Source organism: Hemiscyllium ocellatum, chromosome 37, assembly GCF_020745735.1.
Source record: "Hemiscyllium ocellatum isolate sHemOce1 chromosome 37, sHemOce1.pat.X.cur, whole genome shotgun sequence".
In the NCBI taxonomy this organism is placed as follows: domain Eukaryota; kingdom Metazoa; phylum Chordata; class Chondrichthyes; order Orectolobiformes; family Hemiscylliidae; genus Hemiscyllium; species Hemiscyllium ocellatum.
In genome coordinates, this window is record NC_083437.1 from 34,961,998 (window position 1) to 35,170,182 (window position 208,185).

Below are 208,185 nucleotides of genomic sequence, written 5' to 3' on the forward strand. Positions count from 1 at the left end.
ATATAAGCATACAGAGTAACAGATGTAAGTAAGTCTTATCTTAATCCAAACTAACTGCCTGATACTTCCTTGTCCTTGAAAACAAAGTGAAATCAGCCACACCACAGCTTTTCAAAGAGTTTGTTTGACACCTGTTGATTCATTGGGTTCTGGGCCATGAGATGAGCAAGTCTTTCTAGTTAGAGGCAAACAGAATGGTTTGGGAAGTGCTGCAGGCTTATAAATATGCCACGAGTGAACAAAATAAGCAGCGGGTCTGGGGAGTATTATTATCGTTGGACTATTAATTCAGAGACCCAAGTAATGTTCGAGGAATCTGGGTTCAAATATAGTCATAGTAGATGCCTCACAGCACCAGAGATCTGGGTTTGATTCCAGACTCAGGTGACAGCCTGTGTGGAGTTTGCACATTCTCCCCCTGTCTGCATGGGTTTCCTCCAGGGTCTCTGGTTTCCTCCCACAGTCCAAAGAGGTGCAAGTTAGATGGATTGGCCAGGCTAAATTACCCATAGTGTCTCGGGATGTGCAGCTATGTGGGTTAGCCATGGCAAATGCAGGATTACAGGGATAGGGTGGGGGCGGGGGCGAGGGTGTGGGTCTGGGTGAGATGCTCTTCAGAGGGTTGGTGTGGACTCAATGGACCGAATGGTCTGCTTCCACACTGTAGGGATTTTATGGTGAAATTTGTATGCGATTAGAAAACAATACTGGAATTGAGAGTCTATTGATGATTACAAAACTATTGTCAGTTGTCAAGGCAACCTCATTTTGTTCTCTTAATGTTCCTTAGAGAAGGAAATTGTTGCCCTACATGAGACTCCAGACCCATAGCAATGTGGCTGACCTCTAACTACAATTAGGGACGGCAATGAATGCTGGCTTGACCACTGATGCCCACATTCTATGAAAGAATAATTTAAAAAAAGAATATTTGAGTGTAATATTTGAACATGATTCTGCTTCAATCTGAAATGCCTTTGTCAGATCCAACCCAGACACAAAATGTCAAACATTGATCATCTGTATCCTCGATGACAATGAGCAATTAAAAAGGGCATAGGGGTGTGGGTGGGGGTTAAACATAACTAGCCAAAAGAAAAAAAATTCCCAATGCATTACCACTACACATCGTGGTTCCACTTCATCTGAAGTTTCACCTAACATAATGCAAGGCAGAAATATTTTGAGAAATTTAAAAAAAACAGAATTAAAACTGCTGTCGCTGGAAATACTCAGGAGCATTGCAACCACCTTCAAAATGTCATCTATCTCAGAATGGAATAATATGATTGCGAAGAGATTTCCATGCTCTGACTCATGATGTTTAATTAGAACTGGAGCGTCAACAATCACAACAAGCAGAATCAGACATTAAAAGTTTGTTGTGAATGTCAGATGATACTTGTAATTCTGTAGACCCCTGCCCAAACAAGACAGAAGAAGTGATGGCTATGAATTATTTCATATTTGGCTAGAATATAATTTATTCAATCCATCTGCAGTCAACCAAAGGCAGAGAACTCCAAGTTTATCTATTAATAACATTTTAGGGCCTTTCCTCAGGTTCTGTCAAGTTGGTTTAGCTGGCAGAAAAATCACCAAATGAAATCACAATGTTGTTAGTGGGCTGAAGAACAATACATTTGTGCATGGGGAAGTTTCATGAGTCACTGAGTCCATCTGCAGACTTTCAGTGGTTGATTGTTCCCTATACTGTACTGTTGGCCGTTTTGAGAACAAATTCTATGAGGGAATAAAAAGTAGTCACAATGAGTATACTTTACCAACTGAAAGGGTAATCAAGCTTTGGAAATAATAGAAACAGTACAGATTAGTTCTCAACAGTGGAACAATTGGATACATTATCACATGATGACAATATAAAATTAAAGAGTTGGCATGGTGAGAGCCAATTTTCCCTCTTACACTCCATTCTCAATTTCACTGCAGACAATGTGCAGAGGAAAATAGCCTTCTTGTAAACCATGGTGCACTGTATCTGTGTGTTTGTGTGTGTGCGTGTGTATGTGTGTGTGCGTGTGTATGTGTGCGTGTGTCCGTGTGTGTGTCTGAACTAACAGATGGTAGTCAATCCAACCACCCCGTGGCTCAATACTTTAACTCCCCCTCCCACTCCACCAAGGACATGCAGGTCCTTGGACTCCTCCATCGCCAGAACATAACAACACGACGGTTGGAGGAAGAACGCCTCATCTTCTGCCTGGGAACCCTCCAACCACAAGGGATGAACTCAGATTTCTCCAGTTTCTCATTTCCCCTCTCCCCACCTTGTCTCAGTCGATTCCCTCGAACTCAGCACCGCCCTCCTAACCTGCAATCTTCTTCCTGACCTCTCCGCCCCCACCCCACTCCGGCCTATCACTCTCACCTTGACCTCCTTCCACCTATCACATCTCCATCGCCCCTCCCCCAAGTCCCTCCTCCCTACCTTTTATCTTAGCCTGCTGGACACACTTTCCTCACTCCTGATGAAGGGCTTATGCCCGAAATGTCGAATTTCCTGCTCCTTGGATGCTGCCTGACCTGCTGCGCTTTTCCAGCAACACATTTTCAGCTCTGATCTCCAGCATCTGCAGACCTCACTTTCTCCTAACAGATGGTAGTGACAGCTAAAGGCACCACAGCTACATAGTCAGCAATCTGCCTTGAATGTTTACTGCTACCTGGCATCTTGTTCAGTTTATACTTCTTTATAGGATGTTAAGAATTATGCATGCATATGACTTGGCTTCTTAGCATTAAATGTGAATTAGTTAACAAACGAATTTCTTTGTAGTCACTTTCATTATGACAGGTAACACAATAAAGGTAGATCTATCCATTTGTGAAGTACTACTTTGGAAACATTCTAAACTCATCAGTTTTAAATCTTAAACCCATAGAAAAAAACATTTGATTTTGCAATTGTAGAGAATCTCCAAGAAATGTCAAAATTTCAATGCTTGTTTCTGTTTCTCTCTACAAAAACAATGCAGAACTGATTTAGTATCTTTGTATTTACTTACAGATAATCTTTTTGTGCAAAACAAAGTTAAAATTTTTAAAGTCTAGTGCCCACAGAATCACGTAGAACCCAAACAGTAACGATTTTAGATAAATATCTGCAGTGACAGACTATTTTCGCAGGCTTTTGCAAAACAACAGTTTGCTTTAATCGAGCATGTTCAACGCTTTATATATGCAGACAAAGACACTTCACAGGGTGTTATCAAACAGAATCTATTGTCATGTAACACATTAGGATAGACTTGGCCTTTGACAGATGTCATTTTAAGGGAGCATTTGAAAACATGAGAGACGTGACCATCAATGATGCAGCAAAAGAGACTGGAGAAATTGACAGTCACTCAGAACTCATGGCAAGTTGTTGGCTTGAAGGAGGCTACAGAGCTAGAAAGGGACAAGGCAACAGACTGATTGCTGGTGAGGCAACATCATTGCAGACAGAAACAGACTTTTCTGGGATCTTCCCAGTCACTGCAAGACAAAAAGATTGGGAGAATAGCATGAGATTGGCAGGAAGAAGATTTCTGATGCTAAAAGCAAGAAGTTCAATTTTTCAACAAAGTGTTAAACAGCGAGGTAGAATTCTCGCTAGAGGGAGGACTGTATGAGTATTAGGACCTGAAGGCACAGCCTTAGAGTAAAGGGAACACCCTTTAGAACAGCGATAAGCAGAAACTTCTTCAGCCAGAGAGTGGTGAATCTGTGGAATCCACTGCCACGGAAGGCCATGGAAGCCAGGTCATTGGGTATAGTTTAAGATGAAGATAGAGAGATTCTTGATTGTCAAATGGATCAGAGGTTCTGGGTAAAAAGCAGGAGAATGGTGTTGAGAAACATATTGGCCATGATTGAATAGTGGAATAGACTCGATGGGCTGAATGGTCCAATTTCTGCTCCTATGTCTTATGGTCTTATTTGTACAATTAGCATGTATTAACATCCTCAGTATCATGACATCACAGCCAATGATATGCATTTCCCATTATCTCATCTATTGGATATTTCCCAACAGGAGAGTCAGCGTGGGTATTGTGTGACTGCTTGTTTCTCCAGTTTCCCCTCATCTTGGACACCAGTCACCGACATCTCAGACCATGCTCCACGGACAGCAGCCGCGTGCACTCCCTCATTACTAGAAGTCCAGGTCCTCACTGACAAAGCATGGTGTCAAAATTCCCTCTAACCTGGTGGATGGCTGGGTCTTTAACGATGAAGCTGTCACCAGATATCCCAACAGTAGTGTGTGCCAGTGTCTGCGGTGAGTTTGCACAGCGCTATAGGGGCATGGTGCATAGACAATGAGACGTGACTTTGGGATTGATAACATTAAAAAAATCCAGAGCCCATGAAGAGAAACCCTCCATGACATCCATCAAAATTGGCACTTAGCTGATATTCAATAAAATTCAGCCATTCAACTTGTTTCTTTTCATTCATGGGATGATAGCATTGCACTCTAGACCAGCATTTATTGCCCACAAGCATCAACTACGTTGCTGTGGGTCCAGAGTCATATATGGGCCAGACTAGGTAAGGAGAGTAGCTTCCTTCCCTCAGGGACATTAGTGAACTAGATGGATTTTTCCTGACAATTGATGGTCATCATTAGACTCTTCATTTCAGATTTTTAAAAAAGAAGAGAACAGAAACCCTACAGTGTGGAAACAGGTTGTGTGGCCTAACAAGATCTCACTGACTCTCTGAGAGGTATCCAATCCAGATCCTTTCCCAACCCTACACTTCCCCTGAATGATGCACCTAGCCTACATATCCCTGAACACTATAGTTAATCTAGCATGGCCAATTCACTTAACCTACCTATCTTTGGGCTGTGGGAGGAAACCCATGCAGACACGGGGCAAATGTGCAAACTTCACACAGACAGTCGCTCAAGGCTGAAATCAAACCCAGCTCCCTGTGAGGCAGCAGTGTTGACCACTGAGCCACAGTGCCATTTTTGTTGAATTCAGATTCCACCATCTGACATGGCAAGCTTTGATCCTAATCCCCAGGACAGCACCTGGACCTCTGGACTAATAGCTCAATGATAATTCCACTTGGCCATTACCAGTGACCAGGTGGCCAGTGACCCTTTTGTCAGAACTCAGGATTTGAAATGAAAAGAAAGAATTTTTGAAGTCAATGTGCTGGCAGACAGGGAGCCAATGTCTTTAATGAATGGAGGCATGATGGATCAATGGAACTTAATGGAATTCAGGACGTGGGAATTTATAATGTGCTCATGTTTGTAATGAGTACAATGCCAAAAGCTGGCCAGGAATGCACTGTAATTGTCAAATCTCAAGGTAAGAATGACCTTGAGTAGCAGGAGGGAAAGGAATCTGGCAATATTGCGGGGATGGAGACTGTAGACAATTTACAAGCAGCGTTTATTTGCCACTGGATGGCATAATTGCTCAATAGTTAACACCACTGCCTCACAACACCAAGGACCTGGACTTGATTCCAGCCTTAGGTGATTGTGTGGAGTTTGTATGCTTCCCATTTCAGTGCGTATTTCTTTTATTCCTCTCACTGTCCAAAGATGTGCAGGTCAGGTGCATTAGAAGTGGTAAATGTGGGGATGGGGTACGGAATGGATCTGGGTTAGGCTCAAAATAAAGAATTTGCAACTAAAATGTGAAAGCTAAACAAAAATGAAGCTCTTTGTTTCCACCCTGACAATGGAGGTGAAAGCAGAGAAAGTGCGCCCTCTACAGCTTTCACAAGTCACTACACACTTGTGCCACTGGCTCTGAAATCAGCAACATTGAAGCAATGGCTCCAGGACCAAACTCTATCCAGTACTCAGTCCTCTTATATTTAAAGAGCTGAAATAAAATCATTGCATTATTGGTGAGTGAATCCCATCTGTGAACAGCCAAAACTTTTCATATCAGCATTTTGAAAATAACTCAAAATAAGATGGGCAAAGTTTGGGAGAAGATTTGTAGCTCGGGTGCTCAGTGTTGTGGTTCTGTTCACCGAGCTGGGAATTTGTGTAGGGGATGAAACGTCTGCAACACAAATTCCCAGCTCGGCAAACAGAACCACAACAATAAGATGGGAACTTGCACTTACGCAACACTCTTCATGACCTTAGGTTTTCTGAATTAACCAAGAATTTAATGTTGAAATGCAGTCATTTTTCTAATGCATCAGCTTGTGGGATCTTGCTGTGTGCAAACTAGCTTACCATTTAAGCTGTTCACCACCACCTTCTCAAGGACAATTAGGGATGGGCAATAAATTCTGGGCCAGCCAGCAAAGTCAACATCCTGAGAACAAATTTTCCAAAAGTCAGCAGGATTCCACAAACACAATGAAGACCTGATGATCTGTTCTTTTTATTGACCAGGATACAATAGATGCTAATCTTTAAAACTAATATGACCCCTCAATATGCCCATACTGGGGAAATGTACACCCGTAGTCAATGATGATTTGTTCTTCTGTATAGGTTTCACAAGTGCACGTGAACAAAGAATCAGATAACTATGAGCAGCATTGAAGGAGATGCAAAAAAAATGCTATTGATAATATAGGGAGAAAAAAGTAAAGTGCAATCACAAACAAACATTGGGCATTTAGATCTGGATCACCTATTGGGCAGCAAACTTTTTCTAGATCAGAGTACAAAGAGTATCACAGAACAATGTACACAGATTATTTGATGTTATTTCAATCCTGTTTCAAATTCATAAATCTACACTAATAGTTCTGATCATCTCAATTTCTAAGAATGAGTTATGATCCATAATACATAGTTAAATATTATGCATTAATATATAAATTTCACACTAACAAAACCAACCGATTTTAAGATTACCAAGTATTGTCTGTTTTCTTAAAGATTTTCAATGGTCATAGACTCCCTACAGTGTGGAAAGTGGCCATTCAGTCTATCAAGTCTGTACTGACTCTCCAGAGAGTATCTTACCCAGATCCATTCCGTACCCCATCCCCACATTTACCACTTCTAATGCACCTGACCTGCACATCTTTGGACAGTGAGAGGAATAAAAGAAATACGCACTGAAATGGGAAGCATACAAACTCCACACAATCACCTAAGGCTGGAATCAAGTCCAGGTCCTTGGTGTTGTGAGGCAGTGGTGTTAACTATTGAGCAATTATGCCATCCAGTGGCAAATAAACGCTGCTTGTAAATTATACCAATGTTAAATTATCTCAATATCATTAAATTCCATTATTTCAGAAGAGTCACCTCTGTTTCCTATTGTGAAACTTCTGATGTTCAGGTCAAAAGTAAATTTGATTGAGAGAAGTTCAGTTGCTATGCCGTCCACAAGGAATATGATGTAAGAAGACCAGTGAGGAAAGCTGAAAATAATAAAATAATTCAGAAAGCAAAAAGAAAAAAGAACATAAGAAAGTACATTTATTTATCAGTTTTCTTGACATCAGAACACTCCAGAGAGCTCTACAGCCAACGAAGGACTTATGAATTGTAGTGATGCACGGCCACTGATGATGTGGACTGATGATTCAATATTGTCCTGAACTTTAGAGAGAATTCCGTGATCCTTCTTTAAAAATTGATTGTTATATTCCAGATGATCAGTCGGCAAAGGAGACAGCTTTCAGTCAGTTGTACATTTATTTACAGAGCTAAACATTACAAGCGTACATCTCCTAACTGAAATACAGCCATTTCAATAGTCTCATTGTAAGCACTCAAGTGAAACTCTAAGTACTACTCATCAACTATATACAAAGCAACATTTAATATACAATGAATACACCTGAGATTAGGTAGGACTTTGATTTAATATCTCACTCCCATAGATGACTCCTCAGACAGTACAGTTGCTCCCTTAATACTGCACTGAAGTGACAGCCAAGATCATATCTGCACAGTTGGGACTCAAACACACAGTCCTCTGACACAAAGGCAAGTCACTGAACCAAAAAAAAAGTTAAATCAGAAATCAAAAAGAAGACCTATGCTAAAAAAGGAAAGATATTTTCCAGAATTAAGTAATGGTAGTTATTAATAAGTGAGTTACTAACTTAATAAGTGCCATCACAAAGATACTCCAGAATGTTATCACTGCAGATCTGGGCTGCATCAAAAACAGAGAATTCTATACAACATAGAGAAAACATAAAAATAATTTACTCAAGAAATCAGGGTGGAAAATTCAATGTGTCAAGTCTGAAAATGTAACTGAGATTAGAAACCGAGTAAATTGCCAGTTTGTGCACACAATCTATATTTCTATATTCCTTCTTTCCTCGAATTTCTGTGCTGTTGAAAGCATGAATCTTTGCCAGGCACATGCTTTCCCAGGTACTAGTAACATACAGGCAGTTCTGCTATGTCCCGTCATTTGTTAATACAAATTGGCTATATTGCAATTGGGTGAATAGGGAATGCTGTTTCTCAAGCTCAGACTTGTAAAGTGCACATTGGCTATAATGTGGTTAGTAACCAACACTTTAAGTATTGTTTGCACTACACAATTTTTGTATTGCACAGGGACGCACAGGAACACAACTATCGCATTCTGGAAGAACTGCCTGCACTCAGACAACTAACCAAGTAGCCAGCCAAGAACAGTGTATTGCACACCCATTCTTCACAAAGACTGAGTCTGAAATCTGTACACACCTTCCGCCCACTGGTATTCAACACAAAGGAGCTTGAGCTAAAATCTTGGCCGACATTTTCTCACCACAATCCTGGGAGCACGGGCCTGAAGAGTGGGTCTTTGCTGCTCAAAATGGCTCACTCATTTACCTACAAAGAATATCTGTCAAAGCCTGGGATTTTTGAGGATTCTTGCATTGGTTAGGATACAGATAATACATTTTTGGTGAGCAAAAAGTAAGTACGATAAATTTTGAAGAACCTTCGCTCAAAGATAGGGAATTTGAATAACAGATCTTGCAGTCCAGAGAGAAGCCATTCATCCCATTGCATCTGTGCTGATTCTCTTTCAGAGTGAACTAATTGGTCCCATCCACCCATTCTTTGCTCACAGATTTTCCTGTCCAATCCCATTTTGGAAGTTACTATTGAATCTGCTGTCAAATGGTGCATTCCAACTTGTAACTTAAATTAGAACTCTCTTTATTCCAAAGTGCCCAGCCCAACCTGCTCCCATCCCACCAGCTTCTTTATTTTAAATTTGTGTCTTTAGGTTACCGGCCCTCTTGCCATTGGAAACAGATTCTTCCCACAATCTTTATCAAAATCCCTTCTGAAAATGAAAACGTTAAAATGATTCCCAAACCTAAATCATACCTAGAAATGATAATATGTAATTAACTCTGTTTTAAAAGAGAAATTTATTTCACAGTTATTACGAAGGAAGGCTTGTATCATGGATTCTTTTATGAGGCATGAATCTCCCAGCCATATTTCACTCTACAGAGAGTAAGCACACTCTCTACATGTACATTTGTTATAACTGAAACTGAAGCAATGCCTACAAAGCAGTGAGCTCCACAGATGAAAGCTCCTTTCGATACAGAATAATATTCCTCTGAAAGCTGACCAAATGTAAGTTTCTTGTTTTGAAACTTGCAATGAAAGTCTAAAGATCTTTATCACTCATATTCCTTTAAGAAGTAGTAGGCACAATGAAACATCATCAACAAATAGGTTGCTATGATGATTTTTTTAAAAAGTTGTTTTGAAAAATGTAATCTGTAAATGTTGATAACATGCAGAGTCATGTAAAGAAATGGACAATCAGGTATCACATCACTGATTGACAAATCTTCAGCATACCACTGACATTAGTGTCTCCTCCAAATGTAAAAATTACAATGCCATTAGAAAAACAAAAGCTTGCAAAGGATATTAGTGGGACGTGTAGAACAGTGCTGTCTGGTTGTTGGAACAAAATACAAGAACACCCTATTTAAGTTCAGCCTGGGATTGCCTTTACCACCTGTACTGCAATTGCTCAAGAATAGAATATAGAATATCCCTTATTGTCATGTGCATTCCAGTATAGAAGTACAGGAGTACAGTAAAAGGTTTTTACAAATCACTAATGTTTTCTGGACAATCACAAGGAATGAATGATGAACACCAATCTTATTGGCATTCCAGGACCAATTTAATTAAAATAGATTTTCACTTCTTTGCAGTCTGAAAGCAGTGTCCCATCCAGGCCTACAGTCCCTTGGGTGACTGTAACCACAATGCATCTCACTGGAGGTGACATCTCTGTTTGTGAGAATGGATTATGACTTTGGACATGCAACTTCCAAGCTTGGCTTATTCACTTAATACCTGCATGCTCCCAAATCCCAGTAGCAGCATAACGGCCAGAGCTCACAGACTCTGAGGACATTTGATGGTGCCCCTACCTCACTCACAGGTGAGATCAACTAACACAGGCAAAATAAGGAGTGCACCTTAAGGTGTCCTGGATTCACTGCGAGGAGTTCTGTTTTCCAGTCTTGACATTTTGATTTCCGGTGGCCATTGTGGTCAAAACCATTGCAATTCTGACATGCTATTGAAAAGAAGCATCAAATTATGATATCCTGTTATGATGTTTCCACATAGCAAGTTGAGATTTCCAACTGCAATGCTATCAAGTATACGACAGAGGGAGGAAACATGGATTGAAGATTTTGTAGGCTGTTTACTCTTGCAGTCAGTTTCAGAGTGACATCAGCAGAAGACCACTAAAAGATTGCCCATCTACCGCCATTTAAATTGTGCTGAGTCATGAGGCAGAGATGCCAATGATGAATATTTTAGAAAGACTTAATCCTGCTACTCCCTAATTCATTTTCAAAGCCAGTGCAGGTAGTCGAGCAGTATATCATAAGTGTCTTCTGGATCACTGTTCTGTGGTTTTCATGCTTTTCAAGTGTAAACTGGTGACTATGACGTAGAAGTGGATTCATAAGACTGTGTAGGAACAACATCAGTAACGACAGCTGCTTCTCTTCTTGGGTGGTCTAGGTGGGAGCTGACCATTCGAAGGCAAAGTGTTGGTATTATAGTCCGGCTAAAAACACAGAAGAACATTAACTCATTATTGCAATACTTTGATTCATACCACGCAAAGAAAGTGTGTAACACCACTATGGATTTACTAAGATTTAACATTAAAGGACGTTTGATAGGATAAATCAATAAAGGTTAACAATATAGGTAAATGAAAGTCTGTAGTTCATTTCAGGCAGTGATATTTAGTCTTTAACAAAAAAAAAGTCAGGTCTTATTGAATATTTCCTCTGCGATGTGCTACACCATGTGACCCAATAGACACAAGGCCAATAAATGCATATGCCATTATGTAAGCCTGGAAATTAATCTGTGTAGCAAGGCACTGGAGAGTAATTGGATCAAGTTCCTTTATCCTCTGACTTAAATGGTTCAGACTAAACAATATTAGCACAGATTGGTTAAATTCCTGAATGATATCCACACTGTTAAATTTTTCAATTTCCTTGGAAGCTGACTTTCTTGACAATACCTTCTGGAGGTGGAAAAACCACTTTTTGTATTCAGCTGGCTTGGCACAAGAGACCTTCACAGGCTCCATCATGTTACCTACAGATAAGAATTTGCATTTGTGACCAAACAACCATAAATCATTTAACAGAGTAAAACATTCCAAGAAGCTTCACATTAATACATTTTATTTAACATCATTTTGACACAAAGCCACATAGAGAGAGATAAAAAGCTTGGCTGAAGAGTTTAGGGAAGCATTTTTTCATTCATTTATAAGGTATGGTCATCACTGGCTGGACCAGCCTTTATTGACCAGCCCTAAATGCCCTGAGGGCTGTTAAGAGTTGATCATGTTGCTGTGAATCCTGAGTCATATGTTGGTCAGACCTGGTAAGGATGGCAGAGTTCTTTCCCTAAAGGATATTGGTCAACCTTATGAGTTTTTACAATCAATAAAGGTAACATGGTCATCATTAGACTAGTTTTATTTAAAAAAAACAAGTTCAAACATCACCATCTACTATGGTGAGTTTTGAACCCAGGCTCAGCCAGAAAATTAGCCGGGGCACTGGATTTTTAGCCACCTGACATTACCACTATGTCACCATTACCTCATTTTAAAGGAGGAAAGAGTGAAGTTGGGAAGTCGGGATGGAATTAAAGTCCTGACTAAGGCTGAACAGTCAATTATGCAGTGATGAAAACAAGGGAATGAAAATGATAAGCTAGAACTGAAGAAGGGCAGAGTCTGATGTTTGATAAAATGTCATTGAATTTCTTTATAAAGCTGAGTTTTACTCTAGCTTTTAACTAAAACCAAGTCCCAGTCCAAATGTAACCATACTAACTGCCCAGCCTTGCTATCTTTAGCTAGGAGAGCAGGAAGACCAAGTCTAAACTTCTGCCCGGAAGTGAGATCAGAGCTTTCTAAGAAATAGATCCGCAAAACTGCTGGCTGAGCTTGGGGTTTACTCATAGATGATGCTCAAGTAAGTAACTGAGCTAAGAAGTATTACACCAGAAAGGTCAGACAGCATATAACTTTGGCTATGATGATGTCGACTGTGAGTTAACATATTTGAATGAGGTTCATTACATCGCTCCTGAAAGATGCTTAATCGAAAGAGGGCCAGCTCTACTTCAATAGATTTTGTTCTATAGATGTTTTCACAATCAACCTCAGTTTAAGTTTGACATGGGGCAAAAAGCAACAGTAGACTGCATCACACCTGCTGCTTCCTAGACACAGCTTTTGAGACTACTCCCAGGCTATTCAATAGTTGTTGTGTCCAGCCTGACATCTAAAGATATATTTTGTACCATTGGGTGAAATCCAGGAGATGGAATGATAGTTGACATGAGGGTGCTGGAGCCAATTGTGCTGCTCTAAAGGTTGTTGAAAATGAAATTGTGTGAATTTAGAGAGAGATGAGGCAAAAGACAAACCATAGACTGTAAGGGTCAGAAAACCATGAGATAGAGCAATTATTTAAAAAGTTTCAAAAATAAAAGGTCATGGGGATTTACAGAGTAGCTTCATTGGAAATAAAGCTCACATTAACAAGATGAGAGATTTCCATGAGGTACAAGCACAGCGGCAAATAGCAAAAATAATAATAATAATACTAAGCAGTGTGTGAAAATCTAATGTGTGGGAACCAAATTCATGAAATGAAATGACTGACCTGTGATTTCAAACTCAAGATGCCCTACACGAGCTGATCTTTCCAAAGCTCTGATGCTTTGAGTCGCAAGTCTTCCCTGTGTGGGTTGGGATTAAAGATCAGTCTTACTTCATTTTTAGCACCAAATGTATTTTTAATCATGATCATTGGCTTTCAAATCACTAATTAACCTGACTTCAATGCTCCAAAACAATCAAATCTTGCCACATCATCCTTGTGCTCAAAAGAGTGGGCAACGCGTAGTGTTCAATAAAATAAAGCTGTATCTTTTAAAACCTTCCAAACAATCTTCAGTACGGTGGTAATCTGGAGATGACCATAGAGTCATAGAGTCATAGGGATGTACAGCATGGAAACAGACCCTGTAGTCCAACTTATCCATGCTGACCAAATATCCCAACCCAATCTAGTCCCAGCTGCCAGCACCTGGTCCTATCCCTCCGACCCTTCTATTCCTATACCCATCCAGATGCCTTTTAAATGTTGTAATTGTACCAGCCTCCACCACTTCCTCTGGCAGCTCATTTCATACACGTAGCACACTCTGCATGAAAAAGTTGCCCCTTAGGTCTCTTTTATAGCTTTTCCCTCTCACCCTAAACCTATGCCCTTTAGTTCTGGACTCCCCCTCCCCCACTCAGGGAAAAGACTTGTCTATTTATCCTATCCATGCCCCTCATGATTTTGTAAACCTTGAGAAGGTCACCCTTCAGCCTCTGACCCTCCAGTGAAAACAGTCCTAGCCTATTCAACCTCTCCCTGTAGTTTAAATCCTCCAACCCTGGCAACATCCTTGTAAGTCTTTTCTGAACTCTTTCTAGTTTCACAACATCCTTCCAATAGGAGGGAGACCAGAATTGTGCAAACATTCCAACAGAGGCCTAACCAATGCCTTGTACAGCCACAAGATGACCTCCTAACTCCTGTACTCAATGTTCTGACCAAGAAAGGAAAGCACCTTCTTCACTATCCGATCTACCTGCGACTCCCCCTTTCAAGGAGCTATGAACCTGCACACCAAGGTCTCTTTGTTCAGCAACGTTCCTGAGGACCTTACCATTAAGTGTATAAGTCCTACTAAGATTTGCTTTCCAAAATGCAGCACCTTATATTTATTTGAATTAAACTCCATCTGCCACTTCTCAACCCATTGGTCTATCTGATCAAGATTCTGTTGTAATCTGAGATAATCTTCTTCGCTGTCCACTAAACCTCCAATTTTAGTGTCATCTGCAAATTTACTAACTAAACCTCTTATGCTCACACCCAAATCATTTATATAAATTATGAAAATAGTGGACCCAGCTCTGACCCTTGTGGCACTCCACTGGTCACAGACCTCCAGTCTGAAAAACAACCCTCCACCACCTCTGTCTTCTACCTTTGAGCCAGTTCTGTATCCAAATAGCTAGTTCTCCCTTTATTCCATGAGATCTAACCTTGCTAACCAGTCTCCCATGGGAACCTTGTTGAACGCCTTACTGAAGTCCATATAGATCACGTCCACTGTTCTACCCTCATCAATCCTCTTTGTTACTTCTTCAAAAAACTCAATCAAGTTTGTGAGACATGCCTTCCCGTGCACAAATCCATGTTGACTAACCCTAATCAGTCCTTGCCTTTCCAAATACATGTACATCCTGTTCCTCAGGATTCCCTCCAACAACTTGCCCACCACTGAGGTCAGTCTCACTGGCCCATAGTTCCCTGGCTTGTCCTTGCCACCTTCCTTAAATAGTGGCACCATGTTAGCCAATCTTCAGTTTTCCCGCATCTCACCTGTGATTATTGATGATACAAATATCTCAGTAAGAGGCCCAGAAATCACTTCCCTAGCTTTCCACAGAGTTCTAGGGTATACCTGAGCAGGACCTGGTGGTTTATCCTTTATGTTTTTCAAGACATCCAGTACTTCCTCCTTTGTAATATGGACATTTTTCAAGATGTCACCCTCTATTTCCCTACATTCTATATCTTCCATTGCCTATTCCACAGTAAATGCTGATGCAAAATACTCGTTTAGTATCTCCCCCATCTCCTACAGCTCCACACAAAGGCTGCCTTGCTGATCTTGAGGGGGCCTTATTGTCTCACTAGTTATCCTTTTGTCCTTAATGTATTCGTAAAAACCCTTTGGAATCTCCTTAACTCTATTTGCCAAAGCTACCTCATGTCCCCTTTTTTGCCCTCCTGATTTCTCTCTTAGCTATACTCCTACTGCCTTTATACTCTTCTAAGGATTCACTTAATCTATCCTGTGTACACCTGACATATGCTTTCTTCTTACCCAAAACTTAATTTCTTTAATCACTTGTCATTAATTTCATAATTTAACGTGTTAATAGATTTACTATGGGCACATTACTCTCTCTTTCCCACAAACATTTCTCTCCTGTAAGTCAATATCTCCTCTTAGTCCCCAATGCTCCTTGAGGTGCCAGGTCCTGATAGACTGTCATCTATTATGCAATTAAAAAGGGAGTTCCAGGAGTTTGATCCATTCAACAGTAAAGGAATGACAATCTAGCTGCAGTAGTCATGAAAAGACAGAATATTTAAGGTGATGGATGTGATGCCAATTGAGTGGGTTGCTGTTGTTTTGAATGGTGTTGGGCTATTAGTGTGTTGGCGGAGCTGTACTCATCCATGCAATGGAAGAGTATTGCATTCTACCTGATGTATGCTTTGCAGTTTATGGCAGACTGTGGGCAGTCATAGCAGTTGAATTACTCATAGCAGTATTCCCAATCTATGACCTGCTGTTTTAACTGCATCATAACCAATTAGCTACATGAAGGTCGGTTGACTACTTGCCCGTGAAGATTTGAGCTTAGTTCTTGCAGTAATGAAGGGCAGCCAAAACAAATTAGGGAAAGATTTAAGCACATCTGTAAGAACCAGTTAAAAAAACATTGTATAATGTAATGGGGCAAGCATAGTGGCTCAGCGGGTTAGCACTGTTGCCTCATAGCATTAAAGACCCAGGTTTGATCCCAAGCTCGCATGACTGTCTGTGTGGAGTTTACACATTCTCCCTGTGTCAGTGTGGGTTTCCTCCTGACGCTCCGGTTTCCTCCCACAGTCCAAAAATGTGCATGTTAGGTGGATTGGCCAGTCTAAATTGCCCATAGTGTCCAGGGACATGCAAGATAGGGGAATTAGCCATGGAAAATGGACTTACAGGAATATAGTGGGTTTGGGTGGGATGTTGTTTGGAGGGTCATTGTAGACTCAATGGGTTGAATGGCTTTTTTCCGCACTGGAGGCATTCTATGGCAGTCCCTACGTCTAGCACCATGCTTTGGTTCAAGTCCCATTTGTCATGAAGTTGTATCATTATATGTCGAGATAGATGATCAGAAGATTTTTATAAAAACTTTTTTTCAAATGAGGAGGGGCTATGGGAGGGGACGTAAGTATTGTGAGTAAATTCATTGGCTCCCACTTCTTCCTCTGCCAGATGCAAGATTTCCTGATTAACAGAGTGCGGCAAATCTTTCAGGGCAGACAATTCTGGACATACATCAACATTAATGTGAACTAGCTATGAAACCAGACTTCACAGGATAATCAGCTTAAAGGAAAGTTAGCAAGTTTTGAGAAGATTTGTAGCTCAGATTAAGGTTCTGCATGTAGGTTTGCTCGCTGAGCTGGAAAGTTAGTTTACTCAAGGAAAGTAAACAAAGATGCTGCATTTAAGCACCACTTTCTGTTAGTGTCCAAGGGATGAAAATGTAGAGAAAGGTCTTGCTGGTAGCTGTGTGAGGCCAGAAAAATTTGATCAATAGGATGTAGAGTTTGAATTCCAGCTCTATGTTGAACTGCACATCAAGATATTACATGGCCGAGTTCAGCCGGACTGTGGCTGGGGAGGGTTATTTTGTTTGTGATCACTCCATGGATTGTTGGCATCAATGCGGACTTCATCAGTTTCCTCATCTCCGCTCTCCCCACCTTATCCCAGTTCCAACCTCCCAACTCGGCACCGCTCTCATAACCTGTTCTACCTGTCCATCTTCCTTCCTACTCTCCGCTCCACCCTCCTCTCCAACCTATCACCATTACTCCCACCTTAATTTACCTATCACACTCTCAGCTACCTTCCCCCCATGCCCCCACCCCTCCCATTTATCTCTCTACCCCCTTGGCTCAGAAGCCTCATTCCTGATGAAGGACTCTTGCCCGAAACGTCGACTCCCGAGCTCCTCAGATGCTGCCTGACCTGCTGTGTTTTTCCAGCACCACACTCTCGACTCTGATCTCCAGCATCTGCCACCCTCACTTTCTCCTCACATTGTGATATGAAAGGTCTTAGAACATGGTATTAGAAATTACAACATGAAGGCAGAGGATTTGAGAAGGTTATCTGCCTGCTGAACAGAGCCACAGAATTGATTTGATGGAGGAAGCTGAAATATTTCCTCCCTGTCATGCACTTTTATCTCTGCTTGAATTTAATTTAGGGGCTGACAGAAAGGAAACACTTACTTCATACTGAACAATGGTTTTCTGTTCATCGGTGGAGAGTATAATAAGATCATCTGGAAATAAAACCATAATTCTTTCTTCAAATATCTGTATAATTTTGAAAAAAAAGAGAGGATTGAGGCTGATAATAATGAGAAATTATGCAATGATTTTTAATAGGTCAGTGACATTACTGGGGTATCGCAAGAAACGTGAAGTAAGGAGGTGTCAAGGAAATACCAGATTGTTGTCCACAGTGATCCATTAACACCCACAGGCAACTGTTTTAGTACTGTTGTGTGAGCTGAGGACCAGACGGTGACAAGTCTTATGAACAATAGTTACCCTAAATAGGATCTCTGTGTTCTTTCTTCCTGTGCGGCAACATTGATAGCACATTCGAAATCACACAATCAATAAAGTCCCAACTGCAGTGGAATAGAACTCAGAGAGGAACACCACAGAAATGGTAATGTCCAAATCAAATATACTGTGAGTTCACCATAGAGTCATAGAGATGTACAGCACAGAAACAGATACTTCGGTCCAACTCATCCATACCGACCAGATATCCTAAATTAATCTAGTCTCATTTGCCAGCATTTGGCCCATATCCCTCGAACCCCCTCCTATTCCTATACTCATCCAGATGCTCTTTTAAATGTTGTAATTGTACCAGCCTCCACCACTTCCACTGGTAGCTCATTCCAGACATGCACCACCCTCTGTGTGAAAAAGTTGCCCTTTAGGTGCCCTTTAAATCTTTCCTCTCTCACCTTAAACCTATGCCTTCTAGTTCTGGACTCCCCTAACCCAGAGAAAAGACCTTGTCTATTTACCAGTTCAGGAGAAATAAGCATTTCCTTTGAATGAATGTTGAATCACTAAAAGTATTGTTGTGGGTCAATAAAAGTCCAAAGGGAAGACTCATTATAATACTTAAAGAAGGCACTTTATATCACACTATTCATAATCTGTTGTGTGATGTAGTGGGTCAGAAAGGTTAATGCCAAATCTACCCAACCTGATGATATCACACAGTCTTTGGGTAGAGAAAAAGCAGTTTCAATCTTCTGATGGTGACAAATATGTCGTCACTGCCTCCTGATAATCTTTATAATCATCCCTATCTGGTCAACTTAACTGGAACCTCTGGCCATCATACAATAGATTATATCTTGCTGTTAAGACAAGAGCCTCCTCTTGCTCAGACTCAACAGTGGTTTTTCCCTTGCCACTGCTATTAGATAAGACCAGAGCACAGAAAGGAGAGTTGAAACATTATATCATACAGCTAAGTGCTAGGAAATGGGATTTGAGTAGGTAGGTGGTTAATGGCCAGCATGAACACAATAGGCGAAAGGACCTCTTTCCATCTGTAAAGCTTTGTGATTCTATGGCTGAAATTACACACAGTTAGATTTCTCAAGCAGCAGTGTGATAAAACAGCAGATCGTCTGTTTTAGTGAACTTGCCGAAAGAATAAATAATATTGGCTAGAACACCGGGGATAACCGCCCTACGCTTCCTCAAAATGATGCTATGAAATCATCATTAACCCAGGAGAACAAATGTTTTTTTTCACATTTTGTCTATAGTACCTTCCAGCAGGACTCAGTACTGGTCTGGAGCATTAGCCTTGATTTCTGAGTTCAAGAGGATGTCTTCAATCCACAACCTTCTGACAGTGAAAGACATTGAATTGTTTGATCATAGAGTCATAGAGTCATAGAGTCATAGAGATGTACAACATGGAAACAGACCCTTCGTATTGAACAGTGGGGCAGGCTCAATGGCCAGCTCCTGTTTGTATGTTCCTGTAGAAGACTGAGGCTACTTTCATATACCTTGTGATTTGGAGATGCCGGTGTTGGACTGGGGTGTACAAAGTTAGAAATCACACAACGCCAGGTTATAGTCCAACAGGTTTAATTGGAAGCACTAGCTTTCGGAGCGCTGCTCCTTCACCAGGTGGTTGTAGAGTACACAATTGTAAGACATGCACACATACACAAATACGCTTGTGGGGTGAATTTGTACTTGCAGAATTACATTGTACTTTGCTCAAAAACTGCATGAATCCATGGAAGACTCTTTACTCATTTTTGAGATTAGAATCAGTCTAAACATTATGGCACAGACAACAGCACATGGGGGCAAACACCTTCAACACATTATCTGGGCTGACACCAATTGTTAAAGTTAACCTGAGAATGTAACTTTTAAAAGAAGTTTTGTGATTTACATATGAAAGAAGTGAAACTAACATGGTCATTCTAACAGATGAGAGACTTAAACAATCAAGGTATTTTTCAATGTTTAATTTCAGTTACATCACACTGTAAATTTCTGCTATAAATTCTGTGTCTTACAATTGTGTACTCCATAACCACCTGATGAAGTAGCAGCGCTCTGAAAGCTAGTGCTTCCAATTAAACCTGTTGGACTATAACCTGGTGTTATATGATTTTTAACTTCATATACCTCCCAATGGTTGAGAATGGAATGAAGTCAGACTGCATGGAGCAGGTTATCTTTACCTTTGGGTATGGTACAGAATGTGGGTGAGAAGTATTAAAATGAAAAGGTTCAAAGGTGAAGTAATAAATATAACATGGAAGACAAAAGAACAGTTTTAAAATTGTCCTGTAAATACCTCATTCATAGATACCTCAACCCAGACACAGTGGAAATATTTTTATTTTACACACCATGAATTTATGAAGAACAAACAGTTTACAGTTAATTTTGTGTTTGACCTTTTATGTCAGTTTCTGTGCTGTCACCAGTACTTCCCGTGTGCGGTAAGCAAAGTCATAATTTCACCTCCAGCAAATCCAAAGTGAGATTAACACAGTGCCAATATTTGGTTCAATTTTTACAGAAATCAAAATCTAACATTAAGACAAGACATGGCCCTTTCTGTTTCCCACCAATCCTCTAGGCTAGTGGTATTCTTGATAAAGAGAAGGGCAACTTTTGAATGTCACTTTGTTTTGTTGAATCTGTACTTGACAATGCAAAGAATTTTAGGGTGGAAGCCATTTCAGTTCCCAGGAACCAATATCAACCATTTCTAGAGTGATCGAACGCAAAGAGAGAAAGTGAGGACTGTAGATGCTGGAGATCGGAGTCAAAAGTGTGGCACTGGAAAAGCCACAGCAGGTCAGGCAGCGTCCAAGGAGTAGGAGAATCTTTCCATGGATGCTGCCTGACCTGCTGTGCTGTTCCAGCACCACACTTTTCAACTGTGGTTGAATATGATGGCATGGTGGCTCAATGGTTAGCATTGCTACCTCACAGCACCAGGGATCTGAGTTCAATTCTAGCCTTGGGTGACTGACTGTGTGGGTTTCCTCCCACAATCCAAAAAGATGCGTAGGATAGGTGAATTGGCCTTGCCCATAGTGTTCAAGGATGTTTAGGTTAGGTGGATTAGTCTGGGGTAACATGAAGTAATAGGGGAGGGGAATAGGTCTGGATGGATGCTTCTTGGGAAGGTTTTTGAGGACTTGTTGGGGTGGAGGGCCTGTTTCCACACTGTAGGGATTCTAATACAAAGAAAAGCTATTTTTATTTAATCCCAAACTGTATCTTTCAGTTACATTAGATTTTTTTCCTACATTAGCTTTTTTCTCATATCAGTCATCTTGTGATTTTCTGATTGTTATTGTGACAGTGAGATCTCTGTGTTCCTTCACATCAAGCCTTTTCCACATGAAGGTGAGAATCGTTCTGTCATGAGCAACTGTACTTTCAACATGCCTCAGTTTTAAACTCTGGGATTCCCACCTTAAATCTCTCCTCCCCCTCTGTCCTTAAAACCTACTTTTTTGAATAAGTTCTTACTCTCTTATCTCCTTATGTGACTCAGTTTCTCAGTGACTCAGATGGTGTGGAGTTATATACAGTGGATGTCCAAAGAGACTTGAGGGTTTAGACTTTAAAGTGTCAAAACTGATGCAGAAATTAATAAAGAAGGTTAATGGAACATTGGCCTTTATATCTATAGGACTAGAGTACAGGGACACAGAAGTAATGCTGCAGCTATGTGAAACTGTGGTTCAAACCTACTTGGAGTACAATGAGCAGATCTGGGCACCACACTTCAGAAAGGATATATTGATGTTGAGAGGAGTACTGTGTAAGTTTACAAGAGTAATATTTGGACTTCAAGCGTTAATTTGTGAGGAGCGATTATACAAATTAGGCTTGCTTTCTCAAGATTTAGAAGATTACAGGGTGATCGGATCAAACTCTTCGAAATATTAACAGGAAAAGACAGGGCAGATAAAAAGAAACTATTTCTTCTACTCATTGGTGATTCTAGAACTAGGGGACATGGTCTGAAAATTAGGACCAGACTATTTGAGAGAAATGTGATGAAACACTTCTACATACAAAAGGTGGTAGAGATTTGGAACTCTGTTCGACAACTGCAATTGATGCCAAATCAGTTGTTAATTTTAAATCGAAGGTAGATACATTTTTGTTAAGGGCATTAAGGGATATTGTCCAAAGGCAGTTATATGGAGTTAGGCCACTGATCAGCCTGTCACAGGTTAGGCAACACAGTGGCTCAGTGGTTGGTGCTGCTGCATCAGAGGGACCCAGGTTCAATTCCACCCTCAGGTGAATGTGTGGAGTTTACACATTGTCCCCATGTCTGCATGGGTTTCCTCCCATAGGCTGTGTTGATTGGCCATGGAAATTATAGGGTTATGGAGTAAGGCAGATCTGGATGGGAGGGTCAATGTGGACTCAATGGGCTAAATGGCCTGCTTCCACAATGTAGAGATTCTATGGTGGAATAGGCTTGAAGAGTTGAGCAGTCTAACCCTGTTCCTGGCTTCAAATGTCTCTGGGATATTCTACTAAGATCAAGGTAAGTTGTGCTTAACTTAATGCTAAGTCTGTGCTGCAACCTGATGCCTTCAGCAGCCTGAATATTTTACAGGATATTTACAATTCGCAAGTGACTTTCATCTTATGTCAGTCTAGCTGAATCTAAATCATGGTCCCGGAAAAGAAGAGTGAATGTCTGGTCGCTTGAAACCATAATTATTAACTTCGGGAGAATAGAAATAGCAGTCAACCTAAATTTCTTGCAGTCTAGGGAACCATTTCAGAGCAAGAAAATCTTAACTCATCTATGTGACTGAACCAAGACATGAAACCTTCAGGTCTACTCAATGCAGTCATTGTGTTTCTTTGATGTTGATACAATTCCAGGAGAAGATCTACAAATGTAAATGGTTTCACCACCACTATGCAAGATAAAATGGGATTGCATGTGGCTCGGTGGTTAGCACTGCTGCCTCACAGTGACAGTGAGTTGGGCTCAATTCCACCCTTGAGCAATTGTCTGGGTGGAATTTGCAAATGGTCCCCATGTTTCCGTGGGTTTGATCGGGTTTCCTCCCACAGTCTAAAGAAATGCAGGTTGGATGGATTGGCCATGTTAAATTGCCCCATAGTGTCTAGGGCTACATAGGTTAGGTTGGCTAGCCATGGTAAATGTGAGGCTACGGGGATAGGTATGTGGGTGGCACATCTGAATGGAATGCTGTTTGAGGGTTGACGTGGACTTGATGGACCGATTGGCCTCTTTCTGCATAGTAGGGATTCTATAAAGAGGCTTATATTTATATAGTGCCATTGACCATCTCAGTACATCCCACAACAGTTTACTGCCAATGAAGTTTGAGTATAGTCACCCTTATGATGTTTGAAACAAGCCAGACAATTTGGGTACAATAAGATCCCACAAGCAGCAATGTGACAATGGGCAAGTTATCTGTCTTAGTGGTGCTGGTTGAAAATTAAATATTGGCCAGAATTGAGAAGTATCCTGTTTTTAGAAATAGGGGCATTTTGCACCAATAGACAAGATCTGGGTTTAATGTCCATCCTCAAGATGTTATGTCCAACAGCACAGGTCTCTCTTAGTATTGAACTGGAATGTGAAACTCAGTTTCATACTCAAATCTACTGGGGTTTGAAAAAAAAGTCTAATGTGCTACGAATTGTTTCAAAGTTAGCTATTAGCACTGCTAAATACACCATCAATCTGTATCCTCATATGTTACATTTTTATTACTATTGAGGATCCAACCAAATGATTTTTTCCATTTTTTTCCCATCTGACAAGTATGAGTCAAACATGAGTCATTTTAAGAATTTATATTACTGAATATAACATTCAGATAAATTAGCAGGAAAGACATAAGCAAACAATGGCAGACATTTAAAGATGTAATTTATTGTCCTCAACAATGCAGAGGAGAGATTCTAATAGAGAGATAAACCAACCATGGCTGACCAAAAAAGTGAAGGAGGGGATAGAGTTGAAATGAATAGCTTTGAAGGAGGCAAAAGTCAGTGATTGCCCCAAGTCATAGAATCCCTACAGAGTGGAAACAGGCCATTTGGCCCATCGAATCCACACTGGCCCATGAACAGCATCCTACCCAGTGCCACTCTATCCCTGTAATCCTGCACTTCCCATAATCCACCTAACCAATACCTCCCTGGACACTATGGGCAATTTAGTAAGGCCAATCCACCTAATCTGTACATCTTTGGTCAAGGATAAATTTAGAATCCAGCAAAGGAGGGACAAAATGTAAGAAAGAATGTGAAAATGAACTCAAATGACAAATAAGTGAGAAATATAAAAACTGACAATAAGAACTTCTTTAAATATATAAAGGGAAGAAACAGGTCAAAGTGAACATAGAGCCAATTATTTTGTCTGAGATTTTCAAAAAGGTTTCAACCAGAGTAGATAGAGGGGAACTAGTAAATGTAGATTTGGACTTCCAGAAGGCACCTGACAAGGTATGTCACAAAATGCTATCAGAAGATGATGTTGGAAGTGTATACTGGTGTGCACGGAGAATTGGTTCACCAGCAGGAATCAGCAAATGGGGCTAGGTGGTTGTTTTTCAGGTTGGCAATCTGTAACCAATGGGGCTCCACAGAGATCAGTGCTAGGACCACAACTGTTTACAGTATATATTAATAACTAGCAGAAAAGAGGTAAATGCACTGTAGCCAAGTTTGCAGATGACACAAAAAATGAATTGAAAGGCAAGTTGCAAGAGGGATATGAATAGTTTATGGAGAGAATTGCTAGGTTAAGTATGTAGGAAAAAGTTGGCAAATGGTGTTTAAATGTTGGAAAATGTGAAGTTTCCATCTTGGAAAGAAGAACAAAAACAGAATTATTTAAATGTAGAGAAACTGCATAAAGCTACAACACAAAGGGAATTGGGGTGATTGTGCATGGAGCACAGAAAGCTAGCACACAGGTGCAGCAGATAATCAGGAATGCTCATGGAAATTTGGCCCTTATTTCAAGGGAGTTGGAGTATAAGAGTAGGGAAGTATCGCTGCAACTGTGCAAGGTGCTGGTGAGACCACATCTGGAACACTATGAGCAGTTTTAGCCCCCTTATTAAAGGAAAGCTATCATTTAATTGGAGGCATTTCAGAAAAGGCTCACTAGGATATGGTATGGAGGGATTATCTTATGGATAAAGTTTAAACAGGTTCAGACTTTAGTCATTGGAATTTAGAAGAATGAGAAATGATCTTATTGAGACATTTGGATTTTTAAGAGGCTGTTGCCCCTTATAGGAGAGTCCAGGCCTAGAGGACATTGTCTCAAAACAAAGGGATGCTAGTTTAAGACTGAGATGAGGAGATAATGTCTTCTCTCAGAGGGCTGTGATTCTTTGGAACCCCTTGCTCCAGAGAGCTGTAGGGGCAAAGTCCTTGTGTATGTTTAAAGTTGAGATAAATTCTTGAACAATAGGGGAATCAAGGGTTACAGGGAAAGAGCAGGAAAGTGGACATGAGGAGCTTTATCAGATCAATCATTATTCTACTGAATAGCAGAGGAGGTTTCAGGCATGGAATGACTAACTCCTGTTCCTATTGTTTATGGACTTACTCCAAAGTGTACATTTATTGCACCTAAATATTCAAAGTTGTTGACTCAAATAGAAAAGAGAAAGGAACTTGCATTTAAAATATGTTTCATCATGTTTTAGGCTGTCCCATGATGATTCATAATCAAATTTGCTTTTGAAGAGCACTAACTGTGATATAAATGAAAGAGTCAGTCAACTACAACAAGGTTACACAAATAACAAATGAGTGAAATGTTAATCTATATTGGTGCTGTTCCATAGAATCATAGACACCCTACAGTGAGGAAACAGGCCAATCAGCCCATTGAGTCCACACCGATTCTCTGAAGAACATCCCACCCAGATCCACCCCTGTTACCTTGTCCCTGTAACACTGTGTCTTCCACGGCTAATCTACATAACCTGCATATTTTTGGACTGTGAGAGGAAACCAGAGCACCCAGTGGAAACCCATGCAGTCACGGGGAGAATGTTCAAACTCCATATAAACCAAGGGTCCCTGATGTTTTCAGATAGCAGTGTTAACCACTAAACCGTGTGTTAACCACAATTAAAGAACATACAGTTTAGAACTAGGGTCTTTGTTTTTCATATCCACATCAGTTCCTCATTTCTGACAAGTAGTACATCCCTCAGGCAGCATTTAATGGTTGGGGTGGCAGGGTTTTCTAACCTAACATTGAATAAAATGGTAGAGTACTCAATTCCCCGCTTCTATACAGCAGTCAGTTAATACTCTGAGGAGTGGCTTGACCACAACACCCTATATAAATTGTTGTGATCATTCAGAATTTGGTATTTTTGCATATATCCTGATGAATGCAAGACAAAAAACTTCAACATATTAGAGTCAAAGAGTTATAGAGAGGTACTGCATTGGAGACAGACCCTTCAGTCCAATTCATCCATGCCAACCAGATATCCTAAATTAATCTAGTCCCATTTGCCAGCACTTGGTCCATATCGCTCCAAACTCTTCCTATTCATATGCCCATCCGGATACCCTTTCAATATTGTAATTGTACCAGCCTTCATCACTTCCTTTCCAGCTTATTCCATATACACACCACCCTCTGTGTGAAAACGTTGCCCCTTAGATCCCTTTCAAATACTTCCCCTCTCACCCTAAATCTATGCCCTTTAATTCTGGACTCCCCCTGTCTCAGGGAAAATACCTAGCCATGCTCTTCATGATTTTATAAACCTCAATAAGGACACCCCTCAGCCTCTGACGCTCCAGGGAAAACAGCCCCAGCATATTCAGCCTCTCCCTTTAGCTCAAACCTCCAACCCTGGCAATATCCTTTCTGAACCCTTTCACAGTACTCTTCCTATAGGAGGGAGATCAGAATTGAGCACAATATTCCAAAAATGGCCTCACCAATGTCTTGTACAGACGCAACATGGCCTCCCAATTCCTTTGTCTCTCTTTTCAGTAATATTGAATTTCAATGTCAAAAAGAAACCATTCTGAGGAGTTTAACTGGCCTGATTGGACCTTCCATCCTCACCTTGATTCTACCATTAAGGGAAGAATTGATCCCAAATTGCTCAGTTCCAAAGAAGAGTCATATCAGAGTGATAACTCTTTTTTACAGATACTGCCAGACTTTCTGAGTTTCCTCCAGTAGCTTCTGTTTTTATCCTGATTGGTCATTTTATTTCAGTGAATATTCTTTACATGCAGGTATTTTTAAGCAGAGATTTTATAACATACCTCTGGAGCAGGTGGGACATGAACCAGGTTTCCTGGGTCCAGGGTTAGGGCCGCTCAAGAGTTCCCTGCTTTATGTATACACTTGACTAAATGGATAACACACACACACACACACACACACACACACACTTGCCTGTTGCGCTTCCCTGCATAACAAGTGTGCAATATTTTAAAGATCATTATTGATAAGTGAAAGACTAGTTTGAGAAATCCTAATATGCTATGGATTTCCTGTTTGCTGAGATACTCTTAACATATCGTAAAGGTGCATTTGTTAACTTAAACAGGAGTAAGTGACAGACCTGACTCTGTGTGAAGTTGATTTTTACCATGGACAAGTAAATGATGGCTCCCAGATGTTGGATAGGAGTTCCTTCCCAGCCTTTGATGGGTTTCTGTAGCAGGTATTTCTCTAGCTCTTGCCTCTTCCAGCTCTCATCACAAGGGATCTAATAACCAGGAGCAACAAACAGATTAAACAGGACAAAATAAAGAATTGTAGATGTTGAAGAACTGAAACGAAAGCCGAAATTGCTGGAAAAAGTCAACGGATCTGTCAGCATCTGTGGAGAGGGAGAAGAGTTAAGATTTCAAGTCTAGGGACCTTTCTTCAGAACTGTTATAACAGAATCCAGTCATATCTCTCTGGTTTAATAAGAATTCATTGGCTCAGATGCACTTACAGAGTTAATAGGGAAACTTGTCTCTTAATATATTTTCACAGAAAATTCAACGAAACAGGTTACATTTCAAAGGCAGCCAGAGAATTAGAGTTCTATTGAATGTTCCTTTTTAGATCACAGTGAAGCTAATGACTCAGTGAAGACATTTTCCTATGCCTCCCTTTACGATATCACCCATGCATTCTTCATTAATCTAGAACAGCCCTATTCATAATCTTGATATTACCTAACTCCTAAGAAAACACTTTCAAAGTAGGAAATGAATCAATTGATGCAATTTACCCTTTCGTGATAAGAGTTGTGCTTACAATGGTGAGCTGCCAAACAGACTGTCTCTGATGTCAATGATGTATGACCGATGACAGGCTCCTTACGTGCTTGCATATTTTTTTTCCTTTCTAACCCTTCTGACTACATTCTAAAATTAAAATTTTCTTTTTTTTTGCATTAGAATTTATTTTAAAGTTTAAGTACGCTTCCCTTCCTGTTTCTACCGCAGTTTTGAATATCCCTTACATTCCTTCCAAATGTCTTTCTCAGCTCAGTTTCTGAAGGTGTTTATTCTTGTAGGGTACCTTTCATTGATCACTAACTGCCAATTCTACCTTGCCTGAAAGATGAATTTCATGAGTGAGCATTGATACTGGATGCTAGCTGTCTACTCCAACATGCGAGCAGCAAAGAAGAGCCTAACCTTGGAATCACGGGACATTGAGATACATACTAGTTTACAATAAAATCCATAGGATAATCATCCAGGAGCAGGACCCTAAATGATTTCCAGGGTGCCACAATCATTGAGACCAATGGCAGAACCCCAAGTACTATGCTGGGGTAACACAGGTTGACTTAATGCTTTCTCCATCTTCATTCCATTCTGAAGAAGAAGCAAGCTCATAATTTTAATTCTCTCTCCACGGGTGCTAGCAGACCTGCTAAATATTCTTCAGCATTTTTTGTTTTTGCCTTAATGTAGATTTGTGATTGATCCTGGATCATGCTTAAGCAGTGTCATTCAATTTCTCATTAAATATTAAACCTTGAAGTTTGCCACCCTCCTTCACATCAACGATTGATGCGGTGAAGTCTGAAAAAAAAGGAACATTGCCTACCAGCACAGACAGCTTTTGCTCTTTATGTGGACGATAGATGGAGGCCTTCTTCACTCTTCTTGGCAAATGGGCCATCCATATTCTAAACTCTTCTGTATCTGGACAGGTGATTATCCTAGAATCGAACATTGAACCTAATGAGAAGAAAATATTGGGACAATTGAAAGTTATTCCATTACAGAGGTGTGTATATATGTGTACTATAAAAACAATTCACTTGCCCTTAGAGCATACAATGTAATGTCGGTCTGTCAGCCTCTATTTAGTATCTTATACACTCAGGTTCATTTGCTTTAACCTCTATATTATCTCCCAAATGATCTAGGGTCAAAAATTATTGAAGATACAAAATTATCATTGCTCTAATGAAGAGCATGAGTATCACAATGTCTTTATCAATGGATTCTTCCTTCCTAGCCTTATATCATCACTCATTTCTCTGGCATAACTCACCAATTCTTCTCCAGTTGGCAGCTTTGTGAATTTGGATTTGTTCCAGCTTTTACATTGTGTTGGAGAAGGTCCCCTGCCCATATCAGCCTTGGCAATTGGTCTTGTACTCAGCCTCCCCTCTAATAGAGCAATGTCGCAATAGTGTATAATCTTTCACAAGGGAATTGCGTATATATTTTTGAAAGGAAAAATACATTGCAGGGTTGTGGAAAAACAGCTGGAGAGTTGAATTACTGGTAGCTCTTTCAAACAGTTGAGACAAGTATAAATTACCTCATTCTCTGTTCTGCACTTATCCAGAGAATAGACTAACTAAATTGTTCAATATTGACACTAATCATGAGGAAAGATTGTTTCTTGGTTTACATTGTATGGGAGTGGTCAATCCTCATAATGTGTCCTTCTTCATCTCACTGTTTGTTTGGCTGTCCTGTTAATACTGGACTGGGAACAAGAGTTGCAACTTTGCCTATTCTATTTATCCATGCAATGACCTGACAAAACCATTAACAGAGTGATTCAGAGCTATGCTGGAATTCATATGTGACTGATTGGAAGCTGTGACCAGAAACTTGAGAGATTCTGTTATGCACCTCATAAACATTTGCACTTGGGTGTGGGGCAACATTGTCAGACAATTAGGGATGGACAATTTGATGTCAACAATGCCCACATCCCGCTCATTTTTTTCTTAAAAAGCCAAGTACATGTTCCATGTTCATTGTCAGCAGTAAACATATTTGCATTTTGTGATGGATAAACTTTTACTTTGCATCTGCATTACAACAATGACTATACTTATGAAGTGTCAGCACATTTTACTGGGCATTAGAAGTACCTTTGATAAGTTATAGCTTTAAAATTCCTGCAGAAGTGCAGCGAAAAACTCAATGCTGATGTTCCAGTGCAGTACTGGAGGACTGCTATGCTCTCAGAGGTGCTGTCTTTTAGATGAGATATTAAATAGAGATGCTGTTTATCATCTCAGTTGAAAGTTATGAACTAATGCAGCACCTTTTGAAGAAAGGGCAGGAAGGTCTCACTAGTGTCTCTGTGGATATTTATCCCTTAACCTAGGAGAGAGATGACCTGGTCATTGTCCCACTTTATGGGAGCTTGTCACATTCAAATTTCCAGTTGTATTTTGTTCATTAAATATTTCTGAAGAATAGGCAGAGTTGTAATTAGTTGCAAAGTGCTTTGGAGTGTCCTGTCATCATAAAAGATGTAACATTTATATAGCACCTTCACATTGCTTTTGAAAGGCTTGCCCAGAGGCCTAATTCGAGTAAGCATGTGGAACACCTCTCCGCTAATAATATCACCATAGTCCTACTGGACCAGAGGGCTGCACTATCATTTGGGTGATTGGGTCAACCAGCACAAGGGTGCTGGTTTAACCCAAGAGTCACCATGCCTCAGACAAGGGAAAGATTGGGAAAGGAGAATCTTCAAGATAACCTCAACCAGGTCTGGGAATTGAACAAATGCTGTTGGCATCACGCTGCGTCACAAAGCGGACATTTGAATTAACTGACTCGTTACAGTTTGTTGGTGATTTAATCTGACTTGGATGAGATGCCGAGTCCCAAGGGTGAATTTCACCTGCTTTGGGGGATGAATACACAGACACCTGAAGTGAATTATGAAAATAATGTCAATACTTTGCAGACCAGGGCAAACTCAGACGTGGAGACACTATGACTGTTATTGCTGCTCTTTAAAGGGAAACCACAACTGGTTTGCAGCTGTGATGTGAGCACTCGGCATCGCTCAGTCAAAAGGCCACCTTGGTGCCAGGTGACATTTCAAGCTTTGAGTCAAAAGGTTGTGGGTTGAAGTCTCACTCCACAGACTTGAAAACACATCTCAGTCTGACTACCAAGGAACTGCTGCATTGTTGGAGGGTCCATCTTTCAAGTTAGTTCAGGGGTCCGAAAGATGCTATTTGAAGAAGAATAGGCTGTCCTGGAGAGCATTCATTCCTCCCTCATTCCATACCAACAAAAAAAATTTAGATGGAGATAGTGAAGACTGCAGATGCTGGAAGTCAGAGTTGATGACATGTGTTGCTGGAAAGGCACTGTAGGTCAGGCAGCATCGGAGGAACAGGGAAGTCAAGGTTTCTGTTCAGGACCCTTACTCAGGACTCACTGAAGTCCTGATAATGGGTCCTGACCGGAAACCTTGATTTTCCTGCTCCTCTGATGCTGGCTGACCTGCTGTGACCTTCCAGCTCCGCATTTTATTGATTAAAAACAATTAAATGTTCATTTGCCTGACTGTTCTGCGGCCTTATTGTGCCATGCAATAGTAGTTACATTTACTTGAATTAATTCAATTCAAAATGTTTTAAAAATAACAAATTGGTTTCAAAGATCTTTTGGATAAGCTGTGGAAGGTGCAACATCTATGGAGATTCGTTTTCTTTTAAATATGATCTCAAAGTGCTTGGGACAGATACAACTGCTATGTAGAGAATAACCTCAGGAAATGTGACAGAAGTTAAGCCTTTTTGTCTAAAGTGAATTATTTATTTGCACTGCATACTCAAGGTTGTAATTACCTGCAGTTAGCTGATTTCTCAAGATACAGTGAATACAAATGATAGATACTCTGCATACCATTTGTATGCTTCTGTTACATGTTCAATTGGATAAAATGTTTTAAAATGTTAAGGTGGCCATTTAATGTCATCTAGTCCAACACAATCTCAGGCAAATATCTGGACAGGTTTCAACGTAAAAAGCTCCAAATGAAATTGCAAATTAAGTTTCTCTGCAAACTTCCTTGGTATTTGAAAGCTTTTGAACGTCTGACCCAATTAAGTGTCGCTCTGAGAAAGAAAGAAGCACAATTACGTAGCACCTCTCTCAGCTTCAGAAGGTTGTTAAGCATTTTATAACTAATGAAGTGTTTTTGCAGTGTAGTTCATTGTAATGTAAGACTCAAAGCCTGTTTGCTCCTACAAACAGCTTTAATTGTTGAGGAGACCTTGGAAATCAGCCATTTAATGCAGAATTCCATTGAAGAAAATGTGTGTTGTTTGCTCTTACCAGTAATTTCAAAAGTATTTTCCATCAACGTTCTGACTGAAATTCCTGACAGAGGCAACAATCCCTGGAAAATGAAGAGGGTGTCAATGAATTGTCAGCATTTCCTCAGCTACATTCAGGGCTTGGTATAGGTGTGGCTTTAAGACTCACAAGTTATCTTCAAAGTTTTTTTGATACACTTTAGCTATTCACCAAACACTTCACACGAAACCTCTCTCTCCAGTCTCAGCATGCCCTCAAATCATTTTACAACAATGTTAGAACGATGTCTCTTGTACAATTGTTACTCAAACTTGCATTTGGTGCACACAGCTTTCCTACACACACCCATCCTTTACACAAAGGCAATTATTTATGCACCATTTACACTATGTATCCCTATTAAATATGTATCCCTTACATGGGTGGCACGGTGGCACAGTGGTTAGCACTGCTACCTCATAGTATCAGAGATCCGGGTTCAATTCCCGACTCAGGCAACTGACTGTGTGGAGTTTGCACGTTCTTCCCGTGTCTGTGTGGGTTTCCTCCCACAGTCCAAAGATGTGTGGGCCAGGTGAATTGGCCATGCTAAATTGCCCATAGTGTTAGGTAGGGGGTAAATGTAGGGGTATGGGTGGGTTGCACGTCGGTGTGGACTTGCTGGGCCGAAGGGCCTGTTTCCACACTGTAAGTAATCTAATCGAGAAAAGCAATAAGTACCATTTAAATATGTATCCCTTGTACAAAAACTCTTATTTACGGTATTACGATTTCCTTGTCGAGGATATTTTCTCCCTTGGTTTCACTCTCAAATTCTTTACTGTGCAAGGCAGTAGTGATTGGATCATTATGTCTATTCAAGAATGAGGTAGACAATGTTTTAATGATTAAGGGAGTCAAGGATTATGGTGAAAAGGCAGGAAAATGGTATTAAGATGGTTATCAGATCAGTCTTGACCTCATTGAATGACAGACTAGACTCAATGGGCTGAATTTGAACTTTAGGAAATCACCTGGCTTTCATTCTCAGGGGATTGGGAGGACAATGCAGCTTCATCACTTTTGTCTCTGAAGGTTCAAGACCCACTCCAGCACAAATTGGAGCTGAGACTCCTATGCAATAGTGAGGGGACTATCAATGGAGCAGTCTATTGGAGGGAATGCTAAATCAAGGCTCTATTTTCCTTCTAAGCTGATCCTGTTTTGAAGAGAAGCAAACAATTATCCTTGAATCAATGCTGCACAAGCAGGTTGTCTGCATTTATCACATTGTTTTTTTTTGTGGGATCACTTTTGTGAGCAAAATTGTTTTTTCTAGATTTCAACAGAGATTCCATTGCAAAAGCATTCAGTTGTAAAGTGATGTGGTTGTGAAAGATTGAAAATCTTTCCTTTTATATTCTCAGGTTTATCCCTGCCTAGAGGAATCAGGAGTTTCATCTGTGGTCTTGGAAACACTGATCTGGGATTCAGGTAACACCTAGAAAAGGTAAGCAGTGAAGGAAGTGAACTTCCATCTATTCCCAATGGTGACACTATCCTTCCCAATAGCACTGACCAGGCTGGCTGTTTACATCAATGCAATGGAGAAAGACACTGGTGGAGGCTTTGGTCACACTGATAGGTTTTATTCAGTTAAATTGGATGTCAGCGATAAAAAGTAAGTAATAGTCCCAGAGAGCCACTTTCTCATAGACATAGAGAGAGAGAGAGACAACTGGTGGTGGTTTAATCTGAGGAGCATCATACTTGCGATGAGGTTGAGAAGGAGAATCCTTAATAGTAAACTCAGTCAATTTACTATGAACCTTGTGCTGTTGGCATCACATACCAGCTGTCCACCCTGAGGGGAAGTGATGGCCTAGTGATATTATCATTGAACTGTTACTCCAGAGACCCAGATAATGTTCTGGGGACTTGGGATTGAATCCTGCAATGGCAGATGGTGGAATCTGAATTCAATAAGTATCTGGAATTAAGAATCTAACGATGACTATGAATCAATTGTTGGTTTTTGGGAAAAACATCTGGTTCACTAATGTCCTTTAGAGAAAGAAACTGCCATCCTTACCTGGTCTGGCGTATATACGACTCAAGACACACAGCAATCTGGTAGACTCTTAACTGCCCTCTGGGCAATTAGGGATGGGCAATAAATGCTACCTAGCCAGTGATGTCCTCATCCCATAAATGAATAAAGGAAAAAAAAGCCAACTGAACTAACCAAGTACTTGTCAATCTACGACTGGGTTGCTCTCTTGTTAGAAAGAGATGAGTGGTAGTAAGTTTAACCTGAGGCTCACCATTCCTCAGGCAAGGGGAGAGGATGAAAAGGCATAATATAACAAAAGCAGTTCGACAGCCCATTTCATATTCAGATCATTGAAATCATAGAAAGGTACATGTCTGCCCAAGTGACAGAGTAGAGGGCAGACAATTCTGTAATCTGATTTAAAATGAAGACAACACAGATATTTTCACCTGATAAATGAACTTGTTTTTCTCATCATCTACGGCCAGAAGTAACAAATGCAATGGAAAGAGAACGAGGTGCCTTTTACTCTCTTCCTGTGGAAATTACCAAAACAAAAGGTGCATGGTTAAAATATTCAATCTTATTACTGGTTGGCATTGCATTAGTCATGATCATGCCATTAAAAAAACTATTTATTACCTGTCTTTTGGGCTGAAACTAATAGGTGATGAACATGCTATTGTAAATAATTGGGATGCTCCCCTCACAAACAGCAAATATGAGTTAATGCCATTGTTCCGTAATACATCCGACTAATCTCCAGGCATTGAAATTTCTACATCAACTTTTGATACAGGAAGTGGAATTGAGCAGATGCAATTCCCAGGAAGGTTTTGTCTCATTTTTGAGTGTCTGGTTCAGTGGACTCTTGACTGGAGTAGCTCAATGTTACTGGATTAGGAATCCAGAGTGTCTTCCAATGCTCTGGGATTAACAGCTGAAAATGTGTTGCTGGAAAAGTGCAGCAGGTCAGGCAGCATCCAAGGAACAGGAAATTCAACGTTTTGGGCATAAGCCCTTCTTCAGCCCTTTTCCTGTTCCTTGGATGCTGCCTGACCTGCTGCGCTTTTCCAGCAACACATTTTCAGCTCTGCTCTCCAGCATCTGCAGACCTCACTTTTTCCTCTGGGATTAACAGCCCATTTTAGCAGCAGAGATTATTTCAACTCCATTAGTTAATAATTCTGAAATAAAGCATTCCTCTCATAATGATCATGAAACCACCTGGATTATTGTAACCACTGAGTCGATGCACTCATTCCCTCCAGGAAAGAAATCGATCAGCCTTAAACAGTCTGAATTATATGTGACTGCAGACCCACAATAATATTGTTGACTCTTAACTGCCTTCTGAAATAACCAAACAAGCCACAGAGCTATACCAAACCACTACAGGAAAAAGCATCCTGGGAGTACCTGTGCACATGGCTGACAGTGAATCAGAAAAACAGCTCATTACACTTTCCCAAGAGTTGTTGTAGTTGGGCATTAACTAGAGGCAACACTCACAATCAAAGAATTAAGTAACAGTTTCTTCACTCAGGCCTCTGTCAGTGTTCATTTCTGCTCTTTAACACTTGCACACACCTCCCACTCACCCGGTTACAATCCTGAACTCCATGCCTTGGAAATATCTGATTTTTCTAATGCCTGAAGGATGTTACTGAGGCTGGGAGCAAGTTGGACTTGTTGGGTTATGGGCAAACAAGTAGGAAGGGAGATGTGAGCTGGCAAGGGATGATGGGGCAATTCCACAGGCAACCCAGAACCCAATCTGCAGCATAACAATTTAATCATTCCCATAGCATCACAGGTCAGTCCCTCAAACCTTGTTCAGCATTCACACTCAAAGGTGTAAGAAGACACTCTCACCCCCACTATCCTAAATCACTCTTAGCAATCCAAATTCCATTCCAACCACCCTTGTCTCCAGTTGGCGTTGGTGTTCTATTCATCATCCACCTACACATAGCTCTTACTCAGACATTGACAGCACTCAGGTTCCTGCTCACAGACAGCAGACATTTTCAATGCCTTAAAGCAGCAACAAACAAGAGCTTGTTAAGATTTAACACTGCAGACTGTGAGCAGTTCCAAAATTGCACCTCAGAGCGATGGAAGATCAGTTCCTTTTAATGTTTGTCAGTAATGGCTCAGTGGTAGGATGCTCTGAGTCACAGCGCTAATGAACTTGAGACCCACTCAAAAAATGGGAAGAAAAATATCTAGGTTGAAACTTCTGTGCAGTTCTGAGAAATGCTATTGTTCAACTGACATGTCAGACTGGAGCCCAATCTGAGATCTCGCATAATTGTAAAGTAGGGCAGGGGTATTATCTTGCTGTTTGTAGAACTGAGAGGTGCAAATCATTTCTTGTCATTTCTGCATAAGAAGATGGATTCTCTGATTTTTTTAATAAGTCACCAAAGTCCTACCTGACCATAGGGCTGCTCTCTCATATTAGATAGTGATGCTGGTTACCTGAGGGTCACCATGCCTCAGGTGAGGGGACATGTTGAGAAGGAGAGTCCTTCACAGGAACTTCAACTGGAATAGGAATTGAACCTATGGTAGTGGCAACCCTCCACATTGCAAATTTGCTTGTCTAGCTACAAGTAGTTATCTCCCTACAGAGTGCTTTAGGCTGATATTGAGGGTGTCAAAAACACAAAATAAAGTCTGCAATTGTGGCTCATGTCTCCATTAGGGGAGTATTGTGTGCCCATGCACAAACTCAGAGTAGGAAATCACCAGGGGTCCTGTGCTTGTCAAACATTAACTATTGCCCTGCCAACTACCTTTAGAGAAGTATCCAAGTCAATTCACACTCTTGGTAATTCTTCTTCCAGAATACAGGATCATAGAGTCATAGAGATGTAACAGCATGGAAACAGACCCTTCAGTCTGACTCTTCCATGCCAACCAGATATCCCAACCTTATCTAGTCCCATATCCCTTCAAAACCCTTCCTGTTAATATCCGCATCCAGATGCCTATTAAATGTTGTAATTGTTGCAGCCTCCACCTCTTCCTCTGGCAGCTCATTCCATACACATACAACCCTCTATGGTAAGAAGTTGCCCCTTCGGTCCCTTTTATATCTTTCCCCTCTCGCCCTAAACCTATGCCCTCTTGTTCTGGACTCCCCACTCAAGGGAAAAGACCTCATCTATTTTTCCTATCCATGCCTCACATGATTTTATAAACCTCCAAAAGGTCACCCCTCAGCCTCTGACACTCCAGGGAAACAGGCCCACCCTATTCAGCCTCTCCCTATAGCTCAAATCCTCCAACCCTGACAACATCATTTAAATCTTTTCTGAACCCTTTCAAGTTTCACAACATTCTTTCGATGGAAAGGAGACCAGAAGTGTCACAATATTCCAAATGTGGCCTGACCAATGTCCTGTACAACTGCAACATGATCTCCCAACACCTGTACACAATAGTCTGACCAATAAAGGAAAGCATACCAAACCCCTTCTTCACTATCCTATCTACCTGTGACTCCACTTTCAAGGAACTATGAACCTGCACTCCAAGGTCACTTTGTTCAGCAACATTCCAAAACTACGAAATATAATCACAAATCATTGACTCATTTTATTGATATATCCATCACCCATACTTGGTCTTTTTTGAAAAACAGAAAGTGTGCACAAGGAAAATAAACATATTTATCGGACAAATGCTGGCAAATAGAACTAGATTAATTTAGGATATCTAGTCAGCATGGATGAGTTGGACCAAAGGGTCCGTTTCTATGCTGTGCAAACTTGTTGTGGTTCTGTTCGCCTATTATAGGGCAAGCCAAACAGAGAACAGCCAGGGAATTCCTAGAGGCATGGCACTCATCCACAGATTCAATCAATAAGCACATCGATCTGGACCCAATATACCGACCACTGCAATGGACAGCTGGAACTGACAACTGGAAGCGGCAGATTCAAACCACTACAAATACCGGAGGAAAGATCACAGAAGTGCTTCACAGGAGGCTCCCAAGCACTGAGGATGTCACCTAGACATGGGACGAAATGTTTGCAACACAAATTCCCAGCTCAGCGAACAGAACCACACCAACGAGCACCCGAGCTACAAATCTTCTCCCAAACTTTGAATGCTGTGCAACCTCTATGACTACACTTTTGAATGTAATTTTTTAAAATGCCATTTTACTTACAGTCACTGCTCTTTAAATAGCTTGCTGCATTCTATTATAATGCAACATGTGCCCTGCATTTCCAAGCTAAATTACAATTGTTCATGGGACATGGATGTCACTGGCGACACCAGTATTTATTGCTCATTGCTGTGGGACTGTAATCACATGTAGACCAGATCAGGTAAGGATGGCTCATATCCTCCCTAAGGAGATTAATAAACCAGAGGGGTTTTTTGCAACAGTGGTGACACAAATCAAACTTAAATTTTAAACATTTGCCATTGGGTTTTAAACGCGTTTCTTTCTAGTTTATTAACCCAGTGACATCACCATTCCACAACTGTCTCTCCCATTATGGAAAAATACAGAAAGAGCTGTTTCTTAAAAAAAAGGCATGTAGTGGGAATCATAACTTCAGATCTCTCTTCCTGGTCCTGGTTGTTGTTACTGTGTTGTAGCTGGAACATGGTGGCCTTGTTGTGCTATATAAATGCAGGTCTTCAAAGATTTCAAACAATCCTTTAGGGGGCACTGCTGAGCTTGCAGCAGACACTGTGTTAATAACACTTATTCATCTTCTAATCAATCTTCTCAGTGATGTCATTACATACCACTGGATTAGGCAGGACTTGAACCTAGGCCTCCTGGCTTGGAGGCAGGGACGCTACCACTGCACCACACCAACCCACTAAAGGTCAACAATGGCGGGATTTGGACACGTAACTTCTGAACAATTAATTTCTCATTACACTGCCTTATACCACTCTGTCACAGCAATCATGATATATGCTCAGACTGGCTGGGAAGAAGAGAGTGTTCACGTTAAATTAGCAAAATGTCCAAAGAAGTGGTCATTTTAAGTGGATTGTAATCTGACATGGATGCACTGAAGATCGGTTACCTTATTGTATTGTTCATGAAGGACAACAGAGGAGGACCACACAATTTCACCAAGAGACCCGATGTCTTCTCCTTCCCAGCCTATTACAGGCTCAGTGCGGATGATCTCCTCCAGTTCTCTGCGTGACTTCCCCCAAAGCAATTCCGTCTGCAAACAATTAATTGCATAATGAGGTAAATGTACAAACTATACACATCTTAACTCCTCCAATTTAAAATGATGACCACTATGTTCAAAATGGCTTCATAATCCAGCTCTTCCTCCCATACAATCTTCTTGAATGCTAGCATCCCTACAGTGTGGAAGCAGACCATTCTGCTTATTGAGGAGTGTCATAGAATGAGGCACTGGAAAAGCACAGCTGGTCATGCAGCATCCGAGGAGCAGGAGAATCGACGTTTCAATCATAATATCTTCATCAGGAATATAGAGGATGGTTTCCAAGGGGGCTGAGAGATAAATGGGAGAGGGGTGGGGCTGGCAAGAAGGTAGCTAGGAATGCATTGGGTGAATGAAGGTGGGAGGTAATGGTGATAGGTCAGAGTGGAGGATGGAGTGGATAGGTGGGAAGGACGATGGACAGGTAGGACAGATCAAGAGGGCGGTGCCGAGTTGGAGGGTTGAACCTGGGATCAGGTGGAGAGAGAGGAGATCAGGAAACTGATGAAATTGACATTGATTCCATGTGGTTGGAGGATCCTGAGGCTCATTGAGTCCACATTGACTCTCTGAAGAGCATCTTACCCAGATCCACCCAGCCTGCACATCCCTGGACAATTTAGCACAGCCAATCCACCCAGAGAAAACACATGCAGACACAAGGAGAATGTGTAAACACCACCAGACAATTGCCCAAAGCTGGAATCGAACCTGGGTTTCTGGCACTATGAGGCAGCAGTGCTAGCTACTGAGCCACCGTGCCACACTAAACAGCTCAAGTTAGCACGCCAAATGCTTCTTCACCACTGCATCTACCTTTGACTCCACATTCAAGGAACTGTGCACCTATATCCGTAGGTCTCTTTGTTCAGCAATTCTCCCCAGGATCCATACACTCAGTGTATACATCTTGCCCTGGTTTGACTTAACAAAATGCAACACCTCACATTTATCCAAATTAAATCCCATCTGCCACTCCTTGGTCCATTGGCCCAACTGATTAAGGTGCTATTGTACTCTGAGATAATCTTCATCACTGTCCATTTCACTACAAAGTTTGCAAACTTACTAACCATACCTCCTTTGTACACATCCAAATAATTTATATAAATGAGAAAAAGTAGTGGATCTAACACCGATCCTTGTGGCACATTGTTGGTCACAGGCCTCCAGTCCGAAAAATAATCCTCTACTGCCAACATCTTCTATCTCCTACCTTCGAGTCAATGTTGTATCCTATTGGCTATCTCCCCCAGGATTCCATGTAATCTACCCATGCAAAACCTTGTTGAATGCCTTGCTGAAGTCCTTATAGACAATGCCTACCACTGTACCTTCGATTAACCAACTCTGCACAACCAAGTAATGTGTCAGAAACCATCCTCAACTCCTTCCCCAGCTAATTGGTCAGGCCACTGAGCTTGTTGGGCAAGAGCTTGTGCATTTTCATCCCATTGTCAACAAATCATTCAAGGCTGCATTTGATCATGACTTATCTTGCTATCACAAGATCCCTACTGTGTGGAAATAGGCCAGTTGGACCAACAAGTCCACACTGACCCTCCAAAGGGTATACCACCCAGACCCATTCCACTGCCCTATTACTCCACATTTTCCCTGACTAATGCACCTAACCTACACATCCCTGAACCGTATTGGTAATTTAGCATGGCCAATTCACCTAGCCTGCACATCTTTGGATTGTGGGAGGAAACCGGAGCACCCAGAGGAAACCCATGCAGCCATGGGGAGAATATGCAATCTTCACACAGACAGTCACCCGAGGCTGGAATCAAACCCTGGTCTCTGATGCTGTGAGGTAGCAGTGCTAATCACTGAGCCACCGTGCCACCCTAATCAGCCTATCTCTTCCCCTAAACTTACTGTCCCTCTGATTCTGGCCACTTTTGTTTCACCATGTCAGTTGTGCCACCCGTCAGCCACTTAGACCCACGCTTTCGAAAGACCCTCCCTAAACGCTTTCCAATCACTTGCCTTCTGAAGGACCAACTCAATATTCAGCTCTTTGTTGGTATTTTCTTTTTTTGCTTGGGTCGTATTTAAGACATTATCTTAAATCAGCTGTTTCAGAGATGTTATGATACACTTCCATAGCAGGTGGGATTTGAACCTGGGTTTCAGGATCAAAGATAAACACACTGCATTACACCATAAAAGTTGAACAAAATGCTTGGCTTTCAATTTTCTCAGAGTACCCCAATGCTAGCCTCCTTATCCCATCCCAATGCCAGACTCCTTATCCCATCCCAATGCCAGACTCCTTATCCCACCCCAATGCTAGCCTGTTTATCCATTTAGCCATGTGTCTACTGGGCAAAGTTTAAATCTCACCAGCTGCCACAGTGCTGAGATTTGAACACATTTCCCCTCAGTCTAGACCTCTGGATTGCTGACCCAGTAACATACCAATCTGCCCCATCTCTCCGAACGATTCAGACTTAGCATACAACTAATTCAATTACTTTAAAGCGCTTTAGAAAGTATTACTATGTCAAAATTGCTACAAAAATAAAAATTGTTGTTGTGCAGTTACCCTGATGAAAGGTGCTACAGTGAGACAAATTGAACATAGAAGTAAGGACTTTATACTTCAGTTATACACGACATTGATGAGACCACAACTTAAATACTGTGTGCAGTTGTGGTCTCCTGATTAAAGGATAGATAGAGTCATAGAGTTATGGAGTTTCTAGCCCAGAAATGGACTCTTCAGTCCAACTCATCCATGCTGATCAGATATCCTAAAGTGATCTAGTCCCATTTGTCAGCATTTGTGCCATATCGCTCTAAACCCTTCTTATTCGTATACCCATCCAGATGACTCCTAAATGTTGCAATCATACCAACCTCCACCACTTCCTCTGGCAGCTCATTCCATACACGCACCACCCTCTGCGTGAAAAAGTTGCTACCCAGGTCCCTTTTAAATCTTTTCCCTCTCACCTTAAACCTAGGCACCCTATTTTTGGACCTCCTTACCCTGGGAAAAAGACCTTGGCTGTTCACCTTGTCCATGCTCCTCATGATTTTATAAACCACTATAAGATCCCCTCAACCTCTGCACTCCAGGGAAAAACACATCAGCCTCTTCTTATAGCTCAATACCTCTAATCCTGGTAGCTTCCTTGTAAATCTGTGAACACAGTATTCTAAAAGTAGCCTCACCAATGTCCTGCACAGTCGCACCATGACATCGCAACTCCTACTGACCATTAAAGGCAAGCCCACCAAATGCCTTCTTCACCACTGCCTCTACCTTTCACTCCACTTTCAAGGAACTATGCACCTTACCCCGAGGTCTCTGCTCAGCCACACTCCCCAGGTTCCTACCATTAAGTATATAAGTCCTGCCCTGGTTGCCTTACCAAAATACAACACCTCACATTTACTCAAACTAAACGCCATCTGCCACGCCTTGGTCCACTGACCCAGCTGATTAAGGTGTTGTTGTACTCTAAGATCATCTTCATCACTCTCCACTACACCACCCATTTTGGTGTAATCTGTAAACTTACTAACCATACCTCCTATATTCACATTGAAATCATTTATATGAATGAGAAAAAGTAGTGGATCTGGCACCAATCCTTGTGGCACACCACTGGTCACAGGCCTCCAGTCTAAAAAGTAACCCTCTATTGCCAACACCTTCTGTCTCCTACTTTTGAACCAATGTTGTATTCTATTGGCTAGTACCTCCAGGATTCCATGTGATGTAACCTTGCGTAACCTTGTTGAGTGCCTTGTTGAAGTCCGTATAAACAATGCCTACCACTCTGCCTTCAATCAACCAACTCTGCACAACCAAATTATGTGTCAGAGGCCATCTTCAGCTCATTGGTCAGGCCAGTTAACCTTTTGGGCAAGAATTTGTATATTTTCATCCCCATTGTCAACAAATCATTCAAACATGCATTAGATCATGACATATCTTGCTATCACAGAATCCCTGCAGTGTGGAAACAGGCCATTTGGCCCCATAAGTCCACACCAACCCTCCAAAGAGTATTCCACTCAGACCCATTCCCCTACCCTATTACTCTACATTTACTTCTGACTAATGAACCAAACCTACACATCCCTGAACACTATGGGCAATTTAGCTTGGCCCATTCACCTAACCTGCACATCTTTGGATTATGGGAGGAAACCAGTGTACCCAGAGGAAACCAACACAGACATAGGGAAATGTGCAAATTCCACACAGACAGTCACCCAAGGCTGGAACCAAACCTGGGTCCCTGGCACTGTGAGGCAGCAGTACTGACCACTGAGTCACCGTACCACCAATAATGTATTACAAATAAAATGATGTACTAAGCACAAACTCTTCATGCCTTTATTTTGTTGATAATATTCTTTGCCTTCATGCAAGCCCAATATAATTCAATGATTTAATTATATGCGGGGGTAATTCTGCAAAAGGATTACTGGACTGACAAGGGAATGAGCCAATTGTTTATGAGGAATGGTTAGATGGTCTGAGCTTGTTTACACTGGTGTCTGAAGAGTGTGGACTGATTTGGTTGAAAATTATAAGATCCTGAGGGGTCTTGACAAAGTGGAAATGCACAGGATGTTTACTTGTCTGGATGGATCTCGTACTGCATCACATTGTTTTAATATTAGGTGTTTTCCTTTTAGCCAGAGATGAGGGAACTTTTTTCAGTCAGAGGGTTGTGCATCTTTGGAACTTTGCCTCAGAAGGCATTGAAGGTGGGATAATTGAATATTTTTAAGGCAGTGGTAGATACATTCTTGTTTGTCAAGGCTGTCAAAGGTTATGAGGGGTAGATAGGAACATGGAATTCAAAACACAAACAGATCAACCATAATCTTATTGAATGGCTGAGCAGGATTGGAGAGCTGAGTGGCCAACATTCTTCTGCTCTTACTTTGTTCAAAAACTCTGTGAGAGATCTGCTCCCTGGCCCCATAAGAAACTGTTTCAGACAATTCTTCCAACAGGATTTTTAGTTATAGTCTCCAGAGTCAGACAAAAGCTGTGGTTTGCTGCAAAATTAGGTACTTCACAGTATTGAAGTCGCGGTGTTGGCACAGGCTGAATCCAGTCACTTCTGAGGAAGAGTTACTGGACCTGAAACGTTGACTTTGATTTCTCTTCACAGATGCTGGGCAGCACGGTGGCTCAGTGGTAAGCATTGCTGCCTCACAGCGCCAGGGACCTGGGTTCAATTTCTGCCCCGGGCGACTGTCTGTGTGGAGTTTGCACATCCTCCCCGTGTCTGCGTGGGTTTTCTCTGGGTGCTCTGGTTCCCTCCCACAGTCCAAAGATATGCAGTTTAGGTGAATTGGCCATGCTAAATTGCTCATAGCATTAGGTGCATTAGTCAGGGGTGAATGTCAGGGAATGGGTCTGGGTGGGTTGCTCTTTGGAGGGTTGGTGTGGACTTATTGGGCCAAAGGGCCTGTTTCCACACTGTGGGGAACGTAATCTTTTCTGGCAACTTTTGATTTTTAAATTCAGTCTGAGGCCCAGGGTACCATGACATCAAACAGCCTACAGGTGGCAGTGTCATTCAGCCTGGGAGTTCATTGTCAGTGAGCATTCAAAGCAGCACCAACTACAACTTGTGTCTATTGTGCCTTTAATGTTGTAATATGTCACAAGGTTAATCAGAGGATACTTATCGGACAAAATTTAACATTGAGCTACGTAAACAGATATTGGCATAGGTGACAAAAAGCTGGGTTAAAGATAGGTGTTAAGATTTTCAAGGATGTTGCCAGGGTTGGACGGTTTGAGCTATAGGGAGAGGCTAAATAGGGTCAGACCGTTTTCCCTGGAGCGTCAGAGGCTGAGGGGTGACATTATAGAAGTTTATTAAATCATGACGGGCGTGGACAGGTTAAATAGACAAGGTCTTTTCCTTGGGTTGTGGGAGTTCAGAACAAGAGGGAAAGATGTAAAAGAGACTTATGGGGCAACTTTTCCATGCAGAGGGTGGTGCGTGTATGGAATGAGCTGCCAGAGGAAGTGGCGGAGGCTGGTACAATTAGAACATTTAAGAGGCATCTGGATAGGTATATGAATAGGAAGGTTTTGCAGGGATATGGGCCGGGTGCTGGCAGGTGGGACTAGATTGGTTTGGGATATCTGGTCGGCATGGAAGAGTTGGACCAAAAGGCCTGTTTCCGTGCTGTACACCTCTATGACTCTATGACTCTAAGAGTGTCTCAAAGGTGGAAGTAGGAATTGGCACGTAGGAAGGAAGCGTGGAACTTTGAGGTCCTGGCAGATGAAGGCGTGGCCACCAACAATGGGAGTGTGGAAATTCGGAGCTGCTTGTATTTGGAGGAGCTCCGCTATCTTTTTGTTTCTCATTCAACAGAATGTGAGTGTCACCAACTGGGCCATGATAGCCCATTCCTAATTGATCTTGAGAAGGTGATGAGAGCTGTCTTCTTCAACTGCCACAATCCATGTGACATGCACCAACAGTCCTTTAGGATGACAGTTCCAGGATTTTGACCCTTCCATTGGTGAAAGAATGGTTTCAAGTCAGGATGGACAGCTTGGAGGGGAACCTGTAGGGAGTGGTGTCACCATGTATCTGCTGTCCCTCTCCTTTTGGTTGGTCAAAGTTGTAGCTTTGGAGGGTGCTGTTGAAGGAGCCTTGGTGAGCTGCTGCTGTGCATCTTATAGATCGCTTCCACTATTGCCACCATAATCAGGATGGAGGGATTGAATATTCAAGGCAGCGGTGGTGATGGTGTATACCTTCTTAGTATTAATTGGCGCTAAATTGGCCTTCACCGTTAGATAAGTGACAGGATGGACTGATGTTGAATAGGAGAAACCTGTTGTACTGATGCAAGGAAAGTTAATGGTTGAGGAACAGAGTTGAGGCTAAGTAGAAAGCATTTTGCTATACAATCAACAGATGGCTTAATTTCTTTTCCCCTAAATCAACCTGTTCAGTGATGTTAATACGTACCTCTGGAGCAGGTGAGATTTGAACCACTCAGAGATAGGGATTGGACTACTGAGCCACAATAGTTCTTCTTCAGCAACTAACCTAAAGAAGTCCTCACTTTATTGTGTGCAGAATTGACAAAACAAAAATAGATTTAAAATATTGGTCCTGAAATATCTCACACAGAGACCCGTACCCTATCACCAAGTCACCCTTAATTTACACGTGCACAGTACATGGGCTCTGGCCAGCCAGCTCAGAGCTGAAAATGTGTTGCTGGAAAAGTGCAGCAGGTCAGGCAGCATCCAAGGAACAGGAAATTCTACGTTTCGGGCATAAGCCCTTCATCAGGAATGCTGATGAAGGGCTTGTGCCCGAAACGTCGAATTTCCTGTTCCTTGGATGCTGCCTGACCTGCTGCGCTTTTCCAGCAACACATTTTCAGCTCTGATCTCCAGCATCTGCAGACCTCACTTTCTCCTTTCCAGCCAGCTCAGAGACAGTTCCGAGGGTGAGGAGACTCCCTGAGATTCCTATTTATATCAGTCAGCCAGGGATCCCTGATTGGTTCAGGTTAACAGCCCCAATCAGGGATCTCATACTCTTTTAGGCCCACTAGGCCCATCTTGTTCCAATCACAACAGGCCCCATCCTGAGTGCCATATCAGATCAACTGTCGCTATTCAACAACAAGGAGTACAGCTATTGTGGTATTCGTAGGTTGTGCTCTTCCCTCTGAGTTGGAAGGTTTGAGGCTTCCAACTCCACTCCAGAGACCTGAACACAATGTCCTGGAAAATGCTCCAGTGTTGTACTGAATGAGATGCCTTACTTCAGATGAGATACTAAATGTTCAGTTGTCCTCTCAGATGGATATAAAAGATCCCATGGCATTTATATAAAGAACAGCAGGGGGGTCCGCTCTGGAAACTTGGTCAATCTTGACCCCTTAACCAACATTACTGAGAAAATAAACTAGATGATTTGGTCATTATCACTTAGTGGGAGTTTGTTGTTTTCAAATTGGTTGACATGGTTTATTTTAAGGAGGAGAAAGTGAGGGCTGCAGATGCTGGAGATCAGATTCAAAGAGTGTGGTGCTGGAAAAGCACAGCCGGTCAGTATATTAGGACAGAGACTGCACTCCAAAAAGTGTAAAATGGTACAGGAGATGCTGAGATTGCGAAAGGTGCTATACAAAGGGTTGTTTGGTGTTAGGTGGGTTTTCATGCTGTAGGGTTATAGGCAGTCAATAGGACACTTGGCAGAATTCATGAAGTCAGATTGATCTCCCTGCAGGTAAAAGTGAGGACCACAGATGCTGGAGATCAGAGTCGAAAAGTGCGGTGCTGGAAAAGCACAGTCGGTCAGGCAGCATCCAAGGAGCTAGAGAGTCAATGTTTTGAGCTTGGATTCCCCATCAGGATTCCTGATGAAGAGCTCATGCTTGAAATGTTGATTCTCCTGCTCCTTGGATGCTGTCTGACCGGCTGTGCTTTTCCAGCACCGCACTTTTCGACTCTGAACTTCCTTCAGCCAGCTTGAGGGAATTTCTACCTTGGATCTTTAAAATGACTCGATGAGATTAAATATGAACTGAACTGAGTCTGTGAGGGCTGTTGCTGGTGATTCCTTTTTGTTTATACCCGCACAAGTGGCCTGGTAGTATTATTGCTAGACTAATAATCCCATCTAATGTTCTGGAGGCCTGGGTTCAAATCCCACCACGGCAGATGATGAAGTTTGAATTCAATAAAAATCTGGAATTAAAAATTTTTGATGACCATGAAACCATCGCCAATTGTTGAGAGAAACCCTTCAGTAATGTCCTTTAGGGAGGGAAACAGCCAACTTCATCTGGTCTGGCCAATATGTGATTTCAGAGCCACAGCAATGTTCTGGACTCTTAATAGGCTTCTGAGCAATTAGGGATGGGCAGTAAATGGCTGGTCTAGCCAGCAACACCCACATCCTGTGTATGAATAATAAAAGGGCCCAGAAGTGGAATCACTGCAAACATTTCATGATAATTTGCAAAGCACCCACACTTAGTCACAATGTGGATTTCCCCTTTAGGAATATTTTTTCATGCTTCCCCTCCCCTTCATTTTTTTCAAAGAAAAACATCACTTCTGGGAATCACTGACCTGATTAACATTTATGGCTATCAAATTGCCCTCGCGAAAAGGGTGATGAGCAATTATCTTGGACTGCTGCAGTCACTGTATTTCACTGTTATTCCACCTGTAATTTTTTTGATACAACTGATTGGCATGTCAGTGCAGTCAGTATGGATGCTAACATGGTGGGGTTTCATGATCAAACTAGGATTTTAATCCCAGATTTACGATATCATTGTGATGTGGCAGTCCAGGCCGAAGCCTTGCAAGCAGCAGGGAGTCTTTGCCCAGCGCAGGGGGAGAGTGAGCCCAGTGCAGGGGAGAGTGAGCCCAGAGTAGGAGGGAGAGTGAGCCCAGAGTAGGTGGGAGAGTGAGCCCACTGCAGGGGAGAGTGAGCCCAGCATAGCAGGAAGAGTGAGCTCTCCTGGGGAAGCCCAAGTTGGAGCATCTGTAGGCCCATGGCTCAAGAAAGGACTGTGATGTTTGACTTTTTGAACTTTATTTTTCTACTGTTATGCTCAGAAGACTGTAGTGCTGAACTTTTTAAATTTAGTTCTTTACTTCTCCATTTCTGTGACTAAGGTTGTGTACATAAGTATTTTGTACCGAAGATGGCGCCATCCGTGGCAATGTTGTAAACTTTTCACCGTATTCTTGTACCCCATACTGGAGTACATATGACAATAAAACCTAAATCTAAAAAACTAATTTAATTTAAATTCCCACAGACACAATGGCAAGATTTGAACTCATGTCGACTTGGCATTAGCCCAGGTCTTTCGATGGCTGGTCCAAAAACACAATCCCAATGCTGTAGCTCCCTCCTTTGTAAGTGTGAGTGACTCATACAGCTGAGTTTTCGAAGGAGTGACAACCTGTTACTCCTTTTTACAGAACAAAAGATTGCCACATTTCTGACAAAAGATTCTAATCAGGGCTCCTTCAGAAATGCGGAGCCACACTCCATTCTGACATTGAGTGGAGTGGCTGAGGGAGAGTAAATCATGGCCCCTTTGTTGATAGCATTCAGTTGCTGTGTTCTATAATTTAACAGCCCAGGTTCACAGATCACCACAAAAACACAAATCACTGGAAAAACACAGCAGATCCAGCAACGTCTGTTTCTGATTCAGATTTCCAGTATCCGCAGTTTTTTATTTTATTTCACAGCCATTCCGCCAACTCTTGTGAACCATTAAGCACTTCAAGTAAGTGTGAGGTTACAGTGTCAGGATTGCTAAGTAGTTGGGGTTAGGATATGAGGTAGGTAAAGTGCCGGTTGGTTGGGGGTAGTTTAAGTGGTATGCAGAGAGGTAGGTGGGTAGGCTGCAAGTGGTTTGGGATTAGGGTGTCAGGGATGGTTGCTAAATAGATAAGGTGCATGGTTGCACTGGGTAACGTGACAAGTGAATAAGGTGCCTGGTAGGTAGGGTGCCAGGGGTCAGTTACCAAGAAGTCAAATAGTCAAGGAGTGTTTAGGGTTGTTCACAGGAAGCTGGGGATATTGAGTCCAATGGCAGATTGGGGCAATAGAGTTAGGTTGCTGAGATTAGGAATGGGTATTCAAATTCAACAGTGGGGACTGGGTTATGTTCTAAGACAGCAGGAAGGGTTAGGTCCTGCTGAGGTGGGGCCCGGTCTTAAAGGAAAGGGGTAGAGTCAGGAACTGGTGTTGGCCCAGGTGGTGGTGGTGGGGGATGTGTGGTATTGGGTTGGGGGGGGAGCAGGGGGAGAAGGCTGAAGCAAAGGTAGTCGCCGGAGGATGGGGGGATGGGAAAGATGTTAGAACAGGGAGAGTATCAGGTCCAGTGGCGAGGTTGGGGTGGGGTTAGGGTGGTGTTGGATTGGGGGCTAAACGTGGTCTGGGGGTGGTTAGCTGCAGGGGTGTGCAGTAATTCGAGGGTGTCAGATGAATAGCTACTCAGGAGTCAGACTATGTATTTAATAGTGCAACTTTGCCTGAGCAATTATTCACTAATTTCTAATGGAACCATCCAAAGTGTCTGATTGAAATTGATATTTTTGGAATGTTTCAGTGTAGGGAAATTAATTGCTCAGTGGAATGTTCAAATTTCTGTGCAATTCCTTCAGAGTCTGATAGGATGGGAATTTCGCATGGTCCCCATGCACAACTCCCATCCATGATTCACAAACAATTATCTGGCCATTGGACAATTTGGGCCATAATATTCACCATTGGGTGAGAGAGTAAACTGCTGGAAATGACTGTGACTGACCACCAGGGAGTGCAACAGAGACAGACTTTCAATTCACAGCTTCCCCGCACAGGAAGCCACAAAAAACAGTGTGAAGAAATTGTCTGTGAGAAGGCCTAAAGATGAAAACTTTCTCTGCATCTCTTTTGCAGATGGTGTTGTTTGTGGAAAAATGCTGCTGCACATTAAGTGGTGTCTGTTGTAATGCTGTGGTTAAATGGAACCTTCAGACACCCACCGCTGGCACTAGGTTTTATGAGGTAGCTGGACCCTTTGTTGCCATAAGGGAGATTTACTGCCATCATCATCCTTTTTAGGTTGGGGTGTACAGATGTTGCTTTGTCTAATTTGAGAAATCCCTCCTGCTTCCACACTGTAGGGATTCTATGATTCTCTGAGGACATTGTCTTGGAACAAGATGTCATTTATTGCATCTAACAACTAGCTACACGTTATACTGGATGATAGACATTGTTACCAAAATTATGAGGAGACCTCAATGGTCAGTCTGTCTCCTTCAATATCCAGAAGCCTTTCCCCAATCAACTCCTTGTGAAATCATCCAGTTGGATAGAAAGTAACATAGTTTTCAACACGAACCTTTTCAGAGCCATTATCTTGTACAACATGTCAAGACAGCAAACAGTGAAATCAACTTAAATACACACAGCTTTCAAGAACTCTTGTAGTGAAGTGGTAAGGTCTCTACCTCTGAGCCAAGAGGCCTACGCTCAAGTTCCACCTGCACTAGAGTTGTGATAACATTTCTGAATAGGTCAATATAGAAAAGCAGTTTACAGTCCACTTTGTTATAAAGTACCAATCCTGCAGCAGAGGCATAATATGATACCCCATCAGCTGATGGTAAACTCTTCAACACTTGTTCTTAAATAGTAAGGTCCTGTGGAGAGTTGTTGAACAACCAGACCTTCGAGTGCAGGTTCATAGTTCCTTGAAAATGGAGTCACAGGTTGGTAGAATAGTGAAGGTGGCGTTTGGTATGCTTACCTTTATTAGTCAGTGCATTGAATATAGGAGTTGGGAAGTCATGTTGCTGCTGTACAAGACATTTGCTTAGGGCACTTTTGGAGTACTGTGTGCAATTCTGGTGTCCCTACTATAAGAAGGATGTTGTGAAACTTGAAAGGGTTCAGAAAAGGGTCTGCTTTCATTCTGTATATGTCTATGACTCTAATAACAACAACAACTTGCATTGGTCTAGCATCTTTAACATAGATATAAGTCCAAAAGTGCTTCATGGGAGTGATTAGCAAACAATATTTGACACAGTGGCACTGTAAGGAAGTAATTAGGACATATGACCAAAAGTATAGTCAAAGATGCAGGTTTTAACAAGTGTTAGAAGAGGACGCACATGTGGAGAAGTTTCGGGAGAACATTCCAGAATATTGGGTCCTTTGGTAGCAGAGGAGAAAGTGAGGACTGAAGATGCTGGAGATTGGAGCTGAAAATGTGTTGCTGGAAAAGGGCAGCAGGTCAGGCAGCATCCAAGGAGCAGGAGAATCGACGTTTCGGGCATGAGCCTGAAACATCAATTCTCCTGCTCCTTGGATGCTGCCTGACTTCCTGCGCTTTTCCAGCAACACATTTTCAGTTCCTTTGGTAGCAGAGTTTGAATCAGGGCTGTAAAGGAGGCCTAAGTTAGAGGATTACAGAAATTATGGTGTGTTAGCTGGTTGAAGGATGTTAGAGAGAGATACAGAAGAAATGGATTTTGGAATTCTGCTTTTGTGCCCTCCTTCAATTTTTCAATCAAAGCAAAATACTGTGGATGCTGAAAATCTGAAACAAACAGAACGCTGGAGAAACCTGGTTAGCTCAATTGGCTGGATGGCAGGTTTGCGATGCAGAATGATACCAACAACGTGGGCTCAATTCCTGTACCAGCTAAGGTTACCGTGAAAATTCTGCCTTCTTACCTATACTTGAGGCACAGTGGCCTTCAGGCTGAACCACCACCAGTCTTCTCTCATTAGAGAAAGGGAGAGGACAGGTGGTGGTTTAACCTGAAGGTCACTGTGCCTCAGGTATAGGTAAGAAGACTGGGTCTATGGCAACTTCACCTTTAGTACCTCTTAAGTACGATGTAAAAAACATATTCTGTTTATCAAAATTGAACCTATCCTCTGCTGAAGTGTTTATGTGGTCATCCATTGCTACTTAGACTATTAGCAATAATAAAGAGTGGTGACAGTGAGTGTAATATACTCAAGGTTTCTCAGAGGGCTCCAGTTAACGTATACTATGCTGACAGAGGGGCCGACTTTACATTTACTACTAAATAACATCCTTGATTTAGAACTCTATGTCTCTACTTAAAGAGGCCAGGGTCTCATTTACCTTTCTGATCATAGAGTCTGAAAGTCATAGAGATGTACATCCCGGAAACAGACCTTTCAGTCCAACTCGTCCATGCCAAACAGATACTGAACTAATCTAGTCCCATTTGCCAGCATTTGTCCCCTATCTCTCTAAACCTTTCCAATTCATATACCCATCCAGATGCCTTTTAAATGGTGTATTTTTACCAGCTTCCATTACTTCCTCTGGCAACTCATTCCATACCTATACCACGCTCTGCGTGAAAACGTTGCCCCTTAGGTCCCTTTTAATTTTTTCCCCTCTCACCGTAAATCTATGCCCTCTAGTTCTGGACTCCCCCACCCCAGGGAAAACACCCTGTCTATTTACTCTATCGATGCCCCTCATGATTTTATAAACCTCTATAAGGTCACCCTCTGATCTCTGACGCTACAGGGAAAACATCCTCAGCCTTTTCGGCCTCTCCCTATAGCTCAAACCCTAATCAAAACAGTCTGACATTTTCAATAACTTGTGCATCTATACCCCAGGTTCTTCTGCTCCTACAGCCCCTTCAGAACCACCCCCATTTTCTAACCTGACTTTCCTCAGTCTTTCCACCATCATTTATATCGTCAGCCTTCTCTGTACTAAATTTCACCTGCCACCCCATTCAAAGAGCTGTGTTGGTCTTCGTAAAGTCAGTCATTATCCCCTTGCACTCAAAGTGCTCCTAGGTTTTGTGTCATCTGCACATTTTGAAGTACCCGCAAGAACTGAGGTCATTGATGTAAATCGTTAACAAAAAAACCCTTGGTCAATAGATACCTTCTACTGGACTGAAGAATAAACATCAAAGTAGTGCTGGAAAAGCACAGCACGTCAGGCAGCATCCAAGGAGCAGAAAAAATCGACTTTTCTGGTAAAAGCCCTTCATTAGGACGAACGTTTTGCCCGAAACGTCGATCTTCCTGCTCCTTGGATGCTGCCTGACCTGCTGTGCTTTTCCAGCACTATTCTAATCTTGACTTTAATCGCCAGCATCTGCAGTCCTCACTTTCGCCTGAAGAATAAACATGCATCACCACTTTCCATTTCCTGTCACTCAGCCAAATTTGTACTCATGCTGCTCATTTCCCTGCAAATCAAGGACGTTCGGCTTCATTGGCAAGTTTGTTATCTGACACTTTATCACTAGAATTAATGTTCATTAGATGGAGTACACAGTGACAGAATACAATACAATAAGACAAGATGACCATCTGCATTCGTGATTATTCTCTTAAATTTCAAACACTTTTACTTTCGTTATCGGAAATGTTTCAATGCTAATCTATCCCAGATTGGTTCTTCAAGTAATTTGCTGATAAACAGCATAAAGTCTTTCAAAAAAAACTAAGACTTCAAAATTATTCTGTGTCTGCAACTTGTCAAATTTCTCCTTTTCAAGTGTCCTCCCCAGAGAGGAAGGCTGTCAGAAAATGAAATCTAATCCAAACCTTTCAAACCACAGCACTAAAGCCAAGCTGTCAGATCAGAGAGGGAATTCATCTCAGGCACTTTGAAGGGACTTCAAAATAAGATTTTAGGATTATTCACAATAAATGTTTCAGACATAAATAACAAAGTGAGGCAGAACCTTTTTAAGATCTTACCTTAGATAATTCCTCTAATTGGCTCTCTAATAAATGGTCATTTGCGGAAAATTGATTCTAGAAGACAAACAGATTGGAAGAATAATCCAATTAAAGGGTTTGAGTAATGAACCAATTCTGCAGTTAATTTAATTCAGTATGTGTGTGCATGTGTGAGAAACAATATCTGTAGACATGTCTGTGCTTGTACAGAAATCTTAATGCACCATTCTGAGTCTGAAAGCACACAAATCTACTATTTATTTTTATAGCGTGGTTTCATCAAAATTCTCATTGCAGGTTACAGCAACCTCTCTTGAAAAATTACTTGAATTGATGTGGTGAGGTACAGTTTGGACCTAGCATTCTCTGACTCATGAACTCTTTATTGGCTATGTGGAATGAAACCCAAAATCTACTAACTCAAAGGTAAGAGTGCAACCAACTGAGCCAAGCTGATAGCAATAGTAATCGTGTGTAAACTGTGTCTTAAAGAAAGTCTTCTGAAGGCAAGGAGTCTCATACCACACAGTGCATTTCAGACTTTGAACTGGACCTTCTCTTTAGTCTACCTAAAACTTGTTGGTCTTCCAGAATAAGGTGTTGACCCTGACTAAGTGCTGCAGACTGGTACATTCCAAGATCCAAGACCAGGTGCTGAATGATGCACTGAAGTTTGGGGTAGATGTTGCTAAGGTCCACTATCCGAGTTCTTCCTGCTGAAGGTAAGTTGGGGTCTTTTCAGTTTTGGAACCCTCCCATTGTCTCAAGTATATGTAAATATTAATATTGGATTATAAGAGAGGTCTTTGGCTTAATGGATGGAGTCAAAGTTCAGTGTTTTGTTTGTTTAATTGATAGGGAACCGTACAGATCCCAACTGCGTTTGTGACAATATATATATATTATACACACATAGATTTTTAATGAATAAAGTATAATTTTGATATAAAAAGAAGGACCTTCCTGGCTTTGTTCTCGTCCAATGACACCAGAACAGGATACTGAGGGAGGAACAGGATAGTTATCTTAGTGCTGAGAGTTTGCCCACACCATGGGGTTGCGAGCGCTCCTCCAATGATAAGACTGTGGGTAAACAGACATTGGGGTCTATGGCTAATTCTATAAACTCTCTAAATGGGTTTTTAAATTGCCAACATTAATGTGCATAGCCTTCAATCTACTTCTTGATGCATCACCACATTGACTTACACGACCAACATCAAAGCGGACCTCCTGTTTCTGGAGGATTGTGGGACACCACATCTCAGCAGCTACATGGTTAAGCTTGTGGGCCCATGGGCCTTCGATTTGGTCAGGGGGGAAATGATAACTGTGGCTCCGGCCTGGGTATTTTGCTGTGAGGAGGCATATTCACCATCTCTGAGGTTAAGGAGAGGGGGCCGGCATCTCCTCAAAGCAGAAGTTACTTACAGAAATATTCCCCTGAGGCTAATTACCATGTACGTCCTTGTGGTAAACAGTGAGCAGCTGGCCGTCCTGCAGCAGCTCCCACTGCTGTCGGCAATGTCCAGGCCGGTCATTCTGACTGGAGACTTCAATGTTTTCATCGATGCAGATGGATATTTTGGAGGGGCTGACAGTGAATCAGACTCCATGTCCCATTTCCTGATGGAAACAGGTGAAACCACTAAGCTGCATGAGGTCTTCAGCACCCCTGCAGATTGGGAGCAGCATAAACACACCTGATCACAGCCAGACAGGTCTATCAGCTCAAGGATAGATTTCCTGTTTGTGTAATATACATTCTCAGTCAGATCCATCGATGTCAAGACGGAGTTCTTCTCTGACCACTGCCTCCTGCAGGTCAACTGTCACCTACAGCATGTCCGGTGTCTAGCAAGGAAATGTGGAAGCTGAATGTGAAACTGTTGACCCCAGAAAACATTAAGGAGCACAAAAGGGATTATACAGGTTGGACAACAAAAAGCCCCTCTTGAGCTTCCAATGGACTGGTGGGAAGTAGTCAAGGGGAGCATCAAGAGGTTCTTTATCCTCAAAGGTGTTGAAGACAAGAGAGAGAGAGGGAAACTGTCCAAACTCCAGAACAGTGTCCAGAACCTCCACCTGCTGCAGATGATGGAGGTCAATGCCATGGAGGATCCCCAGGAAGTGAAGGGCCAGCAAGCCTTGCTGTTTGCATTGGAGGCTTCCAAGATAATCTTCTGGTCCAGGGTCCGCACTGTGGGGCAGGATGAGATGTGCTCGCATTTCTTCATCCAGAAGATGCACATGGAGAGCTCTTGCTCAGCAGCCTGAAGGAAGAAAACATCTTAGTTATGTCATCTCAATCTGACATCCTCAGGATCAGTAAATCCTTTTATGCCAGACACAATGACATGAAGCACATAGACAGTGTGGTCTCCCAGCCATTCCTGTCCTCTATCATGGAGATCTTAGACAGATGGAGAGTGAGGGAGAGGCTGGACCAGCCGTTATCTCTGGATGAGCTGATCAGGGCCCTTTTAAAAGGAATGAAACTCCCGAAAGCGATGACTTACTGGCCGAGTTGTATCCAGCTGTGTGGGATTTATACATTCATAAAGTCATACAGCCCAGAAACAGATCCTTCAGTCCAACCATGCTCTCAAACTAAACTAAACTAATCCCACCTTCCTGCATTTGGCGCATATCCCTCCAACTCTTTCCTAATCATGGACTTATCAAAATGTCTTTCAAACGTTGTAACTGTACCCGCATCGACCACTTCCTCTGGCAGTTCATTCCACACACAAACCGTAGTGTTGAAAAGTTGCCCCTCATGTCCTTTTTAAACTTTTCTCCTCTCACCTTAAAAATATACCCCTTTGATTTGAACTCCCCCACCTTGGGGTATAGGCCCTTGCTATTCACCATATTCACACACCTCATGATCTTATAAACCTCCATAACATCACTCCTCAACCTTCTAAGCTCCAGTGAAACAAGTACCAACCCTTACAACTCAAATGCTCCAGTCCCAGTAATATTTCTAAATCAGAAAGGTTGTGAGCCTGGGAAGGTGGCTAATCCAGGCACCCGAAGTCAACAAGTCAAAACCTCCTTGTACATGGATGATGTCATCGTTGTCTGTTGAGATCCAATGTCAGTGGCCAGACTCATGAGCGTCTGTGAACAGTTCGAACTGGCTTCAGGAGCCAAAGTGAATCGAGGCAAGAGTGAGACCATGTTCTTTGAGAACTAGACTGACCAATCTTTATCCCCTTCATCGCCAGGACAGATTACCTGAAGATGCTGACAATATGGTTCAGATGGGCCGTGGCATGTGCAAAAACATGGGAGTTGCATTTCTCCAAGGAGAGGCAAAAACTCGTCTTCAGGTTGTGACGTACTCTTGGTGTTGTATGCGGCTCAAGTCTGGGCCATTCCCTGAACCTGCACCATTGTTGTCACCTGCGCCATTTTCAACTTCATCTGGAGGTCAAAGATGGACCGTGTCCTTATAGACGATGTTTACAAAGCTCTGGATAATGGGGGGGGGGGGGGGGTGGTGAATGGGGTGGAGAAAGGCCACCATTGTATGTGGCTGCATCAAGTTGTGGGTAAACCCTCAGTATGCAAGCAGCAAGAGATACGATGTACTGAGGTTCTACCTGTCCCTGGTGTTGCGAAGGATGGGACCGACCTTGGTGCCACAGAACACTCCAAATAGTTGGACAATTCCATACCAGCTTTGTGAAGAAATTTGCCAAGAAAAGACCCTTGACCACAGGTCCATCAGGAAGTGGTCAGCATGTAGCATCCTCAAGACCCTGCAGAAAACGAGAAGGTGGATCCTCTTGAGTTGTTTCCTGAGTACGCCGTCAAAGTCATTTGGCAGAATGCCTTATCACCAGAGCTTTCCGACACGCACCAAGACATCACTTGGCTGATGGTGAGAAGGGCACTACCCATGAGATCCTTCATGTACACCTGGACTCTGCACCACCACACGCTGCCCTCGAAACAGCTGTGGGGAGGTGCGGGTAGAGACTGTCACCTCTGGAACGTGCCTTTGCAAAGGAAATCTGGAGAGAGATGCAGTGGATTTTGTTGAGGTTTGTCCCGAGCAGCTCTGTCCTCCAGGCGCAGTCTATCAACAACACAAAGAAAGATGCTCTTTGGTCTGTCCAAATTTGTTAATCTTCAAGAGCAAGCTGTTGACTTTGACACAGTGTTGCAGACTGGCACATTTCAAAGTCAGGACTACATGCTGAGGGACATAGTAAAGCCTGGGGCAGCTGCCGTCAAGGTGCGATGGGGAAAGACCACCATCTGAGGTCTTCCTGCAGAAGTTAAACGGGGGTCCATTCAGTTATCCGGCCCTCCCAGTACCTCAAGTGAATATAAATGTATCTTGTAGAAGTAAGAAATGCCTTGGGCTTTTTGGTTCTAAATATTAGATTAGATTACTCAGTGTGGAAACAGGCCCTTCGGCCCAGCAATTCCACACTGACCTACTGAAGCACAACCCACCCAGACCCTCTTCAGCTAACGCTACGGGCAATTTAGCATGGCCAATTCACCTAATCTGCACATTTTTGGATTGTGGGAGGAAACCGGAGCACCCGGAGGAAACCCACGCAGACACAGGGAGAATGTGCAAACTCCACACAGAGAGTCGCCTGAGATGGGAATTGAACCCAGGTCTCTTTGAAATTATAAAAACAATTTTCCCAAGTAAGATCCCACAAACAACACAGGAAATGGGTACTCAGTTAAATTATGTTTATTTTTCTAGTGTAGCTGACAGGAGAAATGACAACCAGGAAAATGCCCTGTTTTTCTTGGAATACGGTTTATGAGCTTTTGCATCCACTAAAACCACACAAGAAGACTATAGCCTGGTTCAAAAGATGGCTCCTCTAACATTGTAATGTGCCGTCATTGATGTATCGAACACAGAAGTCCCTTTACTTAGACCCACAACTTCCTGTCTGAGAAGAAGTGGTGTATCTAATTGAGTAAAGTTGGCAGCAGACAGAAATGTGAAAAGTGAAGAAAACTATTCAGCTAAATTTAAGGGCTAATGTTAAGATTTGTATTGATCTGGATTTGTATTCAAATGAAAATCAGGTGCTGACAGGCTTACATAGGCAACGCTGTGGAAAGACAATAAAGATTTATACTTGTGGCAGAATCTGTGCCTCGATTTGAACTCTGCTTCTAATAAACTCGTGCTGCCTTTTCTAATACAGATAGAGGCAGTAGATAACATCAGACTCATGGTAGTTTCATAACCAAAGGTAAAAGATAATGACCACTTACCTCCCCAGGTTGTATCAATTTATCCAGCTCCTGCTGAGTGGCAACTTCTCCTCCACATACTGGAGGTGCAGAGTGTCTCCTAGGAGGGAGAGGAACAGAGGCCATAGTAATAACTTTTTAGAGCTTTTCTCAAGATTTCTTAAGAGCCACCTCAGGAATTCCATTCTCCATTCTCACAAATTCCTTTACTGAGGAATGCAGTCATATAGTATCATTACTTTCTGTATTTATGATCACAGATTGACTTTTTGTGATCACAGATTGACTTTTTGGGCTCTGTTTCAACTTAGTTGGATCAAGGGCCCCAATAATCGAGGCCTAATACTCCATAAACCATCACAAATGTGTAACTACCCACTTAGACAACCAGAGAATACAGTATGCCTGATCAACTGTTATTCAGAACAAAACCAATTCACACTAGTAACAGGGAAGTAACCCTATTTATTGTAAACAAACTTAATCTTTAACAAATAGCAGAGATAAAACGATCATTACTTTGCTACCCTGCAACTTAGTCTGTATCCCTTTAAAACCCCAAATACATATACATTCATTCATGAATAAGTCAGACAAAAGGCAGACAATTTAATACAAATATTATGGGTGGAGTACATACTGGGAAAATGATTTCTGTAGATTAAAAGTCCTGATCACAAAGTGGAGGTTTATTTATTACAGTCATTTGGTTTTGCCAATGATGATACTTGCTGTTTGCAGACCATTCTTTGATTGGACAGCTGATCAGATGGACCTAGGACTTTTCTTGGATTAGAATTCTTTCTGTTAAGTTTCTGGGTGTTTTTTGTCTTTCCACTCAAACAGAGAGAATGAAGAGAGATGTTTTCAGTTTGCTAGGTCTGTGCATTTCTGGCTGAACTTCCCTCACAGGTTCGTAGCAAACTGAACCAATCTGAGTGCTGTCGTCAGGCAGTTTTATTTTAACTCAAAGACTCCTGGTATCTGTCTGTCTCAGGAGTGTCAGAACCCCACTGCTCCAAAGGCACCAGTCTTGCACAGCCAAAAATGTACATATCTTGTTGCTCAAGTTATAAATCTCTCCTGTTATTTTGTAATACCAGTGTCCAATCTCCATTCTTGTTAATTGTTGAAAAGGAAACTGTGTGATCCAAGAACTGGAATAATCCATCAATATACTCAAATAATTACTAATGTTTGATTAAACTTAAAGCCTCAACAAACAAGGAAAGCTTAATTGTCCTGGACCCACAGTATCTAAATGTGCAGAAGACAACAGGAATTAGTTAGCAGTAAATGAATTTTTCAATAAGTGACTCAGATTAATTTACTAGGCATTTGCAAGGATGGCTCAGTGATTAGCTCTGCTGCTTTACAGTGGCAGGGACCTGGGCTTTATTCCAGCCTCTGTCTGTGTAGAATTTGCACATTCTCCGTGGGGTCTGCGTGGGGTTTCCTTTAGCTGCTCCAGTTTCCTCCAACTGTCCAAAGATATGTGGGATAGGTGAGTTGGCCATGCTAAATTGCCCATAATGTACACATCCCTGAACACTAGGTGCATTAGTCAGAGGTAAATCTAGGGTAGGGGAATATGTCTGGGTGGGTTACTCTGAGGGTCGGTGTGGACTTGGTAGGCTGAAGGGCCTTTTTCCACACTCTAGGGATTCTATGATGATTCCATGATGAAATGCAAGGGTGGGTCTGGGTGGGATGTTCTTCAGAGGGTTAGAGTGGACTTGATAGGCCTAATGACCTGCTTCCACACTGTATGGATTCTATAAATTCATTCCCAGTAAGTTCAGTTTTTGTGGCTCCAAGTAAGCTAATTGCTCCTTTGTTCACAGGCTCCCAGTGGTAGCCTCCTTCCCTTCCCCCTGCAGTCATTGGCTTCCTCATTACCCCCTTCCCCACCCCAACCCTTTTACAGGCATGCATCATGAAATAATTGTTAGGGCAAATGAAGATTGACCCACTTCAGGCAGGAAATTAAAGGTTGTCAGGGGTAGGTGGGAATGTGGAATTCAAAACGTAACCATAATCTTATTGAACAATAGAACAGGCTTGAGGGACTGAATTCATATCTAAAGATCAAGAACTGTTCGCATTCCAACCATAATTCAGCCACATCTGCTGTTGAGTGAGTAGATGTTGAGTGAGGGAACATATGAGTCAGATGTAATGCTTATCCCAGTCGAATAGCCAGCACAATCTGATATCACACACAAGGTGAGAGGAACCAGGTAAAGCAATGTAAGTGCTCAACAGAATTCTAGACAAAGACAGGGGGAGAGATAGGACTAAAATTAACATAGGGCCTGGAGGAAGGCACTGAGTTTGAAAGGTGACTGACCATTCAGCCCAAAGCAATAATTCAATCTATCAGTTGAAATGGTGTCAAGACCATCACCATTGATTAACATAAGCAAATCCCCAGGGTAGCATTCCTAATCTTGCTGCAAGAAAATGAGGACTGCAGATGCTGGAGATCCGAGTTGAAAAGGGTGGAAAAGCATAGCAAACTAGGGCGCATCCAAGGAGCAGGAGAATTGGCGTTTCAGGCATAAGCCCTTCATCGGGATTTTCCTGCTCCTCGGAGGCTACCTGACCTGCTGTGCTTTTCCAGCGCCACCCTTTTCGACTCTACCTTAATTCTGCGACCAAACCACTGCAACAACAACTCCAACTGTGGATTTTATTAAAACTAATTCCATGCAAAGTGCTCCAGTAGGTCTTGGAAAGTGGACTCTGCTGCTGGTCCATCAGCCTGTCATTTGGAGTTGACCTGATAGAGTCTGAACCCCTCCCCTCAATATCAAAACTCAACCCATCCAATGATTATCACTTCTTCCCAGGAAAGGAAGATCCTTCACAAAGAAATATTTTAATGCATTTTCCGCAAAGTGATGACCGATACTTAAATACAGTCACACAGATTATTAATTCAGCTAAGTATGCTTATACTTAAGAAAGAAGGGGAAGTAAATAGAGGCATACGGGAATAATAGCAAGGGTTAAAAAAAGTACCTTTCGTTTGTAAAATGCAATATCAGATCCTCAGGAGGTTCTTTAAATCCAGTAAATTACAGATGTTATGAAAACGTGCATGTATTTACATAACACCTTTAATATTGTAAGTATATAAAGATTACATAACACCTGGTTATTACAGAATCATAGAATCCCTACAGTGTGGAAACAGGCCATTTGGCCCAACAAGTCCACACTGACCATCTGAACAGTAACCCACCCTGACTCATTTCCCTATCTCCCACCCTATTACTCTACATATATGCCTGACTAATGCATCTCACCTACACATTCCTGAACACGATGGACAATTTAGCATGGCCAATTCACCAAACGTGCACATCTTCAGGTGCTCAGTGCTTTGAAAGCTTGTACTTCCAAATAAACCTGTTGGACTATAACCTGGTGTTGTGTGACTTTTAACTTTGTCCACCCCAGTCGAACACCAGCACCTCTACATCATATATAAAGATTGTTAAACTAAATTTGATTCTGAGTCCTAAAAAGGGACAAGTGAACAAAACATTGATCAAAGAGTTGCTTTTGAAGAAAGAGAAAGTGCTAAAGAGGGGATTCCTAATGTTGGGGTCTAAGCAGTTAAGCTTAGGGATACTCATTGTGAAGCGATGGGAAGCTGGGGAAGCACAGGCTGTCAGAATTGAAGAGCACCATGAGCTGACTGTTATGGGTCGGAGGAGGTTACAATGATAAGGAGGGATTTGAACACTCGGATGAGAATTTAACTTCCAGATGTCAGACTGTGGGTAATTGAGCATAGAACGATTCAGAAGTGTGCCGGTAATCTGTGCTCAACAGCCACTATGTGAGCTGAGGTCCCTTTCCTTGATCTACTGCTAAAGGCAGCTGGTCACATTTCTCATCAACTCCACAGACCACGGAAGTGGCCACTGATGCTACTTAAGCAATCACCCTGTAAGTAGCAAGATCTTACTACTTGCTAGTGGTAAGTAGACATGAATAAAGTCATTGATCAGTTGTGTTGGTTTTGCTGCATTTGTAATTGATAAGTTTTGCTTAATGTGTTGCAAAAGGAAAGAAAATGCAGAAAGATGTTCAATTGACGGCCAATACAGAGATACATAGTGGATATCTTGGCATTTAATAGAGATGGGGAAGCAGGCTAACATTGCAGTGAGAGTATTCACATAGTTGGAACCAATAGAAACTCTTGCTTTACATGGTCCAGGTCATTAAACTGTTCTGAGTACTTCCTTAAAATGAGTTTACACACTTGTCATTGTTGCCAGCTCCTCAGCACCACCTCCTCCCTCCCTCTACGTGTTTATTTTCACGTAAAATGGTGCCAGTTGTGACGACATTTCACCATCCAAAATCTCAAATGCCTTCCTTTCCACATGTGCTGTCCCACATTCTCTTCTTCGTTGCCAGGACCTAAAATAACAAAACCCTCTCTTTCTTTCCCTCTCCCCACGAGGGTCACTTGGGGTGCCTAAGGCATCACAAACCACAGCATGATGTGGGTGCAGGGAAAGCCACCAAGTAAGATTGGTTCATTCGGTTTCAGTTTCTTTCATCTTTTTGTTCCCCCTTTTTCTTAAAAATAGCCTTTTAAGTACAAGATGATACTGCTGGTATTTTAAAATTATAAGAATCAAGTGTTAAGAGCAGGGAGTCTAGATCAATTGATTAATAAATTAAATCAAATATGATACTGATGGTAGGAGAGGTGAAGTGTTGTTGCTGTAATATGGAGATGCTTCTGAACATCATGCTGATCAGGGACAGGAGGGTGCAACTGTAACTGAAGATGAGGCAGGTATGAGGATGCAGGGGATTGCAATTGAGGAACCTTGGCCCCTACAATTGTCCAACAGTTACCAGGTTCTTGCAAGCTATGTGGAGAAGAGTGGGGACTGCAAGGAGGATGAGTGCATTGATCACAGTACCATGGTACAGGGAACCATCGAAGTGCAGGGCTGAAATAGGGATATGGTCATGCTAGGAGACAGTATAAGTGTGGGGATTGCAAGCCCTGAAGGCTGCATTGCCTGCCTGGTGCCAGGGTTAGGGACATCTCCTTGTGGCTGGAGAAGATCCTGAAGAGAGAGGTGGGAGGGATCCAGTCCTCATCATCCTTGTTGGTACCAATGACATTGACAGGCCTAGGAAAGGAGGTTCTATCAAAAGAATTTGAACAGTTAGGACCTGAACTATAAAGCCAAAGATAATAACCTCAGGATTACTATCCAATCCTGGGCACATTGGTATAGACTAATAACCAGTTAAATGTATAGCTCATAGATTGTTTCAGAGGGATGAGCTTCAGTTCTTGGGACACTGGCACCAGTACCTGGGCAGAGGAGACCAAAGGTTCTGGTGGGACAGTCTTCAGTTGAACCGTTATGGGACCAGTGTCCTGGCAAATTGAATAACTAGGACTTAGAGAGAGGATGGGTTTGAGAGAGGCTTTCAAAGCAAAAGGCAGTATTGCAGCCAGCTATTCGGATAGCAACCCCTGGAGTGGGAGAGGAATAGACAGTGCACATAACACACAGAAAATAAGCAGCTAATAGGTCAAAAAGGAAAAATGTATTAAACCAAAATGAATGGCTTTTCACTTTAATGCACATAGAATTCAGATTAAAATAAGTGAAAAAGCAGTACAAATAAGGGTTAATAGTTATGATGGTACAGAGACATGGTTATAAGGTGACCAAAGCTGGGAAGGAAACCTTCCTTCTCTACCTTGGCTTATTTGCAATCAGCATCAGCCAAAGTTCAGGAAGCAAATGCTATTGGTGTTCATTTCCACTGGGCCACCAGTGAGCCATCACTACCCTGATACTGCACAGGGAGGCATTGCATGTCAGCATCACATCTCGCTTCGGATCGTAGTGTGACGACACCTCAGGTGACGACAGTTGCCTCATCACTTCCCTAAAGGCTACATCTCGGCTATGAGACCATTTCCAAGGTAGATCTTTTTCAATAGCAGGTGTACCAAGATGGAGGGGAAAGTGAGGTCTGCAGATGCTGGAGATCAGAGCTGAAAATGTGTTGCTGGAAAAGTGCAGCAGGTCAGGCAGCATCCAAGGAACAGGAAATTCGACGTTTCGGGCATAAGCCCTTCATCAGGAATGAGGAAAGTGTGTCCAGCAGGCTAAGATAAAAGGTAGGGAGGAGGGACTTGGGGGAGGGGCGATGGAGATGTGATAGGTGGAAGGAGGTCAAGGTGAGGGTGATAGGCCGGAGTGGGGTGGAGGCGGAGAGATCAGGAAGAAGATTGCAGGTTAGGAGGGCGGTGCTGAGTTCGAGGGAATCGACTAAGACAAGGTGGGGGGAGGGGAAATGAGAAACTGGAGAAATCTGAGTTCATCCCTTGTGGTTGGAGGGTTCCCAGGCGGAAGATGAGGTGCTCTTCCTCCAACCGTCGTGTTGTTATGTTCTGGCGATGGAGGACCTGCATGTCCTTGGTGGAGTGGGAGGGGGAGTTAAAGTGTTGAGCCACGGGGTAGTTGGGTTGGTTGGTCCGGGTGTCCCAGCGGTGTTCTCTGAAGCGTTCCGCAAGTAGGCGGCCTGTCTCCCCAATATAGAGGAGGCCACATCGGGTGCAGCGGATGCAGTAGATGATGTGTGTGGAGGTGCAGGTGAATTTGTGGCGGATATGGAAGGATCCCTTGGGGCCTTGGAAAGAAGTAAGGAAGGAGGTGTGGGCGCAAGTTTTGCATTTCTTGCGGTTGCAGGGGAAGGTGCCGGGAGTGGAGGTTGGGTTGGTGGGCCTGACGAGGGAGTCACGGAGGGAGTGGTCTTTTCGGAACGCTGATAGGGGAGGGGAGGGAAATATATCCCTGATAGTGGGGTCTGTTTGGAGGTGGCGGAAATGACGGCAGATGATACTCTGTATACGGAGGTTGGTGGGGTGGTAGGTGAGAACCAGTGGGGTTCTGTCCTGGTGGCAGTTGGAGGGGCGGGGCTCAAGGGTGGAGGAGCGGGAAGTGGAGGAGATGCGGTGGAGGGCATCGTCGATCACGTCTGTGGGAATCTGCGGTCCTTGAAGAAGGAGGCCATCTGGGCTGTACGGTATTGGAACTGGTCCTCCTGGGAGCAGATGCGGCAGAGACGAAGGAATTGGGGATATGGGATGGCGTGTTTACAGGGGGCAGGATGGGACGAGGTTAGTCTAGGTAGCTGTGGGAGTCAGTCGGTTTATAGTAGATGTCTGTGTTGATTCGGTCGCCCGAGATAGAAATGGAAAGGTCTAGGAAGGGGAGAGAGGAGTCTGAGATGGTCCAGGTGAATTTGAGGTCGGGGTGGAAGGTGTTGGTAAAGTGAATGAACTGTTCAACCTCCTCGTGGGAGCACGAGGCAGCGCCGATACAGTCATCGATGTAGCGGAGGAAAAGGTGGGGGGTGGTGCCAGTGTAGTTGCGGAAGATGGACTGTTCCACATATCCTACGAAGAGATAGGTATAGCTGGGGCCCATGCGGGTGCCCATGGCAACTCCTTTAGTTTGGAGGAAGTGGGAGGATTGGAAAGAGAAGTTGTTCAGGTTGAGGACCAGTTCAGTCAGTCGAAGGAGGGTGTCAGTGGAAGGGTATTGGTTGGTACGGCGGGAAAGGAAGAAGCGGAGGGCTTTGAGTCCTTCGTGATGGGGGATGGAGGTGTACAGGGACTGGATGTCCATCGTGAAGATAAGGCGTTGGTGACCGGGGAAGCGAAAGTCATAGAGGAGGTGGAGGGCGTGGGTGGTGTCCCGAACGTAGGTGGGGAGTTCTTGGACTAAGGGGGACAGAACCGTGTCGAGGTATGCGGACCGACCTTTACACCGCTGAGGCCAAACGCCAGCTCGCGGACACGTCATCCTACTGCCCCCTTGACCATGACCCCACCTCCCACCACCAAACCATCATCTCCCAGACCATCCATAACCTCATCATCTCAGGGGATCTCCAACCCACTGCCTCCAACCTCATAGTCCCACAACCCTGCACCGCCCATTTCTATCACCTGCCCAAAATCCACAAACCTGACTGCCCCGGCCGACCCATTGTCTCAGCCTGCTCCTGCCCCACTGAACTCATCTCCGCATACCTCGACACGGTTCTGTCCCCCTTAGTCCAAGAACTCCCCAACAGTTTTGCGGATAACTCCTTGATGTCAGGGTATGGGTATTTATCTAGCTGTAAGAAATTGTTCACCATTTATATGCAACCCCTACAAAGACAAAGTAACCTGTCAGGCTTCACAATCAATACAACCAATGCTCCCCATTCTGCAGACTGTGCTGGTTTCCTGATCCCGTCGCTTTCCAGGCTCTATTTTAGCCTGTAAGGCAAATGGCACTGGACAGGCCTTGTAGACTTGTGAAATTGCTTCCTGGTCAACGTGCAAGGTGGCCTTGGTTCCTTTGATAGTCCCTAGACCTTCCTGAAAGACTTCTGGATATTTAATTCGGACTTCACTTATTTTCTAATCGAAAAATGTTGATTTGATCAAGTTGAACGTTTCTCACTCAATTATCGCCCCGTCAGGTTTGGGCTCGAACCTTTCACTGCAATCAATGGTAACTGAACTAGCTGCTCCTCAAATGATTCTAGAACTGACGTTATGCCCTTAATCTCTAGGGGATCCCCCAGTATAGATTCTCAGCCTGGCTGAGATCTTATGCAACCACAAGAGTTGGAGTCCAGAGTGAAGTTTGTTAAAGACTGGTTCTGCAATCACTGATAACCACGTTTGTATCAACCTCCCTTAGAACTGGGTGACCATTAAACCAGATGTTTATTGTGATTGTTTCAGATTTGGATATTGATAAGCAATTTAACTGTTCCAAAACAGCTATAGGTGCACTTTCCAGGGTGTCCGCTGTCCTGAATACCAGCCAATGAGTTCACTTACTACCTCAGGCCTTGTGGGACTGTTTTGAGTCTCAAGTCCACATTCTGACAGCAACTACAATGGCTTGCCAGCACAGATCATGAGAAAATTTAACCGTTTGGCCGAGGCTTGGGTTTGTTTTGGGGTTTCGCTGTGGGTTGACCTAGAGTCCCTCTGTTTAGGGTATGTGCTGAGGGAGGCTGTGCAATTGCCTTCACTCAAGTGGTGCTCCCCAAGGGTGTCCACTTTCATCATACCCTGTAACCCATATGCTCCATTGGCTGCACTTGCTAATGATAAAGTCAGTTGTAGTGCCCATTTAAAGTCCAATTCAGCTTCAGCTAGTATGGTTGCATGGTTACATCATTAATCCCATATACCGAACAGTCTCTCAGCTTAGGATCAAATCAAAATCACATGCCTCTGCCAGTTATCTTAACTTTATCAAAAATCCTGATACGAATTCCTCTGGTTTTTGAATTGCTGAGTAAAACCAGAAATCAAGGAGGCTTGGGGGTTATAATATTCCTTAGCTAAATCTGTCAACTCTTGAAAGATTTTAGTATCTGGTGCTTCAGGGAAAGTTAGGCTCCCAATATCCGAAAAGGTTGCAGGTCCACACCATGCCAGGAGAAATACTTGTTGCTTTCTGTCTGCCCCAATGTCATTTGCCCGCAAAAAAAAAATTCTTTCCACATACTGGCCCAGTGTTCAACGGCAGGATCCCCAAGTCAAGCTTCCTGAAAAGCGGCATGATGCCAGAAATGCTCACTCCAACTCAAAGATTGCTGAAGAGGCGAGGAGGCTGCAGAAGGATTTAGATAGGTTAGGCGAGTGGGACAAGAAGTGGCAGATGAAATACAACATTGGAAAGTGTGAGGTCATGCAATTTGATAGGAAGAATAGAGGCAAGAGGCATGGACTATTTTCTAAATGAGGAGAAATTTCAGAAATCTGAAGTGCAAAGAGACTTGGGAGTCCTAGTCCAGGATTCTTTGAATGTTAACTTGCACATTGAGTCAGTAGGTAGGAAGGCAAATACAATTTTGGCATTTGTTTTGAGAGGACTTTAATATAAAAGCAGGGACATACTTCTGAGACTTTATAAGGTTCTGGTCAGACCCTCATTTAGAATATTGTGAGCAATTTTGAGTCCCATACCTCAGGAAGGATATACTGGCCCTGAGTGGGTCCAGAGGAAGTTCATGAGAAAGGTCCCAGGAATTAAAGGCTTAACATAAGAGGAATGTTTGAGGACTCTGGGTCTATACTCGATGGAGTTTAGAAGCATGAGGGGGAAGTAATTGAAACTTACAGAATACTGAATAGCCTGGATAGAGTGGAGGTTGGGAAGAGGTTTCCATTAGCAGAAGAGAGTGACAGCCTCAGAGTGAAGGGAAGACCCTTTAGAACAGATATGAGGACAAACTTCTCCAGCCAGAGAGTGGTGAATCTATGGAATTCACTGCCACAGAGGCTGTGGAGGCCAGGTCATTGAGTATATTTAAAACCGAGATAGATAGGTTCTTGATTGCTGAGGGATCAAAGGTTAAGGGAAGAAAGGGAGAATGAGGTTGAGAAATATATTAGCCATGATTGAATGGCAGAGCAGACCCAATAGCCTGAATGACCTAATGTTTGCTCCTACGTCTTATGGTCTTATTGTCTAAAGAAGATTGTTGTGAGTATTTTGCTTCTGGCGCATGTGTTTCTCTGTTGTCACTGAAATAACTCCATGGAGACCAGTGTCCTGTCACCAGATCACCCTTTATTTATATGTGCTTTGTATATAACACTGTCCCAGCTCACTCAGACCTGGCTCCTAGAGTGAGCAGAACCCCTGGATGTCTCAGTTTATATCTGTCAGCCAGGACTCACTGATTGGGACCAAGTTAACAGTAAAATTAGGGAAATAATTTTCTATGTGATCCACCTGGCTGGCCTCATTGCAATCACTACAGACACCAAAATAGAGCAACTACTCATGACATTATTAGGCTTGGCCCACCTAGGGACAGACAGATCTGCAAACACATTCCTGCATCTGCTTCATAAAGGGCTCAATTGGACAGGCCATTGCCTGGTACCAAGGGAGATTATACTCAACAAGAGTGATTCCCAAGGGCCTTGCAGGGGTTATCACATGGAGGAATTTCTTCTCTCGGAGGTGAGTTAATCTGCATTATTCTTCATAGCAGATGGCAGTGGAGGATGTTTCATTAAGTGTCTTCAAGACTGATGCTGAGTTTTAATCACTGAGAGAATCAACAGGTACAGGAAAAGGCAGGAAAATGGAGTTAAGCATTATCAGATCAGCCGTGATCTCACTGAATGGCAGCACATATTCACTGAACTAAATAGTCTGCTTCTACTCCTACATTCTATAGTTTTGTGATTGAGATCAGTTGGCTTGTCATTCACCAGGGGGCATGAATAGCATTTTCTCGCTCTGGTATTCTAAACCAGATAGTACATTCACACCACAGGGGAAAATCTGCAGTGCTTTTTGTATCAGACCAAACCATCAGAGATTATACTCACTGAGTTATGCAGTGGCTAGTTTGGTGCTTATTTCACATTTGTATTAAGAACATTTAGATTGTGATTTTGTTTTGAAGTAGCTGGACCACCCAGAATGACTACTCATTCCCCAATAGGCCATGCATCATCTCCAAGGTCACAGTCACCGAATGATATGATCACAATGGCTGGTAGTTGATTATTGAAAGAATCCCATTACATACCTTGTGCTCGGTATCTGTACCAAGTCCTCATGCTCTTGCTCATTGGCCGCTATGCAGCATCGAGGGGTAACAATGGTGCAGCCCATATTGTAAACCGCATCTGGTTAAGCCCACTCACTAGGCAATCATGTTAACTCACAGACATCAAAATTTTCCACATAAACATCTTGCTTTACGTGGTACGTCACCAGTGGCGATCAGGAAGTATACACTGTGAAGTATGAAGAAACAAAAATATTTTTTAAACAACAAGGTTTCTTTTGTCTTGATTGAAAAGGCAGTGATCAGTCCAAAAACCCAAATATTAGGAGCTATTATCTAATCCAAACATGGGGTGTTGCGGTGAAGTTATCAAACTGCTCTGCTTCCTGTGTGCGTAAATCTTGAGTTCTCCTTGCGTCTTCAATTTCCTGTAAGCTCCATGAAGCAATAACCTTTGTTATTTTCTCATGTGTGTACTCAGCTCACTAGTAAGTTAACCAAAGGTCTTTTGTAACCCTGCATTTTAATGTCATGTCAATACAGACAGATTAAAAGCAAGGTTTTCATTTACATAGCACCTTTCCTGCTGTTTCAGTATCATAAAGTATTGTATTGCCTATTCGGTGCTTCAGAAGTATAGCCACAGTTTTAATAAATAAAACTCAACATCTAAATTACAAAAAGCACAATCCCACAAATTGCAATGACATAAAAATCAAATCATCCACTTTAATGGATGGAGAGTACCCTGAACATTAAAGAACACAATGCCCTTTCAAATAGCACCAAGAGATTTATTTTACATCCACTTGATTGGGTAGATAGGTCTTTGGATTAAATCCTCATCCAAAATTTTAAAAGTGCACCCTTTGTGCCACACTGGAGTTTCAATTATGTGCTTAATTCATTGGAGTGAGCCTTCAACCTGAGGCCTTCTGACTTACAGGTGCTTTTGGTGAATATCTGCCGATTTCCTTTGCAAGGTATAAACTAAGGAATCACCGAAAACAAACATAATTTCTCCGAGTGCTGTAAGGTGAGGCAAGAGGACGGTGGTAAAATATCTCATTACACTACTCCAAAGATGGCCTTGGATGTTTCCCATGGAAACCTAATCAATTTTTTTTTCTTCAATCCACACTACAAGAAATGCTCGTCTTCCAAATTTATTTGCAGGAGTTTGCTGTTTGCAAACTGTGATTTGACTACACTTCAGAAATATTTAGTTCTACAGTACTTTCGGATATTTTAAGATTGTGAAAGGTGCCTTTCTTCCTTCCCTTTTGTGTCTAAAGAGGTGACAACATTTTTGAAATTAGCTCTCAGGAGACACATTAGCTCAAAATATTACTCTTGGCAACAAACTAGAGAAGACCACAACTTTATTGAGTTGTCGTCCAATGGACTGTCTGAAATCAACAGTGTACCAAACAAGCTGTCCAATCAAGGTTTCCACCAATTGCTGTGACTATCCCAAAAATGAATAAGCTATTTTGATATTTGGCTCCTATGATGGAGGATATTTAAGATTACTTTCAAATTTCTCAATTCTTTTACAATTTCAAAATATCTTGATAAGAGGAAATGTCAACACACACTGGAACACTGGTAAACTACAACTTTGTGTTCTCATTTCAAAACTATTGCCTACATTCCTCTTGCAGTGAAAACTTCCCTTTAGGAAAGGAAATCTGTCATCTTTACCTGGTCTTCCTGACATGTGACTTCACCTGTTACTTCCCTCTGAGTGGTTTAGCAAATAACTCCTCTGCTGAAGGTCAGTTACGATTAGTAACAATTACTGAACTTGCCAGCAATACCCACATCCCCCAAAAAAGCCTCGTGACTCTCACATTATTGTTTGTGGAAGCCATATTTCCTACATTACAGCAACATCCATCAAAGATACGTCATTGGTTGTAAAGTGCTTCAGAATTTCTTCAGTTGTGCTTAATAAAGGCCAATGTTTCTTCTGCAGATGTGAAATACAAAATGGAGAAAACAGAAGCATTTAATCAAGGGCAGCATGGTGGCTCAGTGGTTAGCACTGCTGCCTCACAGCACCAGGGACCTGGGTTTGATTTCACCCTTGGGTGACCGTCTGCGCGGAGTTAGCATGTTCTTCCTGCATCGGCATGGGTTTCCTCCAGGTGCTCCAGTTTCCTCTCATGGTCTAAAGGTGTGCAGGTTAGGGAAATGCAGGGATAGGGTCAAGGGGTGGATCTGGGGTGCTCTTTGGAGGGCCAGTGTGGATTCAATGGGCTGACTGCCCTGCTTCCACACTGTAGGGATTCTATGAAGCACTTCACTTTTACAAGAACTGGCTATTAAAGAAAGCAACTGGGATGTTAAAAAGAAGCAGGTGATTGCAGAGTGAATGTATTATGGTCTAGACAAAGGAAGTGAAATTACCTCAATATCAAGAAATTCAAGACTAGAAGAAAGAACTGTAATTTCATGATGTTAATACCTCTGCAGTTAAAAGTTTGTGAGAAGATTTGTAGCTCGGGTGCTCGTTGTTGTGGTTCTGTTTGCCGAGCTGGGAATTTGTGTTGCAGATGTTTCGTCCCCTGTCTCGGTGACATCCTCAGTGATTGGAAGCCTCGTGTGAAGTGCTTCTATGATGTTTCCTCTGGCAAACCACTATAAATGCTAGAGGAAACATCACAGAAGCGCTTCACAGGACACTCCCAAGCACTGAGGATGTCACCTAGAAAGGGGACGAAACATCTGCAACACAAATTCCCAGCTCGGCGAACAGAACCACAACCCCTGCAGTTTTAATGAATATAAAATTCATTTATCTTGAGTTCAAACCTAAAACCGCACTTCTTATTTCATTAGATGGCTTGAAATAGCCTTTGAATGGGAAGCAAATTAATTGGCTAGAGTGGGGATGAAAGGGTCCTTCTCAGGATGGCAGCTGGTGACAAGTGGTGAACTGCAAGGCACAGTGGGACTAAAACTTTTCACTTTATACACTAATGATCTAGATGAAGGAACTGAGGACATTCTGGCTACAAAAGATAGGCAGAGGGACAGATAGCATTGAGGAGGCAGGGAGGCTGCAGAAGAATGTGGACAGTTTCAGAGAGTGGGAAAAGAAGTGGAAGAAGGAGAATGATGTGGGAAAGTGTGATTTCATGCACTTGGTAGGAAAAATAGAGGCACAGACTATTTTCTAAATGGGGAGAAAACTCAGGAGTCTGAAGTGCAAAGAGACCTGGGAGTTCTAATCCAGGATTCTCTCAAGGTAAACCTACTGGTTGTGTCAGTAGTTAGGAAGGCAAATGCAATGATTGTATTTATTTTGACAGGAGTTGAATATAAAAGCAGGGATGTACTTCTGAGGCTCTATAAGGCTCTGGTCAGATCACATTTGGAGTATTGTGTGCAGTTTTTGGGCCTCCTATCTCAGGAAGGATACATTAGCCCTGCGGTGTGTTCAGAGGAGATTCACAAGAATAGTCCCAGGATTGAAAAGCTTAACATATGAGGACCATTTGAGGACTCTGGGTCTATACTCAACAGAGGTTAGAAGGATGAGGGGAGATCTAATTGAAACTTACAGAATACTGAATGGCCTAGACAGGAAAGATGTTGGAAAGATATTTCCAAAGTCAAGGCTTTTCACTGTGCCTTGGTACAAGTGACAATAAATTCAATTCAATTCAGTTCAATTCCATTGGTCAGAGAGAATAGGATCCGAGGGCACAGCCTTAGAGTAAAGGGAGAACCTTTTAGAATGGAGGTAAGGAGAAACTTCTTCAGCCAGAGAGTGGTGAGTCTATGGAATTCATTGCCACAGAAGACTTTGGAAGCCAGGTCATTGAGTATGCTTAAGACTGAGATAGACGGTTTTTGAGTATCAAGGGGATCAAGGGTTACAGTGAGAAAGTGGGAGAATAGGTTTGAGAAGCTTATCATCTATGATTGAATGGCAGACCAGATTTGATGGGCTGAATGGCCTAAATTCTGCTCCTATGTCTTATGGTCTTATGACGATAATATTATTACTTGAGTTAAAAGAGCTATAGGTTCCCAAAGTGGTGTGACTTGCATGAAACAAGCTTCCTGAAAATGTGATCTTTCTGATGGATGTGTGCATGGTACTTCCCACTTAGGGTAATTTTAATGATATTAAATTATTGTTGTTTATTCTTAACTTTCTATCTTTGGGATTTTAGTGCTGTAATAAAGGGATATATTCCATCACAGTGCCAGCATCAAACTCAACACATGGAAACCAGTGTTAGAAACTCACCAACATCACATTTAAGGTGTCCCAACAAAGCGTTCTAGCTTCAATCACATGATACCACCCTCTGAAAATTTGACATTTTTCCCTTATCTTGCAGGGTGATTTTTCACGTAAGTGACGGTTTATGTTGTGACCCAGAATTCAGTATAGGCGTGATGGAGTCTACAAGCTCATCATATAAAGGTCTCAATAACTATAAAAGAGCAAGACTCTTATCTTAACAGCTTGGGCTGGATTTGAGCACATTTGCTAAATGCTTCAGGCCAGTGTCTAACTCATTGCACCATTTTAATCTAGTCTTGGCTGTCTGGTGAGTGGTATGGGAATGAGTGCAATGTGCTTGCTCCTCTGACTTCTGTATTGAAGTTTATTCGTAAACTACACTAACCTCCAAATAACTTGCAGACATAGAGCCAGGCAGCACCAGCCCCACAGCCTGCATGTGATTAACAAGATTAATCTGCTTAACTGATCTTCAAGATCTGTGCAGCTAGAAACACGTGCTGATTACTCATAGTTAAATGGTTTTCTCAGAAAATGAAAAAAAATCGAATTTGGTATTTAAAGTTTCAATGGAGCATGGCCTACCCCTTGAATTGATTCTGATTAGCAGGGATTTCGATTACAAAACCGATCACATTCAATTTTTAACTCTGGTTAGTTGAGGGGTTATTGTGGTGCAGTGGTAATGTCCCTACTTATGAGTTCAAGTCCCATCTGCTTCAGAAGTGTGCTATAACAACATGTCTGAACAGATTGATTTAAAAAATCCCTCATACCGATTGAGGGTCTTCAGATGGTGCAGTGGTCATATACCTGTCTTTCGGACAGGAGACCCTGGTTCAGCGTCCTACGTGCCTGAAGCTGCGACATTGTGTCTGAACAGGTTCATTAAAAATAATGACTTTCCATTCCTGGTTGAGAGTTTTGTGCCTTGGTGACTGAGTCCCTGAGGGTCTACCCTGGTACCTGTGCAGATGTGTCATACACATCTGAAAGAACTCCACAGAGGTTGGTACCCCCTCACTAAGTCACCCTTTATGTACAGATAGAAATTCGTTAACACTGATCCAGATCCTTCAGAGCCAGCTCTCAGAGTGTCAGGATGTCTGACGCAGAATTCAGTTTTGCCTGCTTTTACCTGTCAGCCAGGGTTCCCTGATTGGATCAAATTAGGGAACTCATTTTCTATGAGGTTCATCTGGCTGACCTCATTACAATCACTACAAATCCAATAGGCTGATCAAAAAATGTACCAACACTGTTTGGATGGTGATTTTATTGCAAGTGTTGTTACATGACCGCCTGCACTTCCTCCCTAAATTTCCCACACACACACACACACACACACACACACTCTTTAATTCTCTCTGACACAGACACACATACACACATGCACACATTCTAACTGTCTCACACATACATATACGCACGCGCGTACACACACACACACACACACACACACACATCATCAGTCATCCAACATGTAACATCTTCCCCCAACTAACAGAATGGGAATAGGCTCTTGGAAGACTGTTAACTGCTTGTCAATCACATTTTTCTCCCGTGCCCAAACAAAACTGTTTAAAGGAATTTCTTTAAGAGCCATATTTTATAGCACATGTGCAGTCTGTTATGCCCCAGGTTAGTTGTAGCATTGTCTGGGAGATTGGATTCCTGGTAACTGCTGGAGAATTGGCAATTCTCAAATGAAACAAGGTAATCTAATTAATATCTGTACTTTAATGCCAAAACATTTGTTTTCATCCCCATTCACACACAAAATAAACAGAAACAAACACAGTTCAAGAATAAATAAAAGAAAATAACTGGCCAGATTACTTGAATGTTTTTCATGATGTATTGTTTCACAGGTATAAATGTGGGCTTCTTGCTTTTCAGTTCAGTCAGGCAAAGGTACCTTATGACTTAGCTTCCTGAAAGCAGGGTGATTAGACAAGGAGCTTTCAAATATTCATGTTGTGTCAGCAGAAGCCAAACTCATCTCCTCAGAAAACACATTTTTAAAAAAATCAACTCTGGATCTACCCTGATAGACTAACCATCCTGGTTTGAGGCCTTAATTACCATTCACCATCGGCCTGAATGTAGGGTCTCTTTTCAGACTTGCTGAAACCAATTCCCAGCTACCAATCTCTGCTTTCTTACTGGGGGTACTACCTCTGTACGAATTGTTTTAATTAAGAATGAGACTGCAATTAACCTCCAGGTCTATACTCACAAACAAACAAATGCTTGTTTGGTCTGTTGTTTTCCTTTTCCAAGTAGCTGTTTCCCAAAGTCTACAAATTCACAGTTCAAAATTGGGAAAAGAATTTTAATAATGTATTGAAAAATCAGCAAGGGCTCTAACAATAATGATCAGATATTTGTTCTTGTGACTAAGGGCTAATATTGATCAGGAATAGCACTCCTGTGTCTAAATCAGTATAGTGCTTTGGAATCTTTTAAATCAATTTGAGAAAGCAGAAGGGATCTCAGTTTAACATCTTATCTGGAAGACAGTATATTTGAGGGTGCAGTACTGTCTTTCTCTCTCTCTCTCTCTCTCTCTCTCTCTACTGCACTGGACTGTCAACTTGGATTTTGTAGTTGGCTTCCAGCCTCAATATCTTTCCAGAGCGGACTTTCAGAATTCCACCACTGTTTATGTGAAAAAAGTGTTTTCTGATGTTTGAATAGCTTAAGTATAATTTTATGAGTGTACTTCCCTTGTTTGGGATTCCCCCAAATGACAAAATAACCTATTCCTATCCACCTAATTAATCATTAATGACCTTACACCCCTCAAATATCTCATCCCTTAATTTTCTACACTTAAGCGAGTAGAAACATGCAATCTAATATGGTTCTGGTGAATCCGTACCCTAAGTCATCTGCCCAGAGGTATGATATTCAGAACTATACCTAATACTTCTGAGTATAGTTTTGTGGTTGTGTTTATCCAATACAAACTTGTCTAGTAATCCAAAGGCCTGTAGTACTCCAGAGAGATCGGTTCAGATCCCACCATAGCAGCCATAGAGATGCATCTTATATTTTAAATCCATGGAGTTCTTCTGTGACTGAGTTGTCACATCCCTATCACTGGAATAGGATGGGGAAGTGCCGGTGTTAGACTGGGGTGAACAAGGTCAGAAGTCACATGACACCAGATTATTGTCCAACAGGTTTATTTGAATCACAAGCTTTCAAAGAGCTGCTACTTCGCCAGGTGAAGTGGAACAGGAGACCTGGGTCCCATGTGCTCCAGAGGTGCCTGAACATGTTGATTAAAAAATATCTATAATATAAATTCACTTAAACAAATCTGAAATAAAAAGCTGGAGTGAGTAATGGTGACCACAGACCAATTGGAACGTGATGAAAACCTTGTATTATTTTGGTAATGTCCTTTCAGAGCAGAATTCTGCTATTCTTTCCTCTGGTCAATATAAATAAAATCAGATCCACAGCACAGTGGTTAGTTCTTAATTCTCACAAATGAATAATCAGGTTGCACCTGGACTTTATAAGACTGTAATGTGAGTTACCTCTTTATGTTTCAGTACCCTTAAGAAGGGATAATTTAACATGAGCCATTTAATTATTATTTGTATCTGCCCACTTGTTGTTAGTGAACTTAGTATGTAGAATCCTAAATATCTCTTTCCCAGCAAGGTTCCTAGATAATTAAAATTTATAAAATACTATGATGAATGTTTCTTAGATCTAAAGTAATAAACATGTCACTGCTCCACAATGAGCTTAGCTGCCATCGTTTCAAGTACTCACTCGAGCTTTCGATATGCCTATGTTTCCATCTACACTTGATACTGTGCCATGTATCGCTATTGCCTATTAATAGTTGTTCTATATAATGATATTGTAAGAAATAAAGTCATATATCAGGAATGCTAAATTCTTGTGTAATAACCCTAATGTTTCATGACTAAATTGCATAATCGTTGATGTAAAATAGGAAAGAAATATCTTTACACTGACATGGGCATGAACAAATGACAACGTGAATGGAGTGATTTTAATTTGACAAAACAAACGAGCAGACAGAATGCTGTCAAATCTTTCTCCTGATCCATCCAAAACTACATTGCGAATACTGCAGAGTGAGTACAGTTGATCAGTCAGTCATCTTGCAGTCAAGCATACATTCCATCAGTGCTGGGCCTCTAGTTGTTTCATTGGAGTTGACCTTGCTTCTGATGTAAAGGTAGCTGGCTCAAGATCACCTTGCTGTGATGTTTCGTTGATTTCACTCCAGCCAACTTTGACATGCAATATTTGGTGTATCTCAGATGGATGTAGATGGGTGTTCTACTTGAAGAGTAGACTATTTTCCAAGCTCTTACTTTGTTTTGGAATGGCAGCAAATCTTTTGTTGAGTCCGGACATGAATGGTGTAGTCATCATCATTGGTTTGGAAACACTGGTCTGTAGTTGACTCCATCCTTCCAAAGAGGCAGCCTGACTTCTCAAAAAGTGGTTGGTTTTAGCTTTGGACTCTGCACAGTACAAGCTCTGTATCTGGGCGATGACTGGTAGCTGACCATGGGATAGCATGGAAACGGCTTTCTGGAGAGGTTTCATTTCAACACCAGCATGATCTGATAGAGATGTAATTGCGGACGGCTTTCTTAAAGACTTTCTTACTGGGCGCTTCAGAGAACGTGGACATAGCGGGGAAGGTTGCTTAGAAATTGTCGGAGAGGCGCCCCTAACTCTTAATGGTCGCGGAATCTGTGATAGATGGCAATTGTTATAAATGAGGACAAACTCCTTCTGTGACTGAAGTGGTAAGATGTATGCTCCTTTACTACATTTTTTGAATATCTCAAGTACCACATCTAAGAACAGAGAGAGAAAGAATTGTTGAATGCACAACTTTTTGTTCATTTATGAAATATTCATTTAATCACTTGAAAATGATCAATGGTTTCTATAAATCTTCTTTTCAAGCAACGTGAGCAAAATGACCATCTTACCAAGAGCTTCATAGACTAATTGAGGGATAAGTGTTTTGAGAACTGAACAGTGTCTGTGTAAAGATGGATTGGCATTCATCTCTAGTAACCAGACCTGCAAACAGATTAGAAATACAACTGTTAATCCAGCCTGCCCCCATCAATCTGATTTTATGACATTGAGATACTGAGATGGCAGCGGATGTTGTAATTCCATTAGGTGCTATTAATATAATCTCTGGAAGTTTGATATTCATTACAACATACTTCTTTGAGAAGTTATCTACCTGAATATCTCCTTACATGGTTCACCCAGTATATTTTAATATAAAATTATAATTTTTAATAAATATTCATGCATGATATGTGGGTGGCTAGACCAGAATTTATTGCCCATCTCTAATTGCCCAGAGGACAGTTGGGAGTCAACCAGATTGCTGCCTACACCAGGCAAGGACAGCAGTTCCCATCACTAAAAACGTCAATGAATCAAATGGACATATCTGATAATCAGCAATGGTTTCATAGTCATCATTAGACTCTTAATCCCAGATTTTAAAATTGAAATCAAATTTCATCATCTTGCTAAGCCAATACAAAAGATCTTGGCTCATTTTATTACATTAAAGGTGCTATATAAACAAACATGTTGCTTTGCTGTTGGATTGCTCGTGTTGGATAAGGAAAAGTATCACACTGACGCAGAATGGGAAACAGAATGGGAAGGTTTTCATTTGCATCTAGCTGCTGCACATGGGCCTGCTTTCTATTTATTCAGGAGAAAAACAACAGAATGAATAGCAAATTGGGGTTGTTAAATGTTGACAAATGATATTCCCAGGCCTGCTCCTGGGCTGTACTGCTTTTTGTTCATTTGCCTAAATGATTGGACTCCGGAAACAAGAAGTACAATTTCAAATGTTGCGAATAACACCTGCTGTGGTTAATCTCTGACGCATACCACAGATGGGCTCAGAAACGCTGGTTAAATTTGTACTTGTTCAACAGCTTCAAAGGAAGGCATTCTGTCTTAGACTGGCTATATAGAATTCTGTCTGGTACTCTGTCTGACTCTGCCTAGTTCTGTCACGCTCTGTTCGATCTCTGCTCTGTATGCACAAAACAACCATCAACCTTGACACCCATGCAGTCACATATGCATACGTTGTTTACATTTCATTCTTGTACAGTAAATAGAAATCTTCTGCCCTAGGTCTTTCTCTTATTCTGTCTGCAGGAATCTGTTTATATTCTTGTCTGCTTTCTTGGCTGATACAGGTCTTGGGCTACACAAGGGTTGCTCTCCAGTGATTTCTGTTCGTGTGAATGCTTTAGGTGTTCAAGGCTCATTCCTGCTAAAATCTGCCTTACGGTACTAATTCATGTTGCTCACTCCTGATGCAACGTTTTAAATAAAATCTTATTTAATTCCCATCACATATCAAATTAGGAAGTAAAGTTAATAGAGAAGACGACTGCAAAAACATATGGGAAGATATTAATAGACTTTCAGAAAGAGCATGTAATTACCAAATGAACATCACAATAGATTAGTGTGAGGTAACACAATTCTGTGAGAAGAATAAGGAGGCCACAAACTCCTTGGAAAATAAATATCTAAATGCAGCAGGGGGATCTGAGGGATGGACACACATGTCACGCAATGTAGGAACGATATTATTAAGCTGGAGGGGGCTCAAAAGAGACTTACCAGGATGTTGCTGGGTATGGAATTTTAAGTTATAAATAAGGCTGGAGAGGCTGAGATTTTTTCACTGGAGCATAGGAGTTGAGAGGCGAGCTTTTAGAAGTTGATAAAATAATGAGAGGCATAGATAGAGTTAGTGGTAGCTGTCTATTCCCTTGGATGGGGGATTTCAAGACTATGGAGCACATTTTTAAGGTGAGAAGACACAGATTTTAAAAAGACACGAGGGGCAAATGTTTTGTACAGAGGGTGGTTCGCATGTGGAATGAACTTCCTGAGGAAGTGGTGGATGTGGGTGCAGTTACAACATTTAAAAGACGCTGGATAAGTGTATAAATAGGAAAGGTTTGGAGGGATATGGGCCAGGAGCAGGCCGGTGGGACTAGTTTAGTTTGGGATTATGTTCGGCATGGACTGCTTGGACCGAAGGGTCTGTTTCTCATGATGTATGGTTCTATGACACTACAACTCTATGACTCTAGTGACATAGGTTAATACGGCCGTTTAAAAAACAAATAAAAATCCCTAATGTTCATTTCTAGAGAGAAAGATTGGAAAAGCAAAGAAATATTGTTAGGCTTGTACAGGTTGTTTAGACCCCAAATGGAATATTATGAGCAGTTCTGGTCTTTGTTTTGTAATATGGACATGGGTACAGAAACAATTTTGGTGACATAATATGTGAATGGAGAAGTAACACCTACCAGGAGAGAGTAAACAAGCTGAAGCTTTTTTTAGAGAAGTCAAGTCAGGGATAGCCTGATTGATGTGTTAAAGCTTATGAAAGGATTTTGTAGGATAGACACTTAGGGGGCATCAATGGAATATCAAAATCTGGAGCCAAATTAGACACTTATATAGATATCTAAATAGAGTGCTGAAGTATAATCTATTATCTAGAATGAAAACAAAGCAATGCTGGGAATCATGGTGCATCAGGCAGCATCAATGGAGAACAGGCGCATTTCCATGGATGATGCCTGACCCGCTGTGATTCTCAGCATTTTTTATTCTCAGCATAGATTCTAGCAACTGCAGTAATTTGCTCCTCCTTTATTATCCGGGGAATGGTTAATCCATGGACTCACCATCACAAGGAGTAGTAGAGGTGAACAGCAAAAAGACATTCAAGGGGAAGCACAGAAGGGGAAAGGTTTGTGCAGAACAGAAACACACCTGCATGGACTAGTTAGTCAGTAAAACCTGCTCCTGCACTGTTTATACTTTGCAATGCCTACTTTAATTGGTCAAATAAAGATTGCAATGTGAATGCTGGTGTCATCAGACAGCATTCAGTATCACAAGTAGCCCCGCTGGGAGAACATCATTGTAAATAATTGTGGGAAAAGATCTGCCACCCTGCCTACCCATTGTAGGTCCACACAGAACATAGGAAAGCAAACTTGGCCAAACTATACCAGAAACATCCAGAATGCCTCAGCAGTGACCAAACGGACTAACAAGTGAAACCAGACAGCATTCACAGACAAGGGAATACACTTTCCAAAACACACTAACAATACCAGGTCAACACAGCTGTCCCAAAGTCGCAGGGGCAGTCTCATAACACAGCAATACCAACGCCACACAAAAAACAGGTCAGACAGAGAGGCACCACCAAGGACCTCGTTCAGGACAGGACAATGGAAACACCTTATTGTTTCAAAAGGGACATTCTCACCTATCTGCAAAGAGAACTGGAATCTCACCATCCCATCAAGAACTCATTGATACTGTGTCAGGATGTTACATTGTATCGCCAAACAGGACATTCTTCCGATAACTGTTTTCGATTATCATCATTGTAACTGGATTATATAATTTCCAAATCTTTCCCCATTTTAATTAACCTTATTGCACAAGATTCCTATAAAACCTGTCTCCATCCTCAGCTCAAGGAAGAGAACCCTTGATCTACCTGTACAGACTGTCAGTTCTGTGTCAGCCTCATCAATTTCTCTTCCAGGGATATCGCTTGTAATAAACAACTTGTCAATTTCACCCGATCTGGTTTGTGTGGTCTCTGCTTTATTGGGCTAATTTCTCCGACAGTAATTGAACAAAATTCTATCAAGCAACTTCATAGAATCTTAATGTAAAAATTATGTTAAATGCTCATAAAACGTATGCCCACACAATGCCCACTGACCAATGGACACACTGTCAGGCATTGCATGTTCCCACTCTAGCATTTTCAAGTCTCCAGTTCACCATTTAAGGACATTATAAACAATTGAAAATTTTTGAAAGGTATTTGCTGTAGCACTGAAAACGCTGCAACCAATTTACACACAGCAAGATCTCACGTAGAGTTATAGAGTCATAGAGACGTACAGCACGGAAACAGACCCTTCGGTCCAACTCATCTACGCCGACCAGATATCCCAACTCAATCTAGTCCCACTGCCTGCATGTGGTCCATATCCCTCTAATCCCTTCCTATTCATATATCCATTAAGAGGTCTTTTAAATGGTGTAATTGTACCAGCCTCCACTACTTCCACACACACACCACCCTCACTCCCTTATAAATTTTTCCTCTCTCACCTTAAACCTATACCCTCTAGTTCTGGACTCCCCCATTCCAGGGAAAATACCTTATCTATTTACCCAAGCCATGCCCCTCATTTTATAAACCTGAAAAACACCCCTCAGCCTCCGAAGCTCCAGGGAAAACAGCCCCAGCCCTTTCAGCCTCTCCCTATAGCTCAAATCTCCAACTATGGCAACATCCTTGTAACTCTTTTCTGAACCCTGTCAAGTTTCACAACATATTTCTGATATGTATCTCCTTCCGATAGGAAGTACACCAGAATTGCACACTGTATTCCAAAAGTGGCCAAACATGACATCCCGATCCTGTACTCAATACTCTGACAAATAAAGGAAAGCATACCAAACACCTTCTTCATTATTCTATCTACCTGCGACTTGACTTCCAAGGAGCTATCAACCTGCACTCCAAGGTCTCTTTGTTCGGTAAAACTCCCTAGGACCTTACCATTAAGTGTATAAGTCCTGCTAAGATTTGCTTTCCCAAAATGCAGCACCTTACATTTATCTAAATTAAACTGCAACTGTCACTTCTCAGCCCATTGGCCCATCTGATCAAGATCCCATTGTAACCTGAGGTAATCTTCTTTGCTGTCCACTACACATCCAATTTTGGTGTCATCTGGAAACATACTAACTATACCTCTGATGCTCACATCCAAATCATTTATATAAATGCTGAAAAGTAGTAAACCTAGCACCGATCCTTGTGGCACTCCACTGGTCGCAGGCCTCCAGTCTGAAAAACAACCCTCCACCACCACCCTCTGTCTTCTACCTTTGAGCCAGTTCTGTATCCAAATGGCTAGTTCTCCCTGTATTCCATGAGATCTAACCTTGCTAACCAGTCTCTCATGGGGAACCTTGTCGACTTACTGAAGTCTATATAGATCACGCCTACCACTCTGCCCTCATCAAGTCTCTTTGTTACTTCTTCAAAAAACTCAATCAAGTTTGTGAGACATAATTTCCCATGCACAAAACCATGTTGACTATCCCTAATCAGTCCTTGCCTTTCCAAATACATGAACATCCTGTCCCTCAGGATTCCCTCCAACAAGTTGCCCACCACCGACGTCAGGCTCATTGGTCTATCGTTCCCTGGCCTGTTCTTACCATTCCTCTTAAACAGTGGCACCACATTAGCCAACCTCCAGTTTTCCGGCACCTCACCTGTGACTATCGAAGATACAAATATCTCAGCAAGAGGCCTAGCAATCACTTCTCTAGCTTCCCACAGAGTTCTGGGGTACACCTGATCAGGTCCCAGGGATTTACCCATTTTTATGTATTTCAAGGCATCCAACACTTCCTCCTCTGTAATATGGACATTTTTCAAGATGTCACCATTTATTTCCCTACATTTTATATCTTCCATGTCCTTCTCCACAGTAAACACTGATGCAAAATACTCATTTAGCATCTCCCCCATCTCCTGCAACTCCACACAAAGGCCGCCTTGCTGATGTTTGAGCAGCCCTATTCTCTCCCTAGTTATCCTTTTGTCCTTAATGTATTTGTAAAAACTCTTTGGATTCTCCTTAATTCTATTTGCCAAAGTTATCTCATGTCCCCTTTTTGCCCTCCTAATTTCCTTCTTAAGTATACTCCTACTGCCTTTATACTCTTCTAAAGATTCACTCGATCTATCCTGTCTATACCGGACATATGCTTCCTTATTTTTCTTAATCTAACCCTCAATTTCTTTATTTATCCAGCATTCCCTATACCTACCAGCCTTTCCTTTCACCCTAACAGGAATATACTGTCTCTGGACTCTCGTTCTCTCATTTCTGAAGGCTTCCATTTTTCAACCATTCCTTTACCTGTGAACATCTGCCCCCAATCAGTTTTTGAAAGTTCTTGCCTAATACCGTCAAAATTAGCCTTTCTCCAATTTAGAACTTTAACTTTTAGATCTGTCTATCCTTTTCCATCACTATTTTAAAATTAATAGAATTATGGTTGCTGGCCCCAAAGTGCTCCCCCACTGACACCTCAGTCACCTGCCCTGCCTTATTTCCCAAGAGTAGGTCAAGTTTTGGACCTTCTCTAGTAGGTACATCCGTATATTGAATCCTGATCATATATGTTTTTGATATTGATTGAGGGAGTCAGGATATCAAGAAAACTCCCCCACTCTACTTTGGATAGTGCCATTTAATATTTTATAACCACTGGAGAGGGCAGAAAAGGGCTTCAGTTTAACATCTCATCCAAAAGACAGTACCTTCATCCATACAGAAGTCCCTCCGGATAGCACAAGATTCTGGCTTTAATTCCCTGATGTTAGGACAAACTTGCAACTGTCTGACACAGAGAAAGTACTGTGATTCAACCCTAGGATTCCACTTCTCTTTCATACACTATTTATAATACATTGCCAAAATATTCATTTCTCTATTCTTCGGCAGGTTGTGAGGGGATTCAGACAGGGAAATTTATGAACCCAAATTTCGGAACCTTCCTACCTATAGATCCATGTAAACACAGTATCATCTATAACAGAAGAAAGTAAAAATTACAATAACCTTGAAATTTTGATCAATAATAAAGTCACAGCCCATGAGGTCAAAGCAGCCCAGCTTAGGATCCAGTTTACTCCTGGCAGTATTGAAGCATATTGTCATGATTTCCTGCATCCTCTTCTGAAAGAAAACATGAAAGTTTTCAATCACTTTGTGAACCAATGTACCAATTGCAAAGAAACATTTGCTGCAATATGTTGGCTACTGTTTCCTATTCTCTACAGGTGCTATCTGACCTGCTGGAACTCTTCCATCATCATATTATTACAATTGCAGTTCAAATTGCTTCTCTTCATTCTTTTACAAAAAAAAGTGTATTGGAACATACAGGAGCGACCTCTTTCAAAACAATGCTTTTTGAGGTTTTAGATTTATTTTGTTTATAAACCATAGTTATGCATATTAGGTGTTAGTTATTTAAATAAGGGAATATGTTAATTTTATATTCAATGTGTTTAATTGTACTTGGGTGGGATGCGTCAAGATTAGAGTGGTGCTGGAAAAGCACAGCAGGTCAGGCAGCATCCGAGGAGCAGGAAAAATGACGTTTCAGGCAAAAGTCCTTCATCAGAAATCTTCTGGTGGTAGGCATTAACTGGGGATTGATTTGACCCTTACAAGTGACACAGACTAATACAATAATTATTGGATTCGGTATCATGTGCTTGTAATGTGTAACACTGCAAATAAATATAAAGATATGCAAAGATTGGTTCCAGATTCATCCTTTACCATTAGGTAAACATTTCCAAATGCCATGTTTATCTACAAAAAGCAAGTTAAAAGATATTTCTGCATCTTTTTTATTGAGTCAACATGGCAAGGTTACCAATGATCAACTCAGTCGCTTATCAATTGAGAACTGTCTTGTTTGGGTTAAACAATTGTTGGGACAGATGGAGGAACCTACCATGATCTCCCATTTCCCAATACAAACATCCCCAATCTAGACATCTATCATATCATTAAGAAATGCAGGTATGTAGTTTGAACTACATACTCAGAGCCTTCTTGAATGGCCTCCTTTTGTATGGTTTGATTTGGTAATTCCAGAAGGAGCACTGAATAGATTGAAAAGATTTTCCATGAAGCATGTAGAGATGAAGGCTGGGAGTCAACTACCCACAAATTTACGATCTCAGCCACAGAAAAATACACAATACTTAAGGGAGGAAACTAAACTTGAAACAAGCAGCTTTTTGAAGTCAAAGAAAACAATAAACATAATGCAGGCAAAAAAAAATTCATTAATTGACCATTAATTGAAAGTGAGGACTGCAGATGCTGGAGATTAGAGTCAAGAACATGGTGCTGGAAAAGCACAGCAGGTCAGGCAGCATCCGAGAAGCAGGAGAATCGATGTTTCAGGCAAAAGCCCTCCATCACCCTTCCTGATGAAGGGCTTTTGCCTGAACCGTCGATTCTCCTGCTCCTCGGATGCTGCCTGACCTGCTGTGCTTTTTCAGCAGCACACGCTCGACATTGATCTATTCATCCCATCCCACATCCTCAGATTCTATTCCAAAGGTTGAACTGAATTGTTTGCAACCTTGGTGACATGATTAAATCAGAGATGTACAGGACATTGGTTAGGCCACTTTTGGAATATTGTGTACAATTCTGGCCCCCCTCATATTAGAAGGATGTTGAGAAACTTGAAAGGGTTTAGAAAAGATTTACCAAGATGTTGTCAAGGTTGGAGGGTTTGAGCTATAAGAAGGGAGACTGAACAGTTGGGGTTGTTTTCCATGAGCATCGGAGGCTGAGGAGTGACCTCATACAGGTTTGTAAAATCATGAGGGGCATGGTTTGGGTAAATAGACAAAGTATTTTCCATGGAATGGGGGAGTCCAGAACTAGAGGGTATAGGTTTAAAGTGAGAGGAAAAATTTATATGGGACTTACAGGGCAACATTTTCGCTGAGGGTGGTGTGCGCGTGGAATGAAATGCCAGAGGAAGTGGTGGAGATTGGTACAATTACAATAGTTAAAAGGCATCTGGGGATGGATATATGAATAAGAAGGGTTTGGCATATATCAAGTGCTGGAAAATGGGACTAGATTAATTTAGGATATCTGGTCGACATGGACAAGTTGAACCAAAGGATCTGTTTCCATGCTGTACATCTCTATGACTCTATAGCAGCCTATTTTCTGAGATTTAGCCACATGTACACCTAATAAATATCAGTTGTAATATTCTATGTTGTGACTGCCATTGTAAGGAATTTGATTCTTGAAGCATTTGGTTTTCAAATTGTTACTCGGTGATATATGCCAGCTCTAATCAGTAGGCCTGAGTACCTAACGTGTGTGCCAAAGGGTCGGTTCCTGTGCTATACTGTTCTAACGCCTATGATGGTGTCATGACTGAATTTTGTTAGTTAGAGATTGTGTGAAATTTGAGTACATACTTACTGCAAAAACAGTGAAGACCCAGTCCTTTGGGAGATGCTTTTCTTTCATATATTTCTCATTAACATACTTATTTAATCGTTCCATAGACCAGATAGTTTCCTCTTTCATTCCGTTGTACAGTGAGTTCTTTCGCTGTATGAACTATGGGTTAAGAAAGTGCAAAGTTGCAATTATTGGAATAAAACTCCATCTCATTAGAGATGAGGTGAAGTCATCATAGTCCAATTCTCATATTAAAAAGACAGAAAGAGACAAATGGTGATGAGTTTTACCTTCAGGTCACCATGTCTCAGGTGAGATTAAAATGACCTCAGCCAGTACAGGAATTGAACCTGTATTGTTGGTGTCATTCAGCATTGTAAACAAACCATCCAACCAAATGAACTAACTGAAGTTACATCTTTCTTCTTGAGAATAGGACACATATAAGAGACACTTTTAATACAAGAGGCCCATAGATAAACAGGGTAAAAACAATGACTGCAGATGCTTGAAACCAGATTCTGGATTAGAGTGGTGTTGGAAAAGCACAGCTATTCAGGCAGCAACCGAGGAGCAGGAAAATCAACATTTCGGGCAAAAGCCCTTCATCGGGAATAGAGGCAGAGTGCCTGAAGGGTGGAGAGATAAATGAAAGGAGGGTGGGGGTGGGGAGAGAGTAGCATAGAGTACAATAGGTGAATGGGGGTGGGGATGGAGGTGATAGGTCAGAGGGGAGGGTGAAGTGGATAGGTGGAAAGGAAAATAGGCAGGTAGGACAAGTCATGGGGACAGTGCTGAGCTGGAAGTTTGGAACTGGGGTGAGGTGGAGGAGGGGAAATGAGGAAACTGGCCCATAAATAAACAGAAATTCTGGTAGATATGGATCACAGAATTAGCAGACCTCGCAAATTCAGGAGGAATCAGAAATCGGTCATACAATGTCTGAGCAGTGTTCAATCTGCACAGTGCCCTGCAGCATGCAAAACCTTTGTATGCCTTGATCATGAAACCTTAGTATCAAACAGGAAGGGATATTTCCACCCAAACTTTCATACCCATCAGAGTAAACATCAGATGCATGGTGCCCATTTTGTTGGCATCACATGGGTTCAAAAACAAACTAAACTGACAGTGGCCTGGTCTGTACCTAATTTACAAACCCACCATTTTGCACCTTCAACAAAACAGCAACAATTTGCATTTATTGATCATATTTCAAAGCTACATGGCGATTGAAACGTGATCATCAATGAAACAATAGGAGGACATTCAGTTGCTCAAACCTGTCCAGCATTCAATTTGGTCATGGCTGGATTACACTTAAGTCTCCAATTCCTCACCCTTGATCCTTTGACAATGTTATGTCACAAAAATCTACTAATCTCAGTCTTAAAAATTCTAACTGACCCAGTTTGACAGCTTTCTGGGGAGAAGACTAGATGCCTTCAACCATTTGTGTAAGAGATTGCTTATTAATTTCACATCCAAAATTCCTCCCTGTAATTGTAAAATTTCTGTTCTGGATTATTACAACAGAGAAATTATTAGATTGCCTACAGTGTGGAAACAGGCCCTTTGGCCCAACAAGTCCACACCAACCCTCCAACAGTGACCCACCCAGACCCATTCCCCTACCAGTATGGGCAATTCACCTGACCTGCACATCTTTGGACTGTGGGAGGAAACCTACACAGCCACAGGGAGAATGTGCAAACTCCACGCAGTCACCTGAGGCTGGAATCAAACCTGGGTCCCTGGCACTGCAAGGCAGCAGTGTTAACCACTGAGCCACCGTGTCAGCCTTGACTATAGCTCATCGTTAAATCATTTTAAACACCTCAGTTAGACCGTCTGTTCATACAGAAGTTGAATATTGCTGAAAAATGAGACATACCATTGTCATCAGGACAAATGCAAGAATGCCAAAATTTGAAAGGGGACAACAACTTATGCTGCATGAGAAATGATTGTTGATTGGTTGGCAATTGAGCTCTGATTGATGATGATGTTGTCACAGTAAATGCTCCATGTTTTTATTTTTATACATGGAAGAGGCTAGGTTCCTGCATTACTTTAAATCCTCCCATTCAATGGAAAATAATAAAATTAATTTGTTTCTTTTTAAGTAACTTACATTAAATAAGAGGTTGGTACGACAACGTGTGTTTTTTTCCTCCTGAGTTCCATGGAAGGAGGAGGGAGGGTGAGTGTATTTTCTATTGTATTCAATTTACCTGATTTGTCAGGTGACTTGTTAGATCATCGGAGAATGGATCATATATGTTGCACGTTGATCTGGCATAACCATGGTGAAAGAAAGCCATAAAAGGCGCAGTGCAGGCGACTAAGAAGTATGAGCGAACATCAAACTTCCTACCTTCCAGGAGTAAAGGCCTGACAATGTATCTGTTTGGATGAAATGCACAGACTTTATAAAGACAATTCCATGGACAGATATTTCATCCTCAGTGTTTCATATCTGAGTTAAACTTAAAGACACTTTTAAGATTCCTGCCTTTGATTTTGTGCGGGTATGGTTGGCACTGGGGCAAATGATGACTTTCGACGTTACTATGGAGTCACGTGCCAAAGGGACGTTTCCACACTATAGGGAATATCTACCCGGGGCGGCATGGTGGCCCAGTGGTTAGCATTGCTGCCTCACAGCACCAGGGTCCCAGGTTCAATTTCAACCTCGAGTGACTGTCTGTGTGGGTTTCCTCTTGGTGTTCTGGTTTCCTCCCACATTAAAAAAATGTACAGGTTAGGTGAATTGGCCATGCTAAATTGCCCATAGTGTTAAGTGCATTAGTTAGAGGGAAATGTGTCTGGGTGGGTGACTCTTTGGAAGGTCGGTGTGGACTGGTTGGGCCAAAGGGCCTGTTTCCACACTGTAGGGAATCTAATCACGCTGTGAGGTATCTAATCTCTGCAGGAGTTCCACAGGGTCATCTCCTAAGCCCAAGCATCATCAATGGCTTTCCTGTCATCATAAGGTCAGAAGTAGGGATTCTCATTGTGCAATCATCAATGTTCAGCACCATTCGCTTCTCCGCAGTTACTGAAGCAGTCCATTTTCAAACGCAACAATATTCACGCTTGATTAAAAAAAGGCATGTAATTCACGTCATACAAATGCCAGGCAATGACCAGCTCCAATAAGAGCCAAATAAACCACCGCTCCATGACATTCAATGGTGATACCATCACTAAATCTAATTATCAATAACCTATGGTTACCATCAACCATAAATTCAACTGGATTCACTACATAAACACAGCAGTTACAAGAGCAGGTCAGAAGCTAGGAATGTTGTGGTGAGTAAAACACCTCTTGACTCCCCCAAACCTGTCCACCATCTATAAGACACAAGTCAGGAATATGTTGGAATACTCCCCATCGGATGGGTGTAACTCCAACAACACTCAACAATCTTGACACTACCCAGGACACTTGATTGAGACTACATCCACAAACATCTACTCCCTTCACCACTGATGCTTAGTTGCAGCAGTGTGTACTATTTACAAGATACACTGTAGAAGTTCACCAAAGAACTTCAGCCAACATCTTCCCAATTTACAACCACTTCCATCTAGAAGGACAAGGACAGCAAATACCTGGGAACACCGCCACCTGCAAGTTCCCTTCAAAGCTACTGACCATCCTGACTGGAAATATATTGCTGTTCCTTCATTGTCAATAAGTCAAAATCCTGGAATTTTGCCTTAAAGGGCATTGTGATACAGAACATGGACTGCAATGGTTCAAGAAGGCAGCTCATAACCACTTTCTCATGGAAAATGAGAGATGGGCCATAACTTCTGGCTAGCCAGTGACAATCACATCCATTGGGCGAATAAAACAAACACACAGATTCACAGCAGAGGGCCAAGGTGAGGACTTTAATGGGTATGGCACAACTGAATGCCTCATACATTGGGAATCCAACTAGAATAGCTTGCATTTTTTCAATTTAGTATTTTGTATTTGCTGCTCACATTTAAATCTTTTGTGAGGAGTCCAAATGAAGATTAGGGCAACATTTTGTAGTCTCCTCTACTCATTCTGCAAATATGACCCAATGCTTCCAATGGTTAAAGTTCAAGGGACAGAACTTCATTTTTCAGCATTGTCCAGCTTCCCAACTCAACATCAAGTTCAGTAATTTCAGATCATGAACTCTATACCCCATTTTGTTCGTCTTTTTCTTTGCCATGTGCCAGCCTGACCTTTATCCTCATGTTTCTGCTTTCAGGAAGTGTTGTCCATCATTCTGCAAATTATGACCCACTCCGGACAAATGCTTTGTTCCTTTACCACAAGACCTACACTCTTTGTACCTTTTATTCTGTCATATCTTTGTCATTCAATCTCTGCCACCCTCTACACCCATCCACATCGTCCCTTTCATTCTTCCTCTGCCTCCACCCCCTCTAACTTTCAACAGCATTAAAACTGATTACATTTGGAACTTCCTTCTATTCTGAACAATTATGTTTGACATGAAATGTACTCTGTTTTTGTTGCCTGACACATTACATTCTTCCAATCCTTTGCATTTTACTTGCAGATTTCCAACATCTGCGGTATTTTACTTTTATCAATGTCTAAAAGACCAGAACCAACATGGCTCAGAGTTTGGAAATGCAGAACAACTCCATTTAAATATTAGCGGATCCATCCATGATGCAATCTCTGATACTTTTGCACCTTTCATTGTATCTCAAGCAGCAGCTACCCAGACTCTGACTGAGGCAGCGGAAGCTCATACTGATCAAGCTCACTGGTGGTAGAGCAGGCCACAGCAATTTAACAGATGCAAGGTTTGTGAAGGTTTGTAGCTCAGGTTGAGGTTTAGGGTGTAGGTTTGCTCGCTGAGCTGAAAGTTTAATATCCAGACGTTTCATTACCTGGCTAGGTAACATCATCAATGGCGACCTCCAAGTGAAGCGAAACTGTTGTCTCCTGCTTTCTATTTATATCTTTTTCCTGGATGGGGTTCCTGCGATTTGTAGTGATGTCATTTCCTGTTTGTTTTCTGAGGGATTGATAGATGGCATCTAGATCTATGTGTTTGTCTATGGCATTGTGGTTGGAGGCCTCTAGGAATTCTCTGGAGTGTCTTTGCTTAACCTGTCCCAGGATAGATGTGTTGTCCCAGTCGAAATGGTGGTTTTTTCATCCATGTGTAGGGCTACAAGGGAGAGAGGGTCGTGTCTTTTTGTGGCTAGCTGGTGTTCGTGTATCCTGGTGGCTACCTTTCTTCCTGTTTGTCCTACGTAGTGTTTGTGGCAGCCCTTGCATGGAATTTTGTAGGTGACGTTGGTTTTGTCCATGGATTGTACTGGGTCTTTTAAGTTTGTTAGTTTTTGTTTGAGAGTGTTGGTGGGTTTGTGTGCTACTAGGATTACAAGGGGTCTCAGTAGTCTGTCATTTCTGAAACTTCTTCTATGTATGGTAAGGTAGTTAGGGTTTCTGGCTGTGTTTGGTCTGCTTGTCATGGTTTGTTCTTAAGGAATCTGTGCACTAAAAAAAATACAGTGCGCAGATTCCTTAAGAACAAACCACGACAAGCAGACCAAACACAGCCAGAAACCCTAACTACCTTACCATACATCAAAGAAGTTTCAGAAATGACAGACTACTGAGACCCCTTGTAATCCTAGTAGCACACAAACCCACCAACACTCTCAAACAAAAACTAACAAACTTAAAAGACCCAGTACAACCCATGGACAAAACCAACGTCACCTACAAAATTCCATGCAAGGGCTGCCACAAAAACTACGTAGGACAAATAGGAAGAAAGTTAGCCACCAGAATACACGAACACCAGCTAGCCACAAAAAGACACGACCCTCTCTCCCTTGTAGCCCTACACAAGGATGAAAAAAAAACCACCATTTCGATTGGGACAACACATCTATCCTGGGACAGGCTAAGCAAAGACATGCCAGAGAGAGGCCTGGCACTCCAACCACAATGCCATAGACAAACACATAGATCTAGACATCATCTATCAACCCCTCAGAAAACGAACAGGAAATGACATCACCACAAACCCCAGGAACCTCATCCAGGAGAAAGATATAAATAGAAAGCAGGAGATAACAGCTTTGCTTCACTTGGAGGTCGCCACTGATGATGTTTCCTAGCCAGGTAATGAAACGTCTGGGTATCAAACCTGCAGCTCAGCGAGCAAACCTACACCCTAAGTCTAACAGATGATTAGGATTGATGCCTCAGAGACCTAGGGGAGTTGTAGTGCCTCCATGGAGTATTCTTCTCCCAGGAGATAGCATTTCTCCAACCGCTGTTGTCACTCCAACCTTCTCCTTCATATTATCTGTCAGTCAGCTAACCCAGACTGTTACCTTCATGTCATACCTAGTGACATGAAGGTAAATACTTGGTAATCTCTACAAATAGCCCTGAAAATATGTTCATCAAGTTTAAGAGAGCACATTGGTTGGCACTTTTGGTGTTCAAATAGAATTGCACATTAACTGATGGCATAAACTATTTGCATCCTCCCAGTGGTAGGTTACCATGAGTCTGCTAGCACCAGCAATGCTTTGACATCCAGTGCATTTTTCCCCACAGGTGGACACTATCCTGGAGCTCTGAGGTGCCATCTGCCCAATTTATCATCCAATGTCTTCACAAGGAAGTTGGAGGTATGTTTCAGTCGATAGGTAGTTTACATAATGAATCAGAGTCTTGAAATTTTGTAGCCTTCTTGACCTGCAATCTTCTTCCTGACCTCACCGCCCCCACCCCCTCTCCGGCCTATCACCCTCACCTGAACCTCCTTCCACCTATCGCATTCCCAACGCCCCTCCCCCAAGTCCCTCCTCCCTACCTTTTATCTTAGCCTGCTTGGCACACCCTCCTCGTTCCTGAAGCAGGGCTTATGCCCGAAACGTCGATTCTCCTGTTCCTTGGATGCTGCCTGACCTCGTGTGCTTTTCCAGCAATACATTTTTCAGCTCTGATCTCCGGCTTCTGCAGTCCTCACTTTCTCCTAGTTGATTTTAACCTACTACAAATCCTCTTGCAAGAATGCCTTCCTTGAAGAAGCTCTCTTCCTCCCTCTACAAGGATTTCAGTGAGTCCCTCTCTCACTGCACCCCCTAGGTCATCTCCTCTGCCCTGAAGCTCTTCAGCCACGTCCTCAAACAGACTCGCTACCACAGCCACATCTCCTTCCTCAGCACCTGCCTACAGAACCGACTGACCCCGCATGGACTCCGGACTACGTTCTGACCAACAAAATTTGGACCCAACCAGGACAACCTGTACCTACAACAAATTCGAAGCCTCCAGCAAAAGACCTCCGTCCGGATCCTCCACTCCACGCTACCTACATTCCCTGCAATTAGCTCTACTCTAGCTCAGGACAACACTCTCACAGACCTGCAAAGGACCTCTACTGTTCTTCATCCACAGAAGAACCCATACACTAAACAAACAGTTCTTCTTAGCCATATTGGAAATTAAAGACAGTAAGTACCATAAACTTTCATGTACTTACCCCCACACTCCGGATTCCTCAACTGTTCCAGTATCTTCCATCGACCTCCGGAACCGCTCGGGCGCCATTAACCACATGGCTGCTGCAGCAACTGCTGCTGCGAACCATGACATCACTTCCGCCCCCACCAACCATGCAGCCTCCACAATCGCCGCCCAGACAGCCGCCTCCACGATCGCCAGGAAGACCATCGCCGACAGAGTCGCGGCCTCCGCTGGGTCCACAGTCACCGGGAACAACACTGTTTCCGCCATCGCCACAGTTACTTCCACCCCGGAGTTGTCGTCACCACATCTACTTCCACTCCCAGTGATGTCACTCACCTGCACAACGTCCACACCACATGCGTCTCCGCCTCCATGCTGATCTCCGCCCCTGCACCGATCCCCGCCCCCGCACCGATCCCCGCCCCCGCACCGATCTCCTCCCCACGCTGATCTCTGCCCCCATGCCCAACTCCGCCCCCACACCTAACCCCGCCCCCCACTCCCAGCTCCAGTCCCACACCAGGTCCTAGCTCCCAGCCCTGCCGTATTTTCACCATCCCTCCAGACCTCCCCATCTCTGAGGATGAAAGATCAGTCCTCAGCAGAGGCCTCACCTTCATCCCTCTACGCCCCCGGATTAACGAGTTCAACACGCGGCGAGACATCGAACAATTCTTCCGCCGCCTTCGCCTCCGCGCTACTTCTTCAACCAGGATTCTTGCCCACCCTCTGATGACCCCTTCTCCCACCTCCAACACACCCTATCCACCTCGACACCCTGTACTGGCTTCTTACCCGCCCTCGATATCTTCATAGCCAACTTCACCGCGACACTAACCGCCTCAATCTGTCCACCCCCTTACCCACTCCAACCTCTCACCCTCGCAACGTGCAGCCCTCCACTCCCTCCACTCCAACCCCAACCTCACTATCAAACTGGCAGACAAGGGAGGCACGGTGGTAGTTTGGCGCACCGACCTTTACAACGCTGAGGCTAAACGCCAGCTCGCGGACACCTGCTCCTACTGCCCCCTTGACCATGACCCCACCTCCCACCACCAAACCATCATCTCCCAGACCATCCATAACCTCGTCACCTCAGGGGATCTCCCATCGACCGCCTCCAACCTCATAGTCCCACAACCCCGCACCGCCCATTTCTACCTCCTGCCCAAAATCCACAACCCTGACTGCCCCGGCTGACCCATTGTCTCAGCCTGCCCCTGCTCCACTGAACTCATCTCTGCATACCTCGACACGGTCCTGTCCCCTTAGTCCAAGAACTCCCCACCTACGTTTGGGACACCACCCATGCCCTCCACCTCCTCCATGACTTTCGCTTCCCCGGCCCCCAAACGCCTTATCTTCAACATGGACATCCAGTCATTATACACCTCCATCCCCCATCACGAAGGCCTCAAAGCCCTCTGCTTCTTCCTTTCCCACCGACCCAATCAGTACCCTTCCACTGACACCCTCCTTCTGAACTGAACTGGTCCTCACTCTGAACAACTACTCTTTCCAATCCTCCCACTTCCTCCAAACCAAAGGAGTAGTCATGGGCACCTGCATGGGCCCCAACTATGCCTACCTCTTCGTCGGATATGTGGAACAGTCCATCTTCCGCAGCTACACTGGCACCACCCCCCACCTTTTCCTCCGCTTCATCGATGATGTATCGGCGCTGCCTCGTGCTCCCATGAGGAGGTTGAACAGTTCATCCACTTTACTGACACCTTCCACCCCGACCTCAAATTTACCTGAACCATCTCAGACTCCTCCCTCCCCTTCCTAGACCTCTCCACTTCTATCTCAGGCGACCAACTCAACATGGACATTTACTATAAACTGACCGACTCCCACAGCTACCTAGATTACCTCTCCTCCCACCCTGCCCCTTGTAAAAATGCCATCCCACATTCCCAATTCCTTCGCCTCTGCCGCATCTGCTCCCAGGAGGACCAATTGTGGGCGGCACTGTGGCACAGTGGTTAGCACTGCTGCCTCACAGCGTCGGAGACCAGGGTTCAATTCCGGACTCAGGCGGCTGACTGTGTGGAGTTTGCACGCTCTCCCCGTGTCTGCGTGGGTTTCCTCCGGGTGCTCCGGTTTCCTCCCACAGTCCAAAGATGTGCAGGTCAGGTGAATTGGCCAGGATAAATTGCCCGTAGTGTTAGGTAAAAGGGGTAAATGTAGGGGTATGGGTGGGTTGCGCTTCGGCGGGTCGGTGTGGACTTGTTGGGCCGAAGGGCCTGTTTCCACACTGTAAGTAATCTAATCTAATCTAATTCCAATACCGAACAACCCAGATAGCCTCCTTCTTCAAAGACTGCAACTTCCCCTCAGACATGGTTAACGATGCTCTCTACCGCATCTTCTCCACTTCCCGCTCCTCCGCCCTTGATTCCCCTCTCTCCAATCGCCACCAGGACAGAATCCCACTGGTCCTCACCTACCACCCCACCAACATCCAGATACATCGTATCATCCTTCGTCATTTCCGCTACCTCCAAACAGACCCCACGACCAAGGATATATTTCCCTCCGCTCCTCTATCAGCATTCTGGAAAGACCACTCCCTCCGTGACTTCCTCGTCAGGTCCACACCCCCACCATCCCAACCTCCACTCCTGGTACCTTCCTCTGCAACCGCAAGACATGCAAAACCTGTGCCCACACCTCCCCCCTCACCTCCCTCCAAGGCCTGAAGGGATCCTTCCATATCCATCACAAATTCACCTGCACCTCCACACACATCATTTATTACATCCGCTGCACCCGATGTGGTCTCCTCTACAATGGGGAGACAGGCCGCCTACTTGCGGAATGTTTCAGAGAACACCTCTGGGACACCCACACCAACCAACCCAACTGCCCCGTGGCTGAATACTTTAACTCCCCCTCCCACTCCGCCAAGGACATGCAGGTCCTTGGCCTCCTTCATCGCCAGATCATGGCAACACGACGCCTGGAGGAAGAGCGCCTCATCTTCCGCCTAGGAACCCTCCAACCACAAGGGATGAATGCAGATTTCTCCAGCTTCCTCATTTCTCCTCCCCCCACCTTATCTCAGTCCCAACCCTCGGACTCAGCACCGCCTTGTTGACCTGCAATCTTCTTCCTGACCTCTCCGCCCCCACCCTCTCTCCGGCCTATCACCCTCCTTCCACCTATCGCATTCCCAACGCCCCTCCCCCAAGTCCCTCCTCCCTACCTTTTATCTTAGCCTGCTTGGCATACCTTCCCCATTCCTGAAGAAGGGCTTATGCCCAAAACGTCGATTCTCCTGCTCCTTGGATGCTGCCTGACCTGCTGCGTTTTTTCAGTAACACATTTTTCAGCTAGAAATTTTGTAACAAAAGGTTGACGTACAAAGCAAATTAATATGTTGTAATACATTATACGTGAAGACATTATGATTCCTTTTCTTTACTCTGATTGTTCTCAGTCACCTTTGCACCACTCTGTGAATGATGGAATTATAGTGAGATGTTTTGATCATTGGGTTATCTTCCACACTTTCCACTTTTGCACGGAATACAGCAAGATCTTCCCGAGACTTCAGGAGGAAGATCCCTCGACCCTCTTGTAAATTGGAAGGTTTACAAATCCAAATCTGCCCATCTGTGTCAAAGGGTGAAAAAGAGAACACAGATATGTAGAACATAGGACATTACAGCGCAGTACAGGCCCTTCAGCCCTCAATGTTGTGCCGACCTGCAAAACCAATTTGAAGTTTATCTAACCTACATTATTCCATTTAAGTCTATATCCTATCCAATGACCAATTAAATACCCTTAAAGTTGGTGAGTCTATTACTGTTGCAGGTAGTGCTTTCCACGCCCCTACTACTCTCTGAGTAAAGAAAGTACCTCTGACATCTGTCCTATATCTACCACTCCTCAATTTTAAGCTATGCCACCACCACCTACCTCCCCCCCCCCCCCCCCCCCCCCACCCACCTTGTACTAGCCATCACCATCTGAGGAAAAAGGCTCTCACTGTCCACCCCATCTAACCATCTGATTATCTTGTATGTCTCAATTAAGTCACCTCTCAACCATCTTCTCTTTAAGGAAAACAGCCTCAATCCCTCAGCCTTTCCTCGTAAGACCTTCCCTCCATATCAGACAACATCCTCCTAAATCTCCTCTGAAACCTTTCAGATCCTTCCTACAATGCAGTGACCAGAACTGCATGCAATACTCCAAGTGTGGCCTCACCTGAGCTTTGTAAATCTGCAGCTTTACCTTTTGGTTCCGAAACTGGATCCCCCTACCAATAAAAGTTTATACAACGTATGCCTTCTGAACAGCCCTATCAACCTGGATGGCAACTTTCATTAATCTATGCATATGGACAACGAGATCTCTCTGTTCATCTACACTACCAAGAATCTTACCATTAGCCCAGTGACCTGCATTCCTGTTATTCCTTCCAAAGTGAATCACCTTACACTTTCCCTATTAGATTCCATAGAACTCACGCATTTTCATCCCCATTGTCAACAAGTCATTCAAAGATTCATTTGATCATGATTTACCTTGCTATCATACATTCCTTACAGAATGGAAACAGGCTATTTGGCCGAACAAGTCCACATGGACCCTCCAAAGAGTATCCCACCCAGACCGATTCCCCTACCCCTATTATTCTACTTTTCTCCTGACTAATGCACTCAACCTACACATGCCTGGACACTATGGGCAATTTAGCATGTCCTATGCACCTACTTTGCACATCCTTGGACTGTGGGAGGAAGCCGGAACATCCAAAGGAAACCCACAGAAACTCCACAGAGACAGTTGCCAGAGGCTGGAAGCACTGTTTTCCTTTAATCATATTCGCTGTGAGCAGTCAAATAGCTAATCACCTGGGTCAGGTTAAGGAGTTTAGCAGGCATTTTAGCTTCATTTGAACATGTTTAGGCTTGGTTAAGACACAGGGGGTGGTGCATTGCAAGAGATGATTAGAGATGGGAGCTGGAGGAAATGGGGGAGAAGTCGATCTGCTTGCTCTCAATCAAAGATATCAAAACTGGAACAATTTATTCATCAGGGCAGCCAAAGCCAAGACAATAGATAAAGGATCCTTAACAAAGGGACGCCTTTGGACTGTGTATCATGCCCCATGAAGCTTGATTCTCAGTGCCACTTTCCTACTGGTATAAAAGGCAAGCAATATCCAAGTACAAATGTAAAGATTTTTGTTGCAAGATCTGCTTTTTGGCCAATGAATAAGCACATTGCTCTATGCCATCACAGATTTGCCTTACAAGTCTTATTGAATTCTTTGAGGAGGTGACCAAGCATGTGGATGAGGGTAGAGCAGTGGATGTAGTGTACATGGATTTTAGTAAGGCATTTGATAAGGTTCCCCATGGTAGGGTTATGCGGAAAGTCAGGAGGCATGGGATAGAGGGAAACTTGGACAATTGGATTGAAAACTGGCTAACCGGTCGAAGTCAGAGAGTGGTGGTAGATGGTAAATATTCAGCCTGGAGCCCAGTTACAAATGGAGTTCCGCAGGGATCAGTTCTGGGTCCTCTGCTGTTTGTAATTTTTATTAATGACTTGGATGAGGGAGTCGAAGGGTGGGTCAGTAAATTTGCAGATGATACGAAGATTGGTGGAGTTGTGGACAGTGAGGAGGGCTGTTGTTGGCTGCAAAGGGACTTAGATATGATGCAGAGCTGGGCTGAGGAGTGGCAGATGGAGTTCAACCCTGCCAAGTGTGAGGTTGTCCATTTTGGAAGAACAAATAAGAATGCGGAATACAGGGTTAACAGTAGAGTTCTTAGTCAGGTGGAGGAACAGAGGGATCTTGGGGTCTATGTACATAGATCTTTGAAAGTTGCCACTCAGGTGGATAGAGCTTGTAAGAAGGCCTATGGTGTATTAGCGTTCATTAGCAGAGGGATTGAATTCAAGAGTCGTGAAGTGATGTTGCAGCTGTACAGGACTTTGGTTAGGCCACATTTGGAGTACTGTGTGCAGTTCTGGTCGCCTCACTTTAGGAAAGATGTGGAAGCTTTGGAGAGGGTGCAGAGAAGATTTACCAGGATGTTGCCTGGAATGGAGAATAGGTCGTACGAGGACAGGTTGAGAGTTCTCAGCCTTTTCTCGTTGGAACGGCGAAGGATGAGGGGTGACTTGATAGAGGTTTATAAGATGATCAGAGGAATAGATAGAGTAGACAGTCAGAAACCTTTTCCCCGGGTACAACAGAGTATTACAAGGGGACATAAATTTAAGGTGAAAGGTGGAAGGTATAGGGGAGATGTCAGGGGTGGGTTCTTTACCCAGAGAGTGGTGGGGGCATGGAATGCGCTGCCCGTGGCAGTGGTAGAGTCAGAATCATTGATGACCTTTAAGCGGCAATTGGATAGGTACATGGATGGGTGCTTAATCTAGGATAGATGTTCGGCACAACATCGTGGGCCGAAGAGCCTGTTCTGTGCTGTATTGTTCTATGTTCTATGTTCTATGTTCTATGTTCTAAGGCCCCATTTGCTCTCTCCGGTGGACATAATAGACCGATGATGCTGCTTTGAAGACGCACAGTAAAGTTCTGCTTAGTGTCATGACCAGTAACTTCAAACAATATCACAAAAACAGATAATCTAGTCATTGTCACATTGCTGCATGTGAGATGTTACTCTGCACAAGTTGATTGTTGCATCTGTGACAGTATAACATAAGCAAAGCCACCCTTAAAGATCAGCAAGGCTCTCTATGTGTGGAACTGCAGGAGATGGGGAAGATGCCAAATTAATATCTTGCATCATTATTTACTGTGGAGAAGGATATGGAAGCTAGGGAACCTGGGGAAATAAATAGTGAGATCTTGAAAAGTGTCCATATTACAGAGGAGAAGGTGCTTAATGTATTAAACACATAAAGGTGGATAAATCCCTGGGACCTGATAGGTGTACCGAGAACTCTGTGGGAAGCTAGAGAAGTGATTGCTGGGCTCTTTGCTGAGATACTTGTATCATCGATAGTCACAGGTGAGTTGCTGGAAAATTTGAGGTTGGCTTATTTGGCGCTATTATTTAAGAAAGGTGATAAGGTAAATCTAAGGACCTAAAGACTGGTGAGTAAGGTATTGGAGGGATTCTAAGGGACAGAATTTACATGCATTTTGAAAGGCAAGGATTGATTAGGGATAGTTAACATGGCTTTTTTTTGTATGGGAAGTCATATTTTACTAACTTGATTAAAATTTTTGAAGAAGTAGCAAAGAGGATTAATGAGGGCAGAGTAGTGGACATTGTCCAAATGGACTTCATTAAGGTATTTGACGAAGATCTGTGTGGTAGACTAGAAGGTAAGGTTAGATCACATGCAATACGGGGAGAACTAGCCATTTGGATATGAAATTGTTTGTAGGTAGGAATGATTTTGGTTTATGGCATACTCCGTATTCAAATTATTTGTGATGTCAGTGTCAACGGCAATATACAGACAAAAAGTCTCCAGAGATAATCAGCAAATGCTGGTGATTATGGATGCATCCAAGCAGTCAAAAAGCATTGCACCATTTCAACAGAGAGAAGCACTCAATAGTGCTTATTCACAATATAGTGTTTATTCAGAATCATCGTTGGTGTGAAGAGTGTGGCAAAGGATAAAGGGTAATGGCATATGAATGATTTATTATTTTGGCAATTAGCAAGGTTTGATTTGAATAATTATTGTCATGTGGACTGTTACGACACTGGGTAAACCCGACTGTTAATGTAACCCTACAACACAGAAAAGATTCACGCCGTGCTGTAATCTATTAAAATTCGAGAGGCAAAAAGCTATCGCAAAATTTACTATTTAAAGTAAAAATTAACAACATTTTTTTAAAGTCTAACAGCAAATAATTAACTAACAACTATTTACAACTCCTTTCTCTAAACCTATCTTTTACTTTCCCCTCTACAATACTGATCTGATAAAAAATCCTGATCACGAATCCCAAAAAAATACAATCACGTTTCAAAACCAGTCAGCTTTGCTGAGTGCCTTCTGTAGATTTTCCTCTGTCTTCTTTTCTCCTTCTTAGGGATTCTGCTTCCCAGGTCTTTGATAAATAAAGGAATCTTTAAGAGAGCAGATGCTTCTGCCAGCAGACTCTTGTTGTTGTTGCTCTGGCTAACTGTTCAAAACGTTTGATACTTATACCCCAAAACATCAGATCATTTCATTGGTTTTAATACTATCAAAACACTAAACTCAAACTTGATTGGAGTTTGGTATCTTAGCGCAAAATTTAAACTAGGAGAAAGTGAGGACTGCAGATGCTGAAGGTCAGAGTCGAGAGTCTGGTGCTGGAAAAGCACAGCATCCAAGGAGCAGGAGAATTGACATTTTGAGCATAAGCCCTTCATCAGGAATGGGAATGGAAATCAAGATTCCTGATGAAGGGATTGTGCCCGAAATGTTGACTCTCCTGCTCCTCGGATGCTGCCTGAGCTCTGTGTTTTTCCAGTGCTACAGTCCAAAGATGTGCGGGTCAGGTGAATTGGCCATGCTAAATTGCCCGTAGTGTTAGGTAAGGGGTAAATGTAGGGGTATGGGTGGGTTTTGCTTCGGCGGGTCGGTGTGGACTTGTTGGGCCGAAGGGCCTGTTTCCACACTGTAAGTCTAATCTAATCTACACTTTTGATGTGTAATTTAAACTGATTGGCTGAATTTTAATTTGTATTTGTCTCATGGCAACCCAGTTACTCTAGCAGTTACATTGTTCCTTGTTCCAGACTCTCTGTGCTTCTCTAGGTCCTTGCTAGCTTTTCAACTCTCTTAAAGGTGCACTACACTCACAACTTCATAACAGTACCTTGGTAAACTTTTGTTTTGTGAGCAGTACAGGCAGATCATTCCATACCAAGCTCATAGGTTGATTGAACAGAGTGAGAAATCCAAAGTTGTAGTTGCAAAGAAGGTGCACAAAAAGCAAGAACAAGATTAGATTTGAAATTTGAGAGGTCTATTCAGAAGTCTAATAATAGAGGGGAGGAAGCTTTACTTGAACATGTTGGTACATGTGTTTAAGCTTTTGTATCTTCTGCCTGACAGAAGTGTTCAAAGAGTTTATGATTGGCTGGGAGGGATCTTTGATGATATTAGCCACCTGTCTGAGTCAGTGAGAAGTGTAAAAGGAGTCACTGGATGGAAACTTGGCTCGTGTGATGGACTGAGCTGTGTTCACAACTCTGCGTTTTCTTACAGTCCTGGGCAGAACAGTTGCTGTACCAAGCCATAATGGACCCAGATAGAATGTTTTCTGTGGTGCATCTGTAAAGGTTTGTGAGAGTCCTTATGGACGTAACGAAATTCCTTATCCTCCTTCCTGACCATCACATCAGCATGGGTGGTCCAGGACAGATTGTTGGCAATTGTCACTCCTGGGAATGTGAAATTCTTGACCATCTCCACCTCAGCTCCATTGATATAGACAAGGGCTTGCCCTCCTCCTTGCTTCCTGAAGTCAATGATCAGTTCTTTAATTTTGCTGACATTGAAGGAGAGATTATTATCGTTACACCACTCTATCTCTTTCCTATAATCTTCTCACTGTTCAATATCCGGCCTACAATGGTGGTGTCATCAGTGAACTTGTAGATGAAATTTAGCCACACTGTTATGAGTGTATAGGGAGTACAGTAAGGGGCTGAGTATCTATCCTTGCAGGCACCAGTGTTGAGAGTTGTTGTGGAGGAGGTGCTGTTGCCTATCTTCATTAACTGTGGTCTGCGTGCAGAGGGTGGAGAGGAAGCCGAGACTTTGGATATGAGTGTGGTTGTGATATTAGTGCTGAAGGCCGAGCTGCAGTCAGTAAGTAGAAGCCTGATGTAGGTATCCTTACTAATCCAATGTTCCAGGAATACTTGTTGGGCTAGAGAGGTGATATCTGCTGGGGACCTGATGTACTAATAGACTAATTGCAAGGAATCAAGGTTGGGAGGCTAGAGTAGATATGAGCCATGACTAACCTCTCAAAGCTCTTCATAATTATAGAAGTCAGCGTCGTGGAGGTACACAGCATGTGTTTTCTTTTGCATTGAGAAGTGTAAATAGAGTCACTGGATGGAAACTCGACTCAACATTGACACAAAATAGGGTTTCCTGGTTAATCCGACTTTTTGAAGGACTTCAGACTGTAGCAAGGACAGGTTAAAGGTGTGAGGAAATACTCCCACCAGCTGGTCCGCACAGGGTCTGAATACATGGCCGAGGTCTCCATCTGGGCCAGTTGCTTCCCATGGGTTCACTCTGAAGACGGCTGATCTGATGTCTGTGGCAGTGACTGAGGAAACAGGTGCAGCTGAGGCTGTCGGGGCAGGTGACATTGTATCACTGATCTTCTGTTCAAACTGTCCATAAACTGGATTGAGTGGCTCAGGGAGGGATGTATTTCTGTCCTGTAATCTGTTCTGCTTCATTTTATATCGTATAGGCCTTGCCACAGACAGTGGGTGTCTGTGTGGCTAGTTTAGATCTCTAACTTAGTCCAGTATTGCCTCTTGACATCTCAAATGGCCTTATGAAGGTCTTATCTGGATTTCATGTCATGGTCAGACCTTAACACTGCATGTCTGCTCTTCAGGAGGCAATGGGTTTCCCAGTAAGGAGTTGGTTTAGCTCAGTTAACTGGATTGTTGGTTTACAGAGCACTGTAATACCAACAGTGTAGGTTCAGTTCCCATCACCGGTTTGAGGTTACCATGAAGAATTCTCCTTCTCAACCTCTTCCCTTGCCTGAGGTCTGGTCGCCCTCAGGTTAAATCATCCCCAGTCACTTCTCTCTAATGAACGAGCAGCCCTATGGTCTGGTAAGATGATGGCGACACAACAACAGGGTTTCCTGGTTAATCCATATGATTGGCTGGTTCACAATTAACATCAATAATTAAGGCAAAGGGGCACTGTGCGTTAAAAGTCAAGGAGCAAAGATATCCATATTGGTAGGAAACGTTATACAAGTCAATTTTCTTTTGGGTTTGAAAGATACTTACATTCTAAGGAACCTGGTTGTGAAGAGTCCCAGAAGATTAAAACAAGCAGGTATTTCAAGCAATTGGGAAGGTAAATTGTATGCATAGTTACAAAGCCGCGGAGAACAAGAATGAAAGAATCTGACGAGTAAAAAGGGAATTAGTGGGATTACAGATGGAATATTGTATACAGATTTGGGCTTCTTGTTTGAAAAAGGCATCCTTGTCAGCAAGGGAAAGCAACGAATATTCACTAGACCTATCCCTGGAAATGGTAGAACCATCCCACAAGATGAGTTTTAGTACCCTGGCCTTATATCTTGTGGAGTTTAGAGGAATGGGAGATGATTTAGTTGAAGCCTACACAGTTCACAACTTGACTGGGTCATTGTGAAAGATGCTTTCCTTCGCTGGGGAAACTCAAAGACACGGTCAGCCCCTCTTGTACAAGAGGAAAGATTGCAAAGTGATACAAAGCTGGAAAGATGGGGGGCAACAATAGGTCTGACACTTCACCAGTCCCAGCATGGGGCTGCAGGGGAGCTACCTGTGGAGCTGTCAGTGTCCAGTCACACCTACACCAAGAAAAGCAAGATAGGGAGACTTAAACTGTCAGATCACATCCACCAACTACAGTCAAGAAAATGCAGCTGCTGTGTCTCTGGCCTGTAAAAAGTGGAACATAGTATGTTGTACACACATTAAATTTAATTAAAATTGACACACACACACACACACACACACACACACACACACACACACACACACACACACACACACACACACACACGAAAAGAACAGCATAAAAACAATTGATATATCTTCAATACTTATTAAACAGGACTGTACCAAATAGATTGTGTGATGTTCAAACTGGAACATAAGTTCATTAGGCAACTCCAAACGTGTAGGAAAAAAAGAGAAAGCAAAATTGGAAGGAAAGAAAGACATTACCTCTGAAAGCATCAAAAAAGGCTTGGCGATCACTTTGCTGATCAATGCGGAATGACTGAGGGAAAAAGTCATCTAGTCTTGTGGACTTGCTGCGTAAAACAAGAGAGGAAGTCACAGAATGCAGACAAACAACGAGTAAAAACTCATTAGAACCTAAAGGACAGTTGGATGGTGTAATGAAAAATTAGAGTTATTCCCTGCTCACAAAGTATTAGTTGTAAACTAGGTTTGATATCACATATAACACTTCTTACTGCAACTGGCTTTGGACTACACACCCATAGGGGCCATCAAATTTGGCACAAAATATAGGGATCAGTTAATTGGACTCTTGTTGGCCATACAAATACGACTTGTTCATGTTGATGACTTATTGTTGACAAATTATTCCAGTTCTTAGCAAATTATGGTGTGAGATGAGATGGGGAAGGGGCAAGAACTATATGTAGCATTGTGTGTGTGTGTGTGTGTGTGTGTTTGAGTACCCTAGAAGAGCAGGCACTGTAGCCTACATGGTTTGCTGACTTACATGGGACGTGAGATTACCATTTCCCAAAATTGAGATGCAGAGATAAAGTCAGTAGTCCATTTGTGACATATTGCTTCACACATTGTCCTGTGATGGGTTTGTAATATATCTGCATTCCATCAATATGCATCAGCAGGAACTAGCGAATGAGTGTGAAGTCAGTGGAACATGGGAATCTCATGTCACCCAGTTCACAATCATTTAGAAATGAGGTACACCCATCGTCTTTGTGCAACAGCGGAGTTCCTTGTTTGACCCAATGGTGCAAGGGAGGAGAGCAAGAGAATAGTAACACACATGAAGGCTGAAGATTGGCAAGGGTTAGTCAGTAATGAGATTGTGTGGGTGTGAAGTATGGTCGGGGCAAGCAGACATGGAAGAGGGAGTTTCGAAGGGCATGGAGGAATGAAGATGGAAGAAGGTTGGTGTCCTTTGTGTCAATCAAGGTTAAAATAAAGCGGCCAAATGGTAGAAATCTCCTTTAGGGAGATACAGAGATCAATTACCACTCAAGAATTAGTAATTCAGCATCAGCCTTTCCATGACTTCAATACCATCAACTTGGCCATCAGGCGGATATTCCACTTGTCCACTGCAGTACCAACCACAATCTGTGCCAATGGAACATGCAAGAAAAAAAAGCAATGGTGCCATCTATCACTGGCATTAGCCCCCTAGGTTCCTTAGCATCACACGGAGTAAAACACTGCCAATGAAGGACTTTGACACAAGACCAATTATGGATGCCTGCAGAGCATGTGACTGTAAGACAATTGAGACTGGCAAGACAGATGGAGCACAGAGGAGATCTACAGGGATATGTCCCAAGCTAGAGGGTCTCAGCTATAAGGAAAGGTTAGGTAGGTGGGGGTGTTTACCTTGGAGCAGTGAAGCTTGTGAGGGGCCTGATAAAGGTGTATTCAATTTGGGGCGGCATGGTGGCTCAGTGGTTAGCACTGCTGCCTCATGGTTCCAGGTTCAATTCCAGCCTCGAGCGACTGTCTGTGTGGAGTTTGCACATTCTCCCTGTGTCTGCGTGGGTTTACTCCGGGTGCTCCGGTTTCCTCCCACAGTCCAAAATATGTACAGGCCAGGTGAATTGGCCACGCTAAATTGCCCATAGTGTTAGGCACATTAGCCAGAGGGAAATCGGTCTGGGTGGGTTACTTTTCAGAGGGTCGGTGCAGACTAGTTGGGCCAAAGAGCCTGTTTCTACACTGTAGAGAATCTAATCTAATTGTGAGGGGAATAGATATGATGCTTAGGAATCGTAGAATCCCTACGGTGTGGAAATAAGACCACACTGACCCTCCAAAGAGTATTTTACCCAAATTCATTCCCCATTACTCTACGTTTACCCCTGACTAATGCACCTAACTTACATATCCCTGGACATTATGGACAATTTAGCATGGTCAATTCACCTAACCTACACATCTTTGGACTGTGGGAGGAAACCCATGCAGACATGGGGAGAATGTGCAAACTCCACACAGACAGTTGCCCGAGGCTGAAACCAAACCTAGGTCTCTGGCACTGTGAGGCAGTAGCGTTAACCACTGAGCCACTGTGCTACTCTAGGAAAGCAGTTTTTTTCCAATAGTGCAAGGATCAATAACCAGGGGCACAGACTTAAAGTATGAAATAGAAGGCTAAGAGGAGAGTTGAGAAGGTTAGTTTTATCCCGAGGTAAGTGGGGTTCTGGAACTCATTATCTGAAAGGGTAGTTGAGTTAGAAAGCGCATGTAACGTGTATGCAATACTTAGATAAACGCTTGCATTGCAATATCTTCCAGGGCGATGAGCCAATTAGTGGAAAATGGAAACGATGCAGTCTGACCTTTGTTGGCTGAATGACCACCTTCTGTGTTGTAATCATCAATAACTTTATGAAACACATATTTTGCATTCTCAATGTAAGCCCCACCAGAGCAGCTTTGGAATGAACATCACCAATTAGGAAGACACAGTGAACCAATGAAAATCTATTAAAGTATGTCTATGGAGGACCTTCAAGGGTGGGATATCACCTAGGCTGGGGCAAAAGAGATTGAAATGGATTGGGTGTAGTGATGGATTCTTGCCTCCTATCATCCCACACAGAACCAGAGGAAGAAAATCTAAGTAAATCTATAGGCTGGTGTCAGTACTTGACAAGTATGTGTCAATGTCAGCTTGTTAGATGGCAATCATGACATGGATTTGAGCAATTCAATTGTCCCCACTAGAAATGGTTTGGGACAATCTCTTTTTCAATAGCAGTAGGAGAGAGCCAGCTGAGCTTGCAAGTCTGGTGATGTTCCATGGATTGAAAGTCCAATAATACCATAAAAAATAGAAATTGGATTAGGGCACTTGGCCATTAAAGTCTGCTTTGTCATTCATTTCCTGACTGATCAAGAATCTTCCTCAGCCTTAAATATCCACAAGGACTCAGCTCCTACTGTTGTCTGTGGCAAGAAGTTCTAAAGATTCACAACTCTCTGAGGGAAGAAATTCCTCCTCATTTCAGTCTTAACTTGGTGCCTCTTTCTACTGAGAAAATGCCGTCTGGTTCTTAAACTTGCCCTTCAGGGGAAACATCCTCTCAGCATTTACCCTCTCAAGCCCCTTAAGAATTCTATTTTTTTTAGATCACCTCTCATTCTTCTGAGTACAGTCCCAATCTGTTTACTCTACTCATAAGACAATCCCTCCATACCAGGAATTATCTTAGTGGGCCTTCCCTTAAACTGCCTCCAATGAAATGATATCTTTCCTTTAATAATGAGATTAAAACTGCTCACAGCAGTCCAGATGTGGTCTCCCCAGCACCTAGTACAGTTGCAGCAAGACTTCCCTACCTATATACTCCAAACCCTTTGAAATAAGGGCCAAATTTCCATTAGCATTCCCAATTATGTGTTGCACCTGTGTGCTAGTTTTCTCTACTCCATGCACAATCACCCAATTCCCAACAGATTTCTGCAGTTTTTCTCCATTTAAATAATCCATTTTTTGTTCTCCTTTCCAAAATGAACAACTTCACATTTTCCCATATTGATTTCCATTTGCCAACATTTTTCCCCACTTAATCTGGTAGTTCTCTTAATAAACTATTTCCATCCCTCTCACAACTTGCCTATTTAACTATTTCTATGTCACATGTAAATGTGGCTACACGACATTTACTTCCTTGCTGCAAGTTATTAATATATACTGTAAACAGTTGTGGTCCCAGCACTGATCCCTGTGGAGCCCCATTGGTTACAGATTGCCAACCTGAGAAAGGAACCCTTATCCCCACTCATTGATTACTGCTGTGAGCCAATTCTCCATCCATGTCAAAATACTACCTTCAACACTGTGGGCTCTTATCTTATAACGTAAACTTTTGAGAGAGAACTTGTTGATGCCTTCTGGAAGTTCAAATATAACACATCTACTGGATCCCCCCTCTTTACTCTTGTTGAGATTTCCTTGGAAAGCTCTAATAAATTAGTCAGACACAATTTCCTTTTTATGAAGCCATTATAATTTTCCAAATGTTCTGCTATTACTTCCTCAATAATTGATTCCAATACTTTTCCAATTAGGTCAATTAGCCAAATTAGTAATTTAGCTACTTGCTTTTTGCCTCCATCCCTTGTCAATCGGGGTGCCACATTAATGGTTTTCCAACCGTCTGATATTTCTCCAGAATCAAACAATTACTGAAAATTATAACCATAACATCCACTATTTCCAAGGATGGAGTGGGTCTGGGCGGGCTGCTCTGTGGAGGGTCAGTGTGAACCCGATGGGTCAAATGGCCTGCTTCACACTGTGTGGATTCTATGACCACTTTGACCTGTCCCTTCCTTTTTATGTATTTAAAGAAACTCTTATTGTTGGTTTTAGATTCCTCACTAGTTTGTCTTTATAACTTTTTTTCTCTGTCTTTAATATTGGACTGGACTGGACTGGACTGAATTTATTGTCACGTGTACCGAGGCACAGTGAAAAGCTTTGTCTTGCGAGCAATACAGGCAGATCACAGAGTTAAGTAGCATAAATAAATAAATATAAGGTAAACAGCAGCAAAAACAAAAACACAAGTACAGGCAAATGTTGAGAGTTTGGGAGTCCATTCTGCATTCTAACAACAGTAGGGTAGAAACTGTTACGAAACCGGCTGGTGTTTGTAGTCAGGCTTCTGTACCTTCTCCCTGATGGTAGAGGTTGTAGAAAAACATTGTCAGGGTGAGATGGATCTTGAAGAATGCTGGTGGCCTTTCCTTGACAGCGGGCCTGGTAGATGGATTCTCCAGATGGGAGGTTGGCCTTTGTGATTGTCTGGGCCGGGTTCACCACTCTCTGTAACCGTCTTCAATCTTGAATGGTACAGTTGCCATACCAGTTAGTGATACATTCAGACAGAATGCTCTTTGATGGCGCACCTATAAAAATTTGCAAGAGTGTTCACCATCATGTCAAATTTCCTCAGCTGCCTGAGGAAGAAGATACATTGTTGGGCCTTTGTAACCAGTGTGTCCACATGAAGAGTCCAAGAAAGCTTGTTGTGGATAACCACTCCCAGGAGCTTGATACTCTCCACTCGTTCCACCTCTGTGATGTTAATGTGTTAGGGGGCATGAGTAACATCCTGTTGAAAGTCAATAATGAGTTCCTTAGTTTTGCCAGCATTGAGTACTAGGTTGTTCTCAGTTCACCATTTTTCCAGGTCTTCCACCTCCCGTCTGTAGTCTGTTTTGTTGCCATCTAAGATTCGACTGACTATGGTGGTGTCATCAGCGAACTTATAAATGGCGTTAGTCTGGTATTTGGCGACGCAGTCATGGGTATACAGTGAGCACAGTATGGGGCTGAGTACGCAGCCCAGGCGGGCTCCAGTGTTGAGTGTTAGTGACGATGATATATTGTCCCCAGTCTTCACCGATTGTGGCCTGTGGGTCAGGAAATTGAGGATCCAGTTGCCAAGAGTGGGGCTTAGTCTGAGATCACTAAGTTTTGTAATCAGTCTTGAGGGGATAATAGTGTTGAAGGCTGAACTGTGGTCAATGAGTAGGAATCTTATGTAGCTGTTCTTGGTGTCAAGATATTTTTGGGAGGAGTGAAAGGCAAGTGATATGGCATCTGATGTGGATCTGTTGGTCTGATAGGCAAATTGGAGTGGGCCAAGAATAGTGGGGAGGCTGGAGTTGATTAATCCCATGACCAGCCTTTCTTTTAGTCCTCTTTCACTGAAATCCAAATTTATCCAGTCTTCAGCTGACCTTTTTGACTCTTTCTATGCCTTTCCTTTCAACTCTATACATTCCATCAGTTCCTTGGTTAGTCATAGTTGGCTTATCCCTCTCAGAATCTTTCCTTATTACTAGGATATATTTTTGCTGGGAGTCATGAATGATCTTTTTAAATGTCTGCTACTGTTCACTTACTGTCTTTCCTGCTAATCTATCCACCCAGTTCACTTTAGCTAACTTTAACCTCCCTCCATTTTAATTTTGTTTTCTAAGTTAAATACAATGTATTTGAGCGACGTTTCTCACTCGCAATCTGTATATTAAATTCTGTCATGTTTCGATACTATTTCCTAAGGAATCTTTTACTTGGACATAATTTATTAAATCTGTTTCATTACCCATGACCAGATCCTAGATAGCCTGCTCCCTGGTTAGCTTCCTGACAACTATTCTTAATGCACTCCATGAATTTGTTGTCATAGTTACCCTTTCCAATTTGATTCAAACAATTAACATGAATATTAAAGTCACCCATAATTATTGCTCAATTCCTTTCATATATTCTTATTATTTGTTGATTTATAGCATTTCTCTCAGTGTGGCTTCGTTTGGGGATCCTATACATTATTTTTACCAATGGTTTCATTGTTTTTTACCTCCATGAAATGGACACTACATCAATACTGAATTCTAATTTGAACATTCAAGAAAGAATAAAGAAAAATGACCAAAACATTGTTGTTTCTGCAATAAACAAAAACTCCCTAATTTCTTTGCAACCATCAATGCATATTAGCCATGAGGTGTGCCTGTACCTGTAGCTCTCTGACGAAGCTAATTTCAACCAATAAAGGTGTACACATAGAATCCCTACAGTGTGAAAGCAGGCTATTTGGCCCATTAAGTCCACACTAACCCTCCAAAGAACATTCCGCCCAGATCTACCCTGTCCCTGCATTTCCCAACCTATAGTGCACCTCTCTGGATGCTGCAGGCAATTTGGCATGGCCAATCCATCTAACCTGTACATGTTTGGACTGTGGGAGGAAACTGGAACATCTGGAGGAAACCCACGTAGGGGAGAATGTGCAAACTCCACCACAGACAGTTGCCTGAGGCTGGAATCGAATTTGGGTCCCTGGTGCTGTGAGGCAGCAGCACTAACCACTGAGCCTCTGTGCACAACTAAACTAAAAGTGGCATGATGCTAAATATTTACAAGTAAAATTTAACTTCACAAAACACTGTCATGCTTTCAAGTCTCTTGTTCCCACATTGGGGTTAGACAGGAATGCTTTGGCTGAGGTCCTGAGTTTCTCAGCTCAATCAAGATGCTGTTTTGTAGCCAACTGATACCAGCTGGCAACAGGTTTCACTAATGAAAACCTTCTCCTGCCTCTGGATTGCATGTATTTTCCATTTGGACTGCTTGCACTTTGAAGTTTCATGGTAATTTGATGGCAATCAAGACAGAGAACAGACATGAAGCACAGACTCTGATACAATGTCAGGATTGGAGGCTATGGCAAAATCCTATCCTGTGGATCTCACACGTATAGAGCAAGATTCACTCGAGATTTGTAGTTCAAGCTAAAATATTAGCTCATATGTCAGTCAAGGGCTTCATCCCACTTCCATAATGGTATTAGTGGTTGGTGGGACTGACGCCATGTATGGACCCCAGAAAGCAAATTCTGTCAGGTTCACCTACAGGGGGTGTGGAGTTCTCGGTGTCTGGCACTGGCTGCCTGATCTAGGACCTGGCACAGGGAAGGAATGGCAGGCATCACTGAAAGTTAACCCATACCCTTGCTGCTGACGTCCTCAGCCTTTCTCCCATAAGACTGCAAGATATAGGAGCAGAATTAGGCCATTCTGCCCATCAAGTCTGCTCCACCATTCGAACATGGCTGATATGTTTCTCAAGAGGGAGACAAAAAAAGTGCAGATGCTGGAATCCAAAGTAAACAACCGGAAGGCTGGAAGTATCAGGAGGTGAAGTCGTCAACGTTTTGGCTATAACCCTTCTTCAGGACTAGCTTGGCTTACTGTGTTCTTCCAGCCCAATATGTTTCTCCATCCCATTATCCTGCTTTCCCTGGGTTATCCTTGATTCCCTTACTATAACGGAACCCCGTTCTGCTCCCTTTCATTTCTGGCCTGGTTTCCTATCTGATCCTAGGCCTCCGTTTGGTACATTGCTAGCCTCTAACATACCCCTCCATGCTGACTCAGGCAGGCACTCCTTCACTCACCTGGATAAAATACCGTTCAAAGTTTGAGCTGCTAATTATCACTGATGTTCATTTCTCTCTTAGATTCACTGAGATACAATGGATAAATCCCAATATCTAATTAATTATCTAAATTCCTGAAGTAATCCCAATTGGCATACTGAAGTATTTCCAATTGACACAAGTCTTGGAAGTATTGACCAGTGCACAGACATTTAGACCAGAAGACTTACTGTGAATGCACGTCTTTTGAATACTTAATTGCTATTCGTTCATATTCCTTGAGAGAACTGCAAAGGCCAGCCTTTGTAGTCAGGATCCTGGTGTTTGGGATCTGGTTTAATATTTGCCGTCCTGTCAGAGTAATAGAGACCAAAAAGACAAATATGTTACATGGAAACCAATCAAGAACACCCATGTTGCTACATCATGTAACAGCATGAAACAGCCAGCTTCATGTTGCTCATGCCTTTTTGCTTTGACAGCATGTTAGGAACATAAAAACATAAGAGATTGGAGCAGAAATTAGGCTATTCAGTCCATTTAATCTGCTCTGATATTCAATCATGGCTGATAAGTTTCTCAACCCCAATCTCCCACTTCCTCCCCATAACCCTTGATCCCCTTAACAATCGGAAATCTATCTCAGTCTTAAATATACTCAATGACCTGGCCTCCACAGCCTTCTGTGGCAATGAATTCCATAGATTCCCCATTCTCTGGCTGAAGAAGTTCCTCCTTATCTCCGTGCTAAAAGATCTTCCCTTTACTCTAAGGCCATACACTTGAGTCCTAGTCTCTCCTACCAATGGAAACATCTTCCCAACATCCTTCGCAACTCTGTCCAGGCCATTCAATATGTTGTCATCTGTCCCATCCTGATCCTTCAATCCCTCTGTTTCTTCCTGTACCTGATTTGACGTTGCACACACAAACTTTAGTTTACCTTTCTTTCTCCTCAGTTCTTCTTCTGTTTGTTTCTTAATTTTTACATCTCTTTGGAGAAGGAAGATAGGCTGTTGGTCCTATTACTTACCAAGGTTCCAGATGCCTTATCGCCCTTGCTAAACTGTTTCCACCCCACACACTTTCAGTAACACTTTTGGGTGAAGCATTTTCAGGCTGAAGGAGCAGAATCGTGTTTAAGTAACAGGATGCACCTTGCTTCAGCAAATTCTGGACCGTTTCTCAAGTTCCAAACTTCAAACTACTTTGGAGTGCTGGATATTGTTGGTCTGTAATATTATTGTTATTTTTGTTGTTTATTATTGTATATTATTGTTGAACACTTTAATATGAAATAAATCACTCACATTAACAATGGAACAGCAACAAGTTGTCCAGAGAACATGGATTTGAACACTTTGTCCTTGTTGATTATTCATGCTGTACACTTTCATATAACGTATTGTGGTCAATCGGCATTATAAGTCGTCTAACGTGTTTCCTTGTGAGCCAAATGGATACTATTCTGGGTTTCATACAAGGGTTTAGTGCTGAATCAAGGTTAAATATTAGCCAGTCAAGATTCCTCCTCATTATTAATTAGTGTTCCCCAAGCTGGGATCTGCTTATGTGCAAACTCAGCCAGTTTCAGTTTTAATACCCTCACAAGTCACCCTCACAAGACAAACAGGCAAACAACACATATGGACCAAATATTGAACTCCAGAAGCAATCATCCCAACATCCAAAAAGAAGTTGCATCAGAACATTATTTCAATGAGCCAACACACACTGCAGCACAGAGGAACTACACAGAGCAGAGGAAAATCACCTATACCTTGTATTCAAAAAAGAATGGGTACCCAATGAACATCGTCTGCCGATTTCTCAGCAACAAACCCAAACAAGCAGACAAAACACGTCCAGGAACCCTAGCCACTCTCCCCAACATCAAAGACATCTTGGACATGACTGCCAGACTACTCAGACCCCTTGGCATCATGGTAGCCCACAAACCCATCAACACACTAAAACAGCAGCTAATGAACTTGAAAAACCCTATACAGATAACAAGCAAAACTAATGTCATTTACAAAATATAGTGCAAGGACTGTAACAAACACTACATTGGACAAACAGGCAGAAAACTAGTCACCAGGATACATGAACATCAACTAGCCACAAAATGACATGACCCTCTCTCACTAGTATCCTTCCATACAGATAAGGAAGGACACCACTTTGAATGGGACAACACATCCATTCTTGGACAAGCCAAACAGAGACATACACGAGAATTCCTAGAAGCATGGCATTCCAATCAGGACTCTATCAACAAACATATTGAGTTAGACCCCATCTAGAAAAAGATCAGGAAATGACATCACCACAGGAAATAACATCATAAATCCAAACATATAAATAGAAAGCATGAATCACCAGTGCTTCGCCTGGTGGCCCATTGAAGGTGTTACCTAGTAGGGTGACGAAACGTCTGGAAATGAACCTTCCAGCTCAGCAAGCAATCCCACATCCATAACTTCAACATGAGCTATAAATCTTCTCCAAACTCAAAAAAGAAAATTGTTAAGAACACTTTACCTCAAATGTTACTATCCTTTTACCTGTATGGCCTTTGATAACTTTGGCAGATCTATCAAAATATTACCACTGTCTATCATTCATTTCTATCAGATTCTACTAATGCCACAATCAAATTGAGACAGTTCTCATGTTTCAGCCTTCTCCCTGTGACAACACTATCCTTTAAGAAGTGTCTTTTGTCCTTCTCTTATGAGAAAAGGTTGAGATAGAGATGACCAGTCTACTTCAAAGCCAATGAGGTAAACAGCTTGTGTGGTGTTGGGACTTTTCTCTAAAGTCAGGACAATAGAAGCAGCCTGAATGGGTGTGTCAAGCTGCCCTGAACCAGCATTTTTAGCTTTACTTTTTCAGAAGCAGTTGCCGGGATTGTGAAGCTTGGTTTGGAAGCTGCAGTATATCTCTCCCTGCTTCTCTCTTTCTCAGAGTTTTCTGTTGATAGTTGTGAGACAAACTATTTTACTAAATTTGTTTTTACAAAACGTGTTTAAAGGACATTACGATATTGGAACAGTCGCTCTTTAATAGTTAAATAATCTATTATTCAGTTAGGTTTTCCAACAGAGTTAAGTTGTTTCAATTTTTCTTTTGTTGTATTTTAACTATAGTGTAAGAATAAGGTGCATTTTGCACTATAGTTTGACCAATTGAATTACATCTGGAACACAACACCTGGGACTTGCCTTTAAAATGAGGCAAAGGTAGGGTCTAGGCTATCTTATTAATATATTTTGAGGGCACGTGGTGCTGGTCCAGAACATCCCTCTTACCTGGACGGAAATTCTGATAGTTGGAAATCATTTTGAATTCCGACCATTTAAAGATGTAGTCTCCTCTGTTGTTGTCAAAGATTCGCTTCCATCCCCTCTTTTCACAGTAGTTGACAATTCTGCATTAAAGAGAAACAGTGTGGGTTCCAATGGGTTTCTGTTCGAGGAAAGCTGCTGAAACAGATCAAACCACAGCATCTTTCTTGCATAGAATCAGAGAATCTGACGATACTGAAAGTGTTTTTAAAAAGCTATTCATTTGAACTCCACACTCCAGCTTCCACTCAATGACCGTGAAAATTACTTCATTTTGAAGAAATGCTAACTGATATTTCAAAGTTCAAATGAAAGATGATGACACTAACCTTTCAGTCAGTTTGTTCCAGATCATAAAAGCCCTTAGCATGAATTAACTTCTCCCCTCGCCCTCATTCTTTATTTTGCCAAACATTTCAGATACTTCTCCCTTAGTTGACCCACTTGACAGAGGAAACAATTTCCCTTTTACTGCCCAAAGTTCTCTAATCTCTCCACTTGCCCAAAGACTCCCTTTGCTAGTTTCAGATGGGCAAATTTCCTGAGGATCCCCCAATTATTTCTGAATCCCAATTCTCCCACATGTGCTTCACCACAACTTAAGTGCCAGTAATTCTTTTGGTTAGAGACACAAATACTGCAGATGCTGGATTCCAAGGTAGACAAGCAGGAGGCTGGAAGAACACAGCAAGCCAGGCAGCATCAGATGTAACCTTTCTTCAGGGCTGGGTGGTGTAAAGGGAGCTGTACATAAAGGGAGGAGGAATGGGAGAGGGTTCTGATTGGGAAGAGGGGCAGGGTGCTGAGGTAGGGATAGGTCAGCACAGGTAGAGGTTACGAGCTGGTTGGTCGATGGGAAGAATGAATCCGGTTGGTAGCTGGAAGGAAGAGCCAGTCGGAGGAATAGAAGGGAGGAGGAAGGGCTGCGAGGGGAGTTGGGGGTTGCGGACAGGAGGTTACTGGAAATTGGAGAACTCAATGTTGAGTCCTCTGGGCTGTAGGCTGCCCAAGCAGAAGATGAGGTGCTGTTCCTTCAATTTGCTTTTTGATTCTCAATGGAGGAGGCCAAGGATGGTCATGTCGGAGATGGAGTGGGAAGGGGAGTTAAAATGGACAGTGACTGGGAGGTCAGGTTGACCCCTGTGGGCCCGCCTTATTTGCTTGGTGAAACATTCCCTTAGTTTATGTTTGGTCTCCCCAGTGTGGGAAGTTTGGTCTCCCCAGTCTTCGGGTAATGAAGGGCTTATGCCCGAAACGTCGAATTTCCTATTCCTTGGATGCTGCCTAACCTGCTGCGCTTTAACCAGCAACACATTTTCAGCTCCCCAGTCTTCCCACATCAGGAACACTGGATGCAGTAAATTAGGTTAGAGGAGAGTTAGGTGAATCTCTTTATCAACCACATTTATGCTGAGCCCACTAAGATCAACCATTTGACATTTAGCACAAAGTATGATTTAGATTTAATTTTAAACTTTGTTGTCATTATGAGCAATAAATTGTGCAATTTTTGTGCAGAAGAAAATTGGATTAACCTATTGAGATACAACAGAATTATAATGGTACAAATGACTAAAAAGTGGGACAGATAGCCTGAGCCAACAGAAAGACATTAAGAGATAATAATGCAGAAATAGCTGACCTGAAATAATGCAGATGCCGGAAGTCTGAAAGATAACGAGAAAATGCTGGAGAAACGATCAGCCTCTGTGGGAAGTGAAAGAGCGTAAATGTTTCTGGTCAATAACCTTTCATCTGAAGTGCAAAATGAGATGCAGCGGGTTTATGGAAGTGCAAAGGCAATGAACAAGAATGGGAGGAAAAGGGGAGGTCTGAGATGGGGTGGCATCGGGTGAGATTTAATGACAAAAGAGATGTGAAACTTCGCAGTGTGGATGTCGAAAGAGACTGAGTTTGTGTTTGTTTATGGAACACTGAAATTCAGCAGTAAAGCCAATGACCTGTAGGCCACTACTGCAAAGGGATTGGTGTATAAGAATAACAAAAAAAATGTCTTGGTAAAATTTTACAGCACTTTGGTGAGACCACACCTGGAGTACTATGTGCAACTTTAGTCTCCACATTTACAAAAGGATACACTTGCATTAGAGAAGGTTACTGCAAAGGTTCACTCAGTTTGTCCCTGGGTTGTCCAAGATGAGAGTTTGAGTAAATTGGACATATGTTCTCTCAAGTTTAGGCAAATGAGAAGCAAACTCATTGAAACATACAGATGTTATGAAGGATCTGGATAGGGCAGATGTCGAGAGGTTGTTTCTGCTGATTGAAGAGTTTCAAATATAGGCTGAGGATTAGGGACTGATCAATTAGGATGGGGAATAAGGAGGAATTTTGTGCAAATATTTTAATTCTCTATTCTAGAGGGTTGTCGCTGCATTATCATTGAATACATTTAAGGCTGGGATGGATTTAAATATTTGGCCTTTCGGTGAATAATGGGATATAGAGAGCAGGTGGAAAAGTGGAGTTGAGGCAAATATCTTATTAATGGCAGAGCAGTCTCAACAGTTGAATGCTACAGCTTCTATTTTTTGTGTTTTTGTGATAATAAAGCAATCAAAGAATAAAGAACAAAGAACAAAGAAAATTACAGCACAGGAAAAAGCCCTGTGGCCCTCCAAGCCTGTGCCAATCCAATTCTCTATCTAAATCTGTCATTTATTTTCTAAGCGAAAATGAGTATTGCAGATGCTGGAGATTAGAGTCAAAAGTATGGTGCTGGAAAAGCACAGTAGGTCAGGCAGCATCTGAGGAGCAGGAAAATCGCGTTTCAGGCAAAAGCCCTTCATCAGGAATGAGGCTGGGAGGTTTGGAGGTGGAGAGATAATTGGCCTATTTTCTAAGGGTTTGTATCACGTTGCTCCCTGCTCATTCATGCATCTGTTTAAATTCATCTTAAATGACACTATTGTGCCCACCTCTACGACCTCCGCTGGCCAGGCACCCACCACCCTGTGGGACATGTCTAAAAGAGGCAAAAATGAAATAGTGCTGAATCATTATCAACAGTTGCCATCAAAAACAAATGAAGAAAATGGGGCAGAGTCTATGATCTCAAATTGTTGAAGTCAGAAGAGAAACTTAGATGATTGTAAAGTGTCTAATCAAATGACTACATTCTTTCCCTCAAGGTTGAGATTATAATCAGATCAGTTATTGGTGAATTGGCAGAACAGACTCAATGGGCCAGGAGGTCTACTGGTGTTCTTGGTTCGTATGTTTGTAAGACACCAACTCTTTATTATATATTATTATTTTACAGCTTTTCAAGAAAATATTGAATGTTTGAAATATATGAACTAATATTCATTAAAAGTGGTATAAAGTCAAACCATGCTCACAATGAAACTTTACTCTGGTACGTACAGATCAGTTCCATTTGTGCCTGCAACGTAATAGAAAGGTCCATAATCTCTGAGGTCATCCGATTTCCTGTGCTTGATGGTCCGGGAAGTCAAGTTGTCAATCATTTTCGGATTTGTCAGGAAATTTGTGGTGGATTCCTTTGCATTCTCGGAGTCTCCAGTTTGGAAAGCTTAGTGCGTTGCGAGACAGGATGGGACAATTCATGAGGGAGACAGAGCAAAAGGGGATGTTAGTTTGAGGTTACCAGACACTGACCACTTTCAGAAATTCCAAACAGATGATCCTAATTGTCTCTTTAACTACCTAATGGAATAGCCTCTCTGAGATTGCCTCTGTCCAAACTCGCACCGAGACAGATGCTCAGAGCTGGACTGTGAGCTGAAGATTCAGAACAACATACAAAAGAAACTGGAGAACTTCCTGAAAATCATGGTCACAGTTCACAGGGAGGTTCTTTTTTACTCTTTCATGGGATGTTGGTGTCATTGCCAAGGTCAGGATTTTTCGCACATCCCTAATTGCCCTTGAACTGAGCAGCTTAAAAGGCCATTTCATAGAGTAGTTGAGAGTCAATCATATTTATGCATGTCTGGAGTTATAGACTGGTTAATTCCCTTCCCAAAAGGACAGTATGGTAGTTGCATGCTGGTGAAGTAGTGATAGTATCACTGGATTATTAATACAGAATCCCAAGTTAATGTTCCATGGACATGATTTCAAATTCCAACACGGTAAAGTCTGAATTCAATAAAATCTGAAATTAAGAGCTATCTTAATAATGATCATATAATTATTATCATTAAAAACACATTTGGTTGACCAATCTATCATCCTGACCTGGTCTGCTCCACATGTAAAGCTAGATCCTTCAACAATGATGTTGACTCTAAAAAGGCCTCTATGGCAACTGAGGGGAATGGACAAAAAATGCTGGTCTTGTGACAACTACTACTCATGCAGTAATAAAAACTAATTCTTGAAACTAGCTTTAATTTTAGATTTTATTGAACTGAAATTTCTCCAGATTTGAACATGTTTTCCAAGAGCATTAAGCTGCATGTCCAGATTACTGTTGTCATGTTGTGATCACAGCTGATGGTAATACTGGACAAATCATACCTTGAAGAGTGAACCCTGCCTGGACAACTTACCAGTTTTAATTTTAGAGAAACAAATCAAGATGTTAAAAAAACAAAGAAATATGGATGCTGGAAATCAGAAACAAGAACAGAAATTGCCAGATAGACTCAGCAGGTTTGACAGCATCTGTGAAGTGAAAGAAGAGATAATATTTATGAAGAAGGGTCACTGGATACAAAACATTTACAAACCTTTATGTGATCTTAACATAAACATCAAAAATAAGATTCAGCCCTTTTTTCCAAAATCATCCTCAATCATGGTGAGTATCATCCCGATGTTAATTATTTGAATTTATACTTAAATATAATTAAATGATTTTTTTCATCATTTCCATTTTAGCAGGACATTTGGAATTTAAATTTAGCCATTCAATATTACATTACAAATGTCAGGAGATGCAGACTGGGAGGTAAACAAACAGATTATCCCATTTCTTTGACATAAAAATAAGAAAATTACTGAAACATTCATATGTTACAGAATCGACAAATATATTTGCTGTTTCTGTGTATGTATGAGTGTGAATGCGTCTTTATATGTACGTGTGTATGTTTATACGTGTATGTGAGTGTGTGTGCATGTCTGTGTATATATGGTTGTATAAGTGTGTGTTTATATGTCTGCATGTGTACATGTTTGTATTTGAGTGTGCATCTGCTTATGGGTGTGTGTGTGTGTGTGTGTGTGTGTGTGTGTGTGTGTGTGTGTGTGTGTGTGTGTGTGTGTGTGTGTGTGTGTGTGTGTGTGTGTGTGTGTGTTTGTATCATATATGTGAGTGTATCTGTATTTTTAAATTTAGGCTTTTTACAAAAACTTGGTGATGTTATACAAGACCACAGCAAAGAAACCACCATTCCACCCCCGAACATTCAGGAGTGAAATTGTTCCAGAGGTTGACAAAATGACTGACAAAGGGGCAACAATGCTGGCTCAATGGTTAGCACTGCTGCCTCACAGCGCCAGGGATGCGGGTTTGATTCCAGCTTCAGGCAACTGGCTGGATGGAGTTTGCACATTCTCCCACTGCCCGTGTGGATTTCCTCCAGGTTTCCTCCCACCATCCAAAGACATGCAAGCTACATGGATTGTCCATGCAAAATTGCCCATAGTGTTCAGGCCTGTGTAGGCTAGAGGCATTAGTCATGGGAAATGTAGAGTAATAGGTAGGCAAATGGGTCTGGATGGGGTACTCTTTGGTGGTTTGGTGCGGAATTGTTGGGCCAAATGGTGTATTTCCACACTGTAGGGATTCTATGATCTAAAGCTGAACATAGAACATTACAGCGCAGTACAGGCCCTTCGGCCCTCGATGTTGTGCTGACCTGTCATACCAATCTGAAGCCCATCTAACCTACACTATTCCATGTACATCTCATGAAAAGAGACTTGTTCATGAGGCTGCTCCAGCTGGCAAACCTATTTGCACATTCACACCCAGGCAAGGTGTGTACTTGAGTTTTGAGAGGATTTGTAATCAGGTTGAGGTTCTGGATGTAAGTTGCTCGCTGAGCTGGGAAGTTCATTTTTCAGATGTTTCATCACCATACTAGCTTTCATCATCAGTGAGCCTCTGGATGAGGCACTTGTGGCATGGCCCGCTTTCTGAACACATAAATAGCAAGCATGCCATGCCACCAGTGCTTCATCTGGAGGCACACTGATGATGTTACCTAGTATGGTGACGAAACATCTGAAAAACAAAACTTTCAATTGAACAAGCAAACCTACATCCAGAAGTTGTATACTCATTGACAGATGAATTCAAAGCAGAAATTGATAAATCGAGAAATAATTTCACTGGTTACAGATCTGGCAGGATGGTGCTCAGAATTGGTGACTGTGCAAGAATCAACTGGTGAGATGAGGTTCAACTGTGTGTTTACTCAGAGCAGCTCATAAAGCTGGACACAGAGCGTTTGATCTGATATCATCCATGGAGGGCTGTTGAACAAAAATTGGACAGGAGCATTTTTTTTAACACCATGAGATGCCAACTATGGATTTTATCAAAAGGCACTTGCCAGAGTATGAGGAACTTTGGCCACATTTATCAAACCCTTTGGTCAGTGTTGTGTCAAGCAACATCAATGTGGCATTTCTTCAGCAACAGACGTTATCGCAGGCATACTGTCTAACATCTTCCAAAGCAAGGAAGGTAACGTTTTCCACAGGATAATGTACTCATGCATGGTGCTACTAAACCAGAACCTGAACAGTGAGTCTGTGAACTGTTACAGACGTTGCAGCAAGTAGGTCATATGCTGAATGACAAGTGTGAACTTGGTAAGGCCACTATAAAATGCTTGAGGTATTTAAAAGATGTTGTTAAGATGTTCCCTCAGACAGCTCACCACCAGCATCCCAAGGGATGAGCAATAAATACTGGCCAGCTGGTAGCACCCACATTCCATGAATGAATAAGAATAAAACATCTTTTGACCAAATCTAATGAGTTATGACTCAACAACAGAGCATGTACCAGCAAAAAGATACTTCCACATAATGATGGGTGGAATCACTATCATCCCGAATAAGGTAGATTTTGAACAGATCTCGCAGCTCAAATCTGGATATCCATGAGGCACTGTGGATCAACAGCAGCAACAAAATTATATTCAAAAACAATATGCAACTTCATGGCCCAGTATATTCCCTGCTCTACCACTAGCATCAAGCTGGAGGAAGAACCCTGGTTTAATTCAAAATATAGGAAGCTTGTCTGGAGCTGCGTCAGACACACCTGGAGAAGGGGTATCAACCCAGTGAAGCTACATGAGTCAATGCTGAAAGCTTCCAGGGCAATTCCCAAATGACTGCACTGCACTGTGCTTCTGCGTCTGGTGGTTCCACAATCGATACCATGGATGATGATAGTGGTGTCTGGGAAATGAGCTGTAAGATATGATTCAGTGAGTATGACTGTTGCCTGACTTGTCTGTGGGACTGCTTGCTTCAGTATGAGATGTCATTAAGCCAATTGAAAGGAGCAGGTTCATCATTGTAATTTCCCACTTCTACATTGATGCTAAGTAGTCTGTTCAGTTTTGTTCCTGTTTGCTGTGGTTTCCTGCAACTGAATGTTTTTCAAGGTCATTTCAGAGGGCATTTAACCACAATGCTATAGACCAGAGTAGGTTGCAATGGTATATTTATTTTCCAAAAAGGATATTAGTGGACCAGACGAAATTTTGTGACAAACAGAAATGAATCCATTTGTAACATTAGACGAGTTTTCTTTTAAATTCATCGAAATTTATTTCACTCTATTTTTATTAATCAAGCTTACATTTCAACATTTGCAATGGTGGGATTTGAAGGCACACCCCCAAAGAATTAGCTTGGGTTATAATAAAATAATGAACTGCAGGTGTTGGAAATCTGAAACAAAAACAGAAATTACTCAAGAAATGCAGCAAGTCTGATGGTATCTGTGTCGAGAAAGCAGAGTTAATGCTTCAGCTCCAGTGACCCTTCAGCTCCAGTTAGCCCGGGTTTCTGACGTTCTAACTTAGTGATGTTACGATGACGTCACTATCTCCCTGATATAGCAGTATCTTTCCAAGAAAAAGATTGTGACAGATGATTTTCTTTTAAGAATCCGAAATTAGAAATTCATCTGAGGCTGCATTTCAAATGAGCAAAATAAGAATGGCAGGCCATTATAATTAATTTGGGGGTGATTAATCTTGGGGTGAAATAGGCCAATGAAGCAGAAGAAACCATAATTGGAGAAACACAAAGAAGTATTTAGGACTTGACAAAGTTACAGAGATTAAGATTTGAATTTAAATTTGAAGTGTTGCTTGATTCAGAGCTACTACCTGTCAATGTGGAATTCATTGCCATGGAGTGCAGTGGAGGCTGGGATGTTACGTGTTTTCAAGGCAAAGATTGATAAATTCTTGATCTCACAAGGAATTAAGGACTATGGGGACAGTGTGGATAAGTGGCGTTTAAAAGACCATCAGCCATGATTGAAAGCCTGGGACTCAATGGGCCGAATGGCCTTATTTCCACTCCTATATCTTTTGGTCTTATGATATAACGTGCACATCCGTGTTCAGCAAATGGGACTTGGAGTGAATTGGGAAGCAAGCAGCAAAATTTGGGAGGGATTCCAGTCTGTGGATGGTGAACCGCCAAAGTTGGTCACATCAGATTAACAGAATGTGCAGTTACTGAGAGCATGGCTGAGGGTTTCACCAGCAGAAAGATGAAGGGAAAAGTCGATTTGGGTAACATCATAGAAGTTGGAAATCGACAGTGTTGTGATGGACTGGACAATAGAAACAATTAATCAAAGAATTCAAATTATGTCAAAAAGCATGAAAGCAATTATGTAGATTGTAAGGTATTGGTTAGGTAACTGATGGTCACCAGCTAATATGTTTTACAACTGAATTTCTATTCTTAGTGTTTTCTTCTGAGTCCCTGAGAGCACTGGGGACAGTGGTAGTGTCAGCAGGTATAGTCTTTGTGATGTAAGCAGCATGTAACAGGGAAAGGGACGGTGGCAAGAAGAACTATATCAGCATCAGCCTCAGGAAGACACAACCAGGAGCTACCGTTAATCCCTTTCTTTCTGCCATACGATACAAGACCACCTGCCAATATTTACTCGTCCTTTGGCACTTCAAAGTTAGAAGAGGACAAATATTTTAAGCCACAAAGTGGATAACACAGAGACAGCCTTTGTCAGAAATTTCAAAATAGTTGGGATGCACTCAAAAATGTTTCAAATCCTGCAGAGTGCATCTTAAAATTTTCCAGATGGCTGAAGGAACATGTCAGCAATTTGACCGAGAGTTGTTAGCCACTTCGAGGATCTGGCTTGCATTTTAAATCAAAGGGGTTTCTGGTTACTGCAAAAAGGCAATGTGCTAGATTGAGGCCCAGTGTCTAATCAGCCAAAACCATAGGAGCGAAAGTATGTTCTTGAGTTAGGACAGTGGAGGGGTTTATGATTGCAGGGTAGTGAGGAGTAGGAAGTTCCTGCAGAAATCGTCTAGATTGTCCTTTGTGGGGCCCACTGTAATAACTTCTCTCACCGAACTTTGTGGTTCTACGATGGGAGGCTGCACAGAGAAAATTAGACCCGATAAGCTGTCAAAATGGATGTGGGCTTGTAGACACACTATATCTCCTCTTTGGCTAACATCTCTTCTTTGGTTTCCTGAAACCAGAAAGTGTTAATGTATTTGGCAAATTTCACCCCAGCTGATGCCATCAAAACTCCAAGACTGTCTTACAACCACAATGTTCATGATTCTGTATGCAATGTAACCTTTTGGCTGCATTTTTCATGAATTTCAACTGCCTATCCACTCTCATTTTAGGAACAGGAGTATGCCATTTAGCCCTTCGAGCAAGTTCTGCTACTTAATGCAACCATGGCCTAACACTATCTACCGGCCTTTGGTCCATATTCCTTAATATCTTTGCTTAACAAAATTAAAAAATCTCTGTTAGATTTAAAATTAACAACCTGATTCAACATCCACTGTCTCTACCACCCTTTGTGCGTAGAAGTGCTTCCTTACATCTCTTCAGAGCAGTCTAGAATCCCCCAATTAATGGAAATATTGATCATTATCAATTGATCTTTTCCTGTTAATATCTTGAAAACTTCAATCAGATTATCCCTTAACCTTCTCTAATTTCACAGACATTAAATGAATTTGTCTTAGAATGCTAGGGTGCAAAACAAAGATCAAGAAAAATGGTGGAGTATTTAGATATTTTAGCTTCCTTTCCTCTATTAAAGCCAATCGAGCCCCCTCTCTCACGCCACTGTGATATTTATAGTGTGCAGAAAGGCCTTCAGAGTTGCTGAGATGGCCAAGGGAAAGGAGATGACCTCCTGTCAGTAGATAATTAGACTGGGGCTTTGGGGGTTCCTGGTCAAAAGCCCAACTCTCGCTAACAATGCAGAAGCATGAGTTGTAGCCATATACTCCACTCTGTGGAAGGATTTCATCTCCACCAATACAATCAGATAGCTATAGCTACTTCTTATGTTAAAAGGTTTTCACACATGTGAAACAATACCTCCACCCCCTCCCTTCACCGTGCAGCTCTGGGAGGCTCGATATTAACCCTGCAGTCATCGATAAACACACTCCACCATCCTTGATTGGAGGATGAGTGCATAATCTGACCATTGACTGACCAATAAGTCAACCATGAAACAAAGACCCTGCCAGTAGATTTTGTAGGGGTGAAGCCACTAAAAGAAAAACATAACATCACCTGTGAAGCAGCAACTGTTGGGTCTCAATGAACTGTCTGCATTTTGAAAATTGAGAAGGAGTTGACAAATAACATGTGATTGAGCAAACGAGACTCATTGCAGTTTGGTTAGACTGGGGCAGATATTGGTTCAAATTGTTAATGCAGGAAATAGTCGGCTTGAAGAATTCAGTGGGCTGCTATCTAATCATTCCTACAGGCAAAGGAGCGGACTCACCACCTACTTTTCTGCCTTTCTCTTCTTATCAGTGCTCTTTCCTTCAGCTTGATAAAGTTTTTGTTCAATGGGAGGGGGGTCTCGATTACTGGGCACAATTATGCGGCATGCAGCAAGTCCACTATTACACAGGATAACTCCTTTTGGCCTTGACAGGAGGAATAGGTGTAGGCACTGGAGTTCCTGTTTGAGAACATTAGTGATTTCAATGGAGACCTAATGGATTCATACATATAGATACAGCACAGTTGGGCTTCTGTACATTAATTCCTGAGAATCGTAAACACTATGCACTTGATTTTAGTTATGAACTGGTTAGGTGGACGTGTAGACACTATTGTGCTGCAGAGAACATACCAGTGTTTTTGTGCAACTTATCATCACAAGTGAAACAGTGTGGTGCTCACTTATTGGTTACATATGGTCATGTAACTTTTGAAGAAGCTGGATTCAGTACTTTTGTGAGACAGGTGCCTTTGGGTTTCCTGGCAATAGTTTTTGGATTTTTAACTTGCTGTCTGTCACAAAGATGAGAAAAGCCCACAAGCAAGGAAAGATTGCTGTATTTGTCACCACATCTAAATGAACAAAAAGTCCTAAAAAGCTCAGGAAAAGAACTTCGAACTCAAGCAAAGACTGGGTTCAGCTGACTGGCTACTGAATTAAGGATAGCTATCATGGGGGTTGACAACGTGATCTCATCACCAAAGAACAAAAATTATATTAATTCACCTCATTACACCCTTGTGACTTGAACACTTAACTGCAGAATTCATTCCTCTTTGTCTGTGCTTTTCACTAGCGATACTACTGCCGACCTGTCTGTTTTGTTTGCCATATTTATGAATGAATGTATGTGCGTTTTTGTATTTAAAAGGGATATATTTTAAGAGTACATTGTGGTAGTTAATAATATGTTTAGTACTTGTTAAAGGATAAGTCTATTGATAATTCTTTTTGGTCATTGCTGAAATCTGATGTGAATTACATTTATCCTGGAAAGGTGGTAAAAATCAGATTAATTAACAACTTTAATGATTCAATTGATCCATTGTACATTTGCAATAGCTCATGGAATACTGGGGCTTAACTACCAGCACATACTTTCCATCTATATTATGAAAAAAAGGTTTTGATGGCTTGCCAGGCGAGTTTTTGAACACAGACGACATTAAGTTTGGTTTGGAGTAAAATTCATTAGTAATTGACAGATACCAGGTTTCTCATACAATCAAAAAAATGGCACTGGAAGCCGCTAATGCTAACCTGTGGATGGAGGAAAGATCTCTGACACCTTTACAACACTTAATTAAGACTAAAGTGATAGATTTGGCAAAGGAGTTAAAGTTGGAATTGCCTGACAAAGCTGGGAAGGCAGAGATAATTAGGAACTTGGCGCAACATTTTGGAACTGGTGGAGGGATAAGAGGGGGATTTGGTGCATCAAATGGTGAGTCATTTCAGTTTGCAAGAAAGTGAATATGAGAAGTGCTAGAAGTATTGATCTTAAGGAATGAAAAAGAATGGGAGAGAATTTAAGAGGCTGGAACTAGAGATTCAAGACAAAGGATAATTAAACTGAATTAGCTTTATTGTCACATGGATATTGGATAAATAGAGGAAATTAAGAAAAGAATACTAGTTTAGGAAGATAGAGGTTTTTTAAAAAATCTCAAATGCAGAAGAAGGCTCTAAGAAGAAAAATCCAAGCTGTAATCTAAGGTTCTGTAAAGATATATTTTAACTTGTAGAGTACTTATCAAATTTTGAAGAATAGGATATAGCTTCACTTTTTAAATGCATTTGAAAAGGTGAAAAAACAAATGAAGGAAAAATGGACACTGTCTATGAAGAGCAGGTGCACATAGAGACCATGAAATTTATTCATCACTTTTAGAAGGGCTTTCTATGGATTATGCTGTAAAAAAGGTGCCATATTAGTTGTATAAGAGTTAGCTGCAGAAGCATGCAGGCAAAAGTTTCGAAACTTCAGAAACAGCCGTAGGCAAACTTACAGTAAAGTTGAAGGGAAATAAAACTAATCTTGATTAGTACAAATGAGTTTTAAGATTAAATACCACGTATGAAATTCTGAGAAATTATCAGAAGAACTCTTAAAACTTTTTTTTTGCATCAGTATTTACTGTGGAAAAGATATAGACTGTAGGGAAATAGATGGTGACATCTTGCAAAATGTCCATATTACAGAGGAGGAAGTGCTGGATGTCTTGAAATGCAAATAGGAGGATAACTCCCCAGGACCTAATCAGGTGTACCCGAGAACTCTGTGGGAAGCTAGAGAAGTGATTGCTGGGCCTCTTGCTGAGATATTTGTATCATTGATAGTCATAGGTGAGGTGCCAGAAGACTGCAGGTTGGCTAATGTGGTGCTTCCATTTAAAAAGGGTGATAAGGACAAGCCAGGGAACTATAGACCGGTGAGCCTGACCTCGGTGGTGGGCAAGTTGTTGGAGGGAATCCTGAGGGACAGGATGTACATGTATTTGGAAAGGCAAGGACTGATTAGGGATAGTCAACATGGCTTTGTGCGTGGGAAATCATGTCTCACAAACTTGATTGAGTTTTTTGAAGAAGTAACAAAGAGGATTGATGAGGGCAGAGCAGTAGATGTGATCAATATGGACTTCAGTAAGGTGTTCGACAAGGTTCCCCATAGGAGATTGATTTAGCAAGGTTAAATCTCACGGAATACAGGGAAAACTAGCCATTTGGATACAGAACTGGCTCAAAGGTAGAAGACAGAGGGTGGTGGTGGAGGGTTGTTTTTCAGACTAGAGACCTGTGACCAGTGGAGTGCCACAAGGATCGGTGCTGGGTCCTCTACTATTTGTCATTTACATAAATGATTTGGATGCAAGCATAAGAGGTACAGTTAGTAAGTTTGCAGATGACACCAACATTGGAAGTGTACTGGACAAAAAAGAGGGTTACCTCAGATTACAACAGATTCTTGACCAGATGGGCCAATGGACTGAGAAGTGGCAAATGGAGTTCAATTCAGATAAATGCGAGGTGCTGCATTTTGGGAAAACAAATCCTAGCAGGACTTATACACTTAATGGTAAGGTCCTAGGGAGTGTTGCTGAACAAAGAGATCTTGGAGTGCATGTTCATAGCTCCTTGAAAGTGGAGTCACAGGTAGATAGGATAATGAAGAAGGCATTTGGTATGCTTTCCTTTATTGATCAGAGTCTTGAGTACAGGAGTTGGAAGCTCATGTTGTGGCTGTACAGGACATTGCTAAGGGCACTGTTGGAATATTGCATGCAATTCTGGTCTCGTTCCTATCGGAAAGATGTTGTGAAACTCGAAATGATTCAGAAAAGATTTACAAGGTAGATTCCAGGGTCGGAGGATTTGAGCTACAGGGAGAGATTGAACAGGCTGGGGCTGTTTTCCCTGGAGCGTCGAAGGCTGAGGGGCAACCTTATAGAGGTTTACAAAATTATGAGGGGCATGGGTAGGATAAATAGACAAAGTCTTTTCCCTGGGGTTGGGGAGTCCAGAACTAGAGGGCATAGGTTTATGATGAGAGGGGAAAAATGTAAAAGAGACCTAAGGGACAACTTTTTCACACAGAGGGTGGTATGTGTATGGAATGAGGCATTTGGATAGGTATATGAATAGGAAGGGTTTGGAGGGATATGGGCCGGGTGCTGGCAGGTGGGACTAGATTGAGTTGGGACATCTGGTTGACATCGATGGGTTGGATCAAAGGGTCTGTTTCAGTGCTGTACATCTCTATGATTCTATTACTACCTTTTGTAATTAGACCAGAAAGCTGCAACAACAGGACAGGCAGCAGGAAGGAGTGACAATTATGAGTAGATGCATGAAACTAAACCTTTTTTTCCATCATCCCCATCTAGCCAAGGAAGATAGAAAGTGGGAGAGTGAACGAAAGTAAAGGGACAGCTGTGAATGGACCAGGAATTTGTGTTTCACACTGGAAAGAAAGGCAGTGAAGGTCAAAATGAAAATCCTGGGCTTAAATGTTTCCATTTCAACAAAGTGAAACTCATTCATGTAGAGTCCTGGAAGTTGTGTGGGAAGTCCATGAGCCTTGGTAACGTTCATTAAATGCATCTGATAAAGGCCCTTGAAGGAAAATACTACAAATTGTAACATTAACTACAACTGAGACTGAAGGCAAGCCCTCTTGTGAGTTCAGGAGACTTGAATTAGGTAGATAAGAGACATAGGATTTTTGTCAAAAGGAGAGGTAACCTTTTTTTCCTTCAAATGATGCATTTTTTCAGAAATTACCAGTGAATGGTGTCAACTTGTTAGGTAAGGATTTGACTGGAGCAAAAGTTACAACTTCACCTATAATTACAGAAAGTTCAAGTAAGGTTAGAGATGCAACAGTTACAGGAACGAGTTCCATATACTATTATTAGTGGTGATCACAGCAATAGCTAGAAGTCAAAATGTTACCATAAACAGATATTAGAGCAGTCAGGTCTTTTTTTAAAGATGGAGAATGTGGTGTGGGAGTGGCCACTGATCCATTATAAACCTGCTGACTCCCACAATGATATAAATTATATATTCTCACATCCGGTTTCTTGTACGGACTACATTTCATTTTCCTAGTTTCTCCATCTGTCTCCTCTGTTCTGATAATGCTACCATCTGGAAGGTTGCATCAGCAAAGTCCAGTTATTTCCTCAACTGAGGATTCCTTCACTATAATAGTTGACAGGGCCCTCAGCTGTGTCCAAGCCATTTCCCACACTTCTGTCCTTACCAGTCCCATTCTCTCCCACAATGAAAGAATCCCCATGTCCTCACTTTCTACTTCACCAGCCTCCATATCCAATAGACCATAAGCAGCCATTTCTGCCACCTCCAGCAGGATGCCTCCATCAGCCACACATTCCCCTTCCCATTCCTTGTCAGTATTGTGCAAGGATCTTTTTTCCATCTGTGATACCTTGGTCCTCTTCACCTCCATTCCCAATACCTCCCCCACACTCCCACAGCACTTCCTCTCACAATTGCAGATGGTGCAGCACTTGCCTATTTACCTTCTCACTCCTTGCTAACCAAAGCCCCAGACCCACCTTCCAGGTGCAGTAGCAATTTACCTCCACTTCATTCAGTCTAGTCTACTATATACACTGCTCCTCACGTGGTTTCTTCTACACTGGGGAGATGAAACCAAGACTGACTCTGTGGGACACCTCCACTCTGTCCACAAAAATGATCCTGAGCTTTCAGTTGTCTACCATTTCAGCATATCACCATGTTCTCATGACAAAATTTCTGTCTCAAGTCCAAATCTGGTGCTCCAGTAAAGCTCAAAGCAAGCTGGAGAAGCTACATCTCATCTTCCATTTCAGTACCTTACTGCCTCAACATTTGAGGTTAAAACTTCCAGAATGTGAGCATCTTTCTCCATGTTCAATACCTACCCCCAGGTCCTGTTTTGTATAGGTTACTCCCAGTGCAGCTAACCCATTTTCCCCATTTCACCCTTCTCATTAGCATCCTACTCACTGCTTACCTCCATCTCAATCCCTTTGTTTGCCTTCCCTTTTCTTTTTCTCTCCTGACCCTCTCTCCATGTATTCTATTCACTCCTTCCCCCACCTCCTCCAATCCCAAAACCACCACCTCTCTTCATCAGCATAAATACCATATTTTCCCAGCTGCTTTCAGATCTAACAAAGGGTCTCTGGACTCAAGAGGTCAACCCTGATCTTCTCTCTATGGATGCTGGAAGACCTGCTGAGTTTATCCAGCACTTTCTGTTGTTGCCAAGATATGAATTGTGCGCCTCGCTGGACAGCATCATGAAATTGCAGATGCATTATCAAGAATATAATGATAGTTTGGAAACTCAAGAAAAAAAAAGGAATTGCATAAATCCTTCATAAAGAATGAGTACGGGTAAAATAATTTTCTTCTCTTTTAACATGTATATGTTATGTTATCTTGTGGTGAAATGCATTTCTAGAGTCATGGAGATGTACAGCATGGAAACAGACCCTTCGGTCCAATCTGTCCATGCTGACCAGATATCCCAACCCAATCTAGTCCCACCTGCCATGACCTGGCCCATATCCCTCCAAACCCTTCCTATTCATATACCCATTCAAATGCCTCTCAAATGTTGCAATTGTACTAGCCTCCACCACATTCTCTGGCAGCTCATTCCATACATGCACCACCCTCTGTGTGAAAACATTACCCCTTAGGTCTCTTTTATATCTTTCCACTCTCACCACAAACCTATGCCCTCTAGTTCTGGACTCCCCAACACCAGGGAACAGACTTTGTCTATTTATCCTATCCATGCCCCTCATAATTTTGTAAACCTCTTTAAGGTAACCCCTCAGCCTCTGAGGCTACAGGGAAAACAGCCCCAGCCTGTTCAGCATCTCCCTCTTGCTCAAATCCTCCATCCCTGGCAACATCCTTGTAAATTTTTTCTCAACCCTTTCAAGTTTCATAACATCCTTCCAATAGAAAGGAGACCAGAATTGCATGCAATATTCCAACAGTGCCCTAAGCAATGTCCTGTACAGCCGCAACATGACTTCCCAACTCCTGTACTCGATACTCTGACCAATAAAGGAAAGCATACCAGACGCCTTCTTCATTATCCTATCTACTTGCGCCTCCACTTTCAAGGAGCTATGAATCTGCACTCCAAGATCTCTTTGTTCAGCAACACTCCCTAGGACCTTACCATTAAGTGTATAAGTCCTGCTGATATTTGCTTACCAAAAATGCAGCACCTCGCATTTGTCTGAATTGAACTCCATCTGCCACTTCTCAGTCCATTGGCCCATCTGATCAAGAATCTGTTGTAATCTGAGGTAACCCTCTTCGCCGTCCACTACACTTCCAATTTTGGTGTCATCTGCAAACTTACTAACCGTACTTCTTATGCTTGCATCCAAATCATTTATGTAAATGACAAAAAGGAGAGGACCCAGTACTGATCCTTGTGGCACTCCACTGGTCACAGGTCTCTAGTCTGAAAGACAACTCTCCATCACCACCCTCTGTCTTTTACCTTTGAGCCAGTTCTGTATCCAAATGGCTAGTTTTCCCTGTATTCCATGAGATCTAACCTTGCTAAATCAGTCTCCCATGGGGAACCTTGTTGAACGCCTTACTGAAGGCCATACAGATCACATCTACTGCTCTGTCCTCATCAATCTTCTTTGTTACTTCTTCAAAAAACACAATCAAGTTTGTGAGACATGATTTCCCATGCAGGAAACCATGTTGACTATCCCTAATCAGTCCTTGCCTTTCCAAATTCATGTACATTCTGTCCCTCAGGATTTCCTCCAACAACTTGCCCACCACTGAGGTCAGGCTCACTGGTCTATAGTTCTCTGGCTTGTCTTTACTGCCTTTCTTAAACAGTGGCACCATGTTTGCCAACCTCCAGTCTTCTGGCAATTCAGCTGTGACTATCGATGATACAAATTTCTCAGTCAGAGGCCCAGCAATCACTTCTCTAGCTTCCCACAGAGTACTAGGGTACACCTGATCAGGTCCTGGGGATTTATCCACCTTTAACCATTTCAAGACATCCAGCACTTCCTCCTCTGTAATCTGCACATTTTGCAAGATGTCACCATCTATTTCCCTACAGTCTATATCTTTCATATCCTTTTCCACAATAAATACAATTCATTTAGTATCTCCCCTATTTTCTGTGGCTCCACACAAAGGCCGCCTTGCTGATCTTTGAGGGGCCCTATTCTCTCCCTAGTTACCCTTTTGTCCTTAATATATTTGTAAAACCCCTTTGCATTCTCCTTAATTTTATTTGCCAAAGATATCTCATGACCCTTTTTGCCCTCCTGATTTCCCTCTTAAGTATACTCCTACTTCCTTTATACTCTTCTAAGGATTCACTTGATCTATCCTGTCTATACCTGACATATGTTTCCTTCTTTTTCTTAACCAAACCCTCAATTTCTTTAGTCATCCAGCATTCCCTATACCTACCAGCCTTCCCTTTCACCCTGACAGGAATACACTTTCTCTGGCTTCTTGTTATCTCATTTCTGAAGGCTTCCTATTTTCCAGCTGTCCCTTTACATGTGAACATCTGCCTCCAATCGGCTTTTGAAAGTTCTTGCCTTTCTCCAATTTAGAACTTCAACTTTTAGATCTGGTCTATCCTTTTCCATCATTATTTTAAAATGAATGAAATTATGGTCGCTAGCCCCAAAGTGCTTCCTCACTGACACCTTAGTCACCTGCCCTGCCTTAAAAATGATGTTGCATCTCTTCAAGGCTGGAGGCAAATGAAAACAATTGTATTTGAAATATAAATTGGGAACACTGCACCCTGATGACCTTGACTCTTAACTTAGGAAACGCAGGGTTACAGGGATAGGTTGGGGACGGTGGATCTGGGTAGGATGCTCTTCAATGGGCCGAATGGTCTGCTTCCCCACTGTAGGGATTCTATGAGTCTTTAAATTTTATGATTCAGTGAATGTATGCCTTTTTGTCTGTTTTCTACCCATGATATGTCTGCTGTCCTCCTTTTGAATGAATGTGTGTGTGTTTGAGTTTAAAGGGAATATGCTCATGTTTGCATTGTCATAGTTAATAAGCAATTTTTCATCTCTTAAAGGACAAGTCTCTTCATAATCTTTTGGTTATGGATAAAATCAGGTGTGAGTTTTGTCGTAGAAAGCAGTTGAAAATCAGGCAAATGAATATGTTAGTGATTCATATGATCATTTAAGCGTTTGCAATATCATGAAATAGTAAGGTGAGAGTGTCAGTGCACACTTCCCAGGGTAGTGACAGGGAATCATTAAACTCAGTATGTGCAGATTGTCCCCTGTGAAGGGGAAAAGATTGAGCAAATGGAGCATGCTGTAACATAAATGGATTAATGGAGCTGCCAGGAAACCTGCTAAAGACCTGCTTGGTGCACTATTGGTGATCACACTAGTTTCAGGTTCTCTGAAGGTGTATCAGTTTATGACAAACTCTTAAGTATGACTGGAGGGATGTAGTCAGTGACTCCTGCATTTGAAGAAAACTTATCATTCATGTAAAAACTGCAAATCTCTAATCTGCTACCTGTGATGTCCACTTGGAAACTAATACAAATGTTCTTACAAATGAGATGTCAGTCAGATGGGGATCAAGCATGAATGGCAGACTGATTGATGTTCCTGATAACCTTACTGCAACCTGGAAAGAGCCAAATGCCAAGAGATCAAGGCTTTCTGCGCTGTAGCGCCTTTTAGCTGTGTGTCAGGACCTGCTAAAGCATTTCACAGCTAAGTGCTGAAATTCTGGTTACTGTTGGAATGTAGGAAATGGAGAATCAGAATTGTGCATAAGCATTTCTGGATTAATGTCTGAGTAACCTGTTTTAGTGATGTTGAGAGATAAATATTGACAAGGGCACCAGGAAGATTTTCTTTGTTGCTCTTATTTTATGTTGAGTCACATGGACATTTAAAAAAAGACATAAATGGCAATTTCTTTTACACAGAGTAGGTCATGCATGGAATGAGCTTTCAGAGGAAGTGGTGAATGTGAGTACAGTTACATTTAAGAGATATTTGGATAACTACATGAATAAGAAATGTTTGGAGGGATATGGGCCCAGTGCAGGAAGGTGGGACTAGTTTAGTTTGGGATTATGGTCAGCATGGACTGGTTGGACCAATGAGTTACACAGCACAGAAACAGACCCTATGACAAACGGGGTCTGTGTTTCAATTCTCATTTGTAAGACAGAAGCCCTGACTCACCTTGGGTCTGCACCAGAGGTTCAGCCTAAATGTTATGCTCAAATCTCTGAACTAGGGTTTGAAACTGCAAGGTTCTGACTCAGAGGGAAGAGAGGCTTTCAACCATGCCACAGTCACAGTGTGTTTTATGTCTTGTTAGTGACAACCTCTGGATATATGTAGTCTTCCTCAGAAAGGCAAAGCGAGTTTGTCAGTCTTGGACTATAAAGATCCTGTTGTGAAGGATAGGAAACATGTCTCCTTCTAGCTGAGCTTTCCCAGGATGTAACTTGTGAGCATTGTTCTACAGTTGCAGCCTTCTGATTCCTCTAACTGGTATGGAAGAACCTCCCATTTTGATTTTAAAATGTGCAATGGAAGATTCCTAATGTTGTACTGTTCTGTGTTCTAGATGTAATCCTGGCTGACATTTTAAAACAGGCAAAAATCGCCAAAAACCAACTGTAAACTACCAGCGAAATCAATCAATAGCATTTTAAATGAGAGCCGGAAATGGTCATATCCTGTCCAATATTACAGGTTGAGGAAGTCTCAGACTAACATGGAAGCAGCATTGCGATGCCCAAACAACATCATTTGAACTCTATCCGCACATGCTTACAAACTGCCTCCATTCTGCCCGGTGAGAATGTTGAACTTTTAATCTACAACCACTCAAAAATCAAGACTCCTTGTGTTAAATTATTTTTGCCTGTGTTTTGCTTCCTTGCTGCCTCATTCAGACTTAAAACCTGGGATAGTAGCAAGATGGAAATAAACAGCCCCCTCAAACAAAAGACTTGCTTACACACAATGCCTTTCCTTATCTCAATGGTTTCTCAAATGTTTCACACACAGATTCCTGTGCAGTGGACAGACTATAGATAAACAATGAGACCTTATGGCAAGGAGGATAGAAAAGAAATATAATATTTAAATAAAGGGAGATTGCAAGACCCTGTGATAGGGAGGGACTGAGTCTAGTATATGAATCACAGAAAGTTAATATATAGATACAGCAAGTGATTAGGGAGCCAAGTGGAATGTCAGACTTTATTACAAATGGAACAGAATGTACAAGTTAGGAAGTTTTACTGCAGCTGGACAAAGTGTTGATGGTACCACACTGTACAATTTTGGTCTTACCAAAAGAAAATTAATCATTTTAGAAGCAATTTGGAGAAGTTTCAGATTAGATTACATTCCCGACAATATGGAAACAGGCCCTTCGGCCCAACAAGTCAACACCGACCCTCCCAAGAGCAACCCACCCAGACCCATTCCCCTACATTTACCCCTGACTAATCCACCTAGCACTACGGGCGATTTAGAATGGCCAATTCACCTGGCCTGCACATCTTTGGACTGTGGGAGGAAACCGGAGCAAGCCCATGCAGACGTGGGGAGAATGTACAAACTCCACACAGACAGTTGCTTGAGGCTGGGATTGAACCCTGGTCACTGGCGCTGTGAGGCAGCAGTGCTAACCACTGAGCCACCATGCCACCTAACTTATTTGTTTGTTCAACTTATTCCTTGGTCAACTGAGTTAGCTCATGAAGAAAGGTCAAATAGCTTGGGCCTATATTCACTGGAGTTTTCAAGAGTGAGGGGTGATCTTATTGAGGGGACTGGAGAGAGTGGGATTCCTGGAGCATTATTCTACATGTGAAGTAGACTAAAGATAAGGAACAGAGTTTAAGAATCAGAGGTTTCCTAATTTCTTCAACCAGAGGGTAGTGATTCTGTAGAACTTATCCTTACAGATGGCCATGGAGGCCAAGTGATTTAGTGTATTTAAAAAGGAAAAGATAGGTTCTCGATTAGAAAGGGAATAAAGGGTTAGGGGGAGAAGGTGGGAGAATCGGGTTGAGAAACATAACATCCATGATTGAATGGTGGAGCAGACTTGATGGGTAAATGGCCTAATTCTGCTCCTGCATGTTGTGGTCTTAAGACTAAGACAAGATTTATTTTCTTTTTAAGATTCATTAGATTGTGGAATTCTCTTTCCTAGGAGGTAGTGGTAGCCGGGTCTTTACATTTATTGAAGGTTGAGTTTTTTTTTAACAGAAAAGAGTCTCAGTGGTTAATGAGGAAAGACAGGTAATTTGAGCTAAGACCACAACCCAGATCAGCCCTGTTTTTATGGAATGATAGAGCAGGTTTGAAAGGCTCAATGGCCCACTCCTCTTATGTTCCAATGATCCCATAGACATCCGTAAAGGCTGCAGTGGACTGTCTAGTTTCCATCAACTAGGCAAAAGTGAGGACTGCAGATGCTGGAAACCAGAGTCTAGATTTGAGTGGTGCTGGAAAAGCACAGCAGGTCAGGCAGCATTCGAGGAGCAGGAAAATCAACATTTCAGGCAAAATCCCTTCATCAGGAATGGAGGCAGGGAGCCTCCAAGGTGGAGTTTCCATGCAGAAGTCATAAGTGGAAAATTAAGCAGCATAACAGGGGATAGAAGTGGAGAAGCAACATAGCCAAGATGCTGAGGTATAAATTCACATGATATTTAGTCCCTGTCAGTATAATACAGTAGCACAGCAACTTTGATTTTTAATTGACTTGTTAAACTTTGGTGTAGCTTAATGGCTGGGAATTGAGATTGCAATCTTTGTGTTGGAAAGATAAGATTCATCTATATTTAAAGCCATGGCATCACCAACCTTTTACGAAATGCTTCGGCTCATGTCATAAGCCAAAGACAGCAAAATGTGAGTAATTTATGACACAGGCCTAAAGCTTTACATCAAATGACAGCATTACTCCCCATTCACCAGCTATGTGCTGTGTTTGATAAAGTAATTGTAATGAATACAATGATGAATGCCAATAAAAATTAAGATTCAAAAACACGCATGCACTCAACATAGCAAGGATCACTCTGATGTCAGCATTGCATTATAACATGCAGATGGTCATTGCAAGGGGAGTGACAGATCTTATGTGAAATTCCTTTTAGTCATTCATGGGATGTGAGTGCTGCTCATTTATTGTTTATCCATAAGTGCCCTTAAGAAGGTGGAGCTGAGTTGCCTTAAACTGCTCCTTGGCACGTGGGTAAACCCAAGTGCTCAAGAAAAGGACTTTTAGGATTTTGACTCAATGACAGCTAATGTCATAGTTCCCAGGATGCTCTGTGGCTTGAAGGGAACATGCAGTTGGTGATGTTCCCATGCATCTGCTGCTGTTGTCCCTCTAGATGATAAAGACTGTGGATTTGGAAGGTGCAATCAAAAGAGCTACACGCTATCTTGGAGGTACATCATTGTACTTCCCTCATTTTTATTACTGGGCCTTTCCTGGCTGCATGTATTATAAAAGCAAATTTTAATTCGAGCGTTTTTGAAGACTGCAGTATTTTAATTTCTTATTGTCGAAATTAGTGAAAAAAGACCTTGCATTTCGATTGCACTTTGCATTACTTCATGATGTCTAAAAGAGTTTCACAACCAATGAGATCATTCTGAAGTATAGCCTTTGTTGCTATGTTTGAAAATTGTCACATACTATGAGTTAGGTCTGCAGGTATGAGCTATGTGTGTGTATAGGCTGTTTAAGGAAAGGATATTGAATGAAAACCCAATCACTTCCTCATCTGACATCAGCATCCTTGCACTTTCTGACCAGGGTCACTGAGCAATGAAAGAAATGGGGATTAGGAGTCCTGATTGATCATTGCTTTCTCGGCTTTGTATGGCTATTCTAGACATGTGTGGTTTATAATGAAAGGAAATCCTGGTTAAAAATGGAACTGAAGTTTAAATATATTGTCATGTTCCACCCTACTCCAAACCAATGGCATTCTTTGTTAACATTCTAAATGATTGGGAGATTTATATTTTTCTAATAATCAATATACAATAATGCTGTGTGAATACAAAGCAAAGCATTGAACTTCATAGTACAGGAGGCCACTCAGTCCATTGCTTAATGAGTTAGCCTCTGAAAAGGCAGTGTGCATTGTTCCACTTTGTAGCAGGTTGTCAAACCTCCAGGATAGTCCTGGATTTTGTAGGACTTAAAAATTAACCTCCAAACACTATTGTATCAGTCAACTATGCGAAAGTGAGGATTGCAGATCCTGGCGATTAGAGTCAAGATTAGAGTGGTACTGGAAAAGCACATCAGGTCAGGCAGCATCTGAGAAGCAGGAAAATCGACTATTTGGGCAGGAGCCCTTCATCACTCTAATCTTGACTGTTGTATAAGTGACATATCAGAAAAAAAATAAAAGGAGCATTGAAGAAAGTTGTTTTCCCCACTCCCTTTGCACAACCCCCTGATGAAGGAGCAGCGCTCTGAAAGCTGGCGTACTTCCAATTAAACCTGTTGGACTATAGCCTGGTGCTGTGTGATTTTTAACTTTGAACACCCCAGTCCAACACCAGCATCTCCAAATCATCCCTTTGAACATATTTGTTTAATTGTTGTAATACTACTGGAGATAGGGAAAGAAAGACTGAGTGGATAGATATTTAGCAATATGATGTTATATGATGAAACCTCAAAGATAGTTGGCAACTACTCACTCTGCTGCTTTATCTCTATGTGCATGTTTCTTTTTTTAGTATCTATTCTTCATTTTAAAAACTGTCATAAATTCTCAATCCCTCCACCAATGTTTTTAGCAGACAATCCCACATACTAAAAATTCTGTGTAAAATCATTTTGGTCAACCCTACTGCAACCCCTCTTTTCCATTGCAATGATCTGAAATGCATGCCTCATCTTTACCAAGACTTTGTCTGGGTGATTGCCTGGCCTGAGATTATCACACTTCCATAACTTGCAATACAAAACATGCCATGGATCAATAATAGACATACAAGCCTGCTGGATTCAGCATCTAAATTGCTAACTCACACAGATAGTGACCTGTTAATTTATTATACCAGTTCACATAATGAAAATAAGAGTAGTTGATTGATCATTGCCCCTGTAAATTAAATGCCAAGACAACAAAATATAGAACGGTGATACCAACAGATAAATCCATAGGTCTGGGAGGAAAAACAATGTTATATATTTACACAAAATACATGGAAAGTTCAATACTTTCACCATATTTCATTTTTTATTAATATTTTTCTGAATGAACTGTTGTCCCATTGGTAGGGAATGGAGCACCAGTGGTCATGGATACATAAATGTTAAACATATGAGTGGGAGGGACGGAGGAGGACCTATATCAGATCCTCAATGAGAAAGAGAGAGAGGGAGAGGCTGGGGCCAGGCCTGGTACACCAGGGTGAGTTTCGGGATGTAGGAAAGACAGACGATAGATCTGAAGCTACAGCCTGGTGTATGACTGGCAGGTTAATTGGGATAGAATAGTGTTAGAATTCATAGCTTCTGAGCGTCTGAAAGGGACATGATGCAGAATACATAAAACACCTAGATTGAAACAATAATGGAAAGAGAAAGTGAGATTACCATGCAAATTTGAAATACATTGCTTTTTTTCCCCCAATCATATCACAGATCTACAGGTAATATTGACCAATTGAAATCATTAGATAATAAATACAATATTATACGCACTGAATATTACAAATAAAAAAAATCACAAGATAATTAATGAGAGATGTATACATGCATTAGATATAGGAAGTATAACACTGGATACTAATCTTGTGTTATTCTCTGTAACGTGGTCAACAATCATTGTTCCCAAGACATATTGTGAAAATCATATTTAGTTCAACAATGGGCAGTGTTGTTTCATACCACCTGTTAGTAAATATCTGTGATATCATGCATCTTATCACCAAATTATCAGCTGGAGATGATCCACCAGTCCTGTGTCATTATAAGTCCATTGGGACATTTTTAAAGTTGATATCACAGATAAGGAATCCTCCCAAAATCCACTGTCCCACTTCAGGGTGTTATTTGGTATTTACTGCATTGCGTCATAATTGCAAGGAAGAAGGAGATGTGCAAAACGACTTTTCAGAGGCTTCCTCCAAGCAAGTAGCCCAGACACAGATACTTGTGCTTTTGTCAAATCTTTGGTCTGTTTTGGGTAAATTCAAAAAGAATGTACTATATAGTTGAAGATGATAGTCTAGGCTTTATAGTTCTCTTCCTTTGGCCTATCTGTACATGGTCAGGTAACATAGAAACAGAAAATAGGAGCAGGAGCATTTGGCCCTTTGAGTCTGCTCACCTATTCATTATGATTATGGCTAATCATCCAACTCAATAGCCTGTTCTCACTTTTCCGTCATATCCTTTGATCCCTTTAGCTCCAAGTACCGTATCCAACTCCTTCTTGAAATCATAGATTATTTGGCTTTGACTGCTTTCTGTGGTAGCAAATTTCACCAGCTCAACCCTCTCTGGGTGAAGAAATACCTCCTCATCTCAGTCCTAAATCTGTATTCTTAGGTAGTGGTAGATCACAAGACATTGAAGGAAACGGAGCCTACACTGTGGTTCTCCAATTTGCTCATATAGAAGGATTGCCTGTTAGGCTTGAATTCTGGCATTCAATGGATTGACAGGGTATCAGGGCTTCAATAGTATAGGATTTTATTAGTGCATGTTGGTGCACGCATTGGCATCACCAGCAAAGGTAAGAAAAGTGACAACAAAATAAGATATTTCTTCAGGAAACTCAGAGGTTAACTATCTCCCTTCTGCTGCAGGCCTACCTCCTGTGCATAAATGACACCAAAATGCTTGCGTGTGGTCAGGAGAGAGGAAGGGCGTGGAATTCGGGTGGGACAGATTTGAGTAAGAGTTGTGTCTGACGGGAGTTGGTTCCCCAATGTAAAGACTAGACCCATGTTAGATCCTCATTGGCCTGTGCATTGTATTGATGAACATAAAGTACATTGATAACACTAAACCAGTGTTCTATCTAATTGGCTGAATGGTCTTCTTCTATGCTGTGAGATTCCATAAAATCTTAATGAAAAATGGTTGAGGAATTGCAATAGAGAAATCCCAAAGTCTTTATGTTCCTGGAGCAATTCAGCATATGAGAATAATGGTGAAAACGTGATTGAAGAAGGAACAGTGATGAAGATTTGAGACTTGTATCAAAAAATGTCATTGATACAACATTTCACTCATTGACTGTCATAGGAAGGATATCATTAAACTGGAGAGGGTTCAGAAAAGATTTACCAGGATGTGACCGGGAATGTAGAGTTTCAGATATAAAAAATAGACTGGAAATTCTAGAGGAAGTGATCGATGCAGGTATAGTTACAATATTTAAAAGACATTTGGAAAAGTCCATGAATATGGAACTACGGAACTCATGGAGGAAAATGGGCCAAACATAGGCAAGTGGGACTAGTTTAGTTTAGCATTACAGTCGGTCTGGACTGGTTGGACGAAGGATCTGTTTCCCTGCTGTATGACTATGATTCTATGACATGCATCAACTCTATTAAAATAATCTAACCAGAATTCATTCAGAGCAAATACTCAGAACGAATAAAGCTGCATATAGTTCTTCCTGTGAGAGGTGGGGACAATGTTTGCTGGGTTTCCCACGGGTGCATTGGTTTCCACCCACTATCCAAAGATGTGCAGGTTAGGTAGATTGGCTATGCTAAATTGCCCCGTAGACTCCAAGAATGTGCATGAATTAGCCATGGGAAATGCAGGGTTATGAGGATAGGGCGGAGGACTGGGTCTGGGTGAGATGTGTTTCGGAGGGTTGGTATATACTTGATGGAACGAAAGGCCTCTTTCTGCATGGTAGGGTTTCTGTGATTCTATGAATGAAAAGTGTGATTTATCTACCACTTTGATAAATTAAGAGTTGTTCACACAAAGGTTTCAAACTAAATAACTTTACAAATGAACAAATTTATACAATCTCTTTTAATGGCTTGGAACATAAGAACAAGACTAGGCCATTGAGCCCACAAGCCTATTTGATGTTCAATTAGAATATGGCTGATTTGCTGCCCTAGCTCCATTTAACTACCTTTGACCCATATCATTTTATACAATGATGCGCATAAAAAAGCTATTGACATCAGCCAAGAGCTACTTTTAGAATACTATATACAATTCTATAGGAAAGATGTCAGTAAATTTGCGAGGGTGCAGAAATGATTTGCAAGGATGTTGCCAGTGTTGGAGGAAGAGTTATAGGGAGAGGCTGAATAGGCAGGGATATTTTTCACTGGAGCAGAACAGGTTGAGGAATGGTCTTAGAGATTTATAAAATCATGATGGGCACGGATAGGCTAAAGAGCCAAGGTCTTTTCCTAGAGTGGGGAGTCCAAAACTACAGGGCATAAGTTTAAGGTGAGGGGGAAGGATTAATAAGGACCCGAGTGGTAACTTTTTCATACAGAGGGTGGTGCATGTATGGAAGGAGCTGCCAGAGGAAGTGATGGAGGCTGGTACAATTACAACATTTAAAAGTCATCTGGATGGGTATATGAATAGGAAGGGTTTAGAGGGATAAGGACCAGGTGCTGGCAAATGGGATTTGGCCAGATTGGGATGCCTGGTCAGCGTGGACGAATTGGACAAAGAGTCTGTTTCTGTACTGTATGACTCCATGTCTCTAGCACTCTAGAAGAGAATCAAAATTATGCAGTTTTTAGGATGAAGTGAGTTCCAGTTTTCATCATCCTTTCCATGTAAAAAAGAAAACCTTAGCTGCAACTAGTGAGGAGAGCAAAACAATTTTCAACGCTTTGCTTCAAATGAACAGAAGAACTAAGGCAGCTCACCCGTGTTTCTGCAATTCCTGCTGACTGCAGATTCTGGCAAGCCTCTGGTACCTTGTCTAAATGGTCAATTGTCTGTGTTTAAGCCAAAACCTTTAAGACATTGCGAGTGTCAGCAGCCCATTTGACTGGGCTAATGTTCACATGCATGTCCCTTTCGGTAGGTGTCACTGAATGACCAATGTCTCTCCTCACACATGAACAATGGCCAGCCAGGCTGGGTCAGGTATCAGTGGGCGGTACCTACATCCTGGTTTGGCTCAGTGGGTTTCAGTAGCTGAGGTCAAGAGATTAAAGCATGAATTAAAATGGTACTCATACCCAACAGGGTCCACGAAATGGAAAATCTGGGTTGTTTTGTCCTGTGGATGAGGCCAGCTAATTTAGCAAATGCAGGCGAAACATATTATTTAAATGTTGCTTCTGCAGCCAGTTATGTTGTACTTTTGATGACAATCCAACTCTACTTTTGCTCTTTTTTTACAACAATCAGAATGGAAGAAAACAACTAGTTAGATTTTGGTCTTTCAATACAACAATTTCTATGGCTTTTAAGTACACTGAAGCTTCATTTCAATGTGTAGGTGCATCTATATTACCATTAAGCCAGGCACATTCTAACTTAATTTTCTTATTTAGGGGTCATTGACTTACAAATGTTTGACTTACAAAAAGCTAGTACTTACGTACGTGATCCCACACAGGGGTTTAATTGTAAAGACCCAACTTGCAAACGTTTCCTGAACTTAAAAACAACTTCTTTACATTGTCCTGCATTGTGTTCAGACTGGCATAAAAATTGAAATGTGACTGGACTCCAGAATGGTACCCATACACAACCCGGGACTGCCTGGATAATAAACCTTGTTGTACTGGTACAGTATTAATTCATTATTTAATCCTTTAGCCTCAGTTACTGATGGCATTGACCAGGATTTAGGCACATGCTGCCTACTGATACAATAATCCTGTTCATTTTTCATGCACACATGAACAGAAACAATGGGAATTGACAAGGTATCAGTCGTAAAGAGGAGGGGAAAGCACCAACACAATGAAGTGCCCTCACCATATTTGTTACCATATCATCTTTCCAGCAGATGTCACTGATGAGCAAAAGGCAGCAGGAATTGCAGCTCAATTGGATTCCTCAGGTGTTCAAGACTCATCTATTGATGCCATCAGTCTTTGGCTGTTGATTTGACAGAGAAAAAAACTGCAGACTATACCTGAAGGCTTTCTTGTGCTGTGATGCCTAACATCATCATCATGGAAGTTCAGGTAACCATTTCCACCATTGCACTAGAGTAGATATGTTTCCTTGTTACAAAACACCTATGGTGCCTTCAGGAGGTCATCAAGACAGTCAACAGAATCTAGAGAAGCAGGTGAGAAGGGCAACCCCAAGAGAGCCACAAGTATCTGGAGCAGCAGATCAAAGAAGGATCCTGAGACAGATAGCAGCACCTAGAAGAGCAGGTGAGGGGAATTTCCCAAAGGATAGCAGTCAGCAACATTTAGGTGAGCAGGTGAAAAGAGGATCCCCAAGATAACCACCAGTGCCTAGAGTAGGCAGAAGGAGGATCATGAGAAAAGGAGTCTGTAGCACCTAGAGGAAGGTGGGAAGGGGACACCAAAGCAATCAGCAGCACCTACAAGAGTGGATGAGAGGAGGACCCTCTGATAGGCAGTCAGTCCAGTTTAGTCTAATCTATGTCTATGTTTATGTTTATGTCTCCATTGGGGACCAACTATGTTCTGAGAAAGTCAAATGTGATGTCACAGGAAGACAGATAGTTGATTGGTTGGTGAGTGTTTTTCTTAATCATCTTTCAAAGCTCAGGTAATTTTAATAATGGTAACATTTTAATTAGTAGTAAACTTCTTAGATTGACTGATATGCATTTCCTATACATCTTATTTAAGAAATTTCAACTTATCCCATTGAAATAATAGGAATAAAAGCACAGGTAAGACTAAAGACATTAATTTAATTTATTCAGTAAAATATTTTAGTTTTATTCATTCCTGGGATATGGGCATTACTTGTTAAGTCTGTATTTATTGCCTTCCTTATTGCTTTCAAGAACATGATGGTGAGTTGGCTTCTTGAACCACTGCAGCCCTTTGGGCATAGGAATACCCAAAGGACTGTTAGGATGGGAATTACTATGAATTTGTAAGTCATCAATTAAACACTATAAACATTTCAAGGCACGTGATGTGTTGCAACTCCAGAATGTGAGAGCTACCGAACAGCAATGTGAAAACCAGGAAAAACATTTGTATGCGAGGTGCTGCATTTTGGGAAAGCAAACCTTAGCAGGACGTATACACTTAATGGTAAGGTCCTAGGGAGTGTTGCTGAACAAAGAGACCTTGGAGTGCAGGTTCATAGCTCCTTGAAAGTGGAGTCGCCGGTAGATAGGATAGTGAAGAAGGCGTTTGGTATGCTTTCCTTTATTGGTTAGAGTATTGAGTACAGGAGTTGAGACGTCATGTTGCGGCTGTACAGGACATTGGTTAGGCCACTATTGGAATACTGCATGCAATTCTGGTCTCCTTCCTATTGAAAAGATGTTGTGAAACTTGAAAGGGTTCAGAAAAGATTTACGAGGATGTTGCCAGGGTTGGAGGATTTGAGCAAGAGGGAGATGCTGAACAGGCTGGTGCTGTTTTCCCTGGAGCCTTGGAGGCTGAGGGGTGACCTTATAGAGGCTTACAAAATTATGAGGGGCATGCATGGATAGGATAAATAGGCAGTCTTTTCCCTGGGGTCGGGGAGTCCAGAACTAGAAGGCATAGGTTTAGGGTGAGAGGGGAAAGATATAAAAGGGACCTAAGGGGCAACATTTTCACGCAGAGGGTGGTACGTGTATGGAGTGAGCTGCCAGAGGAAGTGGTGGAGGCTGGTACAATTGCAACATTTAAGAGACTTTTGGATGAGTATATGAATAGGAACGGTTTGGAGGGATATGGGCCGGGTGCTGGCAGGTGGGACTAGATTGAGTTGGGATATCTGGTCGGCATGGACGGGTTGGACCGAAGGGTCTGTTTCCATGTTGTATGACTCTATCACTCTAAGAGTCTATGGCTGGAGGAATCTTGGCTCAGTCTCATTGAGTTGGAAACTGAGCTGCAGACACTACGACGCATCAGTGCGGAAGGTTATTGGACAATTTGTTCCAGTAAATGCTCCAATCTCTTAGGATAATGACTTCTAATGTAGTCAATGGTCAGGGACTGCGAGTGAGCTGGAGAGAAGGATGGAGAAGGTTTAAGTGGAGGAATCTGAGCTCTTCTACCTGTCCTAAATGTTCAAAGTTCTTGCAACCTGTACCTACAAAAGCAGGGGCTAAAAGGTGAATGTGTGAAATGACCTATGCACCAGCTTACAGTAAGTGCATGCCTATGTGTATGAGTTTGGAGGTGGGAAGGGGGTGTGTGGAAGTGACATGTTGCACAGCCCTCATTCAGATTGGAGAAGGTTAGAGGACGAGGAGATGAGGAGAAGATGAATGAGGAAATGGAAGAGTTGGAGAGGAATGGAGAGAATCTCCTGAATCCTGCATCACCTCCCCTTTTCCTGAAACCCAAACTGCATCACCCCTCTCTCAGGGTTCCCAGGCCATGTCCCCTTTAACCCTCCTGGCTCCTGAGCCATGTCCCTCCAAACTGTTTAAATGGACATGAGTAGTGTATCGAGCATGCATTGGTGTCGACAAATGCAGTCTTCTTTGAATTGGATGGATTTCTTGCAGCTGAATAAGGTAACATTTGCATTTAAAATAAGGGAGGGGAGGGAGAAGCCCTGAATGCTTCAGTTAAAATGAAAAAAATGGCAACATGAAAGAAGTTCCTTTTATTCCACAAAATATGTAACCAATACATTCCAATCAAGGATATTTTCTGTTGATGTACAGGTGATTATAAACATGAACCTATCATATGTAATATCTTATGCACTTCAATGAGGTCACATTGATAAAGATGTAATCAACTGTTCTTTAAGAAGGTGGTTGGAATTTAAAGAAACAACCCTGGCTAAGCAGAAACTAAGTTAGCACCAAATGGATGTGTAATCCTTGTGATTTTCCATTCTTATCATAGCTGTCTAGGCCGCATCACCGGATGGTGTCTTGTTCTCTTTGGAGCTCATCTTCATCTCCGATGATTTTGCAACCATCGTGTTGATGTACTTTGGGTGAAAGGTACCGCTGACCAACAAGGAATTGCTCACCAAACTTTGCCGAGGGTGGGAACTAGAATGTGGGTTCCTGGTGACTAAAGGTTTTAACTGTGTGGTCATTGGTATTTTTTTGAAAGCACTTACATGTCTGTCGGATTTTAGTTCGCTGTTTTCACCAGGGGAGGCTGCAGCCAGTTGGAAATTTGCTGGAAAGTTAGTCTTCGATGTATTCTGTTTCATTGTTAGTGAGATGGCTGGCAGCTTTGTGTAAGGTACAAAGGAAAGTTTGTTCTGAAGAATTTTTGCTGAAGCAACTGCAGGATTTGAAGAAGTCATAGACTTTTGCATTGGACTTTTCTCAGTGCATTTTACAGAACCCACAGCCACTCGACAAGGTTGCTTAAGAATTGTTGGTGACACATTGCTTTCTGTCCTAGGCAGAGACCTAGTAAGCTTTTCCTGATGATCCCCATTGTATATCAGAACAAACTCTTTTTGTGACTGAAGTGGCAAGACATGTAATCCTTTACTGCATTTTTTGAATATCTCAAGTACCACATCTGAGAAGAGAAAAGAATTTTGTTCAATGCGACCATTTGATTGTTTATGAAAGCAGTGGTTTTCAAGCAATGAAATGAATATCAATAGTTTCCACAAATCTCCTTCTGAAAAAACAAAATGAAGGCAATACCATCTTACCAAGAGCTTCGTACACTAATTTAGGGATGACTGTTTTGAGAACCTCACAGTGTCTCTGTAAAGACGGATTGGCATTCATCTCCAGTAACCAAATCTGATGAACAGATCAAACACAGAACTGTTAATCCAGGTGTATGCCTACCATCTTTAGTTTCCACAGCAATGGGCGGTGCACTTAGACCGAGTGGTATTCCATTTCTATGATCTGAGTTCAAATTCAGCTCAATTACATTCCCAATCTCTATGGGCTGTCAGGTTCATTGCATGTTTTTTGAATCACTATCTGTAGCCTAGTGGTCAGCGCGACAATTCAATACCAAAACCACTTAAACATTTGAAAATGGAAAAAAGGTAATTCATGTAGAAATGGGAGAAGATCACACTGGTCTTGTAAGGAGTAACCTTCTATAGGGAAGGATGTCACAACTAAGTAACTCATTTTTTGAAATGCAGTAATTATTGAGATAATTATAGAAACAAATATCATGAATGACTAGTGCAATTTTGGGTGGTGTTGGTTAAAGCATTAATGTTGACCAGAACATAAATGGTGTTTCCTGCACACATTTTAACAAAATCATTAGATCTACTGACAATTATAACTTGTTATGCTTCAGAGATTCTGGTTGATCTGAGTGATGCTACCATATCAATTGCATAAGCTTCCTTAGCCAAGAGGTGCCTTGACCTACACTGACCATCAGCCAAAGCAAATGGTTGCTCCTAACAGATGAGCAAACAGCAGTTCTTATGCTGTTTGACATCCGTCCTTGGATCTTCCTGTTCTTTCAATAAACATTCAGATAGGTGAATTCCTGTTTAAAATAATCATTTGTTTCATTAATCAGCCTGCTGTGGGGTGACGTGAGAGGTTAGGAAATGGACATAAAGCTGGTGACTTCTGCTTACCTTTTGTGTTTCTGAGGGTTCATTAGGACGAGCTTCAGGTCATCCTTGAGTTCACTCAGTTTCTTTTTTGGCAGAGGCTTGGGAAAAAGATCTTGATGGCTTAACTAACACCTCCAAACATACCAGTGCACTGTTGGGATTGTTCTTTTTATAGAATTGGAAGTTAAGGGTTTTAATAGATTTGTTCAAAATTGAAGCATTTCTGTGCAGTAAATGCATTGATGAGCAAGAATTATCGGTAAGCAGACGGTACCTATCTATGATCATTAGCAGAAGGACCAGAGGAGAATTTTTATGGCACTGTTATAATCTGGAATGCACAGCATGACAAAATAGTGAAAGCAAATGTAATGGTAGTTTTCAAAAGGAAATTAGCTAAAAGTGGGAATACACTTGCAGAGTAACAAGGATGCAGTGGGGTGGGGAGAATAAGACTGACTAACCGTGTTGATATATAGATAACAGGCATGGGCTTTGGCTAAATTGTCACTTTTTGTGCACTGTTGAGATAGTGAACAATGAGATAGAAGCTGATAAGAAACATGTCAAATGGAATGTACACAAAGGAAAAAGGTTAGGAAATGGAGGTTGTACACTTACCAGTCATTCACCTCTTTTATTTACTACCTAGAAAATATTATTCATGATTTTTCATAATATCAACAAATCAGTTTGTAAATTATCTTCAGGATTTGCTCCTTTTTTAAATATCCAGTATATAATGCTGAAAAATTTTCATATTCACATAATTCTTCATAATTAAAAAGTCCTTTTCTTTCTTTCCTGATACCCACACTTTTATGATATGCTGATAGTAAATGTTTACTTATTAACAATGTACATATATATTTTTCAACTAAAAGCAGGAAATTCAGATGAAAGAATAACCTCTCCATGGAGGATACTGGAACCAGCACGGTATTTCCAGAGCTTTCAGTTTCTCTTCCAGATTTCCAGCATTCACAATATTTGTTTATGTGTCGAATTTTCAGTTGTATTTTGTGCACCTTTCTAGACCATCAATTTAACCCTTAAAGAAAGCCACATCATTTTTCAGAGGGGGCACTCCTCTCATGAACAACAGCTTGGTAAACCACTTGAATCCCAGTCCCCCTTTGCTGAATTAGCCTTGCTTTTCATTACTGGGTCTAACTGGAATGTCTGAGGCCATGTGAGAATGCCCTTGAATTGCTGATTATTTTTACTACTGTGATTAACAGCTCAGGAGTGAAATTGGTTTCTCAGAAATTGCCTGTTCAAAGCGCTGCACTGTCGGAGGATCAGTGCTGAGGGAGCACTGTACTGTTGGAGGGTCAGCGCTGAAGGAGCGCTGCATTGTTGGAGGCTTAGTGCTGAAGGAGTGCCTCACTGTTGGAAGGTCAGGAGGGAGATTCTTGAAGTTTGTTAGTGACAATTATAAATAAATTCATAATTTCCATTAAGGTTATTGGGATTCTGAGCTTGAGTCAATGCACGAATCGATATTGTTCCTTTATTGTACTTTAGGACTATGCACTATGCACTGTTCACATATCAATGCCTGGAGCTGCAATTTACTGGAAGATGAGAAGACTCCATTTCTTGTAACTGCCATTCCCTTCCCTCCCTTTCAATTACTTGGTGAGATAACCCATTGTGCAGTGTTTCACATACAATAAAGTGATCCAAGTAAATGATTGGGTGAGCAGAACATTAGATACTGCCATGTGTGTGTATTCGATTGGGCTGGGGACTGCTAGGCAACAGATATGAAGCCACCAGAACCAACAACCAATTGTTTCCATACATTGTTGAATAGGCCTGTTAAGAGGTAATTCAATAAGTAAGCAAACAGTTTTTTTTATTAATCATTCACTGATGTGAGTGTCACTGGCTAGACCAGCATTTATGACCCATCCCTAATTGCCTACAGTACAGTTAGGTGTCAACTAAATAATTGTGGGTCTGGAGTCATGTGTAGGCCAGACCGGATGAGGATTGTACTTTCCTTCCCAAAAAGACATTAATGAACCAAATGGTTTTTTTTTCCTGACAACTGACAGTGGTTTCATGGTCATCCTTGGATTTCTAATTCCAGATATTGAATTCAAATTCCACCATCAGCCATGGCAGGATTTGTCCCCAGAACCCTACCATGGTCAGGCACTGAATTAATAATCTAGCGATAATACCACTGAGTTACCATCTCCCCAAACAAGCACAAATTAAACATTGTATGTTGTTCTTGATGCATTTTGTATATCACTGTACAGCTGAGATAAAGTGGTTTCATTCCAATTTAACTTATGTTTTGCAATTCCATTTGGACAATGAGTTTGGAACTTCCCATGCTACTTCCCATGCTTCAATATCAGGTTTCTAATGTTGCTGAAAGCAAGGATAACCCCTAGCTTCTTGATTATCTTCATTAACCTATCTTTCTTTCCTATTTGTCACCTCAAACAAGCTTGACAAGGTCATAGGCTTTATTAATAAGAACAAAGTCTCCTTTCAGCTTCCCCTGCTATATCTCACTTCCCCCATTATCTTGCCCATAAAGCCATTGTTCTCCTTCTCAGATACTCATCGCCCTTCTCATATTAGCCCTAAATATGCATTTTTCTCTCGCTCTGCTCCTATTTTTCGTCATGGCTTCCCTGGGCCTATGTTGTCCATGTGAACCATAGTGTATTCCTTGAACTCTAAACCCATTATACTGCTTACCAGCCAATTCCTTTCCAGGCTCCCATGCTATCTGGCGTTGTAAATGGTTTACTCCCCGAAACACTGTCTGCTCTGTTATGAAAATACCAACAATATGCTCTCCTTAAAGTTGAAATTCTCACAAACAACCACGCCCTCTCCAATCACCTATGTCCAAGTTTTTGATTTTGTTGCTCTCTCCCAAATCCATGTGTGAATCTGTCCAATCAGATTTCCATTATCTACAGCATTGCAAAGCACCTGAGTAAAGTTACAAAATGCCACCCTCTGTGATTGTGGCCTTGGTACTGATCGCTTCATATGCTTCTGATAGCTTCATCTTCCTCTAACACCTTTCCTTTGTTTTCCAAATTTACCGAGTTGTTCCTGATAGTAGTACCTTCCTGATAGTAACCAGACTCCGTAACAACAGCAGTGGTTTCCCCTCAATTCCCTTCAACGTTCTTAGGGATTTTTCTTGACCTTTCCTTGGTGACATTGCCTGCAGACGTGGGCTTTCCCATGTACGTTGGTAACATCCTGATTTACAACTGCACCAGCCTTGTCTGCTTGCCAGCAAATCCATCTCCTGCTATTGATAAAGTCCAAACCTGATGGTTCAAAACCTTGTGTTGCCTCTTGCCCTGAAGTGAAATTGCCCCTCAATTACATGGCTCACCTCTACCTCTGTCTTAGCCCATCTTTTTGGTGAAACTCCATCTGTACCTGTCAACTTCAGATTCAAATATTACAGACTCAGTACTCCCAGGCGTATGTATGATGATGCTACCTCAGTAATTCTTTGAAGATTGATATGAGATACTTAGGCCCCTGAGAGACCCCTTGATTTAGCTCATCCAAAAGATAGTACATTTCACAGTGCAAAACACCTATAGTCCTGCACTGAAGTCCTAGACTAGATTATGTCTTAAAAGTGTTGCTGAATGCTTTGAACACCAGCCTTGTGGGATAGCCAAAGTGTTACAAATATAGCAAGGCTAAAAAAGTGGAAGAAATTATTTTGCTTTGAAGATTCAATCTTTTGTCGTCAGCTCCGAGCATTAACCCAACAGAACTGTATCTGATGACCTTATTCAAAACTCAACCCACTAACCTCAAATCTTGTTACTCATCAGATAATTTTTAACCCACATTTTAGGAGGAATTAAAGCTCAAGGAATCAATGGTATCTGCACATTCTGTTGTACCTAGTGGGGGAAATAAAATCCATCTCAAGGATCTTAATTTCGAATTCTTGGTACCACACCTAGCATCCAAGTGAAATGACCTTTTCACAGCAGTTTTTCATTCTTTTCTTCCTTTTATTCTTTCATCGGATGTGGGGATCACTGAATTGGAACTCAGTGGATCGATTGATGCGGGCAGAGAAAAGTCAGCCACACTGATACATTTAGTGTGACATGTAGGCTACAAATTAGATAAGGACTTAATTGGACCATTGGAATAAAATGTGGGAAAATGTGAGATTGTACACTTTGTTAGGAAGAGTACAGGCATAGATTATTTTCTAAATGGGGAAAGGCTTCAGAAATAAATCCCCAGGAACTAATCAAGTTATTCCAGAAATCTGTGGGAAGCTGGGGAAGTGATTGCTGGGCCCCTTGCTCAGATATTTGTGTCAACAATAGCCATAGGTGAGACACTGGAAAACTGGAGGTTGGCTAATAAGGTGCCATTATTTGAGAAAACTAGGTAAGGAAAAGCCAGAAAACTGTAAACTGGTATGCATGATGTCAGTGATGGGTAAATTGTTGGAAGGGATTTCAAGAAACAGGATTTACATATTTTTTGGAAAATCAGGGAGAGTCAATATGGCTATGCAAATGGGAAATTGTGTCTCACTAACTTGATTGAGATTTTTGAAGTAGTGGCAAATAAGATTGATGAGGGCTGAGCAGTGTCTATATGGACTTCAGCAAGGTGTTTAACAAGGGAGACTGGTCAGCAAAGTTAGGCCACTTGGAATCCAGGGAGTGAGAACCATTTGGATACAAAATTAGCTTGAAGGTAGGAGTCAGAGGATGGTTGTGGAGAGTTGCTTTTTGGACTGGAGGCCTGTGACCAGAGGAGGCTGGTACAACATTTAATAGGTACCTGGATGGGTACATGAATAGGAAAGGTTAAGACAGATATGGGCCAAATGATGGCAAATGGAACTACATTTATTTAGGATGTCTGGTCAGTGTGGAAGAGTTAGACTGAAGCGTCTGTTTATGTGCTGTACAATTCTGTGAGTATAAATATGAAGCAAATCTGGAGGGATTTAGGAGTCCTAGTTCAGAATTATCTTAAGTTTAACATGCAGGTTCAGTTGGTGATAAGGAAGGCAAATGCAATGTTTGACAGGGCTATAACATAAGGGCAAGGATGTACTGCTGAGGTCCCATAAGGCACTAGTCAGACCTAATTTCGAAAATTATGAGCAATTTTGGTTCCTGTATGGAAGGAAGGATTTGGTGCCATTAGAGGGAGTTCAGGAAAAATTCATAAGAATGATCCGAGATGAAGGGCTTGTCATAAGAGGAACAGTTGAGGATTCTGAGCCTGTACCCGATAGAGTTTAGAAGAATGAGAGGGGAACCTTATTGAAACATACAGAATACTGAAAGGCCTGGATGGAGTGGACATGGAGAAGATGTTTCCATTAGTAAGAGAGACCCAAGGACACGGCTTCAGAATGAAGGGATAACTCTCTTGAACCGAGATGAGGAGGGGTTTCTTCAGTCAGAGGGTGGTGAATCTGTGCAACTCATTGCTGTATATAGCTGTGGAGGCCAAGTCATTGAGTGTACTTAAGACTGAGATAGATAGGGTTCTTGATTAGTAAGGGGGTGAAAGGGTATGGGGAGAAGGAGGGGAATAGTGTTGAGAAACAAATCGGCCATGATCAAATGATGGAACAGACTCGGTGGCATAATTCTGCTCCTTTACCTTATGGTCTTATGGATTGTGGTTTATTTTTTCCTGAAGGACATTTACAGATTGTTTGATATAAAAACTTATGATAATTTCATGGTTGCCATCACTGAGAATGTGGTTAGTCTGCAGATTTATTGATGGGATTTAAATTCCATTAGTTACCATAGTAGGACTTAAACTCTTGACTCCAGAGCATTAGCCTAGGCCTCAGGATTGTTAACCTACCAGGCCATCATGACTCCTCTCTTTGTAATTTGCCATTGGATCATCTCAACATTCTTTGTCCATGGGAGAAATAGTTCAACGTGTCAGGTTTTCCTTTAAATCCCATGGATCACAAAAAGCATCAACTAAAATGTCTACATGGACCTGTTACCACACATCCAGCTTTTAAACTGATGGATCGCCAGCAACCCATTTACTCCTATAATGGCCAAAACTGTACAGCAGAACAGGACAAAAATTACAATTACCTTGAAGTTTTGATCGACTATAAAATCGCAGCCCAGGAGGTTGAAGTAGCCCAGTTTACATTCTAGTTTTCCCTTGACGGCGAAGAAACATTGAATCATGATTTTCTGCATTCTCTTCTGCAAGGAGGTTATGATGCTTTTAATCGTGTGGATTAATTTTCTCAACCGAGTGACAGTATAAAATGCATTTCAATTTATTTCTTTTTCACACACTTACACACGCACTTCATTCCCTTCCGGGATTCCCAATTAATCTTTAGATCACAAGGTGATCATTTAAAACCCACTCCAGAGGCTTAAGCAGCTAATTCAGAACCTTCAGTACTCAAAGGGAGACCTGTACACAAAGGGAGACCTGTACACTGAGAGGTACTGCGTTTAATTGAACCAAAGCTCCAACTGTCTCTCAAGTGCATGGAAAAAGAGGTCCAAAATCATGATCGCAGAGGAGGCACAAGGGCATTGGACAGAACAGTGAGGGAGGAACTGCACCCATTGGTAGAAGTATCCAGGACCAGATTTAAGATAACCAGTAAAGGACGCAATGGTGATTTAAGCAACGTCTCAAATACACCGTGTATGATGGCAGCAGATTCAGTCGAGGCTTTCAAAAGAGATAGTTATCAGAAGTTTAGAAAAAAGTTACAAGGTTACAGAGTGAAGGTGGGAAGAGGTAATGGTTTTTGCGAAGAGCGAGCATGAGTACGATGGGCCAGATGACCTCCCTTCTACTGGAGCCATTCTGTGATTATTAATAAAACCAGGGGTGTCATCCCTCGTGCCCTCGTCAATATTTATTCTTCAGTCAATGTTGCAAAGTGGATTATCCAGTCATTATCACACTGATGTTTATTGGAGTTTACTTAGTGCCGATCAGCTGTTATAAAAGTGACTGCATCCTGTTTGTCCATTTCAATGGGACTAACACTGACTGAAACTGTTTTATGATTTTCTTCTCAGACTTTGGTGAATAGATCTACATTAATACCTTCTCCCTCAGCTGAACCTGAATCCTGACTTTCAGAGGTAAAGCGCTAATCTTTTCTCATCAAACGTCATGGATCATCTTTCACATGTCTACTTCTTTTTGGAATGATATCTGCATACTTATATAACTGTAAGCCTTGCCATGGAACCCAGAAACAAAACTCTGCCCAGTTGCATTATCACAAGTTTATTGCTTGGAAGGAAAAAATACTGTTACAAACAAATCTCCTAGTGAAGATCTAATTTGTTAGCAGACTGATAAAATCTGATTGAGGAAGACTCGAGCTTTGGGGCAAAGCTCTGAACAGGGGTCCACCAGAGAGGGACCTCTTCCACAGCTCCCAGCAAAGTTCACAGAATCATGGAAGACCTGATGATTTACACCTATAGCACTACAGAGGGAGGTCATGTGATGCAATGGAAAAAATCTCTATCTTGGAGCCAGATACTCCATGGTTCAAATCCCTCTCCAAGAGTTGATGGCTAATGAAGGTACATCCATAATGCAGCCATGTTTATCAACATAGAACCATAGAATTGAATCCCGACAGACTGGAAGCAGGCCGTTCAGCTCAGTGAGTCCACATTGCCCCTCCAAAGATCTTCACTCCCTGATCCACCCTATCTCTAACCCTGCACTTCCCATGGATAATCCAACTAGCCTAATCCAACATACTGGATAGTATAGGCAATTTAGCATGGCCAATCCACCTAACTGGCAATCTTTAGACTGTGGGAGGAAACCAGAGCACCTGGTGGAAACCCATACAGCCACAGGGAGAATGTGCACAGATAGTCACCCAAGGGTGGAGTTGAACCCAGAAACCTAATATTTTGAGGCAGCAGTGCTGACCTCTGAGCCACTGTGCCACCCATGAAACATGCAAATACTTCAGGACTTGATAGCTAAGGAAAGTACATTCAAATCGCAGCTATGGTTATCAACATGCAAATCCTTCCAACAATCAGCAATAGCAGGGTGTGAGAGTGACAGAAGGATTCTTAGTCAGCTAAGTGATGGAAACTAACTACTCTACCATCACCTTTCATAGCTTCAGACCACAACACATATGTAAATGTGTATGTTTCCACAGCAACTTGGTCTCCCTAAAAAGATGGCAATGCACCACCCCAGTATTCCTGGGAGGATGTCCCTCTACTTTGCTGCTCTTCAATTTGACATGTAAAGTGCCAGTTTTGGAAGGAATGAGGATTAGGATGCTATCCCGAGTAACATGCTAACTTTGCTCAATGCAGTATTCATTGAGGCTAAGCAAAGAACTGTGGATGCTGAAGAAACAGAAATTGGTGGAGAAATTCAGCAGGTCTGGCAGCATCTATGAGAAGAAAGCAGAGTTAATGTTTTGAGTCCATTGAATCTTCAGATCAGACTCTGACGAAGAGTCCCTGGACTTGAAAGGTTAAATCTGTTTCTTTCCCCATAGATGCTGCCAAACCTGCTGAGTTTCTCCAGTATTTGCTGTTTTTATTTCATGACTCATTAAGGGTCATTTTTCTTTGCGAGTCCATGATATAGTCCAAATGAGGACCAATAGGTCAGGCTGACCACTGCTATTGGGTCTCCTCAACAAAATGACTGATTCCTCAGCTGGTCTCATTTGAGGCCCATTTGAGGACTGAGTGAAAAGTTCTCAGCTCTACATCAGTTTAAATTGATCAGAAATAGTATAACAGGAAAGACCAACCTGAGTGAAAGCACAAACCTACTAAGGGAACTGTACCTCACTCCTCTAATCCCAAGATAATCGTGTTCCATTAACTAGAACTCAGGTGAAAGTTAGACATTAAACTTACCTCAAAAACAGTGAAGACCCAGTCCTTTGGTAGATCCATTTCTTCCATATAATGCTTATTAATATAATCATTCAAGTGCTCCATGGACCAGACTGTATCCTCCTTCATCTCACTGTAAAGTGGGTTCTTTTTCTGTACAAACTGTAAGATGAAAAAAAGGAGAAACCAGTGGAATAAGATTCCAATTGATGAGAGCACCTGATGAAGTGATGTTTCTGAGATCAGGTGAAAGGATGACTTAATGCCAGATGAACAATTCAGAAAAAAGTCAACTAATACATTGTATGCCTGCGGATGTTGTACTGCACCGAACTTGCTGCACTTGGCGAAACCCCATATTTGAACACTTTCTGTAGACTTTGCTCGTTATTATGATGTTATTTTATAATCAAGAACATTTAGCGTCAGTGAGTGGCGCAGTGGGCTTGGAGTGTCTGGTGGCTATTGCAGGACAGAGAGGCATTCGAGATTAAAGGGGAGGCTTTGAGGGAATGGAAGGAGTAAACTTTGAAGGAGGCGCTTGCAAGAAGTAAATGATTGGCAGTGGCTGGGGGCAGAGAGAAAGATCAAGGGGTTGCAGTGCATGGTGGAAATCAGGTGTAGAAAATCATACTGGGAGGGAGAAATTGCAGCAGTACAAAGAGATCACAGAACGAGAAGAGATCAGAGGGAAAGAGATCATAGATGAGAACATAGGAAGTCAACAAATCAAGATGGAGACCAGATTTCCTATTTTTAACAAAATTAATCCTCACGCTGAGTTCTGCTTGTCCTGGTGGGGCCACAGTGGATATTAAAATTTATCCTAGCCTCTTTAGTAAAATAAATTTCTTTGAACAGTTTGATAATTAGCTATAAAAACATTGAACAGAGGCAAAAAAGGATTTTTGACTGCCAGTCCAAAATCTTTGGCCAATGAAGAGTTTATTTGCTTTCCAATTGGCTGGGGAAGGAGGTGTATTGTAAGGATGCACATGTCAGGTGACCAATCACAAGAACATAGAGGTGGGATGATTGGAAGTAATGTGCTAACCAGCGTTATTAACTTTATCACAGGCTGAAGGAGTAACAAGCTCATCTTCTGAGGCTTTATATCTTGGTGCTTGAGATGTTAAATTTGAGAATCCTACAGCCTCTATACACAGTCTTAACAAATAGGCTGCAAAGTCATGTTGAGGTTATGCAGGACATTGGTGAGGCTTCTTCTGGAATATTGTTTTCAGTTCTGTTTGCCCAGCTATAGGAAGAATATTATTAAGCTGATGAGGGTTCAGAAGAGATTTACCAGATATTGCTGGTTATGAAAGGTTTGAGTTATAAAGAAAGGCTGCATAGGGCTGGGACCTTTTCACTGGGGCATAAGAGGTTGAAAGGAGGCCTTACAGAAGTTTATAAAATAATGAGTGGTATAGATAGTGTTAATGTAAGATATATTTTCCCTAGGATGGGGGATTTCAAGACAAGGGGGCATATTTTTAAGGTGAGAGGAGAAAGATTTAAAAAGACATGAGGGGCAAATGTTTTACACAGAGGGTGGTTTGTGTGTGGAATGAACTTCCAGAGAAAATATTGGATGCAGGTACAATTACAACATTTAAAAGACATTTGGATAAATATATGAAAAAGAAAGGTTTGGAGGGATATGGACTAGGAGCAGGCAGGTGGGACTAGTTTAGTTTGGGATTATGTTTGGCATGGACTGGTTGGACCAAATGGTCTGTTTCTGTACTGTGTGACGTTTCCTTGGGGTGGGGGAGTCTAGAATAGAGGATATAGGTTCAGGGTGAGAGGGGAAAGATATAAAAGGGACCTAAAGGGGCAACATTTTCACACAGAGGATGGTGCATTTATGGAATGAGCTGCTAGAGGACATGGTGGTGATTGGTACAATTGCAACATTTAAAACGCCTTTGTATGGGTATATGAATAGGAATGGTTTAGAGCGATATGGGCCAATTGCTGGCAAGTGGGACTAGATTAGGTTGGGATTAGGTAGGTCAGCATGGACCAGTTGGACCGAAAGGTCTGTTTCTGTGCTGTACATCTGTGACTCTATGGCTCCCCGGTGAGAGATTAAATGTAACCCGCTTTTCAGTAGTCTGGGTTGGAGGCTTGTAAGCATTGCTTTATGTTTCCATGGTCTGGATTGTACATTCCCCCCACTGGATAGGTTCAGCATGTGGGAGGTGAGGCACATAAAATATGAGGAGTTACTAGCTCACTGCCATCCTCCCACTGACACATTTTCCATGATATGGAGTTGGGTAAAACTTCACTAACCCACCCACCCTTAGGTTTGTTGAAAGCCTTAAGAGACCCACTCTTGCATACTTGAAGTGCTCTATTCATCTCCACCATCACAAAATGTTGGGCAGTGGTAGATGGCTCCAAGTTAGGATCTCTTGTTTTACAACTTCATTGAGAAGACAGGAAGAAAGAAGGGGACACATGGTTTGGGGCTGTCATAAGTGTATGTAAGGCACCCCCACTCCCACCCCCACCCTCACCAAGATGCTCTGAACCTAAAACATTAACTCTTCTTTTCTCTCCATAGATGCTGCCAGACCTGCTGACTTTGTCCAGCAATTTCTGTTTTTGTTCCCTTCCAAACTTTCCCCTGTGTCTGATCCATTTCCATCCTAAATGCTGGAAAAGACCTGAATCCAAATGCCATTGACAATCTTCGTGGGTTCTTTGCAGTTCCAGAAATACCCAATACTGATGTTCTTCGTCATTCTAATTGGTCACCAGCTCTGTAGGACAGAGGTTCCTGTTCACCAAGAGGCACAGGATCACCCTCAGCTTGGTCAGGCTGCTTTCAGCATGACATCACTGTGGGGCAAGCTTTTTAGTAGTGGTCAATGCTGAACTAACCTTTCCTCTGGGGGAATCGTGGTGAGGGCAGCATGGGCCAGCAGTTGGCACTATTCCCCCTTTAAAGTCCACCTTCATGTGTCTTCCAACCCTCCATTCATAAACAGTGGACCATAGCCCAACAATGCCCTGGAAGCTGGTATTTGCAACTCCCCCTTGAAATCTCTTATCTGTCAGATCCCATCAAAGGACTCTTGTGCATCTTCTACATTGCACCACTGACTGACATACCTTTGGCTTTCCAGGCATCAATCTGGAATTCAAACCTCAACATCTTTCTAACTCACATTCCTCCTTCAAGATGCTCCTTAAAAATGTACTTTTTGACTAGGTTTTATGGTAACATTGTCTTAAATATTTTGGTGTCAAACTGTTTTATTTGATAAAAGTCTGATGATATACCCAAGGACATTTTAGTGTGATAATGATTCCATAATAACTGAACGTCAATGATACATTTTTGCTCCATCTTGGTTCTCAACGATTTGCAAATTTGCAACTTCCAACTACTACCCTTCCAAGGTGAGAGACATCAATGTTGGGGATTTAAACAATTATGAACCATTTAAAAATCAGGTGCAACTATCAGTGACTACAAGGATGTTTACACTTGAAGTAAGAGTCAAAGTAATGTTTCCTCAACTCTGCCCAAACACGCCTGAGTGCTATGTCTGAAGAGACTCTTAATCTGACAGCTGTTATGCAGGAATATTTGCAGATTTTTTTTATCAACCTTGTTAGGCATATTATCACACACCTCTGAGGTAGGTGGGACTTGAATCTGTGCCTTGGCTCGGAGGACAAGGTGCCTCCAGCGAACATTTTACAGATGCAGGCTTGGCTTTAACTGTTCCATAAATCATGAAAAGTTGGAGATGTTCACTGGTATAATATAAAATACAAGAAAATGTGTGAAATGCATGCTTTTGGAAAAGATTATTGATTGCTGCCAAGGTGGGGCTTTTTAGAAACCACTCCTCAGAGGTTACTGTTAATTTACATATTGAGATTGAACACTCCCATCAAATTCAGCTGGGTATCACCCGGGCAGATAAAATCCCTGTGTGCTGCCTGCACATGAACAAACAAGAAATAAACTCCTGTGACTTCTTTCCATGAAATAAACTTTGACTGGGCGTGATAAGCAAAGGAGTGCAGTCAGCATCCTGATGTTTATTTTCATTACATTTACAGAGTTTATAATGTGTTGTCTGAATTTGCAAATCATTGAGAACCAAGATGGAGCAAAAATGTATCATTGACGTTCAGTTGTTATGGAATCATTATCACACTAAAATGTCCTCAGCTGTATCTTCAGACTTATATCAAATAAAACAGTGGGAGCAGATTCAATGTCAACATTCAAAACAGAACTGGATACGTGCATGAGAAATGTGAATGTAGCTAGCATGGTTAGTAAGTTTGCAGATGACACTAAAACTGGTGAAGTGGATAATGAAGAAGGTTACCTCCGAGTACTACAGGACCTTGATCTGATGGGCCAATGGGCTAAGGAGTGGCAGCTGGAGTTTAATTTATATAAATGTCAGGTGCTACATTTTGGAAAGGCAAATCAGGGCAGGACGTATACACTTAATGGAAAGGTCCCAGGGAGTGTTGCTGCACAAAGAGACCTTGGAGTGCAGGTTCATAGCTCCTTGAAGGTGGAGTCACAGGTAGACAGGATAGTGAAGGAAGTGTTTGGTATGCTTGCCTTTATTGGTCAGTGCACTTCACTATCCTGTCTACCTGTGACTCCACCTTCAAGGAATTGACCAATAGGAAGAGACTGAACTAAATAGGCTGGGGTTATTTTCCCTGGAGCATCGGAGGCTGAGGAGTGACTTTATAAAGGTTTATAAAATGATGAGAGGCATGGAGAGGGTGAATAGCCCAGATCTTTACCATGGGCTGGGAGAGTCCAGAACTAGAGGAGAAAGATTTAAAAGGGATCTAAGGGGCAACTTTCACACAGGCAGTGGAGTGTGTGTGGAATGAGCTGCCAGAGAAAGTGGTGGAGGCTGGTACAATTATAACATTTAAAAGACATCTGAATGGGTATATGAATAGAAAGGCTTTAAAGGGATATGGGCCAAATGCTAGCAAATGCGACTAGCTCAGATTTGGATGTCTGGTCAGCATGGATGAGTTGGATTGAAGGATCTGTTTCCATGCTCTACAGCTCTATGACTCTATGACTACAAGGATGACATACAGCCGAAGCAAGGTTCAAAGTAATATTTCCTCAACTCTGCCCAAACACACCTGAATGAAACATTTGCAGGACTATGGGGTAAAGTGCAAGTGAGTGGGGACAATTGGACAGAACTTTAAACAAGAAATCAAAGGGTCAAATTTCATCTTCACTGCTACAGGTTTCTACCTTCAGCTGAAAGAATCAGAAATGGTTTTCCAGGCATCTACAAATTAAGTTATCATGCAACATTTCTCCATAACCTTGATGGCTGAGGTTCAGCACTCAATGTATGAATAACAAGCAGTCGAAAATCACAAATTCTATTTTCATTGACAAATCTGAATTTTGCTTTACATATATTTTTATTTAGTGTCCTCCAATCTAGGACAGTCATTGGAAATGGGGAGTGCAAATGTCAATATCTCACACAAAATCTATAACCATGCGTTGTCTTAAAGTCTGCGGTCATAATCTCTTTGGAAATAGATTGAGGGTAATCTAACTAAGTTTCAAACATCTGCTTTTTGCAACTCTTTGTATGAGTAGCATTTTGAAAAATAGTCCATTGTTAGTGGCAACCTCAAAGATCCAATAATTGTTATCAACTCCTGTTTACGGAACATAAGAGCAAATCTTTAGTTCAAATGAAAATAAATTGGGTTCCCTTGGAAGATCTCATGAGGTGTGGAAGATTAAAAATATGGGCATTTCTTAAATCTTAGGAGGAAAGAGGCTTTTTTTTAAAAGAGACCTGGCAAGCACTGCACATAAGGAAGGTCAGATCATTAAGCAAGTCAATTTTAAGGAATGCACAGTGAAGAAAAGAAGATCAAGAGGAATAGACATTTTTGAAGGGAATTTTAGAGTTTAGGGCTTAGGTTAAAGCATGCCCAGCTGGAATTGGAGGAATGCAGATACTTCAAAAGATGTAAAGAAGCTGTAGGAATTCATAAACAGGGATAGTTGCAGCCATTATGGGATTTGACTATAAATGTACAAGTGTAGTATTTCAGTGCTGGACTATTAGATTATTTCATGGCTGGTTGAAAACAGACATTTTGATGTTTTTCAGTTCACATGAGATCTGATGTTAAATTACTTTCAAAAACCAAAGGTAATAATTTGTGTGAAAATAAAGTCCCTGAAAGCAATAATGGAATAAGGAATGGTATTCATTCTCCCTGATGTGGCAGCGTGAGTTCACATTACCTATCTTGTTTGTGGCATCAGCACATGATGAGTGAAACCAGCTTTCAGTTCTACTGAACAGGGAGCTTTCTGAAACAGGATGACAGCTAAATTGAAGGGCTGAAGGAATGGAAAGTTGCTCATGTTGTTTCTTGTTCATTCACAGATGTGGGCATCATTAGCTAGGCCAGCATTTATCGCCATCCCTAATTTCCCAGAGGGCAAAGAAAGGTCAACCATATTGTTGAGTGTCTGGAATCACATGTAGGCAAAACTAGGCAAAGAAGGCAATTTACTTCCTAAAGGACATTAATAAACGACTTTGGTTTTTCTGACAATCAACAATGGTTTCATGGATGTAGACTTAGTTCCATATTTTTAGTGAATTCAAATTCCATCATGCCATTTCCATTATCTGGGTTTCTGAATTAGTAGTTTAACAATAATACCACTACTTATTGTAATAAAGTGATTGAAAAGCTTAAGTAAACCCTGTGACCATGATAATGGAATCACTGAGAGAGATTGAAAACTCCAGTGGATTGTCTTGGCTCGCTATTGTATATAATGTAGTCCGCATTATGTATCTTTTGATATGTTATCATTTCATGTTAGTATGGAACGTAGAGATCAAAAGTTGGAATTGATATATGAGTTTTAGGTAGACCACTCTATTATAATTACATACTGGAATTGTGAATTACAGTAGCTGAATTCTTATCGTGAATTGTGAACTTAATGGTAAGAAATGATATAGTCATACAGGAAAGACGCTTTGTAATTTAGTCTGAATATTCATATTGCATTCAGTAAGGTTTAACCTAGTTTGGTGGGGGGTGGGAACTGGAGCTACGGATCTGAGGATGGTGTAGATAGTGAACAGTCAGATACAGTGTGCAGAGAATCAGTGAGGAATGACAGATAGTTGATTTGCCATAAATTGCAGTCGGTGTGATGAAGTGTGTCCATTTTAATGCAAGAATTATCAGGAATAAGGATGATGAACTTCGAGCATGGATCAGTACTTGGAGCCATGATGTTGTGGCCATTGCAGAGACTTGGATATCTCAGGGGCAGGAATGGTTGTTGGATGTTCCAGAGTTTAGATGTTTCAAAAGGAATGGGGAGGGAGATAAGAGGAGGGGGAGTAGTATTGCTAATCAGGGATAGTATCACAGCTACAGAAAAGGAGGTCATCCAGGAGGGTTGTCAACAGAATCAGTATGGGTGAACGTCAGAAACAGGAAAGGAGCAGTCATTTTATTGGGAGATTTCTGCAGAGCGCCCCCTCGCCCCCCCACCAAACTAGCAACAGAGACAGGAGGAGAAGATCGGGAGGCAGATTTTGGAAAGGTGCAGAAGTAACAGGGTTGTTGTCATGGGTGACTTTAATTTCCCTAATATTGATTAGAACCTCCTTAATTCAAATAGTTTGGATGGAACATTTTTTGTCAGGTGTATCCAGGAAGGATTCCTGACTCAGTATGTAGGAAGACCAACTGAAGGGGAGGTCATATTGGATTTGGTGCTTAGCAACAAACTTGGCCAGGTGTCAAATCTCTCAATGGGAGAGAATTTCAGTGATAGTGATTACATCTCCCTGGCCTTTACTATAGTTATGGAGAGGGAAAGGAAAATATGGGAAAGTATTTAATTGGGAGAGGAGCAATTACAATGCTAATAGGCAGGTACTGGGGTGCCTAAATTGGAAACAGATGTTCTCAGGGAAATGCACAACAGAAATGTGGTGATTGTTTGAGAAGCAATTACTGATAATGCTGGATAGATTTGTCCCACTGAGGCAAGGATGGGATGGTAAGGTGAAGAAACCTTCAGTGACAAAGGATGTGGAACATCTACCTACATGGACACTGTCCTATCCCTCCTAGTCCAGGAACTCTGCACATACATTCGACACACCACCCACGCCCTCCACCTTCTCCAAGACTTCCGTTTCCCCAGCCCCCGACGCCTCGTCTTCAATATGGATATCCAATCCCTCTACATCTCCATCCGCCATGACTAGGGCCTCCAAGCCCTCCGTTTCTTCCTCTCCCGACGTCCCCAACAGTACCCTTCCACTGACACTCTCATTCATTTGGCCGAACTGGTCCTCACCCTTAACAATTTCTCCTTTGAAGCCTCCCACTTCTTCCAGCCCCAGTTATGCCTGTCTCTTTGTTGGCTATGTAGAACAGTCCATCTTCTGTAATTACACTGGCACCACTCCCCACCTCTTCCTCCGCTATATTGATGACTGCATTGGTGCCACCTCGTGCTCCCGCGAGGAGGCTGAGCAATTCATCAACTTCACCAACACATTCCACCCTGACCTTAAATTTAGCTGGACCATCTCTGACACCTCCCTCCCCTTCCTGGACCTCTCCATCTCCAATAATGACGACCGACTTGACACTGACATTTTTTACAAACCCACAGACACCCACAACTACCTGGATTACACATCTTCCCACCCTATCTATTGCAAAAATGCCATCCCATATTCCCACTTCCTCTGCCACCGCCGTATCTGTTCCCAGGAGGATCAGTTCCACTGCAGAACACACCAGATGGCCTCCTTCTTTAGAGACCACAATTTCCCTGCCCACGTGGTTAAAGATGCCCTCCAACTCATCTCATCCACATCCCGCACCTCTGCTCTCAGACCCCACCCCTCCAACCCTAACAAGGACAAACCCCCTCCTCCCCCCTCTCCCGGTGCTCACCTTCCACCCTACCAACCTTCGCATAAACCAAATCATCCGCCAACATTTCCGTCATCTCCAAACGGACCCCACCACCAGGGATATATTTCCCTCCCCACTCCTTTCCGCCTTCTGCAAAGACTGTACCCTCCGTGACTACCTGGTCAAGTCCACGCCTCCCAACAACCTACCTTCCCTGTCACCGCAGGAATTGCAAAACCTGCACCCACACCTCCTCCCTCATCTCCATCCAAGGCCCTAAAGGAGCCTTTCACATCCATCAAAGTTTTACCTGCACATCTACCAATATCATTTATTGTATCCATTTCTCTTGATGCAGTCTCCTCTACATTGGGGAGACTGGACGCTTCCTAGCAGAGCACTTTAGGGAACACCTCTGGAACACCTGCACCAATCAACCACATCACCCTGTGGCCCAAAATTTCAACTCCCCCTCCCACTCAGCCGAGGACATGGAGGTCTTGGGCCTCCTTCACCGCTGCTCCCTCACCGCTCGATACCTGGAGGAAGAACGCCTCATCTTCCACCTTGGAACACTTCAAGCCCAGGGCATCAATGTGGACTTCACCAGTTTCCTCATTTCCCCTTCCCTCACCTCACCCCAGTTCCAAACTTCCAGCTCAGCACTGTCCCCAAGACCTGTCCTACTGGCCTATCTTCTTTTCCACCTATCCACTCCACCCTCCTCTCTGACCTATCACCTTCATCCCACCCCCATCCACCTATTGTACTCTATGCTACTTTCTCCTCACCCCCATCCTCCTCTCATTTATCTCTCCACCCTTCAGGCACTCTGCTTGTATTCCTGATGAAGAGCTTTTGCCCGAACCGTTGATTTTTCCTGCTCCTTGGATGCTGCCTGAAATGCTGTGCTTTTCCAGCACCACTCTACTCCAGAATATGGAACATCTAGTCAAGAGAAAGAAGGAAGCTTACTTAAGGTTGAGTAGGCAAGGATCAGACAGAGCTTTAGAGGGTTACAAGGTAGCCAGGAAGGAACTGAAGAATGGATTTAGGAGAGCTCGAAGAATGCATGAAAAAGTTTTAGTGGGTAGGATTAAGAAAAACCCCAAAGCATTCTACACATGTGAGGAATGAGAGGATGGCCAGAGTGAGGGTAGGCCCAATCAGGAACAGTGGAGGGACCTTGTGCCTGGAGTCAGAGGAAGTGGGGGAAGTCCTAAATGAATACTTTGCTTCACTATTCACTACTGAGAGGGACCTTGATGTTTGTGAGGACAGTATGAAACAGGCGAATATGCTGTTAAGAAGGAGGATGTGCTGAAACTTTTGAAAAACATAAGTATAGTTAAGTCCCCTGGGTCAGACAGGATATACCCTAGGGTGGTATAGGAAGCAAGGGAAGAGATTGCTATGCCTTTGACAATGATCCATGCATCCTTACTATCCACTGGAGTAGTGCCAGATGATTGGACAGTGGCAAATGTTATTCCCTTGTTCAAGAAAGGGAATTGGGATAATACTGGGAATTAGAGACCATTCAGTCTAATGTCTGTGGTGGGCAAATTATTGCAGAGGGTTCTGATAGACAGGATTTGTGATTACTTGAAAAACTATAGTTTGATTAGAGATAGGAGAAAGTGAGGACTGCAGATGCTGGAGATCAGAGCTGAAAATGTGTTGCTGGAAAAGCGCAGCAGGTCAGGCAGCATCCAAGAAGCAGGAGAATTGATGTTTCGGGCATGAGCCCTTCTTCAGGATTAGAGATAGTCAGCATGACTTTGTGAGTGACAGGTCATGCCTCACAAGCCTTATTGAATTCTTTGAGCATGTGACAAAACACATTGATGAAGGTAGAGCAATGGATGTGGTGGATTTTAGCACGGCGTTTGACAAAGTTCCCCAGCATAGGCTCATTCAGAAAGTAAGGAGGGATGACAAACAGGGAAATTTGGCTGTCTGGATACAGAATTGGCTGGCCCATAGAAGTCAGAAGGTGGTAGTAGATGGAAAGTATTCAGCCTGGAGCTCAGCGACCAGTGGTGTTCCACAGGGATCTGTTCTGGGACCTCTGTTCTTTGTGTTTTTTATAAATGACTTGGATGAGGAAATGGAAGTGTGAGTTAATAACTTTGCCAATGGCACGGATTTTGATGGAGTGGTGAATAGTGTGGAGGACTGTTGTAGGTTGCAATGGGACATTGACAGGATGTAGAACTGGGCTGATAAGTGGTCGACAGAGTTCAACCTTGAAAAGTGTGAAGTGATTCATTTTGGAATGTCGAATTTGAATGCAGAATACAGGGTTAAAGGCAGGATTCTTGGCAGTGTGGAGGACCAGAGGGATCTTGGGGTCCATATCCATAGATTCCCCCAAAGTTGCCATCCAAGTTGTCAAGAAGGTATATGGTGTGTTGGCTTTCATTAGCAGGGGTATTGAATTTAAGAGCTGTGAGGCTATGCTGTAGGTCACTGGAGACCTGGTTAGACCACACTTGGAATATTGGGTTCAGTTCTGGTTGCCTTATTATAAGAAGGATGTGGAAGCTTTAGAGAGGGTGCAGAAGAGATTTACCAGGATGCTGCCTGGACTGGAGGGCATGTCTTATAGAGAAAGGTTGAGGGAGCTAGAGCTTTTCTCATTGAAGCAAAGAAGGTTGAGACCTGACTTAATAGAAGTGTACAAACGATGAGAGGCTTAGATAGAGTGAATAATCAGAGACTTTTTCCCAGGGTAGAAATGGCTATCACAAGGGGACATAATTTTAAGGTGGATTGAGGAAGGTTTAGTGGAGATAGGTTCTTCACACAGACAATGGTGGGTGGATGGAATGCACTGCCAGCAGTAGTAGTAGAGTCAGATATATTTGGGACATTTAAGCGATTCATGGATAGGCACATGGAAGTTAATACAATGAAGGGTGTGTAGGTTAGGCTGATCTTAGAATAGGATAAAAGGTCAGCATAACATCAAGGGCTGAAGGGCCTGTACTGTGCTGTACTGTTCTATGTTCTATAGAGCATAAGCTTATTAAAGACGGGGTCTTGATTCTGTAGTCGTTACAACTTATATCTTTGTTTAAAGTGATAAAACAATGTAGAACAGTAAAACAGTCCAAAACTTGATAACTTGCATAAATTTCAGGGAACAATGAGTTGAAGGTTTAGGAACTTGAGAGTCATCCATGAGTGATCTGAGTACTCAACTAGTAATGTAGGATAAGGAGACTTTAGAAAGAACTAAAAACATAAAACAACTTATCATCTTCATTTTTTTCATGAGCCTCTAATATTTGATTCGTAATTTTGGACAATTACAAGGGAAGTAAGAATGATGGTTATTTTCCCTATGTACAACTTACCTGGTTTGTCAGATGACTAGTCAGGTCATCCGAATATGGATCATATTTGTTGCATGCCAATTTGACGTAACCATGGCGAAAGAAGATCATATGAGGTGAGGTGCTGGCAATCAGGAAGTAGGAGCGGACATCAAACTTTCGACCTTCCAGAAGCAGAGGTTTGTGTAGGTACCTGTTTAGGTAAAAGTACAGGCATTTTAGCATTTCTTTGAAGAAAGTTTTGGGAGCTTCAGATTGTTGTATCACTTCCACTGCTGGTCCAGTGCTGGTCTTCTCATCTCTCCATACATAGGCTAATTTTCTGCGTGTTTCACACTGGAATCTCACACTGGAAGCAAACCATAGGAAATCGCAGGTACGATTTCCCATGACTTTAGATGCAAAAATACTTCTGAGAGAGCCCACAATAACTCAGTGTGCAATTCCTTATGGGAATGCAGCTTCAAAGATTTTCTTTTCTCCTGTTCTCTTTACACCCACAAATGTGTCTCAAGATTCAACACAAAATACAGTACAATGAAACCCATTTACTTTTGATTCTTCAAGGGGAAGTGTATCTATTATTGGCTGGACAGTGACATTTTAAATGTCCTCTTTACACTTATACTTGGGTACCAACATATACAGGAGAAAGTGAGGACTGCAGATGCTGGAGCTCTGCAGAGTCAAAATGCGTGGTGCTGGAAAAGCACAGCAGGTCAGACAGCATCCCGAGGAACAGGAGAGTTGGCGTTTTGAGCATAAGTCCTTCATCAGGCAGACCATTGTGTATGGTGAATGTTTATTGAACTTGCCATGACAAACATGGCTTGGATCTCAAATATAAGTGGGATACTGAGGATACAGGAAATATGAAATACATACAAAAGGTGCTGGTATGGCAGCATCTGTGGAGAGAAAAACATTTTGAATCCAATCATTCTTCTTTGGAATGGGGTGTGAGGGGAGGTGGTAGGATGCTGGAAAGTCATGATATTTATGTTGTTAACAGAGGGGGATGAGGAGTAGATGATGTGGGTACCCACAGCAAAAGACAAAGTGTGTTCCAAAGAAAAAATATAGCATTCAGTTTATTGGGGAAAATACCTGAGTTGTGTTCCTTCGAGCAGAAAAGATGAAGAGGAGATTTGATAGAGGTCTTCAAAATTATGGAATGGCTTTGGTAAGGTAAGTTTGGAGAAACTGTTTACAGTGGAATGGGGTTGCGTCAACAGAGAACATGTATTTAAGGTGATAGCAAAAACCACTCGCAACATAAGAAAACCCCACTTTTAATGTAACAAGTTGCCATGGTTTGGAATGTACTGCCTAAAGAATTGGTGGAAACAATTTTCAAGTAAAAAGTGAGGTCTGCAGATGCTGGAGATCAGAGCTGAAAATGTGTTGCTGGTTAAAGCGCAGCAGGTCAGGCAGCATCCAAGGAACAGGAAATTCGACGTTTCGGGCATAAGCCCTTCATCAGGAAACAATTTTCAAAACAATTACTTGAAGGGAACAGTTATTGGGCAATGGGTAAAGAGCAGATAACTTGGTCAAACAGCTTGAATCGGCAGGATGGGCTGATCTACTTAACGACAACATTATATGGTTCTATGGTTTCAAATTAGTGACAGAAATTAGAACAAATAGCTACCTTTTCAGATCCAGTATCCTCATTAGTATTCCAGGTCTGGTCCAGTAAAATTAAAAAAAGGGAAGACTTATAAGTGTGGCTCAGTGGTTAGCACTGCTGCCTCACAGCACCAGGGACCCAGGTTCAATTCCAAATTCAGGTGACTGTCTATGTGGTGTTTACATATTCTCCCTGTGTCTGTATGGGGTTCCTTCAGGTGCTCCAGTTTCCTCTTATCGTCCAAAGATGTACAAGTTAGATGGTTTGGCCATGCTATCGTTTCCAGGGATGTGCAGGCTATGAGAAATGTAAGGTTACTGGGGCAGGGGACTGGGTCTGGGAGGAATGCTGTTCAGAGGGTCAGTGTGGATTCAATGAGCTGAATGGCCTACTTCCACACTGTAGGGATTCTATGATTTATGCAGTACTTTATATATAATCTTAGGATGTTCCAAAGTGTTTTACTTTCAGTTTGCAGTCAATGTGATAATGCAGGAAAGACAGCTGTCATTTGTGATGTTGGTGCAGGGATAAATATTGGCCAAAGTATACTGGTCCAAACTCCCCTGCTCTTCTTCAAAAGATGTTTTATGTCCAGCTGAGAGGGCAGATGGGACCTTGATTCAACATTTCATGCAACAGATGGCATTTCTGACAGTGCAGCATTTCTTCAGTGTTACACTGTAGAGTCAGCACCTATTTTTGTGCTCAAATTTATGGAACTGAACTTGTCCACATCTATTGATCTCAAAGGGGAAGAGCATTGCGCACTAAGCTGGGGCTGATATCTATATTCCTATGGCACAAATCTGAAAGAGCACATCCACAGAAACAGAAGAATGACACTATTCCAACAGCTGCTGTAATTACTGCTTTTTATGATTCCTTTTCCATTCAATCTGGATGCATATATTACAATCCACTTTATTTTGAGAAAGCTCTTAATTACCGTTGCACTATTCTGTTGCTGGGTAAACCATAATAATACATTTTACTTGAAGTATTCTTCTCTATGCTTTCTAGTTTTGCACGGAAGTCCAGGAAGTCTTCCTGGCATTTTAGGAGAAATATTCCTTTGCCCAAGTTTGATCCAGCAGGTTTTGAAATCCAAATTGGTACATCTGTGCAGAAAGAAACACAGGAAAGGAAAAAAACTTAAATATCATGGCTGGGTTATGAACATTTTTGACAAATGAGAACTGAAAACCAAAATAATGCGAAACAATGAACATGATGATTAGCTCCAGCAATATAGTTATTAGCTGATAAATTATTCCCAACAATTGGCAAAAGCTGGATACTTCTCCTCTTTCTACATAATCCGACTAGAAGCTGAATAGACAGATTCTTCTGTGTTGTTCCAATGCTATGAGGATTAACAGCAATTGTAAGGCAGTTCCACAGCAAATCCCAATGCAGGAGAAGGTGCAGATTATATTGCAAGAGTTTGTAGTACTATGAGTTGTAAAACAGTGGATTGGAATTCAGGAGTTGGAATGGGGTGAGTTGAAATGGAGTGGGTCAGAATGAAGTGAGTTGGAGTGGGGTGAATTGGGATGGGGTGGGTCAGAATGGGTTGGGTTAGAATGGAGTGACTTGGAATGGGGTGGGTCCGAATGCAGCTTGTCAGAATGCAGCAAGTTGGGATGCAACATATTGGAATGCGAGGCAGCATTTGAGGTACAGAGAATACCCATGTGACATGTGGTCATAAATGAGGCAGATAAAGAAAAGTGATGAAACATGGATCAAAAATCTCCATAAAATAGTCTACTGGTATAGTATAATACAGGACATGCTGGTGGCAACATGGGAGGAAAGTTTCACGCAGGAAAAGAGAAGCTTCACAGGAAATAGAAAAACCAGGGTAGGTCTTAACTCATTGCATAAGTTTAGTTTCAGATTGTAGTAGTGTCACCACCTCTCCCAGGGATTACTAAATGGTAAAACCTCACATGAACAATATGTTTGGACAAATGCAAGAAAACAATGTGTGATTTGAGGGAGGGGAGGAGAATCATAGGCAAAGATCTAGAGTTCAAGTTGGAAATGTTGAAAAAGGTGGAATATACTGTATATTAATGTTCATCAGAACATTAACAGGGTTCAAAGTTTTAAGCTTTGTTGAGAAATTACATAGGTTGGCTAGATAGAAGAGACACAGAGATCTAGGTCCCCTGGTGGATGGGTTTATTACAAGGGGAAACCTACTTAAATTCAGAGTCAGACCATTCAGGAGTAAAATTTTGAAACATTTCTGCACACAAAAGATGGGAGGATTCCACAACTTGCCAACAAAATGCAGCTGCTCACTAAATTAACAGTTTTAAATCTGAAATCTACAAATATACTGACCAAGCACATCACATGATACAGAACTATGGCAGGTGTTTGAAGTTTGGATCCAGATTACTCATGGGTTGTACCTATAACTACATAAAACACATTGCATTGTTCCAGGAAGGTAGCTCACCAGCACCTTCTCAAGGATAGTTTGGGATGGGCAGTAAATGTAGGCCCAGCCAGCGATACCTACATTCCATGAGCAAATAAAGAGAAAAGTCACAATCATATTGAATGGCTGAATAGGCTCAAGTGGTTGAATGGCTGACTTCTGTTTGTGTCCCCTAGTGGATTGTTCCAGGAAGGAATATTTGCAAGAAGTAAAACAGAAAATCAGAACTCCAATCATTTAATGATCCCAAACCAATAATACAGAATAAAAATGAAAGTTGAAGCTTACCCTACTGGATTTTAGATATGGGGGGAGGGAAAATGATTTTCTGAATTATTGGCAAGATAAAATACCTTCCATAATTTGAAAGAATGCTAGGCGTTCACTTTTCACATCCATGCGATATGTTTCAGGATAAAACTCCTCCATTTTCAAAACTCTAGGGTTAAATAAAGAACTTGCGTTTACATATCATTTTTTACATCCTCAAAATATCCCAAAACTCTTTACTATGATTGAGGGGTTAATGTGATGGAGATATTCAAACTTATGAGGCATTTTTACATATTATAGAATAGACACAGAGAGACAGCTTCCAGTGACAGAAGGGTTGTTATCAAAAGAAACAGATTTAAGGTAATTGACAAAAAAAGATTCTTGGGGAGAAACTTATTCATTGAAGAATTCTTATGTTCTGGAGTGCATTACCTGAAAATATGTTATATCCACATTCATTAGGAACTTCTAAAGAGAGTCAGTTATTGTTGAAAAGGGAACAATTGCAGGAACAAGAATGAATGGAACTAATTGGGTAGGTCAATTTAGATAGCTGGTGCACGCTAACTTTAATTCTTGGAAAAACATGTCATTTCTGTAAAAATGAGGAAAGGGGTTAACAATAGAAAGAAATCTGGGAAATGGAAGGAAATGTAGGGTCAGAAAGGGGAGAGATGATTGAAGCATCAGGGTTGAGGGTGGGATTAGGAAGTAGGGAAGAATTAGGGGTGACATATTTTCACCCTCAACTCAGCAGAATGAAGCAATCTTCAAATTCGGTGGGTCACGTTTAGGTACATCAGGAGTCCAATGCTTGAATCTGAAATAACCAGTTTTGTGTCATGTATAATCCAACGTGAGTAATATTGTTCATGTGCCTATCTTAACTCGTATTTAAATGGACCACAGACCAGTGAAAAACATGTTCTGTTCTGCTTTAGCATTTCATTGACTGTAAGTGAATCACCTCAAATTAATTACTTCAAAGACTTCCTGGTGAAATAGTTTAGTACAACTGCACAGAAGCACCTGTTCTCACAAGCAAACTCCATTTAAATGGACAAAGAATAGATGTTTTTTAATTTAAAGTATCAAAGTGAAATTTTAATTATCAGTTGATTGGCTCATGTCGTATTTCAGCAGCAGAAAATCTTCACCATTCTGCATTGAGCAGTCAGTATTTGGGTCATGTTGGATAAATGACAGAAACTCTGAACTCCAGCTTAATGACTCCAGGATGTGTTTCACCAGGAATTGCCTCAGTCTATTCCATGACCAGCCTGTCAAACCTAGAGATGTACATATTGTTTTAAAAAGTACCTGTTTAAACTATTTAAATAATATTTATATTACCATATGTTAACAGGTGTATTTGCTAAAATTAAAGTGCCAATACATTTCTTTCAGCTCTCTCGTGTAAATTATGCTCACAGCAACATCTGAAGCAACATCTTCCATAATATTATCAAATATTACTAATGCCTTTCCAAAGACAGTACATTTTCTGCGACATTTTGTCTGTTGTAATCTGTTTTAAACTTTAACTTCAATACATTAATGGCAAGACCAACACATAACAATTAATTGTTTACCCACTCACTATTTTACATCCTGACTCTAATCTGGATAGAGTCTTAAGAGAAATCCCAGCTCGACAAAGGGTTATTGTACTCAATCAGGAGAACGCATGGAAAAAAACTCAGTATTTGCATTCCCATATTGCAGGCTATTCGATGATTTATTCGTGTATTATGTTTTGGGATTCAGTTAAGTTTCATAACATTTCTGAGACAAAATAAATCCACAGTTTTCAGGCATTGACTAAATAGGGAGTACATTTTGGCAGTTTAGCAGTTTGGAGGGGTTTTACTATTCCCAACTTATTTAAAAGTATTACATCAAGATGTTTTGTCTCCTGGATCCTACAGACAAAATTGTCAGAGATGATTGCTATAGGTTTTTGTCATCTCATCTCAGATAACTGAGCAATTAATTATATCAAATGGAAAAGACAATCTGATTCACATGGGCATAGTATAATGTGTCAGAGGATAGTGAAAACCTTAATGTGTCAGAAGGCAATGTAGAACTTGAGGAAGAGGTTTGCTGGGTAGCTGTTTAGGTGACAAAATTTGCAAGGAAATATCAATAATGCTGCATGTTTGCATCCTGGGGCCAGAATGAATAGGGAAAAGAAATCCAGCCACAATCAAGTTTTAAACATAGGATAATGAAATATAATCCTTAGTCAAGAACTTTATAAGGACAATGTCCATTTTTCCTCACATCTTTACAAAGGCTTTTGAATTTTGACATTGAAAGTAGTTGCTATTTTGGAAGAAACGTGGGAGATTGGTCATGAAGATAAGAGTTAATGGCAATTCAGGACAATTTGGATCGATTGTATCCAAGACTGGCATTGTTACCTGAGGCAGAAGCTGGTTTTGTGACTGGACACCTGTGTCCACAATGTATTTCTGTCTGTGGTGTACATTAGTATTCTAGACAAGAATGTAGGAGGTTTGAACAGTAAGTTCATAGATAACATGATGGGGAGAGCTTTAGACTAGAGGACAATATGAATGGAGTCGAGAGTGTGGTGCTGGAAAAGCACAGTCAGTCAGGCAGCGTCCGAGGAGCAGGAGAATTGACATTTCAGGCAAAAGCCCTTCATCATTTCTGATGAAGGGCTTTTGCCTGAAACAACAATTCTCCTACTGCTCAGATGCTGTCTGACTGACTGTGCTTTTCCAGCACCACACTCTTGACTCTGATCTCCAGCATCTGCAGTCCTCACTTTCTCCTAGACAATATAAATGGGCTGATCAGATGGGCAAATAGTGACAAACAGAATTTAATCCTGAAATATGAGGAGGAATAACAAGGGAGTAACACAATGAATGATAGGAGCCCATGTAGTACAAAGGAGTAACAAGAAGATGGATTACTGGGCTAATGGTAGGCTACTTGGTAGTGTGGATGAGCAGAGGGATCTTGGTGTCCATGTACACAGATCTCTGAAAGTTGCCACCCAGGTAAATAGTGCTGTGAGGAAGGCATATGGTGTACTGGGCTTTATTGGTAGAGGAATTGAGTTCCGGAGTCCTGAGGTCATGTTGCAGTTGTATAAGACTCTGGTGCGGCCTCATCTGGAGTATTGTGTGCAGTTTTGGTCGCCATACTATAGGAAGGATGTGGAGGCATTGGAACGAGTGCAGAGGAGGTTTACCAGGATGTTGCCTGGAATGGTAGGAAAATCTTATGAGGAAAGGCTGAGGCACTTGGGGCTGTTCTCATTGGAGAAGAGAAGGTTTAGGGGAGATTTGATAGAGGTGTATAAGATGACTAGGGGTTTAGATAGGGTCGACACTGAGAACCTTTTTACCGCTAATGGAGTCAGGTGTTACTAGGGGACACAGCTTTAAATTAAGGGGTGGTAGGTATAGGACAGATGTTAGGGGTAGATTCTTTACACAGCGGGTTGTGAGTTCATGGAATGCCCTGCCAGTAGCAGTGGTGAACTCTCCTTCTTTATGGTCATTTAAGCGGGCATTGGATAGGCATTTGGAAGTTATTGGGCTAGTGTAGGTTAGGTAGGATTCGGTCGGCGCAACATCGAGGGCCGAAGGGCCTGTACTGCGCTGTATCTTTCTATGTTCTATGTTCTATGAATTTGGGGGACCCTATTGTAATGTCTATAGATTCTTGAAGACAGCTGGACAGATTGATAAGGTGGTGAAGAAGGAATATGAGATGCTTTTCTTTATTCATTGAGGCAATGAATACAAGAATGGAAGGTTATAATTGAGCTGTATATAACATTATATAAGCCATACTTGGAGCAACTGTGCCATTCTGGTTGTCACACGGAGGAAAGATATTGCACCTTCCACCTTGGGATCCTCCAACCACATGGCAGCAAAGTCGACTTTACCAGTTTCCTCATCTCCCCTACACCCCCCCCCCCCCCACCACCCCCCCCCGCCCCCCCCCCCCACCTCATCCCAGGTCCAACCCTCCAATTTGGCACCACCCTCTTGACCTGTCCTACCTGTCCATCTTCCTTCGCACATATCCACTCCACCCTCCTCTCTGATCTATCATCATCACTCCACCTGCGTCTATCTATCACATTCCCAGCTACTCCATCCCCCCTCCCCCATCCCCCACCTCCCCTCCCCCACCCCCCAGCCCCACCTTCCTATTTATCTCTCAGCCCCCTTCTCCCACTGCCCCCTATATTCTGGATGAAGGGCTTATGCCCGAAACATCAATTCTCCTGCTCCTCGGATGCTGCCTGACCTGTTGTGCTTTTCCAGCGCTACGCTTTTCGACTCTGATCTGCAATCCTCATCTTTCTCTCTGTCTCTGTGGAGAATATATGATTGCACTAGAGAGGGTGCAGAGGAAATTATCTGGGTTGGAGTATTTCAGGTGTGAAGGAAGACTAGATAGGCTGAGATCATTTCCCTTAGAGCAGAGAAGTCTGAGGGAAGGTGTGACTGATGCTACCAAAAGTATGAGATATATAGGTTGGGCAGAGAGCAAGAAACATTCCCTTTAACAGAGAAGTTAATAAGCAGGGGGCATAGATGTAATCTGGGGGGCAGGAGGTTTAGAAGGAATTTAAGGATTTTTTTTCACCAAAAAGATGGGGGTTATCTGTAACTCATTGCCTGAAAGAATGGAAGAAACAGAAAACCACATAACATTTTGAAACAATTTAAATGTAGACTTGAAAAGCCAAAGCATTCAAAGCTACTAGCTATGCACCAGAAAATGGGATTAGAGTAGATCAGTACTTGACAGGCTTCACAATGAGTTGAAGGGCCTCGTTCTGTGCTATAAAACTACAAAAATGATTCTATTTCTAAAACTCCAAGCATATAATTCCCTTACCTGGGATAAATAATTTTTGTACGTTTAGTTGCTAATTGATCATAAGTCTTCAGGGAAGTACAAAGGCCAACCTTTGTGGTCAGGAGTTTATCATTCGGGATTTGGTTTAATAGCTGTTTACCTGTAGGAATGACAGAAATAAAAGCCTGACACATTAGATAAGCTTATTGACAATACACATCGCACAGCTTGGGGAAATGATGAATGCTTAAAAGCCTTAAAATTCTACGGATTTCTTAATGCCCTGTTACATCCACTATATTGGCATCTCCAATGTATCAAATTCTTTTACTGTTCTGTGTATGCACTAAATATTAGCCTCTTTACATTGTGTGCTCTAGTCATGTTTATACATCAGAGACTGAGATATAAAAAAAGGAGCTAAACTTTGTTGCGTGCTCAGAAAAGGAAGACCTGTACACTTTTGTACTTTCTGAAATGTACATCCAATCTCAGTGTGACTTTGTCTATGATTTATGTCCTTTCATACATGGTCTGGGCTAACAGTAGCTTTTTTCAAGCTATGATGGAGTTCCTGAGTAGTACAGATGCAGAGGTGGGTTGGTTAGAAAATCTGCCTTAATTCTCCATCAAAACAGCCCAGTTGCCAACATCATTTCACAGTCCCTTAAATCCTACTCACTGACTATTACCTATCCCCAGACAACCCCTGATCCTTCAAGTGAATCATGACACCAAAACCCCTGACCCTGCCATCAATCCCCTATGCTTGCTCCACTAATTATATTGTAAAGTAATCTGCTCCACTGCAACAAAAAAAATACACCTTTGAATTTGTTATAAACTCTTAAACAAAAAGCAAACAATATCAAAGGCATATTCTGAAATGGCAGATTCTTAAACACTTCAATTGTTTTGGAACAATAAAACTGCACTGAAGTCATTATAAGCTTTTGAAACCCAGCCAAGCATTCATAGTGGCTCCAACTACCAAAGCAAAAACTTCTAGCTCCATTGAAACCAGGGAACTGAACAGAATAGTGTGCTGTTTGCATTTCAAAGCACAATGCCTGGCAATTAGTAGAGAGAAATAGATGCAGGGTTTTTTTTTAAAGAAATTTTTCGAAAGTGGAACTTTTCTTAACAGCTCTAATTGTTAGAAAGAACTTTAGAAAAAAAATCTTAACAATTAGAGCTGTCATTTTAAATTACAGCAAAAAAAAAGGCTGATAGGATAATACTCTTTATATTTTTAATGCAATCTAAAGCTTTCTTCAGTCAGTTCTGAGGAAGGGTCACTGGACCCAAAATGTTAACTGATTTCTCTCCACGGATTCTGCCAGACCTGTTGAGCTTTTCCAGCAACTTCTCTTTATATGTTTGTGAAACTTTCTTGAATGGAAAAGTATGTGACAACACTTACATACTGGTGGTCAATGTAAAGATCAACCTATTATTCGGTATCAAAATATTTTACACTTACATTTCAGAACATTCCAAACCCTTCAGCAGGCTTTCCCCAGGCCGTGATCTCTCTGAGGAGGCGCATCTTTTTGGAGGGTTTCCATAAACCACACCAGCTCAGAAAAATGGTGTGGAAGGAATTGGAATATTCTTGTGGCCCTCACAACAGGGACCCTGACCTCAGGAAGACATGAGTATGTTATGCACTCAAGGTCTTCCCAACCCACACAAAAAAAATCACAAGAAAATGATGGGAGGCTGTGAAGGCAGAGGAAAATTCTTCCTCCAGCAAAAAGAAAACTAAGTTCAAAGTGTCATGACCTAATTCACATCTCCATTTGGAGACAAACATGCACCCTACTATGGAAAAAAAATCAAATTGACAATGGCAATCTGGATGAGGAATTCATAGAATGCTTTTGAGATAGTTTCTTAGATCGGCACACTCTGAAATCAACCAGACATTGTACAATGTGACATGATTAATTAATAATCTCAGATTCCCTCACTGCTCTCACTGCTAGTCTGCAGCAGTCACAATATGACTGAAACGGAGAACAGTGGGTCTAAGACTACTTTTTTAAAAGAAATCAACTTGTGGGCATGAAAGCCAAGCAAGCTGAAATGAATCAGAAACTAGGATACAGATAGATCAGTAAAGAAGTAGTGGCATACATTTAAAGGGATATTTCAGGATACTCAGAATAACCATATTCCTATTTGAAAGAAAAATTGAGAGGATGCACCATCTCTGGTTAATGAAAGAAGTTAAAGAAAGCACCCATCATAAGGGGAAAAAAACACAAATAATTCTGCAAAGGTGAGTGACAGGAGAAAGTGAGGACTGCAGATGCTGGACACCAGAGTTGAAAAGTGTGGTGCCGGAAAAGTGCAGCTGGCCAGGCAGCATCCGAGGAGCAGGAGAATCAACGTTTCGGGCATAAGCCCTTCTTCAGGTGAGTGATAGGTCAGATGATAGGACAGAATATAGAGAATGGCAGAAATTGATTAAAAGATTGATCAAGAGAACATGAGAAGAGAGCCAAAAATTTAAAATGCAGGTACTTTATAAAGAGAAAGTTCATCCTCCAGAAAGTGAGAATGGGGAGTTGAGTGTTAGATAACAAGAAAATGGCAAATTAAATGAGCAAATATTTTGATTCTGTCTTCACTATAATGGATACAAAAATCTTTCTGGTTCTAGTTATAAATCAAGATGTGGAAAGGAGATAGGAACTTGGTGAAATTACAGTCACTAGAGTTAAACACTAATGCTCCTCTACTAGGGGAGATGAAATGCAGACTGCACAACTGCTTTGAAGAACACCTATGTTCTGTCCCCAGAAATGATCTGGAGCTTCCTGTTGCCTGCCAATTGTGTTCCCTAGCCAACATCTCTGTCTGGTTTGCTGTAGTGTTCCAGTGAAGCTCAGTGCAAACTGAAAGAACATCATCTCATTTTCCACTTGGGGACCCTGCAGTCTTCAGGACTCAATAGCGAGTTCAATAATATGCTACAATGTGGAGGTGCTAGGGTTGGACTGGGGTTGGACAAAGTCAGAAGTCACATGACACACGTTAGAGTCCAAGGGTTTCTTTTGAAATCACAAGCTTTCGGAGCACTGCTCCTTCATTGGGTGAAGCCACAATCACTAAGGAAGTAATACTAAACAACCTGATGGATCTGCAGACCCAGTCCCCAGGTCCAGTTAGACTTCCATCTCAGGATCTTAAAAGTAGTGACTAATGAGTTAGTTGATACATTGGTCTTAAATATCCAAAATTTGCTAGATTCTGGAGATATCCCACAAAATTGGAAAGTAGCATGTATAATTCCTGTCTTTGAGGAGGAAGGGAGGCAGAAAACAGGAAATTATAATCTGCTCAGCTTGCCATTTGTCGTGGGAAGATGATAGAATTACTCATTAAGTTGTTTATAGTTAACAATTTCAAAAACAAACCTCAAAGTATTCATGAGGAATTGGGTTGGTTTCGTGAAAGCACGATTTAACCAAATTATTGGAGTTTTTTGATGAAGTAACCTGCATTATGGATAAAGGGGAGTCTTTGGACATGCTGTATTTGGATTTCTAAAGGGCATGTGACACGGTGTTGCATAAAAGTTTAATGTTCAAACCAGGAGCTCATGGTGTGCTGCGTAACAAATTAGTATGGCTGTTAGAAAACAGAGTATACGTAGAATGTGATGAGTGGAGTCCTGCTGGGTTTTACAATTTATACCATTTACTTAGACAAGGGGAGTGAAGGTATAGTGGCTAAATTTGGGGATGATACAAAGTTAGGTAGGGAAGTATGTTGTGAAAAGATCATATGTAAGATGGAGACAGATATAGATGGGTTGAATAAGTGGACAAAAATCTGACAGATAGAGTATAATGTGGGAAAATGTAAAGTCATTCACTTTAACAAGATGAATAAAGAAGTATTACATAAATTGAGAACAATTACAGAATTCTGAGAGGCAGAGGAATGTAGGCCTTCTTATACATGGATTCAGGAAAAGTTAGTATTCAGGTATAGCAAGTAATTAAGAAGGCTAATGTAAGCTATCCCTATGACAGGATTTGAACATAAATGTAAGAATTTTATGCTTCAGCTGTATAGGGTATTTGTAAGACCACAGCTAAAATACTGTGAGCAGTTTTGATCTCCTTGTTTAAAGAATGCAAATGCAATGGAGGTGGTTCAGAGGAGGTCTTTACTAGAATGATTAGAATGGGTGTCATGTGAGAAAAGGGAGGAAAGATTGGGCTTATTCCCATCATAGTTTAGAAGAGGGAGTGTGACTTGATTAAAGTTTATGCGATCCTGAAAAGTCTTGAGAAGGATGGTGGGTTTGGAAAGAATGTCTCCTCTCGTGGCTGAGTCCAGAACTAGGGGAGATTTTTGAAAAATTAAGGGTCACTTTTTTTAGGGCTGAGATGAGGAGAATTTCTTTTCTCTGAGAGGATTGTTAAACTTTGGAACTCTCTTCTTTCAAAGATAGTGGATGCAGGACACACTGGATTGGATATTAGGAAAACATGTTACTGAAAAGGACACTTTTTGTAAAGCAGTCCAATACAAAAAATATTATATCAGTACAGCATAAAAAGAAGGAGGTGTCATTGCAATACAGCAGTTTCAGAAAGTAAAAAATTCTCTTCCAACAAAAGTGAAAAAAAATCAAAGGTATAAAATAGTATATGCAGAAAGAGAACATTAAGACATGTGATTGTAAGTCTATTATGTTACACTTATGACAGCTTCCATATTAAGTTATTCAGGTAGTCCTTTACCTTCTTGAAAGCATTGAAAGTTGTTCGGTGTATTAATTTCACACCATTTTAATAAGTAGTCAGCTCTGTCATTGTCATACATTCGCTTCCAACCCCTGTTCTCACAAAAGCTGATAACTCTGTATAGAAAAGAAACAATTTGACATCTCAAAGTCCTGGAGTTGAAATTGAACAAACCACACAATAAAGTGTTAAATATTTTGCTGCAGTTGGCCCCCTGCTTTCCTAGACAGAATTTTCACAGGAGCTTGTCATTACAGCTCTCTGGCTGAATTCCATCTGGATTGCTCTTCGTCCGCTATCAAAATATCATTCATCAGCCGCAGGAGACCTGTTTGGACCTGAACAGGGTTTCCACTGCAATGTTATGGTTGAATAGCAGCAGTTTAGAGGATATTTCCATTTGGACATTTTGGGTTTCCTCCCCTTCACTCCCTCCAGGTTGCACTGGACTACATCTGTGCCAGTGATTTGAAAACAATGCCCAAGGTCACTTGAAGTGCACCCTCATTTGCCCCTTTGGTTTTTAGTGGAATTACATCGCTATGCATTCCTCCAAATCTTGTTACTCCAAACAGAGGAAGAGAGGCAAACATTTAGTAACTGTGTGCGAAAGCAATTCAGGTCCCATAGAACCACATCAAATTAAAGCTTTGTATATCTTTCTGATATTTATTTAGCAATGAAGTATATAAATAAAAATATAAACCAACTAAAATTACATTGATTAACCATATTATTGCAGTAGCACAGTCAAGGAAGGACATTCCAAGCAGCATTGTATAATAACTTACAATGAAACTCTACTTTTATACATACAGGTCAGTTCCATTTGTCCCTGAGACATAGAAGATGGGCCTGAAATTTTTGTAGTCATCCACCTTCTTGGGTTTGTTAGGCCTGGGGCTCACATCACCTCTTGCTTTGAGATGACAGATACTGTTACGAGACCTTGCATTTTCCAGTTTGCATTGTGAGGCATCAATGCCTACGGTGTAAGGATAAGGAAATTTAGGAGGAAATAGAGAAATGAAGCATTATGAGAAGCATAAAACTGAGAATTTTCAAACATCAAAATCAGCATCATCCATATATTTTCTTCATTCCACACCCACCAATAGCAACTTGACACAACGTAACTGATGCTATCAATCTCCACATTGTGACAATGCCCTCTGGGGTTCAATAGCATTATCAGCATTGCATGCCCCATTATCAACATCCATGGAGTTACCATTGACCAGAAACTGCACTGGACCAGCAGTATAAGTATTATGGCTACATGAGCAGGACAGAGGCTAGGAAATCTGCAATGAGTAACACACCTTCTGTCTCCACCATGACTGTCCACCACCTACAAGGCACAACTCAGGGATGTGATGGAATACTCCCCATTTGCTGGGTGAGCTTGACCGGTGCTCCATCCAACACATTAAATATTCACTCCCTTCATCACCACTGCACAGTGATAAAAGTGTGTACCATCTATTTCGATGCATGGCAGTAAACGACCAAATGCTCCTTCACCAGAACCTTTCAAAATCCCAACCTCTATCATTCGGAGGGACAAGCGTGGCAGATACATGGGCACACCACCAGCAGCAAACGCACCTCCAATTCACACACCTTCTTGACTTGGATCTATCACCATTCCTTCACTGTTGCTGGGTTGGAATACTGGAATTTCCTTCCTACAGCACTGGGCATGTGCTTACATCCCAAGGTCTGCAGTAGTTCCAGAGGCAGGTCTCCTTTTCTAGGGTGATTTATGATGGAAAATAAATACTGGCCTTGCCAGGGATAAATAGATCCCATGAACAATTTTTTTAAAAAAGGAAAAGCAATAGAGAAACAATTAGACTGGCTCATCGACAAAGGAGAATACATTCTAAGGAAAGACGTATAAACCTCATGCCCAATGCAGGTTGATCAGTCTGATTATTAAATGATATTTAGAAAATATACTCAAAGTTATCATTATCATGGTGTATTTGAGCTTTGTCTATAGAGTAGTTCCTGACTCTGCTCGAAGGTGAATAATTCCAACTTTTCAGATTCTTCACAATATTGAAGTCCCTTATCTGTGGTATAATTTTGGTAAGTTTTCTCTGCATAGTTCTAACATTCCTCCCTGAAGCATGGTGCCAGAACTGGACATAACGTGACAGCTGAATTATTATTTGTAAATTTAGAAAGACTTTTGCCCAGCTTATTTTGTAAGTACACTTTCTAAACAACTTTATTAATTCATCTTGCCATCTTCAAAAATGTGAATGTGGGTCACACATCAGACTAATATTAATAATATCAATAAAGATGTCCAGATCAGAGTTGGCAGCAGCTGCCTCTGCATTATTGTGATGATTTCCACAATCTACAGTCTGATTAATATCAAAAAACAATGATTCACATCTCAATAGCATCTTCAAAGTGGCGAAAAGTTCCAAGGTGCTTTATAAGGGGACGGATTTGGTCAGGGTGGGGTGCTTTGTAGGATTTACACTGAGCAGAAACGAGGAAAGGAAAGCCAAGGAAGCTGCCTCCTTTGCTGCTCTTTTGTGGTGTCATTATTTTAACAATCCCTTCAAACCATCACATAAGTTACTTGGTCGCCAACTCTATCTCCTGCAGATGAATTGTGAGGCACGAAAGACTGAATCCTTCTACCTAAAAGATGTAGGAAATGGACACAATAAAGTCCCTTCAGCCTGCTCTGCTAATCAATACAATCATGGCAAATATTCCACTTCAATGCTATGTTCCCAGCCAATCCCTGTGTCCTTTGATTCATTTCATACATGTAATCTGTTGACCTTTGTTGGAATATATTCAATAATGGCATGACAACAGCCATGCGGGCTAAATGATTTCAAAGTTTAATGAACTTCAAGGTGAAGAAATTTCTCCTTGTCTCATTCTGAAATGATCAACTCATTATTCTAAGTCTATGGCCAAATGTTTACATCTCCCCACTGTTGGGTTTGGAAGGATTGCCTTCAGCCTGAGGTCCTACCAGACCTAGCCTTTACACAATTTTATGGTGGGTTGGTTGAGGGCTAGGTCTCTCTACCTGCCTTTACCCTCAAGTGCCAGTTAATTGCTATTTAAGAGCTATTTTGCTCCTCCACTTCCAGTCTGGCTTTCCAGTATGACCAGATGAGTTGAAGATGGGAGGATGGAGGTGAGAAGCCTGAATGTGACCTTGTTCCGGCCTCAGCCGGGAAAGGAGCTGAAGAGTCACTATCAGCAGCCTTCTTTCAAATTCAAGAATGCAACACACTGCGTTCCCCTCCTCCTCAAGGTCTTGGTCCTGAAGGTGCTCTCTACCCATTGGTCCTCTCCACCAACGTCATCCACTGTGTACCTGCTCAGGCCTCACCTCCCCTGTGTGCCCTGAGACCTCCACACTCCACATGGTCTTGGACTCCCAGGACTTAACTCTAGTGGGGTTTTGCTTGTAACTCCAGGATCTGTCCACTGCAACATCAGGTGTTACTGGGTCTAGTACACTTCTGCCCAATCAGTATGGTGGCAGGACTTTCTCCTGAGTGAAGGGTAAAAATCCCACATTTAGTCACTTCATGCTCATTACACTTCTGCTTTCTCTTTCCAGACAAAAAGAGTCCCAGCCTGTCCACAACTGGTGAGTAAAATTTGTATATATTTCAAACCAACCTCATAAATTTTCATGGTCTGTGTATTATTTTTATAACATGGATAGCAGAACCATACACAAGTTATGGTCTAATCAAAGTTTGGTCCAAGTCTAATACAAATTCCCAACTTTTCAATTCTATCCTTTCAGGAATAAAACCTTTAGCTTGGATTATTGTTTTCTCATGGTTTTGTTAACGGATGGTCACTATTTTGTGTACCTACATTGACAGATCCTTTGCTACCTCTGACCCATTTAAATCAATGTTTTCCAGATAATGCAGGACTTTCCTTTTCTTATTTAAAGTCATAGTTCACACTTAATTATATTGACAATAATTTGCCAATTACATTACCATTGTGAGTTTATTAATGTCTTTCCACAACGTGTTGCAGCTGTCCCTAGTACTGTTTTTTTTTCCCACAATTCAGTGTTGTCCTGAAATTTACTACTTGTGACTTTGCTTTTAAAATCTAAATCATTTAGAGCGTTCATGAACAGCAGTGATTCTTCTGGATCCAATTTTGAGGACTCTCTGAACAGGTCCCTGCAATCTGCTTTCTAGATGGCTCATTAGCCATCCTGTTATGTGTCCCTGACTCACCATACTCTAAACTGAAAATGTATTGCTGGAAAAGCGCAGCAGGTCAGGCAGCATCCAAGGAGCAGGAGAATTGACGTTTCGGGCATAAGCTCTTCTTCAGGAATGAGGAAAGTGTGTCCAGCAGGCTAAGATAAAAGGAAGGGAGGAGGGACTTGGGGGAGGGGCGTTGGAGATGCGATAGGTGGAAGGAGGTCAAGGTGAGGGTGATAGGCCGGAGTGGGGTGGGGGCGGAGAGGTCAGGAAGAAGATTGTAGGTTAGGAAGGCGGTGCTGAGTTCAAGGGATTTGACTGAGACAAGGTGGGGGGAGGGGAAATGAGGAAACTGGAGAAATTTGAGTTCATCCCTTGTGGTTGGAGGGTTCCTAGGCGGAAGATGAGGCGCTCTTCCACCAACCGTCGTGTTGCTATGGTCTGACGATGGAGGAGTCCAAGGACCAGCATGTCCTTGGTGGAGTGGGAGGGGGAGTTAAAGTGTTGAGCCACAGGATGGTTGGGTTGGTTGGTCCGGGTGTCCCAGATGTGTTCTCTGAAACGTTCCGCAAGTAGGTGGCCTGTCTCCCCAATATAGAGGAGGACACATCGGGTGCAGCGGATGCAATAAATGATGTGTGTGGAGGTACAGGTGAATTTGTGGCAGATATGGAAGGATCCCTTGGGGCCTTGGAGAGAAGTAGGGCGCAAGTTTTGCATTTCTTGCGGTTGCAGGGTAAGGTGCCGGGAGTGGAGGTTGGGTTGGTGGGGGGTGTGAACCTGACGAGGGAGTCACGGAGGGAGTGGTCTTTTCGGAACGCTGATAGGGGAGGGGAGGAAAATATATTCCTGGTGGTGGGGTCCGTTGGGAGGTGGCGGAAATGATGGCGGATGATACGCTGTATATGGAGGTTAGTGGGGTGGTAGGTGAAGACCAGTGGGGTTCTGTCCTGGTGGCGGTTGGAGGGGCAGGGCTCAAGGGCGGAGGAGTGGGAAGTGGAGGAGATGGGGTGGAGGGCACCTTCGATCACATCTGGGGGGAAATTGCGGTCTTTGAAGAAGGAGGCCATCTGGGTTGTTCGGTATTGGAACTGGTCCTCCTGAGAGCAGATGCGGTGGAGACGAAGGGGGCAGGGTGGGAGGAGGTGTAGTCTAGGTAGCTGTGGGAGTCAGTCGGTTTATAGTAAATGTCCATGTTGATTCGGTCACCCGAGATAGAAATGGAAAGGTCTAGGAAGGAGAGGGAGGAGTCTGAGACGGTCCAGGTGAATTTGAAGTCGGGGTGGAAGGTGTTGGTAAAGTGGATGAACTGTTCAACCTCCTCGTGGGAGCACGAGGCAGCGCCGATACAGTCATCGATGTAGCGGAGGAAAAGGTGGGGGGTAGTGCCAATGTAGCTGCGGAAGATGGACTGTTCCACATATCCTATGAAGAGGCAGGCATAGCTGGGGCCCATGCGGGTGCCCATGACTACTCCTTTGGTTTGAAGGAAGTGGGAGGATTGGAAAGCGCAGCCTGACCTGCTGCGCTTTTCCGGCAACACATTTTCAGCTCTGATCTCCAGCATCTGCAGTCCTCACTTTCTCCTCACCATACTCTAAGTCGAGAAGTGTGGTGCTGGAAAATCACAGCAGGTCAGGCAGCATCTGAGGAGCAGGAGAATCAACGTTTTGGGCATATACCTGAAATGTCGACTCTCTTGCTCCATGGAGGCTGCCTGACCTGCTGTGCTTTTCCAGCACCACACTGCTCAACTCTGATCTTCAGCATCTGCAGTCCTCACTTTGTCTCACCATACTCTGATTAATTTATTATTTCAATCAAACTTCCAGGCCCTGGGATTAGTGGCAGTGTAATAACAGATAGAGGGGCCTTTGTGATGTAAGTAGCATGTGACAGCATAAATAAAGTTCACAAGAAGGATTGTAGCAGCTCTAGGGTGATATGGGTCACTTTTATTTACTATAGTAGTTGTAAGGTTCACATTGCCCTATCTTTCCAAGAATTCTGAATGGTAACTTCAAAAAGGTCTACAGATCAGGGTTGGTGTTTTTACTCCTGTACTGAGATTAGATACATACTGACCTTGTGATAAATTGCATGCCCTTGGATTCTAAAATGGAAGTCAGTCAGTTTCTGAATGCATTGAGCTTTACCAAGGTGTATCGATTGTTTGGATGCCAGGTGAGGGCAGGGTCAAGACTCAGTCTACAGTAGGTCACAGATATCTGTTGTTAATAGCCACTTGAGAAATGCATAACTATCTGAGGAATCATTGATGGTGAATCATCAAAACATTCAGAAAATGATGAATTGGAAGAAAATTGGGAAATTTAAAAATCTCAAATCTCAGTCTGCAAGTGACATGACTGTACTTTTGACACTCTTGAGTTTTTTTGGTTTCAGTTAAAATTGTTGCACACAATAAAAAGACATTCTTGTGAATGGTGACACAATTATAAGTGCCTATTTCTCAGCCGACTGAACAACACAAACTCATGAATAAATCAGGTCATCCCATTGGCACTTAGCATTAGAATCAGGACATTAAAAGATGTGATTTTGCTAGTTTGTGCTGTCAATAGAAAGTTCACTTGTCAATGTATTTCAAAAATTCACACGTGCACAGTGTAAATTTTACTCCATAACTTTGCTATCAACAATAAAGGGGGAATACTCCTGTGGTGAAATCTTCCTAATTACAATTTTTAAAACTTGTTGAAGCCTGTGCAAAATGTGACAGGGTTTGGGGTTTTTCAGGATAGTCACAAACCTTTCAAATCTGTGTTAGCAATTTATGATTCCAAACAAGATTTTATATCATCTATAAACTGTAGAGCTTAAAAAACAGAGGGTACAGAAATAGCATAGACATTCTTGCATTCTATAACTAAATATTTATTTTAACAGAAACAGTCTGTCCTACCAACTGTAGCAGAGTCATGGAGCATGAAAACAAACCCTTCAGTCCAACTCGTCCATTCCAACCAGATATCCTAACCTAATCTAGTTCCATTTGCCGGCATTTGGCCTACATCCCTCTAAACCCTTCCTGTACATATCCTCATCCAGATGTCTTTTAAATGTTATAATTATACCAGCCTCCACCACTTCCTCTGGCAGCTCATTTCAGACGGCGCCACCCTCTATGTGAACAAATTGCCCATTAGGTTTCTTTTAAATTTTTCCCCTCTCACAATAAACTTATGTCCTCTAGGTCTGGACTCTGCCACCCGGGAAAAGATCCTGTGTATTTACCCTATCCATACCCCTTATGATTTTGTAAACCTCTATAAGGTCACCCCTCAGCCTCAGACTCTCCAAGGACTTGTCTCAATCATGTACTGTGGCAGTGTGTAAAAATGCCTAAAACTATCAGCCACGACTAATACAGCCCTTAGACCTATTGAAGCCCTTAACTGCTCCTCTAAGTGGCAATTAAGAGTTGCAAACTGCCTTCATTGCCAGAAAATACTGAGCAGTGTAGGCAGGCTGGAATGCAAAGGCTGTCTTTTAAGGATGGTAAAGAAGGTGGGACACATAAGTCAGCGTTCTGCATATCAGGGACACTCTGACTACCACCCCACCTTGTCTCCCTTTATCTATCTTGCCTGGCATCCCAATCCCACCCCAGCCAGCCCATTTTTCACATACCATAGCCTGTCTCATCCCTTCCATTCCAAAATCTAGGACTCACATCATTCTGGTTGACATCATCCGTCTTCTTGGGGATGCTTGCAGTCCTGGCAGTAACCACTAATGAGTCATGGTGCTGCTGGGACTGTTCTGGTCATCTCAAGGGTGGGTCTCCTTGTCCACTTAGGGGGCATAAGTCCAACCCTGAGTGTGTTTATGCTGCTCTTGCATGTTATTGCTACAGGACAGGCTTTTAATTGCCTTTTGTTCCAGGGAAGCTAACAGTATAGACCCAGCCACCCCCACTTACCCTCCCTATAAAATCCAGCCCATTAAGAAATTCACCTCATCAGGAGTTTATTTTATTCCCTAGCCACACTATGCATTGATATTGGTGCAAAGCAATACTAGGCAGGGTGTCAAATCAACATTAATTTCCAGATGAAGAGGTTGGGTTAAAGTTGTCATAGTTTTCAATGGATGTAAAAGAAAATTAATCTGTGATGCTTTGTTATATACACCCAATGTAGCTTGAACGAGAGATTCTGTAGTTTGAAGTCCACTGGCTGACATCATAGAGAGATGTATGACATGTACAAGGTGGTCATTCAGCAACATTCACTAACCTGTACAATTGTTATGCCACTTGTTTCTGAGGACCACCGGCATGTGTGTTCCATTGCTGAGGAAGTTGGCTCTGAATTCTATTAAGTTGGAAAAGTAGGCACCATCATCCTCTGAAGCCATATCATCTTTAGCCTCCTCCCCAAGATGCACTGTGATGCTAGTGGTGACCTCCAGCAGTCACAAAGACCTCGCTTAAAGTGGCAATGCTGGACCTGTTACCTTTGTAGCCACGTCAATTATTAAAAATCCATCATCAAAATATGTCTCCTGTTAAAATGTTGGAACATCAATGCAGTTGGGGAACTGCATTCTGAGTAGAACTGAACACAAACCATTCCACCTGAAAGCTCATTGTATTAGTGCCACACTCATCGCATGATCTCACAGTCCCAGAAAGTCAACAAATGCTGTGTGGTTCTGCCATGAATCATATGGGGACCACAACTCCTTTGAATTATTCAACAGTCTGACCTTCCATTTAATTTCCTTAGAGGGGTCCTTATTGACCATACAGTGGGGAGCTGCCAAAACAAACCAGTTCAATGTTAATCTATGACATTCTTGCTTCATCTTCCTGTTGAGAAGAAATTAAGTTTTTATAAGCTGTTGATTTTGTTCTGTATACTTACCAATCTGCCTTTTGGCATTTCAGCTGAGCTCTGCCTTTTCTTCAGTCAGGACCTTGTTAAATGGTTCACTTTTCCACACATCTCACATCATTTTCCTTTAGTAGATCGCACCCTCCTCATGACACTAAAGTTAAATGCCCTGCCTCAATCTTCCACATTCTGCCCCCTTGCCAAAGGTTACTAATTTTATTGAGAAAAGTATATATTTTTACATTATATGAATCTTTTGTTAATTTTGATTCCATGGTAGTTCAGCAAACTCAAAAATGGCTTTTCAGAGCACGTCAGAAAATAATATACTTGCCATTTTTAGCATAGTTTCAACAACAGCATGTGTTCATTTGGTTCATCAGTTCGTATGATATAGGAGCAAAATTAGGCCATTCGGCCCATTGAGTCTGCTCTGCTATTAGATCATGGCTGATATGCTCCTCACCCCCATTCCCCTCCCTTCTCCCCATAAACCTTCAACCCATTGCCAATGAAAACTCTATCTAACTCCTCCTTAACTTTACTCACTGTTCCCAACATCCACTGCACTTTGGGGCAGTGAATTTCACAGAAACACAACCCTTTAGGAGAAGTACTTTCTCCTCAGCTCTGTTTAAATTTGCTACCCCTTATCCTAATACTGAGTTCTCATCCTAGAATGCCCCACATGAGGAAGCATCATCTGCTCCACATCTATTTTATCCACACCTTTTACCATCTGATAACGTCAATTTGATCTCTCTTCATTCTTTTAAATTCTAAACAGTATAGGCCTAAACTGTTCAATCTCATTTAAATCATAGAATCCCCACTGTGTGGAAACAGGTCTGTGGTAATGGAAGGCACTCAACAAAAACAATCCGCTTTTTTTTCTCTCCCCATTGTCATTCGAAAGACAGTGTTCACTTTTTTGGCCCAGTCTAAATGTATTTCCTAATGGAGATTTTCCTGGGAGCTAGTTCCACTCTTCTTCTTTAATGTTCATAGAGCCATGGAGACAGGCCCTTTAGTCCAAACTGGTCCATGCCAACCAAATGTCCATCCACGCTAACCCCATTTCCCTGTACTTGGCCCATAACCTTCCATGTATTTCCTAACCATGTATTTGTCGAAATGCCTTTTAAATGTTAGTATATCTGCTGCAGCCACTTCCACTGGCGGCTCATTCCAAATGTGTACCACCCTCTGTGTAAACACATTGCACCTCGGGTTCCCTTTTATTCTTTCCCCTCTAATGTTAAACTAATCCTCGATTCCCCAACCCTGGGGAAAAAGACTCAGTGCAATCACCCTACCTTTGCCTCTGATGATTCTATACATCTCTTTAAGGTCCCCCTCACTCTCCTATGCTCTAAAGAGAAAAGTCCAAGGTCTCCCTGTAACTCAGGCCTTTGAGTCAAGGCAACATCCTTGTGAATTTCTTCTGCACTCTTTCCAGTTTAATAACATCTTACCCATAACAAGGTGATCAAAACTGAACACAATACTCCAAGTGCGGCCTCACCAACATCCTGTATAACTACAACATAACTTCCCAACTTCTATACTCAATGCACTGACTGACGAAGGCCAGTGTGCTAAAAGCCTTCTTCACTACCCTGTCTACCTGGGACTCCACTTTCAGAGAACTGTGAACCTGAACTCCAAGATCCCTCTGTTCCATTAAATTCCTTAAGGCCCTACCATTCACCATGAAACTCCTACCTTGAATTGACTTTCCAAAGTGCAAGGCCTCACACTTATCAATATTAAACTCCGTTTACCTTTTCTCCGCCCACTTCCGCAGCTGATCAAAGTCTTGCTGCAACTTCTGATAACCTTCCTCACTATTCACGATACTGCCTATTTCAGTGTCATCAACAAACTGACTAATCATGCCTCGTACATTCTCATCCAAATCATTGCTATAGATAACTACCAGTAATGGGCCCAACACTGACCCCTAACACACTCCACCAGTCACAGGTCTCCAGTCCGACAAGCATCCTTCCATTATTACTCTCTGCTTCCTACCACCAATCCAATTTTGTATCCAATTGAAATCCATATAGACTAACATCTACTGCTGTGCCCCAGTCAACCTTTTTGGTCACTTCATCAAAGAACTCTAGCAAACTTGTGAGGCATGATCTCCTACTCATAAAGCCATGCTGACTATTCTTAATCAAACCCTGTCTATCTTATGTATATCGTGTGCTTCAGAATCTTCTCAAGTAATTTATCCACACTGATGTTAAGTTTACTGGTCTATAATTCCCAGGCCTTTCTTTGCAGCCCTTCTTAAATAATGGTACAACATTCGCTACACTCCAGCCTTCCGGGACCTCACTTGTGGCTAATGAAGACATAAAAATATCAGCCAGTGCCCCCTCAATTTCTTCAGTAGCCTCTTGCAGTGTTCTTAGGTATATCTGGTCAGGACCAGGATATTTATCCACCTTCATGCATTCTAATATATCCAATGCCACCTCTACTGTGATATGGACTATCCCCAAGATATCATCACCAACTTCTGCAAGTTCCCAAATCTTCATGTCTTTCTCTGTGGTAAACACAGAGGAGAAATATTCATTGAGAAATTCGCCCATGTCTTGCAGTTCCACACATACACTTTGGTCCTTGAAGGGCCCTATTCTCTCTAGTTATTCTTTTTCCTTTAATATGCTTAAAGCACCTCTTTGGATTCACCCTAATCTTCTCAGCTAAGGCTATCTCGTGCCGACTTTTCGCCCTCCTGATTTCCTTCTTCAGTCAACTCCTGCATTTCCTATATACCTCCAAGGATTCCCTTGATCCCAGCTGCCTGTACCTGAGCCAAGCCTCTTTCATTTTTCTGGTCAAGGCCTCAATATCCAAGGTTCCCTATTCCTGCCAACCCCACCCTTCACCCTCACAGGAACATTTTGAGCTTAAACTCCAGCTATCTCACTTTTAAAGATCTCTCACTTGCCATAGGTCCTTTTTCCTGCAAACAAATGACTTTAATAAACTCCTTCAAGCTCCTGCCTAATTCCATCAAAATTCGCCTTCCCCCAACTTAGAACATGAATCAGTTGACCAATTTTGCTGGAAATGTCACTTGAAACATCAGTAATTGATGCATATGCATGAAATTAAGCATGAGGAAGCACATACAAAGGCCCAACAGCCAATTGCCCACACATAGGATCATAGAATCCCTATTTGCAGAAAGATGCCATTTGATCCATCAAGTCTGCACCGACCCTCCAAAGAGCATCCCACCCAGATCCCATCCTATCCCCAGACTCTGCATTTATCATGCTAATCCACATATGCTGCACATCCCTGAACACTTAGCACTGCCAAAGCACCTGATCTGCACATATTTGGACCGTGGGACAATACCTCATAGCACCCAGTGGAAATTTATGCAGATAAAGGGAGAATGTGCAAACTGCATACAGACAGTCACCCAAGGCTGGAATCAAACCCAAGTCCCTGGTGCTGTGAGGCGGATCTGAAAGTCCCTACCATCGTCCCAGTGGCAAAGAAAAATGTGCCTCAATGACTACCACCTGCTGGCTCTTATCTCCATAATTAGGAGGTTCAGAAGGTTAATCATGGTTCACATCAATTCCATCCTACTAGATTGCCTTGATTCTTTGCAATTCACCTACTGGCGCAACAGGTCCACAACAGACACCATTGCCCTGGCCATACATTTATCCCTTGAACATCAGAATAGCAAGGATACCTACATCAGGCTCCTACTTATTGACTATAGCTCTGCCTTCAACACCATAATTCCAAATGAACTCATTTCTAAACTTTGTGAGCGAGGTCTCAGCTCTCCCGTCTGTAACTGAATCCCCAACTTCCTGACCCATAGACCAAAGTCAGTAAGAATAGGAGACAAATCTTTCTCCACAATAATCTTCAACACCAGTATTCCACAAGGCTGCGTACTCAGCCCCCGACTGTACTCCTGATACACTCACTGACTGTGTGGCCAAATTCTGTCTCAACTCTGATTGTAAGTTTGCTGATGACATCACCATTGTAGGTCAGATCTCAAACAATGACAAAACAAAATACAGGAAAAAGTGAGCACTTAGTGGCATGGTGTAAAGACAACAATCTCACCAACAACATCAGCAAAATGAAGGAATCGGTCATTGACTTTAACAAGTGGAGTGGAGGGCATAGCTGTGTCTGCATTAATGGTGCTGAAGTGGAGACAGTCAAGAGCATCATGTTCCTGAGAGTGATGATCAATAATTTATAGATGCACAATCGAAGCTGGTATGGCAACTGTACCATTCAAAATCGGAGACAGTTACAGAGAGTGGTGAACTCGGCCCAGACAATCACAAAGGCCAACCTCCCATCTATAGAATCCATCCAGCAGGCCCGCTGTCAAGGAAAGGCCACCAGCATTCTCAAAGATCCATCCCACCCTGGCAATGTTTTTCTACAACCTCTACCATCAGGGAGAAGGTACAGAAGCCTGAACATACACACCAGCTGGTTTTGAAACAGTTTCTACCCTACTGTTGTTAGAGTACTGAATGGACTCACAAACTCTGAACATTCGCTTGTACTTGTGTTTTTGTTTTTGCCGCTATTTACCTATTATTTACTTATCTATGCTACTTACCTCTGTGATCTGCCTGTATCGCTCGCAAGACAAAGCTTTTCACTGTGCTTCGGTACACGTGACAATAAATTCAATTCAATTCAGTTCAAGACTGCGACTAATGACAGAGAGTCATGCACACAGGCTAGTCCATCACATGAACCAACCTTCCATCCATTGACTCTATCCATCCTTCCCACTGCCTTAAGAAAGCAGCCAACATAATCGATGAACCCTCTGACCCCAGTTATACTCTCTTCCGCCCTCTTCTGACATGCAGAAGATAAAGATGTTTGAATAGATATACTAACAGATTCAAGCACAGCTTCTTTCCTGCTGTTATCAAACCTTTGAACAGATTTCTCAAATGTTAATTATGATCTCTTTCTTTCTCTGTCTCTCTTCACCTTCTCTGTGGCTATAACACCATATTCTGTCCTCTGTCCTGCTAACCTGATGCACTTTGTATAGTACAATCTGCCTGTAGAGCACACGAAACACCACTTTTCACTGTATCTCGGTACATGTGACAACAATAAATCAACCAATCAGTAGTGCTAACCACTGTGTCATCATGTTACATGTTAACTAAACATAAGTAAAAGGGTAAATGATTTTAATCAGGAGTAACTATATATTTGCAATGACACAAATTCATGAATCCAAAGGAGAAAGTGCATCCAATCATTTTTTTCAACAATCAAACCTCAAACAGATCATTGTTTGTAGCAAACTGCCTGGCTTGCAGGACAACACCATACAACCTTATCACAGTAGAGGCTGCAAGACGTGTCAGAGTGTCTACACAGACACCACCTTTACATGTGGGGACACCTCCTACCGTGCACATGGCAGGTACTCATACAAGTCAGCTGACGTTGTCTATCTCATATGCTGCAGGCAAGGATGCCTTGAGGCATGGTACATTGATGAGACTGAGCAGAGGCTATAGCAATGGATGAATGGGGACTGCACAACAATCAACAGGGAGGAGTGTTCCCTTCCAGTTGGAGAACACTTCAGCGGTCATTTCATTCAACCTCGGATCTTTGGGTGACTGTCATTCAAGGCAGACTTTGAGACAGGCAACAACAAAAGGTGGCTGAGCAGAGGCTGCTAGCCAAGTTTGGTACTCATGGGGATGGCCTCAACCCGGGACCTTGGGTTCATGTCACACTACAGATGACCCCACAGCATCTCACACACACACACACACACACACACACACACACACACACACACACACACACACACACACACACACACACACACACACACAGACCCATACATTCACTCAGACCCTCACTCATACAAAAACTCTCTCTCATACACACACATACACTCCCACACTCTCATGCACACATGCACCCTCTCACAGACTTACACCCCTTTACACTCACACTCACACACATACACACCCTCTCTCACAGACACTCAACAACCACCCATCCCCATACACCCACATGCACACACATACAAGTTTGGGGGTGAATTTGTACTTGCAGAATTACATTTAATTTTGCTCAAAAACTGCATGAATCCATGTAAGATCCTGTAAATCCGTTTTTTAGATTAGAGTCAGTCTGAACATTGGGGCACAGACAGCCTCACACAGGGCAGCTCACACCTTCAATGGGCCAACACGGCACCTGTTGTTAAAGTTCACTTGAGAATGTAACTTTAAAAAAGTTCTGCGAAAAATGTTCAGTCTAAAAGATGAGAGACTTAAGAAACAATCCAAGTTTTTTTCAATATATAATTTCAGTTACATCACACTGTAAACTTTTGTTATAGTTTTGTGTCTTATGATCTTATACTCCACAACCACCTGATGAAGGAGCAGCGCACCGAAAGCTAATGCTTCCAAATAAACCTGTTGGACTATGACCTGGTGTTGTGTGATTTTTAACTTTGTCCACTTCAGCCAACACCAGCATCACCACATCATGACCTTTCTATTTATGAAATTGTAAAAGGGTTAATTTCCAAAATGAAAAACGTTACTTAATTTTTAACTGCATATTTAAACATGGCTTACATACGAATATTTAACTGGAGCCAATGTATTTGTATCTTCCCAACGCAAAATATGTTATGAATTGGATGCAACGGCTCTGTACCCATACCATCATGTACCTGGCAGAGTGTTTATTCTCCAGGTGTAATCCTGGAACAACATAACTGGGAAAATGCAAGCGGAATGCAAAGGAAGTCACAGTAAATAAATCTAAGAATTAACACACCTTTCCTGAGTTTTGAAAATCCCACTGCTCGATAGAACATAGCCTGTACTGCTTGATTCAGTAGTGGCTTCTTAATCTCCTCCTGCAGTTTGACTGCTGTTGTCTTTGATTTGTCCTCCCACGTCGCATCTCCATCTGTACATGTATCGACTATTTCTGGTAAACTCTGGTTCCTTTGCGTTTCAGTGCTGTTACTTGTCCAATTGTTGATTATCCCAGTGTCATTAATCACACAAATTATTTCTTCGGCTGGCACATTTTGAACGTCCTTAATGAGGGTCCCTTCAACATCTGCAATTATCCTCAAAGCAGTGTCACATCCTTTGATTGACATCAGTTCATCCTCAAGCTGTTCCTCTGGAGAGCAATGATTCATTCTGGGAATCTGCAACATCATATAGTGCTGATGTAACCTTTCTAAGTATTTCTGCTGATGTTTCTTCTCTGCTTAGTCCCTGTTCCTAGCATTTCTTAAATTTTCAACATCAATCTTTTCTTCTGCTGTCCCATCTTCGTTCCCCAATATTTGGGGCAGATGATTTTTCACAAGCTTATGGCTGGCAAGCAAACAGATGATATTAAAATTTGAAGGGTTTTTATAAAAGAACATGTCAAAC

The 208,185-nt window shown here is 41.9% G+C and overlaps 3 protein-coding genes across 3 annotated transcripts; all 3 read right to left on the reverse strand.

Moving 5' to 3' along the window:
* Positions 1 to 9,511: 9,511 nt before the first annotated feature.
* Positions 9,512 to 74,480, reverse strand: LOC132833494 (probable pleckstrin homology domain-containing family N member 1). The gene is made up of 13 exons (XM_060851804.1): positions 74,413 to 74,480; positions 71,961 to 72,171; positions 60,351 to 60,429; positions 55,104 to 55,160; positions 39,673 to 39,819; positions 35,053 to 35,139; positions 32,590 to 32,653; positions 29,081 to 29,214; positions 27,588 to 27,734; positions 17,653 to 17,739; positions 13,165 to 13,240; positions 11,499 to 11,575; positions 9,512 to 11,027 (listed from the first exon to the last, which is right to left on the reverse strand). Exons 2-13 carry the CDS (start codon positions 72,044 to 72,046, stop codon positions 10,944 to 10,946), a joined length of 1,125 nt encoding a protein of 374 aa, XP_060707787.1. The 5' UTR covers positions 72,047 to 72,171; positions 74,413 to 74,480; the 3' UTR covers positions 9,512 to 10,943.
* A 6,058-nt stretch (positions 74,481 to 80,538) lies between these two features.
* LOC132833588 (protein polyglycylase TTLL10-like) lies at positions 80,539 to 124,673 on the reverse strand. The gene is made up of 10 exons (XM_060851956.1): positions 124,558 to 124,673; positions 121,147 to 121,265; positions 118,063 to 118,183; positions 109,842 to 109,930; positions 101,352 to 101,523; positions 92,609 to 92,780; positions 90,393 to 90,533; positions 87,978 to 88,094; positions 81,207 to 81,300; positions 80,539 to 81,068 (listed from the first exon to the last, which is right to left on the reverse strand). The coding sequence occupies exons 1-10, from the start codon at positions 124,671 to 124,673 to the stop codon at positions 80,539 to 80,541; spliced, it is 1,671 nt and encodes a 556-aa protein (XP_060707939.1).
* A 29,957-nt stretch (positions 124,674 to 154,630) lies between these two features.
* On the reverse strand, positions 154,631 to 207,944 carry LOC132833589 (protein polyglycylase TTLL10-like). Its single transcript, XM_060851957.1, has 11 exons — positions 207,569 to 207,944; positions 192,436 to 192,604; positions 191,617 to 191,735; positions 186,893 to 187,013; positions 182,071 to 182,156; positions 180,212 to 180,383; positions 177,651 to 177,822; positions 165,343 to 165,483; positions 162,541 to 162,657; positions 155,537 to 155,630; positions 154,631 to 155,397 (listed from the first exon to the last, which is right to left on the reverse strand). The coding sequence occupies exons 1-11, from the start codon at positions 207,942 to 207,944 to the stop codon at positions 154,763 to 154,765; spliced, it is 2,202 nt and encodes a 733-aa protein (XP_060707940.1). The 3' UTR covers positions 154,631 to 154,762.
* Positions 207,945 to 208,185: the final 241 nt, after the last annotated feature.

Bases quoted from the DNA above. Each gene is read 5' to 3' on its own strand.
- LOC132833494 (XM_060851804.1), bottom strand. From the start codon at position 72,046: ATGGGCTGCACCATTGTTACCCCTCGATGCTGCATAGCGGCCAATGAG. The intron at 39,820-55,103 runs GTAAGATCTTAA...AATTGTTTGCAG, and splicing joins AATTAGAGGAATTATCTAAG to ACGGAATTGCTTTGGGGGAA. The intron at 29,215-32,589 runs GTAAGAGCAAAC...TCTTCTCATTAG, and splicing joins AAATACTTTTGAAATTACTG to GTTCAATGTTCGATTCTAGG.
- LOC132833588 (XM_060851956.1), bottom strand. From the start codon at position 124,673: ATGATTGACAACTTGACTTCCCGGACCATCAAGCACAGGAAATCGGAT. The intron at 109,931-118,062 runs GTAAGTCTTCTG...TGTTTTACGCAG, and splicing joins TCAAAAGACGTGCATTCACA to CAAGTCCACAAGACTAGATG. The intron at 88,095-90,392 runs GTAAGTATGTAC...GTTTTCTTTCAG, and splicing joins GGGTCTTCACTGTTTTTGCA to AAGAGGATGCAGGAAATCAT.
- LOC132833589 (XM_060851957.1), bottom strand. From the start codon at position 207,944: ATGAATCATTGCTCTCCAGAGGAACAGCTTGAGGATGAACTGATGTCA. The intron at 191,736-192,435 runs GTATGTATAAAA...TTTTCTATACAG, and splicing joins GGGACAAATGGAACTGACCT to AGTTATCAGCTTTTGTGAGA. The intron at 165,484-177,650 runs GTAAGTTGTACA...TTCATCTTACAG, and splicing joins CTAGTCATCTGACAAACCAG to TTTGTACAGAAAAAGAACCC.